This window comes from Castor canadensis, chromosome 7, assembly GCF_047511655.1.
Source record: "Castor canadensis chromosome 7, mCasCan1.hap1v2, whole genome shotgun sequence".
Lineage (NCBI taxonomy): Eukaryota > Metazoa > Chordata > Mammalia > Rodentia > Castoridae > Castor > Castor canadensis.
In genome coordinates, this window is record NC_133392.1 from 35,564,882 (window position 1) to 35,853,239 (window position 288,358).

The 288,358-nt window shown below is 47.7% G+C and overlaps 2 protein-coding genes, 2 long non-coding RNA genes, 2 other non-coding genes and 1 pseudogene across 23 annotated transcripts; 5 read left to right on the forward strand and 2 right to left on the reverse strand.

Annotated features, from left to right (window-relative positions):
* Positions 1–6,395: 6,395 nt before the first annotated feature.
* LOC141425205 (U6 spliceosomal RNA) lies at positions 6,396–6,506 on the forward strand. The gene has a single exon (XR_012450294.1). It is a non-coding gene; the product is annotated as a U6 spliceosomal RNA (small nuclear RNA).
* A 9,084-nt stretch (positions 6,507–15,590) lies between these two features.
* On the forward strand, positions 15,591–154,886 carry LOC141424775 (probable guanine nucleotide exchange factor MCF2L2). 15 transcript variants are annotated; one of them, XM_074078712.1, is made up of 7 exons: positions 15,848–16,543; positions 57,459–57,542; positions 62,663–62,777; positions 63,590–63,715; positions 111,474–111,722; positions 151,274–152,725; positions 153,116–154,886. In XM_074078712.1, the coding sequence occupies exons 2-5, from the start codon at positions 57,467–57,469 to the stop codon at positions 111,607–111,609; spliced, it is 453 nt and encodes a 150-aa protein (XP_073934813.1). In that variant the 5' UTR covers positions 15,848–16,543; positions 57,459–57,466; the 3' UTR covers positions 111,610–111,722; positions 151,274–152,725; positions 153,116–154,886. The 15 variants fall into 15 exon arrangements, 9 of the variants coding, with proteins under 9 accessions (XP_073934807.1, XP_073934809.1, XP_073934814.1 ...); XM_074078709.1 differs by lacking the exon at positions 15,848–16,543 and adding an exon at positions 26,867–33,490; XM_074078706.1 differs by lacking the exons at positions 15,848–16,543; positions 57,459–57,542 and adding an exon at positions 15,591–15,836 and having other exon boundaries at positions 111,474–111,640.
* Positions 60,022–60,211, forward strand: LOC141425093 (U2 spliceosomal RNA). Its single transcript, XR_012450198.1, has one exon. It is a non-coding gene; the product is annotated as a U2 spliceosomal RNA (small nuclear RNA).
* LOC141424776 (uncharacterized) lies at positions 119,833–120,845 on the reverse strand. The gene is made up of 2 exons (XR_012449683.1): positions 120,712–120,845; positions 119,833–120,538 (listed from the first exon to the last, which is right to left on the reverse strand). It is a non-coding gene; the product is annotated as an uncharacterized lncRNA (long non-coding RNA).
* Positions 154,887–155,792: 906 nt separating the features above from the next.
* LOC141424777 (uncharacterized) lies at positions 155,793–160,867 on the forward strand. Of its 4 annotated transcripts, none has more exons than XR_012449687.1 (3): positions 155,793–159,132; positions 159,503–159,939; positions 160,057–160,867. It is a non-coding gene; the product is annotated as an uncharacterized lncRNA (long non-coding RNA). The 4 variants fall into 4 exon arrangements; XR_012449686.1 differs by having other exon boundaries at positions 155,793–158,515; positions 158,927–159,132; positions 159,503–160,867; XR_012449684.1 differs by having other exon boundaries at positions 159,503–160,867.
* Positions 160,868–218,045: 57,178 nt separating this feature from the next.
* Positions 218,046–231,297, forward strand: LOC109676841 (death-associated protein kinase 1-like). The gene is given in 9 exon segments (XM_020153078.2): positions 218,046–218,177; positions 218,179–218,350; positions 221,986–222,183; positions 223,208–223,346; positions 224,671–224,791; positions 227,262–227,450; positions 229,540–230,656; positions 230,659–230,773; positions 231,132–231,297. Coding segments are annotated over 9 exon segments (2,223 nt in total). The 3' UTR covers positions 231,172–231,297.
* A 30,183-nt stretch (positions 231,298–261,480) lies between these two features.
* Positions 261,481–262,942, reverse strand: LOC109676840 (3-hydroxyisobutyrate dehydrogenase, mitochondrial-like; annotated as a pseudogene).
* Between the last annotated feature and the right edge of the window lie 25,416 nt (positions 262,943–288,358).

Genomic DNA, 288,358 nt, shown 5'->3' on the forward strand with positions numbered 1-288,358 from the left:
GGTTAATTCAATTTCAGTGACCTTGGTGCTGGTCCTTTGAAAGTATTTCCTCTGAGGTAAGGCTTGAATAAATACAAGTTTTAAGATTAAAGTAGGTGTTTAAATATTCAGAGCCAGGCAAAGGAAGGAGGGAGGTGGCAGGCTGAGTGTGGTGACTTCATGGCCCTGGAGCAGTGCAGTGTCTTCTGTGTTCCAGTTTTGGAGGCAGATGGGCAGCAACACAGCTGGGCAGCACCGTGCAGTGGGAGACCCCATCCCTGCTGTGCTGTCTGTGTTACTGTTTTCTGGAAATGCCAAAGTGAGCATGAACACACTGCATTGTGTCTTTCTACTCTCCACATCCCCTTATGGAGAAAAAGGGCGCCCCCCCTCCCCCCTCTTGGCTAAATGAGAATTGGTACCTTCCTTCTCCCTGACTTTTTTCATATCTTGTGGTTTGTTAAAGGTGTATAGTGAGGAGAATCTGAAAATAAGCAGTAAGATCAAAGTTAAGTGAATTATTACTAAATTTCTGAACGGTAAACACTGGCTTTCCAACTGTAAACCACCGCTTTCCCTGCACTTACTGTGGGGCAAACACATAAACTTCTGCCTGAGAGCTGGGCTAGGGTGCTGGGGGTGCAGGGACATGGCTGTGTCTCCCCAGGGCCGTCTCTGTGATTTATGAGATGCTTCCTGCCCCCAACAGTCTCGTCTACTGGCTGGACAGAATATGGATATTTGTTGTGGGTATTAACCAGGCAGACAGCCTTACATGGAACTCTGCATGCTTAGGCAACCTGGATGCATTGATGCCAAGGGTCTGCCCTGTTCGAGGTTCTCTGGAGGATTCTGCCCATCCCTCAGGAGAGGTGAGGTCATCACTGTTCACTTCAAGAGATAAGTAGATACCCTGCCTCCCACTGCTTGGGTTCAGCATCTGAAATGTTTTTGGTGAATTTGAAGGAATGTTTCCAGGCTGGACTTTCTATAGGAATCTGTGGAAGGGTTGGCCATGTGACATCTGAAATCTAGAGAGTCATTGGACCTGCATGTCCACAGCCTCCAGGCACCATGACAGAGGTGGATGACCAGCTGTCACTTGAGGAGCTCACTGTGGGGAGAACAGCTCCTCTATGGCTGCTCAGTGGTCACGTGTACTGAGTGGACATGGGTGTCTGCTGTCCTCCCTCCAAGTCAAGCTAAGGGATGGACGTGTCCTGTGGCACAAACCCATAAAGGGTGAATGGAGCTCACAGAAAAAAGTGCCTGGCACAGTGTTTCAGAAAGAAGAGTCAGTGGCAAAAATAGGGAGAGGAGAAGCGTGCCTGCAGATCTTACCCAGCCTGGATCCTGGGTCCCCAGGGCCTTGTCATGGCCCCTGTGTGTTCCAGGCCACCTGGATCTCTGTATCATGGATCTCTACTCTCCAGGGCCTTTCTGCCAGAAAACAGTAGATCTGGGAGTCCAGACCCCGCTCATGTCTTGTGCCTGCAGCCTTCCCTCCCTGGGGAGGTGAGCTGGGTGGCCAGAAGTCACTGAGGCCTGCATCAGGCACATCCAGTTTCCAGGTGCTGTGCATGTGCAGGTTGGCAGAAGGGTTTCTGATACATGTGTGTCATGTGAACGCTTTCTCTCATGCTCGGCACTGAGCTGCCTAGCCTCTCCATGTGTGCTCACCTGCATTTCTGCCTTGAGCAAGGAACAGTTCACGTCTGTTTTCATGGTGAGCTTTTGATGCATCTGTCCTGTCACCAGTGAGACTGGACACATGGGGGCCAGGCTCCTGTCCACCGTGAGACTCCTGCCATCCTGGCCTTTCAGAGATGGCTCAGACACTTCTCCAGCTTTGCTGGGCCGCAGCAGGGCCCCTCTCCTATGAGCATCCCCAAGGCCCTGGGGAGCTGCTGTGCTCAGGCTTCATCTGCCTCTTGGACCCTGCAGTTTGCGCCTGTGCATGAAGGGAGGAGCAATTGCACTGTCCTTCAGGAACTGTCTGGGGAGTGCAGCATCCAGGCCACTATCAGGGCTGCTTCCCCAGGCTTGCTGCAGAGCCACACAGGCTCAGGTGACTCAGGACCAGTAGTAGACTGTGGGGCCATGCATATCATCACACTGTGCACTGTCAGAACTCAGCACTCTGGCCCATAAAAGGCAGCATGGCCAGGTGGTCCCTGAGGTAGCTGGGGAGACATGGAGGGTCAGGGTAAATGCAGGCAAGCAGTGAAGGAGGGCACATCACTGTTGGAGAGGGACACAGAGGTGGCCTTCCTCAGGACACAGCCTCATGGCTGCAGGCTGCACCACTTGCTCAGGGTGTGTCCCCATCAGGTCACATCTGATGGCTGGGATTGTGCACATTGGAGAAAAGGATCTGAGCGTGACAGTGAATCTCAAGCCTTGGTCCTGGGGCCTGATGGGCAGGAGCCACGCCCCCTGCAGGTCCCCATAGGAAGGGACCAGGAAACTGAAGCAGGAAATGTCCACAGCGCTGACCGGGCTTGAGTTACTTCTGTGGCCCATCACGCTTGTATTCTGAGTCTCTGCGTGTTGTAGCGTGGGCTGATGTGCTTCAGTGGTGTACTGCAGGCCACCTTGCTGTTCTGATTTTTGCTGTGGTTTGGATATGATGGGTATCCCAAAAGCTCATGTGTTAATGGTTTGTTCCCAGATGCAGCAGGGTTCAAAGACGGGGCTTTGGGGAAGTGATTGGATGAAGAGGGCTCTGACCTTATCAGTGGAGTGACCATTCATAATTTGATAGGCTATAGGTTGTGGGACCTAGTTGAAGGGAGTGGTTCCTTAGAGGCTATATCTTTTCCCTGCTCCTTCCACCCCCATCCCTCTCCCTCTCTCCCTCTCTCTCTCTGTCTCTCTCTCTCTCTCTCTCTCTCTCTCTCTCTCTCTCTCTCTCTCTCTCTCTCTCTGCTTCCTGTGCACCCTGAGGCTCTTCCTCAGCTTTGCTCCACCATCTGCTCCCTACCATAATTGCTCTGCCTTGTCAAAGCCCAGAAGCAACAGGACTAGGTGACGTGGAATGTGAGCCAAAATAAATCTTTCCTCCTTTATGTTGATTGTCTCAGGTGTTTCGTCACAGTGATGGAAAGAGGGCTGACACTTCTTAAGAGAACCCAGTGAAGCAGGCACTTTTTGATCCTCTTACAGATGGGGTGACTGAGGCAGAGATAAGTAGTCTACTGAAGGTCACCCTCCTGGTAAGTGGCTAAGCTAGGATGTGACCCTGGTGACTATTGTGAGACCCAAGTTCTAAGCCACTGTGTTATAAGGCAAAGTCTCTGGACGCTGTTTCTGTTCCTAAAAGAACAGTTTCAAACACTCAGCATTGTGATGTGGCTCAGATGTTGACCTGAGAGTCAGGGTGAGTGGTTTACCTGCTGCCATTGGTATTGACTATGTGCAGGCATCCCGAACGTGCCACTTTTGGAGAACAGATATCTAGATCTCCAGACTGAGCATAAAGACTGGCTCTAGTGGCCAAAGAGGAGCAGGTGCCTGAGCCCAGCAAGGCCATGTCTGCTTGTTGGTATCATTTTCATCCAGTTTTTTATCTGGGTTTGGGATGTAGTGATAAAGCCCACTGCCAGGTGATTCAGTTTTCCTTCCTCACAGGAGGTACAATTAATAAGGAGTCAAAGTGGCCAAATATCCATCCAGCATTTCAGGGGCTGTGCTGCCAGACCTGTGCTTGCAGAGGCATCAAGTGTCACTTCTCTGATTTTGGGGACATGCCGCCCTATAGCAGAAACCCATCTCACGCTCACAGTCTAGAAGTTGCAGTCTAAGTCGGCTTTAAACGGTCTGCCTTTTTAAAAAAAAGTATTGTATTTACCACTTTGTGTGTGCTATACACTGGACCATATTTTTTAGAGCCAAAAATCAAGTTACATGGCCCCAAAAGGCATTTGACAATGCTATTCCCCAGAAGTCAGTGGCAGTGACATTCTAAAACCTCATTCTTCCCAGAGGTCAACTGCTGTTCTACTAGAATCCTGAGATGTCCCTTATATTCTTGTGGACACCTCACCATTGTTTACAAGCATCTGGGCTCTGTGTTGCTAAGGAGGTGGGGTTTGGAGAGATTTTTCTGAAGGGCAATGATTCCCCTGCCAGGGCCTGAGGCCATGGTGGCTCCTGGCAGATCCTGAGGAGACCTGCATTTTACCTCAAACTGTCTGCTTTCTTCTGCTGGACTGTGGCTGCTGCTGCTGGGATGCAGCCAGCCACTTAGGGGGCCCAGCTGGGTCCACGTTCAGCCTGGTCTTGTGTCGTCTGTATTATAGCCAGGAGTCCCTGGGGGCCAGATGGTGTGTCTAAAATCTCACTTTCCTTTCTTCTGACCAAGGAACCACAGGGTTTTCCTTCTGCATTTGTTTTGCCTGCTGTGGTGTCAGATTTTACACACTTTCTACCTACTATCTCAGGATTGCATGGGCCTCCAAGTAGCCAGTGTCCTCACAACCTGCCGTGTTCCGCCTGTGAGAAATGATTTAGAAATGTGTCTGTGTGTCTGCTTCCTCCGTGCTGCTGGTCAAGGTTCTTAGGCTGTGGATCCTGTGTTTGGAGAGTGTCTGAAGCCTTATCTTAGGGAAGTGAATTGAAACAAAGAGCAGGAGCTAAGTGGTTATGGTCCTCTCCCATGCCCTGGAGTGTTCTGACCAAAGGGACAAGTGGAAGAACCTGCAAGCATCGGGCTCTGTGGCTTCCAGACAGGAACTCAGAGGACAATGGGGCTTCGGAACGGGTCTGGTTGGACTTTCTGTTACAATTAGGGACCAGAAGCCTGGACCCTGAGCACTGGAGTCCTGGGGAGTAGGGCAGCCTGGCACTGGCCAAGTCCACTTGTGTTCTGGGTGAGCAAACGTGGCGGAGTCATTGCGAGGTCTTGTTCCGGTCATATTTTAACTGGCTTTGTTTTTATGCATGAGGTAGAATAAATGTAGGTTATTTATCAAGTACATTTCTGATGTCACTCCACCCGTGCACATGCCATTCTCTCCTCACCCTGTGGACCAATATCGACATTGCTTGGCCTTCAGCTTTGTGGTGTTAATAACACACATTTTGTTAATGGTGTTGGTTCAGTCTGTGATCAGAAGACATCCAAGTTCTTTGTCCCAAGTGGGAGAATCCATGGCAGGATACATGAGTGTAAAGGGAGCTTATTAAAAGTTAGGGACAGAAATACAAAGGGAGCATGGCAGACACAGGTGGAATCTGGAGGTAGAGCTTTTCTTCTCCAGGTGCTTTTAAAACCTATGCTAACCTATGGGAAGAGAGGAACCAGGTGATTTCCATCCAATCACCAATGAGTGGGGAGGGGCATGGGTGGTTCCTGACCAGGTGAGGGGTGGTCCCTGAGCCAGAGCCAATCTGAGATATAATATTGTTTTATGTGTCCTGAACTTTCCCAAATTTTATCCTGCCTCAATTTCACTTAGGGAGAATGCTTGGAGCAACTCAGATGAAGTAGATTTCGTTTTTTCTCATCACTTGGGTTAGTCTTAAAGAGACTTCTTTGACTCGTTGAGGCAGAGTTTTGCCTCAAAAGGAGGCAAAAGGAGGACAGAAGCAAGGTGACTTGGCCAGGCTCCCCAGAATCCCCTCATCCACCGCCTTACACTTCTAAATTCCCTTAACCTGGGTGTTCTCATTTATCTTCCTGAGATTCCAGTTTGCTCTGTTTCTCAGCATGGCCTTGGTCAACAGCAAATAGAAGCCCATGACCTCACACACAGGCTCTGCCCAGGCCATGGCAGTCAGGTTCTCAAAGCAGGACCAGGAGGAGGTACACAGGCAGAAGTCATGCACCCCCATGTGGGCTGTTTCCTGGAATGGCTCGTGCAGTGTGGGCTCAGCCAGTCTAAGTCCAAGCAGCAAGCTGGGAACTGAGGCAGGAGTTCTGTGAGGCATCTGGAGGCAGAATTCCTTTTCCTTGAGGGACCTCAGTCTTTCTCTCTTGAGGCCTTGGACAGGTTGAATGAGGCCCACCATGCCATAAGGGTGGTCTGTTTTCCTCAAAGCCACAGATTGCAGGTGTTCCTCAACCACATCTCCAAGCTGCCTGCACAGCAGCCCAAGCCAGTGTTGGGCTGGAATAGGGAGACCAGAACTTCACTGGCGAGCCTCTCCCTCACCCACCAAAGCCCAGCTCCACCCATCTCACCTCCCAGTCTCCCTTATGTTTGACATTCTTTCCTGGCATTGGTCAGACCTGGCGTTGTGACTGTTCCCCTCCCCTGGGACAGCTCCTCAGGCCTCCTCAGGACTTCCAACCCTGCCCTCCTCATTTCCTGAAATGCTCCTGGCCAGAGCCATGAAAGGGAATTCCTGTCTCTGCTCTCCAGGGTCCCAGGTGCCTGGAGGTCCATGTGGACTTTCCTCATGACCTCTTCCCTGTGCTTGTTTTGGCAGCACATATATTAAAACTAGAACAATACAGAGACAATTAGCATGGCCCTTGTGTGTGCAAAGATGACACGCAAATCTGTGAAGTATTCCATATTTAAAAAGAAATAAATAAAAAAGACCTCATCCCTGTAGGGTCTCCACAGACTCCATGGGAGCCACAGATGCAGCAGCTGCCCTGGAGTCCAGCCCTGGCCAGGAATAGTGGCCATAACCAAGGAAGAGTACCTCACCGCATGTCTTAGCAAGTGTGCCTTCCAGGCATGGAGATTTTTATAAAGTGAATTCAGCTCCGTCTAGAACCGCTTTTATCTGCAGTCTGTGGAGGAAGCACCCTCTGTTCCTCCAGCACCTTTCATCTTGGATTGTGCTAGAATTGCCCTCCTATCCTCCCCAAAACCCTCCCTCCATGTGGGAGGCTGTCGCCCTGCACTTGGGCAGTGGTTGTGTCAATTAACTGTACATACTTGCCATCTGGAGTCTTCATCAAGAATTTCTTGGACGTGGTGTGACATCTTTGATAAGACAGTGAGTTCTCACACTGCTCCCCAGCACAACCTGGCATGCTTGGGGGCTTCCTCTCCTGGGGGCTGGCCATTCATGAGAACAGTGTGTCCTTTACGGTGAGGAGGGTAAGTCATCCTGGGGGGGACGGTTGTTTTCCAAGGCAGGTGCCCAGAACAACAGAATTCGAGGAAGCCACCCATTGTTTCCTGGATCCCACCTGGGAAGAGGCCACTCTGGTGTTGGTTGGTTTATCTTTGTGGCTGTATTTTCCTGCTCTTTGTGGCTATTCCATCCCTTCAGGGGACAAAGGCAGAATATCTACAGGCAAAAGTTTGCCAAGTTTAAAAAGTGAACCATTCACTCCTGCTCATGCACTGCACACTAGCAAATGATCTGACAAGCATGCTTTTGACAAGCATGCTGGGACATGTGTTTCCCTTATCAGAGCCCCCAGGGTGAGGTTACCACTCTTACTTCCTGACAAGAGTGCTGAAAACCAAGTTTAGGATGTTAAGCTGAACACCCAGTCCCTTAATTTAGGACAAGAGCGATCTGAGTAATCGTGTGCCTTTTTCCATGTGTGGAGGTGAATGGTTTAAGTTGTTTCGTGGGTGTGAAGCAGGGGGTCCTCCTCCTGCTTTGGGGTTTGCTTAAGTCACCTATTATGACCCTGGGAGGCTCCTTCCTCCCAACCCCTGCCCTGGGTTGGGACCTTGTGTCCATCCTGTCGTTCTGGTGGCTTCATTGAACTTGGGAGGTGGTGGGCAGCTGAGTTTTCCTTCCTGGGGGGGATGGCCTAGTCAGTTCTTTAGAGGGTACAGGTTCTGGTGCCCAAGGCCATACTAGTTCTTGTTGTGCTGTGACAGACCATCACAGAAAGCAGCTAAAACAATACAGGCTTGTCATTTGGCAGCTCTAAGGCTAGAAGCCCTGAGTCCAGGTGTGGGCAGGGCTGCTGCCTCCTGGAGGCTCTGGGGGAACCTGTTCCCTGCCCTGTCCAGCTTTCTCCAACCACTGAAGGCCACACCACTGACCTCCTCACCATCCTCACATCTGCCCCAGCTCTGAGCCCCCTGCCTCTGTCTAAGATGATTACAGAGACACCTGGACAATGTCCCATCTCAAGATCCCAACTTAATCCCATCTACAAAGCCCTTTTATCACAAAAGATGATGTTCATGGGACATCTTCAGGGCCTTATTCAGCTGACTCGGTGGCCCTTCAGTAGGCGACTCTCCAAGACTTCATTCCTACAGGGTCTTTATGAGCCCCACAGGAGCATCAGATGCGGCATCCACCCTGTAGCCCAGCCCTGGCCAGCTGTTACTGGCCTCCTGCTGTGCCTTGGTTTGGATGACCCTGAGGGACATACATTTGGGCCACAGAGAGGGTGACCAACCACATGCAGAGGCTCTGCAGCTCGACTTCCAGGGATGTGAAAGTCCCTTTTGCTCCCCTTTGCTGCCTCTCCCTGGAGTGTCACCCCCGATACATCTCCTGGTGGTCTGGCCAGAACCACACAGTCCACCTGCTGCCCAGGTGTGCCCAGAAGAGGGTGTGGGCTCAGAGAAGCTTCTGAAGGTGGGTGAAGTCAGTTGTCTTCCATAAAACACAGCTTAAAATAAATCCAAAGTCATGAAGTAATTCTGTCACTTCTTTATTGTCATTAAAGTAAAATACACATAGGCACTGATTCTAAAGCACCAAGGGGGTCCTGGTATTTATTTGCTGCCCTGCACAGATTGCACAAGCAGTTCTTTCCAGGAGAAGTCCTCTGACTGTGCCCAGACTGGCTCTGAGGAGATGTCCAGGGCTGGGGACTTCCCTGTGCCTCCCGCTGCCTTCCTGGGACATGTTCAGAATAAGAGTGAAATCCAAGGGACCACAATTCCTTCTCTGAGGACACAGCACCAAGGTGATATGCAGTGGAACCCGTGGGGCCCCCCATCCTTCCCTAGCTGCCCTGGCTTGCTAGGGTGTCCCACCCAGTCTTGGTCTCTCCTGTTCCCATTTCTGCTGGTCCCATGGGTTGGAGGCTAAGATAGGAGCTTCTCCTCCCCAACTGCTGAGATCTACAGCCACCCTCAGGAAGCTGCCCACCTTTCTAGTTTGGGTCCTAACTCCTATGACACTATGTCTTTGTCCCGTCTGGTAGAGGTGACTAGTGGTATGCCGGGTGGGCTGGTGAAATTGTCCTGTGTGGTGAAGTGTCACATTCCACTTTGCTCCACGGAGATCCATGACTACAGTGAGCACGCCCTGATGCCCTCCTACTATGCATGGGTACATTTGCAGTTTGGCAGCCACGCCTCCCCACAATTGAGGGGCCTGGGCTCCTTCCTGAGTTCAGTGTGGTGGCTCAGACTGGACAGGCTCCTGCACCAGGTGTGCAGAAGTGAGGCCCCTGTGTTTCCCAGGGCTGTCCAGTGAGCCCATGCCTCTGCCCTGGTCCCTGTGACACTGTGAGGCATCGGAGCCTCTGACTCTCATTACCTGCCACCGAGGGGATCGCGGAGCTCATTCTGGTCTCATAGCTTGTCTACCACTGAGATCATAAAGCGGCTTCAGCTTAGTTCCTAAGGCTCAGTCTTGTTTGCTTAAAAATGCGTCTCCAGCTCCTCCACTCTACCCTTCCCGCCCCCTCCCCTCCTTTGCCCAGAGCACAGGCTCAGGCTGGACAGGAGGGACGGTGGTGGAAGTCTGCCCTCACTCTCCTCTCCCCAGCTCTTCCCTGAACCATCTGCACAACACATGCATGCACACACACATGTACAGAAACACACACACATGTGTGCACACACATAAACACACACAGGGTTGCACACACACAAATACACTGCATATGCACACACAAGCACACACACATGTACAGGTACACAAACACACATGCATGTGCACACACAGACACATAAACATGCACAGGCTTGCAAAATACCCACATATGCACACACAGGCACACACATGTACACACACACACAAAACACACCCACATGTGCACATACATGCATGGGAATGCACATGAGTACATTGCATATGCACACACTTGCATGTGCACACACAGGCACACACACACTCCCACATGCATGTGCACACATGTGGACTTGCAGTCTGTGTGAGGTGATGCTGTCTCCCTGGAGAACTCCACATGCTGTCCTGGGCAAGTGTCTGTGGGGTGCATAAATGGTGGTGTTATCCCCACTGGTGCCCCCCACCAGCCCAGCTTTCATGCCTGACATATGAACAGACCTTATCCCCAAGCCCTGGCCAGGCTAGCTGCCCCTGCTGGGCAGCCCCCTTTTCTTAATGGCTGACTCTCAGGACTGTGGGTGGGGTTCTCTGAGCTGGTGGTTGGGAGACACATCTAACTGAGGCAAGGTCTAAGCTTCCTCTATGGAGACCCTGGGCTCCAGTCATACTCCTAGGCTCTGCAGAGGGTGATGAAGGGAGCCCCCTGCCCACACCCTGCTCCCGTCTCCAGGGAAGTGGGAAGGAGTGGGAGCCCCCAAGCAGGCAGCAGCCCTCACACAGCAATTTTCTGAACTCAGAATTTGGGCATCTTTGTCTTCGTTTTTGCTCGTAGCTGAGATTCTGGATGACTGGGAGATCCCAGCTCCCCCGCCCCCAGCACCTGTCCATCCTGGGATGTAGGCACCTCTCTCTTCCTTGCTGAAGCCTAAGTGCCTTTGAGGGACACCTGGAGATGGGTGTAGGGATGCATGAAGGTGGGGTGGGAACGTGGTGGGGTGACTTGTTCTGGGGTACTTTGTTCTCTTCAGGATCCTGCTGCTGACATGGACAGGCCAGGGACCCCAAGACAGCCCTGCAGTGTCTGTCTGCTCCTACATGACAGGAGTGACCTCATGTTCAGCGACTCCACTGGCATTCGCCATTCCATACCTCAGGACTGTCCCTGAGGCAGTGAATCAGCAGGATGGGGGAAATGACTTTTGGCACACAGCTGGTGTCACCCCCCCACCCCTCTACCCCCCCACCCCCATCCCCCGCCGTTCAGGTGCCAGCGGCTCTGACTTTGTGTTGTCTTCAAGATGACCTCTCCTGACTCTTCACCTGCTGTGCTAAGTAGAGCTGTATCCCAAACCTGTAAATGGAACCAATTTGGAAATAGGATCTTTTGTGGATGCAGGATATGGCCATATGAGGGAGAGGGCTAATCAGTAATTGGTGACCCCATGCACAGAAAAGACACTCAGGGAGAAATCAGCAATGTGACCAGAGGAGGCATTACAGCTGGAGAGAAGCTGGACAGGTGAAAGGACAGTCCCCGTGGCTACAGGCTGTTCACATGCTGTCTTTCCTTGGTCCTCACAGCTCTCTGTCCCTTTCTGTCTAAGGAGCAGGGATGGGTGTGGCTGTGGCCATGCCTAAGGCTTCTGGGAACAGTGGTCCAAACTGTGTCTGGCAGGTATTTCCTCTGCAGGACAGGTTCCAGTGGACAGGGGCCTGGCCTCCACCTACCTATGGCCACTTTGCCAACATTCTGTTGAGGTGGCGTGGTGTGGTTTTGAGGCCACATTGGGCTGGCATGAGCAGCTCACACCCAGATCTAGGTAAATGGTCTTTATGGGAAGTCTGGTGTTTTTTTCTTACAGACAAACCTTAGCAGCACTGGGGCTGTCCCAAATGGTGTGAGCCTGTCCTGATGTTCCCCCATGGCAGGGACCCTCCAAGGAAGACTGCAGAATTCCCTGGCTTCCCACCTTAGCTGTTAATACACAACTGCACACACAGAAATAAAATGTAACATTCTAGAAGCTTTAAAAAGAGCTTTGCCCTTTGATTTGGAATTCTCCTTCTAGGTACTTAACTGAGACAATCATGAGAGAAATTTGTGTGTCTCTTTGCCACATTATTTATGACAATCATCACCAAGAAAATTCAATTTGCTAAATTTTGAAACAGGACTCATAGGAACTATTCACCCTGGTACTAAAAGCCATGTAGCATGAAAAGAAGTTGGAGTGAAAAAATTTGTTACAAATGATATACATTGTTACAATTTTGCATAAAAGTGTATCACAAAATAGACAAAAGACTATCGCTGGGTGACACTATTAGCTTATTTACTTTCCATGTCTCAAGTGAGCATCATTTTGTACTCAGACAAGTACTGGTCAGGTAGCTAGTTTTGTGCATCAAAAAGTGGCAGTCATTTGTCCGTGAGAACCATGGGTGCTGTGGTCCAAATCATAACACTATCGGGTCTTTCTCATCCCAGAGCCTCCCCTAACTCCTTACCCTTTGACCCTGGTACTTAGGTTACCTCCCCTAATGTTGGGTCCAGATTCCCTGGCCAGGTTAAGCCAGGAAACAAAGCCATCAGTTGTTCCTCTTCCTCCCCCTCCTCTGCTCAGAAGCGAGGGTGTCCCAGCCTCGGTTGTGGTCACTCTTCTGCTTCCCTGCATCCTCAGGCTGTGGCACATTTTGGGTGCAGCAGATATTATTCGGCCTCAGCCTCTCCCACTAGAGCGGCTCCCTGCAAGGACCTGAGCCTGGACGCTGACCTGGTGAAGGAATGGTGGGTGCAGTTCTAGACTGCTCCACCGGGCTCCAGTGTGTCCTTTCATCATGTTGGGCATTATTCCTGTGGACCCCCAGCTTACTACGATCTTACAGTTTCCTGAGTTATTTTGCCTTTCCCTTCCTCCTTGCAGAGCAGGACATTTGAGACCCCTTTCTGTAGAATTGCGCCCCTCCCTCTTCCCCAGCAGCTCTGTCCCTGAAGGGGCTGCTCCCTGGAACCTGAGCCAGCCCACCTGCCAGCTCTGTCCTCACCTCCTGCCGTGTTGCTAAGGACTGGCTAGGTATCTGGGTATAACATTTCAACTTCGCCTCCTTCCTGGAGCCTGGCCTCTGGGTTCAACTGCTCTCCTGTGGCCTTTCTGGCACAGGCCGGGCAGTGAAGGAAGAGGCCTGTCCCTTGGTTACCTGGCTGAGTCTTCTTGGAGCTGCTGAGGATGGGGCTTACCTAGTGACTTAGGGGCAACTTCTGGGAACTCGGATGCTATTCTAGCCAACTCTCAAAAGTCCCCCTGAGGCAAATGCCTTGTTTCTAGTCTGTGTTTGCACACACCCGAATCTGAATCCTGCCCCTGCTGCTTGCTGCTGTGTGGCCTTTCAGCAAGTACTGCAGCTCTCTGTTCCTTATTCTGTGAAAGAGGGCAACAGCAGTGCTGCATCTGGGTCACCATGAGTAATTCACACCAGGTGAAATGCTTAGACAGTGTCTGGCATGTGGAGTGCTCAACAAATGTGGCTGCCATCGCTAGCGTTGTTCTGTTATGGAACAAGGCACTGCTTGTGTCACAATTCGAAAGTAAAAGCTTGACAATGAGAGAAAGACTGAGGGAGAGGGAAAGGGAGGGAGAGGGGTTGGGGGAGAAAGAGGAGAGAGGAAGAGAGGAGACAGGGAGAGGAGGGAGAGGAAGAGAGAAAGCAAAAGGAGGAGAGGGAAAAAAGGAAGGAAGGGTGTCTTGGTTTAAGATAGTGACTCTACTGTGGAGACAGCTTGCCCACTCTGCAGAGCAAGACAGGCTGGAGACCAGGGACGCACTGATAGGACTGGGATCCAGGGTCATCAGCAGGCAGAATATTCGTTCCCCTTGTCAGCCTGCAACTGACCAGATGACCCCCATCACAACAGAGAGGGTGATCTGCTTACTTAAAGAACCTGGTTAAGTGTAAATCTCATCTACAAAATCCATCTAGATACGAGGACCTGACCAGGTACCCAGTGCCAAGGACCCGGCCAGCCAAACAGACACATATGAAGCCAACCATCAGAGGCCAACAGGCTGGACCCTAGAAGCAGTCTCTGGAGCCCGGCACACATGAAGTGGCCTAGCCAGAGGAGCTCCAGGACACAAGGGGCTGAGCTCAATGGTGGGTGGGAGTTTTCAAAGATAGGGCATGAGGTCAGTGTGGGAAGGATGGTGACCATTGTGCCTTTCCTTTGGTTTTGGTTTTAAAGATGCCATGATGTTGGCAGTGGCTCTCAAGAGTGTGGACCTGCTGGAACCTGTAGGCCTCCCAGATCAGGAGCCTCAGAAGCTGAGAGCTGGCCGGCCTGTGAGGAGAGTGAGCCTTCAGTGGTTTCCTACAGTGAAGCCAGAGCCCACAGTAGTGCTCTTAGCTGGGAGAGAGGTCTGTCCCTGCCGACTGAGCCTGATGGCAGGGTCTCAGGTGCACTGCGGACAGGCAGGGACAGCATTTCCATACATGCTGCCTGGCTATTGGTCTTCTCTGAAGCTGGAGGTATCCTGTTGACGTATGGTGGTGGTGAAGGTTCCACAACTGAGCAGGGCAGTATATGCAGACATGTAGGTGGAGGTGGTAACTATGTCTGGCTTGGAAAGGTTGGAGGAACAGTTGGGGAGCCCAGGGGATTGCTTGTTCACACAGGGAGGGGCTTGTATCCACCCCACACTTTCCTGACTCTGCCTTTCTCTGGGCTCCATGAGGTTACTTGGAATCAAGAGAAATAGTTTTGATTTTTTAAAAGCAGCAATTTCTTACTGTTTCATCCAATACAGTCTGTGTATAGTGACTACACCTTTTATTTTATGTTGTGATTGTAGATTTCCAGATCTTTCTTGCCTACCAGGCTTTGAGCTCTGGGAAGGCTGCTGTAGTGCTAAAGGCTATCCATAGGGAGCTAGAACACAAATGAACAAATGGACTGGAGGAAGCTGGGCACACACATGCAGCAAGACACACGTCAACTGATGTGTGTCTTGTGTTAATGGACACTGTCATGTTGTTGCACAGGTGGGCTTTTGGACGCTGGTGCTGGCACACGTGTGGTGTTGGACACTGTGGGGCTGCTGCACAGGTGGTTGAACACTGGTGCTTGTGTGCACGTGGTGCTGGACCCTGTGGCACAGGTGCACACAAACTATTGACATGAACTGCAGTTTGAACCCCGGCCACCCAGCACTTGTATTTCCCTAACCACTCTTGCAACGGGCCCATCTCCTAAACCACGCACCTGTAGTCCCAAACCACAAAAGCAAGGCCAGCACCTTGGTAAGGAAGGCCTGTACACTGTGCCCTTCCGCGAAGGTGGGGATGGTGGCTGTCAGTCCCCTGCGCTGACGGTGTCGAATGGCAGTGTGGCTCTCTGCCAACCATGGCGGGGTGGGAGAGCCCTGGACCTGCAGCGCCAGCTTCCCTCGCGCGGACCTGTGTCTTTGGAAGGGCGACGCCCTTGCGGGGAGCGGCCAGTCGCCAGCCTTGCGCCCAGGGACCCGGCGCCCGCTCACCTGGGCGGCACCGGGAGGCATGCGGCCGCGCGGAGAGCGCGCGCTGGGCTGCTGCGACCTCTGCACCTGCCCCGGGGCGGCGGGAGGTAAGCGGGACCGGCGGGGTTGGGAGGTCCGGCGGGTTGCAGCCGTTCTCGGCTCGATCCCTTGGTCCTGTCGGTCGGTCGTGCGCTGGCGTCCCTGCAGTGGCTCCTTCCAGTCGGGGAGGATGCGGGGCGCAGGGCCTGGAGGAGGGATGGGGGAAGCACCTGGGCATCCACGCCTCAGGGGCCTCCAGGTGAGCGCAGCGGTGCCCACGCGGGAGTCCCAGGTGCCCGTGCTGGTGACATGAGGAGCAGGCGCGCACCGCTTCCGCTTCCGCCGTGCGCCCCCCGCCCCCCGTCAGCGCGAGGCGCGCCCCCCTCCCGGTGGCTCGGGGACCAATCCCGGGAAGAGAGGCGAAAATGCCGCCATACTCCTCCCCGCAGCCAGCCGCGCCCCCTCCCCACCTCCGCGCCCCACCCGAGAGCCCCTAGGTGCCGCCGAAGCCGATCTGCTGGGGATCACTTTGTTTGTTGCAGCGGAGGATGAGGTTTTGGCTGAGGAAGGAAGAGATGGCCCTAGAAGAAATGGTGCAGAGACTGAATGCGGTTTCCAAGCACACTGGTAGGCGGAGCTGCTGGCCTGGGATTATATATTCTTAAACTTGACATCATATGTTGAATTGTGGGGAATGTGTCTCATGGCTGTCCAGCCGCCTTCGTGTCTCTGATAACAGGACAGAACAGATCCGATGGGCATTTTCTAGTAGCCGATATGTTTCCGTGGACTGTCAGCGTGGCTTTATTCTGCCTGGCATAGTTTAAATAATTGCAAATTCGTGGCATAGGCTTTTTTAGGGATCCGGGGTTTGTAGGAGGAGCCATTTGCTGAGCAATGGCCTGAAAGCTGCTTGTCAGCCTCAGGTCAGGTGCATCCACTGCAGCCAGCGGCAGAGGAGAAAGCCTAGGTCCTCAAGAGCCCAGGCGCTGGGAGTCAGCTGGGGCTGGGAAAGCCATTCATGGGATGCTCATTTAAGGAGGAAAAGTGCTGGTTACTCCCGTGGCTTTTTTCCCTACCATACACAATCTGACCTAAGTCAAATGTTTGGAAGTGGCGTATGTAAGGAGTGGAAGAATAGCCTACATGGTCATTCGTTTTCTGAACTAATTGAAAGGTTTTCAGATAAGCTGTGAGGAGGGTTCAGCCACACAAAGGCTCGAATCTTGCTATGAGCTTGTTAGTCACATGGGAGTTTGGTGCTGCGTTATGCAGAAGGCACCATTGACTAGTTTTCCCTGAAATGAAGAGGAAGTAATGATGTACCATTAAAAGTAAGTTGCCAATTTTTGTCTGTTATTGCCATATGTGATGTGATGTTTATCTAGATAATACTTTTCCTGAGAGATTGAAATTGTCAGTTATTCAGGTTGGGTGTGGTAACCCCCCCCACCCCCCAAATTGAAATGATTCCATCATCACAGACACCAGTGCTGAATGATCCAGCCAAGACTTTAGAAGACATTCACTGTGTGATGATGGTTTTGTGATTTAGACTACTGTTTATTGTATATGGATCCAAAGAATATAAAGCCACTTAGTGCTGTCTGTCCCTCTATTCAGAAAGATACAGCCCGTATTTTTTGTTTTTGGTGTTTTTTATCCCCCTGAGGCTCAGGTCGGCCTTGCTTGAATCTGGCATGGGTGAAAGGCACTATGGAGGCAACCTTCACAGGAGGCCTGGGCCTCGGCTCTGCAGCAATTCCTAGCTCTTGGCTGGGCTGGTGTCGGGATCACAGAGTGGGAACTGCTCCAGCAGTGATGTCATCCCTGTTTGTAGGGCTGGAGGTTTCTTCCTGAACTCCTAAAGACACATGTGTGTGTTAAGTTGTAGAAAGACCATCTCAGAGACACAGAAGGTGCTGACCACTCACTGAGTGTCCTTGTGGTGGCTGTTGTCTGACCGGAAGCAGTGGGTCTCAGGCACTTGTGCTCCTACACTTCTGCAGCACGGTGGCCACAGGCTTCGCCCAGACTCTCAGATCTGGTTCAATCGAGCATCCCATTGTTTAGCCGGGGGAGATGCCGCCTGCATCCATTCCCTGCTTGCCTCTGGTCAACACTGGTTTTTTCCTTTGCACAGTCTGGTCTTTCTTCCTGCTGTGGGGCACCCCTGGGGTGGCAGATCATTGGGTTAGAGGCTATAAACCAAGACACAGGGGGTACAGATCATGCAGTGTGGACAGGAGCTGTGCACACAGCATGGGAGTCTATTGCACACCCTGTAGGGAAGGGGTACAAGACTACAGTCACCATCTCAAGTTTATGCAAGAATCTCCTTTGCAGCAGAGTTGCTTTGACTCAAGGTTGTACAGTTGTTACTGCTCCACTGTCATGTTGGAATGGTGGCAGGTGTGGTCTGATGGCTCTGGGAGCTTGATCTGCTAGCTGGTGTGGCTGCTCAGGGCTGGGGGTGGGATGTCTAGAGGATGGGGCCACTGCTGAGGGCTTGGGCAGGATGACTATCCTAAAGCTGCCTAGGGCTTGGCCCTCTGTGACCTTCTGTGGCTCCACCCTGACCCTGCAGGCATTTCCTCTGTTTGCTGTTCAGGACAGGCTGCTGCTGCGTTCTGACTTCAGACTGAATGTTGCTTCCCATGACCCCGAACCTCCATCACCTGGGCTGCTCTGCATGCAGAGGAGGACAATGCATGCTGTCCAGGTGCTCTGAGAATCTGCATCCCTCCCCTCCAGCATTTAGATGTCACATTTGCTCTGCTCCCAAACCTGACCTTCAGTATCGAGACCAGGAGCTCTTTCCAACAGCAGAAGCCTTCTGTGTGGCAGGGCTCCCTTCCAGCATTTTCGACTGCTATTGTTTCCTCTTTAGATTTGCAGTAATTGGTGAAAAATAAACATTTGAGGGAGAAATGCTACAGACCTAGATCATCGTCTGCCAAGCTTATAGCTTGGTATAGAAGAACTAAATTTCACAATCTAAGAGCTAAGTTTCAACTCATCTATCAGCCTCTAATTCAGCCACCTTGGGAGGGGGTGTCCCAGCGACATCTGCATAGTCCGTGTGTATCTTTTTGACATGCTTTTCTGAACAACCCCAGTGTCCACAGTGGTGTCCTCTGTCCAGATGACATATTAGAGAGCCAGGGGGAGTGAAACTTTTCAGCTAGTTCTGTCACCAATCTCTGGAGAAGGCTGATGTGTGACATGTAAAGTTCCTTGGTAACAAAGACAGATATTGTTGAGTAGAAAGAGGAGAGAGGAAGAGCAAGCTGAGCGTCCAGATATGAGAGAAGTGGCCGGTGAGGAAAACGACACGCCATGTTGTAGCCTTTTCATTTGTGGAGACTGTTCTTCTCTTTAGAGGGATATTCACAGGAAAATAAATTTCCTGTTTTTCCTGTGGAAACTGCTCAGTCACGTGACTGTCACTTGTAACAGTCTTGCTAGAGCCCCATGGTCCACTCCTACCCTGTATCCTCAGCTCACACCCAGAAGCACTGGGCTCCCAGCTGTGGATGCACACAGCTCTGCAGATGAACCCCGCCCTCCTTTGTGGTGTGTGGTGGTGCTGCTCACTCAGCCCTCTGTCGCATTTCTTCTTGTACTTGTGGGGCTAGGGCTCTCCTTCAGCCACCGTGGGGCTCGTTGTGCACCTGAGTCCTGTGGTGATGGGTTCCCCTCTCTAAGGCCCTATAACTGATGCCCACGCTCTGTGGCTGGCATTGTAGGCACTGACCCCTCCCCATTGGCTAGAATCTGATCCTCTGAGGCTGGACCAACCCTCTGGGAGAGGCTCTTGGCCTCCTCCGTGGTCTGAGATGCCCATCATTCTAGGTCCAGACCTCATGTGGGTCCATATCCACCATGCTTATGGCTCAGGCAGAGATGCTGTGTGCCATGCTCCTGCCTCAATGCTGCCTCCCTACCTGCTGTTCCGGGCAGTGTGACATAATTTCAGCACAGCTCTGTGAGTGACCAAGTCTGCACACGTGGAGTGTCAGAGTCTTGCAGCCACAGCAGCTTCCTGTCATGTTGCGAGCAGTGTGGCAGAACTTCTGCTGACTTTGTCTGCCCAGAGGGATCCCTGATGTTTGCAGTATGACACCATTGCACCAGGGTGGAGAGGAGATGGCAGTGCCTGAGTATGGCCTGCATTTGTTATCTACACATCTGGACCTTCAAGGAGCCCACACATTGGGCTTTGCAAATGAATGCAAAGACAGAGCTGTCTACTTCGATTGCCTTGGAGTCAAGGGCAAAACAGTGTATCCACAGAGAATGTGGACATTGATGTCTTCCCAAGGCTGGAATCTAGAACTCCCAGCTGCCAACACTGCAGAAGTTTAGGCTGTCCTGCTGTGGGAGAAGTGAGAGTCTAGGATGTGTGCCCAAACTAGTAAGAAACTGCTTGTTCTCTTACTTTGCCCTAAACTGGCATTTTCTGACAGCAGCTATGCCTACACCCAGGCAGCCCTGGTCTGAGGGTAAGGCTGTTTGGCAGCTTACTCCACTAAAGTGGTAAGTAAAAATGTGTACACATTGTTTTTGAATGGAAACACAGTAGGTATTAAAACAGCTCTCCACACACTGGTAAGGAATGTGGTTGGTGCTGAGGACAACATTTCTAGAAAGTAAAGGAGTCACGTTAGCTTGACCTTTTTCCTCACCCATTATTTGTAATCAGATGCTTGGTCTGAGTAGAATTAGTGCACTCTCTGGATACTTATTGGAGGGGCCCCCAAGAGCCATCTAGCATAATTTCTGACGACTTAGTGACCGACACAGGCACAGGAATTGTAAGAGGATGTCCTCACCCTGCTCTCTTCTTGGGGAAGTTATAGTTTTAGGGCACTTGGATATAGGTGAAGGAGAAGTGTCCCAGCTGGCCAGGTGGCTGTTTGGTTCCTGTTTCTCCCCCAGTGAGCCTGTAAGATCTGTCAGTCCACATCTGTCTGGCTATCCATCCACCCACAGAAAGTAACATTTCTCATGAAATAGGCAGACCAGCCATGATGTCTCTGAGTTTTCCATGTTAAGTGGATATGGTTGTAAAATAACCAGCTTTTCGAAAAAAGTCACGTCAACCTAGGTGAAGAGGGTGTTTAAATGACACTGCTGTTGCCCCCCTCAGTATGCAGGTCTGCTTAAAGGATTTGACCAAGTGCAACTGAAATATGACTTTAAATTCTCCATGTAGTGAACATATGCAGACTTTTTTCTTGTTGCTGTTCCCTAAACAATACAATATACAGCTATTTACAAAGCATTATTGGGTTAGATGTCATGAGTAATCTAGAGATAATTTCAGGTGTCCAGGAGGATGTGCACAGTACTAACACATCCTACACCATCGTATGAGGACTGGAGCATCTGTGGAGTTTGGTATATTGGGGTCCGCGAGCCTCTGAGGATACAGAGGGATAGCTGAGTGTTTTGCAGTGTAATGGGCCTCAACGGAGAGTCAGAGTGCTGCCCAGACATTGTAAAGAGGGACTCTCCATTTGGATTTGTAGAAACCAACCACATTCGTGCTTAGCTGTTTGCTGTGTATTTTTTCCCTTGAGCAAAACCAGCTATGAAGACTGCAATGGGTCCCTGGTTAGCCGTGCTTTGTCTTTTTGCTGCTGGTCACCTCTCTCTGGCCTGCCTGCATCCCTCTGTGGTCAATGATTACCTGACGATGTCTCACGTCTCTGCTCAGTTCTCCATCCTCTTAAATGTTCCCGAAGGCGCCCTGCCCCCATTGTCCTCACTCCCCACTTTTCTACACAGCCCCATGTTCGCATTTCGTCCTCTGCTGCTTTGTGCACTGCTGTGACCCCCCCATGGTGCTGGGTCTACAGGACCACTCGGTCTGACCGGGCTGATGGCCGTGTTGCTTCTGTCTCTGTTCCATTCACACGTGATGTTCTGCTGCAGGTTGTAGGAGCCTGGCTTGGGGAATGCAAGGTGCTGACTCGTAATTATGCCCCATGTAGCTCAGTCCTGGATACAGAGCTGCACAACAGAGAATTTACCCCAGAGCCAGACTCTAGGGACTAGTCCGTATGAAAGAAGTATGAGTAGAAACACCTGCTTTTGTTATAATAAACGACAAGCAAATGCTGCCACAGTGTCTTCCAAAGTTTAGTGCCTCATGAAACAGTGGCTCCCCTCGTAAACACCTTCCTGTGGACGCACTGACCGGTGGCTCAACCAACACCATCTTCCACGGCTCACGCCAAGCAAGGCTACCTTTGTGTGATTGATTAACTCTGCCCTTTTCCCCATGGACGAGCTGTGTGCGTGGATGGGAGTGCTACCTGTCCACCTTGACCTCTTTCTTCCCATTGGTCTCTCCATGTTAGGACCTGTCATGAATCCTTAGAGAGTGGATTATACCACTGAAAGTGAAACGTTCACACTGTTATGCTTCTTACTGACAATGTATCTGGTCACATTCATGTTGTAACTGTGGGTTTGGAGAAAGAAACATTGCTGCATCTTTTAAAAGTCTTTAAGCTAGCTGCCATTGCCTGATAGGCATAGAGAGATCCCACAGTCTGAGTTAGGACTCTGGTTGAGGACTGAAGTTTTTGATACTCAGTCACATGTGGTCAGGTGGGATGAGGTCTTTGTTGTTGAGGGGTTCATTTCAGCACCATTGCAGAGAATAGTTTGACAAGTAGATTCAAGTTGCAGGTTCTGGAGCTGTAACTCTGGGTTGGGACCCCAGTTCTGACTTCTGTTGACCACAGGGTGCCTCAGTTTCCCCATCCATAAAGTGGACTCTTGAGCACACTTGCCATGAGTGTCAATGAGAAGACTCAGGTAAGACGCAGTGGAGGAAGCGCTCAGTGACGCTTTGTCACCACGGTGACAAAGCTCCATGTGCCCACATGGAGTGCTAAGCTCAGTCAGTACCTGCTTCTGTTCTTATCACATCCGCTAATCATGTCAGCATTCCTGCTGACGGAGTACACAGGACCTTCAGGCAAGTGAGAGGAAGGGAAGATTCAAGGGCTCAGACAAAGGCCACCAGGCCATCACCAAGGCTGCCCTGTAGTGGAGAGGACTCTGAGACACCCGGGCACACAGAGCCCTTAGGTTGGGGCTCAGCACACAGCTCTCTTCAAGGAGTGCTCACTCTGGCTCTCAGAGGAGCCTTTGTTCCCACTCAAATCCCAAAGAGTCACAAATGCTAAGGGGAAATCAAACTTTTGGGAGGAGTCATTCAGGAAAGTTTGAAGCAGTAAGTAAGAAAACACAAAAGCACCAATTGTTCTTGGTAAACTACAGAGATTAGCAGCTCTGTGTATCTAAATTGGTTCTCAGCAAATGCTCTGGGTTTTTGCTTCACTCCCTTATTACTTCTGTGAAAGAAATGAGGCCAGTCCCAAGGCACAAAAACCAATTTCTCAACTTCAGAGGCAAGACACTTAATTCGCTAAAGGAAAGGAGCGTTGTTTCACCAATGACGCTTTGGGCAGGATACTGGAGGTGGTGAACTCCTGCCCCAAGCAGGGCTTGGTGTGTACGGACGCGGTGCTGGGATGGAACCCAGCCTTGGACATGCCAGACAAGCATTGGACACTGAGCTGCACCCAGCCCCTGTCTGTACTGTCAAAGACTTCTGTCTTTATGCCACCTGGCACAATCTTTAGACGTTGTTGTGACTAGTATTTATTTTAAAAGCTACAAGGATCAGTTAAAAGACTCACGTTCAGAGAGACTAGCTTCAGGTTCTGTAAAGACTTCGTGTCTAAGCTTTCACTCCTAGGTTTTGGGAGCCTTGGAATCTTAGAGCCACTGGTTCTTCGAAAGCCATTTTAATCCCAGGCCCAAACCTTTCTCTGTTAGAGGGAAGAGAATGGCATCAAACCTGGGGGAAGCCTCTAGCCATTACAGGTTGGAAGTGACTGGCAGAGCTTCTCTGGGCACATGCTGGCTGTGCACCCGACTGTGCGTCCCTTCTTGGGGCAGTGAGGTGGGGGCTGAAGGCCATGCCACATCAGGGCTGGGCTCAGGGCTGTGGCTCACCTGAGCTGCGACCCTGGCTGAACAACGGCCTGGCTTTTCCTAGTTCTTTCCTGGAAGGAAGGCCATACCGACCCTTCATGTGGGGTCCCCAGCTGGAACTTAGTGAAGGAGCACCTGCCAAGTGTGTGGCTGCCTGTGGGCCTCCACTCTTCCCCAGTACCACGGCGGAGGCCTGCAGCAAGAACCAGGCCTCTCCTCACATGGTTCATGTGTGGTGGAAACCCAGGGTCAGCAGGCCTTGAGGACAGGACGACGTGGGGCACAGTCAGAGGAGCCATTGTCTTTGCTGGGAGTCAGGCTCTAGCTGTGTGCTGCTTGGTGGAAGTCCATCCATCTTCATGGGTGAGCTTGTCCTTTTCTGCATACAGCAGGGTTTGCAAACAGAGGAGAACTGTTTCCTGGCACTGAGCAAGTCACAGGTGTGCTGTGGCTTCAGCCTGTGCCCAGCCCTCCAGCTACTCACCTCCATCTCATCTGGTGGAAAACCCACACAACAGCTCCCTACTCCCTGGACATGGTTAAGACTCTTACTACCAAAGTTTGTACTCATATTTCTGTGATTTTCTTAACAATAGCTTGTGTAGACCCTGCTCAGGGGCCCAGAAAAGTCGACCCACTTCTCAATGGTAGCCTCAGGCTGGGCCCATTAGCCTCAGGTGCTGGTGTGGTGCAGAGGACATTTGTCTGTTCTCACGGGGAGCAGCCCAGGAGCCCAGGATGGAAATGGCCACTGGCTCCTCCCAGACAGGGTTTCCAAGGTGTCGGCCAAACCCTGCACTGTATGACATGGGATGAAATTCACAGGTTGTGAATGAGGGCCATATTTCAGAGTTGCTCTTTGAAAAAGTTTTAGGTAGTAACATCTAAAAGGTTTTAGGTAGTAAATGTGGGAAAAACTGATTTAACCTACCCCACTTTATGGGAATAACACCAAACCATAAACTGCCTGTGTGAGCAGCACATGGTCTCGATGTCTCAAACACTCCTGCCTTTGTGTGCCTCAACACCTGCATGGAGAAGGGAGAGGTAGAGAGGTGCTGGGGCTGGTCTCAGAGCTGGCCCTGATGACTTCGTGTGGCTGGAATTAATTGCTCGTGGGTTGCCTCTGTGGACACGTGGAAATCCCATTTCTGCTGAACCCAGTCATTGGAAGAGGCACAAGCTCTGGACGCCTACATCAAATGTGCCTTCTGTGTCCTCCCGACTGTGGTGATTCCGGGTGAGCAGTGGTCTCTGCCTGGACACACAGAAAAGGCAGGCTGTGCCTTCACGCTGGCTGTAGATTTTTCTTTGGCTTCTGAGTAAGTGAGACATCAGTGTGTCCCCTGCCCCATGCCTCTCTGTGGCTTTCTCACAGAGGCATCATCCCTCATTCCCTGAATTCTGGGGGTGGTGGCCTCAGGTGCCACCGTGTCATACTGGCAGGGAGCAGCACCCATGGGTGTGCAAAGCAGGGGAGGCAATGAGAGGCTCTGTCTCCTCTAGCAGGACTGGTGCAGACACCTGTAATGCTCAGAAGTGCAAATCTAACAAGAGAGCACTCTGGACAGAAGCACCATTATGGGATGCCAGCAGTGGGCACCTCAGCTGCACCTTACAGGTGGAAGCACCGGCTCCCTCATCCCCCAGGTCCCACTAGCAGGACAGATGGGGAACATGGCCTCTTTGTCACTGTGCAAGTCCTGGGAGGACATTCTGTAACTGATGCCAGACTTGCTTAGTGCAGTGTTGCAAATCAAGTGTGTGTGCGCCTGTCACATCGGAATTTGAAAGACAATGAGGTGCCAGTGTAGGGCAGGCCTTCAAGAAACAGGCCTAAGTGCTGACCCTCTGTCACTGTTTCCTTCTGTGCCTGTACATACAATAATAATAGTGATAATGACTGCGGGCAAGTCCTCAGCACCTCTGTGTTATCCTGGTTAAAGCAGTGCTAAAATGAGCTTCCTGGATGGTTGGGGATGAGGCTTTGAACCCTGGGGTACAGGGCACATGAGCTCCCAGGCCAGAGGGTGACTCTTCCTATGGACATCACTGGGAGCCAGGTTGCTGTTCCCTCGCTTCCCCCTCCTGCCCCAGAAGCACTCCTGGGCACAAGGGTGGAAGGTCAGAAGCTGCTGACTTGGGTCACGTCCATGTCTCTCATGGAAGGTGTCCTTGTCTGGCCAAGTGCCTTACCACTTCCTCCGCCCTGAGGGGTTTCACGGCAGACTGCGGAACTTTCCTGGTTTGTGGCAGCCAGGCCCTCCCTTCCTCCCAGTTTGTAGTTGTTTGTTTGAACTTGAGTCTTCCTGAGGCCTGGAAGGTGTTTTTGGCCTAGCAGTTCCCTACCACTAGGAGCTCTGTCCACTCAGCCCCGTCTTAGGAAGGAAGCTCCCAGAACTCGCACACAGATGGGCGGGCACAGCCATCCTGTCCCCTCTGCTGTGTCTTCAGCAGCACCACATCATTTTCCTCTGCCGCTCTGTGAGGTGAGGGATTGCAGGAGGACTGGGGCCTCGGCTGCAGCACGAGGGTGTTACGGGGTCTGAGGACCAGGAGGCCACTTGACTCTCTTCCTTCTTATGACTTGGGAAAAACCAAGGTCACTCAGGACATCAGCACCTGTTTTTCATGGCAGTGCAGGACCCAGGTGCCTCCTATAGGTCACTGACACCTGCACAGCTTCTGACTGTCCCACTAGAATTTGACTCACGTGCGACCTAGTCCTGAAGAATCAGAGTTGCCTCTGCTTTGTAGAGACCCAACTCTCCAAAAGACAATTCTATGGCGGAGAAGGACGCTTCCCGAGGGGCTGTGCGGAGGTTCTGGCCACTGTCAAGGAGGTGACGGGGAGCCTCAGCGTGCGATAAGCCAGGTGAGTCTGGAGGGATGACACCTACCTGGGCCTGGAGACAAGTGCCCAATGTCCCCTCCAGGCAGTGTCCTGTGGGCTGCTTGTTTATAGGACTCTCAGAAGTTTACAGATGACCTGTTGGATATCTTCGCTCACAGGCAGCCTGGGGTGTTTTTTCTGCGCTTCATTTGGGGTCAGCATTTGTCCCCAGGTCTGAGGACCTGGCTCAGAAGTGGCTGGTCCACCTGGAGAGCTGGGTAGATAGATGGTGAGTGGATGTGACCAAGCGCCCTCAGGCTAGGATGAGTTTGGTTGGTTGGTGGAATAGAGCTGCCTGTCACCCTGAGTCCCTTCTGTCTTCATGGCATCTGCCCCCTCTGTCATGGCTTCTTCTTTGGAGCAGGAGTTTGCTGAGCCAGATGGCACACTCCATGTTCTTGCAGCTTTCAGAATAAGGCATTATGAATTAACTTCCAAAGGAGCAAGGGCATTCTGGGAGATTGAGCTGGGGAAAAGCTGCTGGCTAATTTTCTTCTAGCAGGAGCCTGTGCCACCCTCCTGAGGGACCTGGAAACTGGGGGTTTGCTGAGGATTTGGGGCTATGGTGGCCTCTGCCCTTAGGCACATCTGGCATGTTAAGATGTCAGGTTAGAATCTGTTCTCTGGGGAGACACTGGTGACCCGAAGACTAGAGAAGTGAGGGTGAGTGCCCAGCCCACCCCACCCCACCCCACATGGCTCCTCACAGTAGTGTGGGGATATTTTCAATCCCCACAATCCCTACCTGTGAGGGAAGGCCAGGCAACTGGCCACGCGTCTCAGGTTTGCAAAGGGAGGCAGCCACTCCCCAGCTATAAACCCAGCTTATGCTGGGCTCTTCCACACCCAGAGTGGAGCCTGAGGATTGGCCCCAGGGTATCTGATGACCCCAGGGTGGACACAGTGAGCAGGACAGGCCCCCCTCCCACTCCCTTGTGGGTGTGGCCAACATTCATAACTGCTGGTCAGGCTAAGCCTGGCCTGTGCTGCTGTGGATAATTGGACAATCCTCAGTTTTAGATGCCTGGTCTCCAGATTCCTTACCATGCCCACCTGCTGCCTAGTACAGCCCAAGCGGGGCCAAGTGAATCCTGGCACCCTGTTCTTCCCCTCCCCTCTTCAGGCCCTAGATATCAGTGCAGAGAGGTGTTCTGAGATGGAGACCCTAACTGCCCCCCATGAAATGGGGTACCCAGGACCAGGTCTGCTAACTCTGGGGTCACTGTCCTTGGGTCTCCAATGCTCTCTGTGCAGTGTGGGTGCTGGGGTGTTGGAACCCATCTGTTGGAAGCCCTTCTGGCCCTGTCTACCCTAGCTGGGTCTTGGTGCCATGTGCTTATTTTGATGTTAGCCAAGGAAGGAGGGGCCCAGGTGCCTGTGGTTCTGGGTGGTAGTGGCCTGGGGCAGGTACTTGAGGTAGGTGAGCAGAGCTAGGTCTGGGACCTCAGGAGAACCACAGGGGCCACTTTGGGGGCATGTGGTCCTCAACAGCATCTCAGGGGCTTCTGCTAGCCCAGTGTGAGCCTGAGAGTCAGATATGTGTAGAGCTGCAAGGTGGTGTCCCTAGAGGGAATTAAGGGCAGCAGGCATTCTGGGAAGAGTTCCAGCATGTTCTAACAAGGCTGAGAAGTGTCTTAAAGAGGTTTTGGATACCTTGTGAAAGCCATCCAAGAGTGCTGAGAAGACAGAAGGCACAGGGCAGGAGGAAGGCAGGGGAGACGGCGCCTTTGTCCTCTCCCAGGACGCTGCCATGAGGACTATTTGGGAGGTGGATGCCTGGTCAGTGAGGCTGCTTTTATGGACCTGAACTTGCAGATGGAGGAGGCCAGGGCAGTGACCAGGGAGGGGCAGCTGAGACCATTGGGAATCAGGAGAGCCTGGAGCAGGCAGGAACATGCTGGGGTCCAGCAGTAGAAGAAAATCTCCATGAGGCCCTTTCCTCCTTCAGGGAGGAGGTGGGATAGGTGAGAGCACCTTTGGATGAGGACAGAGGGGGTCTGGGCAGCCTCTCCAGAGCAAGCTGGAGGACCTGAGACCCCTAGAAGACTGGCAAAGCTGCAGCATGCCCCATGGAGAGTGTAAGATCACCAAGGTTTGCCTTTGTGTGCCTGAGGACGCCTGAACTGGGCAGGCGAGCAGGTTCGTGACAGCTCAGTGCAGGCACAGTTCAGGTGAGGCATAGGTAAAGGTGAAGTTCAATGCAGGTGCAATTCAGGTGGAATAGCTCAGGTCAGACCCAGGTCAGGGGCATTCACAGCTCAGATGGAGATGCATCTGAGGCGGGCAGCAGCCTGGGCGGCCAGCAGCTCAGGTGTTGTGCTCCGGGGTGGCTGCCCCGCTAAGACAGTGAACACTAACAGGACACAAGCTTTATCCAACAGCAGCTGAGGTCTTGGGAATGTGGAGTCTTCACAGGGCTGTGACATCTGGACTCAGGGCTGAAGTTGACATGCAGTTGGAACTGAGGCAAGGGACAGGATGATGGGGAGCCTGCAGAGAAAAGAGCAAGATCTGGTGTGGGCTCGTCACAGAGGTCCAAGAGGAAGTGTGCTGCTGTCAGAACTTAGGGAAAGCCTTTCCCTTTCATGTGGCTTCTGGTTGGGTGACACAGAGCCATGGTAGCAGTCAGGCTGTGTATTCAGCAGAACAAGCAGAGCAAGAACTGGAGGCACAAGTTCAAACCCCAGCAGCCTGTGGGCTTCATTTTGGGACTTGCTGCTCAGGGGTTATGAGTGGGAGTGGGTGGACCTGCTTTTACACGTGTTGCACTGGGTGTGGAGGAGCTGCTACCTCTGTTTTCATTGGGAGCCCTTGGAGGTTGTTTTCAATTGTCCTGTGAGTAAGAAAAAGCTAAAACACCTCAGGTTTAAATGATGGTGACTATGCACAGTGGTAGGTGTGGCCCTGGGCCCCACCTCATGGTTTTAGGAAGTACCTCATTCATCTTTTGATGCCAAGACAAGCCTCCTCTGGGAGGGGCCCTGTTCTTCATGAGCCTGCAGAGGTCGAGCCACACTTCAGGGAGTGCTGCAGGCCAAGTTATCTGGAGCCTGCTGTATAGGGGCCAAGAAGTGAGATAAGGAGCCTCTGCCCAGGGCAGATCACCTGAGGGCACGGCCCCTCCTACAGCTCTCCTTACCTACCAAATGCCTGGTGCTCAGGGTACAGTGGACAAGGGACACTGGGTATCCTCGGACACCTTGTGGCCATGGGTGAGGGTGGCCTGCTGCAGCCTCTGGGTGAGGTCTAGCCTCTTTTCTCCTTCCTGCCTCCTCCCACATCCATCCATCTGCACATGTCTGTTTCAGGCTGGCCTCTGTGCCTCCATGGACAGACCTCTCCCAGGCACAGGGACAGTGGCTATTTCCCTTGGGCTGAGCATTGACAAAAGCAGGCTCAAGGTGAATTATCAGACTTCCCACAGCAGGTGGAGGATCTGCTTTTTTTTTGTGGTATTGCAGTTTGAACTCAGGGCCTTTACCTTGAGCCACTCCACCAGCCCTTTTTGTGATGGGTATTTTCAAGATAGAGTCTTACGAACTATTTCTCCAGGATAGCTTCAAACCTCCATCCTCCTGATCGCTGCCTCCTGAGTAGCTAGGAGGCACCTGGCCTTCTGGCGTGAGAAGAAGTGGTGTGGAGAAAGCATGACTGCAAGGTAGTAATCGTCTGATAACTAGAACCTTTATCTCCCCACACCGTCCGTGATGCTCTTGGAAACAGAGCCCAGCCTACCATGGGTGTCAGACCTCACAGAGAAGGGGGTCCTCTCTGCTTTGTTCTTCAGTGATTTAGACTGGGTTTCAATTAAGCCAAGAAATACTCTTATCAAGAATTTAGAAATTCTCTTTGGAAAAAACTTGTTTGGCGCAGACAGTTTTAAACAGAGCCAGAACTAATTAAATGAAATAGATGAATGTATTTGAAGTGATGACTGCATCACTGCAAAATTTCCCTTTGAGCTTTCTGGCAGCTAATACAAAAAGGGAAAACACATTTGGAGATAAGGGCACTTGTGAAGAAACACTTCTGTAGAGAACTCTGGGAGGAACCAACCCCTCTCAGTGCATAGCCCATTTGGGATTCTTTTTCTTCTTTTGGAAAATTAGTGTTCCTTACATGGGCAGTTTCTTGTGGGCCACCTAGAAACGGTGAAAATCTATGCAGTGACAGTGGGATTCTTTCTAGAGTGGGCCAGGAACACTTTGATTCCAGCATGGCTGGGTTTGCACTGCCTGTCCAGGAGAGCCTCTACTGAGACTGCATACATCCCTGAATGGTCACTGTGTGAGCATGGTGGTTTCTTCCACACCAGACACACAGGTCACAGCACTGCTGTTCCACAGTGATGGTCCTCTCAAGCCAGGGATCACTGTGACTATGTGGGAGGCAAGGGTCTCTAAAGAGAAGTCCCTTGTTTTCTTCCAAGCAGCTTTAATTATGAAGATGCAATGCAGAAGTTCAGCCACTGGCTTTGCCCACACAGCTTTTCTGTCTGTGGAACTGGTTTCCATTTCTTCAGAAACTACAAAAGGCAGAAAGGAAACATTATCTCTGTCTTGTTTTCACTTTCATTTGTTTTTCTTAGGTGAGTGTGTGTGTACATTTTTGTTTCATGAGACCAGGATTTGAACTCAGGGCTTTGTGCTTGCAAAGCAGGTGCTCTACCACTTGAGCCACACCTCCAGTCTGTTTTGTTCTGGTTATTTTGGAGATAGGGTCTCACAAACTATTTGCCTAGGCCAGCCTTCAACTGCAAGCCTCCCAATCTCAGGCTCCCAAGTAGCTAAGATTATAGGCGTGAGCCACTGGCACCTAGCCTCTTTCAATTTTAGAACAAACTAGCAAGAGCTGGCAAGGCCAACAGCAGCAGGCCTGTGATTCATGGGGCTTTTGTTTGCAGGGGAAACACTGGCAAGAGAAGTTTCCTCATGGTGCTCACTCATTGAACTTGTTTGTAAGAAGAGGTTTCAGGTTCTGAAGAAGTGTGTGATTATTGTCATTTTTAAAGTTTCAGGAAACTTGGTTGAAGTCACTGTTTTGGACACCCCTTCCACTACCCCTGGGTTACTTGGGGACCACTTTGCTCAGGTCAAGGAAGATGCCAGAGCCCTGGGGGTCTCTTTAGGGTATCTGCAGGGACTCTACCCCTGAGGAATGTTGAGTGACAGCATACACCTACCCAGGGCTCCTCACCCCAGCCAGCACAAAGTGGGGAAATGGTACCCGGCCACCCTGGCACTGGGAGTTGCCAGTCACCAGGTTTGGAGTTGGTGAATATCAGCCTCTTGAGGGTGGCATGGATGTGCACCCTGATCCCTGTGTCCTCTGGACTCTGGCAGGGGTCATTCTTTACATGGCAAGCCAGTGATCTTGAATGAAAAGCTGGAGAGGGTCAGGATCTGTCATATCTGCCTTCTCCCTTCCTGTACTGAATGTTGGCTTCTCCAACAGTACTGAGGAATCATTCTTGACAGCGCCATTTGAGTAACTCTCCACCTGCCTCCCTGTCTTAGAAGCAGCTGCATTCCACTTTCCCTCGGCCTGTGCCTCAAGCTGCTGAGAATGGCTGGATTGCTCCTTTCTCTGAAGTAGCTCTCTGGCCTGCAGCTGCCTGCTGTCCGTGTGTACATATACAGGGTGGAGCAAGGGGAAGTTAGCCTTGGAGAGCAATTAGCGTTTAGAGTTCCATCCTGGTTAATGGTGAAATGAAAGTAGAAACCCAGCCGCACCCCCTGCAGACTGTGGGGCTGAGCACAGCATCCAGTGTTCCTGGAAGCATGGTAAGCAGGGCAGAGCACCATGGCACACAGCCTTTCTGAATTTCCGTGGCAGAAATGAAAAGCTATTACCTGTACTCTGAGTGGTGCTCCTGGCTGTGCTCTATGGCTGAGGGTGAGTCCTTTGGCCCCACAGGCCATTTGCAGAGGTGAAGGGAGAGGGACCGAGTTCTGTGCTGGGCCCTTTGTTAACAAGGGAAGCCATAGCTACAAAATCCTTCAGAGTCTGTGTCCCCCTCAGATCTGCAGCAGCTCTGGTGGGGAACAGGAGTAAGGGAGCTTTCACCCCACAGTTGTCACTTGATTTAATTCATGGCATTGGCTACCAAATGCAAACAGCCCCCTCTGGCTGGCAAGTGTCAGAGTCCCCGCTGTCAGATGAGTCCAGCAGGTACCTGGCCTGTGAGATCGCATTGCACCATGTCCTGAGGGCGCACATACAACCTCCATGATAAGTGCAAGACAGAATAGGAGTGCCAGCTGAGTGATCCCCTGGTTCCCTTGGCAAAGTGATGACTGGTGACTTGTTTGCAGATCAGTTCCCACCTGCATTTGAGCCAGGTGGCACCAAGCTCCCTCCATGAATCTTGAATCTCCTATGAATCTCCTGCCACAGTATCTGCCATGCCAGGCATGTCTCCTGTCTGGAGGGATCCTTTGTTTCCACTTAGAACATGACATGAAGTGAGCAGGCCTTGCTCCTTTGTTGGCCAGATCCCATCTTGCCTGTGACCTGTGGTTGGGGTCTTGGAGGCAAGGAGGACAGGCCCTGCCTGGTGTTTCAGGGCACTCCACCTGGCCCAGAGCTCTAATCCTCAGCCAACTCAGGGCTTTGCTGTTTACAGAACTTTGCATTCTGTCTCTCACCTGAGCTCAAGAGACAGTCAGGTGGTGATTGCCAGAAACATTGCTTGTGCCTGAGATCTGGGGAGCATCCCATGGACCGCGCGGGAGAACGTGTGGCAGAGTCCACCTCTACTGGCTCTGTTCATACCTGGCTCTGTCTGGAGGGCTGCATCTGCACCCAGCACCCTTCCACTGCCTCCCCCTGAGGCCCTGCAGGTGGTGTTTAGGATGTGGCGGCACTCATGGGAGGAACATGTGTCCCTCAGGTACACAGCGTATCAGTTATGAGTGCTAACTCGGAGCACGCAGACCCGCCGTCCCCTTAAGCCACCACTCGGCACTTTCTGTGTGAGTCGGCTTTCTCTCTTGTTTTTCTCATAAGGTCCAACTTCCCCTCTTGGTTCCCAGGGACTGCTGTTCACGTGACAGTGAAGCCCACAGAAGTGCTGCGTCAGGGGGCAAAGGCTGTGCCCTCCTCCCCTGACCCTTGTGGAAACATTTGGCTGGGAGACATGAAGATTGAGTCAGAGGCCAAGGGGAACTGAAATCACTCCTCTTCAGTCTGGCAGATTGGGTCCTAACCTTCAGAATTTCAGCTCCTCCATTCAGAGAGAGAGCCAGGGGCCAGAGAGGGGACCCGCGGCAGGTGAGGCACCACCAGCCCACCTAGGGGACAGATGGGCACCTGCCCTGCCCCCTGAGTACTGTGTTTGTCATTCTCACCTGGTGGTGGCCAAGGAGAGGTAAGACCTTTAAACTACTCTGCTCTCTGTGACCTCAGTGGGGGCAGGGATGATGCTGGGAAGGAGTAAGTGAGGTGGGGAGTTGGGAGTGTGTCCAGCCAGAGCGAAGTGTCCCACTGGCACCATTACTGTGCAGGCAGTGTGTTATGGTTACTGAGCCACCCAGCTGGCCTGACAGAAGGATTTGATTGGAACAACCCAGTCAAAGAGGGTGAGGGGTCCCAGTCCAAACAGCATGGACCCTTTCACACGAGTTGATTTTTTTTTTCATTGGACTGGGGTACCTGGCAAAGCAGGTACACTACCGCTCGAGCCACACCTCCATTCCTGCACAACTAGTTGATCTGGCTGTGTGTTGTTGTTCTGCAGAGATGATGAGCAGGGTGTGGTTTTAAGACCACTTTGAGGGAAGTCTGTGTCTGGAGGAAAGCTGAGGGGACATCTGGGAGGTAGTGCTTCCTTCTTGGATGTGGACGTGGCTTTCTGGACCCAGTGGATGCTGGGTGGCTGCCCTGGCTCTGGGGAGTTCACTCTGACTCAGAGCAAATACAGCAGCACCTGATGACAGTTCGCTCACTGTTTGCTTGGGGGCGCGGCCACTTCTGAGTGCTCTGTGTGTTCCCCTTCTGGTGTGTTGGCTTTTCTAACATCATGTGGTAAGAATAGCTGGCTAAGTGCTGATGGGACACCATCCTGCCACCATAAAAACAAGCGCCTAACATGTGTAGAGGAACAGGAGAACAAAGCAGTATGGAGGTGACAGGTGTGGTCTAGTGTCCCAGGTGGGGCTGGTTCTTGTAGCCTAAGGAGGCACTTGTGCCCCCCACATGTCTCTACTGGGCATGCATGGACACTCTGATCCCCGTCGGTCCTTGCAGGCCCTGTATGGACTGTCTGTAGTGAGTTGGAGGCAAAACTGAGCATCCAGGGTCATTTCTTGGCTCTCAGATTCCACTCAAGTTCAGCAGGGTTTCTTTGCACTGTGGGAACCTGGGACACTGTGCAGTGCAGAACTGTAGCAGCTGTCTGCTCTAAAGGCAGTGGGGGCCAGCAGACCCTGTGGTCACTCCCTTGTGTTTGAGGACTTACAAAGTGCAGTGGGCCATGCTGGTGTAAACCATGCTGCAGACATGTCCTCTGATCCCTGCAGCATTGGGTCGCTTTTAAGGGCAGAAACTTTTCTACATCTCTGTGGAAGTCTGAATCAAGGACAGAAAGAAAAGGGCCAAGTAATAAAATCAGCCCAGGGCTCGTCCTGTGCATGGCACCTCCCTGCAGAAATAGAAACACACACCAGACGGCCCCAGATGGGAAGTGACAGGCCAACCCACCTGCAGTTCCATGGAGGACACCTTTGAAGTGTGTCCACCAAGAAGAGTGTACCTCGATCCCCACAGCTGCCTAAGAGAGGTGTTCAGAGTATCCCTGTGACTTCTGTCTACGAATAGAAACTCTCTTGTGTTGAGCTAAGAATGAATGAATTAATGTAAGATTTCAAAGTCCCCAAAGCAGTGTTATTCCTTCCTTCCTTCCTTCTTTCTTTCTCATTCATCTGAGGAGCACATATTGAGTGCCCACTGTATGCCAGGCTCTGTGTGAAATGCTCACACATAAGAATCACCCCCATTCTTGTGAAAAATTGAGACATCTGGGATGTTGCCCCACTTGGAGTAGAGTGACGGGATGCTGGAGGCCTGTGGTGAGCCACTGGGTTGAGCTGGGCTACTGCAGGCCTGCAACTGGCTCCCTCCTCCCCAGTCCTGCCCGGGGGACATTGATGATAAACAAGATCTGTTTCCCTACATTGTTGCCAGCTTCTGGCTGGCATCGGGCCCTGCCCTGCACCTGGTGGATAATGGCAGTGTCCTGCTGCTCCTGAGGGTCATAGCGACTAGTGCTGTCCTTCCAGGGAGCAGACACTGACCTAAATGTGAGCCCAGGAGACCTGGCACATCCAAAGTGCCCCTGACCAGCCTGTCTGCTTCAGGTGGCTCTATACACCTGATCCCTATTTGAGGGTTTCTTCCTGAAAGACGCACACCACCTTCCAGACACATTCTCTAGTGATGTTGCTTGTTCTAAAGGAAATGGAAGCAGATTTTTAAAAGCAGATTTTCATTAGAATGTTGGAAAATTTATTAGAAGTTGCAAGTACAACCAGGTATGGTGGTGCACATCTATAATCCCAGCGCTTGAGAGGCTGAGGAAGGAGGATCATATGTTCCAGGCCAGTCTGGACTTGCTTAGCAAGTCCTTGTCTCAAAAACATAATGATAAACCAGGTGCTGGAGGCTCACACCTATAATTTTTGCTACTTGGGAGGCTGAGATTGGGAGGATTGTGGTTCAAGGCCAGCCTAGACAAATAGTTCTCAAGACCCCATCTCTGAAATAACAAAAGCAAAATGGACTGGAGGTGTGGCTCAAGCATTAGAGTGCCTGCTTTGCAAGCATGAAGCCCTGAGTTCAAATCCCTCCCACCAAATAATAAAACATAAAAGTTGCAAGCATCTCTAGATCTGTCAGATACCGTGGGTGGGTTAGGTGGGATGCCATCCTAAACATGCCAGCGTAGTGTCAGCTGAAATCTGCATATGTACATTTGTCTGGCTTTTGCTACTTATGACCTGGCTTTTCACACACTGCAGTGGGCTGTCCTTCATGCCCAGAAAGGGCAGTCTTGCCTTGCCAGAAAGGGGAGTCCTATGCCTCCCCACATATTAGATCCCTAGAAGCCACAGAAGCTACTTCCTTGTGTGGGGATTCCTGCCCACCCTGCAGGGTTTGGCTGTGAAGGGATCCACCTGTGGAAAGTTTCTTGTTAGAAGTCCCTCGTTCTTGTGCTTTCTTGTGTTTAAACTGTTCCTTGAGTAAGGAAAGTGCTGCCTTTTCATCAGCATTTGCCATGTTTAGTAGGAAGCACTGTGCTCAGGAATTGCTCACATGACCACAAGGTCAAGTCCAAATTCAAGATCTACTGTCCCATGAAGACAGCCACACAGGGGCTGCCCTCAGCCTGTCACAGCCCGCTGCCCGTGGGAGTGTGCAATAGTGTGCCCCTCGTCGAACCCGTGTTCCCAGAAGTCAGTGCAGCTCGAGGGAAGCTGGGTTGAACTATTGGCTGAGCCTGCAGAACAGTAATGTGGAAGGTGTTTTCTCAGTGAATCTCACTTTTTATGAAACTGATACTGAATATTCTATTTGGGGGAGGGGAGTTATCACCTAATTTACCCCTGCCCCTAACATTCTGCTTCACAGTTCATCATGTTTTATGTACTGGGGCTTCCATGTTCAGATACAGACATCAGTATTAATATCTGAAAGATGAGAAGGAACACTTCAGCCCTGGTTTTAAAAGCACTGACTGAGTTTTAGTTGAGCTGTGATCAAGACAGTAAAACGTGTTTCCTCTCAAAAGTTTGTGTGCATCTCACAGAGATTAGATCAAGTGCAAGTTCTAAATGTCTACAGCAGCACCACTGGCTCAGCCTTTATCAAAGCACACACCAGTTACCAAACTCAAATCCATCACTCCAGTAGAGAGTGGATGCCGTCAAGGAGGAAAGGGTGGCTCATTGTCCCAGGGACACCTGGAGCCTCTGGTGAGACAACAGACACTATAACTCATTCTGCTACTGAAGAAGTGGTCTGGGTCGGGGAAGACTCATGGAAGTTGTTTTGGCAGAGGCTGGAAGAGGATCTGGTGAGGAGGACAGTTGATGGACATCTGGGAAAGGTGCATCACACGATAGCATAGACACAGAGAGATGAAGGACAATGGGGCACCCAGGGACAGGGTTAGCTGGGGATTGTGGCTTAATGGGCAGGGGTTAGCCATGAGGGGTCTTATTTTATCTTTGGTCCAGGAACTTATATCCACAGGGACCACCATGGACTTTATGCAGAGATGGAGCATGCTATCTCTTCTCACCAAGGAAATCTGGGGACTGTGGAGTCAGGGACCATGGAGTCAGGGATCATGAACTTGCCTAAGACCTGCTAGAACCATCCAGTCACAGGTGCCAGACTCCCATTACCCGTACCTGCTGTGTTCTACACGGGATGCTAGCATGCTCCTATGCTGACAGATGGGAAGACAAACTTCCCAAGAGAGAAACCAGCCCAGGGCAAAAGCCAGCAAGACATCTGGGATCCTGGATTAGGGAGAATGAAAATGATTGTTAAAGGGTCGTGTCACATCAATGAAGTAAAAATGAAATTCCAGTGGGGAAGGGAGGGATAAAATAAGAATTCTGACCCAGAATCCAGTCCACTCAAAGGATTATGGTGAATTGAACAGGCATGGTGTCTGTTAGAGGACCACTGACACCTCTTCTTGGGGCTGGTGAGGGCCCACCATGGGGATCAGGTAAGAAAGGGAACTCGTGTACAGCCAGCTCCTAGGGCTGGGGGAAAATGGCTTCAAATTCACCCTTTTTCTTGATTTAAAAAAAAAAAGCACATAAGGGTCAGCAGGGGACATGGGGCATGCATCCCTAGAGGCCAGTTGTGCTCTAGGTTGGGCAAGTTGCTCATATGGGCAGACTCAGGTGTGGGCTGCATGGCTTCCCTGGAGGACTATGGGAGAAATTTCTCATATAATTTAGTTGCATTTATAAAAATGTTTGAAAGTGAGAAAAATATTTTTTAACATACTGAGTTAAATTCTCTTTGGTGAGAAACATGGCTGCTGACTGGCTCAGCTCACAGCCTAAGGAGCCCAGCCTCAAAACTGTGGAGGTCTGTGGGGAAGAGGCCACACGATGTCCCTGATCTTGGAAGTAAGTGAAGCTACAGAAGCAGAGGCACACGTTCTCCTGTTTGGGGACACTCCTTACAAACTAGTGCTTGATGCCTCCCCAGGTCACAATCTGCACCTCCCATTGGGGTGCAGTGGATCAAGGTGCTGCTGAGGTTATGGGGGTGCCAGAGCTCTGGCCAGGCACCTCCTAGGCCTCCCTTTCTCCCTGTGTGAGTTGAGGCTTTGCTCAACCTGTTTTGCTGTCATAAACTGGGAATGACAGAAATATGGTATGGAGCCATCTCCCTAAGGGAGGAAGACCTGACTCCATCTTCCTTGGTTTCCTCCTCTCCCAAGAACGCAGCAGCAGTACCAGGAGCTTGTGGTCCATCTGCCCCTCCCTGGGCTGTCACTGTGGGTCTCATAGCTACGCCTCTCTCTGTGAGACAAGCCCCACTCATACCCTCAGTGCATTTCATCCTCAACACCAAGGAGTGGTGGTTGTCATCTCTGTTTTACAGACGAGCCCACTGAGGCACAAGGCGTTAAATGGCCTGTGAGGGCACGTGGCTAGTGCACCTGGCCCTGGAGTCTGTGCCCATGATCGTCACTGTCTGTTGGAAGAAAGATAGAAACCCTCCATGTTCAAGGTTAAGACAGCACCCAGTACATGGTGCTTACTTGGAACTCACAAAGCATCAAAGTGCTGTCTGCCTGTTTGAGATTCTACCCGCCCCCCCTCCATAGCTCAAGTTTCCTCCTGCCCAACCCTGTGGCTGATGTCAGATGCTAGCCCCTCCCTCTGGGCTCTGTGAGGAGGCATGGACTGATTTGTCCTATGGCCCAGCCTGGTGGATCTCAGTTGTGGGTCTGTTCACTTGTGGAAGGGAAGGCCCTGCTGAATGGGCAGCCTCTGCCAGCTATAGACACAAGAGAGAGGGAGGTCATGGGTGGGATTTTGCAATGTCCTACTGGCCAGTCCTCTCCTCCTGCCCTGGGGATGAGGAGGAGCAGATAACGTCTCAGCCCTCACCTGCCCTCCCATGGGGCTCTTGGGTTCCTCTCCTTGGTGGTGGAAGGTGGGCAGGAACTACAAGGTGCAGAGGGCAGGCTTGGGGGATACTTTCAGTTCTGAGTACGACAAGAACCAGCCTCCCTGTGGCCATAGCAACAGGAGCTACAGGAATGCTCTTGATGTCTCCCCCCAAGTCCAATGCTGTGCAGGCTGTGGCCGCACAAGGTGATCTTAACCAGATCAGCAGTCTGTATTGCAGGTGTAGCAGCCTCGTCCCTCTTGTGTGTGCAGCAGAGCTGGGACCAGCGCCATGGTTTTCCACTTACACAGCATGGATGTTTTCTGGCATGGAACATTTTAGGGGAAAACAGCTCAATGAGTGCACACTACCCCTCCTCCCACTCCTCCTGCTGCCTGTGTCCACCCCAACCTTTCTCCTTAGATATAGGTATGAGAGGCCTGGAGCAGTAGGGAGCCCAGGTTCCCAGTGGCAGTACCTTCCTGCCCACCCACAGAACCCAACATGGGCTGTGTCATGTTTCTGTCTGTGCACAGCTCAACGCCAGCCTGGAATCTGGATTGCTTCCTTCTTTCTGCCACCCCCATGAAACTCCCTCCTGCACAGCCCTTCAGACACACCCTGGCAGCTGGCTTGGGCTGATCTGGTCTCAGGTGTAGCCAGGTAGCTTCAGAGACCTGGCCCTCCCAGTCCTGGAGCTGCAGCTGCTCCAACAGGGTGCTCATGGCAGGTTTGCTGCCCCTGACCCCCACCCAGGGAGTGGAATCTGTGAGCTCCACAAAGACTCTGGGATTGTCTTGTCCTGCACTCCTCAGCTGGGGAAGACCCAGGCAGGGCAGCTTCCCCAGCAATGCATGGTCCAGAACTTTCATCAGGAGCCCCAGGTGGGTCCTGAGACTGAATCTGTGGGCCCCTTGGTGGCTTCTGCCTGCTGTCTGAGTCCTGGAGCAGCATCTACCAGCTGAACTGCCAGGTTTGTGAACTTCCAGGGGGATTAGACAGGGGCTGCAGGGGACTGAAAGCACCCTTTGAGGAGTCTTGCCTGATGCCTGGGTGTGGGTGCCACTGAGACCCATCCCTCCCCCATTGCCCATGTGGCCCAAGCCCCTGGTGTGCCAGCAACATCCTGGAGAACAGATGTGGGCATGCCCTTTGTGTCCCCTGCTTCTATAGCCTTTTATTTGACTTAGGTCCCACCTGTGTTTGCTTTCTTCCTGGTGTATCTGCCCACGGCATCTGGCTCTGGCTGGGTGGATTACATTTGTGAAATGTGCCATTCATTGGGGGATACAGCCGTCCCCATCCAATCAGGTCATTAGTGCCTGGCCAGCGACCCCACCCCCCCACCCATCACACCTGTGTAGAACCAGTAGAGCTTTTATTCCTGCCACCCACTGGGGCAGAGAACGAGTCGCCATCCAGGGCCCACCTGGGGCCGCCTGGTCCCAGGCGTCTTCTGAGTACAGGATGCAGAGGACTCTGTTCAAAGCGATCAGATCTGGGGCTGCATGTCTAGTCTTCCCGTCTAGCTTATCTGGACATACTGGGCTTTCCCTCCTCGAGAGGCAGGCCTCTCACAGCCATGGACAGCTCCCTGTGGAGCTCGTTGCCTGCAGGAGGCCAGTGTCCTCGGCCTCATGTTTCCTTTCACAGAGGCTTTGGGTGTTTCCAGGCCCAACCACAGGCTATGTCCTCTCTATGCTTGTGTTCCTGTGTTGTTATATATAAATATAACTTCTGCACACAGTTACACTAAAACACTAGTAAACAAGAAGTGAACATGAATTAAAAGCGAATGCAAGCAGAGCAGTATCTTCCTTCCCATGATACAAGGTATGACCACTGTTACTGCTGTTATGTTAGGAAGAGAAAATGAAATGCACATAAAAATAACCTGGAAGACAGCACACAAAAGTACATAAAATGCAAAACCATTGGCACAGTGCTCCAAGGTCGGTTAGCTCATCACTGGGGGCAGTTGTGTGGGGTGGCAAGAGTGTGTCTGGGAGGCTGGGAGTGTGGACAGGCTGCTGCAGAAATGGTGCTCAGCTTACCCCTTGAGTTTGTGCTCATTTCTTTCTGTGGCCTTTGCAAGATAGGTTTGAGGAGAAAAGGGAACACTTAACATACTGTGGGTGAGAATATAAATAAGCACAGCCCTTGTAGGAAACAGTATGGAGGCTCCTCAAAAAACCAAAATTACCACATGATCCAGCTCAGTCTCTCCTGGGTTTGCATCCAAAGGACTTGAAAGCTGCATGTCAAAGAAGGCTGCACCCCATGTTCACTGAAGAATTATGCATAATAGGCAAGATATGGAGTCAACCTAGGTGTCCCTCAGTGAATGAAAGAAAATGTAGTACACATACACAGTGGAATACCATTCGTCTATGAAAAGGAAGTCTTGTCATTCTCAACAACCTGGATGAATCTGCAGAGCATTAACTGAGTGAATTCAGCAGGCACAGAGAGCCAATTGCTGTATGAACTCACTTGGATGCAGAATCTAAAAACATCTCATTCCTAGAGGTAGAGTGCAATGTTGGCTCCCTGGGCCAGGCTGGAGTTGGGGCAGGGGTGTTGACCATAGAATATAAAGTTCCAAATATACAGAATGAATTAATGATGGAGATCTGTTGTGCTGCCTGGGAGACCACAGTTAACCCTTCATGGTACAGTTGAAGTTTGCTGAGTGCATCGTGAGTGTTCCAGCCATGCACAGAAGGTGACTGGGAGGTGTCATGTGCTCATTAGCTTCTCATAATCACTTCACAATGTAAATGCATGTCAGAACATCACTTCGTGTGCCCCAGTAAAACTGAGGCATGCAGACACCATGAGGTTAAGGACCCACACCATGGGGCTGCACTCAGGGCCCGCAGAGTGAGCAGAGCAGAGCACATGGGCTGCTCAGTGGTTATCCTCAGGCCATGGCTCCCTAATTGTATCATCATTTCCTTTAGCTGGAAGCAGCTAACCTGTACCCCTCTTCTGTCTTGCTGCTGGGGAGACTTGCCCCACAGGCCTAAGATTGGGAAGCCTCCTGAGAACAGGATCACAACCTTCCAAAACCAGTACTAAGCTGCTCCCCTTCCAGCCTTAGCTGTGCCTGCTGTGGTTCAGGCCAGGTCACGGCTTGGTGTGTGGGGCTGGCTTTATGCCCAGTGCTACCCCTGCAGTCTTGAGCAGTCACAGCTGCACCTGCCATGACTGCCTCATCTCTGAAATGGGGCTGAGGCTGCATACCTCATTGGTCCTCCCAGTTAGTGAGTTCAAGACATCTGGACCAGGGACCATGTGACCCAGGTGAGCAGGCTGGGAGTTGCTCAGGTCATTTTGGGTGCAGGAATAGGGAGGACCCCAGATTGTTGGCCTGTTCCTCCCGTGTTCCCCAAGCATGGGGGTGACCATCATCTGAGCCCCAACGACTCCCTGGTGCACCTGCTCCTGGGCCCCCAGTTGTTTTCTGGGATGTAGCAGCTGCAGTGTCCCCTCCAGCAGGCAGGGGGTGGGGCTGGTGACATGAGCCTTCAGCTGCTATCAGTGCAGACCTCAGGGGTGATGCAGGAGAGCAGGCGTGCCACAGGGCCTTGGGGAGGGAGCAGGGAGACAGAGACAGACAGGAAGAGAGACCCTCACATCACGGGCTCAGCAAAGATGGGCGTCTTCTCCCTGGAGCCCAGGAGGGTCCTGAAATGTTAAAAGATCTAGTGTCTGTGCCACATCCTTGCAGGAGCCCCGCTGACTCACCCACTCACCTGCTCAGCTGCCCCTATGCAGTGAGCGCTCTGAGCAGCTGGGCACAACACCCTCCCAGCACCGGGGCTCTCAGGGCAGCACAGATCCAAGGTAGGGTGGGGGAGGCAGCTGAAGCCAGATGAGGCCAGTGTCAAACCCCCATGGGCTGTGACCAGCAGCAGCAGAGCCAGGCGGGTTGAGCATTACGCTACAGAAGAAGCAAGGGTATCACAGGGGATGGAGTGTTAGGACTGGGTCTCTGCACTCTTGAAGGACCCTCATGTCCTCCCCAGACCTGTGCCTTTGTGTGGGCTCATGCACCCTGCCTTCTGAGTGATGTGAAGGCTGTGGCTCTCAGACACTGTGTCCAGGGTCAATTTATGCTCTTAAAACCTAATTTAGAGAATCACAAAGATCTCAGTGTGCCAATATCTATTGTAAATATTTATCACATATTTAAAAATATTAATTTATACAGAAATAACACTGATAAATCCATTGTGGTAGCATAGGGGATTTCTTACTGAAAATAACCACATTACCAGGAGAAGAGCACAGAGGGAGAGAGGCCTTGGTTCCATCTTGCACTCAAGTCTCCTGATGTCTGACTGGCAGAAGATGGCTGGGCTTTGGCTGACTGCGTCCTGGTGCATCATGGTGTCATGCTGCATCTGGCCACGGACACATGGATCATTCAGGGAAGAACAGGAGAAAGACAAAGTGTTGCTGTGAAAACAGATTGACCTTCTGGAGTCTAACAAGAGCTCCTGACCAAAGTGGAATGTTTTCATCTGTGGTTGGAGGAACCTTCCTGATGGACGCTGGTTCCCCAGTGCATTGCCCCATCCCCACCTCTCCATCATCATGGAGAAGGAGTGGCTCTGCAGAGTGGTCAGTCTGTAGTCTTTGCAAGCCATGGCTGAGGGCCAAAGGCACCAGGCTGGACCAAGCCCGGCAGAGGAAAGTAACCTGCTGCCTCTGGAAGAATAAGTGTAGCTGGAAGGCTGGTGAGTCTGGTGGAGGTCTTTGAAGGCTCCTGGCATGGTGGAAGGGTGTGGGCAGCCTTGGCCACTTGGGCTCTTCTCCTTCCTGTGAGAACTGCTCATGAAGTTAGGACATCAGCTTTGAGGCAAACCTCAGATGTCTTTTTGTGTGTCCTTCTCACTATGTCCACTGATGAGGAGTATCCAGGTCAAAGGTTGAGGAATGTCTTGTCACTCAGAGTAGATGTAGCCTCGTTCTATCCAGAGGATCTTGCTCTGAATCCAGGGCCCCCCACAAACAGTGCTGCTCCACTGAGTTCCACCTAGGGACCAGTCATGCCTAACAGTGTGACACCACACACTGAGATACTGCACAGTGTGATACCGCTCTCACTGGCCTGCTGGGGAGTCACAGGTGATACAGAAAGGTATGCTGTAGAAAGTCCTGCACAGGAGAAGCTTGTGCAGCAGGGCAGGAAGTCACCCTGCTCCTGTGACAGAGTGGATTAGGCCACAGTGCCCTTGCTTATCAGAACATGAGTGTGTTTTGGCGTATTTCCAGAGGCGGGTGGACACCCACCAGGAGCCAGGCATGAGAGTGGGAAAGAGGGCAAGAAGGCTGGCCCTAGTTCCTGAGACTGGCCAGGCTTCCTGTGCCTTCTGTGGTTCCAGGTCTGACTCTCTTTGGAGGTTGAGGTTTGCATGAGGGGCACCTCATTACCTTGGTGGGGCATCCATTTTTCCTATTGTGTCAGTTTCTGATGTCTCATTCTAAATCTTCTGAAAAGCACAGATGGCCAGTGCGTCGTGAAGGGAACCCCAGGGCTCTGTAACTCCACCCTCAGCCTCGGCAGTGCCTGCTCCCTCCTTATCTGCTGGAGGGGATGGTTCATTTCTGGTCTTTGCACTTTGTTCTGTTCTCTGTGAATTGCGATGCGTCAGTTGGTCTGATCTGAGTGTGAGCGGCTTTTCTCCTGAAACTCACGCTCACTGACATCCTAGTTAACCCCCATCTCCCTGGTTTTCCATCAGAAGTTGTTTATTTTTTAAATCGAACTTCAGCATATTGTTCTGTCTCTTGCCTTCCCCTCCTGAGTGTCAGGGAAGCAGGGGTGGTGCTGTAATACTAAACTGGGATCCTCAGAGGAGAGGGGCCCCAATGGCCATCTCAGTAGCCAGCGCTCAGCTGCCCACTGTGGACAGCATGAGTGAAACACAGCCTGCCCCAGCTGACAATCCAGGCTCAGGGGCTACACTTTTCAGTTTTGTAGCCTCTGGCCACATGAAGCTAAAGTTCAGTGAGGAAAAAAATTATCTTAAACTTGAAATTCAACCCCTCAGTCACTTCTCAAGGGCTCCATGGCCCTGTGCTTTGGATAGTGCAGAAAGGATATGGTTATCAGCCAGGGTCAGAAGAACAGCCTGCCCTAGAGAGGCAGATGGACAGCTGTACAACCAAGGCCAGTGCGGGGGCACCTAGGCTGTGGGGCCGGGCTCAGCAGGTGGGTGGGGATGGGATTCCGCAGGACCAGCCTGCAAGTGTTCTCAGGCAAGGTTGTGCATGAGTGTGAAGGGCAGAGCTGCAAATGCCAGAGACCTCAACCCTGCACCTAAGAGTGTCACCGAGGCTGGGATCATGCCCACCAGAATTGCCAGGACCTTGAGACTGAGGGTGACCTGGGGGCAAGGTTTTCTGGGGCACTCAAGGCAGACCTGCTGAATGGCCCAGAATGGTTGCAGTTCAGGGTGGGGAGTGGCTCTCAGGGAAGCTCAGTCTCCCTGTGGGACTGAGGGGAAGGACAGAGGCTTCTCCTGGCTTCACCCAGATGTAAGCAGAATCTGATCGTGGGGCCTGGACACCTCCTCCCCTGACACTCAGGCCTTGCCAGGGGGCTTCTGAGCCCAGGGTCCATCTTCAAATGGTGGCTATAGAGGGACAGGCAGAACCCAGAGGAGACCAAGTTACCCCTTGGAAGCAGAGTAGGCTGGGGTGCCTCTCACCCCAGCACAAGGACAGCAGTGTTGCCCACCACATAGCGCACACTCTCTCCAGGACACTTCCCTCTCTGGCTTCCTTGTGGGAGGAGGCTCAGAATCCACCTGAGGGATCGTCTCCTCCAAGAGTTCCCATTCACAGACCTGTTTAAACATAAAGTATTGTGACAGTGGTTAAAACTGACCATGTGCGACCTGAGGGTGTCCTCGCATTTCTGATTCCGCTACCTTCCTGCTAATCCCACTCTTCCCTTTCTGCCTTAAGTAGCTCTCAGTGTATGCCATGTAGTAAGCTATGTAAGATGCCTCTCCTTGCTAGCAGGACCACATACAAAGCCTCTGTAGCCATGTGGCTACCTCGGGTGCTGAGAGCCTGCTCACCCTCTGCCTCAGGAGTGAGTGGGCTTGTCTGTGGGTACCGTCCTCCTTCTCCTGAGATAGGAAGCAGAGCCAGAAAAACCCGGGAGAGAACAGGAACAGGTGGTTGTCTTCCCAGCTGGGGGACAGTGTCAGTGAGGAAACTGCCTGGCGCCCCCAGGTGGCAGTGATACCTGAGATGTGGACCAAGGCATCAGTAAGCATTTAATACCCACTGTCCACCAGATGCCAAACTATGTGTTCACTCACCAAACGTACACTCCCCTGGAGGGAGAGACCGTGACTGTCCTGATTCTACAGAGAGCATCTCAGAGAGGGAAAGCAACCTGCTGAGGTCACGTAGCTCTTGACAACTGAGCTGCAGGCTGTGTAGCCACACATTCAGGGCACTGGCTGGCTCTGCAGATGGCTTCTCAGGACATCAGGGACCCAACAAAGTGATAGGTAGCCCTGGGCTCTGGCCCTGTGTCACACTGAGCACCAGTGTGTCACACTGGTGTCTCTGTGACACCCAGAGACTGAGGCAACTCTGCACAGCATTTCTTTCCAAGTCCAAAGGTAGCATGGTGTCCAGCTTGGGTGGAATGACTGCTGTGGACTCACTCGTCTACTAGCTTTCTTGGCCTGTGTTTTCAACCTGCAGTGGAGCCCCCACACCCTGTGCCCCACATCCCATTCTCCATGCCCCACACCCACACCCTGCATCCCACATGCAGCTGCAGTCCAGGGCTTGGAGACAGTTGTCCTAGTCTCCAAGATATTCTCTTACCTATGACAAAGAGAGCCAGACCTGGCCTCCAGATGGTTCTCACACTGGTAGACTGTGTGCTGGCACTGAGGCCAGCCTGGGAAAGGCTAGGTACCTCGACTGGGTGTGCATGCCTCCACTGCTCGAGTCTGTAAACAGATGCCCTGAGCCACAGGAGGGCCAATGGCTCCCACCCTTGCTGGCTTGATTCTGTTGCCCACTCTGTTCTGCCAAGCTGCTGGGTCTGAATTGAGGCCTCTGAGGGTGAAGTTGCTTTTCCTGTCTTTCCAATGGGCCTTCATTTTAAAATCTGCAAGGTTTACTTACTTTCCGAGAAAACATTTAGTGATGAAGCACTTTAAGCTGCTTGTGTGTGATGTGAGATACTTACACCTCACTCAATAACAAATGACTCACTAAAAGTACCTGGGATTTAAAATGTGAGATTCTGCCAACCCAGCCAGAATAAATCTCAGACATCCTGAACCAGTGAGTCAAACAGCGCCCTTAGCTGTGTAACAAACAAGCATGTCTTTCCCATCCTAGCAGGTGACCAAAGCTACCTGCTTCAACTGGTTTGAGCTTACACATCCAGTGCCACCTCACCAAACTCAAAATTTCATTCTGCCTACTGCCTGCCTTTCCTCCCACCCCTCTTTCCATGGACACCCTGTCCCTGGCAGGAGACCCTCTGAGGGCTGAGGGCTGGAGATCTAGCCCCCTCACACACACACCCAGGATGGGTGATGTAATCCCACTTGACCCTCAACCTCAGACTTTGAAAAGATGCAATTATATTTGACAGTGAGCAAAAGCCCTTGAGAATGGGCTTTTTGCCAGCCATAAATAAAAGAGACAATTAGCAAATAATCGGCTTTACTGTGTGGCCTGAGGCACCCTCTCTCTCCCTGGGTTAGGAGCTCTGCTTCCCCTGTCCCTCTGAGGGAGGCCAGGGCTCTGGTCAAGGTCACTTGCAGGCAGCAGAGACCAGCCTCTCCACCCAAAGCCAAGGCTCCTCCTGCTTCATAGCAGTAGCACCCCACTCCCCTGCCCCATGCCTGGTATGCAAGGTTTCCAGCCCACTTGCCTGAAGATGCCATTGTCCTTGTCACTGTTGTGCTTACTATTGGCCAGCAGTAGCAAAGCCAAGGGTCAGAATGCCCCTGCAGTGGACAGAAGCACATAAGATGCTGCCCAGTTTCTACCATGAAGCTCTTGTCCGAAACAAGTGAGTCCTCAAGTCAGTTTGCAAGAAGGATGTTGGCTTTCAGCATCTAATTCTGTAAAACAAAAAGACCTAAAGGTTAAAGAATGAGTCCCACCTGCAGGGACTGTAAGATCCCCAAACAGACAGAGGTCCAGGACAGCTGTTTGCGGGAACAGAACCCAGCACTTGGACTTCCTGCTGTCCTCTGTCTAGATTGAGCTGTCCCCAACAGCTGGCCTGCCCCCCTATGGAGTGATGGTCAACTCACCCCTGGGAGACGCCCCACAGGGATGGCCTTCCTAGGTGTCACCTCAAGAGCTGCGCCATCTGCTCCAGCTGCTGCTGCTCACTGTACCCTGATGTGTGGGGCCTAGAAGGAAGTGGCCCTGGGAAATGGGAAAGGGTCCTGAGCTCAGCCTCTCCACTACCCTCCCCACCTCAGCCATTTCTCACTCTTCCCATCTGTTTCTGGTAGGGTCATGGCTGAGGTCCCTTGATCACAGAACATCATCTGTGCTGCCTTGTGCTCACACAGAGAAACTCTGTAAAGGCCAGCCTGCCCTGATCTTTGGCCATGTGGGGAGGGGTGACCCGCTTCCTGCCTAGGACATCTGCATCTGGAAGCTCGGGTAACCTGCAGGGCCTCTGTCTCCTTCCAGTTCTTCTCTGAGGTACAGTTCTCCAATGCTCTTCTTGTCTCCTATCTACAAAGTCAAGAGTGAATGAGGAGACTAAGAACACTGTCATCACAAAGGGCAGACTCATCCTGTCATTCTCCAGTGGACATTAAAAGTAGGGAGGAAGAAGAATTACAAATGCAGTGAGAGAATGTGAGAGCCACCCAAGTCTACTGTCCACCAAGACCCCCAAGAGAACAGTGATCACCAACGCTCCGATGTGTCCTCAGCTACCAGCAGAACCTTGGGTGGCCAGTGATCTCACAAGATGCGCCTGAGGAGGACAGTCCCAGCATGGTCCCTGCAGGCATGAGCAGGGTGGTGTGTGTGGTGTCCTGTGGGGTGAGGGCCATGAGGCCCTGCCCAGGTAGGATGGAGAAACACTCCTGAGAGGAGGCAGCTCACGGGCACTGTGGAAGATCGGGGTGCCCGCAGGACCTAGTGCTTCACAGAAGGCAGGCATGCCAAGGCCCAGCTGCAGAGCTGGTGGGCAAAGATGCCCCCTGGGCATGCCTCAATAACATCTGACATCAGGCAATTGGCGCAGAAGAGGACACGGTGTGGTCTTGTGAACTTGGGAGCATTAGCACATGTTCACTGGGGAGTATACTGTCCTGAGGACACTGCCCTTCAGAACGCTTCAAGCGAAATCCAAGGATTCTTGCAAGAATGTCCCTGTTGGAAGCCTTGGCACTCAGATTGTCTTTCTTGTGTGTGGGGGGGGGGAGGGGGGAGCCGTTTAGAAGTTGCCTGGTGGCAATCTGTAGACTCAGGGCAGATGTCCCCAGATTGTGGCCAGATCCAGGTGAGCCTTGACCAGCCAAGGGCCCAGAGTTGGTCTCCAGAGCTGGGGACCACTGTCTGAACCATCCGTGGCTGGGCTGTGGAGAATTTGCTGACTCACAGAGGCACCATGAACTTTCTGGTAACTACCACAATGTTTCAAAACTTTAGGAAGACACTTGTCTCCCATGGGCCTGTTTCAGTGACACACTTTGTTGGGGCCTTTAACTGGCAGCCCACCTACCCTAGAAATCAGCTATAATTGGCATGACCCTTGGGTAACCTTGTGAAGAGGAAGATAGCCTTGAAACAGGGTTGTAAAACATGGTAAACTGTCAATTAAAAGCTGTAACCTCGAACAGAGCTGTGAGGAATTGCTCATTAGAGCCATGCAAAAGTTCAGACGGAGATGAAAGGCACCATGCAGAGATAAGCACCCATTCCTGCCTTTCTTTGTCTCCACTTGTAAATAAACTTTCCAAAGCAGGACTCCCTGCTGTTCTTATCTAAACCTTAGGTTTCTATTCCACTACTAGCCCCTAATTTATGGGAGAACACATTCCTTGTAACCTGGTAAATAAGCCTCTGGTATTTCCCCAGTTCCCAATAAATAATATTACCCCACCATCAGGATGTGGGCAAGATCAGGATGTGGACAAGATCAGGAAAATGTGACCCCAGGGGCATGAGGAATTCCTATGTGACGATGATTGATGCTTTAAAGAGTATAAGATCTGCTTAAACTTTTCTCTCAGGGTCCTTGTTGAAACCTGCTTCGTCAGGCGGATGCTCGGACCCTAGCTGGCTAGAAATAAACCTCGCCTTGTGACTTCCTTTGTCTCGAGTGTCCTTTGTCCTCTCAGAAGGTGGTGGGCCTCATACCCTAACAGCTGGAGGTCCCACCGAGATCGGCCCCTCCCTGAGAGGAACAAACGGCCTCTGATACCAAGGTTTAATTGGGAAAGACCGTGGAAGGAGGATTGGCCACCTCCGTTTGGAGGGACTTAGAGTCCCCATCTGAATTTGGTTGAGAATTCTCATTGAGTGAAAGGAAAGGGTTACAGCCCTGGAAGCTTCACTATTGGAAGTCATGGGAGACATCCCCGACAGTCAGGAACTGCGCCAGCGTCCTCAGTGGACGCCATTTGGGTGGTCTTTGGGTAAGTATCCTAAATCTGGTGTGAATGGAAGTGTGCCTGTGAGAGTAGTCTGGTTGACCGGCCAGTACTTGTGTATGTTGGAGAGTCCTGTGCAAATTTGTTTGTCTGCTGGAATTGTCTCTTTTGTTCTTTGTTGTTTCCTTTGTCCATCTCTTCTGATCATCATGGGACAGGCCCAAATAACTCCTAAGACCCTTCTTCTGAGTCATTTTTCAGAAATCTGCACTAAGGGACACAATTATGACATGAAAATTAAGAAATGTAAGTTTGATGCCCTTTGCTCAGTGGAATGGCCAACCTTTAATGTAGGCTGGCCTCCTCAGGGTACCTTCTCCTTGGACATGATTAAGAAGGTCCACGATGTCATTAATAAACCTGGTCTTCATGGCCACCCTGATCAATATCCCTACATCCTTATGTGACAGACCTTAATAGAGGACCCCCCCTTCCTGGCTGTGGCCATTTACCCATGAGGCACCTACAGACCGGCCCACGATACTGGCCATATTGGGGAACACCCCTACTCCTGTTAATTCCCCAAAGAAGCCTATTCTGCAGGAAGAACCGACTTCCCATCCATCCTTGATAGACTTAGATTCTGAGGCAACCCCCCTGCCACCTTATGCAGCTGCTGCGCTGCTCCAGCCAGAGGCAGCTGCCCCCCCGAACCTACCCATTCATCAGCCTCCCCATCTGCACCACCGCCCCAGTCTCTGGACCGGTGAGGGGACTCAGGCCCCATAGACAGCAAGAAAAAATTCCGGAGGAGGAGCCCTCCTCCACTTCCACTGCACCCCCATTCTCCCAGTGCGGGCTCTGGGCAATGCTTGTCCTGATGGGGGACACATCTAGTAGTATTGGCCCTTTTCAAGTAGTGACCTGTACAACTGGAAAGCCCAGAATCCTCCTTTTTCTGAGGATCCTAGAGGCCTGACCAATCTGTTCAAGTCCATTTTACATACTCACAGTCCTACATGGGATGACTGTCAGCAGCTCCTTAAGACTCTATTCACCAATGAGGAATGGGAGCGGATTCTCACTGAAACCAGAAAGAATGTCCCCGGCGATGACAGATGACCGACTACCCTGCCAAACCTGATTGATGACAGTTTTCCCTTGAACAGACCCGATTGGGACTATGAAAACGCAGAAGGTAGGGAGCATCTCCGGGTCTACTGCCAGACTCTTATGGCAGGCCTCCGGGCGGCAGCTTGCCACCCTACCAATCTGGCTAAGGTAAAGACGGTAGTACAGGGGGAAAATGAAAGCCAGGCCACGTTCCTTGAGCGCCTTTACGAAACCCGGGGGAAAAGACTATAGGCCAGTCCAAGATTTAAGGAAAGTAAATAAGAGGGTCAAGGACATCCACCCCACAGTCCCCAACCCCTATACCTTGCTGAGCCATTCGCCCCCTTCCCATGTTTGGTATACCACTTTGGACTTGAAAGATGCTTTTCTTTAGCATAGCCCTGGCACCCAACAGTCAACACATTTTTGCCTTCAAATGGCATGATAAAAATACGGGAACCCCCAGACAGCTAACATGGACTAGACTCCCACAGGGTTTCAAAAACTCCCCTACTCTGTTCAATGAGGCTCTTAATCAGGATCAGGACTCATATCGCTGGAGCCACAGTTCCATCACACTTTTACAGTATGTAGATGACTTGCTTCTGGCAGCTGCATCTGAAGCTGAATGCCGGCAAGCCACTGGAGACCTCCTCCAGGAGCTGGGGAAATTGGGCTATCAGGCCAGTGAAAAGAGGCCCAAATTTGTAGACAAACAGTAACCAACCTGGGGTATAAACTAAAAGGGGGAACCAGATGGTTAACGAATGCTATAAAAAAAACGATTCTCAGACTCCCCATCCCCACCTCAGCCCGAGAAGTTCATAAGTTCCTGGGGATGACGGGCTACTGCCAGCTGTGGATATTGGGGTATGCTGAACTGGCAAAACCCTTATATGAAACAACTAAAGATAAGGCCCCATGGGCCTGGGTGCCAAATCAACAAAAGGCCTTTGAGGAGCTGAAGACCGCCCTCCTGAGAGCTCCAGCCCTGGCACTGCCAGACCCTCTAAAGCCCTTCATCCTCCCTACATGACTGTCAGGAGATTATAGCTGAAATCACCCAAGTGCGCCCCGATCTCCAGGACTCAGCCCTACTCAACAGTGAGCTGGTGTGTTATACAGATGGGAGTAGCTTCGTCTCGGATGGGGTGCATAAGGCGGGGGCAATGGTGATGGACCAAGGTGGGAACATAATTTGGAGTGCCTCGTTGCCCCTGGGGACCTCAGCCCAGAAGGCCGAACTGATCGCGCTGGCAGAGGCACTCAAGCGGGCTGAGGGAAAACAAGTGAATGTTTATACCGACAGCCGCTACGCTTTTGGCACCATCCATGTACATGGTGCCATCTACCAGGAAAGGAGTTTCATTACAGCGAAAGGAAAGGAGCTACGTAACCTGCCAGAGATCCAGAGATTACTGATCGTGGTGCAGAAGCCTCAGGCTGCGGCAATAGTACACGTTTCTGGTCACCAGTCTTCCCAGACTCCGGAAGCTATGGGGAACCGGCGAGCAGACGAAGGGGCCCGAAATGCTGCTTTGGCCTCCACGACCCTAGCACTGACTTTACCCGTGCCCGAGCTTCTGTGCTTGCCACCACAACCCGAGTACACCCCGGAAGACAGACAGTGGATCCAAGGTCACCGATGCCCAGAGTCCAACCAGCAAGGCTGGTATCGTGATGATGAAAGGTGACTGATCCTTCCTGAAAAGTTAGGACTGTTTCTCCTCTCCAACCTACATCGAGCCAACCATTTAGGCAAGAAAAAAAACTACTCGGCCTCCTTGAGTCAGCCCGCCTCTGGTTCCCACACCAAACAGCCCAGATTCAAAGGATTGTGGACCAATGTGCTGGGTGCCAGGCTATGAAACCCAGCAAAAAGGGACTCCTACAGACAGGTACACGGGAACGGGGGAGGGCACTGGGACGGAGCTGGGAAGTGGATTTCACTGAGGTGAAGCTGGGAAGGTATGGGTATAGGTATTTGTTGGTTCTGATAGACACTTTCTCAGGCTGGGTGGAGGCCTTTCCTACAAAACGAGAGACTGCTCAGGTTGTAGCTAAGGTTTTGCTGGAGGAAATCATACCCAGACATGGCATCCCCGAAACTCTAGGCTCTGATAACAGTCCAGCTTTCATCAGTAACGTCCTACAAGGGCTGGCCCCGGCAGTGGGGGCTAATTGGAAACTGCATTGTAAATATAACCCCCAGAGCTCAGGGCAGGTAGAAAGAATGAATCAGACCCTGAAGGAGACCTTATCTAAATTAGCCATCTAGACTGGTGGAGACTGGGTGGCCCTCCTACCCTATGCCATCTTCCGGGTTTGAAATTCACCATATGTACATGGATTGACACCTTTTAAAATTCTATATGGGGCTCCGCCCGCCATTGTTGTCTGAACTCTACCAGACCAAGACCCCAGTATGGCCCCAAATTACTTGGCTAGATTAAAGGCCCTACAGGAGGTCCAACAAGAGATCTGGCCCTTAGTGCGCTCCTTGTATGAGACCAAAGATGCATCAAACCCGGAACATGGCATCGTCCCAGGGGATTGGGTATGGGTAAAGAGACACAGAGCCCGCACTTTAAAAGAAAGATGAAAGGGCCCTTACATGGTCATTCTGGTTAGCCCCACTGCTCTTAAGGTTGATGGCATCAGGCCTTGGGTCCATCACTCCCACATGCATCAAGCCAGTCAGCAAGAACAGGAAGAGGCTAGAGAGTGGATCGCACGGCAACACCCCAATAATCCATTAAAGCTGAAGCTCATCTGGCTCGGGAGACATACAGAGCAACTCTCCACGTGACTTTCAACGCCCCCTGCAGTGACCTCTGGACCAGGACAGACCCCAAGGCCCATTAGCCAGCAAGATGATAAAATTCCTCCTACACATTCTAAGCCTTCTGTGTCTATGCTGGGTGGGACCTGCCCAGAACCCTAATTCCCACCAGCCCTAACACCTCACCTGGGTAGTCGTAGATACATCCACAGGGGAGATTCTCACTCAGACCTCCAAGGTAACCCCTCCCAACGTCTGGTTCCCTGATTTAACTTTTTATCTGACAAAACTGGTGGCCCATGCAGGGATTCTGAAGGATAACTTTTACGTCCATCCAGGACACCTAAAAGGTAAAAGTAATAGTAAACAGTGCGGGGGGGCATCAAGTTATTTTTGTGCTTCCTGGTCCTGTGTGTCCACTGGCAACATCTGGTAGCCTCCCCCTAAAAAAAAAAAAAACAGACCTAATTACTGTGTCTAAGGGCTGTATTACAGAACAAAGAAGCCGCTAGAGGCCTCACTGTGACCTTGTAAAAATCAAATTTACAGAAAAAGGTAAAGCTGACACTCGATGAATATCAGGCCTCATCTGGGGGATTCACCACTATGACCCAATGAGGCTCGGGGCCCGAGACCAGGGAGCCCTATTTACCATCCGGCTCACACAGCAACCCACCCCTACTTGGGCAATAGGCCCCAATAAAGTACTTTAAGCCGCCCTATGTGGAGCCGCCTCCCCGACCTTGCACAACCCCAGTCCCTTCCCGACCTCACTCAAATGCTAGTATTACAACTCCAGGACCGCTAGGAACTGGCACTTCCCTGGGAAGGCCCAGCCCCACGACCGGGTCTATGGACCCCCTTTGGAATTTGGTAAATGCCGCATTCCTAACATTGAACCACACCAGCCCTAATATGACTACCTCCTGCTGGCTGTGCTATGATGTGAGGCCCCCATTCTATGAGGCAATAGGGCTAAATGTCACCTACAATGTCTCGACTAGTGAAAACCCCACTCGATATTCCTGGGGAAACTGTAAGAGAGGTCTGACCATACAACAAATGAGCAGCCATTTGTTGTATGGTCAGATGACCCCAACCATCTCCTGGGGTCAGCATTGGGTTTGAGGGAAGGTCCTACAGGGTCAATCCTGGTGAGAGGAGGAAATTCCAGGTAAAATCTGCATGGCCACCCACCCAGGCTTGGCAGCCAGATCAGTGACCTCCTGTGAGTGTCCCACACAAGGTGAGGAGTGTACAGGCTGTAAGTCACCTGGCATTTTTAAAAGTGTCAGATTTTGGTGGAGCCATCTTGTCTTGCTCTGTATTTCTTGTGCACCCCCTCCTCCCCCTATCCCACTGTGATGTTTGATTAACACTGGGAAACAGGTTCAGTGTGCTGAGATGTGCACAGGAGGCCAGCCTGATTTCTGTAGTCTGAACGACAGCACTGTGCTCCATGTGGCAAGAGCAGGCATACTAGTGGCCCTGACCCCTCCTCACCAACCCAGGGCTGTCAGACAGAGTTGGAGGCAAATCAGTCATCAGTAATCACTAGTCAGGGCAGCTGGCAGTTCACAGGTGCCACCCACAGGACTGGGCTTCCCTTGTGCTCAGTGTCACAGGGTCCCCTGCTGTTGTGTGCAGGACTGGAAGAGCAGGATTTAAGGCCAGTGCTGTTCAGATGGTATCTGCTGCCTCTGTTGCAGCTCTCAGGTTACAAAACCTCCTGACCCACTTCCTCAGCTGCTGTGGCCCAGGTCTTCCTGTTAAACCCCTTGCAAGTCTTATCTGAGCTGTGTGACTTAGCCTCTGTGACTGCTGCTGTGTAGCAGGAGCAGTGGCAGATTCTGTGTGTGACAGACAGACATCCAAGCTTGGCTGGAAATGTGGAAGCCCCCAGGACATTGACCCGAGCCTGGCCTCTCCCTGTGCAGTTACATAAATCTTTTCTGTAGTCGGATTGGCTTCCCTTATGCTACTGCTGGACCTTCCTGCTTCTTGACCTGGAGGGACTAGGTGCTGTCCATCCATCCCGAGACTCCTGATCAAGGGCTTGTGGTGGACTGAAGGGCAGAGTCATCTGCCTGTCCCTGCCAAGGTCAGGGATCAGGCCTGTTGCCACTGCCCTGTCTCACCAGGGTCAGGTGCACAGTGAGGCCAGGGGCAGTACAGGACCTGGAGTACCCATGGGTGTCTGTGCAGGCTGCGAGCTCAGTGCAGTGGCAAGTGTCCCTGTTGACCAGCAAGTCGTCAAAAGGCAACAGGTGAGAGCCTGAGTAGCCTGGATGTCTGCCAGGGCGCGGGTGGTTGTTTACCTCAAGTCAAGCCCAGCCCTGTCCTCACTTCTGTGTGTGTCTGTCTCTCTGTCCCTCTCTTCTGTCTCCCCCTCCCCCTCCCTCTTTCTGGCTGTATCTCTTTCTTTGCTATATCGATATTTCTTACACACATTTTAAAATTGATGGTGAGTCACTCAGCACAGTGCAGCATTTTGTGCTCTAAGAAACAAAGGCTTGTACGTATTGGAAACTGAATTATCTTTGTCCTGCCACCTGACCACCTGCTCCTGGGTGTGTGTGGCTGTGAGGGCTCCCATGGGCTGTTCCCTGTGGGCAACACCTGTGGGTGTGGGACAGGGTTTCTGCCTGGTGACAGTGCTTCTACTCTTCCCCCAGATGAAATCATGCACCAGGACATTGTCCCGCTCTTTGACGCTGACATCCAGGAGCAGCTGAAGAAGCGCTTTGCTTACCTGTCTGGTGACTTCCGGAAGCCAAGGAGGGGCAGGAAGGAGGGGCAGCCTGTGGGTCAGGGCCTGGTCCCTTTGGGCCTCATGTGTCACAGGGTGGGAGGGGGCAGTCACTTTGGGCCGTGCAGCCTGCTCTGGGCCAGCTGTGGCAATGGGCTTCACTGCCCTTGGTGAATTGTGCAGCTGTGGCCACAGGAGAGTGTGGCATGGCTGGATCTGGGTCCTAGTCTGTTTTGTGTTGCCTATAACTCAATATCCCAGAAGGGATGAGTCAAAAAAAAGATGTTTATTAACCAGGTAGTGACGCACACCTGAAATCTCAGCTACTCAGGAGGCAGAAGCAGCAGATCATGAATGTGAGGCCAGCCCAGGCAAAGTTAGGGAGACCCCCTCTCAAAATAAAATAGAAACAAAATGGTTGGGGACATGGCTCAAGTAGCAGGGTGCTTGCCTTGTAAGTACAAGGCCCAGTACTAACAAAAAAAAAAAAAAAAAGAGGTTTATTTTGTACTTTGGCTCATGATCTAGGGCCAAGGGCCACATCAGATGATGGCCTTCTTGCTAGAACAAATAGCCTGAAGCTGGTATGGGGCATCACATAGAGACAGGGAGTACATTTGCACACGTTTGTGCGCATATGTGTGTGCATCTCTGTGGAGGAATGTAGTTGTGTGTATCTCCATCTGTGTGTGCCTGTGTATACATTTCCAGAAGGAAAAGGAGGCCTGGGGCTGTGGCTCAAGTGGTAGAGCACCTACCTAGCAAGTGCGAGGCCCTGAGTTCAAACTCCAGTACCACCAAAATAAGCCTGTAAGGAGAAGAAGTCACACAGCATATTCTCCATTTGGCTACAAAAGTCAGAGAGACCATCTGGCAAGAGTGTGGCAGCCCTGGGAACCAAGAGCACTGGCTGCCAGCAAGAATGGGGGACCTTGTCCCCAACCATAAGGAGCTGAACTCTGCCATCACTAAAGGGATCCTGGAAGAGGCTCCAGATCAAGTGACAGAGCCAGGTAGACACCTCACCTCGGTTTCTTCTCTTAGACTTTGCTGAGCCAAATGGCAACTGTGAACTGATACATTGTTACCAGATGAGTACACTATCTGAAATTTGTAAGTCTAAAACTGTTACTGTCTCCTACCCAGGCTGGACCACCTGGGCTTTCATCACCTTAAGGCAGATTCTACTCAAGTTATTTAGCAAAACCCAGGAGAGTGTCTGCCTGTCTGGCTCCCAGGCCTCACTCATCAGCAGGCTGGGGCTTTGCCTGAGCACCCACATTCTTATTGTGCTCTGGGTGCTTCCGTGCCTGGCACACCAAGCTCTGCTGGTTGTCATCCTTCTTCCCTCCGAAAGGCTCAGCTTTGTATTCCATGACTAACCTGGCTTGCTCCTCCAACCTCCTAATCCATTCAACTCTGGAATGTTATGGATATGACAGAACATAAACAAAATTTCTGTCAGCTAAAAGTCTTAGGGCACACTGGTGTAGGATTCTTTACTCCATGTTGTCCTCTGCTATAGCTCAAAGGTTGCACCTGTAATTAACTTACCCTGAGCCACACAATCAAAGTTTGACTCACCTAACTGCACCATGCAGCCATCCCTCCACCACACAAGGCCCACCTTTGACAGGATGATGACATCACAGGTATCTGCCCAAGAGCTCAGCACCTTTGATCTGGGGCAGGGTCACCCCTTCTCACACCCCAGGCTTGCTGGATGTGTGGCAGTGGGAAGCTGAGGAGACCTTGGCTTATGCAGCAGGGTCACCTGCACCCCACAGGCTCTCAGGGCTTTGCCCTGGAGGACACTGTTGACCAACTGTTTCCACTGTGTCTGCAGCCTCACCTCCTGCTCTCCTCCCCTCTCCTCTTTTATCGGTGATTCTAAGTTCTTGGGCAGCTGAACCCAAGGTCTTTCCAAACGTGATGTTGCTGGGAATCTCCAGAATTCCAGGACCTGCAATGTCTTCCCTGCCGTGAGTGTCTGGAGACCCTGCTGCCTGGCAGAGTCCACAACAGCCTCCTCAACCCGTCAGGGCTTCACATGGCAAGACTTGGTGGTGCCACTGTTCTCATGGCAGCTGCCTGCTCCTGTCACCCCGTGTTAGCCAGGGTCAATCCCTGCTCTTGGGAGTCACTGGAGAGAAACAAGTGGACAGGTTGCTTGGGAGACCAGCATGCCCACAGACTACAACTCAATCCAACACCATTCAAATGGACTGGTTCTGCCATCCCCATAAGAAAGCTGAAATGAGGGAGGAGGCCCGTGGGCAGCCATGCTGGACCAGCGGTGCCCTTGGGTGTTCCCACACTACTCCGGAGGCCGGTGCTTTCTCATAGAAGATGTTCTCCTTGGGCATTTGAAAGTCTGGGTGAATTGAGCATACCCCATTCTTCCTCCCTTCTGTGTCATATTCAAAGGTGACAGAAGAGCAGGTGGGCATCAAGTCGTGTCACCAACCCGCACTCAAACACCAGCCACAGTCGTTTCTTGGCCTTTGGCTAAGATCAAGTGTAGCATCTGTTCTTCTCAGTTTAATATCTGATATGTCCTCTATCTGAGGACAATGTATTAAATGGATTTTTGGAACAGGGACATGGAATAGGAGCTTGCTCCATCCACTCCACGCATCAACCTGGTATTGCAGTACCTCCAGGAACATTGCACCCCTCCAAGGGACTTAAAAATCAGCTGAACAGAAAAGACCCTTTGGAGGGTTGAGGTTCGTGTGGCTGTTGCCACAGCCTGTATCTGTCTGCGTGGGACAGGGTCTCCATGTACTTTGAAATTCCTAAGGGAGACAGAGGGTAGTGAGTCCACCCTTTAGCCTGTATTGCTTCCTGCATCATGGAGGCTCCTGGTCGATGTGGAACCTTCCTTTCCCCAGATCCCACTGAGTCCATTTTCAGGAAGTCAGAGGGCAGGTGTGTCCAGGACCATTCCTTGTACCCAGGGCTCCCCTTACATTGCCTGGCAGAATATTTCTGTCTTTAATTATGACTGGAAAGTCACCAGTCTCCTGACAGTTATAGATGCCCTGTAAAGCTGAGGCATGGTGGGTCCACACCCCAAAGGGCTGTGAAGCCCTTCACAGCCATGTCCAGGGTGAGGCCCGTCTCAGGTCTCAGGTGGGCTCCAACAATGGGCATGGTGTTCGCTGGCTAGCCTGAGCAGCTAGGGACCTGGCCTTTCTCTGAGAGGAAGAGAATTCAGGATGATAAAGGGTGGTTGAGAGAGAAGCAGGCTGCTCGTTCAGGGCTGTGTGGGGCACTGCTTCAGCCAGGACAGAGCCAGGAAGCTGAGAGGGCTGGGATTCTGTGAGCTTCCAAGGTAGCCAATAAGTCACAGGGCTGGACAGCCAGGACAGGAGGGGACACCTTCTGGCCTGTGGACCTGACCAGATTTAAGGGTTTGGGAGACTGCTTGTCAGGTGAAGAGGGGCTGCCCGTGGGTTCACTGGACACTGTGGGCTCAGCCCTCTACCTGGCATGGTGGCGAGGCAGGGCATGAACCTCATCCAAGGAGTTTATGACAAAAAATGTAGAATCCTCTTTAAATAATGAGCTGTGTCCCATGGAGAAACGAGTTTGCTGTTGCCAAGGCTGGCTCATGACATGGGGGGAGCTCTCTGACATGGCAGTGGAGACTCTGCAGTGACAAGAGATTGTAGGGCAGAAAATGGGGCTGAGCCTAGGAGCCCCTGAAAGGTGGCTCTGACTGGGATGGCCAGGCAGAGACCCTGCCACCAAGCAAGGTGTAATGCAGGGAGGTTGACGGTGACAACAGATGGTCACAGATGTCCTGTCTGTGTGTCACCTGCCATGTGCTCCCCAGAACACCTCACAGGCATGGTCACTGTAGGTCTCAGTGAAGATGACTGTGGCCGTGTGCCATCTTTCACTGTGTAACACACCACCCCAAAAACTTCCCTCAAAGCAGCCCCAGCTCACTTACTTACTCTGCTTCCCCTGGGTCTGGAATTTGGAAGGCTCATCTGGGATTCACCCCATGAGGTACCGATCAGGGTCCTTCGCTGGGCTCTGTCCACTGGAGGATGAACTGGAATGCCCTGTGGTTTCATTCACACTGTGCCTTGGGGTCCCTGCACAGCCTGCCCCTCTCTCTCTGGCAGTCTTGGACCTCCTGGTGACATGGTTGGACAGGGTCATGGCCAACTTCTGTGACGACTGAGCGGGGAAGACCTCGGGGACACAAGCTGCAATGCACCATGTCCTGTCGGCCATAACAGGCTGAAAGGGTGGACTCAGACTCTAGAGATAGACTCTGTCACCATGCCTGTGCCAGCAGGCTGCAGGCAGACCTATGGCTCTGGCCAGGTGACCATGTGGTCCAGGTTCTATGCAGTCCTCCGAATTAAGTTGTTGAAAATGTGGAATGATAGATAAGTACCCACAAACAGGACAGACAGCAAGTCACGGGGCACACGCCTGCACACAGCCACATGGGCCTGCGTACAGAAGCACACATCTTCACAGTATCCATCACACCACTTACAAGCAGGGAAGCAGTGTAGTTCCCAGGACCAGGGAAGAGACAGAATGCAAGCTTGCCTGTCTAGTTGTCTTGATTATGTAAAATGTGCACAGAAAAGAGTTGGAAGGAAGTTGGCAGAAATGTTACAGAGGCTCCCATTGTAGAAAACAGCAGGCAACTGGATTTTTGCTTTCATTTGAGGGAAGAAATTTCTCATTTGTTGTCTTATGCTGGGGATTGAACCCAGGACCTTGCACATGCTAGGCAGTGCTCTACCACTGAGCCACATCACCAGCTCTGCTTTTGATTTTTTGAGACAGGGTCTTGCTTTGTTGCCCAAGCTGTCTTGAACCCACAATCCTGCCTCATGCTCTCAAGTGCTGGGATTACAGGTGTGAACCACCACAATCAACTGGGCAACTGCAATTCATCCCACTTATCTGTGTACAGAGTATTTCTTTGTTAAGCATGCATTTTTTCATAGTAAAAAATCTGGAACAACAGAGAACCTGCCTTAATTTTAATTGAAGCACTTAGTGCCTATAAAAGGTGGCTGAAGTTCTGGTCCTATGAGAGACAGCTGGGAGGCCCCAAGGCCCTCCTCAGTACCTGCCTTTGTCTTTCCCCAGGTGGGCGGGGGCAGGATGGCAGCCCAGTCATCACCTTCCCCGACTACCCAGCCTTCAGCGAGATCCCGGACAAGGAGTTCCAGAATGTCCTGACCTATCTCACCAGCATCCCCAGGTATGTGCCTCGGATGCCGAGCGCTGCTGTTTCTTTGTGAGGGTGACACCATAGCTGAGACCCTCTGGACTTGGGGAAGGGGTAGAGCTTCATCAGGGAAGCAAATCGTGGCTCTGAGTCTGGGGTCTTGCCTGAGATTGAGTCTGAGGTCAAGTCCAGTGCTGCAGCTCCAGGCCCATTGTCCCCATGGCACCACCTGGAGAGCTGGTTGTCCTGCAGGCAGGGTCTGACTGAACCTGGGGAACATTTTTTCTTCTCATAAATGTCACCAACTGTTGCCCATTCTGTGTACATAGTTCCATGATGGGCAGTCCTGAGGGTGCCCTGTTGCAGATGTGACTGTCTAGCCAGACCCTCTGCAGCTAAGGCCAGGGTGCATCAGGAGCCTGTCCACCTCGTTGTCACTGATCATAACCTCCAGGGCAAGGCCTGCAGGAAGGAACTGTCCCCACAGGCAGTGACCAGAAACCAGTGAAACAAAGGTGGTCCCCTTGGGCTGTGGTGTTCTGTCTTACATGATGAGCAGAGCTGGGTCCCTGGCTCCAGAAAAGTGACAGAAGCTAGGGCTGTCCTTGGCAGTTCAGTGGATGAGGTGTCTTCTCCACATCAGCACCATACCCCCCACCCCGCCCAGCAGCTGCTGCCTGTGCTCAGTGTGTGTGAACAACACACCAAGTAGCGATGGAATGTCCTTAATGTGACAGCTGCCATCCTCACTTGTAAGACAGGGAAAATGCAAATGTCCATTAGATATTTACCCAATAAGTGACTGGCTCTTGTATGTCCTTGGCTCCACCATCTTTGGTGACAAGAATGCTGGCAATCCTGCCCAGTGAATCAGTGGGACCAGAAGACGGACCCAAAGAGTGGCTCCATTGCCTGACCGACACTGTGGTAACTGTCAGTTCCCAACACCATCTGCTGATTCCTTTGAGAGGGTGAGTGCTCAGCAGGGCCTGCACCTCACTGCAGTCTCACTTCCCTCTGGCCCATTCTTCTCTACCCTGTCCTGGAATCTGATCCAGATCTCTTGGGTGGACACCCACCTCGGCCTTCTCTGCAGGAATGGTTCTTCAAGATCAATGTGAGAGTCCAGCTCACACAGCCCAAGACCCAGCTGGAGGTGGCTGGCCACTCCTCAGGCCTGTAACCTGTGGCATTGCTGCCCTAGCTATTCCTTGTGGTAATGGAAAGGCCAGGCATTTCGTCAGCAGAGGCAGCTGTGTTGGTCTCTGTAAAATGGATTCAGCAGAGTAAGTTTGTCCCAGTCTTGGATGGAAACCAGATCTTCTGATCACTCTTAGACCTAAGTGAAAACACCATTTGTCACCAAACAGTCCACCTCAGTCTCTGTAAAGTCAGGGCCAACACACCAGATTTAGCAGTGAGCCTCTTAAAATTTGCCCGGTGCCCTTTCCACACTTGCTCTTTTTCTTTCATGCCTTGGGGTCACCCTCCCACCTCAGGGCCTTTGCACTTGCTATCCCTCTGCCCAGGCTGCCTCTCCTGCCCCCTTCTTAGGCCACCTCCCAGAAGCCCTTCATCATCACCCACCTGGAGAAGGAAGCCATCTTCCCTGGGCATGAGTGTCCACTTCTGGCCTCTTACCTTCACTGGGCTTGTCTAGGATTGGCCTAGTTATTTGATGCCTGTTTGGGCTGTGTCTGCTCTGGAGTGCTTGTCTGAGAGAGCAGGCTCATGGCTTCTTAGAAAATGTGTGCTGGACAAACTGCACTCGCACAAAGTCAGTGCACATAGACTTCAGGCTCCCTAAGGTCTCCAGCACACCTCACCTGGCAGGGGAGCATGCCCTGAGGTCTCCCAACACACTTGGCCTCTCTCTCTCTCTCTCTCTTTCTCTTGTGGCATTGGGTTTTGAATTCAGGGCCTCATTCTGCTAGACAGGTGCTCTACCACTTGAGCCACTCCACCAGCCCTGTTTTGTGTTAGGGTTTTTCGAGATAGGGTCTCATGAACTATTTGCCTGGGGCTGGCTTTGAACCTTGGTCCTCCTGATCACTGCTTCCTGTGTAGCCAGGATTGTAGGCGTGAGCTGCCAGCACCCAGCTGGTTTTCTCTTATTTTTAAGGAGTTCTTAACTCAGTGGGATGGAGCCTTCTCAAACACATGGTCTCCAAGAAAACATGCCCACGCCAGAGCAGGAAGTGCAGGCTCCCTGAAGGTAAAGGAACCATGGTGTTGACCAAGTGCGGTGGGCTGGTCTGCTCCACTCTCCCCTACTGCCCACCTGAGCTGTCCTGCCCCTGGCCTGCTGAAAGCTTCAGAGCAGCCTGACCTCTGACCCCAGGTGCCCTTACTTCTAGCTGTGAATTTCTGCTGGAATTTTCTGCTGACTTGTGCATGGAAAGCCAGAATGTGTGTGTGAACATGATAGACCACGTATTCTGCGTGCGTTAATCATGGAGGTTCCACTTTGTGCCTGCTTCCTCCCTGCAGGCAACCAGAGCTAAGGGTAGTATAATGTCAAAACTGTTCCCCTCTATGCAGTGGGACACACCATTCCCACAGTCAGCTTGCCTTCATAATCGACTCGTGGGCATCCTTCAAGTCAGGCCTCTACCTCATTCTTTTTGATGGTGCAGGGCCCTGCACGGTATAAATTGGCTGAGTGCAGCAGGGTCTCACTGACCCACGTTTCCATGGTTGGAGCACAATTGTAATGAAGGGACATTCCTGGATTCGCTGGTTAAGTTCCATCTTGTTTCTGACAGTTCTTAGGTGTCTGACCAGGTGATCCTCCCCAGGTAGGTTTTTTTTTTTTTTGCAGCACTGGGGTTTTGAACTCAGGGCCTCCTGCTTGCTAGGCAGGCACAGGTGATCCTCCCCCAAGCCTCATGTGATGGATCCTCTTTGCTGTCCCCTGGGTCACTCACAGCCGTGTTCACCCCAGTGGTCATGTTCTGTCTGAAGCTCCACGGAGAACTCTGCCCTCTGTGACTTTGTGACAGACTGCAGAGGAGGTGTGAATGGGTCAGGGCTCACCACTGTCCTCTTCCCTAAGGTCATCTTAGGTACTTCAGACCTAGGCTTGCTGCACCAGCATTTTATTCATGGAGTCCTGTGTTTCTGAGCAATGTAAGAAACGACCCTACTCAAATGAGACCAGACATTTCATATTTTTGTAAGATCTTTTAGAAACCACAGCTATTTCCCACCAACAGAGGTGGTCCCTTGCATGGCACACGAAGTCCACTGACCTCGTGGGGGTTTCTGACTCACCCCACGCCCAATCAGACACACGTCTGCTCATGCAGCTGTCCCTGCAGCCTTTGGTGTATAGTCCCAGGCCTACCCTGTCTCCCCTCTGGCTCTTCCCTCTGGGTGCTCCCATGTGGGAGCATCTTGAGTGTGTCCCCCCTCCATCTCCCACTGGGGCACCAGAACCCAGGAGGCCCAGGTTGAAGATTAGGCCCTGGGCTTTGGCTACAAGGGCCCAGACACAGCACGCCACTCTTGCTGATTGGCTCTGAAGTGTTAATTTCTCTGTGCCTCAGTTTCCCCACCTGTTAAAAAAGGTCCTCCTGCTTCCCCCCACCAGGCCCAGTAACAAAGTGCAGCTTGGCGACACCTTGAGAGACCACAAAACTGGCTGGCCATGAGCGAGGCCCGGCCCTCTGTCTGGCTATGTTGTGTCCCCTCCTCAGCCCGTTGGCGTCATGGTCAGACCTGGGCCTGCAGAGTTGGAAACACAGTGGCCCCAGAGAAAGGCCAGTGAATTTGTGCCTTCCTGAAACAGTGTTCATGAGAATTCTGGGCCTTTGTGTCTATTTGGCCAAAGTGAGCTTGCAGGCCACGGTTCAGCTGTGGTGCTGGCCTGGGCAGTAGATCCAGATGGCCCTCTTCAGGTGCTATTGCTGAGCTGGGGGCCACAACAGTATTCCCAGGCCATGGCAGTCCCAGGTGCTAGGGGACATTGTGCTCCTGCTGGAGTGACATAAGCTGAGTTTTCCCAGGGGCCCCCAGCCAGGCTGGGGCATGGGAGGAGACACTGTGACCCAGGACAAGGACATCACTTGAACCCTGACCTTCTGACTTGGAGTTCCCAGGTAAAGTGTGAGGAGACACTGGGCAGGTCTAGGAGGCAGTTGCAGATGGCCTAGTGACCTAGAGTGGCAGGATCATCATCTGTCTGGGCTCTGGTTTGTGTGACTTCACCTTTCTGCACCTAAGAGAAGTCCCATCTTCTTGGGGTTTCCATGAGGCCTTAGTGAAAAGACCTGTGGTGCATTAGCTTAGGGTCTGACCTCCAGCTACACGGAAACACAAAGAAAATCCCTTCCTTCCCATAGTGAGGGGAATCTGACAGCCTCCTGGCCTCACAGCTCCTGTGGGGACCTGACTATGAGCTGCTGGGCAGTGGAGTGACCACGGAGCTGGCTTCCTGCCAGGGCAGCTGGTGCCCCTAAACTCAGTCATAGTGAGTGGCCTGGATATACAGCCTGCACCCTCGTCTATCTTCATTGAGAAACTGATTTCCTAGTGTACATTTTTTTGAGTCAAATAAATTCATAATTCCTCATATTTCATGTGAAATTTTAAATTTTTGAGTCAGTAACTTTGCTTTCTCAGGGAAGACAAGTGCCACTTATGACACCTGTGTTCCAATGACCATTACGACATAAAGACTTATTTATGATAAAACTTTCAAAATCCCTGTTGTTAGGTCTGGGGACGTGGCTCCTGAGTTCAAATCCCAGTACTGCCAAGAAGACAGAAACAAAAATCAAAAACCCCAGTTCAAATATCAGTGAACAGAGGCCCTGCTCAGAGGCACAGTGAGTAGGATGGGCCGTGTTGAGTGGGCAAAACTCCTTGCATGTCAGGACTGTACCAGGCTTGTGTGAGCCTGCACGTTTGGACAGACATGCAACAAGTCTGATGCGGCTCTCAGGCTTACACAGTGAGGCGAGGGCCATGGGTGGCATGGAGGCCAAGGCTCTTTTACAGCAACAGCAGGGTAAGTTTGGGCCACTGAAGGGACTGTCTAGGTCCAGAAGCTTAGCCAAGGCACCACATCCACATGCGTCGTGAAACAGAGAAAGCATTTCATGGGGAGTGGGGGACACAGAGAGTGTGGAGAATGAGGCTGCAGTCAGTCCTGCCATCATCAAAGCTGTTTCAGAAAGGGCAGAGGAACTGAGCCAAGCTTTGCTACTCTGCGAAGCCATGGCCACAGCAACGGTGGACCTGTGTCCATTGTGCCCTTGCTGGATTTGCATTTAACTTGACAGCCCCAAGAGGTAGATGCTATATTTATTCCCACATTTGCAGAAAAGGAATCGGAGGTGGCTCAGGGCTGAGTCACCACAAGGCAATGCCTTTCCGTGTCATCAGGAAGAGCGTGTGTCTGTCCCTTCCCACTCTGTGCACCCCCTGTGGCAGCTGTTTTTAGCAAACCCTGTACGTCGGTGTTTTGGGGAAGTTTCTCACAGCCTGGTTGGGACAGGAAGCAAACTACTGGGTTCGCTGGTCTGAGGCTTGTGTGTGCGATGACAGCCAGTGTTTCTGGACCCTCTTCTCCATCACTGTAGGAGGAGTTGAGCATGACTTCCTGGCTCAGAACCACAAGACCACCCCCAGCACATTCCTGCAGAGCCAGAGAGAGGCAGGAAGGTGGGGACCTGTTGGCCAGGCTATCTTCCCCAGCTGCAGGGCTCTTAAGATTGCAAACAGACTTTATACACCTCCATGAAATAACCTCTAATTTTGTACCTCTCAAAGCGAGTGCATTTGGGGGCCCCCTTCCTCAACAGAGCGCCTGTCAGTGGTCTGTAGTCAACCACAGTGATGCTGCTTCCCCAGGGCTCAGCTCTGAACCATGCGGCCTCAGCTGGGGTTCACTCATGCTAGCAGAAAGAGCTGCAATTTTAGCAAAGCCCTGCTTAGTCACTTAGAAGGGGCAGACGCCCACATAGCACCTGGGACAACAGTACCTGGACCAGAACAGGGCAGAGCTCTGTTCTGTCTCCACTTCTTCACTGACCTGCCAGTGAAACCAGCTGGGCCTGCTGCAGGTCTGCAGTTGTGCTTGAGCAGCCAGCAGCAGGAGGCTGTTTTGAGTGAAGCTTGCATGTGTGTGCATTACTCAGAAATGTTGTTCTGTTATTCACCACGTACATGTGGAGTCCTTCATTCTCCAGCCTGGTGTGGACAGTCAGCAGCACGCCTAGGTATGCTCCAAGCACCACTGTCATAACAAGCCTGGGAGTCAGAGGGTCTTTGCTATAGTCATAGCATGCAAAGCCATCCACAGACTGCATGATTTATAATGCTCCCTAGAATTCTGACTTCTACTCACACCCAGAAGCAGCTCGCTTAGACTTGGAAACCGGTGTCAAGCCAGTGCCTCCGCTGGCCTGTCTCCTTCCTTTCTGCTAAGGATTGGCTGGCGGTGGCAGTTGTTGGCATTGCACAATTGGCTTGAATGTGAAATCACCCAGCGGAAGCAGTCCTCCTGCTCCTTCCCTGTGACTCAGGCTCCTGCCGCCAGGCTGAGCCAGGAGACCGACCGAGGGAACATGACACAATGGCGAGATGCCATCCCATCTCTGTCACAGATGTCACTGCTGCAGAGAATAAGTGCTTGCATCCTGCTCCCCACAGACTCTTGTGAGCCTTCGGGAGCCTTGGGGGTTTTCTCCCAAAGTTGTAGTGATGCCATCAGGAGCTGTTTTCTTAGGATGGATGAACACGGGGACCTCAGATGGTAGGATTCACATGATGTATGAGTCCTAAGACTTGTTTTGGAGGGTGTACTCAGCCAGCCATGCAGGAGAGGAAAATGATGGTGCTGTTGTCATGGAACACGAATGCTCTGTGTGCCAGGAAGGATGGTCCTGCATGGTTTGTGAATGGTGGCTGATGTTAGACTGAGAAATCACAGCACGCCGGCAATTTCTGTCCTCCTTTAGCTAAGGGCAAGCCCTGAAAATTGCAGAATGGGGCTGCCCAGGCCCCCTGGCCATGCTGCCCACTGTGAGGTCCCTCCCTGGTGTGCATTTTGGCTTGCAGTACAGGATGGCATGGGATTGTAGGATCATTGCTGTGAGGCAGAAGCAGGCTTCCTTGTGCGCTGACAACAGGATTTCTCCTCATTTCAGCTTGCAAGATGCAGGCATCGGATTTATCCTGGTCATAGACTGAAGGGAGGACAAATGGACTTCCGTGAATGTGTAGGTCCTGTGAATAGCCGTAAGTGCCGGGCCCAGCCCTGCCTTGCTCCTGGCCGGTGAGAGCATGCTGCTCTTCTCCCTGGTGTAGTCCGTGCAGCTCATGCTGGGCTGCTTCCTGCTGAGCAGCAGGGGGAGGTTTGCTCACCCTGGAGGTGGCCAGCTAGGGACAAAGCCAGGGTGTGCTGAGCTGCACCAGGCCACGGGGGCTCCCAGGTGCTGGCCATGTGTGGGTTTTCCCTGGTGGTACTCTTGGGGAGTCTATTCTAATTTGCATTCGCTCTTAAATGGAACGCAGAAGTTCTAGGCAGGCAGGATGCTAAGTGTGTTAGAGTCTTCAGGTTAGAAGTTGGAAATTATTGATCAGCTTTTTTCTAAGCAACACTCTCCTTTCTAAATCATGCTATTTATTCTTTAGCTTTAAGAGTGAGTTGCCTCAGCCTTCCTTAGTGCCCTCACCTGTAGCAGAAGCCCTCACTCTGGGGACTCTGTACCCCTGCAGGGCTGGGGGCAGGTTCTGTGTGCTGCCCCACAGCAAAAAAGCCGCTGTGTGTGCTGGTGTTTTTAGCTGCAGTAATCATTTCAGAGGGGCGAGATCATGCTGGCAGAAATCTTAGTTTCTGCCGTCCCCTCCTCTCCCACCTACAAACTACGGGGCACCTCTTCCGAGCTGAGCTCACCCATGCCCGCTCTTCTGCCTGTCAGTCGTGGCTGCACAGCTGCGAAAGACCCAAAGTCTGGTTGTCTGCCAGCAGGATGCCTGGAGTGCTGCTGCACCCGGGCTGTGACTGCTTAGCCTCCAGAGCACCTCTGAACAGCCCAGCCCTGGGTCAGACCCTTACGGCCTCCTGCTCTGGGTCTTGCATTCAGGCCCCTGGCCACTTGGGGGCTATTGGGCTGTAAGGTGCCCCATCCTCCCCTGCAAGTGGTCTCCTTCCATCTGCAAGGAGAATTAAAGGCTCCATTTCTCACAGCCAGGGTCCTGGGCTGCCTGCCCTGTACAGAGCATCCCGCCACACCTCCCTGTGCACCTCTGTGAAGTTCATTTAGGGGATCCTGGCTTCCCTGTCCTACCTGTGCTCCCCATTGCCATTGTTGATCTGAATTAACCAGGACACCTGGTGGTCTCACAAGAAGCAGGTCTGTCACACAATCACTCCCTGACTCTCCCATCCCAAGAGGTCTGCAGAGCACTTCCAGTAGCCATCACCAGTTCACAGCCAAGCATCCAGGGTGACATTTCAAGTCAGGTGAGTTTGCATCTAGATGCAATTCCAGGGAGCCTGGGGCAGCCACATTGCCCTAACAAGCAATTCCAGATGAACCGGTGACTCCAGGGTTGAACCCTGCAAGGCTCCCAGCCAGGTGTTCAAAGGAAAGGCCACACTGACTTAGTAGCACCAACATCCAGATCAACCAGCTCTTTTCTCAACCACCATTGTCAACAGATCATCAAGATGTGTCATAGAGGCCAGGTGTGGTAACTCACACCTGTACTCCATGTTACTCAGGAGGCAGAGATCGGGGGATTGCAGTTAGAGGCCAACCTGGGCATAAAAAGTTAGCAAGACCCCATCTCAGTCAACAAGCTGGATGTGGTGTTGTACTCCTGTGTTTCCAGCTATGCGGGAGGCTGTAGGTAGGAGACTCCCGATCTGAGGCTGGCCCTGGGCAAAAACACAAAACCTTACCTGAAAAGTAACTAAAGCATAAAGGCTGGAGGCATAGCTCAAATAGTACAGTGCCTGCCTAGCAAGTACTAGGGCCCTAAGTTCAAACTCCAATGCCACCCCAAAATCCCTCCCCCAAAAATGTACTAAGACATTAGCACAATATGGATAATAGAAGTTGGGGCTGCTCTGACATCTTGAAGGTCAGGACCCCTCAAGGTCAGCACACCCAGGGTCAGCACCAGCTTGGAGCTCTCACTCCCCAAGGGTCCAGCCCTCTGTGCCTTTATGGTTTCTTTTTTTTTTTTTTTCTGGCGGTACTGGGGTTTATACTCAGGGCCTCATGCTTGGCAGGCAAATGCTCTTACAACTTGAGCCACTCCACCGGCTCTTTTTTGTGTTGGGTTTTTTAGAGATAGGGTCTCCTGAACTATTTGTCCAGGCTGACTTCAATCAGCAATCCTCGTGATCTCTTCCTCCTGAGTAGTTACCATTACAGGCGTGAGCCACCATACCTGGTCCCTCTGTACCTTCCCCTGTGGCATCAACCAGTGACAGTCTGTAGTCTCTGTGGGAGCTCACTCTGCCACTCCCTAGTGACTGCCTTTGGTCTGTGTAGGAGGTCACTGTGACATCCTAGTTATTGTGTGTGATGTCTGTAAGAGGTCATTGTGACATACGCCAGTGACTATATATGGTCTCTGTAGGAGGTCACTGTGCATCCTCTGTTTATTGTGTTTATGGTCTCTAAGAGTTATCTCTGACATTCCTCAGTGAACATGTGTGGTCTCTTTGGGAGGTCACTGTGACAAATCTTGTGACTTTGTATGTGGTCTCTGTGGGAATTCACTGTGACATGCCCTAGTTACTCTGGGTGTGATCTCTGTGTAAGGTCACTGTGATATCCCTCATGACTGTGTGATCTCTGGGGGAGATCACTGGGATATACCCTAGGGACTGTGTGTGTGATCCCTGGGGGAGGACACTGTGACATCTTCCAATTACTGTGGTGTGTATGTGTGTGTGTAGTCTCTGTGGGAGGACACTGTGCTGGGAACCAAGTGACTATGTGTGTGGTCTGTGTGGGATGTCACTGTGCCATTCACTATTGCCTATGCCTAGTCTCTGTGGGAGGACACTCTGATGTCCTGTGTATGTTCTCTATGGGAAGTCACTGTGTCATCTCATAGTTACTGTGTATGGTCTCTGTGGGAGGTCACTGTAACATCTTCTAGTGACTGTGTATGGTCTGTGTGAGAGGACATTATGTCATTCCCTAAGACTCTGTGTGTGATCTCTTTGGGAAGTCACTGTGACATCCCCTGGTGGCTCTGTGTGGTTCCTGTGGGAGATTACTTTGCCATTCAGCAGTAACTGTGCGTGTGGTCTCTGAGAAGTCACTGTGATATACCCAGTGGTTTTGTATTGTTTCTGTGGAAGGACATTTTGCCATCCCCTATTGTCTCTGTGTGTTATCTATGGGAGGTCACTGTGCCATCCTCTAGTGACTATGTATGTGGTCTCTGCAGCAGTTTAGTGTGATATCACCTGGTGACTGACTGTGGTCTCTGTGGGAGGTCACTGAGCTCTCACTTAGTGACTGTGTGTGGTCCCTCTGACATACCCTAGTGACTGTGTGGTCTTTGAGAGGTCATTGTGACATACCCCAGTGACTATGTATGGTCTCTGTTGGAGGTCCCTTTTCATCCTCTAGTTACTGTGTTTATGGTTTGTGAATGTTGACTGTGACTATCCTTAGAGTAAATGTCAGGTCTCTGTGGGAAGTCATTGTAATATACCCTAGTGATTGTATATGGTCTCTGTGGTAGATCATTGAGACAAATCCATTGACTTTGTGTATGATCTCTATAGAAGCTCACTGTGACAAACCCTAGTGACTCTGTGCATGGTCTCTGTGGGAGGTCATTATGCCATTCACCAGTGACTATGCTTGTGTTCTCTGTGTGAAGTCATTGTGCCATCCCCTAGTGACTGCGTATGGTCTCTTTTAGGAGTCACTGTGACATCCCCCAGTGACTCCATGTGGTCTCTGTGGGAGGTCCCTGTGACTGACAACCCCTAGTGAGTCTGAGGGAAGTCATTCTGACATCCCCTATTGACTGTGTGTGGTCTCTGTGGGAGACCATTGTGTCAGCCTGTAGTAACCCTGTGTGTGTGGTCTCTGTGGGAGGTCACTGTAATAACCCAAATATTGTGCATGGTTTCTGTGGGAGGACATTGTGTCATCCACTTGTACCTGTGTATGACCTCTGTCAGACATCATTGTGACATCCCTAGTGACTGTGTCATCTCTGTGGGAGGTCATTGTACCATCCCCTAGTGCCTCTGTGTGGTATCTGTAGGAGGTCATTGTGACATTCCTAGTAACCATGTATGTGGTCTGTGGGAGATCACTGTGCCATCCTCTAGTGACTGTGTGCGCTCTGTGGCAGGTCACTGTGATATCCCCTAGGGACTGGGTGTAGTTTCTGTGAGAGGTTATTGTGACATACCCCAGTGACTATATGGTCTTTGTGGGAGGTAACCGTGCCATCCCTTATTGTGTTCTCTGTGGGAGGTTACTATAAATCCCAGAGTGATGTGTCTGTGGATTCTGTGGGATCTCACCCTGTCATCCCTAAGCGAATGTGACCCTGTGTCTTCTCCTAGTGACTATGCATGTGGTCTAAGTGGTGGCCACTATGCCTTCTCCTAGTGACTGAGTGTGATCTCTGAGGAAGGTCATGGTTTCATTCCCTAGTGCCTGTGTGTGACCTATATGGGACGTCACTGTGAAATCCTCGATTGACTCTGTGTGTGGTCTCTGATGGAGGTCACTGTGCCATCCTCTAGTAATTGTGCATGTGGCCTAAGTTGGAGGTCTTTGTGACATCCTCTAGTGACTGTGAGGTCTCTGTGGGAGGTACTGTGACACTTCTTGGTGATTGTGTGCTGTGTCCTCAAGGAAAGCCACTGTTACATTGCCTAGTGACTGTATGTGGTGTCTGTGAGAGGTCATTGTTACATCGCCTAGTGGACTGTGTATGTGGTCTCTGTAAGAGGTTATTGTGACACCCCAACTGACTGTGAGTATGGTCTCTTTTGGGAAACTGTATGTGATCTCTGTGGTAGGTCACTGTGACATCATCTAGTGACATTGTGTGGTCTCTATTTGAGACCTCTATTCAAGGTCACTGTGAAAACCCCAGTGACTGTGCATGGTCTCTGTTGGGAAGTCATTGTGCCATCCCCTAGTGCCTGTGTGGTCTCTCTGGGAGTTCACTGTGAAATACCCTAGTGACTACGTATGGTCTCTGTTGGAGTATATTGTTCCTTCCTCCATGACTCTGTGCATGTGGTATCTGTCAGTGGTCATTGTGCCATCCCTTAGTGCCTATGTCTGGTCTCTGTGGAAGGTCACTGTGCCATACTCTAGGGATTGGTCATGTGGTCTCTGTCACATGTCATTGTGACATCCCCTAGTGATTGGTCTCTTTAGAAGGCACTGTGATGCTCTATAGTGGTTGTTTGTTGTATCCATGTGGGGGGTCACTGTGATATCTGTTAATGACTGCTTGCATGATCTCTAGTGACTGTGTGTATTCTCTATGTGAGATCACTCTGCCTTCTCCTAGTGACTCTGTGTTTGGTCTCTGTGGCACATCAGTGTCCCATATCCTTGTGACTATGCATGGTCTCTGTGGAAGGACATTGAGCTTTCCTCTGGTGACTGTGTGTAAGGTCTCTGAGGGAGGTCATTGTGACATATTCCAGTGACCATGCATGGTGTCTGTGGGAGTTCAACATGCCAACCTCTAGTGACTGTGTTTAGGGTATCTGTGGGAGATCACTGTGACATACCCTAATGAATATGTGTGGTCTCTGAGTGTGTGTGTGGGGGGGAGCTCTGTGGGGAGCACTGTGATATCCCCTAATCCTGTTGGGGACACTCCATGCTCTGCCTGTGTAGGTTTCTTTATGAGGTTTGTGCATGTTCTGCATGGTGATTTTCAGGAATTCAAGGTTCAATGACAATCAGGCTTATTAAATCCATTAATAAGAAATTAATTTTCCCTTCTTCAAGGCTGTTCTTCCTCTCCAGACTGTACTAGAGCTAATGTGGCTTCTTGAGGCCTGCAGTCAGGTGACCAAGCAGGAGGTCTTGAGTAGTGACGGGTGAGTGGCTCAGTCCCTGCAGTCTGATCAATCCAGGCTGAAGGAATAGGGACTTTCTGTCCTCAGCAAACACCTCAATCTGTCTCTGCCTAATTCCTTGACTAAAATCATTACAATTCTTCTTCCATATTTCTTTCTGGGCCTATATTGTCCCCACCATGTGATGGTTACTATATACTCTGGGTTACTCAGAAGGGAAGACAGGTGACAGTGGAGGAGGATCACGTGCCCTCCAGCAGCTTTCCTGTGGCTTCCACCCCAACACAGGCAGAGCTGCAAGTTCAATCCTGGTCACTGCTATAAAGAGAGAAGACAGAGAGGGTGGTGGTGACATTGCCATGAGATCCAGGCTAAGCTAACAGGGGATGGGAAGGTCCATTATCATCCCATTCTCTATCAGAGACATCAGGGACTCCTTGGCAGGTGGCCTCTATTCTATATCAGGAAATGCAGGGGGTAAGATTCTCCCAACTCTGAACTCAGGGTCACCACACATTCCTTCACCCTTTTGTGATTTATAAATCTACATGACCCTCTAGAGTCTCTGTACACCCAACCCAGAGTTGCACAAGTTCAAGGTAGAGCTAAAGGGAAAGACAGGTTGCACTAGACCTGTAGGTAGAGTCTTTCTGGATCGGCTCATCCTGACTAATCCTAAAGACTTTCTATGGTTTGTTTCTGAGGTGACTGAAGGATGGACACTTGAGGTGCAGTAAGGGAATTTGGAGTGAGGGTGAGTTGTTGATGCCACTATCCTCTCCCTGTGTGTCCCATTCCTTCTTCTAGCCACTTTGAGGAAGCATCTGAGATACTGATCCTTCCCTATACCCAGCACAATGCAGACAGAAGCTCATTCCTCTGATGTGATAAAACATCTTTATAGGAAATAATGCATTTTCATGGTAAGAAGCCATTACCACATAGACAACTTGCTTATGTGAGAAAACAAAGCTTTTCTCATCAGGAAATTTGTGAGAAATATGATCTCGTTTACCAGACAGTATACTTTTTTGAAGATGAGATATTGGGTAATGGCGAAGGTAGCCTAATGTGCCAGTCACACCTGGCCTATGCTGAGAGACTGGCTGGGGCCAGACTCCCTGGGCAGCACGAATTGATTTCTGTCCCTGTCTCTGGTCCACCTGCTCTTGGTAGGGTGACTGGCCTTTGTGACTGTCTTGCTGACCAAAACACATTTGTCTCAGCACTTGACTTGGCTCTTGGTTAGATGGGCCCGGGGGAAGTGATGTTTGCCGAGCAGGGCTTGGGCTTCATCTTCATGACAGTGAATCTCTGATGGGCCATTTCCATGCTGAAGCCCCAGCTTGGCCACCAGGATTTGTCCAACAACTGACGTGAGTGCCTGGGCTTCAGCTGCTCCACTGTCCTTGAAGTGTCTGCTTGTGACTGACCCTTGGCTCTGGTTAATGGTTGATGGGTGCTTTACCTTTGGGAGGGCATCTTCCTGCCCTTTGCCTGTTGTATGGAGGTTAAGAAAGTGCTTCATCTTTGTCTTCATGTGACTTTCTGGAGGAGCCTGTCCCTTTTTTGGAGGGCATGGGAATGACTTGTTCCCAACAGTGCCTATTTTCCTGACAGTTACAGGGGCACTTACAGGCCTCACCCCTGCAAGCCTTTCTTCCTGCTGCCCTGGTATGGAACTTCCACAGTTCTCACTCTCATCGGGATTACCAAACATATTCATGTAATTCCTTCCTGGAACCTTCACTCTGGTGACACCGGGGTTCTTCTGGGCCTGGCTATGCCCTCCCCTCATTAAGAAGTTACATGGGCCATTGAAATTTGCCATCTTGCTGTTGGACATTCTCTGGTAGCTAGACAAAGAAGCCTGAGCTGGAAGGCTGTCTGTGGTGGGGAGCATGTTAGTCTGGCAGGCTTGAAGTGTGCCAGTGGTTGGGTCCCGAAGCTGGTTTTGTGACTCAGGCCCTACTTTGAATTCAACTTCCGTAACTACCTGTGGTTTTAGGCCTGAATCTGCTGGGTCCTGCGAAATAGAAATCCTATAGGGGGAGGGGCTTTTACTGGTCCCCAGAGACTCTGAACTCTTCAGATTGACATTTTCAGAGTTTGCAATCATGCTGGTTCCTGTGGACAATTCCCATGCAGGTGGCATCTTCTTCTTCACCTGCACTGTCTCCCTTTTCTCCTTAGCCATTAAAAGCTGGGACTCTATTTTGATCTTCAGTGATGTTACATTCAGACAGGGCTCTACTGAGGCCATATGTTCTCTTTTCTCCAGTGAATCATGCCTGACCATTGCTGGGCTCTGCCATAGCATGAAGTTGCCTCTCCTGGACTCCATGACAGTCCTGATATGCTGGGTTTGGCTCGAGACATTGGAGATGCTGGACTGAAAGGGCATGCTTTCCTTCTGTCCAGATGGATGGGACTCTGCCATATGCCACCAAATTGGTTTATTGTCTGTGCCCTCTGAAGCTGTGAAGTTGAGTGGGCAGTAAACAGACTCTGCAGGGGAGCAACTGACATTTTTCTTGTCGCCTTCTCTTTTAGACCTTTGTGAGGAAGTTCCTCCAGGAAATTGGCACCATTTGCAGTATAGTCAGCTGAGGAAGGAATGGCAGGCTGTGGTAGGGGTGAGACTGGGATCTCACTTAAGTTGACATGCTTTGGTTCAAAGGCCTGCATATGAGGATCCCATTTGTGTCTCACCCAATACCTCACAATATGTGCTTCTAACAGCAGGTGACTCTTTGGATCAAGAAAGGAAAGCTCCTGGGAGGTGTTTACCTTGGATTGCTGACCCTTACAAGAGCCCTGATTCATGGGTTTTGTTTGAGTGTTGGATTTTGGTAAGTCATTGTTGGCGGCAAGCCAGGATCTCTGCACACACATGGGGATCATGCCCTTTTTGATTAGCTCCAACTTCCTACCCAGGTGATCTTCCATGACTTTTGCCAGACGTTCCTTGTCTGAGCTTGTAGCAAAGTGGGGTCCTGAGTTACACTTCCTGGGCCTCAAGTAGCTTTCTACATCTTCCATCAGGCCCTTCAGTGATGGAGTTCCTGAACTCCAGGGTAGATCTTCTGGGTCCCTTCTCTGGTCTTGCTGTAGACTCTTGCTTGGGTCAACTAGTTTGAACATTACTAGTCCCTTCCTAGAGGGTCTTTCAGAGTATGAGGACTCTACCTTCTGCACACCATTGCTGCTATCATAAGTAAGAGCATAGGGCTTGTTGGGCTGGGAGGGCCTGTGTTTTTCCTTTGCCTGGCACTGAGTCTTTCCTGGAAACTTGCCCTCAGGCTGCATCAATTCCTGGGATGCTGGCAATCTTCTGGGAGGGCAGTGATGCTGTTCATTTAGACTCTGTTTCTCTTTATGCTTGTGGACCTCAGGGCTCTGAGAATTCTCAGGAAGGAAGGAGGCTGATTTAATGGTATGAGTGTCCTGGCTGCCCTGGGGAATGTGGAGTGTGGATTGGCTAATGGCTCCCTGAGATATTTTGAACTTAGAAACTAAAACCTTCTTGCATTTCAATTGCTTCTGCAAGGGCCATTCAAGATTCTGGTGTTCATTTGAGATGAATGATTGTGCCTGATGCTGGGATATAGGGCAAATTATTGTACAGGACCTATTATGACATGGAGAAGAAGGTGGTTGGTTTGGGAAAGAACATTGGAACTTGTCCTGGGAGTGCACCTTGGCCACTGATGGTGACAAGGGTTGTGTCCAAAGTTGGGGTTGGGACTCTTCCTGGGGTAGCTGTGGAGGTGCTACAGCCAGAAGTTGAAGTAGGCCAGAGCTAGAGACAGTAACCACCAGGTACTTGCTGTGCAGAGAGGGCAGGCTCCAGAAAAGCTGGCTGCATTCCTCCTGGAAAGGATCAGCCACATTCTTGAGCCATGAGAACTGCTGAGAACTGAAAAGCCTTTTTTGTTTCCCTTTTGTGTTCTGGAGTGGGTTTAGTGTTGTGTCTTGCTTGCTGACCTGTGATTTCACTATGTTGTCTAGAGAATGCAGGGAGTGGTCTGGACTTAGGAGTTTGAAAAATGATTGATTTTTTTCTTTTTCCTGCCCCAGTTTCATTTTAATTCTTTTAGTGATAAGTATTTCCCAAAGGTTTTGGACACTGTGTTTCATGAAGCAGAGTTCCCCAGTGTCACACTGCTGGGATGTGACATCTCCCATGGAGCCTTCAGCTTGTTGCTGGGAAAGAAATTTTTGGTGGTGTTTTGCATGTGCACATGAGGGGAAAAATAAGGCTTGGGAGGTTGCCCACCACCAGAAGAGGCATGAAACAAGATGGTTGCTGTGGTCAAGGCCTGAGATGTTCCTGACAAGAGATGTCAGGTAGGAGATACCTAGGATGCAGCTCTGGGGATCAGTCCCCATTATGATTCTTTTCAAGTCAGACTGATCTTCTTGATACTGTATTGATAGGGGTGAAGTAGGAGGCAGGGGCCATCAAGTCTGAGGACCCAGGGATGCCAATGTTGACAAGGTGCTTACAGAAGGATTTTCCACACTCTGCCTATGTGGCCAGTGCACTCTAGCAGGCCCTGGTTTCAACACCTCACTTGTAGCATCTTCATCTAATAGATGATGATGACCCTTTTTCTTATGTAGCTTCCCTAGGTTGCTACAGGAGACAGGAGGTAAAAGCTGCAGCTAGGCTGAGCAGGGGTGGACCCCTGCAGCTCCAGACCCCTCCACTGCCCAACACATTCACGTCAGAGAGCCCTTTATCTCCCATACCCCAGAACTGTAGTCACATCTCACTGCAACCTTGAATCTGCCCCTAGGTCACTCCAGTCACACCATGTAGGTTCCAATAGGAAGAAGGGCACAAAGAAGTGGCAAATTACTTACCTTTGCAAAGGTAGAGCCAGGTTCTTAGTCTCCTCTAGTTTTCTAAGGAAACCTCTAGTTACTGAAAATGGAGATTGGTTATGGTAAAAAGAGGAACTTGGGATATTCCAGGAGGATCAGTGGAATGTCCTTTAGAGAACATGATATTACATTCTGGATCCCAAGCATCAGGGTTCAAGGCCGCAGAGTACCACCAGTGATAGCAAGGCACACGGGGGACTGCATTTTACCATTTTCAAGGTCCTCCAATTCCACCAACCACCATTGCCTTTATAACCTCCCCCTCAGGGACAAAGAATGTGTTATGTCAAACAGGAATGGGACTTTTTGGAAGTGAAAGAGTTTGGCCACAGGGGGACCTGGAAGTTCTACCTTCAAATCAAGGCAGTATCATTCCACAGCCCCCATCCCACCCTCTACTGGGTCACAATTGTCCCATGGCCCATCGCAGCTTTGCCATTCACAGAACCTGAAAATTGTCCTGGGTTCTGATTTCCTTTCCATGAACCTCCCTCTCTCGGCTCTGCAACTGACAGAGCCCTGACCTGTCTGGTTGCTCAGGGACAAGTGAGATCAAGTCTCTCAGGGGAAGAACACAGAACATACTTTTTAAAGTACCACTTTTCTTGCTCTTTTTCTGGCTCTACTTCATCTGACACTGAAAGAAATAAAAGGGCTCAGGCCACATTCTCCCTCTCCTCTTTCTGTACAAACTGCAAATATTCCATGTTCCTGAATAACATGGTATTCTACATTTACCTATGGGAGTTCCATGTCCTTTCCTTTCCTTTTACTCCTTTTTAATGTGTGTAAAAATGTGTTCTGTCTTCCTTGGAAAGCACAAATGGGATTTCTCCATGAGATCCATCACTGATGCCCTCAGTTACTTGCTGCTCTGGGTCCTGCAGGTGCTTCTCAGCTGCCAGTTGGGGTTGATCCCCGAGGTCAGAGGCCATTCCCTCCTCTCATGGGAGGCTCTCAGTGATTCAGAACAACCCTCAGGATTAGCTGAACACAAAGGAAAGGTGTGACCCTAGGCCCTTGCCATGAGAAGAGGACTGATGAACCAGTGCTTTCCCAGACATCTTTACCAGTCAGGAATCCAGTCAGTGACCCCTGAGTCATGGTAATTGACTTTACCCTGGCACCTGCCCCATCCCACACAGATGCTCATAGGGAAAACTGAGTGCCCACTCTTGCCCTGCCTTGTCTTGCCAGTGCCTAGGAGAAGGATGCTCTGTTTCTGAGATTTTCCCTCTGACAGTGTCCCATACTTTTTTTTTTTTATTCATATATGCATACAAGGCTTGGGTCATAGTGTCCCATACTTGATTAGGAAAAGTGAATAGAGTACAAAAGAACAGAGAAAAACATTGTTTGTGGGTTTCTTACCTTCCTCGGGTACTTCTCTTTCCCAGCCTTTGGTGAGGGTGGATTATTCTGCAGGAAAGGCATTAATAGTAAGTAAAGTCCGAGTCCACACACAAAGGCAAGGATCATATCCATTGCCCAGGTGGCAGAGCTGGGGCTCAGCCATGTGTTGCTAACACTATTCAGAGGAAAGAAAAAATTCTCCATCATCTGAATCGCACTGTTGCTCTCAGGCAACGGAGCTCAGGGAGCTCCCCTTGGGAGTAGGCAGTAGGTTCCAGACCTGTGTCACAGAGCTGTGACCTCTTCATCACAAAGGGCTCCTAAGAGGGGTGTGGCGTGATGTGAAGAAGAGGCTGCACCACAGCCCCTCCCCACCCTCCAGCCCAGCATATCCAAACTACCTCCAACTATCCCTGCTCAACTTGTCAGAGATGGATCTCTGTCCACTTTCTGTTCTTTCCACCTTGGGCCCAGACATTAGTTGCTTCCTCCATATCTCTTCTTGAAGTCCATCTCCTTCATAGTGTATATATTTTGGACTTGTCTCTAGAATTTCTTATTTCACATGGTTTTGTACTCTCATGATCTTTGTGTCCAAATCCAAATTTCCCACATAATGTGCTTATTTGTTACATTGACTTGGGAAAAATTAATTTATTGTACATTTATGTAGCTTTGTGAAGTTTGAATAAAATTTAAATGTAACTTTGATTTCATTTTATTATCTTCAACTGTACAGTCTTAAACAAAAATGTAATAATTTATTCTTAACTCACAAAGCTAAATATAAAAATTGAAATAGACCTTCAAGGGCTATTTTTGATGTATCCCAGTATTTGCTTTGGAAATCAATGAAAAGGTGCAGAAGAAACTTTGGAATAGACAGCTTTTGATAAATCAACCCTGTGTTTTAAAATTTGAGAATGAACTATTTCTTGTCACTCAATGTCTTCTTTTAGTACTTTTTTGCATAGAATTGTAACTTTTTAATTTATTTTATTTTCATTATCATATTATTCTTTAACTGAGGGCACATTGGAACATCTAAAAAGTGCTTACAATATATCTTAGTTAAATTCACTCCCTCCATCATTCTCCATTATTCCCTTCTCCCATGTTAGAATAGTTTCAACATGTCTCATTTTTCCATTTTCATACATGAGTAAAAAATATTTCTACCGTATTCACCTTTCTTCACCCTTTCCTTATATCCTCCCTGTCCCACTGGTAACAACCCCCAGACAGGATGTGTTTTACCTTCTTGTCCTCCATTTTTGGAAAAAGACATTTTCATTTGTTTAAGATATCTGTACAGGGATTTTCATTGTGACATTTCTAGGTATATATGTTTTATATCCCAAATTGATTAATCCCCTAAACTTTTATTCTTTGGATAGCATTTCCCTTCTTATGGCTATTTAAATGGGTTTAAAACATTCTGTATTCATCCTTGTATAGAAAGGACATCAACTATATTCACCTTCATTATTTCCTTCTTTTTCCCTTTCACTCCCATTAGTTATCTCCCCTTAGCATGACCTGTTTTTCATTCTTGTCCTTGGTTGTTTAGATGTCTGTTTATTTTCTTTTAGTATTTTTCAATACTATGTAATATCCAAGCAGCAAATTTTTCAGTCTTTTTTCTCTGGGAATGTATTTTTTCTTTATGTTTTAATGTATTTACTGCACATGGAATTATTGATAATGGTTTTCTTTTTTCTCTTTGTGCCACCTCACAGTCATGCTTCCCTTGTTCTGATTGGGTTGATCTTACTGTTGTCCCCTTGTAAATGAAAAGGTGTTTTCATCTGTTGTTTTTTAAGTCTTTCTTCATCATTCCACGCTTTGAGTGAGATACACCTAGGAATGGATACATTTACTATAGTTTTACTAGGAGCAGTCATTGAATCTATGGATCAGCGTTTTCCAGGAAATTTGGTAAAACATCAGACACTATTTCTACAAATATTTTTCTACCCCCTCCATCATATTGTCTTTGCTGTATATCTGCAGTTATGTTCCTGTGCTCTCTATTTTTTTCATTGATATGTTTGTTGTCTGTTCTTATTCCACTGTCACATTGTCTTAGCTACTGCTGTTTATAGTCATCTGGAAGTCAGATACTGTTAGACCTCCCCAACTTTGTCTTCTGCAATACTATTTTGACTCTTCTTGGTCTTTTCTATGTCCCTATAAATTTTAAACAGCTTTTCAGTTTCTGCAATTTAGATTGGTGGGATTTTGTTGGTGTTGTAATGAATTGATAGAACAATTGGGGAGCAATCATATCTCAACAGCATCCAGTCTTTCTATCTATGTGAACATGAACCATCTGTTCATTTATTTAGTTTTATGATTTCTTTCACCACAGTTGTATGGCTTCTTCATTCAGATATCATACAAGTTTGATGTTCTTAATCTTAGTAATTTGTGGGACCAATATTTGTGATTTTTTGTTTTAAATTTCATATTCCTCTTGTTGATTGCTGGCATGTGAAAAAGAGATAGGTTTGTATATATTATCCTTATGCCTTCCAACTTTGCTATACTTAAGTGTACTTGTTGATTTTATTGCATTTTTCTGAGTAGACAATCCTGTCATCTGCAAATAAACACAGCTTTATCTCTCCCAAATCTGTGTATCTTCATTTTCATTTTGTGTCTTACTACTTTTGCCTTGACTCTCCTGGTGATATTGGAAAAATGTTAAGCAGAGAATTCTTTGCCATGTTTGTGAGTTCAGCCCCCAGATTTTGTTTTTTTCTCCATTCATGATGTTGTCTATCAGTGTGTTAGAGGTATTATCAACTTGAGGATGTTTGATTTTTAGTTTGATGCAGTCCCATTTGTCATTCTTTTCTCTTAATTGCTGAAGTATTAGAATCTATTCATAAAGTCATTGCCTCTGCCTATATGTTCCAATGTTTTCCTATTTCCTTTAGTAGTTTCACAGCTTCAGATCTTACATTTAGATCTTTGATCCTCTTAGAATTGATATTAGTACAGGGTGAGAGACTGGGATCTAGTCTTAATCTTCTATAGATGGATAGCCAGTTTTCCCAGTAACATTTGTTGAAGAGGCTGCCTTTTCTCCTACGTATGTTTTGGGCTCCTTTGTGATAAATGCATGGCTGTAGCTGCATGGCTTGGTGTTTGGGTCTTGTATTTTGTTCCACTGGTCTTCATGTCTGTTTTTGTGCCAGTACCATGCTGGTTTTATTAATATAGCTCTGTAGCATAGCTTGATGTCAGGTATTGTGGTACCTCCAGTGTTGCTGTCTTTGTTCATGATTGCTTCAGCTATTTGAGATCTTTTGTGCTTCCATGTGAAATTTAGGATTGATTATTTTTATCTCTGAAGTAATTCATTGGAGTTTTGGTGGGGATTGTAAGGAACATATAGATTGCTTTCAGTAGTATAGCCATTTTCATTCTGCTGATCTGTGAGCATGGGAGGTCTTCCATCTTCTGAAGTCTTCATCCATTAATTTCTTAAGTAACTTATACTTTTTGTTGTATATGTCTTTCACTAAATTTATTTCTAGGAATGTTATTTTTCATTGTTATTTTGAATGGGTTTGCTTTCTTGATTTTTCTCAGTCTGTTCATCATTAGTATGTAGAAAAGTGTCAGTTAAATTAGTAAGCAGACTCAACTAGCCAACATGGAAACTGGCTGTACACCAAAAGTTGTTTCCTGTTGTAGTCCTGGTTACAGGTGGAAGAGTCACTCGCATCCACTGCTTTTCCATTCAGGTGAAACTTTCTGCTGATGGCAGAGTTGTGCCTCCAAAAGCTAAATCTGTTTACTAGGCAGCAAGATTATATTTCTGAGCTTGCCTACCACCAGTTTCTTGAAAGGCTCCCTGGGACAGAAGGCTGCCTACAAGTCCTCTCTCAGAAAATTTCTGAAGGTGTCATAGTGGGGAGGAAGGATCCAGAAGACTGAAAATTACTCAAGGATAAATAAGTAATGAAGATTCTGATCCGAATGAATCCTTTGTAACTTTTCTTAATCATCATGTTAAAATGCCCTGAGGGAAGCTGAATCCCCTTGGCTAGCATCCCATAGTGCCAGTCCAGAAGTAAAAAATTAACTTTGCTGCACTGAACCCAGGTACCAAACCCAGCAGGAGAACCAGTGTGAACATCAAGCATGTACACTGTAACTGGAAGCTGGATGGCTGACAGAGCTGAGGATGTTGAGGGGTCTATATTTTCCTGATTATCCCTGGAAGGCATGTTTACCCTGTGACTGGGAACACTTGCCTGGGTGCTGTAGAGCCACTGTTCTCTGGTTGGCCTCTCTGGGCAGAGCACCACCTTCAGCTGTGTACTCTAATGAAAGCCCAAGCCACCTGGGCCAGGACCACCTTTTTCCATTTCTGTTATACTTCCTGTACAACTCCTCCATTCGAAAGCACACATGAACACACTGGTTGGCTTTTCCTGTCAACTCAAAGATCACATGCTTGTTTTAGGCTGACAAAAGCCTAAATCAGTATACAAAAGCCAATTATGAACCATTTCTCTCAGTGTTGGAACCTGGAGATATTTTTGATATTTCTCTTTCAGAAATAGACCAGCTGATCCATTTGAAAATGTGTATTGACAACACAATATCAATTTCTGCACATTCCATAGAAGTTTTAAATAATTTGCTGCACTCACAGGTGCTCCCCTTCAGGAAATACCTGTGCTCCAAGTCTGCAAAGACAAGTGTGAGCATCCTGATAAAAGCTCCAGCCACAGGCTCTGTCCACACTCCCTGTCTGGCCACACCTGCTGGTGCTCTTCTGCCCCAGGCTTCAATCCTCTGCTTCATGCTAATGCCACCTCGCTGGCTTTCTCACTGTTCTACTTTGCTAAGGACAAAAGCTGCAACTTCTAAACTGCCACCACAGCCCATATGCCCACCCACCATTCTGTGCCCCTGATGGCTGCAGAGCCACGAGCTAAACTGCTCTTGACTTGTGCCCTTCTCCTGCAGCACCTCCTCCTAGTGGTGATGGTGGGAAATGCAAACCAGGACCCCAAATGACTGACCTCATACCTGTCTGGCTGTTAATGCTGGGAGAGGGTGTGGGGGAGAGGCAGGAGTCGCCACAAATCCCTGTGGTCACTGTTCCCTGTGTATTTGCCACTCTCAACAGCACAAAAGTTCAATGTACTTCAGTCTGAGGAGGTCAGTTAAGATAGCTTGAATGATGTTTGTGCATTAGCAAAACAGAACACCTACTGAACATTGACTTTAGTTAGCCTGTACATTGTTTTAGTTGAGAAAAAGATGTTAGACTGAAATAATTAATATGCCTTGAAGAAAATAATCACTGTAAAATAAAAACTGTTTTAATGAGGCATATCCTTCTTTTCTCAATTCATTTAATGATTCTGTTAAACAGCAATCCACCCTCTTCAGCTACAGAGGGGGCAGTGTATTATGTCTATAAAAAGTGTTGTGGTCTACAGACAAATAAAAACCATGAACTGGTATCATGGGAGGAGGAATCTTAGTCCAAAGACCATCACAGAAGTGGCTTCCCGTCAGACGGAATTTCACAGAGTAAGTGATGAATCAAATGTTATATGAGTATGTAGTCTAGCTTGTCACTCAATTTTTTTGATGTTGTTGTTTTTTTTGTTTTTGTTTGATTTTGCTTTTGAGACAGGGTCTCACTATGAGTTTCAGGCCAGCCTGGAACTCATGATCCTCCTACCATGGTGGTCTGTATCACTATGTCTGGTTTCATTCAAGTTCTTAATAGTAATTCTGCAAATAAACAGTTTGAAATGTGTTCTAATTCAACAGAAAAGGAAATAAAGCAAAATATTTCAGAGCATAAATCTAGAATCCTGTATTCAGATGGCCCATGGAAGAAGGGATCTGGATTTCAAAATGGTAGTTGGTGTAGTAGACTCTTCCACTTCTGATCTACTGTGAGCAGATGTAAATGAAGGAATTTGGGACCCCGCATCATAGAGATTAATATTCTCCTACAACTGGGGCCAAACACAAGGAAAAGTGCTAAGCCTGTGGGAAGGCGTTCTTCTTTCACTCAAAGTAACCAAAAGATAAAAAGATCTTTAAACCTTAGCAGGACTACACTGGCCTGGGAACTGTTATAAGTGAATTCAGAATGTTGGGGTGTCATTTGAGAGATGACACAACTCAGAAGTCACCAGGCAAGGCAAAATTTCCTTCTGCAGAAGGGTTTGCCACAGACAAAGTGTCCAGCAAACAAGTGCACTTGGCGGGAAGTATGCTCAGGTATTGTCTCTAATGAGATGCTGCCCCTTGCCTGGATTAGACAGGTTTCAGGTTCACAGTCTATGCAGTCAGCTCACTTGAAATGGGATAGATCAGGTAAGGAGCCTTAGAGACAAGAAGGTCAAAAGTTCAGTGAAACAATAGCTGTCTTTGGTCTTCAACTTCAGAACCAGGACACCTGGCAAAGACAGAACTTGCTTGGGTAAGAAAACCAACCCTTTGCCCATAACAGGACTTCTTGTCAGGTCTAGCAGAGTTCCTGAAGCATATAGAAAACAAGTTAGGAGAGTAACATTTGTAACTGTGGTGGTTATTGATTAAACTCTGTAACAAAAAGGACTCAGCCTAAGTGGATTCTTACAGAACACAGCAGGAAAGTATTAGGGTGAACAAAAAGAAGCCATGTTAGGATTGGACCCTCCACCCTGATGGGCAGCTTATTTTCACTCTACCCTCCACTGGAAGGACCACATGTAGTTTCAAGGAAATGACAAGCTGCCACCTTGCCAAGGGGTCAGGAGTTGAGCAACTTATTTACCTGATAACCACTTATCTCCCCTAGCTTCCCCTAGTGGTGGCTGCCTATACTCCAGAAGACTTTCTCCCACCCAGCAGGGTTTCCTCTCCAGACTGCTCTCCTAAACCTACTCTGAGTCTGTAAGCTACTTTGGGCTCCAGCTCTCTTGCTGGGGACCGCCTCCTCAGGGCTTCTTCCCAAATAATAAACCCTGTGCTGGCGTTTGAGCTGAATCTCTGCTTTTCCATGCCTCTTTCATTTGTAACAGAAACATGTTTGTACTATTACTCTTTCACAATGAAAAATTTTAATGGTGATGATAATGACACTGTACAAGAGAAGTTAAATAGCTTGCAAAAGCTGCAGCGATATCCCTAGAATTATTGAAATTTTAATCAAGACATGTAGTTTCTGACTCCAACTTTCCACGTGTTTTTGTTCCCACTCAGGGCTGTGGAATCAGGAAGGTCCCTACCCAGTACTCAGCAGTCATAGGACACTGACATTAAAGCTCACTAGGAGGTGCTTTTGGGATCTTGGAAACCAGCTACAGGAGGTAGTTACTTTCATTCACTCAGTAGACACTTCTCCTGTGTTTTTGTGTATCCTAGGAACTAATATTCTACTTTGAATTTTTAAGCAAATATAAATTCATGATCATCTTAAAACTAAATAAAAAATCTAAATATCAAGCACTGTGTGTGTATCTGCAGTCACAGTGTATACTAGATATGGAGAGAACTTGATTGTGGTAGGAATCTCCAATAAAAGAGAAGAAACCAACCACCAATTCTTCAGATATGTGCGTGTGCACTCATGAAAAGAGTTGTAGCTAAGGCACAGGTTGCCCAATTGAGACTGGACAGTAATGTTTCCTGACCAAAGTCTTCATTCTGCTCCATACCCTGGGGTCATCCCATGCACCTTCAGGTTTCTGGACCTGCCTATGAGAGAACATAGGATAGAGTTGGCTAGGTGCACCGAAATTCTTTCTCCCGGTCCTTCCCAGGTTAAACCATGACTCCATTTACATTTTGTTTTCATTGGCTATTTTCATCCTACAAATCCTTGTTTTTGTTTATCTTATTTAAATTTGTGAATCCTTTCACTTTACTCTGCAACTTAAAATATTGTGAATAAGGAAAGATGATATTTGTGTTTGTTTAAGGTAGCTATACACAGAGTTTCTTTGTGACATTTCCATGTGAATATATTATAACCTGAATTGGTTAATCTGCTCTATTTTTCTTCCTTTTTTTTCTTTTACAAAATCAGAGAACAGGAGGGCTGAACAGGTCCTGTCTTGGGAGGGGGGTTGATACTAGTGGGAAGGACAAGGATGTGGGGAAAGGGTATAGGACAGTGAAGATGTGCGAATACTGTGCAAACATGTATGTAAATGGGAAAATGAGACCTGATGAAACTGTTATAGGAATAGGGGTGGTAGGGCAATAAAGGAGAATGATGGAGGGGTGAATATAAGTATGATATATTTGATACATTTAAGAACTTTTCTAAATGCCACAAAGCATCCCCAACAAAATAATAAAAAGAAAGGAAAAAATACTGTGATTAAAATATAATAGCAATTCTATTGACAGTAATTTTCCTTGTAAGCACCTAAGCAAGAAATCCTATGAAACAATTACCAAGAGACAGATTTTAGAGACAATGAATGTCACTAGCATGACACAAACACAGAGCTTCTTGTCCTTTTAAGTTTTCTTGGATGAGCTGTGTTCTAAATAATTTGTCCTTGGAAGCTGAGGTTTTAACACCCAGAAGATCCATTTTGATTCTGTGAATCTCAACTGTAAACACAGTCACCCGCATCTTTCTTTCAATTCAGCCTGCTTCCACCTAGGAGTGAGGCAGGCCAGAAAATAGGCAGGGGTAGGGGTGGAGCGGGGGGGGGGGGGGGGGGGGGGGGGGGGGACAAGTCATTGGGACTCTCAGGTGCCATGTAAATTTTCCTAGTGGAAATTGTAAAATCCTACCAGTCACAGAGCCCTTTTCAGTTGTAAATTTCCTATAGCTGTAAGATAGGAAGCCCTGAGGTAATTCCACCCTGCTCCCATTCATCTTTCAGGTGAAAAAAGCCTTTTGCTTCAAACATGAATATTGATCACACCTAATGCATGTAATTAAATATCTCAGTGCTAGCTTAAGTGTATGTGCAGAGTACATCAAACTTGTCAGTTACCCTTGTCCATCCCATAGAGACCACCCAGATTCTTCATGTGCTTCTACCCCACCTGATAGGGCCATCACTGCTTTCTCTATGCTAACTTTCCCTCACTTTTAATAAATGCTACTACATTCCCATGCCATGCTTGAATTCTTTCTATGAAAGATGTACAAATTTAGGCATCTTCTGAACAGTTTCCCAGATACTACACATTTATTAACAGGAGGACTTTTTGTGATGAATAGTGGGATAAACCACAACTGAGAGTTGAAGAACATAAACTATGTGGCAAGATACTTATAACAGTGCTGAAGGAAACATTTCCCGTGATCACAAGAGACAGACACACAGGAAGTTTTCACGGTGTTCTGAATATCATCAGAGAAGCGGGAAAGGAAAATGGAGGTCACAGTCAGAGGAGGTCACACTGTGCTCTCTTCAAACAAGGCAACATTCCCAACATCAACTTGAGAATGGGAACTCACATCCTCCTCATGCTAAGCATGTCTATGAAGACTGAAGGGAGTCAGGCCACTGCCTTCAGTAACAACAGGGGGACTGACACACTCCCTGAAATGGCTACATGAGTATCCAGGGGAACATTCTGATTTTATGGGAGACATACCATGTTGCCATTTTTTCTCTTCTTTATGGTAGGGAAAAGGAGGCAAAATTGGGTGTACCCTTACAGGCATTTTATTTTCATTTTTAATGAAAATATCTTGGCAAAAGAAGAATTTTAAGAGTCACAGTTAAATGTCAAAATTGCCAAGTATAATTTAATCCAGAGGAATGTAAATTATATTCCTTCAAATATACAATGTTTCAAAAAGCAAATAACTTTGGGTAAATAGGTCTCGCATACTAAGTGGAGTATTTAGTTTAAAAAACATGCCATTGGCAGGTGGCTAAGCAAAGGAGCATAGCACCTGATACAGGGTTCAGGTTCAGAGTAAGTTTTATACTTCCAATAGACCATTTGATTGGCTGTATCCCTTTTTTATGGGACCTTACTGATTAGTTGTTTCTTCCTGGGACCCTGAGTTCAATTTCATGTGTACCCAGAAACATCTCTGTAAGTTTGACTTTTACTTCCAAGTTCCATCTGGGCCTCCTATTGGGCCTGAGCCACCCCTGATATTCCATCTATTTCTTTATATTCTTTTGTCGGTCATATCTCCTTAAAAGAGGGATATGACCCATTTTGTCTAGTGATAGTATACCCGAAAGATAAATGGGAAAACTCAACTAGAGTTACCTGGAGCAATCACAGTGCATACAGCTCAAGATGACTTCTGTCAAGTAAGCAGAAACTATATATTCCACCCCTCTTCACTCACTCTTACAATCTCATGTGTCCCCCTACTCTGTGATGTTCTCTGAGCCTGCATGGGGTTTTACTATTGGAAGAGAACATGCCAGAAGGCCATTTGTTCAACTTATCAGCAGAGTCCATATTAGCAGTAGAAGCATTTGCACAAAAAAGACAGAGAAATATTAAACAAATACAGAATGATTACACAAATATAGTAAAAAATAGTTTCTGTCCCATGAGCCCCAGGAACCAAGTCAATGGCCTTGTATCTTTCCTAGAGGATGAAAAAATCAAATAAGGCATTAGTTACATTTTCATGTGTGACATGAGGGATGTGACATCAGGGATGTCAGTGTTTTGTCTTTGTAATAGCAAAGTGTTTCATGTAAAACTGGATAAACGATGAAAGACTGAAGCCAAAGTTAGAAAAGAAATGATTAGGAGGGTCTTGTCGTGGTCAATTTGTACCATCCAGCAAGGCTATACTGATGGCAGCTATGGGCTGATGCCATGGAGCATCCTACACATGCTGGTCAACAGGATGGGATCCATGAGTGCTTCCTAATACTTATAGAAGAATGGTCAGACAGAGGCAAACTGTGGCATTTTAAGATATTTCCTTTTGTCCACATAAGATATAGTCAGTGACCACAGTCAATGGGATCAATGGAGACAAAGCAAGAGGGGCTAAAGACTCCCCATCTTGTTTCACTAAAGAGCTGACCCATTCCCAGTGTGACAAGTCACCGTGAGCCCCTACTGAATTGTCCTTTACCCTGGATTTAGTGCTTGCAGCGTGCAATGCTGCAGCACTGCCTGTCCGCATATTAACTCTGGTGGTATAACATCTGGATGCACAACTATGGCATGGATGGGTTCCCAGGTTCTCATAACATCTGTATAGAAATTTAATATATCAATGCATTCCCAAGAACTTCATTCCACTTGGCCAAAGTGGGTACCAACCCACCAGTCTGAGGGTTATATGGCAAATGAAAGTCTCACAATGTATCAATCCTGAAGAGCATTGTCTGAAAAATGGGTGCCCTCTTGTCATTATGAATCTGTTGTGGCTATCCATACATAAATTAGCTTTTCACATCCTTTGATACTGGTGGTTTCATTAGCTTTCTTGCAGGGAAAATCCACTAAGGCTAGCACAGTGTTAACACAGGTTACAGCAAGTTGATCCTTTGCTGCTTGGCAAAGTGTCAATGTAACCACTCTGTCCCATAATCATGGGACAGTTCAGTGTATCTGTGCCTGTCTTTGGGTGAAAAGATTGGTCTGAAGATAGGAGCACATCTGACATTGTGTTGTGGTCACCGGATCAGTATATTCCATTTGATTTAGCACTTTTATGCACATTTTTTACATACCCATCAGGGCAGATTCACTTTTTTGACTCAGGGCCAAGGTCCACACCTTAATCAAAACTTCCATCTGCATATTTCCAGGGGCACAGTTCTTACCATGAGCAGGTACATAACTCACAGGCAATTATGCCCTTGGTTCCTGTCCACATTCCCACAATTATTTTGCTTGATCTTGGCACCCCAGAGAGGCTTTCTTAGCATAGATCATTGTTCCACTTGCATTATTCCATCTACAATGTAAGACCTACTTACAGTGGTCAATGGTCAGTACAATCAAGCAGTGGTCATTGCGCACAAGGTGCTCCAAGTCATACATGATTCTGCCCATCCCTGGTCTGATTTTTCCTGTCTCTGCACCCAATTCTTAGTAAAAATGTATGAAATTCCATATTTTAAATATGTACAGTTGATTATAGTTTAATTGTATCTCAATAAACCAGCTAAAAATAAAATTAAATAAAGATGTCCATCGGAATGAAAGAGACACTTGCAATTCATACTGATAAGGGATTGCTATAAAGAACACTTATAGCTCAAAAACAGAGAACCCAAGTTGAAAATGGACGTAGAATATTAAATAGCATTTTTCCAGAGAAGAAATACAAGTGACAAAAAGCACAAGAAAACATCACTAGTAGTTAGGGACAAGCAAGCTTAAAACCCAGGCTACTACCACTTTACATCCACTCTGATGGCTATTATAAACTAAGTGAAAAGTCGTTGGTGGTGGAGATGTGGAGAAAATGAGATCTTGGTTCCATGCTCGTTTGAGGTTTTGTTTTTGGCAGTACTGGGGTCTGACCTATGGCCTCTTGCTGGTGCTCTGCCACTTGAGTCATGCTCCCAGCCCTTTTTTTCTTGTTAGTTATTTTTTGGATATGATCTCGAGTTTTTGATTGGGACATGTCTCAGACTGTGATCCTCCAAGTTATGCCTCCCACTAGCTAGGATCACAAGTGTGAACCACCAGGACTGTCTAGTTGATTGAGATAGCCCCTTGCTAACTTTTTTCCCTGTCTGTCCTCAAACTGTGATCTTCCCTTTCTCTACTCGTGAGTAGCAGGGAGTACCTAGGATTAATAGTCTTCATCAGCAAGCCTAGCCCCATGTTAGCTTTGCTGCTGTGAGTGCAAATTGTGCAGTTACTATAAAAAACAACATGGTCATTCCTCAACATGTCAAACATAATTATCACATGGTTCAGCAAATCCATTCTTGGTATATCCTGGTGATAACTGATAACAAGGACTCCTTACACAGATTAATGAGTAAACAATATTCTGTGTATACATTTGATGGTATATCACTCAGCCTTAAAAAGGAATAAAGCTCTGATATATGCAATGACCTAAATGAACCCTTAAAGCTTTATGCTAAGTTCTAAACTTGACATAAAATGAAATACATGTGATTCCACTTACATGAAGTATCGAGAAGAAACAATTTCAGAGACAGAAAGTGAAATGAAGTTCCCAGGAGTTTGAGGAAAAGAGGAGGAGAGATTTTGTTTAATGGTATAGAATTTCTGTGAGGGTAAATGAAAAATTGTGGAGATGGGTAATATTGGTGGTACACAACGTTGTGAAAACACTGCACTCAAAATGATGAAAATAGTAAGTTTTATTTTAGGCATATTTTGCAATAAAATGCCCACTATTACATGCTTTTATGCTCAATAAAAAGTATTAAATGTCAATTTGAGAGCATTTAAGAGTACTTAATTCAAGGAATATCTTTCTTAAGTTCTTTCCTTTTTAAAAATGGTGTCATTTTTATTTGACATTCGTTTTCTGCTCCATCCCATGTTTTTAGTGGTGAGTTTTTTCTAATCCAAGTAAGCACTAGCTGAATATGAAAAAAATGATATCTACAGGACAATCAGCAACAAAAATTGCAAATCCAAACTTGGATAGGTCAAAGGGACACCCATTTTTGGTGTCACAAATAATGTCACTGTAAGTATTTAATCATAATGGCAAATCACACTTCTCTTTAGGAACCACTAGGTGGCAAGATAACACAAGGCAGAACAGATGCGTGAGGATTCAGAACACCAACTGCTGCTTGTTTAAGGTTAACAGTTTCCCCTCAATTTAACCTATGGTAATCTTTCATCTGCAGTAAATCAAAGAATTTCCTAATCTGACCGAGGAAATAAAATAATTTGAGAAATTAGTGCTTTAAAATAAGTTTGATCAGGGCTTGATTAAAGGAACTGCCAAATGCTACAGACATCCAGTGCACTAGTGGGCAATACCTGCACTTTTGTCTAACCTGATAATGATCTGTAACATGTACACAGAACATCTGTATCATGGCTTGGAAGTCTATAAATGTAAGGGAAAGATGCTTCCTAAAACCACAACAGACTTTAGTAGAATCTGTTAACTAGTAGATAACACCATAGTTAATCCTGGTCTTCCTTTCTGTCAGTCCTCTCAGCCCAAGAAGTTATGAATTCCCTAAAAGCAATTGCCATGTGTTATTAAGCTATATTAGGCATATTTTAGATCTGAATATCTATTTTTTTCAAAGAGAGAGGACCTATTTAAGATGTTGAATATAATCCCGAATTCACAGGTTGAGTGCCAGGCCTTCATAGACCCCTTAGTGGCTGATCCTCTAACACCAAGACCACTTGGGCCTTTCTGACAAATTGTGTCCTGGGTTATAGAAACTCAGGGTTTCTTCGTGCAATGTAAACTGTTTTAGAATGTGCCAAGGATGATATATTGTCACCTGTTCATTTCAACTGACTCATATTGCTATTTTAAAAGCTTAAATTAGAAGCTCTCCTTCATCACCTTGGAAGCCCAGTGGGAAAACAGACCCTAATGCCAAGTGTGCTTTTGCCATCTGGGTGCTGCAGATTTGCAGTGCTCAGTGTATGTGGCCTTGCTGTAAGAAGCGCCACTCAATGTAAACTGAAGATGTTTGCTAAACCACGATAGTCACTGTGCTTTAGCAAAGCACAGCCACTTTCTTGAGCTCTGTCCTCTTTAAGTTTGTTTTGCATCCAGGCTAAGGGAGCTGGATTGCAGCAAGGCATACCCATTCGTTCACATGATCATTGGTGGGCACTCACTTGACAGCGGCTACATGTGAGAAACTGTTATGTGTAGACAGGGAAATGGAATTAGGAAAAAAAAAACTAATTTAAAAAAGTGACCTATTGCCCTCGAAACTCACCATTTGTGAGGAAGCTCAGACACATTCAGAGGCAACTAGGCTGATGATCACAAGTGACTCAATGAATTTGCACAGATCATGAAATCAAAACAAGGAGAGATTGCTTTACAGGGTTCTCTGAAGATCTCTTAAAAAGGAAAATATTTTCCCCTAAAGTTATGATTGAGATATTACAGAGCTGGTACAAAACTATAGAGGGAGGGAATTACTAGAGCCAACCTGAAGTAAAATAAGTGCCACTTTTGTTTTGGTGGAAGAGGCATATACCAGGAGCCCCTCATAATGACTCCTGATTAGAAAGCAGAGTTTTCAGAGCTCTATCAGCCAAAGCAGTAGACTTGAGGCAAGATGGACACCCTCCCCGCCACACACACATAGGACAGAACACCCTAAAGTACCCAGAATACAGCTATCCACAATCCCAAACCCAGTATAGTCAAGAGTCTAGTGCCTTTAGAGAAGGAGTTATATATCGTAGTACACTGTGATATGAAGTAAACAATGTGGGGTAGGTGAAAAGTATCTATTTTGATTTTCTTTTTCTTTCTTCCTTTTTTTTGTGGTACTGGGGAGTTTGAACTCATGGCCTCACACTTGCTAAGCATTCTCTCTACAACTTGAGCCACTCCACCATTCTCCTGTTGTAATTTTCTAAAGTCAACATATTAAGTGTTTAGAGTACTACCAACCAAATTGATGCTAATATAAACTCACATACTTATACCCTACACTTTTATGTAGCAAATAATTATGCAGTACATGGAATTTCCTATACAGTAGTTTCTATTTTTATCACCACTTCCTCACTACCAAAACACGAAGGTGGCATCTGACACAATAGCAGCTGGATGTGGGGTGGGGCTCCCCTCATTCCTTCCCCAGGTTCCACCTGATGCCCCAGAGGAGGCAGAAGAGCTCTGCATCCTCACCTCACTCTGGGATTCAGAGGCCCCTCATTATTCCAGAGTGGGTCTAAAATGTTGGAAGATTATTTTTAAAGAACTAGTTGCTAACCTGGAAATGTTAATTTAAGATAAGAAAAATTTCACAATTCAGAACCAAACCTAATATTTAGAAATCAAAGACAATTGAAAACAATGAAATATTTTATCTTAGCAGATGCATTTAAAGAGTAAAATCTAACATGAAATTATACAGATTAAGATGAGTTTTAATATTAAACTTGACTTTATTTTATATCATATTTAAATTATCAACGTTATAGCCACACCTTCACTGAAGACAGTATCATAGTTTAATTAACTACTACTCTGTAACAAACCATCTCAAAACATAGTGACTTCAAACATTACAACTTCAGTGCTTATGATTCTTGGTTTGGTTGAGTTTGTTTCAGCTGGTCTTGCCTGGGCCATTCATGGAATTACATTCAGTTGGTGGACTAGCTGAACCTAGAGGTTGTAAGATGACTTCACCCACATCTATGGGGTTTTGAAAGGATTGCCGGAAGGCTGAGATCTGTGTTTCTCTATGATCACTCATCCTCTGCCAGGACAGACTGACCTACAACGGATGACAGCAAGCCCAATGTGTAAGCTGTTTTTTAGTCTCTTTTCCATTATAGTGTGTGGTGGCCCAATGGCCAGATAAAACCATGTGTTCAAGCCAGAAGTCACTGGGTTGGGGAACCACAGAAGCATGTAAATACTGGGAGGAATGAGTCATTGTGCATCATCAGTGTAACAGTCTACCCTGACCATATCACATATGCCAGGCAGCCCTAAGAACATGAGTGATGAGTCCTAAGTCATGGGGGAAATGAAATAAACAATGTGCAAAACATGACATGAGTACCTCTGGTTTCAGTCTTGTATATAAAGGGTGTGGAAGTTACCAATGTCCTAACAACATGTAAGAACCTAAACAAACTGAACAACAGGACAAACTCTTACCACAAAAATTGGAGAGATAAACAGGTACATACAGATACAGTTTCTTGGAGCAGAAATCCACTAGCAGAGATATCTTTGGCATACAGTACTAGAGAAGGAAAACCTGAACAAGAGTTGTCCAATAGCTGGAGGCTCAGTGTGGACAGAATGGGTATTTTAAAATTTCAGGAAGATCCAGCCTTATAGGGCTCCTCACAGTTAGGTGAGTTTTGCTCCCAGCTCAATCAGGTTCTCACAGTTAGCATAAAGGGGAAAGTAACCAATTCTGAATCCAAAAACATTCCATTTGTAAGGCCTGACTTCAGGAGAAACTATTTTTTAAGGCATAACTGACTGAAGGTTTATCACAGCCTGAGTGACCCAGGGGAAGGGGACTCCTGAACTCAACCTGTTCAGGGTTTCATTTGGGAGAAGGAACATACTTAACCCCAGATGCCCCCTAGTCTTCCCTGTGAATGTGGGGGGGGGGTGGAAATATCTAACTACATGCCTCTAGACATCCTGTTCCAACAAAGAGCGGGGAATGAGAAACGCTTTGCTGTTCGGTCTCAGAGCACAGACTCACTAAAGGTCTGAGACCTAATCAGAGAACTGGAAATATTTCTCTTCCCCCAACACCTAACCACCACAATACTAAATGCCTATTTAGCACACCTTCTTTCACACAATACAGCATGTCTGACTTTCAACAAAAAAATTAGCAAGGTCTACTGATAGACAAAAATTGTGTGAAGAGACAGAGTAGAAATGTTGGAATCATCAGATCAGAAATATAAAGTAACAATAATTAAATATTCAGAGGGTTCGAGCATAAAAAGTGGTCAACATGCAAAAGCAGATATGTAAACAAAGGGATGAAAATTCTAAGAAAGAATAAAAAAGCCTACTAGAAATTAAAAACATAGTGACAGAAATGGAGAATGTCCTTAGGGTCATTTATAGACAGAACTCCAACAGAAAAAGTCTGAGCCTGAGATTTTGCCAGCACCAGAGCCATGCCTGGCTCACAGCAGGTTCCTGTAAGTTTTTCACAAAGGGAAAAACATGACCCAGTGCCCCCATTTTGATCCTGAAGTCTTTATCTCTGGGATGAAAGCTTGAACCAAACCCAGAATTTCAAAGTGAGATCCCCCCAGCAGGGGCAGAGGACTTCTTAGCAATGAGGGCTATCTGTCTCCTCCCCACACATGCTGCCTCCTAGACCTGGGGTGGGACCCAGGACCTGGTATCCAGCAGCCCTGCAGACACCCTCCCCAGATGGACCCAGGTGGACCCAGAAGGACCCAGATGGACCCAAATGGACCTAGAAGAACCAAGATGGACCCAGATGGACCTAGACAGACCCAAACAGACCCAGATGGACCCAGAAGGACCCAGAAGGATCCAGATGGATGCCACACTTTGAGAACCACTGCACAAGACCAACCTCCTTGTCATTTCAGTGACAGAAGCCGCCATCATGCTCAGTGCTCACCATTTGCAAGGACATGCATGAGGTTACGTGTGCACTGCAGAGCCCCATTTACCACGGACATCACCTTTCTCTATGGGGTGCCTCGGTCACAGCTTGATCAAGCCCTCACACCAAAAGCCCAATGGGGACACTGCTCTTCAGTTGCCCAGGGTATAAATAGTAGCAGAAAAGAAAAGTTTCCCTGAGGGTCACGGGGAAGGCCAAGACCTTCTGGAAAGACCACTGAAGGATGGGGTTAGCAAGGCTGTCACAGAAAAGAGTTCATGCAACAAAGACCTTGAAGCGTTCAGTTCCCCTGCTGTGTACAAAAAACACTGGTTTCTTCCAAGCCCTCCTCTTCCCACCCCAGTTCTGCCTGTCTGTATCCCTCTGCGAACCCAGAAACACGCATGCTTAAAGATGTCATCACCCACCCTTGAACCATTCTGTGACATAAGTGCACATAAGTTGCAAAGCCTTTATTGTCCCCAGTTTCTGAGGATAAAGAAATGACAGTGACTACTGTTCAAAGGTCCTAAGCTGGGTTCCCAAAAAATGGGCCACCCTTTGGCCACACAGTTTGGTGTTAGAAGCACTTGGTCTTCACGAACCATCAAAGGCTTCAGATTTTTTAAGAGGGCCCAATCCCCACCGGTTATCTTTGCTACCATGCTGTATTTTAACAGGGGAATGTTCCAGAGTTGGGACCTTCATTCCCGGGACCAGTGCTGAGGTAGAACCTTGAGCAATGTGTTACCCTTGCTCTTTAAGACAGTGAGGACAAAGTGTGGAGATGAGACCTGGCAACCATGCATGCTAGGGTTAAAAATGTGCTCTGGTTTTATAGGGTACAAAATGACCCAATTTGATGGGTATCTTTAAAAAAAATAGTGCCCTTTGGACTAAGGTAGAATGCAGAAAAATAGAGGGGATGAACCAATTTGGGGTACATATATGCAAGGAAGTATCACGATGGACCCCCAGGACAACAATAATATATAATAAAATAAAATTCAAAGAAATTAAATAAATAAAGTAGTGGCCGTGATAACGTGATAGAGTGGCTTGGACTTCAGAATTTCTCCAGCATTATCTTTGATTGTCAGTCTGTTGAACATGGCAGGTGGGCGGGGAAGGAGGGTGAGAAGAGGAGGTTGTGACAAGGAGGGAGGAAAAGGAAAGGAAAGAATGGAACAGGAAAAATATGAGAAGGGAGCTCAGAGGAGAAAGGAGGAGGGGAGGGGAGGCTGAGAGTAGGAACATGCACTTGTCCCTAAGCGTTCACAAAACCCAAGGTGCTGGGGACTTGATAGGGTTTGTCACAGCTCAAGGCACTACTACTGTAATTAATTCTCTAAAGAAAAATCTGCAACACCCATTTGACTGCAGTGGAGGTTAGGGACACTGGTGCTGGCTGACACGGAGTCCATTCGGAGGGACACCAGGGACATGTGTCAGGATGAATGTCTCTGGACTGTGCTAATGCAGACAGCTTTTAAAAATTCTTAGTTGAGTGGTTTCTGGGGGAAGATTGCTGGCAAGTTCCAGGAAGCCTGGGTAAGCGGGGACTGTGTCAGCTTTCTTCCAAGCCCAGGTGAGATGACACTGTCCAGGCTTGACCTGAGCAGATAACATGCAAGAGTGCACGCCAGTTGTTTCTGGGGAGTGTAGTGTTAAGCCGACATGTGTTTAATATTAGCTCAAAAGCCCAGCGAAGGCAGCAGCATTCAAACATGTTCAAAGGGTCCGTGTTAATTCATCCTTCTAGCTTTCCTGAACCATCCTTCTGCCACAAGGGAGATCAAAAGGAGGTCCTGTCCACAGAGTTTATCTCACTGCATTCCTGCAGAATCTTTTCTATGAAATTATGCTTTGAGTGTTCTAATATGACCGTGAGGAAAGGGTCATTATTTGTAAAGGGCTTATGAAACTCCAGTGTCCAAGGAGAGGAATGCTGTCAGGGCCACCAGCGTCCTGTTTAAGAGAACTTGCAATTCATGGAAAACAAGTTAGGGTTCTTGTTTTGTTGGCGGTACTGGGATTTGAACCCAGGGCCTCACCCTTGCTAGGCAGACACTCTACCACTTGAGCCACTCCACCAGCCCTGTTTTGTGTTGTGATTTTTCAAGATAGGGTCTTGTGGAACTATTTGCCCTGGCCGGCTTTGAACTGCCATCTTCCTCATCTCTGCCTCCTGAGAAGCTGGGATTACAGCCGTGAGTTATGGGTGCCTGGCACAGGTTACTTTTGTTTTGTTCTGTTTTTTGATGGCCCTGGGGTTTGAAGTCAGGCCTTCATGCTTGCTAGGCAGGCGCTCCACCTCTTGAGCCATTTGCACAAGTTAACTTTTCTCAGTGATACGCGTCATTGGTGTTTTCTACCTTAAAACCACCATCAATTGTGTAAGGGATCAGAATTAGACCAAATCTTCCCTTCACCAAGACAGACTTAGACCAATGTACGCCATGTTTGTTTTTTTTAACATTCATTCATTGACTTCTTTTCCTTAATGTATATATTTTTTCTTTCATCCAAACTATGTCTGATAGTATACCATCTTATGCAAGTTGGCATAACCAAGTAACTCACTTTCGAAACTACTGAAATTACAGGATAACAAGTCAATTCTTAAGATCAGAAAGTTGGTGAATATCAGTTCTAAGAAGTCTCAGAGCTCAAAATAGAGTTGGATTTATAAAAAGACCCTCTCTCAAATTATAGTTCTAAGGAAAGAATAAGGTACGTTGTAGGAAAACCCTGCTTCTTGGCCACAGTCCCCAACTCCAGTCTTGGTCTTGGAGATTCTCCTGGATCCTATGTAAGCAGAAGGATCCCTGTGAGAGAGAGGTGGGAAGGTAAGGGTCAGAGAAAGAGGGATGATGACAGAAATAAGGGAAAAGTCGGAGGAAGAAGTGTCAGCTTGGAAGATGGACAAAGAGGCCACAAAACCAAGGAATGATGGGTGGTTTGCAAAGTGGAAGAAGGCAGGGAAAGCTGAGCCTCCAGGAAAACCAGGTCACTGCCAACACCTTCGTGACAGTCCAGGGAGACTTCTGAGGTGGCCCTAAGTAAAAGTCCACAGCCATTCCTTCTGGTAGCAACCAGAAACCGACAGGAAAGCAGTGGACAGCCTTGAGGTCACCGCAGCCTGTCCTGTGCTCCGGGATTTCTCTCAGGACTTCAGCATAGTCCATGGTCCACTCCATAGCCCCGGCTTTTCCCCTGGAGTGTGCCCTGGGTTCATTTGTCCTGCCAGGGACTCTCAAGCTTTCAACGTCCACTGGGTCCCGTTGGTTGCCTTGCTGCTTGGTCCACGTGGCCTTTCATTCCTCATTGCTTCCACGGGCTGGTGCCTGTCTCCCAAGGGCTGACGACACCCCACATCCCACATCTGAAGGTGACTGTGTGCAGTCACCTGCCTTGCTTGCTGTAGGGCTCGGGGACACCAACAGAACTTTTTTGCAATGGTGGAAATGTCTCTTGGTGTGTCCAAAATGGTAGCCACTAGCCATCCAGGCCTATTGTGCGTGTGAAATGTGGCTGAGCTGACGGAGAAAACAAATGTGTGATTATGTTTCATTGTAATTAATCGAGGTTGATTTTAACAGAACCAGGACATTGGACAGCACTGGGTTTTTTATTAAGTGCATATCGATAATGATTTGTCACAAGATGCCTATAATCCCTAAGTTCAAATGAGCTAACTTTTTTAAAAACATTGCTTTAGAGGAAAAGAATTATGACAAAAATATCTAAAAATTAAAGACACTTATCCATGATACAGGCTCTCATTGCGTGAGAAAACAATCTGTTTGTAAACAAAATTTCCCAAACTTTTAAATCTCCATGTGTGATGCTATCACCTTCAGAAACTCATAAAAAGAAATATTTCATTAAAAGACTGATTTTTGTGGCTCCGGGGACATTTAAATGTCTGGGGTGCAAAAAAGCTGCCACATTTGTTGTTGGATTTGAAGTGGTGCCTTTGGTCAGCTCTGTGTGCAGCACCTGCTGCTCCCAGGCTACACTGATGCTTAGTTGTCCCTTTGCAGCTGTGACCCCATGCTGTTTCCTGTGACAGATCTCCCATGACTGTCTGTGATGTGAAATCCCTGCAAGAGTAAGTGGGGGTGATGGGAGACTCATGGGCACTGGGCACTCACTGGCTGCACTGCCTGGAGGAAACATGGCAGCACCTTTGCTAACAGCAAGCAGCCAGAACTTCACTTAGCCTTAGGTGGATTGAGTGTTACGAAATGAAAGCCAGCATAGTTCCTGTGACAAAAAACAGATGATTTAGTGAAGAATGCCAGTCCAGCTCCTGCCACGCTCTTGGCTTCCACAGACTATTTTATGGGATTTGAACCAAAACCTTAAATGGAAAGGGACACTGAAATGTGAAATTTAACCGTGGTGAAAGCCCTTTGAGCAATGAATGCACACTTAATCGATGAAGGATAAGAAGCAAAACAGGTCCTGTTATGGGGTGGGGAGGGGGTGAAGGAGGGTGACTGTGGCTGATGTATTTATATACATGTATGAAGATACAACACTGACACCCATCAAAATCAATTTAATTAGGGAGAGGGGGATGAGGGGAAATGATGGTAGGGTGAACCAAACCTAAGCACATTGTCACAGCGAGGCCCCCTCTACAGATAACATATGCGAATAAAATGCTTTTCTAAAAATGTGAAATTTATACTTTGCATTTGGCATCTTTTATGTAAATAGCCATAATTAGGTATTCAAAGGTAAGACTGATTTTATCCATAAGAGTGACATCGGTCACAAGACCCCAAGGATGCTGACTTGGCCTGGAGCTGGGTTCCAATATGGCAGCCAAGGCAGGTAGCCAGCCTTCTACAGAGGCAGTGGTGTCCCCCATTTGGGTCTCCCCTTAACTGGTCCACCTCCATTAGTATCATACTTGCTTTCACTTACAAATAACGAAGGAGGAAATAACTTTATAAGCAGATGAGTTTAGCTCTCTCTGTAATGCACAGCTCTGGTTGTTCAGAAAACAGATGCCATGCAGTCCTCAGATGAAATGCACTCAGCATCCTGGCTTTCCCAGCTTCCGAGCGGTGTCTCTACAGACCACAGAACGATGACCACTTTGATGTGGAAATCAATGAACTGATCACGGGCCAACCACTGGGAGTCAATGGGACATTCCTAAGGAGACCTTATTGTCACAAGAGAAAAAAGGCTGTCATTTGCCCCACAGAGGAAGGAGTAGCTGGGGAAGACACAGCATCAATTCCTTCCTTAAGCAGGTCTCCTTTCCCTGGATGGTCACAATCTTCCCTCTGCCAGAATTTAACAGTCCCTTTCCCCTCTGGTGCTCTCTACCTGGAATTCATAGATGTGCTCTCTACCCCACCAAAACATTTGATGGGGCTCAGATGGAAGCCTTCTTTTTAAGATGTCAGGAATCACAAGTTGAATTAAGATTCTGAGAACAAGCCAGGTGCCAGTGGCTCACGCCTGTAATCCCAGCTACACAATCAGGAGGATTGTGGTTCAAAGCCAGCTCGAGATCCTATCTTGAAAAAAACCATCACAGAAAAGGGCTGGTGGACTGGCTCAAGGTGTAGGGCCTGAGTTCAAATTCCAGTACTGCAAAAATGAAAAAAAATCTGAATACATAAACCCTGTAAATTGCCCTGTTTTCCATGAAGTAGTAGACAGGTGTATATGTCAGGGCTGGCAGGGGCTGTGAATAGCAGACCCATTTCAGCCAGTGACAGCAAAGACATAATATTAGGTTCCCCAGGGACACGTGAAAAGTGACACTGCCTGTCCTGCCCTTCATTTAGCACACACGGATCTTGAAGGCACTCAGAAAAGAGAGGTCCTAGCAGAGAAAGGAGAGAAGCCTAAGTAAGAAACAGGCCAGGCGTCTGTCGCCAGGCCAAAAGGAAAAAATTCAGATGTCCATATTTTTTTTTAAAAAAAAAAGAGTTCTTGCTCAAATTATACCCTTGCTTTTTAAGCAGCCAGGAAAATGAAGCAATTGGTACATTTGCGCTTTCCCCCTCACTGTCATTTTAATTGAATTATGGCTCAGTTGTCTGTAATGGAAAGACAGAGGCTTGGAGCAGGGATTCCAGTTGGTGTCCATCTAAATCTGTCCCTGGATACACGACAGACCTCAGATAGATGACTATGACAAGGGAATCCCAATTTCTCCATTATGGTGTTGATGAGAGCTTAAGGTGACAACAGCCCAGCCTGTTGGCTAAATCCAAATTTGGTTGTCACTTTTTTTTTTAATATACTGACCTGCTATCTGCATAGCCTTGAAGTTTTGACCTGAGCTGTTTGAACTTGAAGTCCAGGATTTCATTTGTGGTAAGTTTTTGAGGAGAACAGATACTCCATGGCCTCACAGAAAAGTGTTTTTCTGTAATCGGTGACACTAACTGGCAGAGTGGCTCAAGTGATAAAGCACCTACCTAGCAAGCGTGAAGCTCTGAGTTGAAATCCTGGTACCACCAAAAAAGTGGAAAGAACTTTTAAAAATCAGTGACTTGTCTTCCATCAGGACAAAAAGCCATGAGACAGGAGAAGGTCATCTAAGCACTATTTTGTAGGAGTTTGAGATACTCTTAAGACCTGAGAAAAGTAATTTATTGAAATTCGCTCAGAATTGAAAAGTAGATGGCACTCTGAATGTGGGGAAGAGATGAGAGCTGCTGAGCTCTAACAGGATGGGGGTATGGGACTGGATGGTTAACAGGATGGAGGCACGGGATTGGATGGAGGTACAGAATTGGATGGAGGTACAGGATTGGATGGAGGTACGGGATTGGATGGAGGTACGGGATTGGATGGAGGTACAGAATTGGATAGTTTAAAGGATTGGCTGGTTAATGGTATAGAGGTATGGGACTGTCTGGTTAATGGTCAGGGTTGCTTATGGGCCCTCTGGATTCTCATATAGCATGAAATAAGTAGACTCCAACACAGTCATGACCCCAGCTCTGCCCTGGCTCTGTGGAGTCTGTGCTTACACCTCAGGGCCCTTCGATGTCTTGTCTTACCCAAAGAGATTCTTTCCCCAGTAGATTTGTAGACACGGCCCATTGAAACTTTTTCCTTCTCTGGCGCTTCATTCTACAATTTTCCAGAGTTTCAGAATTCACAGAGGTACAGAAATCTTTTCAGAGCATTAAAAAAAATCACAGAAGGACTGGAATAGACCTGTGATAAAATTCAATCAAACAGGGAAGTCTGTCTGTCCTGTGGATCCCATACTCAGCCATGGCTCCGAAGCCCTCATCAGGACGTCTCTGTTTGGGAGAACAGGAGACCCTCTTTAACTAAAGGGAACAAAAAGGGGCACTCTGTACATTTCTGATCATAGAGTTTTGTCACACTGTGGCTGGCTGTCCTTCAGCTATGCCTCCTCGGGGACAGGGTGTCTCTTGATCACGCATGGAGCAGATCGTGTTTCCTGGTTCAGCTGCTCCTGTGATGTCCCCAAGCTGGGGGTATCAGAAGTCAGTATTAATCACAGGACCTGTCATTCTCAGGCTTGGGCTTATTTTGAGGGTAACATTTTATCTTTGACTATAAGTTGTGCTTTTTCCCTGGAGAAATCTCAGGTTAGAGGGCCAGGGAAAAAAAAAGCTACCCAACTTGGCTTGGTGTTTAACAGTGTGGTCATTACAAGAGATTTCATAAACCCCACTCCCCTGCCGTGACTGATCATAAAACACACCGGGCTCTGTCTGGGCATTTTGGCTGGCTCCACGTGTAACACAATCTACAGGACAGAAATTTACTGTCACCTGCCTCCTTCCCTAGCTCCCACACTGGCATCCCTGTAGACGTCTGAATCCTGGGTTGTTTGAATGTGCTGTCCTTCTCCATGGCCCTGTGTTGGGGATCGAGGGCAGCAGGCAGAGGGGACAGATACAGAGTCACAGGCCTCCACCCTAGGGCACTGTGCAGAGTTTCAGTCACACCATGGGCTTTAGTGCAAGACATTGCCTCAGCCTGGAGGTGTGGGAGTGCAAATTAGTATCTGAAATGCACAGCCATATTCCTGCCACCTCTGCCCCTGTCACTGTGACTTCTGAGCCTTCTGTCTAGATGTTGCTGTTTGTTGAGTGAGTTTCATTCATTGGAGAACAAATGGAAGCCTTCTCTGTGGGAAGGAACACCTGAGATTCTGGGGGATCTTCTTGGGTTTACCCCCAGTGGCAAGGATTTGAGTGCAAGTCATTTATTTAGGGGAAACACTAGGAGGGGTGGGGGACAAGGAGTCCAGAAGGGATGACAGCCAGCAGAGCGGGTGTTGTGGGGCCAGTTACTGCCATGGGCAACTGGAGCTTGCTTGACCTCTGGAAAACACTGGGAACCAGGGTGAATGATTCCACTCGATGGGCACAGGACTTGGGGTATTTATCACCAGTCCTCTTAGGTCAGGGGTCAAGAGATGCTTCCAGAAGCCACTAACTGTCTAGTCCCCCCACACTGCAGGACCTGTAGGCAGAGTGGGCTCTCTGTCCAGAGGCCAGACAAAGTCCCCAAGCAGGGCAAGGATCAGTGTGAAACACCTCCCTGAAAATCCCACCGCTGGAAGGGACCTGGGGTCAAGGCGGGGTTTCATTCAGCTCTGTAACTCCTACAGAAGTGGCTCTGTATCTGTCATCACCTTCCACCTGAATGGTCCAGGTGATGGGAGAATCAGAGATGCCTGTCCCAAGGATAGTCACTTCTATACTCAAACTATCCCTGCTTCATTCAACCACCATCGTCTCCACGTTCATCCAGCATCTCTGGGATTCATGCTACCACTGCTGCAGTAGCCTGGGTACTGCACATGGAGGGGACAGATGAACTAGCAGAGATTTTATTCTTGTAAAGCATGGTCAAAGGATGCCGCCACTGCACCAGACATACACACCACAGAAAGGAGGGGAGGGAAAGGCAGCCAGAGCAGGTTTTGCAGACCAGGGGAGACAGCCCTGAGTGGGGCAGGAATGGGAGGTACATTCACCTTGCAGTCAGTGGTGGTGACGGTCACATCAGACACTGAGTGAGACAGTGGATGTGTCCATGCTGCAGGATGAGTTCTAAACCAGAGCTGCACTCAAGGCAGGACTAAGGGAAGTGACTTCTTCCCTATCTACTTTCAAAAGCAAAGAACGTTTAAAAGAGAACGTCAGTATTTTTCTTCTACTCCTTGGTTAATTTGTTACCCGTGGGTCTTCAAAGGAACTCAACCCTCAACCTCATTTTCACCTTACTCTGCAGATCTTTTAAGAGGTGTTGGGTGCAAACATGGGTACACATCAATCATACCATATGCAAATAGAGCTTATAAAAAAGTAGCTCAGGTCACGCTCCCATTGGTCTGTCATCCTGGGGTTAAATGGCACAATCACTGCGCTTACAGCACGTGGCTCCCTAGTGAACCTGGAAAAGAAGTTGGATCTTGCCAAGTATGGGTGTGGCTGGAGTTTATATTTGCATTTACGTATGTATGCAAATGTGAGTTTGTATTTGCATTTATGTATATATGCAAATGTGAGTTTATATTTGCATCTGTGTATTTATGCAAATATGTGTTGAGATTTGCATATGTACATTTGAGAATTTGTCTATTTTTGATTCTGAAAAGTGAATAGAAAGAATTGACATGCCATGTCACAAAATAAGAAGTCTCTATTGAACAACTTGGTGTCATTGCAGAGTGTCTTGTAGAAAAACTGCACTCTGGCTGTGCGTGGGCGAAACACAGCCTTAACCACATAGAGTTTTCATCCCTTAGAAATACTGGTAGTAGTTGGGCTCTGTTGGCTCACACCTGTAATCCCAGCTACTTGGGAGGCTGAGATCAGGAGGGTCACAGCTTGAGGCCAGTCCGGGCAAAGAGTTCTCAAGATCCCCATCTCCAAAAGAACCAGAGCAAAATGGACTGGAGAAGTGGCTCAAGCATTAGAGCACCTGCTTTGCAAGTAAGAAGCCCTGAGTGCAAACCCCAGTCCCACCCCAAAATTATAATATAATACAGAGTGTATAAATCAAAATGCAAACTTCCATTGTCTTGGAATGTCACAGTAGCCATCGATTTTGAGCCTGACCTCCACATTGACATCCTGGCTCTTTCCTTTGAAGGAGACGTGTGTACTGTGTACTTCCCACCAGCTCAGCTCCGTCCCACTGCCATGGAGCAGTTTCCAGGTTCCCTTTGATTCCTTCTGTCCTCCTTAAGGTGTGTTTGCTGCCTGGCCCTTGCAAAACCTTGTGGACAGTCAGAAAGGAACAAGGTACCAGGCACAAGACTGAGGTCTCCACATTTTGTTTTGTAGCTTAGCATTTCATTTCCCAAGAGGACTGGAAAACTGGACACTGCCTAGGAGAAGAAGGAGTCCATGGTCAAATAAGTTTCATAAATGGCCCCCCTTGCAAAGTCCCCCAGGTGCCAGTCCACACAGAGGAAGGTGCATGTTCCCAGTTTGGGGTAAATGAGAGATTTTAAATACTTGAGAAATTTGATCAGAGCTATGCATGGCCAGGTAGGTTTGCTACCTGCTTTCTCTAAAAATACCTGTATCTTCCATGTTTTTCCTCTCCCTTAGTCTTACAGAGGTGTTCTGCACTAAGCACTTATCCCAGTTCCACCTTTATTGTTGACCCTGGGAAGCTGACTGACATTTCCTGTGTTTTGCTGACCTTTGTTTTTGCAGCACTGGGGATTTGAACTCAGGGCCTCGCACTTGCTTAGGCAGGCTCTCTACTACTTGAGCCTCTCTGCCAAGCCTATTTTGTGTTGAGTATTTTGAAGACAGGGTCTCACAAACTATTTGGCCTCGAACTGCAGTCCTCCTGATCTCTGCCTCCCAAGTAGCCAGGATTATAGGCATGAGCCACCAACACCTGGCCAGCTCCTTTTTCGCTAAGTAGATCAGAATGATGTCATGCTATTCTGATATATGGAAGAATTAAATGAGGTGACAGATGGGAAAAGGCAAGCATTAGCTCTTCTTCTAACTCTGATCTTCCTCTTATTACTGCCTTGATATCTGTGATTCATAGGTTTCCACACATGTGTATACAGAAGTGTGTATTTTGTGTGCAATTAGACATGGTGTGCAAGAAATCCTATCCACTCTACTTATCCAGCACCAGCTTCACCCACCCTTTAGTTGCAATGCTAGTTACATGACTGACTGTTGTTGTATGATTTTTGTCTTCCCCTAGGGAAGAACACATCAAAGAAGAGAAGAAGAGGGGCAAAAACAGTACAATTAAACCTTGTTCCCCAAAGGAGTCAAAGTCACTCAGCCAGTGTGTCCATGTGACAAGTCCCCAACAACAGAATGACTTTCCAACCTAGGAGAAGGGAGAGTTGTTCAGTCGCTTCACAGGTAGGAGAAAAGCGGATTGGAATTTCATACCAAGCACTGAAGCAAAGGGCGGCATTTCCCCAGGAGACTAAGGAGTGACTTGGTGAGCATTTAGAATTCCAGGATGGAATATTCTCAGATATCATTTCTTCCCGTGTTGCCTCTGCACCCAATCTCAGTCTCTCCCCTCGTGAAATCTCATTATGCATACGCATATATTCCAAAATCTGGAAAAAAAAATTCTGAAATCCAAAACACTTGTGGTCCCCAAGCATTTTGGATAAATTTTGGATAAGGGATAGCCACCCCTTTCCCCCTCCCTCCTCCCTCCCTCCCTCCCTCCCTCTCTTCCTCTTCTCTCTCTCTCTCTCTCTCTCTCTCTCTCTCTCTCTCTCTCTCTCTGGAGATGACTCACCACAGCCACCTGTTGATTTGTGGGCACGCTCACACACCTGTATCAATTTGCCACATCTCAATGAAGGAAAAGAAAAAAAAAATAAGAAGGAAAACCACAAATTATCCACAAGTCATAATGCATGGCCTGGCCCCACGGGGTCTGTGAGGTTGGGGGGATAAAGTTTGTAGAACACTAACACCTCATTTCCCCTGTTTGATGATGAATTTTTAATTGCATGAGGAACAAGTGATCCCACCCCCTGTTAAGTTTTAGGACCTCTGCCCTTTGACCTACTCTCCCAGTCACCCCTCTCTGAGTCCCCCCCATGGGGAAGTTGGGGCTTTAGGGTTTCAGATCATGTAAGTCTGCCTTTTACACCTGGCTACAGGCAGCACAGAGGTTTGCTTCTTTCTCTCTCCCTTTCCCTCTTTCTTTCCATTTTTAAAAATTCTTAATGTCAGTTTTGTCATTTGATTTGCATAAATTCGTTGTACCCAGGGGTTTCATTATGCCAAGTCTGAGGCGCCTTCTTCTCCTCTTTCTCCTCTTAAATAAACCATTTCATCTGCAAATTGCTCTTTTCCCCCATTTTTGATCGCTATCCCAGACTGGCCTGACTAGACCTCATTTATTTGTTAGCTGCTGTGAAAGGTTGCACATTTTATTCATCTGTCCCCTGTCCAGGGACAAACCTGGCCATCCATCCCTGTCCCTCTGTTCCTCCCACCCAGGCATGGCCAGCACCATTGTCACCTCATGGAAATGTCAGGCCACTCCACGACCACAACCACGAGACCCCATCACTGAACCTCAGAAACTCAGAGCTCTGGGATCCAGGCCAACCCCAGAGTGGGGTGACATGGGCACCCGCCATCGCTGCTCCCCTGTGGAAGGCTCAGGGACTTGGGCACATTTTCAGGCCCATAGGGAAAGTGACCTCCAGGCCCAGTGCCCACTCAGGGCGTCAGGAGCGGTTTTGCTGGAGACAATGGCAGGGGATCCAGGCCACACCATTCCTCTCACCTGGCCACCTTCCTCTCTCAGTGCAATCCCAGCCCTGTAACCTCCATCCCTGGCACAGCCATGTCACCCCAGCTGCACTGCCTCCCGGCACCTGGCCCCATCCCAGCCCTGCTGGCTGCCAGGAAGTGTCCTCTCCATGAAAGCTAGGGCTGCAGGGACATGGGGGGAGGCTGGGGGAGAGAGAGAGAGAGGGAGGGAGTGGGGAGAAGGAGAGAGAAAGGAAGGGAGAGGAGAGAGAGAGAAAAGACAAAGAGGGGAGGGGAAGAGAGAGAGAGGGAAGGGGAGAGAGAGAGGGAGGGGAGAGAGAGAGGAAGAGATGGAGGGAGGAGAGGGAGAGAGAGAGGAAGGGAGAGACGGAGAGGGAGAAGGAAAGGGAGTGGGAGAGGGGAGAGAGAGGGAAAGAAGTAGAGAGGGAGAGGAGAAAGAAAGAGTGAAAGAGACAGGAAGAGAGAGATAGTGAGAGGGGAGAGAGAGAGGGAGAGGTAGAGGGAAAGGACAGAGAAAAGGAGAGGGAGAGGGGAAAGAGAAGGAGGAAGGAAGGTTGAGACAGAAGAAGGAAGAGAAAGAGAGGAAGAGAGAGGGAGAGAGAAGAAAGAAAGAAATGGAGAGAGAGAGAGAGAAAGAGAGAGAGAGAAAGAGAGAGAGAGAGAGAAAGAGAGAGAGAGAGAGAAAGAGAGAGAGAGAGAGAAAGAGAGAGAGAGAGAGAGAAAGAGAGAGAGATCTATGCAGATGGAGGAGCTGGGAGAAACAGTTTTGCACCCAAGGACCAAGGCCACCAGCATGCTGCCTGGAAAGCTATGTCCTGGCCATTTCCCACTGGGAGTGTGTGACAAGGACAGCTTCCAGGGTGCCACCTCAAGGTCAAGACCAGCCCCACTCCCTAAAGCCAGGGAGCTCATGGTGGAAAGAGCAGGAAAGTGTCACCTCCCCTCCCGGGGCCTTTACAACCTGCTGGGTGAATTATTCCCCAAGATGCCTGTGGCGCCATTTCTCCATCAGTGCTACAGCAAGCAAATGGGAACATGGGGCCCTGAGAACTGGAAAGGGGATGTCCCTGGGAGGACCAAGGCCTCTCAGGCAAGCAGGTGGCAGCTCTGAAATGCTGAGCGAGCTCTGGAGTAGAACTGGCCCTGTCTGATGTGCACACGGGGTCCCTTTACCGGGGCTGGCATTGTCCTTGAGGTGGCTTGCAGCCCCTTGCCTGATCTGTGAGCACTGTGAGGGTCCCTCAGCCAAAGCCACCATGTCCTTTGTCCTAGGAGAAGTTGCCGTCTTAATGGGGACCAGGAAAGGCAGGCAGAGCCCTTGTAGGGTTTGGGTACAGATAAGAAGCACAGCAGTCCTGCAGGCTGAACAACACAGGCAGGTGTTCCTTCCAAGGGTCCAGGAGTGATGGAGACAGTTTAGGGTGGGACGCTGTCTCTGTTCCTCAGCTTTAGGTCCTTTCCAGGGCCATCAATATCTCTTATTTCAGGGCCACACCTGTTGTCACACCTTAGCAAAGCTCTGAGCATCAGGATGAAGGCTCCCGTGTGTCTCTGTCCTGGAGTCCTTTTGAAACTAAAGGTCATCGTAAGGGGAGGCCTGGAGGCATCCGTGGTCTGAATGTTTGTGACCCCTGTAAAGTCACTTCATTACAACTTCACCCCCAACATGAGGGTATCAGTAGGGCTTGGGAGGTGACAGGGCCTGCCCTCGGGAGTAGAGGCAGGAGCTGCTGTTACCTCACCCCATCCCTGTTCCTGTCCCCGTCCCCGGTCCCCGTGTGAGGGCACAGTAAGAATGTGACATCTGTGGGAGGGTGAAAGAAGGAAGTTAGGGAGGTGAATGTGGCAGATGTACTTTCTATTCAAGAATGAATATAGGATTTTAAACCTGTTGAAATCACCATAAGAAAGGGACTGAGGAAGAAAGGAGAAAAATAGAGGGGATGAAGCAATTTGGGTTATAACACATATACATGGAAATGTCACAAGGAAACTCCCGGTATAGTTATCTTAAACAAACAAAAATATCATTTTTTTCCTTTAACAAAATAAGAGAACAGGAGGGTAGAAAAGGTCCTGTCAGTGAGAGGAGGATATAAGGAAAGGGTGTAGGAGGGTGAACATGGTGGAATATTATGCACTCATGAATAAAAATGGGAAAATTAGACCTGGTGAAATTATTCGAGGAATGGAGGAGGGAGGATAAAGGAGAGTGGTGGAGGGGTGAATTTGACTGTGATATATTGTAAGCACTTTTGTAAATGTTGCAATGTATTCCCAGGACAATAATAATTATTTTTAAACTGCCATCTGTGAACTAGGAAGTGAGCCCTGACCACACGCTGACTGTGCTGACCCCTTGGCCGTAGCCTTTCCAGCCTCCAGAACCATCAGAAATAAACCTGTGTTGTTTTTGAGACACACGGGAGGATGGAGATGTCACCGAGCTTGGGGCTAGCGAGTAGGGATGGGAAGGTGGCAGTGACTGGGTCACCATCTCCCTTTCCTCCCCTTTCCCCTCACTGGGACAGCATGGGGACCTCTTTTCCCTCCACAAAAGCCACCCACAAAATGGTGGGTGGACTTCAGAGGACAGGAAACCCCACATCTAGTGGCATGGCTTCCTGGGACCTGGTCCTCCCTGAGCACATCCTTCCATGTTGGAATTTAATTTTTGAGATCATGACTCAGAAGTTGCACTGGATTCTTGACATTTTCTTGAAAAGTGAAGAACAGGTGAGGTCTCGTGACCACAGGACCACAATGGCCAGTGATCCCCAACATGGTGGGAACTGTGCTGTGTATCCAGTATTTAGGGATGGCCCTCAAAACAAGTCCATTGCCCAAGCCAGCACTGAGACCACGACTTTCCTGAACAATTCTGCACCACGTCCCGTTTCTCTCCAGCCTCAGAAGGAGGCCTGGTTGCAATAGGAACTCAAATCCTACTTCAACCTCACATCCCCCAAAATGCGGGGTCGCCCAGCTTCACCTGCACCTGGATTTTAGCTAAAATGCATCCTTGAATGCCAAAGAGTGTCTCAGATTCGGGAGGCAGTCCACATGTGGGAAGATGGGGTCTCTCAGCCCCCCTGAGCCTGGCCCAGCTGGTGGACGGTGGAGACCCTCCCAGAGGTGCTGACCTACCCCTCGCACTCCCCCCTCGTCTTCTTGGGCCTTTTGGGGACAAATGCATTGTTTTTTCAGGAAGTCATATGGAGAAATGCAAGCGTCACCTTTTACCTTCCCAGGACAGCTAAGTCACCTCTTTCAAGGTCTGAGCTTTAATAGGGGAGGCCCTGGCCTCCGTTCTCATAGTCCACAGCCTTCCCCACGTCCTCACTGAGGGCAGGGCCGGAAGTCAACACCAAGACCGTCGTCCTTGGCTGTCGGGGAACTGACCCTTGGTCCCTGACACATCTTACTGGGGTTCCCAGGGTCCCCGGTGTGCATGGGGGCTGCAGAAACAGTAGGACTCTTTCTGGTTTTTTGCTCCATCAGACAAGGACCCAGTCATTTTTGCTTTATGTAGAAATTGACTCGTTCTTATTGTGACACAGAGAGAGAGAGAGTGGTTCACAGTGTTTGAATCCCTTTATCTTGTGTTGTTTTATGCTCCTAAAATAATTTAACTAGCTCGATAAACAAAAGCGTTTTCCATTTGTAAACAAAGACAGCTCAGGAAAAATCAAAACTGTTCCACGCTTCAATAACACGTGTTGTCGACAGGTGGTTACAGGTTTCCTACCATCAACGAGTCGATCTATTGCAGCATTAATTACAGAATTTCTTGTCTTTTGTCTCTCAGTCTTCCATAAACTCATGGAGTAGACACAAAAGGCTCCTTCCATTCTACACTTGAGGTACTGGAGGTTTGGGATTTGTTCAACAAACATGGTTAAAAAGTGGTGGAACCAATCTTGAACTCAACCCCTCTCCAGGTATGACTAACTCCCACGGCGACCCACATAGGGGTGACACGAGCTGATGAACTGTATTATTATGGCGTCATGGTTCCCAAGAAAGCAGGTGATTTGTCTCGAATTTTGCCTAATAACCCCCTTCCCCGTGTCAGTTGTAGTTCCTTGTGTTTGTCACAAGGATTTTTCCCCTGCAGCATTACTGGTGCTGGCTAAGCCACCTCTGTGAGGCCAGGTGCACAGAGCAGGCTGTGGGTACAAGAACAAGCTGGACCCCACTAGCGTGACCCAGACCCCACGGGACAGACTGGAACTCGTGATGGTTATTGTCACCTCTGACCTTAACAGTGAGGACGCCTTGCACAAAGAGCAGGTGTCCTCCATCACAGACCTGGCCCGGGAGTCAGAGAGGCCAAGGCAAGGGAAGGAGCAGTTGCCAACATGGCTGCTGTCCACACCAACAGGCTGAGGCCAGTGACAAGTGACAATGTGTGTGAGGTGTCATGAGGATGCTGCTTCATGAATGTGCTCCAATTTTCCTACAGAAGTGTCTGTCATGGCCCACTCTGAGCCAAAGGCCATCTGTCCAGGCACAAAGGCAACATGGCCTCCATTCCTTATTTCCTTAAAAAAAAAAAAAATGCCGCCATGTTTTCTGGGGAAGTCCGTGGTCGTGGGCAATCATGGAAGACCTCTGCCCTCCCCTCCACCGGCCTCCACATGCCTCCTCTGCGCTCCACAGGTTCACGGATGGATGGGGCCTGGTTCCCACCTTCCAAAGGACAACTGACCACAGCTGTGATGACAAAGAACAATGTATCCACAACAAGTGACAGACGAGAACTCAGGGTGCCTTGGGCTATCCACGCTGGGGTTTCAGGAGAGCTTCTTGCTCTCCTGACTAAGCAAAGGGAGAGGGTTAGGGTTAGGGTTGGGTTAGGATTAAGGTTAGGTTGGGTTAGGGTTGAGCTAGGATTAGGATTAGGGTTAGGGTTAGTGTTGGGTTAGGGTTAGGGTTAGGGTTGGGTTAGGATTGAGTTAGGGTTAGGGTTAGGGTTAGAGTTGGATTAGTGTTAGTGTTAGGGTTAGGGTTAGGGTTAGTATTGTGGTTGAGTTAGGGTTAGGGTTAGTGTTAAGGTTAGTGTTAGGGTTAGGGTTAGAGTTAGGGTTGAGTTAGGGTTGAGTTAGGATTAGAGTTAGGGTTAGGGTTAGGTTAAGGTTAGGGTTTTGGTTAGTGTTGGGTTAGGGTTGGGGTTGGGTTTTGGGATTAGGGTTTTGGTTGGATTAGGGTTAGGGTTAGGGTTCGATTAGGGTTATTGTTAGGGTTGGTGTTGGGTTTTGGGATTAGGGATATGGTTGGATTAGGGTTAGGGTTGAGTTGCGATTAGAGTTAGGGTTAGTGTTAGGGTTAGGGTTAGGTTAAGGTTAGGGTTTTGGTTAGTGTTAGGTTAGGGTTAGGGTTGCGTTTGGCTTTTGGGATTAGGGTTTTGGTTGGGTTTGTGTTATGGTTAGTGTTAGGGTTGGGTTAGGGTTAGGGCAGTCAAAATAGCCATTAAGGCTCACAGCAGTGGTTGGATTAAGGAGATCTGTGGTTTTGGGAAGGGGAGAATAAAGAGGAAAGATGGAGGGGTTGAATTCAACTATGATATATTTTAAGAACCTTTGTAGTTGTCACTCCGATATAACAATGGTGTGATCATAAAATAAAGAAGGAAAAACAAGGAATACACACACAAAGGACAGAAGTGTCCTTCACGTCCAATCCCTGGCTCTGTATCAGTGGTCCCTTTTGTCTGGGTGAGGTGACCCATGCCTTGTCTCAATGAACATGGCTCAGTATTTAGCTGGCCATATTAGGAGGCCATACTGTCTCACTGCAGGCCATGCTGGGAGCCTTCGAGCCCCCCGAGGAGCCATTGCCCCCAGGTCACCAGGACACAGGGTGGGAGGAAAGTGTTTTGTTGAAAGTCCTTTCTCTTGGTGGCCCAGGCCACGGAAGCTTGAAGGTGGCCTGATTTCTCCTACAGCATCCCACACACCCTGTTTCTTATCACATGGGGTCCCCTGGATACTGAGAAAGCTTCTTTGTGTGGGGACACTGAGGCTGGTGGCTGGTCACCCTGCTCAGTTCTCCATGTCACCACACTGGGCTTTGTTATGGGGCCTCCCTTCCCTGTCACCTTCCAGGGTCCTGGGCACCTGTCACACGGGCAGTGCTGTCACCCTGGTGGTTTCTCTGTGTCTTCTTGGGCCTGTGGACACTGGGCAGCGCCAATGCCTTCCTGGTCCCCTCACTTTCCAAGGTCCCCCTCACTTGTCCCTGCAGGTGTGTCCTCCCCAGGCTGGGGACCCACTTTGTTGGGGTAACTCCACCCCACGGTGGTCCCCCTTCTGGCTCCCCCTCCTGTAAATGCCTGCAAATGTCACCTCCCCCATCAGAGAATCAAATGACTCTTCTGACATCGCTTTTGGGGTCATGAGACCTGGTCCTGTCCCTGTCCCTGTCCCTGTGGGAACCCAGATGCTTCCGCCTGTGCCCTGACTTCTCTCTCTCTCTCTCCTCTGTCCCTCCTCTCTTCTCCCCTCTCCTTTCTCAATCTTTTCTCTCTCTCTCCTCTCTCTTCTCTCCTCTCTCTCCTCTCACTCTTCTCTTTCTCCTCTGTCCCTCCTCTCTCTTCTCTCCTCTCTCTTCTCTCTCTCTCTCCCCCCCTCTATCTTCTCTCCTCTCTCCTCTCTCTCGTCTTCTCTCTGTCTCTCTCTCTCTTCTCTCCTCTCTTTCATCTTCTCTCCTCTCTGTCTCTCTCTCTCTCTCTCCTCTCCCCCCCCCCCTTAGACATAATAGCGACCTGTGACAGTCACAGAGGGAAACTCTCCTCCACCCAAGCAATTTTTGGTTTTGTTTTTTTTTTTTCATTTTATTTTCCGTGGCAAATTTCAAAAGGAATAAAATGCACAAATTCTCTGGTTTTCTGTTTTTCACTCTGACAACAGCAACCGAGCCAATCAAAAACTCTTCTCCAGCTTTTGTCACTTGAAAAATAAGTTTTGTAAGATTGTCACCAGGAGTCCCCTGCCTTTCCCACCCCTCCCCCACAGGCCAGTAGCCTGTCTGTCCATCTGTCTGTCCTGCTTGTTTGCAGGGCTGGAGCCCAAGGCCAAGGTCCCCAACACTGCTCCCCAGGGCCTGGTGCCAGCCCTACAGAGGTCCCCATAACCACTTGGGGACAGGGTTCCCACCCCGCACAACTCCCCCCTTGTTCTCTGCCCGCTGCTGCCATAAAACTACAGGATTTTTTTCAGCACAAAGTAGAAAAAGAGCCTCCAAATTCAGTAACGAAACCTCAGCAGCTTGCAGTTGGGCAAGATGGAAGTTAGAGAAAGAACTTCCTCTCTCTTCTCCGTCTGGATGGTCATCACGTCACCGAGTTTCCCGTGCAACAACCCTTCTGCTTCCACAATCTGAAGTGGCACCTACACTTCTACAAGCAACACAGAAAGTCACAGGCCGGGCGTGGTGACACACACCTGTAATCCCAGGCGCTGAGAAGGATCGCCATCTGAGGCCAGCCTCAGCAGAAACTCAAGACTGAATCTGAAAAAAAAAAAATAAAGGAGAGACAGATTACATAAATCGACGTTCTATGATATTTACCCATAATCAAGAGCCTCTCCTTCCAATGGCACTGATAATATAATAATAATATTTTAGTGAGAATGAAACGGTTGTAAATTGACTTCTTGTCCACCGTAGATGAGAACACTCACCACGTCAGCTGAGGAGCCCCGAATGAATCCAAGACTCACTGGAGCCCCCGGGTGCAAGGCCAACGCCCATCTTCCCCCATCTCCACCCGTCTTCCCCACTTGTCCTGTATTTATTTATTTATTTATTTGTCTTCCTAACAAATTTGACTTAGTGATAGTTGTAAGAATAGCTGATGGCGATGGGGAAAATGGACTCTGGTGCCCTGTGGGTGGCAACTGTGAATTAGTGAAGTGAGGTCAGCCTCGGTGTCCATCAACGGAAAACGTAGAGCATAGACTCGGTGGAGTATTACTCAGCCACAAAGAAGAACGGAAGTTCGTCGTTTGCAGGAAAATGGACGGAACCAATCATCGTGTTAAGCAAAATGAGCTGGACTCAGAAAGACGGAGATGGCATCTTTTCACAAAGATGTGCAATCTAGACTTAAAAGGAAAAAAGAGACGTGAAAGCAAACGGAGCAATCTGGGGACAGGGGACCGGTGGAGGGTGGAGGGGACAGAAGGGGCGTTACAAGTGTGAAAACGGAGCCCAATTTCATATCTTTTTAGCTGGGTATTTGCTTGCACACCCTTCCTGTGGCGCCGCCAGCCTGTGACGGTGGCCCTGCTCTGGTCCCTCAATCCTGGTCAGCTTATGACTTTACGAGCCAGTTCTGCTCGTGAATATCAGAAAAAACGAGGCCACTCGACCTCCGATGATTCACAGAGGCCTCTGACCATTGTCCGTGTGTCCGTCAGGGTTTTTTAAATTGCTGTAATATTAATTATTATTATTGGTGGGACTCGAGTTTGAACTCAGGGCCTCACACTCTTGAACCACGTCTCCCGTCCGTTTTGCTCCAGTTAGAGATGGGGTCTCCTAGGACTGGCCTCGAACCTCGATCCTCCTCATCTCAGCCTCCCACCTAGCTAGGGCAGTTGACTGACTCTTGGTTTTTAAGATTGAAATGTTTGGGGGGAGAATGCAAAGAGCCATGGACGCCCTCTAGGGAGTCCTCAAGTGACATAAATTTATGTCACTTTGTGAGTTATCTGGAAGTCACTCACAGACATGACGCTGCTTTCTATCCAAATGGCTCAGTGTGCAGCAGTGACGGAGGACAACGTCTCAGAGTGGTGACCAAAACCAGGACAGAGCCAGTCTCCAGACCTTAACCCAATCTCACTGAGATTCCAGTGGTCCAGATTTGCAAGGGAGCTGTCACTCGGAGGAGTCTGAGGCTGTGGGTGAGGCAGAGCCTGCTCTGCAAGCGTGAGGCCCTGAGTTCAAATCCCAGTGCCACTAAATAAAAGAAAAAAACCCAAAAGGCACAAAGTAATCAGCGATCGCGGATGGGAAGATACTGTTCAGAAGTGTTCTCCCCACATCGATCAGAGTGATCCCAGTCAAAACGCGGGTGGGTCTAATTTTTACAGAAATTCACGGATTCTGCTGGGGATTTACCCTCTGTGACTTCGAGGCCACGGGGACTTCGTCCTCGTCCAGAGGGACGTGTGCAAAGGACGGAATGGGACAGAAAATCCAGAAGGCCAGGCATGTACGGGAAACTGCTTTTGGCCAAGTGCAAAGGTCACTCCCCGGGAACAGGTTGTGCTTTTAGATAAGCAGTGGCAGGAGAGGCGTACACCGTGTGCACCAAAGTGAACTTTGAGGCCCGCTTGGCACTGGCCCTAAATCTTAACTGAAAGTAAGTTACAGTTAGAGAAACAAACAAAAAAAAAAAACCCAAATGATAAAGCTAACCTCCAAAAGAAAATCCTCGTGACCTGGAGCGTGCAAGACTTTCTTCCAGACACCACTAAAACATTTCTGCAAAAATGTCGCTATTCTCACTGAGGACAGGGAGGGAGGAGCAGGAGCACAGCTTAGAGATGGCTGCAGGTCAGTTCCCGGGAGGCGGAAGCAACAGGGCGGCTACCGCGGCGCCTCCGCGCCCCGCCCCGAGGGCCCAGCCGGCCGCGCGGGGACGCGAGACGGGAGCGGGCCTGGCAAGCGCGCGCGCGGGTGTGCGCGCGTGTGCCCGGGGTGGGGGCTGCGGGCCGGGGCACATACTCACACGCGCCCGTGACTCGCCGGGCGGAGCGGGCCAGAGTAGGCTCCAGAGACGCGGCGGCGGCCGGGAGGAGGAGGCAGCGGAGCAGCCGAGCGCAGGCCGCGCTGTCCCGACGGGAGCAGCGCCGGGTTCCAGTGCACCGCCGCCGAGCCTCCTCCTCCGCCTCCACCAACGCGCGGCCCGCGTCCCCTCGGCCGCCAGCCGGCGGGGCATGAGTGCAGAGGGGCCGCGGCCGCCCCACGTGCCGCCCAGGCCGTGACCGGGCGGGGGGCGGCCGCACGCGCGCCCGGGGCCCATTGGGGCGCCGAGCCGGGCGCAGCGGCGGTGAGCGGCGGGAGCAACCATGGACTGCAGCCTCGCGCGGACGCTCGTGCGCAGATACATGAGTGTGGCCCTCGGCCGGGGGCGGGAGGCCACCCGAGGCTCGGCACCCCGCTCGTCCGGAGCTTGGGACGGGCGCCCCGTCCTCCTGCGCGCGGCCCGGCTCGCCCCTCCTCGGTGGGCTGGCGCGGTGGTCAGCGGGAGGCGTGGGACCGGAGATGGTGTTGGCGCCACTGGGTTCAGAAGTGACCTTTGCAAGCTTCGCTGCCTGACAGTGGCCAGTCCAGCGGGAGGGGCAGAGTTCGGTTCACCGCGTCGGTGGTGACCCGGTGGACACCGGCAGGCAAGATTAGGGAGTTGATTTTGTCTCACCCAGGAGAGGGAAAGCGGAGCCCCGAGAGTGGCGCCATCGGATGCAGGTACCAAAGGGGTGTGTGCAGAAGAGGAGGAGAACTGTCCCGGGCAGCCTCCTTCCTGTGTCCCGCACAAGGCACTATTGTCCCCGCAGCTGGCGGCCTCTGGCAGTCACAGGTTTGGCAAAGCGCGGCCGGGCTCCACGCAGAGGCGACCGTGGGCGCTGCGCTCTTCCTGACGCGGAATTGCCTTAGGCGGCCTCCTTTGAGTGGAGACCAGGTGCAGGTTCCCTAGGGGAACGCCACACCTGTGCGGTTCCCCTGGTTGTATCCACTGACCCGAAGACCGGAGTCAGGGCACTTTGTGCGCTCTGGGCAGCCACCCGATGGCCAGGAAGCTGGGGCGTTGGACCCGCGCCACGTGCCTCCCATGCATCTGTGACTCTGGCGGGGAAGGGGACTTAGCAGACCCAGGTTGGCCCACAAGTTTTGTATGTAATGTGAGTGGGTGGTGAATGACGTGACACACATGTTGTGGAAGACCCGATAGGTGATGGTAGGGACCAGGTAAGTGAAAGAGGAGATTTTATTGGGCAGGGGTCTTATGTTCTCAGTCCTGCCCCTCAGGCGGTGAGGTCCCCTGGCAGGGGAAGTGGAGAAAGTGAAGTAGCATTGCTGAAGATGTACTCGGTGTTCCTAGTTGATTCCATTCCCTTCCAGCAGTAACGGCAATAAAAGAGAGCCAAACTCTGGGAAATCCTTGAGAGGTGATGGGTGGTCTTCATGGCCCCTGTAGAGACTCCCTCCCTGTGGTCCTCTCTTCCCACCAGCCTGACTACTGAGCAGACTTGTAGCCCATGGCGGGAAGGGGACCATGCTGTCTTCCTTGCTTCCTCCAGGCCTCTGCCGTTTTATGTATATCGATCTAGATAAAAACTATCATGTTATGTACAATTTCAATTTGCTTTTGCTGAATTCTTACGCCTATGAAATCACATTTTCTCTTGAACCTAGCAGGTAAATATTCTTTAGTGAGCTTTTCTGGCACATGAATTATCTGGTGATGTTCTGGAATGTGAGTTATAGGTCACTGCTATTTCTGTCTTCTCATTGCACATTGTTACTTGCATCTAGCTCCTTCAACATACACACTTGCACAACCATTCATATCTATGACTTTAAACTGATGTCTGTGCTATTAAACTAATTTGACTTTTTCCAGAAACATGATCTGTTTTCTGGTAATTTCGTTATCTTAATACATTGAACTAATTAAATCATATATCCCTTTGCTAGAGAAAAAAAGTCTAGGATTCATGGCCTCAGGGTTTCCTTAGCTTGTTTCATAAAAACGAGTGAATACACCTTCTTCCCTCCACTGTTGGCATCGGCAGTCCTGGGATGGAGGGAGCTCCTGAGCTCCCTGTGAGCCCCGGGGTCGCAGAAGACAAAGGAGTTGTTGGAAAAATTCTCTAGGTGCTTGGTTCTGGGTTTATCCAGAGCATTAGAACATATAGAGCATTCTGCTCTGGTTAGGCCATTGTCCTCCAAATCCCGTGTCACTGGTGTTTGTTGACATAGGCTGCACAGAACTGTTTGTACTGATCAGTGGAACTGTGCTTATGTGCTAGGAAGTAGTTTATGTGCCCTGAGGTAGTTTATCCACAGTGTAACTTTTTTAAAAACATGCAAAGGGCACGATGGAGAGCGAGTGCTGTCTCCTTTTTAGAGACTTGAGGAGGAAAGGGAGATTCAGGCAGTGGGGGATATCCTGAGAGGAAGCAGCCTGGCCTTGTGAGTTACCTGCAGATGCTGTGGGAGGCTGCCTGACGCCAGCCTGTGTCTCACTGCAGCCGTGTGGTGGGGACAGGTAGCAAACACTTGTGCTGCCTCAGTGCTCTTGTCTGAGGATAATAGGGACCCATGTCGTGGAGTTATAGTGAGGATTGAGTTAGTACAGGAGAGGAGTCTGGCTCCGAGGAGAGTGTTCAGCCAGTTTATCACCACAGGTGCTCATGGGGTGCAGTACCTTTGCGGGATCTCTTGGTGGACTCTGGCCAGCAGAGCCTGGGCTATGGTTGAGAGATAAACTGAGCTCCCTATATTGAGCAGTGTGTAGGGTTCATGTGGGGTTCGAATTCTTTAAAGCAAGGTGTGGTGTTGTAGCATAGGCCAAGCAGAAACATTTGGCCATAAACTCTATTTGGGGCTAGGTGCTAGTGGCTCACGCCTATAATCCTACTTACTCAGGAGGCAGAGATCAGGAGGAGCATGGTTCGAAGTCAGCTCAGGCAAATAGTTTGTGATCTCCTATCTTGAAAAAAATCTATCACAAAAAAGGACTGGTAAAGTGGCTGAAGTAATAGAGCACCTGCCCAGCAAGCATGAGGCACTGAGTTCAAACTCCAGTACCACCAAAAAAAAAAAAAAAAGTCATCGTAGTTCAGGCCCTTTTTTGGATGACACGAATCTCTCCCTTGTCCTTCATGCTTCACACGAAGGGGATTTGATTTTTCTCCACATTTCCGTCCGTAGGTCAAGAGCGTCATTCTCTTGTGTCTGTAATTTGTGTTGTGGTTCACCCTGGGTGCAGTTTCTTCTGTTTTATTGCTTCTCAAGAATTCCTGCCTCTATCCTCATAAGTTTTGTTTTCCTGAACATTTTTATCATTCTGAGAGAGCAAACTTTGAAAAAATCTGAAGGCTTTCCTTGCTGACAGTAGATACTTATTTTTGGAACAAGCTGTGTGTTCCACTAGAATTTCTTTATAATAAATAGAAAAACATTTTTAGTCCTTGAACATCAAGCAAACAGTGCCTTACTCCTCCTACAAGTTTAACCCTATGTGAAGATGTTTCTGCTTCTCTTTATTTTTTATTATCAAATGGTTTGTAACAGCGGACATCCGTGTGCGGCTGTGAGCTCGCCCGTGCTAATACACTTCTTTGTTTGATGCAGTTGTGCCAGTCCTTCATGGTTTGGAGTTGCTTCTCCTAATCTATCATTAGATGACACAGGGTCTGCCTGTTGTCATTCTCCCAGAGTCTGCACTCCAGGACACGGAGTGAAACCACTTTAACCACCAAGGCCTTCAGGTGTTAGAAATAAGTGAATCCTTAGGCAGATACTCTCAGATTAATGGCTGGTCTGTCTCTGGCAGGCAGAGAAGACTTGTAAAGTTTATAATTAACACATGTTTAACTAGGCAGCAGTCAGACGAGTTTGTCGAGTGCCTGCCTGTTTTCAGGGGCTCGGCTTGTGTGTTTCAGAGCTGTGTAATTGAACCTTTAGGTTCTAGCTGCTGCCATAAATCCTTCCCTTTGTCCTGCACCTCTCCAGTGAATGTGTGTTCATTAGAGCAGTTGATCCTCAGTTGTTTTTATTTTGTGCCAGAGACTAAATTTAATAACCTAGGGGAAAGAGGTTTATATAATTACAGCCAGTTGTATTTCTGGGGATGAGGGCACTGTCCTCAGTTTACAGTTAGTTAAAATGACATTGTAAAATTGCCAGGAAACCCACAGTATCCCACTACCCAGATGTGCTGGGCTGTCGAACTCAAGTACAAATTGTTCTTTGATGCTTGGGCCCTGCAAAAGCAAGGCTAATGCAAGCTTCCTGAGTCCCACTGGCAAATGCTTTCTTGTCTAAGGTAAATGCAGGTAAAAGTGTTGTTTATTTGCAATACAAATCAATAGAGAGCCATTTTTACAGTATAGGAGTCCAGCAAGATTGAATCAGGGACTGTTTTTGCTTTCCCTTGGATGCTGCTGCTGTCTGAGAAGTGCAGTTTTGGATCACTGGTTCAGGCATTGGGCTGGTGGAGTGGCTCAAGTGGTACAGTGTCTGCTTAGCAAGCATGAGGCCCTGAGTTCAAACCCCAGTACCAACAAAAAGAAAGAGTTCAGGCATCAGAGACCGATGGAGTTGTGCTCACATCCTCCCTGGACCACCACCTGGAGTGTGTCTGGGCTGGTTGAGGTCCCTACATTGGGGTCTTCTTTGTAGAGCTGGATCATTAACTGTGCTGAGTGTTGGACTGAGACACAGCACCTGCATGTGGCAGTGCTTAGCAGGTGTGATACTTTGTGGCCACTCTGCAGTGCTTCTCAGGATACTGTTGCCTCTCAGACCTCCCTCTGCCTCTTCACCTGGACTTTTGCAGAGAGCAGCAGTCAACAGCACGCCCCTGCCATGTACCCCACAGCCCTGCTCTGTTGTGGTGGGGGCAGATGATAGAGGCCAGTCCTGCAGCATGTACTGTGGAGGTGACATGGTCTGCCTGGTACACAGTCCTATCTTCACATCTGCTTTTCCTTATGGCTTATTGAATGCAGCTGACCAGTCTTTCTCTTCTCCCACTTCATCTTTATCCCACTCAAGGTTGCTTTTCTCAGGGTCTCTGTGGCCTCCTTCAGGGCCCCTCTGCTTCACACTTGACCTCAGCAGCATCCATTGAGGTTCACATATTCACAGCTTATCTGTAGTGAGTGTACCATGTGCACATGGACACATCAGCAATCCCATCCCGAGGAACTCACCCTGCAGGGACAGGCAGGCAGAGAGCGAGTAAAACAAGCAAACATCAGCGTTGGCAGGAACTAGAAAGTGTTGAGCACTGAGGAAACAGTGGGATGGATGAAATTAGAATGGGAGTGGGGGTGTTATTTTTTTACCACTGTATCAAATACCTGAGAGAAACAGATATTTCCCTCCTTTAGAGGAGGAAAGACTTACTTTGGCTCATGGTTTTAGAGGTTTTAACCTGTGGTCCTGGCTTTACTGTTTCTCAGCTGTGGAGAGGCAGGACATCATGGTGAAAGGAAGAGCATGGAGGAACAAAGTTGCTCACCTCATGGTGACTAGAATGAATAGAAACACAGGGAGGGATGGGAACAAGATTACTCTTTCCAGGTCAATCACCCAGTGACCTTTTTCCTCCAACGAGGCTCTACCTTCTGCTTTGTTTCTGCCTTCTCGCAATAATCCATCAAGTCGTGAACTCATGAGTGCATCAATCCACAGATTGATCCCATGACCCAATCACCTCTCAATGATTGGCTCCATCAGTGGGGGGACCAAGCCTTCTTTGAGCCTGTTTGGGGGGACACTTCATAGCCAAACCATTACATTGGGATATCACACCTGGCTAAGCAGTGTCCTGAGGACTGAGGGATGGACTAGACCAGTATTGGGTCGTGCATCCATGGAAAGAAAGGCAAATGAGGGGTGTGATGGTGGCCCTGGGCGCTGGAGAAGTCCAGCGACTTTCTGGCTTTCTGCTGCCTGCCACTGCCCCTTTTGGGTCTTTGTGGGCTTTCTGCCCTCACCAGGGTCATGGCCTCAGCGTTGGTAAGCTTCTCCCTTCTACATGGACACCCCATCCTCGGATATCTCACATTCACTCCTCTGCCCAGTTCACTCCCCATGTGCCTGAGCACTCCTGTGTAGTTGGAACCCTGTGACATTTGATAAGAGTCAAAAGGACCAGGACCATCATGACTGTGGCCCCAAGAAAGCTGCCCCAGGGCTATTTGATGTAAACCTCATGGTATTTCCAGGGACTTGAATGGTTAACATCTTTTAACACCGCTTCAAACTTTTGGATTCTCTGTCCTTGATTCACTTCATAGAGTCATGGGAATGAAGAGGTGGATGGAGCTCTGTCTGATGCTCTGGTTCTTCAGGCTAAGGACCCAAGCCATGGCCTCTGCTCTGTGCCAGTGACCTACTGCAAAGCCTGTCTGTGCTCAGACAGCTGCCCTTCCTGGGGACCCTGGCTGGTCCTGCCATGACCACTCTTCTGGGCTTTGTTTCTGTTTCTTTTGCATGCATTCCTTGGACCTCAGAGCCCCAGAGGGAGGGAAGAGCAATGACGCCTCTCTGCTGATAGAGCGAAGCTGTGACATCCAGATCGAGGCAGTTTAAAATTATGAGTTCTTCAGAACTGGCCTCGGCAATCCCTTGGAACACTGTAGACACTGGGTACCTACTTTGTGCTTTCTCAGCAGGGGCTTCCAGTTCTCCTTAGCCTCTTCCAGTGCCCGGTTCTGGCACAGCAGGGAACTGGTCCTGGTGTGGTTGCCTTGGCCACCCAGTGGCTTTAAGACCAGTTGAGTTTCTTGTCAATACTTAAACACAGGCTAGTGCCCATTAATATCCACATTTCCCAATTCTTTCAGGGTCACCCTCTGGCAGTACTGGTCAAGTTGTTTCCCTGTTGACCCAGCCGATGGAGGGGGTGGCTGTTTAGGGACATCCAGTGCTGGCTCTGTTCCCCTGAGCTGTTCAGCTCGTGTTGGCTGCATGTGACCTGTTCCTCTCCACCCCCCCCCCTCCAAAAAAAAGGATACAGGCTTTTCTGGTTTGGGCCTACATCTGAGGAATCTAAAGTTGTTTTTCGAGTTCTTAATTGTGCCTTTTCTGTTTCTCGCTTTGTCTCTCTATTTATGCTTCACAAGATAGAGGAAGGGAGCAGTAGGGGAGAGTTCTGCTCATCATATATCCTAAGAAGGGGAGGACACTGAGACCCACCAGGCTGGGACTCAGTAGGGAGGACTTGGGCTTTCTCTGTCCACTCCTTCTAAAGGCCTGGGCTCATGCTGGACCTCAGCATCAAGCTAATTGCTAGCTGTCTCTTCACATCAATCCTTTAAACACTTTCAACACTTTTGGATGGAGTGGGAGGGAAGCTGGCTTTATGAATGACAGTCATGTGCTTCCCTCTCATGTGACATCCAGGGATTTGTCAGTGATATGTGTTTACTTATTTTCAGTTGCCTTTCCTTGAAGTTCTCATCACTCCTAAGAGCTGAGCTGGTCAGGTAAAGGTGACTTAGAGACATGTTTTCAGTTCTCATTCCAAATGTGTTTAATAACCACCTCCACCCTTCCTGATTTTTTGTCCTTGCAAAATGCTTATCTGTTTTTCACTTTTGTGGTTATCAGGAATGAGACCACTTCTCGGGAGGCATAGTGAAAGGTTTCTGTTGGAACCACGGACTTGGCCTCTTTTCCTGGGAGGTCGCATTGTGGCTGTATTGCTGGACATCATGGTTCTGTGGCTGTGGCTGGCTGCATGAGGGGCTGGTGGCTCACTTAGAGATCAGAAAGTCCAATTTGTGTTTTGAAGGCAGAGAATTTTCACAAAGGTAGGTTGACACGGGTAAGAATGGTCTGGCCCTGCACGTGCTTTGCTTTGCCAGATCTCGATCTCACACGTCTGGCAGCCCCGTGTGTGATTGGTGCCCTCTGTGGTCTTTGGTGCTGGGCAACCTGCTGGGTGATGCCTACTGTGTCTTCTGTGGCCAGCACCCTCCTGGGTGGTGCCTGACGTGGTCTTTGGAGGCCAGACAGCATGCTGGGTGGTGTCTATCGTGGTCTTCTGTGGCCAGGCACCCTGCTGGGGGGTGCCACATCAAGCACTCAGAGGCAGTTGAAAAAGGAGTTCAATGGTCTCTGCCGACTTGTCCCTGGGTGGTGAGGATCAGATGCACTGTGTACATGAAAACAGTCTGTACATTCAAAAGTGCTATGAAAATAACTCAGCCGAGGGCTGTTGATTTCTCATGTCTCTCATGTGACAAAGGTAATTTTTTTTTCTTTCTGACCTAAGGGGAGTGAAGATAATTTTTTTTTTTTTTCTGGTTGGAGGATGAGAAAAGCCTTGAAAGAGAAGGTTTGTTATTTGTGAAAAAGACAACTAGATGAAAAGCCAGTGAGTTATACATTCTGCAGAGCTGGGAAGAGCTGGGGATGGAGGTTCTCCATGCTCTGTGCAGCTGATCCTAGGCCCAAAGAAAGTAGAGGAAAGGGCCACCATGAGAGGGTGTGGATGGACTGTCCCAGAGGTCCTCCCCAGAGCAGCCTGAGCCACGCTGGTGGCATCTCAGCGGAGGGGGACTGGATTCCCTGCTGTCTGGTATAAGGGTTTGCCCACATCTCCCACTCAATCTAGGATGGAGAACTGTGTCCTTCTGCCACAAGAAAACTGGGTTTTGTCCAGGTCACCACAGTCAGGATTGTGGTCAGCTGAGTGGGTCTTTTGATAGCAATGATGCCTGATCTCACCATGCCAGGTTTCTCTAAGGTAAGGGGTGGTCATTCACCCACTTTGCCCCAGTGATGCCCATCCTAGGATAGTAGTCACAGCATCCCTGTCTCTCGCAAAAGTGTCACATTTGCATAGAAGGTTATGCGCCGCCCTCCCCCCAGGTGGGGTGTGACCACACAGGACCTGTGCCTCTGCCTTGAGTTCAGGGCAACCCTCCACTAACATCCTTCTCCCTCACCTTGTTGGAGAATTTACCTTCATGCATGCCTACTTTCCTTGCATTCTTGTGAAGTCCTGTACTGAGACCTCTGGCCTTGGGTTTGGAGAAGAGCTCATGTCTGACTGTGAGGAGTGCCGGCCCCTGCCAGGGCTGCAGCCTCTCAGGTGTCTGTGGAGGCAGGGACAGGTCAGGGTGGAGGAGAACTGGAGGGTGTGGCTGTGCATAGGCAAGGTGCAGAGAGATTGCCATCCCTACCATCACCATCGGCCTTGGTGCCCTGATCCCGATGTCCTCTCCTTGAACAGACCCATCTCATTCATGAGGGAGAACCCTAGGATGTTGTTCGGAAATCACAAATGTGTCAAGTGTATTTTGTCTGCCTATTTAAAGTCTCATATGGCTACCGAGAGGGTACCTGGTGTTTGGTGTACAGCTAGATTTGTGTTTAGTTTTCCCTTGAAGGTGAAGAGTCGGGGTTGTAGGCAGCAAGATGGTCCTCTACCCCCAAGAGCACACTCTGAGCTTCCCTGGCTGAACTGCAGAGAGCTACCGAGACACTGAAGGCAGAACCAGAGTAGGAAGCAGCAAGTGTCTGGGCAGAGAGCACAGCCATGACACGTGGCTGAGGCACAGGACAGCATCACCACGGCAGGGAGTCATCTGGGGCTGCCCTCGTGTCATCCATTTGTTGCCCTAGCCTCATTTGTGTTCAGAGCCTGGCAGACTGCTGACCTGGCCCAGTGTCATCACCTGTAATGATGCTTGAAGTCTCAATGGCAGCCCTCTGTGGTGTGTTCAGACACCTTGTGAAAGTGACCAGGGAGCCCTGCAGAGCCTGGCTTTCTCCTGCTGTTGCTCTCCATTGTGGTTACAGTGGAAGCAGTGCTGGGCATCTCCTCCAACCACCCTTGTGTCTGGCCCCCATCCCCATCCCATGCCTCTCCTGGGTGTGTGCCCTTTTCTCTGAGTCTTTGCACTCATTTTGCAGCAGTTTCTCCCACCTGCCTGCATCTGTCCCCTCACAGTGAGCACAGTGTCTGAGAGCTGACTAAACTTGTCAGATTGGTGCAGGAAGCGCAGGCAGGCCAGAGGCAGATGGAAGGGTTTGTCTACGCCTGTGAGTTTGCGGACTCTGGGTGCCTCTGCTTCAGGTTCAGGCTCTTCCCTGAGTCCTGGTAGATGGGACCAGCAGCTTGACTTTCTGAAGTGGCAATCTGGTGAGTGTGCAAGTTGGATTGTCCAGAAGACTGATGTTAAGAATGTGACCAAGGGAAGAACAGTCCTTACTGTGAAAATGGCCGTGTTGCAGTGTTACTTGCTAAGACACCTGGGGTGGGTCTGAGTGCACCTGGTGGTGGTTGCTGGTGCCCTAGCACCTCAGATGTGAAGCTGAGACAGTGCGCCTTTACCTCAGTGACCTTGGCGCCATCAGGACCCCTTGGCGGGAGTTAATCAAGGCTGGATGTGTGAGCTCGGTGTCCACAGGGCTGGGCTTTGACTGGGTGCCTTTTTGTGTCCTCATGGGACTAGGAGACACTTCTTCTGCCTCTTGTGAGGACACCAGTCCTCTCCATTTAGGACCCACCTAGACCTTGGTTGCATCCTTAAAGTCCAGTCTTCAAGCCCAGAGGACCAGGGCTTCAGCACATGAATGTGAGGACACTGCAGTTGGAACAGCTCACCATTGAAGATAGTGTTCACAAAGATGGGAATTTCAGAGGAAATCCACTTTGCTCATGATTTATTTATCAGATTTCAACATGTTCTACACATCTGGAAACACTCGGCTTAAATGAATACTTACTGGGAATTTTTTCAAATTTCGAAACAGATGGTAATAAGCCAGTTTCTGCGAATTAATCTGACTGATTCTTTTCTTTTTTCTTTCCTGGAGGGATGGGAAAGGTAGGTGGTGGTAAGACAGGGCTGCAAAGCACTGTAGTCCAGGTACTCGGCATCTGGCTGATTGAGGGGACAGATGTTATGGCTTTTGTCATGAAAGTGAATTGAGCATGGCTGTGCAGAAGGTAGCAGGCTGCTGGCTGGTGAGCCAGGTCTCCGAGAATGGAATTGTTTTCTCGGATGCACAGGACCACTCTTACCTGCATCAGAAGGGGAAGCAGTGGTTGGAAGATGGTCCTATAGTGGAGCCTCAGGGGGTCTATTAGCACCCACTCTGCCCACCAGTACCCTCCTCCAGGCCAGCAGTAAGTCCCTGCTCCGCTAGCTGCTGTCTCACTTTCAATGGGAGGTTTTTTTGTTTATTTGTTTTTTAAAATAACCAAAGCTTTCTTATCAGTCATTATTTGCTGAAGTTATGTCAGAATGACATACAGTCTCTGGTGTAGCTGGAACAATTCTGGAAACTTCTCACTGTTCTTACTTACTGGCTGAGAGGGCCCATGCTAAGCAGAACCCCCCATCAAATTTGGTATTAAACCCCAGACTGCAGAGACTCCTGCCCCTGCTGCCCGGTGGCCTGGAACTTCTGTGCAGTGTGGACTGAGGCCCAGGAGCCACCCGCTGCAGATCTCAGGTTCCGCTGAAATGGGGTCTGGCAGTCTTGCCCTCCTGCCCTCTGTCCTTGCTCCAGATATGGGGCCGCTTGACTGTCCCCTTCATTCTCGCTGCACCTTCCTCCTGCCTGGGGAGGAGGCAGTGTTAAACAGTTAAATAATCTCCTGCCTCAGAGAAAAGAGGATTTCCTCTGACCTACTTTGAGCAGAGGATTGGGGACAGTGAGGTTCTGCCACAGGACATGGTCTAGATTTCATGTAATTTTTCAAGATTGCCCCCACACAGAGTTGCTGATGATGTCGTGGGATGGTCGTTGTGATTGGAGGGCAAAGCCGACCTAGGCCTGTCCCTCACCTTCAGATAAAACACGTCAAATGCCAGTAGCACACTGCAGCTGCCTTCCCTCTTTACAAAGGGAATCGACGTGTTCACTTTGATACAGATGAACATAAACTGTTAAAACACTAGGTAACCCTGAATTTATTTTTTCAGTAACTCGAGCATTTTTTCAGTAATGATCGATACTGATGTGAATCTGAAACATCAGGCATGTCCAGAGGACCAAAGCTTGTCTTGGTGGCTGGGGTCTTGTAGTCCTCATTTCTGACGTTATTCAACTCATTTCCCCATTTCTCAGATGCAAAATAAAAATAAAATGTCTTGGAGATGTGTCAGAGGCAACCAATGTACGGTCCTGTAAAGAATCCTGTGAGTTTAGCACATGCCGCCTGCTTCACACTTGGTGTCCCTTGAACACTTACTGAGCACCTGTCATAGCACTGGGACTCAGTTAGCAAAGGGGATAGAAATGGGGGGAGCACAGGGGTGAAAAGAGAGGGAAGGGTGAAGCAGGGGATGGGATGGGAGGATGGTTGGAGATGCTGTGTTAGGAAGGGGCTGGGCCAGTGGAGGAAGACTGAGGACACATGGACAGGCCAGGTGACTGGTGCCCACTGGGTCTGGAGGAGGAGCCGTGGTGGGAAGAAGTGGACACCAGATTGCCCCTGACGTGGGGCTGCACTTCACAGGGTTCGTGTTGGTTGCCCCTCAAGTTTTATGGTCTAAGATTGGAATAGATGTGTTGCACTTTGATAAAGTTTTAGATTTGTTTTAAAATAATATGGCCACCGAGAGAAAGTGTTGCATAATATTAACATTACAAGTGTTAACAATGTTTTCTGTTAACGTTCTTCTCAGTGGACACATAGAGATTGCAGGTGTGTTTGTGGGGCACAGTAGGACATCTTAGTACTTTTATAAAATGTGTAGTGATGTGATCAGGACAGGTGGCCTGTCACCTCAGACTGGGAAGCTGTTTTGAAATATTCAATCAGTTATTGTCAACTCTAGTTTCCCATCCATGCTGTGGGACTTAAGTCATTCCTCCTCTCAGTGGCATCTCTGTGCTTCTAACCTTCCCTTCCCCCAGTCCCCCAGGCCCTGCCACCTCTGCTCCATTCTCCACTCTGGTTCTCCAAGGTCAGTTTTCAGCTTCCAGGTGTACTTTCTGAGTGTGACTTAGCATTGTGAAGCATGTGAGGATTTACAGAAGAAACAGTGATTGATTCTGCAGTTTTTTTAATTGCAAAATTATATGTGTGACATAAAATTTACTTTGTACTTGCCATTTTATGTATGTGACGTAAAATTTGTCATTTACTATAAGCTCATAGGATTAAATGCACTCACCGTGTTCTAAGACCATCACTACCATCTACTTCTAGGACTTATTCAGCATCCCCAACTAAAATTGATTTATGGGCAGTTTTAAGTATGGAATTTATTTTGGGTTTGATATTGTATATCTTGCTTTTTTGGGAACACTGTTTTTAATCAATAAAAAGACCATAGCGGGATAAGGAGATAAGTTACTGAAACCTAAGCATCAATTAAATTTTAATAGAAAATGGACCCAGGTAGGAGGATTTTTTTTTTCCTTTTAAATGGTTGACAGTGGCTTTTTAGGAGGGTAAATACTTGTGTGAGAGGATTGATGTGAACCTCACATTCTGCCAGCTGAGAACTGAGGTCCAGGAGTTGAGGTGATTATCCACAGAGAAATCCTGAGTTTATCTTAGCGCAAATAATACTTTAGTAATAAGAGAAAAGGATCAGGGAAGTCATGCTTATCAGGGAGGACATCAAAGTCACCACGCAGGACAAGTTCTAGTTATCACTGTAGCATTATGACATGAGGTGGTTGCCTGCCCTTTTCCTAAGTTGCATTTTTGGAAATTGAAATGATGGTGTTTTGTGTGAGCCTGCCCTCCAGAAGCTCTGTTCTGCTAATCGTTTGGCTTGAACAAGTTTTCGCTTTTCATCTATAACATTGATTCTTTTATTATTGAAAACATCCCTAAGAAGTAGGCTGATTCACATAACATCTGAGTGCTTTCCTGTAGAAGTATTGGTTCTGTGAGAACATTTCCTGTTGTTTCTTCTCAATGGTGGTCTGAAATGTTTCATTCTTAAGTTGACGTGATTCTGTGAGTAAACTGCTGTTGCTTTTTAAGGAAAGGCATGGTTTCAGAAGTGAAACCCTCTTCTTATTCCTGCTTGCTTTGTGAGTGAGAAGCTTCCATTGTAATGCTGAACAACTGTGTCTGTTGAACATTGGGCTCATCTAGAGCCACGTTGTAACATCAAGCTGGCCAGCTGCCTTTGAAATCTTTGGAATTGATGGGAGAGTAAAGGTTAAGGTGCAGGAGTCTGTGGCTTTTCCTTAGCACCGTGATTTTACTTCCTGCAGCAGTAGGATGAGGTGCTCAGCAGGTTGTTACCTTGCACATCTGGTGGGCAGTTTCCATACAATCCAAGAAGACTCTACAGCCCATATGGGGCTTTCCCAGTGTGGGGTTGGCACGTGGTCTCGAGGACTTGTCACGACCCTGCCATGGTCAGGTCACATTGAGTTTGAGTTTACAATTAGGATTATTTTATTTGTTAATGGCCTGACCAAAGGAGAGAGTTTGGTTCGTGTCTTGGTGTCAAAGGGCTGAGCTCTCCAGAGCAGCTTAGGGGGGCAGGGTGCCAAGTGTTTATCAGGAATCCAGTTCACGGAGGGTGGTCACAGGAAACAGGACGGGACAGTGGGAACCCACCATCACCATCAGTCCCATAGGGAGCAAGAATTGCCTGTCATGGGCCTCTCCTGGCTCCTTCACAGGCTGGAAATGGGTTGTGACTGAGATGGGCCGGGGACTTTGTGCTGACCACTGAGGCTGCAGCTGGGCAACAGGGGCCAACAGTGTGCGTCCACTGTGACCCATGATTGCCACAGGTGCTTGGTGCCTCCTATTCTCTAGCCCCCTAGGGTTCTTTGGAGCTGAGATCAGAGTTGTGGGGAGCACCAGACCTCAGACAGCCTGCTCACATAGTTTCTAGAGCACCCCTTGGCAAGGTGGGGCAGCCAGTTGGATGATAGCATTGGTATTTAGTTCTGTAGGTTGTTTGTGGTTTTCTTTACAGACATATGGTGGGCATGACTTTCACGTTATACCCACTAGCCTCATGGGCCCTTCTGGGAGAGAATAAAGGACAGCACATGGTCCTGAACACTCAAACTCTGAACAGGCATCACACCGTGAGCAAGTGTGTCAGCATTTGGCATTACTGATGGAGTTGGTCTTGGATCTCATGAGCATAATTCTTACTCACATGTGCATCTAGAATTTGGTCTGAATGCATCTGGAATGCACCTGCTATTGTGCAGTTGCCACCCCTGTGGCTACTCAGTGCAAAATTAGCTTTTTCCAACAGGATGTAATGAACTTAGAAGAGGCAGGGCACAGCCACGCCCCAGAAAACAGCCATCGGGGATTTTCCTGTCTCCTCCCCATGCCTGCCCTGTGGGAGCTTTCCACTCTGTCAACTCAATGCTGTAATTTTAGCAATCAGGAAGGAACCCAAGGGAGGAAGGAGGGCTCCAGGAGGAATGGGGAGGTCCTTCGTGGTCAGCATCAGATGGAGGGACTGGCAGGGCTGCAGCGGCAAGGTGGTCATGTGCAGGCTTCCTCCGGCCAATGGCAACAGTGTCCTCCAGTTCTCAGGAGCTGTGACTCTTGACTCCTTGGTTTGCATGGTGTTCTCTGAACCCAGCCAGTTGTTAAATGTCACCAGGAGTGACAAGGGAGGTTGTTCATAGGTGGCTAGCATGGACAGTGAAGGGAAGAAAGAGGCCAGGTCCAAACAGAATAGGACAAGTCATAGCCATCTACTGCTTACATCTGCTGTTGCTGAGTGGTGTGGCTCCCTGGGGGGCTCCCAGTCCCCTTGTTATGTGACTGGTGGAGTTCGGACAAGACAAGGCTCCAGGGGACTTTCAGGCTGGGGGGAGGATGTAGGTGGCCAGGGAAACCTGTGAACCATTGTGCAGGGCCTGCAGGTCAGAGCCTCTTCTGCTGTGGCTGCAGATGAGCTCTGAGAGCTCTCGGTGCTGGTCATTTGTCATCACATGGGGCAGTGGGTGGGTGGTGGCCACTCTGTGGGCTTTTTTTTTCTTGTCCCAAGGACACTTGTTGAAATTTGGAATTTAGTATTCAGTGTGCAGTGTGGTGGCTTAAAAACATGAGTTGGACTAATAAGGGAAGAATTGTCCCAAGTCACAAATAAATCTGTTAACAGTAAAAACTCAGAGGGGAAGAGCCTGAGTCAGGTCAAATTTTAAATCTGTCTGGTGAGAAGAGAGGAAGGAAAGGAAGAGGAAGTCATAACCAGAGCTGCCTTCTAGGGTGCCGTGCTCTGACTGCGGTGGTCCTCACGTGCTTTCAGTTTGCAAGCTGTCAGAGCTGTGCTCTGCAGCTCAAACCCCAGTTCTTTGGGGAGCTGTGTCTGCAGGACTGGAGGCTGCCATCATTCACTTCCAGGTGAGTTTAACTTCTAACTTGAAGTGAACAGGTTGGTGAGGAGGCCCTTCCCTCCCGCTTCCACTCTGCAGGGAACAAAAGGAACCTCATGACTCACGGTGGGAGTTCCATGTGGGTTCGGGGGAGCCTTGGCTGACAGCACAGTTCTGTAGCCTCTGACTGTGCCCTGGAGACACAAGCCCGCCTGTTGATAGTTCTAAACCATGCGTAGAGCAATCATGCACGGCACAGGCTTGCTCTTGCTTTCAGGTGCTCTAACCTCCCCATCCCTCCCAGCCTGGCCTGAGTGGCACAAATTGAATATACTGCAGTTGCATTCTGCTTTTCATAGACCTGTGGCCCCCCAGGCGTAAACAGTGTAGTGGTGCCCACAGGTAAAGATTAAGCATCCTTTCCCCAAATGTAGAGCAGTCCATTCATGGCTTGGAATTACTGGGAATAAGGGAGTGAGGACTTGTTTCCTGCAGCCCTGTGGGATCTGGGTGGTGTCATATAAGTGGTCCTGAGATGGAGGCTCAGATCACAGTGGAGGAGGGATGGCAGCTGGGCCATTGTACCACCACCACTCAAACCCTTACCAGTGGACAATCTTGAAATGATTTTTAAAAGTTTTATGATTCTCATGTATGTAAGAATTTGTATTATTAAACATGTTTAAAATAAAAAGGAATGTCCACTGCACAAATGATGGGTTATTTTGCAGGATTTTTAAGTGCCATTGTTTGACAAGGGATCCTGGTCAGTTTTTAGCTCGTGTGAATGCTGACTTTGGAGTCTCCAGTTCCAGGCAGAACAGAAGTGTCCCTGGTTTAGTGCGTGCAAAGGTCACGTGGTGCCATTTAGTCTTCTGATGACAGATAACTGACTGTTGATAATGGCACAGTGAGGCCAGTGTCAGTGGGTTCCTGTCCACTTGGGGGATGGCAGGGAGGCTGATGAGCAGCTGTGCAGAGAGAAGTGGTCACGGGAAGTGCCCCCCCACACCCCCTGCTGTCTGCTTCTCTAGCTCACGCCTTTCTCCATGATCAGCCTGGCCTCTCTCACCCTCCTCTCCCCCTCTAGCTTCACCCACTGCCCTAGGGAGTGTCTCCTGGCTTGGGGTGTCCAGCAGGAGCCATGGGAGCCTGCAGGGAGACAAGACCCTCATGTTTGCCGTGACTTTCCTATGTGTTGGGATGGAATGGAGGTGACCTCTCAGTGGGCATCCCTGACTTCTTGCTGCCCCACCCAGTTCTGGCCCCTAGTGTGGAGGCCAGATGGCCATCCCTGGTCCACATTTCCGGCCTCGTAAAGCCTCTTGCACTCAGCATGCTCGAGGTGCCCCATGCTGACAGTCGCCTTGGTTTCTGCTGGGTTGGTGAAGTGGTGATGCTCAAAGCTTGACTATAAAATATGCATATCACAGTTTTTCATCTCAGCCGCTCCTGAGCTGTGCTCTCAGAGGCCTTAGCACACTCACGTTGTTGTGTCACCATCTCCAGAACTCTCATCTGCCCAAACTGGGCTCTTACTCCAGTCCTCACTGAGCACTGACTCCTCTGACTCTTCCCTCAGTCCCTGACACCCACCATTCTACTTTCTGTCTGTTACTTTGGTGACCCATGGACCCCAGTGAGTGGAACCAAGCAGGTGTGTCCTTTTATGTCCAGCTGACTCCTCAGCACAGCTTCCTTTGCTCACCCATGTCATTGTACAGTGTCAGAGCCCCTGCCTTTTTAAGGCTGGTAACTCTGTTTGGGTAACACTGTCCTCTGCTTTCCTGCTCATCCAGGGTGGACACTTGGGCTGATTCCTGCAGCAAAGGACCAGCACCCCTGTGTTGCCCCAGACTCCATCCCAGAGTGGGCTAGCCCACTTCACATAGTGGAGAGCTGTGGCATGTAAATTGTCAGCTCTGCAAAGTGTCTAGGCTGATGCCTCCCACACCTGCCCTATTCCCCCATACCTGGCTGGTCCCTCTCACCTGGCAGGTTTCCCCACATCTGCCTTGTTCCTCCACACCTAGTCAATCCCCCCCATGGCTGGTCAGTCCCACACACCTGACCTATCCCCCTTCCACATCTGGCTGGTCTCCCTACACCTAGCCACATTCCCCCACACCTTGGTGTTCCCCTTCACCTGACCAATCCTGTCACACCTAGTCAGTCCTCCTACACCTGGTCTGTTCATCCACGTTTGGCAGGTCCTCCCACACCTAGTGGGTTCCTCCATGCCTGTTTCCCTCCATGTCTGGTGGGTTCCCACCACCTGGCTGGGTCCTCCCACACCTGGCTTGTTCTCCTTCACCACCACCTGACTGGTTCTCTCCATACCCGATGGGTCCCCCCACACCTGGCTTGACCCCCCCCCGACCCCCAACCACCTGGCTAGTTCCCTCCATACCGGGCAGGTCCTCTCCACACCTAGGCAGATCCCCCAACACTGTCACTTCTCCCAGTGTCACCCCATCCCTTCTTGTACTTTGTGAAACTGTCCTTTCTCAGGAATTCTTACAGCATATTCTTCCTCTAAAGGCAGCTTTCATTGGTGCCATTTTGGCACAGGTGTGGCTGCACTGCGTAGTGTTCATTGCACCTGTCTGTTGCTTGTGAATTCCCCAGGTAACTTCAGGGTGGCACCTTGACTGGTCTGAGGACTTCACGCCCCAGGGCATTGCTCCTGAGCATCCCCAGGCCAGAAGGAGGGCATCCACCTGTGAGAGGCAGAAGAATGGTTTTGAAGGATCGTTCCTTAGAAGCTCTGTGTGCCTTCTTTTCCCCTCCATCTCCAGTTGATATGGAGGGCAGTGCAGGATGTGGAGTGGGGTTTTTGTTTCTCCCCAGCAGCCCTGGTGCAAGGTATGGGGGGAGCTCCATGTGGGCTTGAGAGTTGGAACACGATACAGACACTCGGGGGACAGATTCCAACCCAATTCCCAGTGGCTGTTTGTGTTTTCTGGGCCTGGTTCCCCTGGTTTCTGTAGGTGTCATGAGCCACGATGCCCTGAGGTAGGTTGTCTGCCAGAGCTCGTATTATGAGGTTCTAACCTAGCAGCCTGGCCCAAACCACAGCATAGTCGCCATGCAGTACAGGGCCTGACAGGTTCTGTTTATGGGGAGGGAATTTAGGAGGGGGTGCTGGCCCTGTCCCCCTGGTGTGGTCAGTCCCCTTGGGCTCCTGTGAGCCCACTGGAGCTGCTGATCCAGTGCTATGACCCTATTTCACTTCTCATGACTCAGAGACACTCAGTGGAGCCACCAAACTGTGGCCTGTGGCTGATGCTGCAGGTTCAAATCTAACTACAGGGCAGGGGTGTCCAGTGCCGGGGTTCCCCCCACCAAGGAACCAGGTAGACAGATTGTACTGCCTTCATATAGTTCAGGATCCAGCTGGGAGCAGGGTTGACCTGGGTTGGTTCATACTCTTAACTCCTGTGTACTGTGTTAGAGGCTGTGCCCAGGTGTTGGGAAGTGAGAGCGGGGGTGGGTAGGAATCCAGAGCCTTCACCCTTTATGGGGAGTGGGCTTTGTCCTCTGCAGGTTTTGATGTTTGGAGCCCAGCAGAATTCTGGGTGGACCTGGGAAACTCCTGTGGGAACCCTGACCCCAGGTTCTTCCCCCTTTGTGCATACTAAACAAGGTTACAAGCAAAATAGAGGTGCAATGACAGACATAGTGCAGTTCAGGAAGACACTTGGGCTAGGGCCTGGGCACCTGACCTTTTGGGGTGGAGGATAGTGGGGATGTCCTCAGTACAGAAGTGGCACCCACCGCACTTGTGGCCTGCTGGTCTGCAGATGACCACAGAGGCTCTTTTGTCTGCCTGGGGGTCAAGGGCACAGCATCACACATCTAGATGAGAAAGGTGGAGGCTTCTGTCGCTATTTCTACCAAAGCAAGACTGGGAAACAACCAAGAGCAGGTGCTTCTGCTTTGAGGAAGATGCTTTTCAAGTATAAAAAATGGAGTGATCAAATCAGAATTAAATGCAAGAAATAGCTTCATTTGGTTGTACCAAATGAAGGCTGGTAAAATCGTTGACGAGCAGGTCAAAGCTAAAATAACACCTGTCTCCCAAGCCACATCTGGAAAAGCTGCCTCTTTTCCAGAATAATACCTGAAAGCCATCTCACCTCTCTCTTCTTTCCCCTTTCTCTCCTCTCTCTGCATCTCTAGAATCTGCAAGCTGCAGTCTCAGTCAGAGGTACCCAAGATTCTTTTGCAGACACATTTTTGGAAAGCACCAAACATGGTTTGGTTGAGCATAAATGTCCCCAGGCACTCAGGTGGTATGTGTTTTAGATTTGGAGCTGCTGGTCCGGGTGCTCCACCCTTCCATCACTGTGCATTTCCAACACTACTGTGAAGTTTGCAGATTCAGGGTTGATTTATCTGTTCATTTTCAGCTTCTCTGTGCTGCTTGTCATGAGGCAGACTGATTACCTTTCTAATACCCATTGATACTGAATTGATGAAATAATGTTGGTAGGTGACAAAACAACACATGTGAAAGGTTTGTCACCAGCTCCCTCAAGCTGTGGACAGGAGCCATGTCTGCCTGGTGACTGAATATGTGAAGGGACAAGGGAGCTTCAGATGCAGATGCTGGTGCTCACAGAGGAAAAGGCATTGTACTGAGGGCCAGCCCAGCTGAGAGCTCTCCTTCCTGTCCAGCCCTCCATCCCACAAACAGACCAGCCTGCTCAGCTCAAGGGACTGTACTCAGATCCAGCCACCTCTGCTGTGTGTTTCTGACTTGTGGCCCTTCACGGACCCTTGTGTCACTTACCTGGTGACACACTGTGTCTCCAGGTGCTTACTATATCCACCAGGGTGCCTCGAGTCCTGAAGCAAGTGCATGGTGTAGTCACTGACACTGAGGGCCCAGGGAAGCTTTCCCTCCATGGGAACTTAGAGGCACTGTCGGGGTAACCGAGCAGCTGAGATGTGAGGTAGAGCAGGTATGCTCCCCCTGCCCCAGTGCTCAACAAGTAAAGGGTGCAGGTCCAGGTAATGGACCTCATAACCCCTCAAGGGGTCCCTGTCCCTTGAGACCCTCCAGGATTGTGAGGGTGCAGCCTGTCTCCCTGAGGATGGACCTTTGATTATGGAGGTCTGAGGTCCTGCTGTGAGGAAGGTGAAAAAGAGGGGTAAAGGGTCAGGAGGGACACAGGACCCCCAACTGTGGGGGGAGGCATGTCCAGCTGCAGGGCACCAGGAGGGAAAAAGCCCTGTTCCCAGGGTCTCTCACTGCCCTGCTACCAGAGCCTCATGCCTTTTAGTTTTGGTCAGCTCTGCCACTGTGACCCCTGAAGAAGGAGAAGGTATCTCTAGGGGACCATGTCTGTCAGCAGAGTTGAGAGCTGGAGGGGGGAGTGCTCTGTCTTCTGTCTGCTGGGGGTGTGGGTGGGCATTGCAGGAGGGAAACAACCCAATGGTAATGACACTTCCAGGATCTCTTCCAAGCAGTCTTAGAGCTGCCCAGTAAATGAGCACAGACTGGTCATTAGTCTGGCCCCTGGCGGGAACTTGTCTCCCTCAGTCTGTGTTCCCTGCATGTCTTCACTAATCCCTTAGTGACCCCTACCTTATCCTTGTAAACTGGAAGAAACATCCATTTTGGGGAAGGGAGGGGTGCGATTTGAAGGGCTAAAAGGAGCAGAGAATCTGTGGCAAAATGTGTTAAAATTGTATGTTTTGCAGTATGGGCTCAAAGCTTAGAGGTTATGCCAAGGGAAAAGAATATTCTGAGCAGAATGAAAACTGCAACCCCTAACTCTGCATCCTCAGACTTCCAGCTCTAATGCCTTTTCCTGCAGACATGGCAGGGAAGATCTCATGAAGACTTGGGAGACCTTGCACACTTTTTATTTGATGTACAGCTTTCAAACTCATGCATGTGTTCTGTGAGTTCCTGAATGTAGCTTGTTACTGGCCTCTGAAGCATCTGTGCTGCTCCTAGTGAGAACCTCCTCTTAGCAATGTAAACACTGTGCTCATTTGCTTTTTTCAGCCCGTAATTACCGCGCACCCTCTAGAGATCGGGTGTTGTGCTCGATGCATGCTTGGAATGCAGAAACAAAACAACAAAAGTGGGAACTGCTCTCTTCCTGCTAGAGTTTAAAATCTAGTGGGAGAATCGGGTGCCATCCAAAAACTATGAGAAGTGTTAGGATCCCACAGGGCAGCTTCTTTCTGCACTTTGTGTGAGAAGGATTTGGGTGCCCAGTGGAAGGCCTTGAGCTGCCTGTTTCCTGAGGCCCACTGGCCACGTGGAGAGCTTTCCTGGCCTTGGTCTGCTTCTAGAACTAAACTGGACCACAGGTGGTCAGTAGCTGGAGCAGCCAGGGCAAGTGGGTAAAGGTGGAGTCCATGGTTCTCATTGTCGCCATGGAGTTGTTTTGACTCAGTGGTGGGGAGGCCTGTGCTTGAGGCTCCAGACAGAACCTTTCTCTGATAAGCAAAGGAAACACTTGTCTCCTAGACTGGGGGAGGGCGGGGTGCAAACTTGCTCTGGAAAGGGAAGGATAGTAAGTATAATAGGGGGGCCACATGGCCCATGCAGGAATGCAGTGGCTGGGAGCCAAAAAGCTTGGTTTATGACATAGTTCACTAATGTGGCCCACGTGACAGGTATGGCCAAGGGGCCATGAAACTTTGCCCCTGGGCTCTGTGTGTTACCTGTGTCACACTGTCAGCATCCACTTAGCTCATGTTAAAATGTCACCAATGGCCTCCAGTGTTCCTTTCCTCCACCACCATTCACCCTTTGGATTTAGTGAACAGATAAATGTACACACAAAAGCCCCAGGTAAGCAAGGACTATACAGTGACATCTCCCTTTGCCTGGGCCTCCCGTGCTCTTCCATGCAGGGCCAAGGTGGCTGCCTGCATGCCTATGACTAGTGCATGCACACTGACCTCAGCTTGGCTGAAGCGGGTCTGACACAGGAGGCTTTCAGAATACTTTGTTTTGTGATGAGTGGAGAGCTTAGGTTGGTCCAAGGCAGGGGCCAGACATCTTCAGAACCTGAGCAATAAATCTTGAGACTGGATGGTCCTTAGCATAGCATCCAGGGTAGTCCTGCATATGGGAGTGTCCAGCAGGACTGGTGATCCTCCAGGCTTGGAGTACAGCGTCCTGTGACTGCCACCCCGTTATGACCAGAGGCTGTGTTTATGACCCCTCACCAAGTTTACACCTTCCTCCCCATGGCTCTTGTGGCCCTTCTGACTGCTTCCTGAAGAATGCCCAAGCCAGGCTGGCTCTTCCTTTTGCGTGTCTGTGTAGCTAGCGTGCCTGTGCATAAGTGATGTCAGGAGGGGCTGCCACCACGCTTGGCTATTTTTTACTGACCCTGCTATCTTTAGCTGATGTCATCAGGGCCGGCAGAGCCAGCAACTGCTGTGATTCATGGGAGCTGTAAGGAGATGGCGACGCTGGTCCTTGATCCTTCTGAAGCCAGCAAAGGAGACCTGGGCGCTATCGCTGTTATTTGGAGATTCTTGTGGACTGTTACTCTGATCAATCTGATGAGACCAGAGAAATGATTGCTTTTCAGTCTCTCATGATAAGGGTTTGGTAAATACCTACAGTAACAGTAATATATGCTTCTCTAATAGCCAAAATTTACACTTAAGAAAATTAAAAGCACAGTTTTCAGTTACAGATGTGGAGATTGGAGCAGCTGTGGAGTTGTCATTTTTCAGTGTCTGTGTCCACACTCAGTGTGTGCTCCTGGTGGCTATAGACAGGTGTATTTCTTTGTGGGAAATAGAAAAGCTCAGTACCAGTAAATGTAGATTGAGGGCCATGCAGTACCTTGGCTGGCTGCCCTTGGGTGGAGGCCATTGTGTGCGGAGGGGGTCCAGGGGACGGGATGTCTCTGCACTGCCAGCAATGCAGGCAGCCACAGATGTTCTTCTCCTGGATTTGCCTGGATCTGTGATGGCCACTGAAGCCTGGTTGAGGGAAGACTTGGATGGGGAAGTTGAAGACAGCAGGTTCCTGAGGCAGGGCAGTGTGTTCTTAGAGCAGGGTCATGGGGCATGGTTTGCCACCCCTTTCTAGGAGAGATGGAGATTAGGTAGAAGACACTCTGGGGCTGGGCTGAATGGGATCAGGGAGGTGGATTCACAGCGGGAGATGGAGGTGACTCACAGGGAAGGTGGAGATAGCACACAGCAGCATCACAGAAGTGGGCTTAAAGTTGGGGACTTCACAGGCAGGCTCACCGTATGTTTAGCGAGGCAGCTCAAAGTGGTGTAAGGGGCCCACACTGAGATCTGAGAGGCGGGTCACAGTACAGGTGTGCCTCCCCAGGCACCCATCTGGTGACTAGCTGCAGCTCTGCCTCCCACATGGACTTGCAAAACACGGGCACTCTGGGGAGGATTGCTGAATAAACACCCCTGGATTTGCTTGCACAGATGTGATTAGCCACACACACACCGCACCCTTCACTTTGGGGTTTTACCCAGTGCCAGAGACAACTGAGGCTTCTAACGAGTCACCCACAATAGAGTTTCTTTTGAAAGTATCTAATGTGTCACATGATGTTGGTTAATGGACAGGAGTCCAGGGTGACTGTGGAGAAGGACTCTGACTTGGCCGCCAGGCTCACACAAAGGCATTGTATGCGGCTTTGAACCATATTTTCCTAGCAGAGGGCTGTTTGTTGTACAGTGTATCTTACACAGAATGTGCAACTTTGTCTTGAATGGGTTTGCTGATTATGAAGTGGGGAGGTGTGTAGCGCTCAGCTAAGCTGGGTTTCAGACTCCTGTGATGGCTGTACGATGTGTGTTGCACACTGTGCTCTGTTCTCGACCAGAAGCTCCAGCTCAGCTCAGTCCAACTAGCTGAGGTTTCTCCGGTTTGCAGCCAGTTGCCTGGCATCTACAGGGTTTTGCTTATTTATTAGATAAGTTTAAGGGACCACTTAAATGTGAAAACACATGTGAGAATTTGTGAGCATCTGCTCATTGCCTGTCCATGTGCAGCCAGGCAGGGCCAGCTCTGCCCAGGGGCACACAGAGAGGGAAGTGGCTTGACTCAGATTCACATCTGTCCTATAAGTGTTACCATGTTGTAAGACTTGGAGCAGGTAGAAGTGCAGGTGGGGAAGAAAGACAGCTCACAGGTATCCAGGGAGCTGCATGGAGTCAGGGTGGTGCCTCACAGTTGGAGAAGTATAGAGGACAAATGGACACCAGTATGAGGAAGTGTGGGTTACAAGCACTGTCCGCACCCCCAGGGCAAGGCAGTGGCAGGGGTGACCTCCTTTGGCGGCAGCTGTACCGAGGTGCCATGTGGCAGTTGGAGACTCCAGCAGAGCGACAGATCCTATCAGAAGGGTTGGTATGCAGTTTTGGGTACACAATAGTAATCACCCTTGAACTGCTGCTTATGGGAGTGTGAGGGTAAGGAGGGGGGTGGTAAAAGCCACGAGACAAGTCTCTGTGTCTTCTGATGATCCCAGCTTATTCAGAGGTCAGCAATTTTAACATTTTAAAATTATGTCAAATTCTGATTTTTTGCAGAACAGAATGAAAATTTGCACAAGAATGTGAGAATGCATACAAATGAAAAAGACGTGTGTGTTGTAGTGGATGGTGGGAGAACCGGCAGTGGGGGCTTCTTCCCTGCCTGCCTCCTGCCTGCCCTCTCTCTTCACTCCACTCTCTTCCATGTGGACCCTGGGATATGAGAACACGTTGGAGTTAAGATCAGAGCACATCTCCCTTCAGTTTGTGTTCACGTCTGATTTGGGTGGCGGATGTGATTAGAACCCTCTATGTTGTGTTTACATTACATAAAGATTTCTGTGCACATTTGCTTCTAAAAATACCTTTCATTGTCGAAACTGAGCATTCGGAACACCATGGTCATCTCCTAAGTAGCTGGCTGTACAGGTGAGCACAGTTTTGAAGCAGACCTAGTCCAGTGTACACGCATCTGCATGCAAATGCTGAGAACACGGCCCTGAGGGTCTGGGAGCTGGCGTAGAGTAGGGCACTTGCTTAAGATAGTGAGGACAGCTCTGGGTGCAGGTGCAGCCAGCACGCAGGGCACAGCCTTCTAGACACAGGACTGTCCTGTGCAGGAGGAAGCCCAGACGATGAGCTTGTTCTCAGGGAGAGGTTGTAGGCAGGACACAGGAACCCCCCCCCACACACCTCATCCTGGGTGAGCATGTCCGGGGCAGCTCCTTACACTGGCCCTCCCAGTTACCTGCAGATGTGTCTTGTGAAATTTCGTATTCACTCAACAGTTCTTGATGACATGCATTCATGGTTGATTTAGTGATTCTGTTGCACATTAGGTATGTTTCTGTTTTGGGGCTGTAATAAATTTTGGTGTAGCAGCACTTGTGTACTTTAAGGTAGCTTCTCAAAGGGAGAATTAATTTCTGAGAGAGAACGGTGTGAAGGCCATGACTTCCCAGTTTCTTGCAGGGTTCCTTTTGTGTAGCAGCCCACAGGTAGGTGTCAGGTTCTATTCTTTTCCTGCTAGCATTGAATATTGACATTTTTAACTTGAAAATAATCTTTATTGTATCTGTTATACATAGACTATTATCGGACTATTGAAAATATTATCTTTGTTGTATCTGTATTATACACACATTGTATCAAAACTGGAAAATATTCTAAAGGGAAGTGCATTTTTCTTTTTTTTTTTAATTATTGTTATACTGGGGGTTCATTGTGACCTTCACTAAAGTTCTTATAATATATCATAGTTAAATTCACCCCCTCCATCATTCTCCTTTCTCCTCTTGCTCCCTTTCCTGGAACAGTTTCAACAGGTCCCATTTTTCCGTTTTCATACATGAGTACATAGTATTTCCACCATATTCACCTCCTACACCCTTTCCTGTATCCTCCCCCTTCCCACTGGTACCATTCTTCACAGTTGGGTATTGAGCCTAATCTTACTGTTGACTGGCTTTGTGCTGAAATGCCTGCAGGTAGAATGGCTTATCCAGGACTTTTCCTGCCCGGCCCCCTTGTCACTCTAGACCCTCAAGTGTGCATCGTGGAAGAGCATTGCTCTTTTCTTCCTAAAATGCAGAATATGCAATTGTAGCCTACTTTAGAAAAGGATAGCTGTTAAGTATAGTCATAAAAGTTATGTATTTATACTTATGTGTATTTCAGTTCTCTGTACCAGAGTCAGTGGAGAATCAAGCACCCTCCTGACTGCTGTGATTTGTTTCTTCAGTTTTCTGGGCTGCACAGCAATGTTCTGTCTTTCACTTTTCCAAATCCCACATTAGCAATTCTGTGTTTCAGTGAGAAACACAGCTAAATACTCATCAAGTTCCCACCATTAAGCCAGGCTGTTGTGTGATTTGGTGATCCAGGAAATCATTTTATACAGATTAATGAGTTAAAATGGCTCTTAGGAAATCAAGTCACCAGGAAAATGGATCCTTCTGAGCTTAGCTGATAATTTTTCAGCTTGAAACTGCTGATGGCATTTTGTTTGGTAAAATAAGCAATGCTGTGGGGGTGCCAGGCTACAGCCTCTGGAGGAAGCGGGGTCCTGCTTTGCTTTAGGACGGGTCTCTCCTTCCACTCCACTGACCCTAAATGCTGTTGCCGCCATGGTAACGTGGGCTCCAGGGCTTACTGTCTTCAGGGCATTTTAATGGCCAGAAGTTTAAGACAGATGGTTGATGGTCTTTATTTCTGTTTTGTTTCAACTCTGTTTGGCACATGATAATGTACATATCCGTGAGGTGCAGTGGTGTTTTGAAATGTGCACATTGTGCAATGATCAGATTGGGAGATTAGTGTTTCTTTCAGCTCAGACAGGTCTCAGTTTGTGTCCAGAACATTCTGCTCCCTCGTGGGTACTGGGCGGCATGGCTAACTGTGAGCCCAGAATCCTCCTGAGGTGGCCGTACCTGCCACCAGCCGCTCCCCCCCATGCCCAGTTGCTGGCAGCCACCATCCTCCTAGGCTTCTGTTGAGACTGATCTTTAATTTCCACAGGTGAGTTGAGGTCATGCAGGTCCTGCCCTCATTTCTAGTCTGCAGACTGCGTCACCTCAGGCCACAGTGTGGGTCACACGTACTTCAGGCTGTGCGTGGGGGTCTAGATGGAAACTCGCCATGTGCTTGATACTGGTTGGAAGTAGGGCTTAACAAATGTGACCTGATGCTTCTCCTTGGAAATTTACTGTTTTGCAGATTTATAGTTTTCAAAGTCGATAGCGATATGGATTTGTCTCTTGTTCAGTGATACTCTTACCCTGCCCTTGTATTGCTTGGCCACCCTGGGAGGAGAGGTGAGCAGGGACATGGGGCATCAGGAGCTGTACCACAAGGCAGCCACGTGTGCTTCGGCCTCAGAGCATAGCACACTGAGCAGGACCAGCCACGGGTGCACTGTGGCTCCTGGGCATGGCTGATGAAAGAAGAGAACTGCTTATTAGGAGGTCTGGCCTGCCATCTTCCAGGAAGGATTTGAAGTCACATAGCAATTAAGTGTGACATAAAAGGGGACCTTTTTTTTTTGAGGAAAATGTTAGGAGACTCGCACCGTCTGAGCGAGTCTGTGTGACGCTGGGTGATGGGGAACTAATCAAGGTCACCGTCACTGGAGCCATCACCACCAATGCTGAAGAGAAGAGAAAAGGAAGGGGGGGGCAGGGAGGACGCTGTCCCCCGAAGGTTAACATGGTGGAGACTTGTCCACGGTGCAGTGACATGGAGAAGCTGTAAGAGCTGGGGCCCCGTGGGAGGCGAGTGGGTCACTGGGGCTTCACCCTGGGAAAGGACTAATGCCTGTCTCTTGGCACTCAAAGGGCTGGACTGGCTACAGGAGTGGGATTTTATAAAGCAAAACCGCTTCCTTCACCTGCCTCCTCTCTCAAAACGCTCTAAGATGAAGGATGACAACAACCCTTCTGAAGAGCTGAGACCCACACGGTCATGGTCACGGTCACGGTCACAGTCGTGGCGTGCTGACCACCCGAGCATCGTGGAGCCTGGCTGCAGTGGGCTCCACACTGGCTCTGGATGAAATCCAGGCTGGCTTTGAACTTGTGCTTGTCTTGCCTCAGTCTCCCAAGTGCTAGGATTACAGGCACGCGCCCTCTCGCCTGGCTCTTTTTTGTTACTGTTCTTGAGACAGGGTCTCCCTGTGCAGGTCAGGCTGGCTTTGAACTCCAGATCCTCCTCCCTTCACCTGGGATTACAGCCCTGCTCCACCACACCCAATACTGCTGGCTATTTTTCCACAAGGATATTTAACAAGTGTACTTTTTGCCCTGAGGTCTGGGTAAAGGACCCCCTCCCCACCTTCTGGTGCTGGGATTTGAAACCAGAGCCTTTTCAGGCTGAGAACTGAGCTGCATCCCGGGTGCTGGGCACACAGCAGGCCCTCGACGCGTACAGCGGTCACGTCCACTGAGTGCACCAGGTTCCTCGAAGCCACCGCTGGTCATTCAAAAGAAGGAAAGGCCAGGTCTTGATGCTACTTAATATTACATCCGGCTTTCCCGTTAAGTCACTTATATAACAACTTGTCAAGATCAGAACGAGATAAACCAAGAAAACAACCAGCTGCTAATGGCCAAGACCCGGGATGGCGCCTTTGCACACTTCCAGAAAGTAAAGGTCACTGGTTTCAACAAAGTGGTAAGTAGTCATATAATATGCAGGGGGACGGTTTTTCACTAGACATACAATTTTCCAGCTGTTTCAGACACTAATTCTTTTATCCAAAACAAATCACAGTGAAATCCCGCTGACAGCATATCCGCCACTTATAAACAAACATTTAATCCACAGCTAAGATGTCAATTCCTGATGGACTTTGGGTTTTTTTTTAACACAATCATTGCAGGAGAGTGGTTCCTTTCATACAGTTCAGGGCACAACCCACAGATATCCACATGAAAATCTAGAAGGGACGCGGGGGACAGCAGGAAGTGGTGGCCAACGTTGAGACATCAACCAGCCTGTGGGATTCTTTTTCATGACCCTACAAGCACACAATTTGTTATTTTTCATGTCTTTATTCACCAGGTAACACCATCTGCTTGGTCTGACCAAACTCACTTAAGGTGTCGGGAACTTTGCACCGTGGGGCACTCAATGGAGGACAGTCCTGGGAGCCTCGACCAAGTCATGATGTCATCGAGGATTTCCTGAAGACACAGTGCCCCAGAAAGATGCCTCATCGGCACCACGGTCTCCGTTCCTCTACAGGAGTGCACACACACGTGCAAACGCACACATGCACACGCGCACATACATGCCCCAATCCACTGGTGGATGGGGCCGGTGGATGTCCATCAGTTGAGGATGGATAGTTCAAAAGGGCCCCGTCTGTACAGGACAAGGCTGCATGAGTGACATTGCCTCTGAGCCACGCAGAGCTACACACAGACACTTGGCCCAAACCCAGAAGCAGGCCCGACAGGGATCCCGCTGTGCATACTCACCTTGTTGGAGATGTCCAGGCTGCAGCTGGCCTCACAGAGGGCCACCACAATGGGCATGTTGCTGTCCTTGCAGGCCACGTGCAGGGGCGTGTTGCTGTGCCTGTCCTGGAAGTCCACGGAGCACTCGTGGGCAAGCAGAGTCTTGATCACCTCCATCTGACACCTCTGCATGGCAAGGTGCAGGGTGATGTGGCCGTCCTAGAAACAGACCTGGTGCCATGACAGCTGCTCACCTGGACAGGTGATCTTCCCCCAGGTCTCCACCTTTCCTGACCCCCGTCCTCTGCCCCGTGAGGCTGCACTGGACGGTCTGAGACCACAGTCTATGGAAACCATCGGCTTGGTTAATTTGGGCCGTGCAGCTGGTAGAAAGAACCTACTTCTCTCTCTGTGTCTGAATTGATTAAGACAGAAGTTATTTATAGCTCAGTGGCCTGTTTAACCGGAGCTTTTTTTTTTTTTTTTAACAAAAAGACACTTAAAAAAAAATTTATTTTGGGGGGTTGAACTCAGAGCCTCACACGTGCAAGGTAAGCGCTCTACCACTTAAGCCATGGCCACAGTTCCCCAGGCATTTTTATTTTTATTTTTTGGCTGTTTTTGAGAGAGGGTCTCATGCTTTTAACCCACTTGTTTCTGAGACAGGGTCTTGGTAGCTTTTGCCTGGGCTGGCCTTCAAAGGTGACCCTCCTCTCTCTGCCTCCTGAATACCTGGGATTACACTGCACCATCTTTCCTGGGCCTAAAAAACACTCTGAAAAACATTTGTCCAGAAATACTTAAACTAACTTCCTAGGCCGTCACGGACACAAGAAGTCGGAGGGACAGCGGCTGGGCATTCACCCCACACATTGCAGAGTCCCTGGTGAGCAGAGGCTGGCTGCTGGGAGTTGCTCAGAGAGGTTTTCAAGGCATTTCGTCACTGACCCCTGCGAGTTTCTGCGCTCACTTGGTCAGCACGCCAATCATTGGGAGCTGGGCAGTTCTGCTGTGGGGTTCTGGTGAGTCCTACAAGGCTGACCGACACATCGGCCTTGATGGACCAGGTCTTAGTACAACCAAAACCCCAACTGTGCCTGCCAACCACTAAAAAAGTCCCCAGGGGCCAGCTGAGAACCACTGCTTCTTGCCAAGACAAGGCTTCACGAGCAACTTACCAACCTAAGCCTAACTGCACACGGCAACATCACAGCTGCACGTTCAGGACAGGTTCAGAATAAAAGCAGCTTGTGAATTTTGCTTGGTTAAAAATGGAACACCTGGTCTCCGATTGAGACTGCTGGATCGGTGGTCCTTTTTTTAAAACAAAAACAGCAAGTGGTGGAAGTAAATAAAACACCTGTTTCTTTGGATGTTGGTAGTTTTGGTCCTCACTGAGGGCTATCTGGGATTCATTCAGTGAACACCACTGTATCCCCACCAAAGTTCAAAAGGTTGAAATTAAAATAGTGACCAGTGGACTGGTCACAAGTGAGTATTAATTGTTAAAGAGAATGTGGAAAGAGGTCTTTGGAGCAGAAGGTAACTGCATCTTGTTGCATTCAACAGTGGGTTTTCTCAGAGAGCCCTGGGGTCCCCCGAGCCAGCCACCCCGCCAGATGGTGTCTCGGTGAGTGGGATGCACCGCCCCGCAAAGCACCTTGTCCGAGGCATTGAGGTCAGCCCCGTGTCCTGCCAGGCACTCCACAATGTCGTGGAAGCCCCTGGCTGAGGCCGTCAGCAGGGGTGTCTCCCTCTCGGTTTCTGACGTTCACACTGCAGCCGGCTTCACAAAGGGACTTGGCCACCACGTGGTAACCGTGCCAGGTGGCACAGTGCAGGGGGTTTTCTTCTTCCTGGCCACGGACATGAGGGCACTCACATCAAAGGAGGTGCAGGGCAGGGTCAAACACTATGGCAAAGTCATGTCAAGGTCGTGGATGGAAAGACATCACAGCTAATGGGGGGGAGGTGACTGTGAAACAGGGGCACCAGTGGGAGCCACTGTCACCAAGCATTGTCGGTCTTCGTTTTCTTTCTCAATGCTTGAGTGTTGGGTGGACCTGACTCTCTCAGTGCATGACACACGAGTGACTTGGATGCCCACTGGGGACCATCGGCTCGGCTCTCCCGAACACAGAGCCTTCATGCTGGGGGCTCAGCTACCTGCGGTGTCCACGGTGGGAGGACGCCCCCTGAGCGGTCCTCACACCACACGCCTTCTGCCACCTCGGCCAGGAGGCAACCAAGGTAGCCATGCATGCTACCAAGTGCATGTGGACTGGAGGCCCCCAGACTGTGAGGTCTTTCCCCTCACCATCCGTGTCCCTAGACACACTTCGGCCTTGGAGAGCCCATGACAGCATGGTGGCCACAGATTCCGAAGCCAGACTTTGTATGAGAGCTTGGGCGAGTTGTGGCACTTTTCTGTCCCCCATCTGAGAGACAATGGTGATGGGGATGCTCACACACCTCGCAGGACTTCCCGGGGAGGAAATGAATGCATGGAGCACTTAGCCACACGTCAGGTGTTGCAGAGGGCTGGGCTCGATGGCCTTGGTCATAAATGACAACAAGCCTGACTCCTATGGACCCTGCTGTGTCCCCTGGCTGCCTGACCACCAAGACAGAAAGCAGAGGGAGTGAGCCCCGTCGGCTCCGGCCACCCACCTTGTCCTGGAAGTCGGGATTCGAACCGAAGCTGCAGAGCAGCTGGATGACGTCCGTGTGGCCATAACGGGCTGCCACGTGCAGGACCATCTCTCCAGACTGCAAAGGAAAAGGGAGGGATAGTTAGAGCCGCCTCTGTGAGCAGGACCCTATCTCCAAAAGAAAATAACCAGAAAGAAAGGGTTGGCAGAGTGGCTCAGGTGGTAGAGCACCTGCCTCACAAGTGCAAAGCTCTGAGTTCAAACCCCAGGACTGACAAAAAAGAAAAAAAAAAACCACCAAAAATTATTTGCTTAACAAGTTTCTCAGGCATGTCTGCTTACAAACCCGGTTCTTACACTCTCGGGGATTTTAAGGAATGGACAACAGATTTCTGTGAATTAATAGCAATAGGACAACTTCTTTAAGATACTTTAACTTTACTCCACTCCCTAAAAAAATGTCAGAAAAAAACTAACTTAAAAAAAGACAGCCAGGGGCTGGTGGCTCACACCTGTAATCCCAGCTGCTCAGGAGGCAGCAATCAGGAGGATCTGGTTCAAAGCCAATCCCATGCAAACAGTTCATGAGACCCTATCTTGAAAATACCTAACACACACTTACAAAAAAAAAAAGGCTGGTGGAGTGACTCAAGGTGAAGGCCCTGAGTTCAAACCCCAGTACAGGGAAAAAAAGAAAAAAAGGCAAAACAAGTTATTTTATCGCCAACTGCCAGAAAATGGCCACAATAAACACCTGTGTCACAGTTAGGGTCTCAGATGTCCCCCAGAGGCTGTGTCTGTGTGGTCAGCCTGGGGCAATGGCCACAATGGTGGGAGGTAGGGGGACACTTAGAGGTGGGGCCTTGTGGAGGAAGTGAGGTCACCGGGGGGTGGGGTGGGGGAGGAAAATGCCCTTGAAGAGGGTCGTGGGACCCTGGACCAGATATCATTGGCACAAAGTGGACAGCTTTGCTCCCTGACAAGGTATTTTGCCTTACCTTGGGCCCCAAAGCAACAAAGTTACAGTTTTAGAGGACTGTAACCTCTAAAACCAGAACCCAAAATAAGCTTCTCCTCCTAAAAGCTGATTTCCCCAGACAGAGCTAAGATGGTGCTTTCTGCCTGACTGTCAGGCAATACGTGACCTGTGCGACCGTGTGGCCACCTGGGGTACACGCAGAAGATCAGCCCGTGAGCTCTGCAAGCAGAAGCAATGCACAGAAGAACAACGAGGGGACAGGAGGGTGGGAATCCCGGGCTCAGTCAATGCTGCCAACTGACTTACAGACTGTGTAAAACACACACGTGTTAAAGTAAGGTAACCAGAAACTTCAGTAACGTCTTTACCACCCCCTGCCCCAAAAAATCTTCACTCTGTGCTCTCTGGTTAATCAACTGACTGTAAGATCAACACTGCCAGCCTCTTCAAAGAGGAAGAGTACTAGAGGTTTGCTTAAAAATACAAGAATAAAAGAGTGAACATAGAGTTTTTAAACCTATTGGAATCACCCTATATGAAGGGGACTAAGGAAAAAGGGAGAGAAATAGGACGAACCAGTCCAGGTTATCATACAAACATGGAAATGTCACCATGAAACTCCCTCTACACAAACAGAATGTATACAAACAAAGATCTTACACAAACAAAAATACCTTTCTTTTTCCCCCAAAAAATGAATGATAGGAAGGTAAAACAGGTCCTGTCTGGGAGGTTGGCATCAGTGGGTGTCGTGGAGGAGGATATAAGGAAAGGATGAAGGAGAGTAAAAACAGTGGAATATTATGCACTCATGAATGGAAATGGAAAATGAGATGTACTGAAACTATTCCAGGAATGGAGGGAGGGAGGATAAAGGAGAGTGATGGAGGGGTGAATTTGACTGTGATATATGGTAAGAACGTCTGTAAATGTCACAATGGAGCCCCAGTGCAACAATCAAAGTTAAAATTACTCTGTGTATGTCTCTCTCTCTATATATACATATGTAACAGATTACAACAGTAGAACAAGCCACAGGAGACAGGAGCGTCCCCCTTTGCTCCCCTGTGGTCCTGAGTCCTTATTCACAGGGTCCTGGTGCACAGGACAGCCATTTATTCCTTCCTCCTCAGAGGCGCGGTCTCACCTTGTCTTTAACATCCAAAGGGCATTTGTTGTCGTTGAGAAATTTCAACGCATCCACGTGGCCGTGCAGAGAAGCCCAGAAGATGGCGTTGGACCCACCCTGCGGAAAGATCAAGCAGAATGGGGTTCTGGGGAGCTGCTGGCTTTGAGAACATTTCCCTCCCAAGTGACAACAACCGCAGAGGGGCCACTCCCAAGAGGAACAGAGCCCCACCTGACTTCCGGGGTTTGTAGGATGGCTGTGTGATTGTGACCAATGGAGGTGGTCGGGGGAAGCAGGCCAGGGGCCTGAGGGAACGCTCTGTCTCTGTGCCACCGTGGGAACTACTTTGCAAATGCAAAATCCTTCCAAAGTAAAAATAGGGTTCTCTCTTTTTTTTTAAACCCTCATTTCTACCTCTGGTGACAATTTCTTGCAGAGCCAGCCCTGGCATGTGCAGGGGATTGGTTCTTGAACCCTCCAGATACCCAAACCCACAAGACAAACATCCCTTCCAGAAAATGGTGTGGCGTTTGCACAGAGCCAACCCGCGGCTTCCCCCAGGCTGAACCCCTCACTGCATCCCAGACACAGCCCGCCCAGACAGTTGTTATACGAGGGTAGCAAGACGGAAAACTTCTGTAATATTTTTTTCAGATATTTTTGGTTCACGTTTGAACCCATGGGTGTGCAGTCTGTGGAGATGCAGGGCTGACTGCACTACCAAGGGCCAGATCCACCGTGCACAGCTCTGTGGGAAGTCAATGGCAGCCACTGCCCGTGGCTCATGCCTGTAATCCCAGCTACTCAGGAGGCAGAGAGCAGAAGGATGGAGGTTTGAAGCCAGCCCAGGAAAATAGTTTGTGAGACCCTATCTCAAAAAAAACCCAAAACAAAACAGGGTTGGTGGAGTGGCTCAAGTAGAGGAGATAGAGGAGAAGATGGAGGAGCAGATGGAGGAGGAGGAGGAGGAGGGAAAGAAAGAAGGAAGAAAGGAAGCAAGGAGGGAAGGAAGGGGGGAGTGAGGAGGGGAAGGAAGGAGGGAGGGAGGGGAGGAGGGAGGAAGAAAGGAGATAGGGAAGGAGGGAGGGAAGGAAGGATAAAAGGGGGAGGAATGAAGGAAGGAGGGAAGGGAAGAGAGAGAAGGGAAGTCTGGGACAGGTGACAGACCCTTGTGATAATCATCAGCTGTTAATAAACTGTCTACACCCCTAATTCCATCCACACCTCCAGGCGCGCCATCCTTGCTCGGCTGCGTAAAGAGCCTGCAGGAGGACGCGTTTCTGAGCAGGTGAAGTAGGTGGCGGACCCCCCTGGGTGTGACCTCTAACACTGCTGTCAAACGCAGTCAGCCCGGAAGGAGTAAAAGCAAGCAAGGTAGAGCTGAGCGGTGGAGCCGGAGCCACCGGGGAGGGCAAGGCTCGTCCACATGCATGAGTGTTGAATCCACCCACTGTCTAAGCCATGCGCCTTCCTTCCCGGGAAAGCGAGGAGCACTGGGATGCACGTGTCTCTCCATTACCCCTGTGATGTGCAGACAGTCGGAAACACATAAGGACAGGAGCCCATTTCCGAGAAAAGAACCATGACCTTGTCCTGGATGTCGATTCTGGAGCCTCTCTTGATGAGCAACTGCAGTATCTGAATATTCCCGCAGCCGGCAGCAATGAGTAAGGGAGGGATCCCGTGCTGGAACAGAGAGAGAAAACAACAAAAAAGAAGGAGTTTTCAGGTCTGGTGGCCCGGCAAAGCCCAAGGTCTCCCCACTGTCCCCCACACCTCCCCAGGTCTGGAAAGACACCGAGCTGCCAGGGACAAGCAGCCCTTCCTCTTTGGGAGTCACAATCAAAGGTCCGATTGCCATTTGCAGGATGAGGAGGTCCAAAATTTCAGGGCAGAAGCTGGAGAGTGAAGGAAGGCCCTCGGGAGCAAGGCCATGTTCGCAACCCTGCATCATTAAACGGAAGTGATTTTTGCCTCCACATGGAGGTTCTGACGGGAAGGGGGCAAACAAGCAGTGGGGTCTTTTGGTCACTGGGACCCCCGTCCACCCTGGCAGGGGAGAAGCAGACCTTGTTGGGTTGGTTAACATCATAGTTGGACAAGGAGCCCAGGAGGTGCTGCAGGCCGGGGACATTGTCGTCACTGATGGCATGGACGATGGCTTTCATGACAAAAGAGTCCTCCTCATCCTGAGGCAGCCATGGGGGACAGAACAAGAGTTAGCACGCTGGCCACCGTCCTCTTGCCAACATGAGAGAGACCGCTGCTCCCTTGTGAAAGACAGGACTCCCAGGACGGCAAATAACCCCCAGCCACAGGGTCCTGAAGGGAACTGGGAGGTGACGTGTCGCAAACTAACACCATTTCCTATTTCCCCTAGCCCAAGGCCACCTGCACTGCAACCCGGAAAGCAAACAGCTTTCAAGACTGAGATTCTGAACAAGGACGATGAAAATTGACCCTTCGTACATATCTCGGGACTCTCTACCTGGATAAGAAAAAGAACATCCAAAGAACCAGGGAAATGGAAACTTTGAAGAAGGAAGTCTTCATTTGCAAGTTTTCTAATTCTGTAATATAATTTTTTTAAGATAACTTAAATGTCTTCCTTATCCATGTCTAAAATATGTCAAAATTTGGACTATATATATCTATACACACACACACACACATATATGATTAGCATATATATATACATTTAATGTATATATTATGTATATGTGTAATTAGTACATATATGCCCTCATTGGCTACTGAAATTTCAGATCTGGAAGAGGGACAGCCAGAGGCTAAGTGCTTGTGAGATGGAATGGAGAACCCTTGGTTTTCTCTACAGATCTGAATGCAAACAAATCCCACAAGGGTTTTAACAGGATCTGTATGGGACGTGCACTTAGCAATGCCATAGGCTCTGCATTTCTGTCACAACCCAGGGACCACTTGCACGGGGGCAAAAGCAATGCAGCAGAGTCTTGGTTCAGGCCCTGGAGTTGGCAGCACATGGGGTGCGGAGGGAATGTGCAGAGGGAATCGGCCCACCTGTAGCTCCTGGGTCACCTTGGTCCCTCTCCTATGAGCCTCACTGTGACACGTGCAGTCCTCCTAACTGAATATTCAGATGACAGAATTTGCACTCTTCGGCCACTCTCATGACTTCCCTATCAGGAGTTTCCATCTTTCCCCCAGATCGGGGCTGGCCCCTCGCACAGTCCCCAAGCAAGGCTTCCTCCTCCTCTTCTCCCTTTCCTCCTAGCTTCCTTCTCTTCTTTTTGTAACATCTCCTCTCTCTTTACCCTGCAAGGTCAGACCTGGGACCTTAGTAAAGCTACTGGCTTTGGAGGAAAAACAAGAGCTAGTGTCTGCTGGTGTGTGACCCTTGGCCTTGGAGTCTTCCACTCCACCCAGGAAACGCTGACTATTGGGTTACGGGACAGGGTGGTTCCCACAAAACTACCCGGTCTGCCTTTTCTGGAGTCCCCTTTGCCTCCAGAGTTAACAAAGCCCTGTTGTTTGATGGTGGGCGAGAAGCTTGTTGAATTCAGATGGGTGCTGTCCTATCTGAAGAGCTAATCTATGACTCGGTTTCAGTGTGGACCGGGGGAAATTGTGGTGCTGTTCTCGGGGGCGCTGGGCCATCAGTACAATGTCAATAAATAAATTAAGTGAGTTTGGCCTTCTGGCCTACCACGAGACACACCGGCCAGCAGGACAGCGTCCTCCCCTAAAGCTGGTGGGGGAAGAGGATGGGGACTGTGTTTTGGACCACCTTGGTCCCTGGATTCTCCTGTGTCAGTGACAATTGAGAGCTCTCATTGTAGGTCATGCAACTTAGAACGGGCTCTTTCCTGTGCTGCTGGCTACCCTGTCTTTTGGCGAAGAGAGAGGCAGAGGAGAGCTAGTGAGGAGAGCAAGTGTGTGTGATTGGTGGGGGGGTTGTTTTAGAGGCACAGCGGGGAAGAGTACCAAGCAAATCAAAGTGAAAAAGGGAGGGAAGAAACAACAGGGTACACCCAGTCAGTCTTCCATCCACAGAGGACCAAGCCAGGGACATTTCTTTGGGGTTTTGTGGATTTGTTGGACAGACAGATCTTAGAAGCTCTGCACACACAGCACTGACACTTACCAACGTGTCATCGCTTCTGGCGACGCTCATGTTACTTCTGGACAAGAATGACCTGGATAATCTTTGGCACAGTGATATCAGATGAACGGATTGCTTTAAAAGTAGGGGAAAAAAAAAGAGAGAGACATAAAAAATTCAGGAGAGGAGGAAGGAGCTTATGTAACCATGTTCAGATCAGTAGGGTGAGCAGGCTTGGGGACAGGGTTTGCTTTCTTTCCCGGGGTGGGCTGGGGGGTGGGAGAGTGGGGGTGGGAGAGTGGGGGCGGGGGGGCGATCCCACAGTGGGCTGGACGGATGGACGGTATTTGAGTCAAGGATGGTTTTAAAGGTTTGATAAATCAAGAGAACAGACAGAGATTTAACTGCATTATGAAACTGCACGGCTACAGCTCCACAACCTGTCTGTCTCCATACTGTCTTCCATCCTTTCTGGAATGTGACTGGAACCCAAGAAACCCTGTGGGTCCCCCTCAGAGGGGGACTTGCTCTGAGTCCTCTGGACCCAGGTAAGTGGCACTGGTAGATGATACGATCGCCAAAATGCAAATGGTTGGACTGGAGGTGTGGCTCAGGTGTTAGAACATCTGCCTAGCAGGCATGAAGCCCTGAGTTCAAATCCCAGGGCTGCCAAGACAAACAGAAAGCGTCTTGTTGTTGAAATGAACTGGAGGGAAGCCTGCTTAGTCTACAGGACAAATGTCTTCTGCACCAAAGCAGAAGCAACAGTTAGAAAAGAGAAAGAGAGAGAGACAGAACCTCAATGGTGGGTTCTTCTCAAATCTTAAGCCTTACTCTCAGGGCTTTGTTTGAGAGTCTACGCATTTCATTGCATTAATTTTAAAATTTGCCCTGGGAATGGTTTGGGTGAAAAAAAAATGCAAAATTGTATTTGAAAGAGTGAGTTAAACAGAACTAAAATAGTTTTCACTTGTCTTGGAAACCTGGGCAACAGTGCAGAAGATGACAGAGTGACTTTTTGAAATCCGGGTGTGTTTTCTCAGTGCAAATATGGGGAGAGGTGAGCCCTGACCAGGCGGAGCTGTGTAGAGGAGATCTCAAACAATCTTACTTTCCATTTCTTCTGGGCTGCAAACTTCTTGAATTTCTCCATGTTTACTGCCGATGCTTTTCAACTAAGTGCTTGTTGTGTCTCTTTAGGTTAAAATGAAAGTTTAAGAGGGGGAAAAAAAAAGAAAAATTAGAACAGGTTCTGTGAAGACTATTTGAAACCTGTCATTATTCCTCCAAGGTTACATATTCATCTTCCTAAAAAAATAAGTAGTGGGTGCCGGGAAAGCCCGGGAGATCCAGGAACCCAGGCTTAGTGGCCTGGCTCGACAGCCATGGGGTGATCTAACACATAGACTGAGCCTAGAGCCAAACTAAACACTGCCTTGCACACCGGCAGTCTGAGGGTGGGAAGACTCAGGGGAGGCCATTTGGACTTGGGTATCATTAAGTAATTTTGAGCAGGGAGGGATGTCAGAAGTGTGCAAATTTGGGTTTCACTGCACCATTCAAAGGCCTTCCACCGACCACACCTTGCTCGGTGGGTGTGTTTAGGTGCTGGCAGCTGTCAGGAGGTCACCTGGGCACAGGGTCCTCTGCTTGCCCAAATCCTGCTTCTGCAATGCCTGCCTATTGGTTCCGCGGTGTTCTTAAGTACCATATTCACCTGCTAAGGTTTGGATCACAAGTGTCCCCATAAAAGGCTCATGAAGTAGGACAGGTGAGCAGCCTGGGGTGCCACTGGGAAGCAGAGGAACCTTTTAGGAGTCTAGTGAGAGGAACTTAGGTCATTGGGGGTATGCCCTTGAAGGGGACATGGGGAGCTCTGCCCCTTTCTCTCTCTCCCTCTCCCCCATCTGTCTCTGTCTCTATTTCTCCCTCTCCCTCTCTCCCTCTACCCCTTCCTCTTCCTTCCTCCCTCTCCCCCCCACTCCCGTCTCTGTCTCTGTCTCTCTCTCTTTCTCTCTCCCTTGCTCTTGCTCGCTCTCTCTCCCTCTTCTGGCTACCATGATGTGAGTACCATCGTGTGTTCCTCACCACCGGCCACGACACAAGAGAAACTGACCATGGCCTGAGACCTCTGGCACTGTGAGCAAAGTAAGTTACCTCCTCCCCGCCCAGCTTTTGTCACGGTGACAGAACGCTAAGTGCCCCAGCCTCACTCCTGTCCATTTTCAGATTAAGACAACTTAAGTTTCCTCAGCCCAACCAATGCCAGCGGGGCAGGTGTCACCTGCCTGAGGACAACCATGTGGCCTGGTCAAAGGAATCAGTGTTGGTAGAGTTTTAGATTTTTCCAACAGAGGCTGGATATCCAGATTTGATGGGGTCTTCCCGGCTGGGAATTCATTGAAATTTTAAAGCACACTGTTTGGTCAAACAGTCAAGCCAAACATGGCTGTTGAGTGGACTTGATCACTTCTGGCCCTGCTCTGTGATATCCATTTCTGTCCCTCCGCCTCTGCCATCAAGAGGGAGACACTCTACTCCGTCAGAATGAATTAAAAATGGCACCGATGGCATGCCCAATATCCCAAGGTGGCTTGTGGTGAGTCATAGAGTGACAGGACAAGTGAAGTCTAGAATCCCCAAACTGATCTCTGAGAAAATGATTAAAACAGCAAGGTGACACACCACTTACCTTGATCCAGGGGTGCTGCAAGCTGTCTTGGATTGTCATTCTCTTCCTTTGGGGGAGGAGGAAAGGGGAAGAAAGAAAGAAAAACAAAACTGGTGACAGCAGCAAACAGTGGCTGACCCAGCGGACACGCTCAGAGAGGATAGCCAGAGACAACCCTGGCCTTGTGATGGCTTTGTAATGCCTCAGCGGGGACAAGGGGTCCCCTGTGCATTTACTGAAGCTCTATTTCCCTCTGGCAGGGAACAGCCAGGGTGTGACAAGGTCATGAGGTGCACAGGGCAGGCGCTGGTCCCAGGCCAGCTGAGCTACTGCTCAGCCCCTTTTGGGAACAGGGGAGACTCACTTTGGGTCCTTGACCAGAAGTCTCCTGATGAAATCTTTGGCCAGGGCACTGGTGTTACTGAAGTATTCTTCCCCAAACTCGTAGTTGATAGCGGATACATTGGTTAACATTTCTTGCTTAGTGTCTCCAAGAAACGGGGAGGCCCCACTTAGGCTGTTAGAGGTAAGGTGCAACACAGGACATTAACAGAGTGCCCCCTGCACTGTCCCTTTCCCCCAGGGCAGGTGACAAGGGGAGTGTGGCATGGACTGCAATCTGGTCACTGGGGTGGTCACTTTAGAACTTAATTACATTTCACGAACAAAGGTGTCAGCCTAACGGGAAGGATTCATTCAGAAAGTCAATCTGCAGGACACAGTCGAGACCCTGGCACACAAATGTTTATCACAGCACTATCCACAACAGCCTCGGTGTGGAAACAGCCCAGGTGCCCTACAACTGGTGAACGCATCAAGGAAATGTGGTAGATGTACACACAATGGAGTTTCACTCAGCCAGAAGGAAGAGCGACAAGTGGTTTCAAAATAAATGGATGCAACTGGAGGACATCATCGTAAGTGACATTAGCCAGGCTCAGAAAGACAAAGGCCACCATGTTTTCTCTCGTATGTGGAATACAGACCCTACACAAATGCAGCAATATTATGAAACACAGGTCACACTAAGGGGAGGTGACACACGAGAGAGGGAGGTGAAAGAAGGAAGTTAGGAAGGTGAGTGTGGCTGATGCACTTTCTATACAAGAATGAATATAGGATTTTAAACCTGTTGAAATCACCATAAGAAGGGGACTAAGGTAGAAAGGAGAAAAATAGAGGGGATGAGCCAATTCAGGTTATAACACATATATCCATGGAAATGTCACAAGGAAACTCTCTGTACAGCTATCTGAAACAAACAAAAATGTCTTTTTTGAAAACTGGAGGACAAGCCTGTAATCCTAGTGACTCAGGAGGCCAAGATCAGGAGGGTCATGGTTTGAAGCCAGCCCCATACAAATGGTTTGTGAGAGACCTTATCTCAGAAATACCCAGTACAACAAGGGGCTGGTTCAAGTGGGAAAGCTCCCACCTAACAAGAGTGAGGCCCTGAGTCCAAACCCAGTGCTGAAAAAAAAAAAAGGAAAACAGAAGATAGAACAGGTCCAGTCTAGGGGCTGGTACCACTGGGAGGGGGAGGATATAAGGACAGGGCATCGGAGGGTGAATATGGTGGAATATTATGCACTCATGAATGAAAATGGAAAAGTGAGACCTGCTGAAACTGTTCCAGGAATTAGGGGGGATAAAGGGGAATGATGGAGGGGGTGAATTCAACTGTGACATACTGTAAGAGCTTTTATAAATGTCACAATATACCTCCAATACAACAATAATAAAAAAATTTAAAGACTAGTAAAAAAATTTTAAAAACAACAAAACAACCCACAAAACGTGAATCTGAAACAGTGTCTATGAGTTTACAGCAAAACCCCTTCTTCCTGCTCATCTCAGTAATGGATGGCTGTGCGTTCTCACACTGACTCTGCCACAAGTCTGCAATGACAGGCTCTGTGCTGGGAGAAGATGCTCAGCCACTATAGGTGAGAGATATTTTGGGATGTAAAGTGAATATGCTTACCAAAGGAGCGTGCATGGCTGGAGAGACATTTAATGGCTAGCGAGACACACGGTCTCAAAGAAAAAGGAAGAACTACACGAGTTGAGGGCTGTGGTACTTACAGAATGTAGGTTATGACCCCGATACTCCTAAATGCAAAAACAGAACAAAACAGTGCATCAGGAGAACAGCAAGATCAACCAGAGACATGACAGCACAAAGGGCGCGTCCTTACCACATGTCAGCCTCGAGACCCAGGGGTTCGTAATTAACAATCTCAGGAGATGAGAGGAAAACAGACGGCCATTAGCTCGGAACACAAGTCAGGGAAACGACCTTCCTCACTGTGGGGGCAATGGCGGCCAGCCTGATGTTTATGAGATATCAACCAACACTGGAACGAAGTCACTTACCAACAAACTCCGGGGTCCCGAATATGTTTTTGAATTCATTTCCGAAGTCAATTTTGTGAGCCAAACCAAAGTCAATAATCTTGATCCGAGGTTTGGGGACATTTCTGTCCAGAAGCATTATATTCTCAGGCTTCAGAGAGAGAGAGAAAGAGAGAGAGGGATTTAAAACAAACACACAAACGAGCAAAAAACTATACTATGTCACGATGCTGAAGACAGCATGGCAGAATAGTTTTTTTCCCCATTCCACCCAAAAACAAAATGACCAAAAAAAATAGGGAGAAAAGGGATTGGTTGAACGAGAATACGGGAAAAACCGTGTGGGTTCTCCAAGGATTCGAGGACACATGCGAGGAAAAGGGGAGGCAGGACGCACAAGGAAGCTGGGTAACGGGTGTCTCATCTAGGTGCAGGTGATGGGAGGTGCAGGTAACAGGAGGTGAGGGTGACGGGAACGCGATGCCTCTGGCAAGGTGACAACAGAGCAGACCTCCCAGTTGGACCACCTGGAGCGCTGGCCCGGCTCCCTGTCCTGGACTCACTGTCACGCTTCCTGCTTCCCCTGTGACTTTGGGGGCATGACTCACACGTCTGTCTGTCTCCCGTCATCCCGAGAGCCCAGGCGGCCAGCCTCAGTGTGGACTGTGCTTGGCAGCCAGCGACAAGGTCAGGCCCCAGCCTTGCATCAGGAGGAAAGCAAAGCCCGAGACTCTAACGCTTCACCCGCAGCCCCCGAGGGCAGATGCCAGGCCAGACACTGGCCATGGCGGGCTGCAAATGGCCGCAGATAAAGACCCGGTGAGTAAGGGGCCCCCGGGGACTCTTCCCCACGGGTTCCTTGTGCAGCCTCCATCCCGCAAACTCATCAGGTATCCCAGTGAGAGGCACACATCATGACAATTAATATTAATCAATTACTGATTGACATTCAAAATCCCATTTGTTAAACCCATACAGTCACCTCAACCCCTCTCAGCGGACCAACCAGGAAGCCTGGCTGGCCACAAGCTCCCACACGGCCTCAGCGACATGTACCTTCAGATCGAAGTGTGCAATCTGCAGGGAATGCAGGTAGTAGACGCCATTTAGAATCTGCTTGAACTATTTACCTGGGCTTCCCAAGTAGCTCACCCCAGTGAGACTGGCCCTTGGAAGCAAAAACTATGGGCCAGACGGGAAGATGGAACAGCCTGTCCTAACTTTTTCTGTCCCCATCCTGCCTGGGCTCCTTGCATGTGCACTGAATGAGGCCCAAGGTGACATCCTTCACAGGGCTGTGCCACTCCTCAAGCCACACAGGGGACAAGCAGCACGGTAGCTGGAATCAAATGTCGCCGTAGTGGGTGAGAAGTACAAAGCGCTCTGTGTGTCACTCTCTCAGCCCTACAGCAGTGCCTGGTTGTCACTGGAGGGGATGTCGGGTGTTGAGTGCTTTGTGAGAATCCTAAGCCAGAAGAGTCTAAGAATGTCCCTGACTTGAAATTGTGCCACTGTCCACAACATTTAAAGTATCTTTCCAAGGGTTTGTTTAAAATTCCAGGTCTTGTGAGGTAGCAAGTCCCCCGATGAAAAGACCCCCACGCTGGATACAAAAGCACTGTTAGCACCATAGAACAAGAAGAAAAGGCAGTGAACAGCAGACACCCAGCCAGCTCCCCATCTCCAGTTCATGTGACTTTGGGAATGCTGATACTGCTGGGCCTTGATGATCTGGGATGCAGAGGAGGCCTGAAAGAGGATGGCTTCCAGAGAGAGGGCTGGGGCCACCTGGGATGGCCTGGAGCTCACTGCAGATGGCGGGGAGGAAACCACGCAAAAAGAGAGCAACAAGAGCTGGGCACAGTGGCCACATCTGTTGTCCCAGCTACTGCAGGAAGTTTGAAACAGAACTTTGGTCCAGGCTGCCCTGGACAAAAAGTGAGACCCTATCTCTAGAATAACCAGAGAAAAAAGGGCTGGGGTATGGTTTAAGCAGTAGAGCATCTGTCTAGCAAGTGCAAAGCCTGAGTTCAAACCCCAGTAGTGCCAGAAAAGAAAAAAAAAAAGAAGAGAGAAAGAACTTGTGCTGCTTCTCACTGGTCAATTGAGTCGGAGGGCTCAGCCCCACAAGCACAGAGGGCAAGGGGCTGGACTTTCCAGAATGAATGGGATGCTGAGCACACCACCTGCTCTTTGAAACCCAGGTCCGACACACCCTACCCTCCTCTGCACGTCTTCAACCAGCACCACCTCATCTGGTGAGGACAAGATGTACACACAGGACTTCCCTGAGTCTGGTGATTTCCCAGGACCATCCCCATGGTCCATTTGATCATCATCTTTCACCTGGACAGTATGGCAGAGGTAGAGAGCCCAGAAAAACAGCTCCTCCCTCTCCTGTTAAAAAGCAAGCAAGAAAAACCTACAGTGTGTCTGCTGGGATGGGAGGAACACAGATAAGAGCACAGTCAGGAGGGGCACAGTCTTTAGTGTGCTGATGGTCACAATAGAGTCCATGCATGGCTAGCTCCATCCTCCAGACTTCCAGGTAACCACGTGAGTTTAATGGGCGATGGTGACTAGAGGAATAGGCTCCACTCAGGAACAGACACAGCTGAGTGCACTTAGGAAGGGCAAGCAAATGCTTGGTGTTTGGGAGGTCGCAGTGGCGGAGACTGAGTCACACATGTGATCCACACTGACATTAACAAACATGCTGACATTGTTATTCCTAACCTGGTGCCCATGCTCTCCTAACAGCAATGAGCACCACACCCCACAGGACTGAAGCACCTGCTGTGCACCTGCACCTAAAAGTCAACGTCAACACGACTTTCTAAGCAGGAGCCATTATCCCCACATTGCAACTGCAGGAATTCGTATTAGGAAGAAGGGATATACTCAGGGTCAACCATCAGGCATGGCTTCCTCCATGCTGCAGTCCAGGGGCCTGGAGACTCCTGGGAGCCTGCGTGTAGCCTGGCAGCAGAGGAAGAGCTCGCCTGACACCCAGTGTGCATGGTGGGAGCTGGGGTGAGTGGAGGGTGTGGATATACCAGGGTAGGTCAAAGGACTGCTTCTCTCTCCTCTTTGTGATGAAATGGCAGCTGCTGCACCGACACCAACTGTGCTCACATAAGAGAGACACAGTGTCCTGGTTGTGAGGGGGTGACCACACAACCCACCAAACAGGTCACCTCCAGTTCTTGGTGGACCCCAGCAGGGCTCTGCAGTCAAGGCATGTTTGATAACGAAGTGTCCAGACAACCAGTGCAAGGGTTAGAGCCCTGCATAGATGCTGAGATCTAGGGCCACTTGGGGTGGGGGATGGGAGCACAGCTATGTGCCTGTATGCACGCATATATCTGTATGTGTGTGCACGTGTACTGTGTATGCACATATTGCTCTCCACACATGGCCAGCCCTGCCTGTCCAGTGTCTAAGTCAATTCTAGTGTGGGAATCACTGTCCCAAGGGGACATGGTGGCCTCTGACTGAGACCTCACGTCTGTCCCATAGCGGATTCCTATCTTTCCCAGACACCCAGAATGAAAGAGGACACTTTTCGGGAGTGGGAGAGCACACACACATTCTCATCCAACACTGTGGCACATCTGTGCCCTCATGGGGAGCGTGACCTACCCGCCCACTGATGCCTGGGGAAGAGTCAATCATGTCGATGCTGGAGGAGTCGGGGAGGACCTGCCCGTTGCAGATGACGTGCGGTACGTAGACGTGGCCCTGGATGCAGCACTCCTTGAAGGCCATGTTGTTCTCTGTGAGGGTGCCCGTCTTGTCCGTGAAGATGTACTCTACCTGTGGGCACAGCACACGCAGGTGAGGCTCTGCACACTCAGCCTCTCACCAGCACCTGTTAGGATTCTACTGGGGCATGGACTTCCCCCAACACACACCATGCCATGGGTGGGTGTCCACTGCTACCCTTGCCACCAGATAGGGGTCACTGGAGGAAGAGAAGAGGCCCTGCTTTCCTCACGTTGGTGACAGGTGCACAACAGAGAAGAATGTGGCCTTCCCTCCAGGAAGCCAAGTTCCCTGTGTTTGGGAAGACCAGGGCAATGGGAAATCCTGAACCTCACTGAACAATAAAAAGCTGGGATAGAGTGTTAGAATGTTCTCTCTAAGGCCTGGAAGTCAAGGCTTACAAGACCACGAGGTTTAGGACACGGGACCCAGATAGGAGAAAGGACAACACACACTTCAGAGAGCAAACTGAGGAGTGGGAAAGGTGCATCCAGCTTAAACCCTAAGTTCAGGCAACATGCAGGTTGCATTTCAGAATGAAGAGCTGATGGAAAGCGTGTCTGGACCACGCCACCAGCCAGAGGTGGATGTGGCTGGGTGACAGGCACACAGCTCCAGAGCTGGAAGGCGAGCTGTGTGGGAAGCTGGAAGGAAGCACACGGGGCCAGAGAGGACCCACCCATGTGCTCTACTAGGTCTTCCAGGAACATGTTCCCATAGAGCCACAGCAGAAAGTGCCCCACCACTGTGTGTATGGCTGCAACAAATAAACCATAAGGTCACAGCAATGCTGTTTGAATGCCAGCCCAGTGGAACCTCTTCCACATCACACAGCCAGGGGCCAGGGGCGCTGGCCACATCCCTGAGAGCCCTGCCCAGGACCTCAAGGTCCAGTGAACAGCTCCTCAACTGGTATCAGTGTGAGCATCAGCAATCACAGGACATCTCAGATGCCCATACCTCCAGACACCCAGACTCCTGCAGGACAAGCAACTACCAGACATCCCCTGGGTCAGTAAAGGAAGGCTTGACACATCACTGCACTGCCTTTTTACACAAGACTTGAGGTAATTTAGGATGAAGTATTATTAAGCCCTAAAGCCATTTTTAAAAGGATAAGTGGATAAGAACAAAATTAATGTTAAGCTTGGTTTATCAACCTGCTTAGGCATAGCCAAGTAGGCAGCCTATTTCTAGAGACTATGACCGTGACAATTAATGACAATAAAAACATAATTATCATACACACATATCGAGCTTTTAGCATGAGGCACACACTGGGCATTTTTACCTCATTAATCCTCACATCAACAGTGTTATCACCCCAGTTTTACAAACCTTGAAACAAAGACATAAAATTCTGGATGCTAATGGAACTGGTTCTGTTCGCCAGGGACACTGTTCTGATATGAACAGACCTGCCTGTGGGAGTCTTTGATTTATTTTTCAGAGAGTTTGTGATTAATGTTTAGAAATGTGACTGATTTCACGAATGTTGGTTTCACATCCTTCATCTACACTGAATCTTGTTACTGGTTCTAACAGACTTTGGTGAAGGCTTTAGGGTTTCCTACAGGTGATGTCTACAGGGACATCACGGGGAGAGGGGACTGGGGGGACAGTGTTCCAATTCTGCTTGGTTCCCTAGCCTGTCATCTCTCTTCAGGGGTAAGGAGGGGCCAGATCAGGAAAGGGTCTATCTACTCTCTAGAAGGAGGTACAGTTAACCCTCAATGATGTCAGCCTTCTGAGGGTGGCATCTGAAGGCAGCAAACGCACACATCACGATAGCCAGAAGCTCCAAATTAAAGCAAAACAAATTAAAGCAAAAAGGGTTTGCTCTCCTCAGAGGGAAGAAAGGCAACCAGAATCTCCCGGTCATTGCTGGACCCCAGGGCTCAGAGAAACAACAAGCCATGGAAGGAGAAAGGTGAGAGGCGCAGAAGGTCAGTGGGAGGACAGTGGAGGGTTCTCTGCTCATATAAGTGAGTAAGTTCATGTGGTGTTATGTCCCTGAGCCCAAAACCAAGGGGCAGGGATGCCATGGGGACGGTCAGACCCCTCATTACCAAGGCCCGTCCAGATACGACTGAGAGGTTGCAATCTGCAGCTCTGCTCTGGGGCTAGAGGAGCAGGATGTCTCACCTCATCAGAATCTGGGGTGATGACAAGCAACTCATGGGACCCCAGGGAAGGAAGGAGGCAGCTGGAGAAGGTTTGAACAGCACCTCCCAGGCCACTGCCCCTTTTGCTCCCACAGGGTCACAGTCCATGAGACTCAGATGGCTTTGGGTCCAATCTGCCTGTGCAACCAGCATGGACACAGCCAAGGCTGTTAGGGTTTTACTGGAGCCCTTCAAAAACACTGGCAATCATCTGTCTGATAACAGATGAGTACCTAGGACATAGAAAGAGCCATCCCAACTCAAAAATAAAGACAGGCTGAGTGCACACTGTGATCCTGGCTACCAGGGAGTCATTGATAGAATGCCTATGGTTTAACCCCAGTCCAGGGAAAAGTTATCAATACCCTATCTGAAAACCAAATTAAAGCAAAAAGGGCTAGGGACACGGCTCAAGTGGTAGAGAGTGCTTGCCACAAGGCACAAGCCTTGAATTCAAACTCCTGTACTACCAAAAACCTTTAATTAAAAATTAAAAAGACAAGACAGTGAGGACTTGAACAGATGTTTCTCCAAAGATCCACAAATAGTTAAGAGGCAGAGGAAGGCTGTGCACCATCACTAGTCAAGGTGGAGCCACAGCCCTAAGTGCCAGGGCTGTCGGACACCATTTACAGGCACAGGCAAATCCAGTCACAGACAAGGTCAGCACCTGCCCAGGGCTGGGAGGACAACGGGGGAGGGAGAACAGTGAGGATGGGCACATCTTCCTTTTGGGGAGATGTGTTTCCAAATTAGATTGTATATCTTGGTAAATACACAAAGGTCCTGAACTGGACCCTTCAGACCAGTGGATCTTAGGACACACAGGTCCCATCTCAACCAACACCTCACCCCTGTCCCATCGGATCCAAACACCGCCATGGTTTTGGTCCTCAATCAGTGCAGCCCTGCAGTCAGTCTTGCACTATCACCCTTTCTTTGCTAGAACTACCTTTGCCTTCCCACCCCTTCCAGCAAAACGGAGCTCGGTTTTCAGTAGAATATTTAGAAGTAACATTTCTACAGTTCAGTTTTCAATAACGGAATTCAGCAGGTGCCCGTAGGGAGACACTGGGAAAGCAGAGACCATGGTGGAGTGAGGCAGGTTAAAAGGGGGCAGTTGCTTTCTAGCCTCCCCTCAAACCCAAGGTCAACAGGAACAGGGAATGTCACAGTGGCCCCTGCCATGCTTGCATGGCCATCCCTTCCTGCACCAGGGGAACAAGACATTCCCAAATTCAAACTTCAACCAGAAAATGGCCGAGTTACTGAAAGTCACCTCATTTCCCCAGCAGTCCCGTCAGCAGCTGACCAGTTAGGGTGGGGTTAGAAGTACAAAGGACAAAAGCCAGCTTTATAAGAGAAACTGGAAATCTTATCCGGTGTTGGTCGCCTAATGGCAGTTTTAAGTTTCAGCCAAAACAAGCAAAACCCACTAACCGAATTACACTGCGGGGAGAGAACCAGCATGTCATCAACCCGCAATTACAGATCAATTGTTATTGAGGTGGTTTCCCCAGAGGACAATGCTCAAATTTACAGGCATTGGATGACAGAGAGCCCCTGCTGTGATGTCTGCAAAGTTCCTGTCTCATGTATCACAAGGCGGCATGCACTGAGGTATCATTAAGATGAGCATCTTCCTGCCTCCTGATCCTTCTCCATTCACTTCCAGTGATGAAGCCACTGAGTCCAGGCCAGCATCTCAGGGCCCCTCTACCCTCCCTGTCTTCACTGCTGGGTTGCAGGACAGCCTCAGGTATAAGAAGTAAAAATGAATGCTCCTATATGGAATGCCAGCCATCCGTGGTCTTAAGGGGACCAGCGTCCTTGCCTAGGGAGTCCCTGGAGGTGGCTCTGGACTCATGGCCAAGGCCCAGTGGAGGCTCCAGGGGTGAGACGGGACCCCTGACAAGCCCACCCCTTCACTTCTTCATAGATCTGTACATTCTTCTGCCAGAATCAGCCTCTGCTAGAGTGCAGGGTCAAAACTACAGCCTGCTTGCTGCTGTCACCATATTCAATGGTAGGAATGGGGTTTTCTCCTTCCCCTAAAAGTCCTGGGTATTTGTACGGCTCTCGGTGGCATCTTTCTGCCATGTGGGTATTTTTATACCCAAGACCATTTAGATCACAAAAGAGCATTGATTGTCCACTTGACTCGGAAACCACGAACACTGGCTGACCTAAGTCAAAACTTACTGGATCCAGAGCTGGACTGGAAACAGAAAGGACATTGCTTTCCTGACTTGCCTCAGTCCCCAGAGTTCACAGCAGGGACGAGAAGTGGGCCTGAGGGTTCAGGTACCGGGGTGAGTGAGGCAGGTAGAGAAGGGCAGTGAGCACACTTTGGACAGGCAGGCCAGAATAACCACAGCTCACAGCCTGTTTCACAGACATATGTGAAAACAGTTGGGCTGGTGGAGGTCCGGCCAACCTTGTGTGGAAAGCAGGCAAAAACAGCAGGGAAGTGACCCAGACCTGGTTTCCACCCAGTCTCCCGCAATGGCTCTGACAGCCTCTTTTATTTTGGTGGTACTGGAGTTTGAACTCAGAGCCTTGCATTTGCCTAATGAGCACTCCACCGCTTGAGCCATGCTCCCAGGCCTTTCTGCTTTAGTAGCTTTTTGACTGGGGACTGGCCTTGGATGGCGATCTTTCCGTCTGTTTCTCCAGCAGAGCTAGGACTGCAGACAAGTGCCACCATGCCTGGCTTGTTTGTTCAGCAGGGGTTTTGCTAACCTTTTGCTGGTGGCTGCCTCAAACCACGATCCTCCTGATGTCTGCATCCCAAGTAGCTGGGATTATAGGTGTGTGCCATTGTGCCTGGCCCTCTGAATGATTTTAAATAGAGCTTAATGATCACACCTGTAGAGACAGGGACAGAACTCCCCCTAACCACGGTTCACAGAGGGCTCGAACATCAATGCAGATGCCTAAATGTTAGCAACTTCCCTTCACCTGTGCTGGTGAAAGTACTATAGCCATCTGTATGTGGCAATCAGATTAAAGACATGCTAGGATACTGGAAGTAACACATCCATTATACACCTCTGTTACACAAGAACTCGACTCTCCCCAAAACCTGGGACACTGTGCCTCACTTTGCTGAGCCCTGCACTGGTGGGGGACACTGAAGGACTGTGAACCCAGTGTCAGCTTTGGGGCTGGGCTCCCCTCCCCAGTATCAAGAGAGAGTCCAGTCTGACACTGGCCAGAAAGGACTGGAGGCCCCAGTGCCCAACCGCCAGCCACAGGTCCTCGGCCAGCTTTCATTCCACCCTAAGATCCCTGGTGCCTCAGTGGCAGGCAGAGCCCTGCTGGCTGTCAAGTCCCAGACAGCACAGCACTATGACCTCTGTATTTCCCACGGACAGGGCTAGAGTCCCGCTTAGCCCCAGCGCTGACCATCACCGCCAAGCAGTGTCAGCTGGCTGCATCACAGGCAGCAGGCTAGGCTGAACAGACAGATGCTCTGGCCGAGGGACTGGGGGGCTTCCTCCCCACCCCCCCAGCCCCCCGCTATCCCCCACCCCCAATCATCTCACTGTGGGGCTGTGGGTTTCTAAAGTGCACCTGCTCACTGACTCATGTCTTCCTCTCCTCCCAGATACTGAGTCTCAGTGGCTATGACACCAGGCTCTGGTGTGGGTCCACTCTTTGCACTTTGCATCTAATGACTCCTGTTCACACGACTTGGCTTTCTCCCCCTTTAAAAATGCAGCAAAGTCTGAACTGATCCTTCGCCCTGGACAAAGGAGCAGTACACTGAGCGTACAGAAGGAAGTGTCTGTTCTGCAAACGCCATTCTTCTCCCCTGCATACACTGCCATTCAAGCCCAGCACTGAGACTCGGATGGAGGTGAAGCCCACTACTGCCCAGGGGTAAAGAAGGAGGAGGAGGGTGGGACTCACAGAACCACACCCCCCCCCACACCCCAGGGGATTCTCAGCTGGTGCTAACTTCTCGCCAAACCTCCGCAAGGGCTGCAGTTACTCCTCTGCTGACCACAGATGTGTCTTTCTGAAGTCTCTGTCCTATGCCCAGTGGAGGGCTGGAAAGGTCCTTGCCCTGCAGGGAAACTACAAGCCAAGAACCTAAGATCAAGCTGCAAAGTGGTCGAACACATGCACACAGAGGGTGTGCACACACATGTACACACGTACACAGAATATGCAAACAGAGCATGCACACATATGCAGACACACATCCACACAATATGCACACAGAGATCATGCACACACATGCACAGACACACACATGTTCACCCACATGTACAGCCACCTAACAGCTGTCAACAGCTGTCAGAGTCACCCCTTGCCATGGTTTCTAGTCCAAGGTTCTGAAGGATTTCAGAATTTGTTGATACCACTAGCCAAGTTGGGGCTGGGGTAGAGACCCCAGCCTTTTATTGAGAAATAGGTTGTAAGGAAAAATTGCCTCTCTTCAGAACAACAGACTCATTCTTAAAAGACAAACATGAGAGGTGGCTGGGACAGAAGCTTGGGAATTCTGAGGTCGGGCAAACAAAGTTCCCTCAGCGACATCTTTCAAATGGCAGAACATCAAAGCCTGTGGGGCGCCCCATCCCCCAGCCAGGCCTCCCGCCACCCTTCCTCACTGCATGCTGTTCCCTTCAGAGTTCAGTCATCACCACCTGTCATTCCACATCACTCGCTGGTCCACAACTGCCACCCCTCAGGTTCACACATCTACTGAGTCACCACCAAACTCAGAGCTCACACAGAAAAGCACAGTCAGGACCCACTGCGGCAGCTGGGAGCACATGGGAGGCAGGAGGGGCCCAGGGCAGGTCTGAGGGGGCCACGGGCTGCAGAGGCCTCACAGCAGTGAAGTGGGCACACTTCCACACCTCCCCAGCCAAGTATAGGAGGCTGACAGCTGAGGAAATGGCTCAGCGAGGGAAGAGGCCATTATTGCTGGACACTGTTCAGGGCTGGGCTGGACCCCAGGCAGAGTGACCCAGGGGAGATGTGCCTGCGTGAGACATGCCATTGAGATGGAGTCCTCTTGAGGTAACATACCTCACCAATGACCCTTTACGATTGTGTGCTGAAATGGTATTTCAGGTAAACTGAGGTCTACTTTCTGTGTTTGTTTTTACTTTAACAGTGATGTTAGGATGTGTAAAGGCCCACGTGCACACACTGGAGCCCTTGCAGGGGTCCTCCTGGACAGGGAAGGCCCTGCAGCCTCCTGGGTCCTGCAGTGGACACTGAGGCTGCTTGCAGTTCACAGCAAAGCCTCCTCTAGACTCTGGAAGGGAGCAGCTGGCTTGTGGTCACACATCACTCCACACTGGGGCTGCCAACCTTCAAACGCTCCTCACAGGGGTTCTGAAAGGTGGGCCCTGGGCCTTAATGTGGGCCTTTGTGGTAACAGCATCACAGCCCAACATCTCCTGACATGTGCATCAAGCACCACAACCTCCCTGCACTCACACCTTTGCCCTCTGTCCCTGCAGACAGGGACTCAGGCTCTGGGCACACTGCAGAGAGGAGGGAGGAGGAGGCAGAGCCCTGTGCTGATAGCCACCACCAAAGGAAGAGCCTGAGTCTTGTTGCAGCGGCCACCCTGACCCCAGACCCTAACCTCAGGTGATGCTGGGGCAGTTCAGACAGGTATCCCTCTGGACACTGACCTGAGGAGGGGATGTCTGGTACAAGAAAGCCCTATACATGCTACCAAGGAGACCAGGTGGGCTCTTGTCAGAGAGACCCATCTCCACCCCTCATTCCTGGGCAGACACATCAGAAAACCTGTCAGTGTCTGTAAACCCTAATGGTGTATCCCTAAAATCCACATTCATGAGCAAACACTGACCACAAGGCACTACAGGCTAGGGGATCAGCACCAGAAACCACCCCCCAGAATGGAAGGTCCTCATAGCTCCTGTGAGGAAAAGGGGGTGATACCATCAGCCCCTTAAAACAAAATAACCCTTGATTTTGGCTCATGAGACTCAGCACCAGGAAATGGGACCTTTTGGCTGTAAGCTGCCACGAGTTTCTCTTATCTGGATGGAATCCAATGGTGCCCAGGTGGAAAAGGTCACCTGGGGTCTGTGTTGAAGTGAGGCCACCTTTCAGAACGAGTGGTTCTTTCCTCTCTTGAAGACTCACCATGAAACTAGAACAAGATGTTTCTTCCTGTGTTTGAACTTTACTTAAGAAATTCCAGTATTTTCTTTTTCATTGTCCAGGCTGTTTCTTAATCCTAACTGTGCCACACAAACACACTAAGAGGAATGCTAATGACACAAGGAAAGGGCCAAGCGGGGCAGTGGAGGGGTATGAGAACGGGATAATAGCGAGAAAGACACGCCCACCAAGGAATTCTGGCCCAGCCTGGTCACAAAAGAATCTGAAAGTGCCCTGAAGCACCTTGTGGGCCTCACAGGACACTCCTCCAAGTCATGTGCAGCCCAGGCTGCCTGCCAGCCCCCTCCCACCCTGCCCTTCTCCACCTCTCCAACGTGGCACTGACCCTCAAACTGAATGGGCCCAGGTGCATCTCTGCCTGAGGTAAGGCCAACTAGAGGGAGAAGATGGTAACTTCACTTAACTTCACACTGTAGTGAGGGAAATACTAGACCACTCACAGATAGACAAAGAACCAGGCAGGAAAAGAAGACAACTGAACAGTGTTCAAGAAAACCCTCCTGGGCGGGAGGCCAAACTTAGTTCTCCCACCCACCGTGCCTCGGTTTTGTCTGGTCTTTCTTTGGTGACTGGAAATGCCTGGGATGAGACCTGCACAAAGTAGAACAGCAAGGCACAGCAGGGTGATGGTAGCCACTCCTTCCTTCTGAGGATGGGATCTAGCTGCTCCTGGATCTTAGCTATGATAGAGCCCTAGCTTAGATTGAGATGCCCAGCCAGGGGCACCCTGAAAACAGGCCAGGTTCCCTGATGACCGCAGGAGGCACGACATCCTAGAAGAGATGTCAGTATTAACATGGGCACCACTGCCCACAATATCCCTGAGTGTGCTGAGCTATGACCCAATACTGACGCTCCCACTTCTGCTCGACACATGCCACTGAACGCACCACGGAGGATGTACGTCTTGTCATCCAAAAATAGCAGCTTCTGGTACAGTCCAAATAAAATGTGTAACATCCCCACAAAGTACCCAGCAGCTGTTGTTTTGAATGTGCCTGGGATCTGTTTTAATCAGGTGTGATAAGATATGTGCACATGGAAATTACTGTCATGAAGCAAGGAGGTTTTCATTTTTTTGCTCCCTAGAAATGGGAGGCACAGCTGCTACACAGGCCACCGGGAAGCACAGACTTGATCAAGGGTAAAGGGAGGTTGCCCGGCAAGCACTTTCATGGCAGTTTCCAGGGGAAGAACATGAAGCCTGGGAGTGGCTGGTTTGGCTAACTCAGCATGGGTTCAGGGGCTGTCCTAGGGGTCTGTGCTGCCCTGATGGGTAGAGAAGGGAAGAGTGGCAGGCTGAGGGCTCTGGACTGTGGATTTGCTTATGCAGGGCATGCTCAGAAGAGGGGTTTTGCTGGCCCTGGGAGTAGCTGTTTGAGCCTTAGCAGCCCTGCCCACCACCACATCAGAATGGAAACACAGGAGAAAAATGACAGATACAGCCACACACAGTGCAAAAAAACCAGGTGAACGCAACCATGGCACCTGTGTGGAGTTGAGGATGAGACTCATGAGCTGTCCCTCCACTGCAGGATGCCAAACGTCTCTGCCTGGCCACTAAATGCCATGAGCTATGACACCCAAGCACCCCAAACAGCACTCCTGGCCCTGTTGAGAGCACCTGCAGTGGACAGTCAGCACTTGACCCTCTGATCCCCTAAGAATGGATGATAATGGAAAAGGACAGAGAGCCTCCCCTGCCAGGAGGCACAAAGCACAGGATTTCTGCTCACCGCAGCCCCTCCCCTCATCTTCTCTTCTAGGACTCACAGCGGATGGGGCAAACATGGGGAGAAAATGACCACGTTGCAGGAAAGCTGCAACACCTTTTCTCCAGCTGTTTTCACGTAGCATCAGTTACAACAGCAGAAGTGACAATAGTTTTGTGTGCATTGACAGACAGACACAAGGCCACTCCCTTCACCTCTGGTCAGTGTTCCATCGGGTAAGTGTACAGTTTGCTCGTGTGTACGAAAGGAGATTGTCCCCCTAACTGTCACTTACCAACACTACTGGGAAGACCTGGCCCCTCCCTGTGCATCTGCACTGTCACCTCCAGGCTACGTCTGGCCAGGAGATTTGCAGTTGTGAACCAATGGCATGGTGAATTACAGGTGACTAAGATGTCCTCCACATAGGTCACTTGTCCATGTGTCCCCCACACCTGCTACCAGCTACCCAAATCCAATGAAAACATTACTCTTGTTCTACTTGACTTAGGCCTCTGAACAGTGGGCTTCCTCTTCTCCCAGAGTCTAGAGGTCCTAATGGGCTATGGACAATTGATAGTGTACACAGTATGGCTCTCTCTCTGCACAATGGACAATTGATAGTGTACACAGTATGGCTGTCTCTCTGCAAAGCACAACAGCCTTAAATTCTCAGTTTCCGCAGGTCCATCACATAGCAGTTTCATGCCTGCTGCAGTAGAGTCCACCAGTCTTTCTGAAAACACTCATCATATCTCGATACTTCTCAGAAAATGTTACCAGGCCTCCAGTGCCCCATTCTCAGAGGACATGGACTTAATGGCTGACTGTCCAGACAGATGACCACCCCAACCATCTGAGATGATCAATGAAGGTAAAAGCAGCAAGCTGAATACCTCAGCAGAAGCAGGGTCCAGGCAAACCCAGAGCTCTGTCCCTGTTTCTGTCCTGTCCAGCCCGGCATGGGAGAGCAGAACCTAGATGGTGGGCAAGATGCTGCTTGGGCTGACCAGGACCAAGGGAAGCTGAAGAAAAACTGCAAGGAGCCAGGGTGCAATGAAAACAGATCTAGGGTAGATTAAAGAGCTCCCATAAAATGGGCATCTATGCCCTTAAAAAAGATGAAATCAGGATCTTTCCACACACAGGGCCACACAGAGAGTGGCAGGTCACCCTGCAGTCTTGAGCCATCCCCAAGCCAGCTGCCATCTACCCAGCTAAGCTGTATCCCCTGGCTTTTAACTAAAATCACATCTAGAACCAGCCATGGTGTCCAGCTGATGAGCACGTGGTGGGATGGGCTTCACACCACACCAGCAACTAAGAAAAGGCCTGAAGAATGCACAAATAAAAACTTCCCTAGAGAAAATTCTCTCATCCTCCCCAGGCCACGATATTTCACATCTGAGCTGAGTTACTATCAAACTCGGTAAGGCAATATTGACTGGCAATAATGTGAATAACCTACTGCACTCATTACTGTATTTAAATAACCGTGAGTGAGTGTGCCAGGCGCCCTGGTCTCTGAGCAAGGAAAGAACAGTCCATGAACACATATTCACATCTGGGTGAACTGCCTGAAAGAAAAGTGGGTAGACATGTTGAAGTTAATATAGTATTTTATTTATTTATTTTTGAGGTACTGGAGTTTGAACTCAGGGCCTGCAACTTGAGCCACCCCACCATCCCTTTTATGTGAAGGGTTTTATTTTTGAGAAGGGTTTTATTTTTGAGATAAGGTCTCTCAAACTATTTGCCTGGGCTAGCTCCGAACATGATCCTCCTGATCTCTGCCTCCTGAGTAGCTGGGATTACAGGTGTGAGCCACTGGTGCTTGATGCAGTATTTTAAAAAAGGGATGTTTAGATCCCTAGCACTGCAAACAAGTAAATAAATAAAAGGAATATTTAAAGGACAACTCAATAACCTGACCTTAAAACCATATTCATAGCATTTGTGCATGTTTCTTTGTGCTGCGTGAAAAGATCTTTTTTACTTGCATCACCAAAGCCTATTCTCCCTCCCTGTCCCTCAGCTCAGCTGCAATTCCAGCCTGTTGGAATTTCTGTGACAGTCTTGGCCACCCCCCAGGAGATGGGGCCTGCACACAGCAGGCCCTCCCATCCAATGTCTTTTCCTTTGACTTTGCTCCCAGCGGGTTAAACAAGCCCCAGGGTTTCTCAAGTGGATGAGACTGAGACAACAGGAGCCTGGGGTTTTGATGGAGACATACTGAATGGGGCCCAGCTCAGGGACATCCCATTGACTGATGTCTTCTGATTTCTGTAATGATGGAGGCTGCCTGCAAGTCCCGCCAGGACAAAGAGGACAGGAATCAGCACAGCACATCGATTGGATGAGGTTATGCATTCCACTGTACGTTTGTCTTTTTTTTTTTAACTGAGGAGCAACTCACATGAAAAATGCATAACCTATTACAGAGCAGGTTATGACAGTTCTCTACAATGCACAGGAGGGCTTTATAAAACTGATGTGCTAATACTCAGTTAGGAACTCTCCATTTCAGAGTTGACTTCCTTCTGTTTGTTTTGCAAAACAGAAAAAAAAAATGAAGTTCAATTGACAAAAATAAAAGTTTATAAAGCAGTCAATGCACCCCTGCCAGGTAATCTTAAAAACATCTTTAGTACCATCTCCGATTCTTGTCTCAATACAGGAAGTAAATGTGCTGGGCCACTTGTGATGCAGAAGTTTGATTAGTATGTGACAAGTTCAATGACCTCTCAACACAAGGTGATTAGTTATTTTTCAGATAAGGTCTTGGGTTTCTGCCCCAAGTTGGCCTGGGACTGGGATCTTCCTACCTATGCCTCCCAGGAGCTAGGACAACAGGTGCACCACCACTGCCAGGCTTATTAGTTAAAACGGGATCTCACCAACTTTTTGCCCAACTGGCCTCCAACCACAGTCCTCCTTATCTCTCCCTCCCAAGTAGCTGGGATTAAAGGCATAAGCGCTGTACTGGCTAGTTTTGTTGTTTTTGGTGGTACTGGGGTTTGAACTCAGTGTTGAGCCCACTGGGCAGACAGATGCTCTACCACTTGGGCCATATCCCCAGTCCACATGTTGCCATTTTTACAAGGGACACACTCGACATCAGTTACTCACTGAAGCACAAAGCATGAATGTTCTCAATGTTTTGTTAATTTGTTTGATGATTTTGTTTACACTGTTGTTCAAAATGTAAACTTAAAAAAAAAAAAACCAAAATCTACAAAACAAAATTCTAAAGGCAATTTTCCCCTAAATGCTACATCTGTGTGCTTAAGAAAGCACACCTAACGTAAGGAGCCACTCTCAGATACAAGTGTCCCTCGCCCCCAGGGGTGGTCCAGGAATGCCCTGGTCCCTTGTATAAAATGGCAAACAGTATCTGTGCTTAACTGCTGCACATCCTCCTGTGTATGTTAATCACTTCTATTTCACTACTACTTAAGGGACGACAGGGAAACCTTCAGTATAGGCACCATCTTTTTCTTTTCTGAACTGTGCTTGGTTTAATCTGAGGCTGGCTGCATAGGTAAAATCTGAAAATGCCCTTACAGGTTCTACTGGATTCTCTGATTAAGTGTGAGAGAAGCTAGCAGGACAGGCTTAAGAGGTGTGCAGTATATATCGATCAATCCTTTCTATTTCAAGGACCTTTAACTACGGCTGAGATTTGAGTGAAATATGAGCAGTGGGCACTGTCTGTTCAGCTCTGATCAGTAAGTGATGCAAGCCTTGGGTTCACTTTGGGAAATATGGCCAGGCTACACCAGGAGGGTCTAACGCTTGTCTTCTGAAGCCCACCAGCTGGTTTCCAGCTCTCCATATGCACACTGTGAGGACACTCGTAGTCACACTAGGGGACATTCTTCTACCTTATGGACCAGAAGGACCTCCTTAGCTCAGAAGCAGAGATGAGTGAATGCTGGAACTTGAATAGGAGTAGTAAGTCTGTCACCTTTGTTTTCAATGAGATTCACTGAGCTATTCAGGTGTAGACTTGGACATTCAGCAACTGCCTGGTGAGCCAGTGTGGCTCTAAGGCATAGCTGGCGCTTCCCAGCTGGCCATGGGCCTGGTGGAGGGGCAGTCCAGGCTGGGACCTGTTTTGGTCAGAATCTGGAATGCCCCTCTAGGCCCCTGTGTTTCAGGCTTGGTCCCCAGCCACTGGCAATTGGGAGGTGGGGCCAAGTAGAGGAAGTAGGTCACTGGTGACTTTGATGAGACTCTGGAACCTGGCCACTTCCTGTCTTTTTCTTTCCTTTCAGCCACCTCCTCTACCATGTGCTCTACACCATGATGTTCTGTCTCTCCACAGGTCCAAAACAACAGGGCTAACCAGCGACGGACTGAATCCTCTGAGATCAGGAACCAAGATAAACCTTTTCTCTTATTAAGTGGTTTAAGTTGGATTTGTCGCAGTGATGGAAGAGGGAACAGGTGCAGAATCCTGGTCCAGCTCCATGTGGGGACCTTGGCCTTTCCTGATTGAAGTCAATTCTCCTCTGAGCATCTAAAAAATTCAGATGGTTTTGGAAAAATGCCAAATAAAAACGTGAAGGAACAGAGAAACCAGTTTTGATCTGAATACACCTTCCAGTTTTCACAAACACCTGTTAGGGTCGTTACACAGACGTGAGGAAAAACAGAAGACAAGGATGGTGACATTCAGTAGACAGGATGGGACATGTTCCCTTTGAGGCCACACTGAGTGGTGTCAGGAATCTCTCACCTGTCTATTCTTTGAATGTGAGACACAGGGACAGAAAACACAGCTCTGGTTCCTCTGATCTGTGTGACCCTGCCTCTTCTGGTGTGAGAACCATCAGCTCAAGGACTAAGGTCCCCATGTCATTTAAATAACTGACAATCAAATAACTTCAGTAACTTTAACCTTTTGCCAAAATAAACAGTGGGCAATTTGGCACACTAGCTGGTATACAGTGGTGCTCACATGGCTGTGGAGTCAATCGACATAAAGCTAATTTGTGAGATGTTATCATTTTCTTTAAAAAATGGTACACAATAATTGAGGGAACTAATGAACATCAGAGCTGCCCACACTGACCATGGCTACCTTTTACCTTCCACTTTTCCCTTAAAGATACTCAGTTCTCATTCTTGACGCCATCTCCTCGGCATATTTAAAAATTCTCCATCAGGGACTCAATAGTCAGATAAGGTCCTTGCCTGTCACCTGGTCCACAGAGACTTCTGGAAGCTGGTATTTTGATAAGAAAAGATTTGGGAAACATCCTTCCACTCTTGGGACACCCCTCCTCTTCTCTGTTCTGTCACCAGACTGGGAAAAACCCCAATTCCCCTCCCTCCATCTGTTCTCTGGACCTCAACGGAGCACAGTGACTGTGATGCTGTTGCTGGCTGCTGAGCAATGCCACGACTGGATTACAAGGGAAAATTCCCTCGATGAAGGATATTTACAGACCTCCACCAACAGTCATGGTTTTTAATGTTTTTTATTATTGATGACTAAAAAGCCCCCAAAGCACAGAGAATCTGTTTAGAAACTTCTCTCTACTAGAAGCATGGATCTGATGTTTTGCTGTCCAAAAAGTCTTAACAAAAAAACAATCTACATAATTAAAAATACATGAAGTTTGCTCCAGAGAGGCAACTGAGAAATATTCCAGGAGGACCAGCCAATGACGTCTGTGAGTCCCGTGGTCAGGCTGTCCATGGCGCCTTCGGCACTGCTGCTCAGCTGATGTCTGAAGCAGAACCCAGAACAGTGGCCATGTGGACAGCAAGTCCCTTCCAGCCCAGCTCTGAAAAACAGGCCAAAATCTGGACCAACAGCAGTGTGGCTGCCGTTTCTGAACACCTGGTCAGCAGCAGAAACCTCAAGTTCTAACCTTTGTGACCCTTTGGGAGCCCAGAGAGGCCCTGGCTATCCACAGGCAGTGTTGAGCAGTCTACCCATAGTGCCAGCGTGGACGAGGGCACAAGGGTCAGATCCAGAGCAGGGACTCAGTCCCTTGTCATTACAACGACAAGACAACAACAGCAGAACAGTTTCTCGGATCTGAGGAAAGGACAGATTCAGAAGAGCCTGAGCCCAGCGACCTTTGACCTGTAGACACAGAGGCTGACCAACATGACCTGAAGCCCAAATCCTCATGACCTGCATTTTGTTTGTTTGTTTTAGCGTGGCCCACCATAACAAATTTTTCACATTCTTAAAGGACTGAAAAACATCAAAAGTTTACTTTGTGATGTGAAAATTTAGTGTCCAGAACCAAGTGCTACTGGCCTGCAGTGGCCTCCATCTGTGTGTGGCCTATGGCCATTAGCGTGTAAGAGCACTGTTGAGCAGTCATGACTGAGGTAGTGAAGCCTGGAACCCTTCTTGGTGGTCCTCGACAGACTGTGACCCTGTCACGAGGAGTTTGTGGCCATTTGCCTGAGCAGAGCTGAGGAAAGCATGGTTAAGAACACTGGAGAGCCTCAGAAGGACTGGTCACTGTTCCCTAAAGCTAAAGTGACCACTGGATCCCTCCCAGAAACAGGGCCCACAACTTCAAGTGTGACACACATCCAGTTTTGATGCCCTCAAATTGGGGTATTCCAGCAAGTGAGACCTAGGCTTCAGAAGAGGGTCCACCTCTTCTGAAGGGAGCATGGGGAGCGGCACGCGCTCCCCACAGGTCCTATAGAAGGTGCTCGGGAACTCTGCACTGGGCTGAGGGACCGGGCACACAGGCTGTGAGCGGTCATTTCTCAAGCCAAAGCCTTTGAGGGGAGGTGACTAATCTCTTTACTCTTCAGGGTCTTCCTCTGAAAAATGGAGCAACAGATGGGTAATGCCTGCTCAGGAGGCACTCCGAGGCAAGGTGCCAGACACATGGCACTCACCACAGCAGTCCAGGTGGGATCAGCCAAGGGTGCAGAGGATCTGATCACAGAGGTGGACGGTGTGCAGCAGAAGAAAATAAAGCCCATCACAAAAAGCCTTTGCTGTCATTCTCTGCAAGAAAACAACTCTCCCAGAACCTACCACAGGTCTTTTCATGTTTTGAGGATTTGAAGGATGGGGCCAGACAAGGCTCATGATAAAAGTCTCCAAACTGAAATGAGCAAAGAGGAATCTTCCAGGTTTGGCGAATGAGACAGTCACCCACAGGGTCTCCACCTGTGACCATGAGTCCCTTAAGACTCCAACCTATGAATGTACAGGTCCCAACCAAGATCAGCTAGTGACCAGGAACCACACAGGTGACATACTTTAAATGCATAGGCCTGGCAAGGAACCACAAACAACTCCCAGGAAACACACTACATCTTCCTTTAATTTTCAAGCATGTTTAAAGCTGAGGTAATTCTTTTTTGGGGGCAGCACTAGGGTTTGAACTTAGGGCCTCTACCACTTGAGCTACTCCGCCAGCCCTTTTTTGTGATGGGTTTTTTGAGATAGGGTCTCTTGAACTATTTGCCTGGGCTGGCTTTGAGCCTCAATCCTCCTGATCTCTGCCTCCTGTGTAGCTAGTATTACAGGTGTGAACCATGGTGCCCAGCTAAAAATTTAGATAATTCCATATTGGATTTTGAACAAAGAAAGTGTTCATAAGATAAGCTTGTTTGATTGTCATTCAGCATTTACAGTTTCGGTTTGAGAATCAGTCTCCTTTGTCATTACTAATAATGAAATGTAAAGGCACACAAAAACATTGAGGCTACATAAATATATAAATGCCTCCTTAATACTAGGCAGCAAAAAGACCTATAACCCAAATGAAAACTGGCAAAAATGTAAACAGACTGTTAAAATATGACAGCAAAGGGACTTGAACACAGAGTCTCCACCTCTGATGCTCAGGAGAAACAAAAATAAGCCCCATGTGACACAGCTCCATCCAGCACTGGAGAGAGGCCCATGAGTCTGAACTCTAGAGGTGGTGAGGAACAGGTGTCCTCGTGTGGTCCCAAGCAAAAGAGTGAAAGTACCATGTTTTCCCCCTTTCTCGGAAACCCCCCACCCACAAATCTATCTCCAAACTATTCTGGTAACAACACAGCACTTGCTCCACTCACAGGGCCGGTGACTTCTGTGATCGTAGTGACAAGGTGGGCATCAGTGTGTGGAGTACGGTGCTTCCTGAACCCACAGCTGAGCAGACTCAGCTGTGCCAGGGGCAGATGTGGCCACACGTGACCCCATGAGAGTGCCTGCAGGATGTGGTGGTGGAAGAAAGCACACTGTAGGGTGGACAGCCTGTACTGCTGGGTAAGTAGTAAACAAGGAACCTCATTACCTCACAGCGTCCTTGTGTTTCCACCTTCCATTCTGCAGGAACCTCTGGTGCCTATGCGGCCATGGGGACCCCAGCACATGGACATAAATAGACCCCACAGGAAATGGCTCAGTTGCCCCTCAGCAGGTGGAAGGCATTCTCCCTTGAACATCTGATGCTCCAGCATCTAGGAGGGAGAGGGAGCTGTGGCACCCTGCTGACTCTTGGGGTTATGGTCTTGACAACAGCTGCACACCATGCACTCCTCTACTTAGAGGGAAGGATGCACGTGGTCAGAGTGCTCACAGGAGGATGCAATAAGTCAGACGGGCTTCATGCCAACCAGGGTGGTGGTACCAGGCTCTTGTGGTACCACAGAGACCACCTCCAGCCCCACATCCCTGCCTAGGGCCATGAGAGGCCTGTAGGGCCAGTGAGCATCTTCTCAGATATCCTACCACTTCACACGTCAGTGACCTCCTGCCAGCCCACCCCTCACTGCCCTGCCAACTTTCTTCCTCCTGCTGCTGTCAAATACGACCCCATACAGCTATGGGTCAGGGAGGAGGCCTCAGCTTCTTCCAGAGGCCAGGTACACAGTGGGTAGGGTGACCACTTAGTTCATATTTGCTAAAATGAGGCCAAAACAGAAATGGAGGCTCACTGCTGCCCTAATGAACCACAGGAACTACTGTTGCTAGTGACAACCCTCTTCACAGTTGACACTGTACTCATCTCTAACACTTCTTCCCCTCTTACAAGCACCACAGGCAATTGTCAGGGTCCACAGTCCCCCAGGCTAACACCAGGGATTCTGCACACAGTGCACAGCCTAGATAATCGCCTTGGCCACAGCCACCGATAAGGTATGCATGGCAACAGCAAAGCAAGGACAGCCAACACCACCAGGAGGGCACAGAGGACCTTAGCCTTGATTGGTCATTCACGCTACAAACACAAAATCCCTTTGAAGGAGGCCAGCACTGCACAGCACAATTAGCACAGGGGTCAAAGTGAAAGGCCCAGGGAAGAGTGATGTGGGGTAACCACAACAGATCAGTTCTAAGAGGAAAGGCTTATAGCTGGGGATGGGGAGTGGTGCCTTTAAAGACCATCCCAGAGATCAAGGAGAGATAAGTGTGTTTTCTGAAACACATATACATACACTGTGCATACTCTAATACTCTAATGAAAAACTGCCAAGCCAGCGACTACTGGCTCAAGGGTGTAATCCTAGCTACTAGGGAGGCTGAGAAAGAGCAAACTCAGGCAAAAACTTCAGGAGACCCCATCTCAACCAATAGTTGGGCACAGTGGTGTGCAACTGTTACCCCAGCTACTTGGGAGGCTGAGATGAAGGATCACTATTCCAGGCCAGCCTGGACAAAAAATGTTTCCAAGACACTATCTTGATGGAAAAAAGCTGGGTGTGGTGGCATGTACCTGTCATCCCAGTGACTGCGGGAAACATAAGATAGGCGATTCGAGGTCCAGGAAGATCCGGGCAAAAAAGTGAGGACACCCCCCCAGAATAACCAGGATTGAGGCGTGGCTCAAGCAGTAGACCAGGCTAGCAAGTGTGAAGCCCTGAGTTCAAAGCCCAGCACCATCCCCCCCAAAAAAGGTGGAGGAAATATTTGCAGCATGCATATTATTCAAAGGTTTGATGTCTTTTTCATTTGTTTGTGGTGCTGGGATGGAACCCAGGGCCTTGCATGTGGTAGGCAAGTGCTCACTGAGCCACACTTCCAGCCCAAAGGCCTTATCTCTCCAACATAAAAGGACCTCTCACAAATGGAGAGAAAAAAGGAACAACTCCTACCTAGCAAATGCCAAACCACATTCACAGGTTGTTCAAGGGAAAGAAACACTCAGTCAACAGTAAAGAAAAGAGGTCAACATGCCTCCCAAATACAGAAATGCTAAGTCACGTGAGTGCAACACCGTATTCCGCCCAGGACACTGGAAAAGAAAAGTCAGCCGGTTCCCTACATGGAGCTGTAAAGGATGATGGAGCAGCCTTGCCCAGCAGTGGTGGGTGTATAAACCGTTAGCAGTAAACAAATAACAACACAGCATGCCTTCTGACACAACAGACTGACGCTCCAGATGTCCTCTGTGAGTGTGAGCTGCAGAAGCACCTTAGATGTCCTGGGCAGACACATCCATGGGAGGATCACAGGCACACACAGACAGGTTTGTCTTGCTGGGGAAGGGATGTCCTGTCCAGAGAAGGGAATACTGAGCCTCACTACAACAGTCAGTGAGACTCTGGAACCCCACGGCTACGGCTCAGAGTCTCTGCATCTGGCAACTTTCTACTTTTTGTGCCCCAATTCCCATCTGCGGAATGGAAAACACAGTGTCACTCCACCTTCAGGGATGACGTGAAGACTCAGTGCTAGAACTACAGTGTAGAATTAACTTTCCATAAACGTTGGTTGGATGGTAACAGTGAGAAATTATAACCCTAACCCTAACTGTTACAAGAGAGGGAAGCCAGACCAGGTGGCCTGGCACACAGGAAGTTGGCTCTCTGGGACTGGTGGCTCCCTTTTCACTTTCCCCCCACGCATAAGTAGACCTTGCCATGCTCCCAGAAGAAAACCTCATCCACGCAGCACTGGTAAGCAACACTGCCTGTTGTGCTGAAAAAGGAAGGGGTGACCCACAGCTTGCTGGCAGCACAATCGCCTGCCTCTTCCCCAGCCAGTCCTTGCCATGCCCCTGGGTGGACGCAGACAACTCTCCCTTGCTCTTACTACACAGAACCTGCTTTCCCAGAACCAGGTGAATATCCAGGCTTGATTGTCTACTGAAAGGTGCTTGTGGCTCTTCTAGCTTTGGAAGATTTCCTCTGCCTATTTCTTCCTGTAGGACTTCTCATACTCAAAAAGTTGTGATTCTTTTCATGAAAAAATTCTTAAGACTTTTACTGATGCTGGATATATCTTATGAGAACTGGTAAGGCAAGAAAGAGTTATTCAGTAGTAAAGACTTCAAAGTGAGTATTTAAAAATATTATGAAAGTCTCCTTAAAAGAAAGAAAAGAAAACCAGCACACCATCAGAAATGAACGGCTAGGATGAGGCCAATTCCAACTCTGGCCAGTCGATGCTGTGGGATTTAAGCAGAGCCTGGGGGGTTTGGGGCACTGGACGAGCTCCGCAAAGGGGCACCGAGCCTTCACACAAGAAGAGGGTGTGCAGGTGACATGCCAGAGGGAGGGGCACGGTGTGCTGGGGCCACCAGTCCCAGGGCAGGGGCCAGCTGGGCCAGTTTAGCTGCAAGCCAATGCTTGAGGCACAGCCTGCCTGACCATTCACCACGTACAGTTCAAATGCCAATCTGCAACAGGAAAACTATGGGGCCCACAGTGAAGGCAGGGATGGTGGTCACAGCAGTGGACAGGGACAGCAGTATTTGGTGGCAGACACCTGCCCAATCTGGATGCTGTTTTGGCAAGGCCAAGTGCACACTGAAGGGCAAGACTAGAGGTACTGACCTACGACAGGCTTGCTGCCTGGTAACACCACGCAGGACGCGCCTTATACAGTTTCTGGAGCTACCCAGCAAACACCACAATTGCTTGTTTGCCCTAACAGAAATCACAAATATCCCCAAAATTTTAAAAGCTGCATCCATATTTACAACCACCTCACAGAATAAATACGTCTGATTCATAGTCATCAAATCATCTCAGTTCAGGAGACCTTCCAGCCTCTGTCTATAAACATTTTAGACATTCATCTCATCTCTTCAGTTTCACCTTTCTGTTTGCACACACAGTCCTGCTATCTTTTTGTATTTGCAAAAAGCTACACAGAAGTGTTTAAAAAAACACACAGGATGCTCTAAGAAATGGATTGTTTCTTTGAAAACCTGCCCAAAGCCTGTTTTGCCTTTGCAGTCTCTTGGCATGGGTGGGGTTTACCCCTGAGTGGAAAGGAGTCATATGGAGCAATGCTGCTGTGCTCCAGGGAACTGCACAAGCACCTGTCAAGGCTGCAGGCTCCCAGGGCCACCACCTCCCTCAGTACCAACTTTCTGTCCCAAACCTAGATCAGGCACTGGGAACACTCAACAGTCCTTCCCCGACTCCCTAAATAGGCTCCAGCAAGGCTCTGTCATACCTGTGTGTCCCTGCCCTACTTGGCCTGACCTTGGGCAGCACTTTCTAACCCCCTATCTGCTTCGTCTCAAGAGCCCTGGTGGCACCAGGCTCCCTCCTCCCACAGCAGCTTCTCCACCCAGCCCCTAGCGCCCTCTGCACAGCTGGCACCTCAAAACAAGCAGGGACATCCCCCCACCCCCCGCTACTGTGCACCAGTACTGCTTGGGGAGCTTTTAAAAGACAGAAGTCCAACAAAAAAAATAAATTACCAGATGAAAAATGGGCAAGACTTGAGCAGACATTTCTATAAGGACGATGCATGAATGGTCAAGCAAATGCTCCATTATCAGTAATAATTAGAGATGCAAACCAAAACCACCATGATGCACCCCTGAGCACCAAAAATGCAGAGAATAACCAGGATGAGGAGGATACAGAGAAAACACAGGCTACCGTGTGCTGCTTTTAGGAATGAAAAATGGTGCAACCATTGAGGAAGATGGCACAGAGCTTCCTCAAAGAATTAAAAAGAGTTGGCATGTTGACATGGGGTGTAATTCCAGCACTCAGGAGGCAGAGGCAAGAAGACCAAGAGCCTGAGGCTAGCCTGGACTAATAATGAGACAAACAAAACAAGACAATAATTAAAAACAGAACTACTGTGTGATCCACCAACCCCACCTCTAGGTATTTACCCAAAGGAACTGAAGTCAGGCCGTGGAGACCCAGGCACACTCATGGTCACTCACTGGTCACTGTCCCAGTGGTGGAAGCCTGTGTCCACCAACAGGTGATCAGGTAACAAAATGTGGCCAGCCATGAGACAGAATATTGTTCAGACAAACACTGTGAGATTCTCCTGGAAGAGATACCTCTAGAGCGACCAAAATCATGGAGACAGAACAGAAGGCCGGAGGGGGGGGTGTCACAGGAGTAAAGGGTGGAGGAATAGAGCACTCTTGTTTAAGGGTGCCGAGATGGAAGTTTTGGAGCTCTCTTACTTAACACAGCTGAACAGCACACTTAAAAATGTTAAGATGGCCACTTTGAGACAGAGAGAGGAGGGTCCCAGAAAAAAAAAGTTACTGAGACCCTATCTCACAATCCAGATCTGTTGGCAGCATGCTTATAATTCTAGCTATTCGGGAGGCAGAGGTAAGAAGATCACAGTCTGGGGCCATTTACAGGAAAAAAGAGCAAGACCCTATCTGACAAACTAAAAGCAAGGCTGAAGGTGTGGCTCAAGCAGTAGCACAATGCCTGAGCTCAAAACCCAAGGACTGTCAAAAAAAACAAAAAAAAAGGTTAAGATGGTAAATTTTGTGTTATGTCTTTGTTTAAACACAACTTAAAATTTTAAAAAGTTATTAAAAATAAAGCAACAGTGTAGCACAGCCCCTGACTCTTCTCGTTTACTTGGGGCAGGACTGGGCCTCTTTGCTTCCTAAGCTTCTTATGAGACTCCAACGTTTAGCTGCAGCTAGGGCCACCCACAGACTACCAAGCCAAACTTAAGTGTCTCTTAAGGTGGGGACAATGCCTCCTGTGTCACTTTATCCCCTGCACACAGGGTGTACAGTAAACATTGACACTAGCGGCCATTCGCCTGCCACATCCGAACACCAGGTGTTGAAAGCCTGCTTTGGCCAGGGCCCGTGGTCTGCCCTTGCACCTTCCTGGAGCTGTGTCCCTTTCACGGTGGTGGACACGCACAGCTCATGAAACCCACGCTCCTGTGGGGTGCCAGGCAAGGCACGACTGTGAGTCCCTTCTCCATAAATTCCTAGGGCATGTGCAGGGGAGGCCTCCTCCCCTCCTCCAGACACGGGGAGAGCTGAGAAACACAGGCTCCGTAAATAGAAAGCCAGAGCTCTCCAGGGGCAGGCTCCCACACTGTGCTTTCTCTCAGCTGAGGATGCTCTGAAGCCCCGAGACTCCCTGGCCCTGTGGGGTGTTGTCTGAAGGCCAGGTCATGTGGGGTTACAGGGCCCATGGAAAACACAGTACGGCCATGCTGCATGTACAACAGGCATGAACAAGCATCATACAAATGATCGGGGTTAGTATCGTTTTTACAGACAGCAAGATTTAGTTGTTCCTTTTCTCCTTTTGGTTCTCTAGGACCTAAAAATTAGTGCTAATGGCAATTTTACCCCAATATTCCACAGACTTTCAAGTCAAGTCCCACCTATTGAGCCTCACACAGGGGACCACAAGGTAATTCAGTGCTAAGGCTCAAGGGCCTCCCAGGGATAGCCCTCCTCAGCTGTGCTCCTACTGACCACATTCAGGGCCTCACGCAAGGCAGAGGACACCCTGGGCCATCCTCTGGCCCTACACCTGTCCCAGTCCACCGAGTGCCTTCTCTAACAGAGACTGCACCTGCATTTTTAATCATTTCTTTTGGGACAGGGGACTAAACCCTGGGCCTAGTGCACACTAGGCAAGCAATCCACCACTCAACCTCAACCCCACATTTACTTTAAGGGGATGAGGCTTACCCCAGCATTCCTGATGCTGCTTACTCAAGGAATCAGCATTCCTGCTGCTGCCAGGGCCAGGGCTAGGGGGCTTCCCGACAAAGAGCCACCACCTTCTTCACAGCACAACTGTGGGGAGCCCCCTGCAGGGACAGGGTCAGCTTCTTTTCCTTCTGGAAATGCCTGGGGACACCAGCTCATGATGCTGCTTGGTGTTACAGCTAGGTCCCAAGGCAGCCATTAAGTCTGTGCCCTGCAGTGCTGTGGCAGAGGCAGAGCACAGTCCAAATGGGGTCACATACCTCACCTCTTGATAGACTAGATAATTTCCCTGGAGAGAAAAATAGCCATTCAAACCCTTTGTCACTGTCGTGGTGAACCTTGAAGACAGTGACATTTCCTCATGCCTCGTTGTTGTCATATGAAGAGCAGGACAGTGACCATTTTTAACCCAGCTGAGTGAGAGAAGGAAAGAGACAATGCAGAACATGTGGCCAAGAAAAGCACTGAGGGCTCCACGTCCCTCAGATGCCCCAAGTGTCCTTGTCACAAGGCACTGTGCCAGGCCTGGTGGGTCTGCCTCGGGCTGCCATTAGACACATGTTCTTCTGAAGTAGCAGCTTCTCGTGTTGTCACCACTGCAGGAACAGGGCTCAAGTTGCCATGGAGATGCAGATCAACAATTAGGACATTAAAGAATCAAGGCCGGGCACCGTAGCTCACCCCTGTAATCCTCGCTACTCTGTGTGGGAGAGAGGATTATGGTTTGATAGCGAGACCCCACCTGAGCGTGGTGGCCTGTGCCTGTCACACTGGTTGTGTAGAAAACATGAACCAGGCAAAACAAGACAAAAGTGAGACCCTGCCTTTCAACAAAAGCCACAAGGGCTGGAACATGGCTCAAGTGGTAGAGCACCTGCTTCACCAGTGTAAGGCCCTGAGTTCAAACTCCAGCACTGCCAGAAAGGAAAAACGCGTCCGTCAGAAAGCTTTTCTGAGGGGCTCTGACTGGGGAGCATCAGGGCAGTCGGTGTCATCATGAGTGTTGCAGGGTGTTGGTTGGGGACTCTAGTGAAGGCAGGGGACAAAGCACAGGTGTTTGGGAAGGAGGTGATTAAGGAGGTTTAGGGGAGGAAGAGAGGTGGAAAGAGACATGGGGACCAGACGGTGAAGGGCCTGGGAGAGAACACTGAGGAGTTTCAGTTCTTTCTACCCAAAATTGGGGACCTCTCACAGTGTCAGCTTCCTGTCCCTTCCTCCTTGTCTCTCTGCCCTTCTACAAGACCATGTATGTTCTGCAATCAAAATTACAACCTCCTGATGGGCAAAGCCTCCTCTCCTCCTCCTCACCTTGACTCTAGGATAGTCGAGCGCTTACTGTCTGCTTCCTAAATCCCTATGGGAGTGAGACATTTGCACCTGTCCCAGCAGCGTTTACTCCACAGGGGACTGGGAGACCCTGAAGCGTGTCCCCGCCCCCAGCACAAGAGGCCGAGCATGAAACAGATCGAGTCACAGACGCACAAAAGGATTCACTAGGACCTCCTAGTTCTGTGAACTTGAGAGGTTCCTCAGCACCCCATGAAAAAAAAACCTGGTGGCCACGTCTTCAAAGTTTCACCTCGTTAGAGCATCCCGAATGCCTGTCCTTCTGTCCCCTCCTTCCCTGGCTGTGTCTAAATTTGAACTATGGTGGCACTGTGCCCTAGCCCTGGCACAGCAGGGAACTGAATTTGGGTTTCTGATGGCAAGTGACCCTTCTTTCATCCTTCGAAGTCGGGTTTTAACTGCAAAGTAGGTGACAAGTCATGCCTGCCTGGCCTGCCTCAGTGGGAGACGGTGCCTCCTCTTTGCTTCCGGTGCACCCCGTCTCCTGGAATCGGAGTTGGCCCCCAGCTCTCTTCCTCAGCCACCCTGAGCCAAAGGGTGTCACCGGCCACAGCGGCGAGAAGAACTCTGTCACTGTTTTTTTTTCTCTTCCCAGTATGGATGGACACCTCTGCACCTTGCAGCCAACAACGGCGTCCTGGGCATGGTCCGTCCGGTACCTCTGTCTGATGGGGGCCAACGTGGATGCACTGACCTCGGTGAGTACCGGGCTCACTTGCTCTCTCTCTCTCTCTCTCAGCTGCTGGAAACTTTAGGTATTGCCTGACAACTGCACGACAAGCTGCTATTAAGCTTTTTCTCCTCCACTGACTCCCACCAGCTCTGGTCCATGCAACCCTGCCAAACAACTTGTTAATGCTTCACCCCCTCTTGCCTTGTCTCTCCAGGCCCCGCTGTGCCAGGAATCCTGTGGTTCCCACTGGCACTTTTGTTTCCTTTGCCATATTACACAACAGAGCTGCTGCAATTGCCCTAAGATGTGTGTGGTTCCCTCCCCTCGGCCCCAGGGCACTGGAGGCCCTAGAGGATGTGGGGACCCTGGGTGTCACTGTGACACAGTTGCACGTTTGCCCTCCACTGTTTTAAAGAGCCTGCCTTTCTTTGCTGCTGGACCTGCAAAGTATTTTTAAGTAAGACTTAGTCCCCCCACTTCCCACACCTCACTCCTTTCAGGCCTGCAACCTCCAGGCAGAAGAAATGCTTTAGTCTGCATTTCATGAAGTGCCAGAAGCAGTAGTTTGGCAAATGAGATAGGTGCAGTTTGGGAGTTGGTGGTGGTCCAAGAGTGGGTTGACTGTCTAATCTCTGCATGGGACAGTCTTGGAAATCACAGGGAGAAGCCTGTCTCAGGGCCCCCGAGCCTGGAAGATCCTTGGTTGGAGATTATCAAAGGAGTGAGCAAACTTTTGCCCATAGGGCCAAACCCGGCCCACTGCCTGTTTTTGTAAATAAAGTGTTGTTGGAATGCCGCTCTGCCCGTTCTCACCCCCACTGGCCCTGGCTGTCCCTGCTGAAACATCAGAGATGTCTCCGACGTGGACTTTTCCAGGACACGTGCTGACCTGTAGTGTGGGCTTTCTCCCTGCTGTGTTCTTTCACAGTGCTGTTCTGCCCCAAAAGTAATGGGTCTGTCCTGTGCAGCGTTGGGCCCAGCTATCACCGGTGTTCTGTGTGGGGTGGGTCCTCTTCTTGGGGAGCCTTCTCACCCACTGCAAACCCACCCATGCTACAAAAGGCCACCAGGCCTCAGGTGCTACTGTCAACATCTTAGCGCAGTGCAGTCACGCTAATAAAGGAAAGAAACGCAGCAAGCAACCTTGGAAGAGGCTAGCTGTCGCTCCCTGCCAAATCCAGCAGAGTGGGTTGAGGCTGCTGATACAATGGCCTCTGGTCTCTCTGCAGGGTCCCTCTCTGAGCCTGTGGTCTCCCCCATGCTTTTCTCCAATGCAGCTGTTTGCTTGGTGTCCAGCCGTCCCCTCCCTCAGGCCGTCCTGCAGGTGCAGCTCCGGGCTTGCCGCCCTTCCCCATCCCTGCAGAAGCTCATACCCCCCCACCAGCCTCACCCAGCCTCACCCAGCCTCACCCAGCCTCACCCAGTATGTACCCTGAGGGCTCATGCATGCAACACTCAGAGAACCGTTTCTTGCTCTGACTCTCGGTGGGTGAATACGCAGGCCTGCTTGTCTGCATTTGTGATGCAGAAACAGAAATAAATGCATTCGGGGTGAGGACCGAGCTGTCTCATTAAAAAGCAGGCACTGCCGTGCCCAGGCTCCTTGGTCTCCCAACCATCTCGAAATCAAAGTAGTCTGCTAGACCACCGCTGCCTTCTCTGTGGCATGCACAGTGATTGTGGGATGACTGTAAAACAGGACCCTGCCCTGACGAGAACCTAATGACGCTTGCGGTTGTTCACCTGGTGGAAGAAAGGGGCTCAGGGCAGGGAGTCATCAGTTGGTGAGCGCCAACCCTTCACCCAGGGTAATTATTTGGATCATCAAATAAATAAGAGGATTTCCCACACAGGGCAGCAGTCCAGGACGTGCCCCTTCCGTCTGCGTGATTTTCTTCTGACGCAGCCTGTCATGTTGGTTTCTGTACCGTGGATTCCGTGTGTGGAACACAACCAGTTCTCTTTTACAAACCAAAGAACTAACTAACTGGTTTTTTGTTGTTGTTGTTGTTTTTTAACAGGATGGGAAGACGGCAGAGGACCTCGCTAAGTCGGAGCAGCACGACCACGTGGCCAGACTCCTTGCAAGACTCCAAAAGGTGAGACGTTCCTGGTTATCCATCTGGAATTCCCTGCCTGTTCTTATGTGATTTTCCCCTTGCAAACTGTTAGAATGGACAGCAGGAGGCTTCGGACACAGGGTTCAGAAAGAGCCCCTGTCCCTGTCCTGTGGTTGGCATGCTTAAGGTCCCTGGCCTGTTTCTTCTACACTTGGCCTTGAAAAATACTTTGGCCCCATAAGGTAGAAGGGAAATGAGAGCACCCCCTGGGATGCGTTCCTTTTCTGTGGTTTTGAGATCCTGGGTATCGCTTCTGTTTTTCAGACATGGTTGCACAAAAGTTTACAGAAGCTCAGGCCACAAGCATTGTGCATCGAGAGCCTTCGAAATAGTCACCCTCTAAGCGAGGACTCTGTTTTATGCACCAAGATGCTCTTTAAGATAAAATTTTTTTTTTTTGATGCTTGTTGTGACTTTTATTTATTTATTTATTTATTTTTCCATTTTTCTTTTATTATTCATATGTGCATACAAGGCTTGGTTCATTTCTCCCCCCTGCCCCCACCCCCTCCCTTACCACCCACTCCACCCCCTCCCGCTCCCCCCCCTCAATACCCAGCAGAAACTATTTTGCCCTTATCTCTAATTTTGTTGTAGAGAGAGTATAAGCAATAATAGGAAGGAACAAGGGATTTAGCTGGTTGAGATAAGGATAGCTATACAGGGCATTGACTCGCATTGATTTCCTGTGAGTGTGTGTTACCTTCTAGGTTAATTCTTTTTGATCTAACCTTTTCTCTATTACCTGGTCCCCTTTTCCTATTGGCCTCAGTTGCTTTTAAGGTATCTGCTTTAGTTTCTCTGCGTTAAGGGCAACAAATGCTAGCTAGTTTTTTAGGTGTCTTACCTATCCTCACCCCTCCCTTATGTGCTCTCGCTTTTATCATGTGCTCATAGTCCAATCCCCTTGTTGTGTTTGCCCTTGATCTAATGTCCACATATGAGGGAGAACATACGATTTTTGGTCTTTTGGGCCAGGCTAACCTCACTCAGAGTGATGTTCTCCAATTCTATCCATTTACCAGCGAATGATAACATTTCGTTCTTCTTCATGGCTGCATAAAATTCCATTGTGTATAGATACCACATTTTCTTAATCCATTTGTCAGTGGTGGGGCATCTTGGCTGTTTCCATAACTTGGCTATTGTGAATAGTGCCGCAATAAACATGGGTGTGCAGGTGCCTCTGGAGTAACAGTCTTTTGGGTATATCCCCAAGAGTGGTATTGCTGGATCAAATGGTAGATCGATGTCCAGCTTTTTAAGTAGCCTCCAAATTTTTTTCCAGAGTGGTTGTACTAGTCTACATTCCCACCAGCAGTGTAAGAGGGTTCCTTTTTCCCCGCATCCTCCCCAACACCTGTTGTTGGTGGTGTTGCTGATGATGGCTATTCTAACAGGGGTGAGGTGGAATCTTAGTGTGGTTTTAATTTGCATTTCCTTTATTGCTAGAGATGGTGAGCATTTTTTCATGTGTTTTCTGACCATTTGAATTTCTTCTTTTGAGAAAGTTCTGTTTAGTTCACATGCCCATTTCTTTATTGGTTCATTAGTTTTGGGAGAATTTAGTTTTTTAAGTTCCCTGTATATTCTGGTTATCAGTCCTTTGTCTGATGTATAATTGGCAAATATTTTCTCCCACTCTGTGGGTGTTCTCTTCAGTTTAGAGACCATTTCTTTTGATGAACAGAAGCTTTTTAGTTTTATGAGGTCCCATTTATCTATGCTATCTCTTAGTTGCTGTGCTGCTGGGATTTCATTGAGAAAGTTCTTACCTATACCTTCTAACTCCAGAGTATTTCCTACTCTTTCTTGTATCAACTTAAGAGTTTGGGGTCTGATATTAAGATTCTTGATCCATTTTGAGTTAATCTTGGTATAGGGTGATATACATGGATCTAGTTTCAGTTTTTTGCAGACTGCTAACCAGTTTTCCCAGCAGTTTTTGTTGAAGAGGCTGCTATTTCTCCATCGTATATTTTTAGCTCCTTTGTCAAAGATAAGTTGCTCATAGTTGTGTGGCTTCATATCTGGATCCTCTATTCTGTTCCACTGGTCTTCATGTCTGTTTTTGTGCCAGTACCATGCTGTTTTTATTGTTATTGCTTTGTAATATAGTTTGAAGTCAGGTATTGTGATACCTCCTGCATTGTTCTTTTGACTGAGTATTGCCTTGGCTATTCGTGGCCTTTTTTGTTTCCATATAAATTTCACAGTAGATTTTTCAATCTCTTTAATGAATGTCATTGGAATTTTGATGGGAATTGCATTAAACATGTAGATTACTTTGGGGAGTATCAACATTTTTACTATGTTGATTCTACCAATCCATGAGCATGGGAGATCTCTCCACTTTCTATAGTCTTCCTCAATCTCTTTCTTCAGAAGTGTATAGTTTTCCTTGTAGAGGTCTTTGACATCTTTTGTTAGGTTTATAGCTAGGTATTTGATTTTTTTTTGAGGCTATTGTAAATGGAATTGTTTTCATACATTCTTTTTCCGTTTGCTCATTGTTAGTGTATAGAAATGCTAATGATTTTTCTATGTTGATTTTATATCCTGCTACCTTGCTATAGCTATTGATGATGTCTAGAAGCTTCTGAGTAGAGTTTTTTGGGTCTTTAAGGTATAGGATCATGTTGTCTGCAAATAGGGATATTTTGACAGTTTCTTTACCTATTTGTATTCCTTTTATTCCTTCTTCTTGCCTAATTGCTCTGGCTAGGAATTCCAGTACTATGTTGAATAGAAGTGGAGATAGTGGGCATCCTTGTCTGGTTCCTGATTTTAGAGGGAATGGTTTTAATTTTTCTCCGTTAAGTATAATGCTGGCTGTAGGTTTGTCATATATAGCTTTTATAATGTTGAGGAACTTTCCTTCTATTCCTAGTTTTCTTAGAGCTTTTATCATGAAATGATGTTGGATCTTATCAAAGGCTTTTTCTGCATCTATTGAGATGATCAAGTGGTTTTTGTCTTTGCTTCTGTTAATGTGGTTTATTATGTTTATTGATTTTCGTATGTTGAACCATACCTGCATCCCTGGGATGAAGCCTACCTGGTCATGGTGAATAATCTTTTTGATGTGTTGCTGAATTTGATTTGCCATTATTTTGTTGAGGATTTTTGCATCAATGTTCATTAAGGAGATTGGCCTATAGTTCTCCTTTTTGGAGGTGTCTTTGCCTGGTTTTGGGATAAGTGTAATACTGGCTTCATAAAATGTGTTTGGCAGTTTTCCTTCCCTTTCTATTTCATGGAACAGTTTAAGGAGGGTTGGTATCAGTTCTTCTTTAAAGGTCTGATAGAATTCAGCAGAGAATCCATCAGGTCCTGGACTTTTCTTTTTGGGGAGACTCTTGATTGCTGCTTCAATTTCATTTTGTGTTATAGGTCTATTCAGGTGATTAATTTCCTCTTGGTTCAGTTTTGGATGATCATATGTATCTAGAAATCTGTCCATTTCTTTAAGATTTTCAAATTTATTTGAATATAGGTTCTCAAAGTAGTCTCTGATGATTTCCTGGACTTCCATGGTGTTTGTTGTTATCTCCCCTTTTGCATTCCTAATTCTACTAATTTGGGTTTTTTCTCTCCTCATTTTAGTCAGGTTTGCCAGGGGTCTATCGATCTTGTTTATATTTTGAAAGAACCAACTTTTTGTTTCCTTAATTCTTTGTATGGTTTTTTTGGTTTCTATTTCATTGATTTCAGCTCTTATTTTTATTATTTCTCTCCTTCTATTTGTTTTGGGATTTGCTTGTTCTTGTTTTTCTAGGAGTTTGAGATGTATCATTAGGTCATTGATTTGGGATCTTTCAATCTTTTTAATATATGCACTCATGGCTATAAACTTTCCTCTCAAGACTGCCTTAGCTGTGTCCCATAGGTTCCGGTAGGTTGTGTTTTCATTTTCATTGACTTCTAGGAACTTTTTAATTTCCTCTTTTATTGCATCGATGATCCATTCTTCATTAAGTAATGAGTTATTTAGTTTCCAGCTGTTTGCATGTTTTTTGTCTTTACTTTTGTTGTTGAGTTCTACTTTTACTGCATTGTGGTCAGATAGTATGCACGGTATTATTTCTATTTTCTTATATTTGCTGAGGCTTGCTTTGTGCCCTAGGATATGATCTATTTTGGAGAAGGTTCCATGGGCTGCTGAGAAGAATGTATATTGTGTAGAGGTTGGATGAAATGTTCTGTAGACATCTACTAGGTCCACTTGATCTATTGCATATTTTAGATCTTGGATTTCCTTATTGAGTTTTTGTTTGGATGACCTATCTATTGATGATAATGGAGTGTTAAAGTCTCCCACAACCACTGTGTTGGCGTTTATATATGCTTTTAGGTCTTTCAGGGTATGTTTGATGAAATTGGGTGTGTTAACATTGGGTGCATACAGATTGATGATTATTATTTCCTTTTGGTCTATTTCCCCTTTTATTAGTATGGAATGTCCTTCTTTATCTCGTTTGATCAATGTAGGTTTGAAGTCTACTTTGTCAGAGATAAGTATTGCTACTCCTGCTTGTTTTGGGGGGCCATTGGGTTGGTAAATCTTCTTCCAGCCTTTCATCCTAAGCATATGCTTATTTCTGTCGGTGAGATGAGTCTCCTGTAAGCAACAAATTGTTGGATCTTCTTTTTTAATCCATTTTGTCAAACGGTGTCTTTTGATGGGTGAATTAAGTCCATTAACATTAAGTGTTAGTACTGATAGGTATGTGGTGATTCCTGCCATTTAGTTATCTTAGTTGTTTGAAGGTTTGATTGTGTGTACCTAACTTGATGTTACTCTCTACTGTCTTGCTTTTTCTTTTCCTGTGGTTTGGTGCTGCCTGCTTTTTCATGGTTAAGTTGGGTGTCACTTTCTGTGTGCAGGATCCCTTGCAGAATCTTTTGTAATGGTGGCTTTGTGGTCACATATTGTTTTAGTTTCTGCTTATCATGGAAGACTTTTATTGCTCCATCTATTTTGAATGATAGCTTTGCTGGGTAGAGTATCCTGGGGTTGAAGTTATTTTCATTCAGTGCCCAGAAGATCTCACCCCATGCTCTTCTTGCTTTTAATGTTTCAGTTGAGAAGTCTGCTGTTATTTTGATGGGGTTACCTTTGTATGTTACTTGTTTTTTCTCTCTTACAGCCTTCAATATTCTTTCCTTAGTTTCTGAACTTGTTGTTTTAATGATGATATGTCGTGGAGTAGTTCTATTTTGATCTGGTCTGTTTGGTGTCCTGGAGGCCTCTTGCATTTGTATTGGAATATCTTTCTCTAGATTTGGGAAATTTTCCGTTATTATTTTGTTGAATATATTACGCATTCCCTTCGCTTGCACCTCTTCTCCTTCTTCGATGCCCATGATTCTCAAGTTTGGTCTTTTGATGGAGTCAGTGAGTTCTTGCATTTTCTTTTCACAGGTCTTGAGTTGTTTAATTAATAGTTCTTCAGTTTTTCCTTTAATTACCATTTCATCTTCAAGTTCTGAGATTCTGTCTTCTGTTTGTTCTATTCTGCTGGATTGGCCTTCTGTTTTGTTTTGCAGTTCTGTTTCGTTCTTTTTTCGGAGGTTTTCCATATCCTGGCTGTTTTCTTCTTTATTGTTGTCTATTTTTGTCCTGAGTTCATTTATCCATTTATTCATTGTGTTCTCTCTTTCACTTTGGTGTTTATACAGTGCTTCTATGGTTTCCTTTATTTCTTCTTTTGCTTTTTCAAATTCTCTATTTTTATTGTCTTGGAATTTCTTGAGTGTCTCCTGTACATTTTGGTTGACCCTATCCAGTATCATCTCTATAAAATTCTCATTGAGTACTTGTAGTATGTCTTCTTTTAAATTATTCTTGTGGGCTTCATTGGGTCCTTTGGCATAGTTTATCTTCATTTTGTTGGAGTCTGGATCTGAGTTTCTGTTCTCTTCATTCCCCTCTGGTTCCTGTACTAATTTTTTGCTGTGGGGAAACTGGTTTCCTTGTTTTTTCTGTCTTCCTGTCATTGTCCTTGGTGTTGTTACTGTCCCTGTACTGTGTGTAATTAAGTATTTTCTAGCTTGTAATAATAACAATGGTATTATTGAGAATGGAAGAGTGAGCTGAGATGGAAAGCAAGAAGTTAAAGAAAAGGGGAAAACAAATATACAGACAAGAGGGAGAAAGCAGAACAAGGTATCAGACAAGAGAGTTTCAAAGGTATAAACAGGGAGTGTTAGTGTACTAATCGACAGTAAGCTGAACAGACAATAGAGAGACAGAGAGAGGATTGAAAATCAACGATAAAAAAAATAAAAAATAAGTATATGAAAGTAATATCTATTTATAAAAATGAATTAAAATAAAATGGAAAATAGAAAATTAAAAAAAAAAAACCAAAAAACTTCCAAGTTTATATGCAATGCAATTTCAGTCTTAATAATTTGGATGTCCGTCTCAATCTCCAGTCCTGGAGTTGGTGCCTCAGATGTTGTTCTGTAGTTGTCTCATCAAAGGGGATGCATAAAGTAGAACAAAACTACACTCACACACACACAGAAGAAAAAAAAAAAAAAGCCCCACCAAGTGTCCCCAGTTCAAATGCAATACAGTTTCAGTAAGTTTTTCGGCTTGCAGGTGTAATTCAGTTGTTCTCTCATCAAAGGTAGGGAGAAAAAGAAAAAAAAGCATCTGGAGGCAGTTCTGAGAGTGGTATCTGCAACTGTGGCTTGCCTGCCTGCTGCTCTCAGCCTGTAGCTGGAGGCTTTATTTATGCAGATCTCTGGGGTGAGCTAGCACTCACCTGGTCCCACAGGCTTTGTTTGCTCAGAGTTCTTCTGTGCGGAGTCCTCTGCCACAGGCTTTCCCCTTTCCAAGCACTGGGAAAGGTGCCACTGCCCAGCGTTGTCAGGCCTGGTCCGCGTCTTCCCAAGCCGTATGGGCGCCGGCCACTGGCAGCCCCGGGGGCCCTCCTCGGTTCTCCGTTTAACGTGAAGTGGAGATTCTCTGCGCCGGCTTTAGAAGGTTGGATCCAAATGGAGCCAGAGAAAGGGCTAAGTGGGGTGAAGGAGGGGGAAGCATTTGAAATCCTGGGATGTGGAAAGTTGTTCAGCCCGGTCTGGATCCCTAGGTGCTGGTCTTCCCTGGGGCAGGGCACCCCTGGACGCTGACTTTGGGGTAGTCACACACTTCTCCAGGCCTGGAGGCTGGCAAGGGTCACTTCTCTCAAGCACTGAGTTTGTGCCAGAGAATCAGAGAGGTCTTTCGATGCCCCTTATGCGCCCACCTTCCCCAAACTTCCCTGGGTTCCTGCAGGCACGTTCATTAGCGCCATCCTGGGTTTTAAGATACATTTTAAAAGTTAGATTACCAGCAGTAATGTGTAGTAAATTGTCATGCATTTATAGAAAGAATGGTTTTTGGTCCTTGGAGGAAAATTTTGTGTTGTTTTGTTTTGTGTTTGGTTTGGTTTGGTTGAGTCAGTGTCTCATTAAGTAGCCCAGGTTGGCCTCAAAGTAGCAATCCTCTTGCCCCAGGCTCCCAAGTGCTAGGATTTCTTTAGAAAGATTTCTTAGCCAGGTGTCAGTGGCTCCCACCTGTAATCCCAGCTGTTCAGGAGGCAGACAACAGGAGGATCATGGTTCAAAGCCAGCCCTGGTAAATAGTTTGTGAGACTCTATCTTGAAAAAACCCAACACAAAAATAGGACTGGTGGAGTGGCTCAAGGTGAAGGCCCTGAGTTCAAGCCTGAGGCCACCAAAAAAACATATATGCTCTGCGATGTAAGCTGAAAAGTGCCCTCGGGAGAGAGGAAGGTCACCTTCCTTTGACGCCCACTGAAGGCATGACTTTCACAGTTGTCCCAGGGTCTGGGAGTGAGGACATAGGTTGGGAGCTTTTCTTTCCTTGTACAGAATTTAGATTTGGAAAACCCAATGGTTTCAAGTGTATACAGTTAACACCCGTTAGAGTAGACCCGAGGGAGGGTGTGTCATCAATCATTTGAGCTTGGGATGCTGTGTGCTGTGCACACAGGCACCAGGTGGATGCCTGGTGCCAAGGATGTCTCCCTGGACCCTGCGGGGTCCAGTCTTCCCTTTACTTTGGAGATGCCAGAGAGAGCTAAGTCTAGAAGACTTTCCGCCTTTCGCACCTGCTCAAACAGGAAGTCTGAAGCAGCTGTGTGCTCGGTTGTCCCCCTTTGCACCACCAAGGGCTGTACGGTTATGAGCGAGACCGAGCTAGAAAGATGAGAGAAGGGAATCCACGTAGTACAGGTGAAAAAGGCAGGGGCGAGTGAGAACCTCACCGTGATGGTCAGTAATGACTTTTAGGTGAAGTGTCTTAATTTTCCAATTCAGTTCTTCTGAAGCAGGAAATCAGCCACACAAAACACAACCCAGACCCCAGTCCACAGCTGTGGCTTTGGCAGGGCTGTAGAGTTGGCAGCCATGCTTCTTTCTGGACGTAGAGCCTTGTTTATAGACCAAGTCAGATGTCAGCGCTGACTTGAGTCAGGTTCCCATAATAGTGTCTGTCCGAGGATGAAAAGACAAATGAAGTCTGGGTGGGCATGAGTTGTTGACTTTGTTCAGTGTCGGTCTCTATGAGGGTCTGCTGGTAGGAAGAAGCACTTTATTAAGGGCCGGGAAAGGGTTTTTGTGCAGACCTCATACCTTCACCAGGTGTGCAGACCTGCTCCTTCGGGAGTTCTGCAAAGGAAGATGTCAGCCCACTGACGCCCTTGGTCTGTGTAGTGTCCCCAGTGGTCAGTGTTAGCTCACAGGTGTTGGCTGGCCCTCGCTCACCTGCAGAGAGCAGCACTTTTCATGCCAGGGCACTCAGGAACGTGGTGGCCATGTTCTTTCTTTGAGTGCTGATTTCCACAGAGCAAAGCTTATCACAGAGCCAGGGGGCTATGGGGACATGCACTTGGCCCACCTCAGCAAAACCCAGATGACACCCCAGGACTCTGAAGTCCAGAAGGCACCCACCCTCTGCAGAGGGGTGGCATTTGATGGACTGTGCTGTGTGTCAGTACCCATCTTCTCTATTCTTTTATTTGAAAGTAGGCCATTGGACTTGTAGGCAAGCCCAGGTATACTGCACAGTGGCAAGCCTGAAAAAAATTAGCAAAAAGATGCTCGGAAAAACAAACCCTAAAAGGGAGAGCGAAATGGTACCAGGGTTGGATTAGATGGTGGTGGGGTGCAAGGTGTTTCTCCCCTTTGCCTGTTGCCCACGTCTTCTGCACTGTTAGAATCAGAAAATGAATAATGAGGAGTTTGTGGGGTGCTGGCCCCCCCGCACCGCAGGGAAAACTGGGGCTGTTTTCCACTTAGAATGCTGAATTTAGTGCAGGTGGGTTCCTGCACTGTTGGAGGTTTTCTTTCTTGTCTCTCCTTGACTGGCACTTTTGTGTTTTGGTTTTTGCATTTTTAATCTTAATTTCTTTTTGGCAGTACCAGTGACATTAAACTCAGGACCTCGAGCTTGCTAGGCAAGCGCTCTACCACTTGAACTTCTCCCCCATTCCCTTTGCTTTTCATTTGTTTTTCAGATAGGGTCTTGCATTTTTACCCAGGGTGCTCTTCCTACCTCCTTCTCCCAAGTGACCAGGACTGCAGGCATTTCCCACCACACCTGGCCCCGGGTGCCTGCATTTTTAAAGGAAAGTTGGGAGGGGAGTATTACAGTATTTAGTACTTATCATTGACCTGTGATTGATTTAAAGACACCATACCCCTTGTCCCTAGAATCTACAAAAATTCTCTGTCACCTCTCTGTGCAAGGTAGCAGTGGGAGCATGGCCTGGGGCGTCAGGTGGCCTGGGCTCCAGTCCCAACCCTGCCTTGATCTTACATACACCTCTGTGCCTCCGTGTCCCCATTTATATATCCAGCGGGGTGAGTGTGGTGCCACCTCACTGCAGGGTGAGGAGGCTTGGATGGGTTGATGTAAATGACGTCCTGAGAAGAGCACCTGCACACAGGAAGCACCACGTGTTTGCTGTGTGGTCAGAGTTCTTGCTTGGATGTTAGCATGTCAACAGTGGGCACCTGTGTTGGGGACACTGGAGCATCACTCAAGCCTCTGGGTGGAGTTGGCCCTCCCTGAGGTTTCACGGGACACGGCATTCCTGCAGGAGGCCAGCGCCAAGGGCACCGAGCAACACGCCTCAGATTCAGGCAGAGCTGAGATTCTGACTTGACGTGGCCACCCATCCGTCTCCCAATGCCCTTCCAGGGAGCACGGTTGGATTCCAGCAAGGACAGTGGCCTTTCTGGAGCCACCTGCCAGTAGCAGGTGGGGCCACTGGTGGGCCATGTCTCCTGGTTCCTTCAGCAGGGTCTTCTAGAAAAGGTGTTCAACAGGACCCTCTTGTTGGATTGCCTTTGTCACCTCCAGGTGACTCTAGACTCCAGCTTCCTGGTGAGCCAGAAAAGGAGCACTTCTAATCACACTGTCACTTTTCTTGTTGTTTCATTTTCTCTGTTTCATTTCTGTGTTTTGCCTTTGTGCCTAGCACTTGGGTTCACCCAACACTGGGATTTGGCCTTGGACGTGAGGGGCAAGGGTGGTGGTAGATTGCAACAGGAGCAGGTGGTACCTGCAGGAAAAGCCAAGGTGATACATTTATTTGTAATTAAATTTGGGCCACCCGGAGGAAGCCTATGTACAACCTGAGTAGAATAGAGGGTTCTGGAGGGGAAGAGGATGGTTTGGGAGTATTTAGTACTGTTTTCTTGTCAGCATCACTTCTCCTCTCACCAGGGTACCGTTGGCCTTTTGAGTGGGTGGGACGTCCTGTTTTTGTGTAATCTTTCTGGTTCCTGGCATCCAAGGGATGTCATAGCATCCCTTCTGCCACTTCACTGAGATAACCAGCCCTCCATCCCTTACCCAGGAGCCCCTGCAGGTGGACAGAGTGCACTCATGGGGAGGGGTCAGTGGCTGGGAGAGCTGGATGTTGGTCTCAGTTGCCCGCCATTCTGTTTGGTCCACAGCAACAGCAATGCTTCCTCTCATCAGTTAACCTTGCCTAGGGATGTGCTTCTGAGCATTCGCTGGGGAAGCAGTGAGGATTCGGCTTCTGGAATAGAATCGAGGTCCTCTGCTTTACCTGTGTCCACAGGGGCCAGCAGGAGAGCAGGAGAGGCTGTCAGGTGACCAGGACAAGGAAGGGACCTTGCAGCCTTGCCTTCAAAGGACCTCCCCCTTGGGTGGGGTGGGACTGAGAGGGTCAAAGTCAAGCCCAGAGCTGGGAGAGAAGGAAGTACATGGGGCAGGGCTGAGCTGTGTGGGGTCACCATGTTGAATTTGGGCTGGAACTCTGGTGGTGTCCCCAAGAGCCACCCTTCTGCATCTCTTATCAAGTCGGGGTCATCACACTGGGGTCTTGTAGTTAGCCCCAGTGGGAACCTGACTTGCAGGTTCCCTTTTCCTACCGAGCTAGTTTGCTTTGGGGTGGAGGTGGGTGTCTCCAGAGGCCGCTCAGCTGTACTCTGGCTGGAAGTCACCTGTCTGCTCCATTGTGTGCAACTCCTACCAGGAAGCAAAGCCCCACACAGCCCCCTAGACCTGCCCAGAATCATTTCTGCTGCCTAGCCAAACCTAGCTCCCTGTTCACCTGGGAAAAAGGACGATTTGGGTCCTGACAGCAGGGAGAAGGTTGGGTGGAGTTTGCATTGACACCCATTTTTGCTGTTTGTCCCGGTAAACCCCGTTCTTGTCTGATGTTAAAATAATAGTTTCAGAGGCTTGGGGAGTTGGCTTATTTTATTTTGCTTGCCATTCTAATCAGATTTTTCTTCTAAGCTTAGACAGTGGAAGGGTGCCCAGGAATATTTTGGGGAAACAGGACAGTGTTGGGAGTTGCCCCAAATTTAAGACACGACCAGGAGTAAAGCACACCGGTATAACTAGTGGCATCCTGGGTCCAGTTGCATCCTATGCGTGTGGAACCCACATCACCTTATCTGGCTTCCTCGGCTGGCTCATGAATGGGCCTCCCTGTCAGTCAGCCTGCACAGGCTCCGTCCTCTTCCTGACAAGAAAGTGAAAGCTAACTGCCAGGGGATAAGGGGCTGGAAGAAAGGGAACTAGAAACCCAGAGACTCTGCAGGGTTCCAGAGAGCGGTGCAGCTCCCCAGGAACATTCATTCGTGCACACATCTAACAGAAATCCCAGATCTGCTGTGCACCAGGGACCATTCTGGACACTAGAGAGACCACAGTGAGCAGAAGTGGCAAGAGGGATCCAGCCAGTGACCAAAATGAGAAAAATACCAGTGTAGGGCAGGTCAGGGGTTGGCAGTGATCAAGAGGTGAAAGTCTCTTGGGACACAGCCATGTCCCTTCACTTATTCCTGTCTGTGGCTGGTTTGCACACTGGGCAGAGCTGAGTGGTGATTCAGGCGCCATCTTGGTCTCTACAGGGTGCTCTGCTGACCCCTGGTGGCCAAGCCTCGCAGGGCACTAACCTAGGAAGAAGTGAGGTGCAGTGATGGGTGGGAGCACCTCAACCTGGCTGACCAGGAGGCTTCTCTGATGTGACATTGGAACTGACACCTGGAGGACAAGAGGGAGGAGTCAGGCAGAGGAAGGCTGGGGGCAGGGAGAGAGAATAGTGAGTGCAAAGGGCTGAGGCAGCTGAGTTGAGCTTGTTCAAGGGAACAAACAAGAAAGGAGGTGACAGGCAGTGCCAGAGCTTGAGCACGGTGGCTCAGCACTGAGGGATGTTCAGTGTCAGGGAGCCAGGTGCAGCTTGCAGACCTGGGGAGGAGGTTGGTTCCACCCGGGCTTGTGAAGCAGGCAGGTATGAGACCTGGCTTCGCTTTAGGAATTCCCTCTGATCGTTCATGTTGCAGAGTCAAGGTCAGGAATGGGGCAGAGAGCCCTGGGAGGAGGAGGTGTTGGCGCCCAGGTGGATGAGCTGGTACGTGGCTGGGCTGTCCAGGCTCCATTAGCAATGGAGGCTGATATTGCTGTGTGGTGTTTGGAGTAAATGATGAAAGTCACAAACAGGACTAGAACTTGCCCTACAAGTCCACCTCATGACCACCCCCAGGGTTCTGTACTCCTTGGATCGGAGGTGGGAGCTGGGGTCCTTCCCATCCTGGTCTCAGTCTGCCCTGAGGGGGCCTCCCCCACACCCTGAGTGTCCTGGGCCTCGTGTGTGTCCCAGTCCTCCCTGCAGACCCGGGGGGGCACACACTGAAGGCAAAATTTAGTTAGCACAAAATAATCCCAGCTCTCCACTCACCAGGGGTGTGTGGTGGACAAGCTTTGGCCTGGCCCAACCCATTAGTGCCTGACCAGGTGGCTTTATGGGCACCCCTGGTCTCAGGAAGCTTTTGTTAAGTAGAGACTGTGGGTGGGCTTTTGTGCTCCCCTCCAAACAAGTTAAGATTCATACCACCTTCTAAATCTACCCTGTGTTGGAGAACACAGGCCACTGGCCAGTGAAAGATGCCTATGGACCGGGAACCTTACCTGCTCCGCCATCTAGTAGTGAGAAGTGAAAATACACCCTCCCCTGTGCGCACCTTCACGACTTCCATCATGGAAAGCCGTATTGATTTAGTTGTGTTTGGGTTCCCCGAGGCTCTCAGTCAGGAGGATGAGGAGTCTTCCTGTAGAATGAGGAAGCTAGAAGACCCAAGGATACTTTCCTTTTTTTATTTTTTATTTTTTGCCTTTCAAGATTGAGGGGAGCTTTGTCCATCTTGGTCTGGACACAGGGACAGGAGGAGAGGTGGCCTGGAGCCCCTTTTCTCGTCCTTTGGGAAAAACCTGGGAGAGAATTTCCCTTGTGCTGGAGACCGCGTTCACGCTGAGACCGGCAAGCGGCTGCACTTGGCAGCCATGCTGGAAGAAGACCGCGTGTCGGTGAAGATCCAGCATGAGGCGCCCCATTGCAGCAGTTCTTACAGATCTCACCTGAGATCCAGCTGCCCCAGCCACACAGTGCCTGGAGTCGCCGTCCCAGTGCTCTGGGATGGTCTCCAGTGCTTGGGCCTCTAGGACCCTGCTTTGAGTGTCGGTGGCCCCAGCTTGCACGTGCTTGTCTGTCCCTCTGTCCTGGCTTCTGAGGAGTCCATCACTTCCCTTTCAGTGGCCGGCTGGGAAGGGGGGCTAACCTGGTGGGAGCTGTGGGTGGGTTTTACGGCCCCTGTGAGCTGCACAGGGGTTTCTGGAGGCTGAAACAAAGAATCTGAGTGAAAGTCTAACGCGCGCTAGAGGACGTCACGCGTGGGACATTTATCTGTCTCTGTTCCCTGTGGCTGTCTCTTCCATCCCTTACCGCCCCATTTATTGGGTTAGCCCAAGAAACGGGGGCACACACACTGCCATATGCTGCCCAGCAGGGAACTCAGAATAGCTACGCTCTCAGCACCTGTAAGGCAGAGACACAGCTTGGCCTCCGCTCACAAGATCAAGTCACCCTGTAGGTTTGGAGTCACTTCTAGAAGCCACACTGGGGCAGCAGAGTGTGCAGGTTACCGTGGTTCCACTCCTCTGAGAGTGGATGGGCCTCGGGGACTGAGGACAGGATGGCAGTGTTTGCCCAAGGTTCTCGAGTCAGGACCCACAGGGCATGGAACAGGCAGAGGTGAGCTGCAGGCCAGACCTGACAGCGCTCCTTCACCAAAACAAGTGTCCCTGGATCCCACGAGGGGATTGAAGCCAAAAGCATGGTTTCTGCCTTTCTCCGTCACGGGTGAAGCAGGCATGGGCTGCTACAGAGGTCTTCTCTGTGTGGCTGTGTCACAAAGAAGAGGTGGAAAGCACGTCCATCTGCTCCGTGAGCTGCTCACCATGGAAGGTGGTCACTGCAGCACACAGTGACTGCCACTAGTGTTTCTGTGTGACACAGGTGTAGGCAGGACTGCCAGATCCCAAAGGAAGATGGAGGGCTGACCCTCAGGGGTCAGAAGATTGGAGAGGGGTGGGATTTCTCCAGCAGGCCAGGGGCACCCAGTCTTATGGGCCGATCCACCCCAACACAGGACATTTCAACCATGTCAACCAGGGGACCCCCCCACCATGACTCCCCAGTGAGCACCTCTGTCAGAACAGAGCCTTGTCCTTCTTTGCACCAACTCCACGGCCAATAAACAAGAGGACTTCCCAGCCAGATCCCTGCCCTCCTCTGCCTGTGCGGCACTCAGTTAAACCCATTGAGATTTGGGGTTGGAGGAAACCAGAGTGAGGTGCGGATTACTGACCTGAGACATGGCTTCCTCCCCTCCGTGCTCTGGCTTCTCGCAACCTCATTTGTGATGCCTGAAATAAAACCCATACAGAAGAGCACGTCACACACAGGTCAGAAGACTGTCCTAACTGGAGTGTAACAGACCCTGAAGACATGATGTGGTTCAGGGCATGAGTGAGACCGGTAAGACCCAAAGATCCCACTCCCATTCCCCGAGTTCCTGAGAGCAACTCCCACCCACACCGGCTAGGCAACTGGTGCTAATGGGACAAGCAGTCACAAAGCATCACTTGTGCAAAGGGTGTGCAAACACACCAAGTTATACGACAGTTGCCATCTTGGAAAAGTCAGGGCATGTTAAAACATACCCCTCCTCCTCCAGCCCCTCTGGGTTCCATGTAAAATGCACTTCAGTCCTAAGCTCAGATGTTTGCTAACAGGATTGTCTCCTATATAAATGCTCAACAGATAACTCCCAGGTCATAAGGACCCAAGAATAATCTTCACTAGGGAAAATATTTTGTGCACAGGTAGCGTTTGATGTAGGTAGGTAGCATCCCTACCTTGTGGGAACTAAGAATACTACTGCAGTGCTACACAGTGCACGCAGGGGTGGTGTCGCTCCTGCTGAGAAAGACTGGTCCCAAAGTAGAACTCGAACCCAGGGCTAGGATAATTGGGAGTCTTCCGGGGAGTGGTGTGAGTTTGCAAACCACACAGTTATCAATGGAGAAAGTTACAGTAGCTTAGCTGGAAGAGACCAACAGAAAGTGAGTGCTCCTCAGGATTTAGAACTGGGGGAAATGGCCCAGCCAGGTATGAGATCTCTGAGGTGCCGTCTCTGCCCTCTCTGCAAGGACAGGGCTCTAATTGTTCTACAGTTTGCATAATTCCCCCACGGCCATGGAGAGCTATGCGTGCCCTCAGTCTGCTAAGGAGAGGAAGATTGCATGATGGGTTTTGTGGGATGCATAGAAGTCAGGCTGGAGTAGAGGGGTCCTCTTTAACTGGGAGGAAGGAAAAGACCTCAGGCTGTGTGCAACAGCTCCAAATAGGACAGGCGGCGGTGGAAATGAGGCAGGGGTACATGGAGAGGATGGAAGCAGGGTGGCAGGAAGGAAGCCCCCTGCATAGACTCTGAGTTGGGCCTCAGTACCTGGACAACACCATCCCATCAAAAGCACCTGTGATACACTTGACCTTGTGTTGTGTAAGTGTCTGTACCTCCCCAGGGCTCTAGATCTGGGCTGTGTCTGGATCTTCTGGCTCTCTGGACTGGGCTTAGCACATGGGACAGCCTTGTGTTGCAGATGAGCGAGTGAGTGAGTGAATCTGGGAATGACCCCGTGTTGGGGAGGCTCCTGCCCTTCCCTATAGGTCCACAGAAGGAGAAAGAGAAAGGTACTGTGTCCCCAGCCCCTCCACAGCAACGGGATTCTGCTGCCTTAAACCAGTTCCTGCCTGTAGCCTGCAGCACAGTTGCCATTCTGCTTCCCACAGCTCCTAGCACTGCTCAGCGACCCGGCGCTGCTCTTGTTCTTGTTCCCCTGGATGCTGGGAGCAGTGCAAGAAGCTGGAGGTGGGAGGGAGGGTGGCACAGTGATCTCCTGTGACAAATTCGCAGAGCCCCCAGTGTGGGAGGTGGCACCGAAAGACTCGGTGGAGATCTGACCCCTAACTCACGTCATGCTCACCAGGTGCCTGAGAGCCACACGTGTCACTCAGCCCACTCGGGGCTCTGGCTGTGGAGTTGTGGCCCTACGGGTTGGAGGGGTCTTGAGTGGTTGTTCCTGCCCTCTCCAGGGAACACCATGTCGCTCCCACTTGTTAGCAGTAGGGGGCAGTAGTTAGCAAAAAGGGCTCACAATCAGAACATTTTCATCCTGTAGTTTCAGCATTTATTTTAACCCTGCTGTATACAAACCCCATCCTAACATCATCCTCCCCACAAAAACCATTCATCCTCCTCACGAAAACTGCCACCAAGGTACAGGAATGACAGCCACCTAGCAAATACTGCCTGCCTTCCTTGGTAAGCAGAAGAGCCCAAGGCCACTAACCAGGTCCACTCCTGTCAGATGGTTGCCCTGGACACAGGGACACGGGCAAACACATTCTGGGGGATCCCGAGGTTCTTGTGAGACTTGAAATCATGATTCCTATGAAGTACTCACCATGTTGACCTGGGTGACGTCATCCCCTTGCAGTCCCCAAGCTTTATATCTTTATAGTCAGACTAAAATCTCTATAAAAATCACCGTGCACTCAACCTAAAATGACGACATGTACCAGAGTGGTGCACTTCTGCGTGGCTCGGGGTTCTGGAGGGGAAGGCACCCGCTTTGTTAAAAAGACGGTCATGTGCAAAACACAGGGAACACAGACTAGACGGTGATGCGCCCAGAGGTTAGGAACATCTGAGGCTGAGGGGACAAGAGGCAGGAGTCCAAGTGTTGTGAGAACCTGGCACCGTGGGGGAGAAGTCACAGAGATGTGGCCAGAGTCAGAGAGAGGACAGGCCTGGCCTTGGTGTCCTCTTAACCCTCTCCCGCTCCTCCCCTTGGCTGCCCCTCTCCAGAAGTCAGTCAGTAAGCAGGCCTCAGAAATGCAGTCTGTATGGTCAGCCTCAGCTCAGGGCAGAGACCAGAGAGTCCCGGGGAAGTGGAAGGGAGAGCAGGCCCACGCTGCCCTCCACGAGGCCTCACGTCTGTCCTTCCTTCCTGGCCCACAGTGTCCGTGAGTATCAACCAACCTGTACCCTGGCTGCGAGAACGTGAGTGTGAAAAGTCACAGCATGGTGTTTGAGCCAGGCCTCACCAAGGGGATGCTGGAGGTGTTCGTGGCCCCGTCCTACCACCTGCACTGCTCAGCCAATGACCAGTCCACCAAGGCCATCGACATCCAAAACACCTACTTGAATTGTACGTGCCACCGCCAGCCCACCCCCCCAAGGCAGGGACCTCTGATTGCCCTCTGACACGGCTGCTCCAAAGGGAGCTTGTCCCAGAGAGTACCTGTCACACCCAAAGAAAGTCCTGTGCCAACCGGGAGTGACCCCGATCTGAAGCATGGCGGGCTGACACCCCTGAGCATAAGCAAAGTTTTCAGTGTGTCTGTTTTCAAGGCAGGATGCTGCCTAGCCTGGGCTGACTCTGAACTCACCACATAGCCTAGGCTGCCCTCCAACTTGTGAACCTCCTGCCTCAGCCCTCGTGGCACTGGGTGGGATTAAAGGCCGGTGCGGTCATGCCTGGCTAAGTGTGTTCTTCCCTTTCAAGCATTCCCAAGTGAAGAGATTTCCAAGGGAAATCTGTTGTTTTTATTACTATAACAAAATGCCTTTGACTGGGTGCTTTATAAAGAAAAGAGCTTTATTTAGCTCATGGTCTCAGAGGGTGAGCAGTCAAGGTTGGGAAGCCCCATCCATTCAGTCTCTGTGTTGACAGAGGGAGCGTGTTATCACATGGAAGATGGGGCAGGAAGGAACCAGCCTTGATTTTTTTTTTTTTAATAGCAGTTCACCCCCATGAGAACTTACTTGTTCTAAGAGACCAGCAGAATCCCTTCTCAGGGCGGGACCCAGTGACCCAGCCACCTTCCTCTGGGCCCCACCTCTACCTCTAAACACCACCACAGTGTGGAGCAAGCCACCAGTGTGTGTGACCTTTTGGGGGACAGCCACATCCAGGTACTGTCCCTGGTCCCTGAGTTTCCTGTTCTCACAGCGTGAGCTGTTACTGCTTCATCTCTGCTGGTCCCAAAGCCTTAAGCACACTTTCCCAACATCATTCAGAGCCCAAGTCCAAAGTCACATCTCAAGCTTAAGACAACCTCCTTCCAGCTGTGAACTGACAAAAAAAATAAAAAAGGTGGCCAACACTGTGATCCCAGCTACTCAAGAGGGTCACGGTTCGAAGCCAGCCCAGGCAAATAGTTCAAGAGACCCTATCTCGAAAATCCCTTCACAAAAAAAGGGCTGGGGGAGTGAGTGGCTCAAGGTGAAAGCCCTGAGTTCAAGCCCTAGTACCGCGAAGAAAAAAAATTCAGCTACTTGCCCAAGATGTAGCAAGTGGAGCAGGGATAAGGTAAAGATTCCTCTTTCCATAAAAAGTCATCATGGGACATAGAAAGGGTAGATGGCCCAAAGCAGAAGTGAAACCAGCAGGGCAGACATTTAATCTCACAGCTGTAAGCCCAGCGTCCATGTGACTGGGCTCAGGCTGTCCCCAGCTGACACTGCGTGATGTCGGTGGCTTGGCCTTCCTTTGGTCCCAGCTGTGGGTCCACTCCTGTGACCCCACTAGACATTCTACAGAAGACCTCTTGAGTGCTCCATCCCAGAGGCGTCACCATCTTTGCTGTGAAGTGTTGGTGGAAGCCACCATGACCCCATGTTGTCGGCTCTACATTTCTGCAGTGCACACCACATGGCAGGAGCCTCACATGGGCCCCACGGAACCGTGAAAAGCAGAGATCAGAACCCTGAGGTGGCTGGGCAGTGAGCCACGGTGAGGGCCTGGGCCCCATTCCTTGGAACCATTCTACCCCTTTAGCCCCCTGGGCCTGCGATGGGAGGGGCAGCCTCAAAGATTGAGGTACACTTGTGGTCTTTTCCTGATTTTCCTGGCCATTGACAGCCATGCTAGTCTTGCTGGCACAAACCACTTTTTTTTTTTTATTAGCCCTTTTCACAGGCAGTGTGACTTTTCCAGATCGCTCTGCTGCTCCCTTTTGCTCCCAAGGCTGACTGTCAACTCATTGAAAGTGGCCAGTGATCCATGGCATGAATGCTTTGCCTGTTTGGAGATTTCCACTGCTGAATGTCCTAGGTCCTTTTAAATTTTGCCTACCACACAGCTCCAGGGCTCGGCCACAGGTCCGCCATGTTTTTTGTTTTGTTTTGTTTTTGCTACTTCATAACAAGGATGGCTTTTGTCCAGTCTCCAATCAGAGCCAGCTCTTCTCCTGAGCCCTCTCACCTGTAACTCTCCACTTACAGAATTCTAGGCTTTTTCTAGCCTGCTTCTCAAAGCTCTTCCAGCTCCAGCCTCTGCCATTACCCGGTTTCAAAGCTGCTTCTACATTTTCAGATACCGTGACAGCAATGACCCCACTCCTTGGTACCAATTTCCTATGTTACCTTGTTTTCCAAGCCTCTATCCAAATACTCAGGGCTGCCTACTTTATAAAGTAAAGAGGTTTTGAAGGTGAAAGTCCATGATCAGGTGGCCCCATCAGTTTGACCTCTGGTGAGGGCCCCCCCGGCAGTGTTACAACATGGTGGCCGGCATCACAGCAGGAGTGCTGGTCAAAGGGGAAAAAAAAATGGGGAGGAATGAAGCCAGAGACTGGGGTGGGCCCAGGCTTTCTCTTTTAAAACAGCCCGCACTCACAGAAAGTAACTTCACCCAAGGAGAGCAGCATTATTCCCTTCCCAGGGCAGTGTCCCAGTGTCCTCACACCCTCCACGGTGCCCACCTCTCAGTATTCAGTGTTTATCTACTGATATTGTGGTCATTAAATACTAGTCCAGACTGCTGCCCCACCCTCCCACCCTCTTGCAGTGGCTCAGATGTCATTAAGTCCAGGGTTCCCCGGGGTGCTTGTCTGGGGACCTTGCTTTGAGAACCACTAGAACCTTCCGTGTGCATTCGCTCCCTTAACAGTTAGTGTTCCCCAGGACAGACCGAGGGGAGGCTTGTCCTTGGGCTCCACTGCCGTGCCCTCACCCCAACTCAGACGCCCAACCCTCAGAAGGCCTCTTTCTGTATCCTAGAATTTTCCATGCTAGGCCTGAGCTGCTGTCACCCCTGTGCCCCCAGGGGAGGTTATAAAGGCCTTCGATACCCCAGGCCAACTCTTGGCTGCAAGACGTCTGGCTCAGAAGCCCCGAGTGGGGAATACGGGGGTGTTCGAGATTCTAAATGGTCACTGGGAGGCCCCAGGAGCCTTAGGAATGATCTGGTCAGATCTCACCAGTGACATTTCATAGTGACTTCCTCATGGACCTTTTTATACTTGACCTGTTCCAATTACAATTTATACCGATTTCAGGACGTGGCACTTTGTTCTCCTATGTTCTCTTATTTAAATGTCCCCTGGATTTGGGACAAAAAGGACAGCTGGTTCCCTGAGTCCCTCATGGTCAGGAGAGAGCCCTGTAAGTAAAGGTGGGATGTGTCCACAGCTGGGCTCTGATGATGTAGTCACTCCCCATCACACGCTCGTGGATTCTGAAGGGAAGATCGCCACTTTTCGGATCCGAGGTACCTGTGCACACGCAGACACCCCATGCACACACGTGGACCTCTCCAGGGTGTTTTGAGTAGATCTGACACAGACATGGCAAAAGAGAACACGATGAAGGCTTTCGAGGAGGCAGAGGACCCCACAGGCCAGGATCTTGGTAGTCAGTGCCTAAGTAGGTGAAGCCGGTGTGCACTTAACACCGATGGATGCCACGGGCTGCTGCTGACCCTACACGCAGTCCCTGCAGTGCCAGGAGGCCCTGTGGTGGTGGTTCACGACAGTAACCATTGCTCCTCTTTCTCCATAGGGGTTGGCAACTTCAGCGTGTGGGAGTTCTCTGGAAATCCCGTGTACTTCTGCTGCTATGACTACTTCGCTGCAAATGATCCCATGTCCATCCACATCATCTTGTTCAGTCTAGAAGAACCCTATGAGATCCAGCTGAACAAAGTGATTTTCTGGCTCAGTTTCCTTAAGCCTCTCATCCCAATTGAAGAGCACGTAGGTGAGCAGAGCCCCCGGTCAGTGTCTGTCCTTTGTCCCTTGCTCTCTTCTTGCCACTGCCCTGACCTCCCACCCATGTGGCCACACCAGACCCCACGCTGTGGCCTCCTCCCTTTCTCCATCCCACTAAGAGATGTCCACGCCGGGAAGCTACCTGGGGCTCCCCCAGGCATTGTGTCCTGGGGGGCATTTTGTGTCCTGACCTATGCTCCTGCCCCAAAGGCCGGATCCTGAGCTACTCCTTGAGCCGTTTCTCACCTCCTTCTGCTCCTTACAGCCGCGCTCATCTTGCCGGTGCAGGTGGAGCCTCCTTCCATGGCTCCCGCTCCTCACCTGCGAGGGCCCGGGGTTCCTCACAGAAGGTGCTTGCTGCCTTCTGCAGATGCATTGACCCTGGGGAAGAGGACTGGTGGCCTGACTGTGCCATCTTGCCTTTGTTCCTTGAGGGGAGGATGACATGGAAAGAGCCTTTCTCCCACGCACAGCAGGAACCTTGCCCAGCAAGTGCAGGACTCAGCAGTTGGTGTCTTTGCAGAAAGCACACAGCAGTAGATATGCTGGGCTCCATCTCTCCAGAGGCTGCCATTTTTGTCACCTTCTTCCCCCTTCATCTTGTTGAGCTCCCATCAGCGAGGCCCTGCTGTGCGCTGCAGGCCTTTCTCTCTGAGCTGTCCCTGGTGTGTGGCTCATTCATGGGGTTTCCTCCATCCTGTGAAGGGCCCCCCTTGTCGGGCTTGGAGCCCCCCTCACACAGCAGGAGCATTTGGGGGAAGCCCTGAGAGCTGCCTTGTGGGGTGGGGTCGGTCCTGGTCCCCTGTTGAGAATGCTCATTGAGGCCCAGCTTTGGGCTTGTCCTGGGGCCTTCTAGGGACACACTGCACAGCAGACACTGGGTTCTTGAGCAGGCTGCACATCACCTGGATAGACAGCCCTGGGATGAAGTCATGGTGTCCCCTCACCTGGGCAGGACAGCCAGCCAGGTAGGGTGACCCGTGTCCTGACACAGTTGCCTCTCTGTCCTCCAGCCTTTGGCGGCAAGCTGAAGAACCCACTCCGAGTTGTCCTAGTGGCCACCCATGCTGACATTATGAATGTCCCCCATCCAGCTGGAGGGAAGTTTGGCTATGACAAGGACATGTCTCTGCTGAAGGAGATCAGGAACAGGTGGGTGGCAGCCCCTGGCCCTTTGTCTGGGGTGGGGAGGGGTGGGGTGAGGATACCCTTAAGAACAACAGGTCCTTCTTCCTTGGTTGATTTTGTTCTGTGGCTTTCATTCCTATCCACATGGTGAGCACGCATGTAACAAATCCCACAGAGACCAAGAGCTCGGGGCTCACACCAGCACCCCCTCGCTTCTTTCTCTGCTCACCTCTCAGTGCCTCTCCCAGAGGTGACTTCTGTGAGTCCTGCAGCTGTCGTTCTTGTCATACTCATCACCATAGCACATGCCAGCATTTCTCTACACGGGAGCTGCAAACCACATGAAATTACTCAGGGGGAGGTGACCAGCACTTTCTGTATTGGGACAGGATGGGACGTCGTGAGACAGAATTGAACATATCAGATCAGAGTGTATTTCATCTCAAATGTTAGGGTGTCACTGTTGTTTCACTTATACCCAGGGTGAGGTAGCACATAAATTAGTCTGAGTCAGTATGGGTCATTTCCACTGCTATCACAATATACGTGAGGCTGGGTAACTTACAGAGAAAAGGACTTATTTTACTCTTAATTTTGGATTAGAAAGTCCACATAGCATGTCACCCACCCACTCTGGTGATGGTCCCCTTGCCGTGTCACACATGACACAGCAGCACCTGAGAACGATAGACAGCATGGTGGACCAGGAAACCAGAGAGAGAGATTCCTTGTGTAGGAAGTAGTTGTTATCCCAAAAAGCCACTTTGGAGGGCAGCCCCCCAGCGACCCTCACCAGCTTCAGTAAGGCCCACCTCTTAAGGCTCCTCCACCACTGTGCATGTCGCCACCCTGGGGACAGAGCCTCTCTCACATGAGCGCTTAGGGGACCATAGCGACTGCATCAAAATAGTTGGAGCAAGCATCTCCAGGTAATATGCGAGTGGCACAGGTTTGAACCCTCAGCCTGAGATGCACGTATGCTGTCTTCCCAGTGTGGACCGGGATCGTCTGGGAATGTTCTCAGGTCAGTGGTGTGACTTGTGGATTCTGCTTACACTCAGTCACAGTGTCTCCTGTCCTCACTGGGACGTGAGCACCTGGGCCTCGTGTTTCCCACCCTAGGCATAGCGGATGGCTTTCCACGCCATGTTCCTGCAGCTGTGTGGAAACAGACCCTCCCATGTGCACCACTGGCCGTGCACCCCGATTTCCCCACACCTCTGCACCAGAGGGACCCAGCGGCGTTCCCAGGACAGAGGAGCCTCCGCATGGTCACTGGGACTCGTTGCCTCCCACCTCTGCACAGGAAGACCTGGTGACAGCTCACGGAGCCCCGCTCTTGCCCTAGGTTCGGGAACGATCTTCACATCTCAAATAAGCTGTTCGTGCTGGATGCCGGTGCTTCTGGCTCTAAGGACATTAAGGGTCTTCAGAGTCACCTGCAAGAAATTCTGAGTCAGATTGTCTCGGTGAGCACAGCCTGCAGGCCTGGCCCCAACCTTGGCTGCTGCCAGCCGTGCCCAGGGAGCAGGCTTCTGCTCTGCCCGCTTGGTTGCTCTGGTTTTGGAGACATGGCCTCACAGTAGGACCAGGACTGGGGACCACATGGATGTGCTGTTGTCCAGTTGCTCTGGGGCGAGGCAGGAAGAGGGAGAGCTAGGACATGGAGGAGAAGTATGACGGATGAGGTGGAACAGATCGGAGGCTGATCTGAACTGAAATTTTTACAGTTCATGGATTGAATATAAAATTTGCTTCTCCAAATTGCAAAAGCAATTCCAATGCGCTTCACTGGTGTTGAGACAACTCCAAAGGAGAGAGACGTCATTAACTGAAGGAGCTGAAGGTTGGAAGCATAGCAGAGGGTGAATGTCATGCAAGTACGTCACGTGCAAAAATGGAAACAGCACAGTGAAACCCCCTGTTCAATTAGTATATGCTAATTAAAAGATAACTGATGACAGCAGGAGATGAGGCCACATTAATGCTTCATTTTCCCAAGCTGCATAAATTTAATACAATTCAGTGGCCATCTGAATGGGATAGGGAAGTTTTTATCTGTTTGGATATATTCATTGTACAGGAGGGATTCATTGTGACAATTCCAAGTAGGCTTACATTGTGTGTTGGTTAGATCAGCCCCAACTTAAACCTTTTAAATGTACAAACAGCAACAGATATCTTCAGTGGGAATTCAGAGAATGTTTTTAAATAACTTGGGATTGAGGAAATCTTAAAACAGTGTGCAACACAGAGAGAGAGAGAGAGAGAGAGAGAGAGAGAGAGGAGGGGGAAAAGGAGAAAGAAGAAAACCCTATTACACTTACTTGATTTAAATTTTTTTTTCTAGCAAAAGATTATAAAGTTAAAAGGTGAAATAGATTGGGCAAAATGTATGCTTGTACTTGACAGATGAACGATCCTTTATTCTTCATATGCAAAGAGCTCTAGTTCCCAAATTGATAAGAAACAGAAAAGCATGCTAAGTGGAAAATTGCTGGAACTGCTCTGGGGAGCATGGCAGTGCCCACACCTGAGTCCGGCCTCAGGTCAGAGGTCCTCTCCCTCTCCTGCCCAGCCGGGACCCCTGTGTGTGTCTCCCCTGCCAGCCCCCTTCCAACACTGGGGTGGTCCGGGCCAGAATTCGGGAGACCCTGAAGTGCAGCCCTTGCCCCTCAGCTTGGCCTGGCTCTCCTGCCTGGCCCACCATGGTACAGTCAGCACTGGGAATGGTTTGGCCCTGGGGACAGAGACTGGCGGTTGTGGCTGGGGAAGAAACAGCAGCCTGGGAAGAGTCCAGGGCGTCCGTGGAGACATTGGGGCTGCAGCGTCCCATGTGCTTTGAGAAATACCTGCCCTGGCCCCACATTCTGAGGTCAAGCAGGTGCAGCCCCCAAACAACCTCCCTGAGAACACTGGGGTTTTGATTAGGGATAGAATTTAGGTGACAGGATTTGAGAGGGGTGCGTAAATCAGAGCAGTGTAGATGTGGCCTGTGTGGTTTCTGATACGACAGTGTGGACCTTATGAGTCTGAAACACAGGCTGGCACATTTAACCACCTTAAGAAGGTTAAAAACCACTTTCAAGCCAGTTACCAAGAACTGGTCTAATAATGTTTAACAGCAGTCCTCACGAATACCTAATTTTTGGGTTAAAATCCACAGTAATGATAACAATGCTTGATCTCTCGTCCTCTCTCTCTGTCCTAAAGAATCCATTGCTGGACTGAAACAGTCACAGTGAGGGAGTGATGAGAGAGAGAGAGAGAGAGAGAGAGAGAGAGAGAGAGAGAGGAGGGAGAGAGAAAGTAACTGACAGAGAAAAGGGGGAGAGAGAGGGAGTAACAGAGACAGAGAGAGGGAGTAACTGAGATGGAGAAAGAGAGAAAGAGAGGAGGGAGAGAGAAAGTAACAGAGAAAAGGGGGAGGGAGAGGGAGTAACAGAGAGGGAGAGAGCAGAAGAAAGGGAGTAACTGAGAGAGAGAGAGAGAGGAGGGAGAGAGAAAGTAACTGTGACAGAGAGAGAAAAGGGGGAGGGGAGGGAGTAACTGAGACAGAGAAAGAGGGAAGGAAGAGGGAGAGAGGGAGTCACAGAGAGAGAGAAGGGGGAGGGAGAGGGAGGAACTGAGACAGAGAGAAAGGGAGGGAGGGAGAGGTGTTGGGACTTAGACCACATTAGTTGGTGGGTTGAATCACAGTTCTGAAAACCTTATTGCGAACACTCACCCTGTTTCCCACGACCAGTGGCTCTGAGAGGCCCCGACAAAGCTGCGTGTTAGATAACCACGCTCTTCCCAAGGCAGCTCTGAAACACAACCGTCCCTGTTCTCAACAGGGGAACTCACTCCCTGAGGGCATGAGTGGCACTGTCACCCCTGGACTCCCCCCCATCCCCACAGCCCGTGGGCTGCTGACCCATGTCCCTCCCCGCGCTCTAGGGCTGCCCTCCCATGACACACCTGTGTGAGAAGATCATCTCCATGCTGCCGTCCTGGAGGAAGCTCAACGGGCCCAACCAGCTCATGTCGCTGCAGCAGCTTGTGTGTGACGTCCAGGACCAGTTGAACCTCCTGGCCAGCGAGGAGGATCTCAGGCGGGTTGTGCAGCAGCTGCACAGCGCCAGCGAGGTAGGGGCTTCCTGAAGCCAGCAGGGCTGCGAGGGGATCGCGGACTCATCTCTGTCCCAGGTCCAGCTGCTGGAGGGGGCCGAGTCCAGGCTGTGGAGCAGGCTCAGATGCAAGGCTGCTGCAGCTCCAGTGCCTCTCAGGTCCCCTTTTTCTGCAGCTGTTCATTTTGCTAGCTAGGCACAGGGTCCCTGGCTTGGGTGACAGGGCGTCCACCCCCCCTTGGCCACCTGATCCTTCCCTCATCAGTCTTCAGCCTGGCTGCCCGCCATGAGTGGGACAGGTCCAGCTCCAGACAGGCTTCTGGGATGACCAACAACTGAGCCTCACGGAGATGATGGCTGTAGGCACAAAGACAAGACATGGTGCGTGGCTGTACAGAAGGGTCACCTGCAAGGTGCACAGCAAGAAGTACCCCCAGCAATGGCAGGAAATGGGGATCTTTTCCCTTGGTTGTGTGACATTTAGCATGGGGGTATGGTTCAGAAACCCCATTCATTCTAACTGCACCATGTGCCCTCGTGCTCCTCCCCCTGGTGAAATTGGGATGCGGTGTCAGCTGGTCTGAGTTGAGAACAAAGGTGGTGGATTAACAACTAGAAATGGTTCTGAGGACATTAAAAACCAGAACTCAGAAGCCATGTCACAGCTGTATTTCAATGAATTGTGTATTTTGGGGGCTAAGTACTGAATCCAGAAGCCAACCACCCTGCTGGCCCTTAAGCAGGTGGCTGGCACTGTTGGTCTTTAAATGCCCAGAAAACTCCTGGTGGTCAGCCGACCCCCCCAGCAGTATTTTAAAGGAAGGGTCAGGGTCCAGGCTGAGATTGTGAGCTTACATGGCTGGCCAGAAAAGTGTGTTCACCATTGCAACGCACTCGGTCCGGGATCCCACCAGGGACAGGGGACCAGACTTTGTCTCCCTCGACTCTGACTCTGAGGAGATGAGCATTCCTTCAAAGTAGGCTGTACCTTGCCTGCGTTTTTAGGCTGAGGCTCAGCTATGAGCAGAGCCACCTAGAGACAGAATTTGGGAAAGGCCTGGCTAAGGGGCAGCAGTCCTCTGGCCACAGGTAGAGGCCGAGCCCGCTGTGAGGAAGGAGCCCAGGCTCGCCATTATCCCTAGAACTAGCCCTGAGAACCGGGGAGCAGTGGAAGAGGAGCTGTTCCCCAAAGAGAAAAGTCCCATGGTTTTCTTTCCAACTTTTGCTTTTTAAAGAAATAAGCACTGGCTGCCGGAGTGGCTCAAGTGGTAGAGTGCTGCCTAGGTTAAAAAAAGCGTGAGGCCCTGAGTTCAAACCCCAGTCCCGACAAAAAAAAAAAAAAAGCTGAAATCCCTCTGGTTTCATTCCTATCCCCTCACCACGGGGACTGTCATCATGGTGACATATCTTTCCGACTTCTTTTTTTAAAAAGTGAGTGTGTTTACATTTTACCTAATGGATGTCAGTGCAACATCAGTGAGAAACGTCCAGCCTCAGGGACGGTGTAAGAACACAGCCCTCACCTGCTCACCGCCAAAGCTGACCCACCGCTTACCTTTTGCTGCTTCTCCTTCCTTCCTTTCCCCTTCATTTCCTTCCTTAAAGGTCCTCACACTTCACCCCTAAATAATTCAGCCTGCGTCTCCAGAGAGGTACGTCCGCCCCATAAAATGCTGGCATATTCCAGAAGCACCACGACTGAATATGGGGTCATCACATGGGGGGTTCCACTTGTCCTCACAAAGGTCTCTGAAGACTGCGTCCATTCGGGTGCGTTTTCATTGTGGGATCGGAGATCCCTCACAGATCACCGGCTGCATTTAGTTTCTCTTCTTTGATTGTGTCTTTTTTGTTTACTTTGTCTTTCGTGACACTGGACTTTCTCACTTTCGAGGGCAGTTGTGAATCAGAGCCTCCTCTATTCCCAAGACGGTTTAGGGGTGGTGTTCAGTTACAGATTTATTATTTTGGCGGCGCTGGGGTTTGAACTCAGGGCCTCACACTTGCTAGGCAGGTGCAGCACCACTGTGACCCTTACAACAGCTGCTCTGTTTTCCTCGCTGAGCTGTGGGGGAGGGGGTGTCCATTCCTACTGTTGACCTTGGCAGATCAACATCATGCAGAGTTAGAGGGTGCAGGACGTCCTGCTCCTCGACCCCTGCTGGCTCTGCACCAACCTCCTGGGCAAGCTGCTGTCGGTGGAGACGCCCCAGGCCCTGAACCATTACCAGGGCCACTACACCACCGAGGACATCCAGCACCTGGTGCCCAGCAGCAACGTGGAGGAGCTGCTGCAGATCCTAGACACCATGGACATCTGTGCCTGGGACCTGAGCAGCGGCACCATGGTGGACGTCCCCGCCCTGATCAAGTGGGACAACCTGTAGGGCTCCTGGACAGACGAGGAGGAGGAGGTGATGGTGTATGGTGGCCTGTGGATCGTGCCAGTGGAGCACCTCACCCCCTTCCCATGTGGCATCTTCCACAAGGTGCAGGTGAACTTGTGCGGCTGGGTCCACCAGCAGGGCACCGAGGGTGACACGGACATCCGGCTGTGGGTGAGTGGCTGCAGGGTGGCCAACCGGGGATCCGAGCTGCTGGTGCTGCTGGTCAACCACGTCCAGGGCATCGAGGTGCAGGTGCCGGGCCTGGACACGGAGAGGATCAAGTGCTGTCTGCTGGTAGACTCGGTGTGCAGCACCATCGAGAACGTCATGGCCACCACCTTGCCCAGGCTGCTGACTGTCAAGCACTACCTGAGCCCCCAGCAGCTGCGGGAACACCACAAGCCCGTCATGGTCCACCAGCCCCGGGACTTCTTCCGGGCACAGACGCTGCGGGAGAGCTCGCTCACCAATACCATGGTGGGGTACAAGGAGAGCTTCAGCAGCATCACGTGCTTCGGGTGCCATGACATCTACACCCAGGGAAGCCTTGGCACGGACATCCACGCGTCCGATCTCAACCTCCTGACCCGGCGGAAGCTGAGTCGCCTGCTGGACCTGCCCGACCCCATGGGGAAGGACTGGTGTCTTCTGGCAATGAACCTGGGCCTCCCACAGCTGGTGGCCAAGTACAACAGTGGCCCCGACAGCGGCAGCGCCAGGGACTTCCTGCCCAGCCCCGTGCACGTCCTGCTGCGGGAGTGGACCTCCCTCCCCGAGAGCACGGTGGGCACCCTCGTGTCCAAGCTGAGGGAGCTGGGTTACTGGGACGCGGCCGACTTCTGCTGAAAGCCTCGTCCGTGTTCAAAATCAGCCTGGACGCCCATGGCCAGGAAGCCTACGTGTCCAGCTGCAACAGCGGCACATCCTACAACTCCATTAGCTTGGTGGTGTCCCGGTGACCTCCTTCCCGGACACCGCTCCCCCGGGCCCAGTTCCCGCCATGCCAGCCCTGGCATGTGGGCGGCCACGCTGACCACGGGCACACCGCATCTGTCGCTTCGGCCACTTGAAAAGCTGGCGTTCCCGCTCTCCGTGTTTTGGACTTCCATCTCGCGTCCTCCAAACCTTGCTTCTTACTGATTGTTTTCCTGGGATTCAAAGTTTTCAATGAAGTTTTTTTTAAACCACTTTACTGATCGCCCTTAAAAAAGCAAAAAACAGGAAGTTTTCACACATTTATCCACAGCGTGTAATTTCTTACGCTCTCTTCTTTGTCAAATCAGCTCCTCAGCTTCTGTCTTTTATATTTGTAGGAGAAACTCGCTTGCTTGGATCCCACTGTGTGATTTATAAACTGACAATATGTGAGTGCCTTTTACAGAAGAGAGTGTGTTGAGATCATCTGAGTCAGCCTGGAGCTGTCACCAAGGAAATGCTACCTCTCTGTCCCTTGCTGTATGACGATCGCCACAGGTGATTCACCCTTTGTTTTCGTCTTTTTTTGTTTTGTTTCGTTTTGTTTTGTTTTGTTTGGGGGGGACAATGTCTGCATTTCTTTTGGCAAGGACAGGGGAGAAAGGACCCCACGGCCAGCGTCGTTGCTAGCCGCTGGCCGCAGATTGCGCTTGTGGACGCAGCCATGCGAGCGTGCACGGGAGTCCTGTAAACGGTTACGCTTGGTCCCCTCCTCTTCTCAGGTAGAAAGTTGTCACAGTTGTAGGGTTTTGGAGACCTGTGTAAGAAACGAGAAGACCCCCCCCCACCCTGGCTCATGACTCCAGGATCCGGAGCATAGCAGGGGTCTCCATGCGGTCACTTCTTGTGCTTGAAGTCAGAAGAAAGGACAAGGAGGGAGCAAGATCGCATTGCGCGGTGATTTGAAACTGTGAAGGAAATCAGTACGAGGGAGCGTGAGAAGCACGTAGTGTGATGTTATGTCGTCGGTGTGTGTGTGTGTGTGTGCGCGCGCTCCGTGTGTACACATACATAAATACTGGTATTTTTACTTAATCTATAAGATGTCAGAAAAGAATTAAGTTTGGGCTTTATATATATAATATATATTATATATATATAAAATATATATATATATATATATATATTTTATATATATATATATATATATATTTTATATATATATAATATATATAAAATATATATTATATATATATAAAATATATATATATATATATATATAAAATATATATTATATATATATTTTATATATATATATATATATATATTTTATATATATATATATATATATATACTGTCGCTTATTGCATTGGATTCTTTGGTCCTTAATTCAAAAAGAGTTCTCTTTCTTTCTTGGGTTTTCACTACCACATCCCACACGGTGTGAAATCCAGGAGATCACTAAATAGTGCTTACCCCCGCGGATGGAAAACAGTGCCATTCACTTTCTGCAAAAACCAGGAGGGGCGGGGCGGTAAACAGAACCGAGGTGGTTTTCGTAGCTCTCCCCATTTTAAAGAAGAGTCCCTAGCTGGCCCAAAAGACCAAAAGTCGTATGTTCTCCCTCATATGTGGACATTAGATCAAGGGCAAACACAACAATGGGATTGGACTTTGAGCACATGATAAAAGCGAGAGTACACAAGGGAGGGGTGAGGATAGGTAAGACACCTAAAAAATTAGTTAGCATTTGTTGCCCTTAACACAGAGAAACTAAAGCAGATACCTTAAAAGCAACTGAGGCCAATAGGAGAAGGGGACCAGGACTAGAGAAAAGGTTAGATCAAGAAGAATTAACCTAGAAGGTAACACCCACGCACAGGAAATTAATGTGAGTCAACTCCCTGTATAGCTATCCTTATCTCAACCAGCAAAAACCCTTGTTCCTTCCTATTATTGCTGATACTCTCTCTTCAACAAAATTAGAGATAAGGGCAAAATAGTTTCTGCTGGGTATTGAGGGGGTGGGGGGGAGAGGGTGGAGTGGGTGGTAAGGGAGGGGGTGGGGGCAGGGGAGAGAAATGACCCAAGCCTTGTATGCACATATGAAATTAAAATAAATAAATAAGAAGAGTCCCCTTCCATTTTCCCTGGCTGAAGCAAACCGAATGTTGCCTGGCAACGGGCAGAAGGATGTTCCCTGGATTTTGCCAAGGTGCAGCGTTGTGCAGGAACCAAGAGCAAATCCCCGACATCCTTCCCACCCCCCTTTAAATAAAATGTACACGTGCACTTCAGTCACGGGTCAGATTCCAGAGTTGGCCTGCCTGGTGACAAAACCAATCTGGAGTAAAATGTCAAAAAAAAAAAAAAAAGCAGAGAAAAAAGACTGGAAGGAAAAAGGCTAAAAATGGTGGTAACTTTTCTCTGCGCTGCAGGACTTGGCCCAAACTGTCCACAGCAGACATGTCTTACTTTTATACTGAGAGAAATCATGAATAATTTAAAACTCCACATAGATTCACTTAGAAAGAATGACACTGCAATTGACGTTGTGGCCATCTCAAAGAGTGGCACCTCCCCTTGTCCACTTCCATGCTGAATGCTGGCCCAAGGCAAGCTAAGGCCTCTGACTGGGTCAGTCTGGGTCACATGGCCATCCCTATACCATGGTCGAGGACTCAGGTCTGTGACTGGCTGTCCCCCTGGGGAGGTGCAGTTTTTCTTAGAAAGCTGTTCAGGTAACAGAAAAACCAGGGTGGAGGACTCTCCTACAGACAGATGGAAGAACTTGCAAGTCTTTCTACCTTTTCAGGGAAGTCCCAGGACAGGCACTTGCCCCTGGGATTCTGGGCCTCCCTGGCTCCTGAAATGTTGAAATCATACTCAGAAATCCCTGTAACCCAAACATCAAGAGATTAAGGATCTCTGAGCTCACTGCCTCCTCCTGGAACACGTATGGGACTTCAGTGCCAAAAACGCCGGTCAGGTTGAAAGGCTTTGACAGAGCCTCACTGTGTGGTGCATGGTGGCCATCCACCCTCTGCAGGAGGAAGAACCCAGGCTACAGTCCATCTCCTGTACAAATTCTTAGGGGCCAGAAAGAAAGGCCATTCACAGTTCCTTTCCTTTACAATTGCTGTGACCTGCACTCTGGTGGTGTGCTCTTTGTTGTCTCTAGGCTGTGACTGCCCCCGGGGTACCAAGTCCAAACTGGACATCCCTGGGGTCTGAAGGGTGGGTCGAAGGATCCCAGAGTCTCTAAACCTTTAAGATGAAGGGCGAAAGGAAGCCCAGCTCCAGGTGGGGGCTCTGGTGTCTTTGTGGAAGGAGGTTTCCAATTACAACTGCAGATTTCACAGAAATCTGAATCTGTATTTGGCCTTGTGTCTTACTAAACCCTGAGGGAGAAAAGCCTCCACTGTGAGGCCTGGCTTGGCCCTGGCTCCACGAACAGCTTGACGGGCCAGCCAGGTGTAGGAACTGGAGGGCGGTCAGAGCTCAGAGCTCAGAAAGCCCCTCGTTAAAAGCAGGAAGACTCTTGGTTTTCCAAGATCAAATAGTTGTGGAGTTGGATGGCGATGATGGTCGTGCAAGAATGTGGATGTGTTTATTGCCACAGACCCAGAAAGTTACACCTAATTAAATTTGATCTTAATTACATTTTACTATGTTTTCAAAACAAAACAAAGAGGTAAAACTGTAACCTAAAACACGCAGGGTAATGTGCAAGACTACCTGTTGTGTTTAGAGCCATCCAGCAAAATACAGCCCCCCCCCAAAAAAAAGGAGGTACAGGAAAGTGGTAGATTGCTTGCTGAAAGGATTTAATACTCATTTTCTTTGGCTTCTTTCCTTTTTGTTTGCATTAATTTTCTTTTCACTTTTCATAAGACTCTAGACAAGCTAATAAAAAGATATAAATCACCAGCAGTGAAATTAAGAAAGTGACATCAATAATTATCCTATGGACATCAAAATGATCATAAGTGAATACTATGAATAACTGCACACAAATTCAATAAAGTACATGAAATGGCACAATTTCTTGAAAGATAAATCTGCCAAAATTCACACAAAAAGAAATAGACTATCTGAGTAGGAGTATATCTATCAAAAAATGGAATCAATAATTAATAACCTTCCAAAACAGAAATCACTTGGCCCAGGTGAGTTCTGGTTACTCCTAACAACCATTTAATGAAGAAATTATATTAACTCTGTACAGTATATTCCAGAATACAAAAGCAGAGGGATTACTTCCTAGCTCATTCTATTGGGTCAGCATTGATCTAATACAAATCAGACCAAAATATTAGAAGAAGAGAAAGTAACAACCCCATAAAAACTCAACAAATTCTTAGCAAATATCATTCAAGCCTAAATAATAACAATTATATGGTACAACCAAGGGCAATTTTTCTCTAGTATAAAAGGCTGGTTTAACATTTGTAAATCAATTATTGTAATATATCATATCAGCAGTCTAAAGAAGAAAAATCACATGATCATACAAATAGATGCAGACACTCTCAGTGTACAAGCTTCCTCACCTGAAAAAATAAAACATGTAGAAGACACTAAAAGATAAGAATGAATGGTAAGAAACTCAAAGGTTTTCTGCTAAGATCAAAAACAAGGAAAAGAGTTCTCATCATTTTTTTCGACATCATACTGGAAGCCGGAGCTTATAAGATAAGGAAATTAAAAAGTATAAAGATTTGGAAAGGAGATATATGTTGACAGATAACAGGGATGTCAAGGAAAATCTGACAGAATCAGTAAGTAAACACCTCGCATGAATAACTGATTATAACAAAGTTCCAAGCTATAAAATTAATATGCAAAAATGAATGTCTTATATACCAGCAATGAGTAAGTGAAATATGAAATTGAAAACACGAAGCCAAAATTAAATACTCTAATAAGAATATAAAAGCTGCCTTTAGGTTGTATTTGAGGAAAACCATAAAACTGTGATTAATAAATCAGGAGACTAAATATGTGGGCATATATTTCATAATGTTTGGGTGAATAAGAAGATTCAATCATTATTAAGATGCCAGTTGTTTCCAGCTTGCTCTGTAGAGTCAATGCAATTCCAGCAAGTTAATTGCTGGATACAAACAACAACAACAGAAAAAATGGTTCTTAAAGTTTATAGAGACACAAAAAAGACCCAGAAGAGTCAAAACAACACTGGAAAAGAAGAAACTTACAAGATGGTAATACCAGACTTCAAGACTTCTTATAAAGCAACAGTAATCAAGACAGTGTATTTTTGAGAACAAGACAAGAAAATCAGTGGAACAGAAGACAGTCCCTTAGTAGATCCATCTGAGTGTATCTAACTGATTGTGAAGAAAGGAACAAGAGCAATACAGTACAACAGGGCAAAGATCCTTTCTGCAAATGATGCTGGATCACCCAAATAGTCATATTATCAAACAGAATCTCAGAAAGAAAATGGGAAGAAAATAAATATAATGATTGAAAACCACATTTGATGTAAAACATTTATCTATAGATTTGATGTTTCCCCTTAGCAAAACAAAAACAAATATATCTATTCCTAGACATATCATAGTTAAACTGTGAAAAAAGAATGTTAAAAGCAACAGAGAAAAATTCTACTTCATTATAAGAGGACAATAGTGAGATTACCAACTGACTTCCACTCGGGAACAATGCAAGGATGTTGGTGTGATGGTGTATACACAGCTAAAGAAAAAAAAATTTTGAGAAAAGATTCCAAAGAAAAAATGAGGATATTCCAAAATAAACAAATTGAAAACATTTGCTGTTAGCTGTACTACCTTACAAGCAACACTAATGAAAGGCATTTGAATGGTAAGAAATGGTTAATTCTCTGATTTGAAAATAGTGGATCGATTAGGTAAAGGTGTGTGTATGTGTGCACAGTTCCCAAAACTTCTTTTGCAGCTTAAATTTGATTTTACAAGCAAAACTGCTAGAAACAAGCACAAATATCCCTTGAAGGTTTATTTTAATTTTTATGAATTTCAATTAATGTTTTTTGCTTAAGAACTTTCAGCTGAAGATAGTAAATTAAATACAAAAACAAGATTTTTATTAAAAATTCACAAAACTATAAGAGAAATTGCAGGTTGATGTCTGAGTTGACACAAGGCAAGAACATATCATGTGGGAATGTTGCAGTTGTACACAGAGCTCTTGAGCATAGAAAACCATGTGAAACAACAAAATTTCCAGAGACAAGTCAAAGTTACAAAATCTATGAAAGAGATGGTCTTCAGAGATCTCCAAGGAAGCAGCTAATGTCTGGGATCAATGGAGAAGTAACAGAAAATAAACTGAGGTTCGTCTCTAACAAAACCAGCAGGTAGAGTTGGAGGTAGGGAGGATGTGCTGGGCTGGAGGCTGGGGGAGGGGCTGTGGTACAGCTTCTTCTTCCCCTTCCCCCTCCCCCCTCTCAGCACCCCTTTGTGATGAGGGCACAGCTCTGTGATGCAGGCCTGGAACCTACAGCCTATTCCCCAAAAGAATTTCCAGAGCTCAGTTGCTCGAGAACAACAGTGCAATTCAGATGTTGGAGAATTTTCTCTTTTCTCTGAATAGCATTAGTGCCACATGGCTGATCCCCAGCTCCACCACTTGGGCAATGGACATGATCCTTGCCTTTGTGTGTGGACTAGGACTTTTCTTACTATTAATTCCTTACCTCCAGAGTAAGCCACCCTCACCACCAGTTGGGAAAAAGAAGAAACTGAGGAAGGTAAGAAACCTATAGGCCAGACCCAACAAATGATAGTTCTCTCTTTTTTTTCTACTATGTTCACTTTTCCAAATCAAATACAGACAATGTCAGAAGGGAAATCTCAGGACAGAACATCCTTCTCATAACCATTGACAGGTCAAGGCAGGGCTAGCATGAGAATGCAGTCATCTACTTGAGCTCTCAGACCCATCTGTGTAGCATGATGCAGGTGCAAGAGTGAAGTCAATTACAAAGACTCAGTGGCCAAAGACTAGACCCCTGATAGTTAGGGAATCCTGAGGGAATATAGGCACCAAGCACTGGTTTATCTGTTCACTTCTCATGGAAGGAACCTGTGGGCCACACCAATCCTCCATGTTGGCCTGATTCAGAGGGCTGTGCTGAGTCCCTGAGAGACTCTCATCAGTGAATGATGAGTCAGAGAATGGTCTCATGAGTGAATGATGGTCTCATGAGTGAATGATGAAGTCAGAGAATGGTCTCTGACTTCAGGAAGATGACAACTGGCAGCTGAGAGGCACCTACAGGGCTGGGTCTGTTGCTCTGAGCAGCAAGACAGTGACTGAGTATATCCATGGTGGATCTCATGGAGAAATCCCATGTGTGTTTTCCAAGAAAGACAGAAAACATTTTTACCCATATTAAAAATAAGTAAAAGGAAAGGCAAGGATATGGAGTTCCCATAGGTAACTCCAGGACAGGGAATGTCTGCACCTTGCCTAGGGAGAGAAGAGAGAGAACGAGGCCATAGCCTTTTTATTCTCTTTCAGCATCAGGTAAAGTGGGCACAGAGCAAGAGGAAAAGGAAGACTGGTGGCCTAAAAGGTAGGCTCTGTGCTTCCTTCCTTGAGGGGACTTTATCTCACCTGTTGCTAGGATCTCATCCAAGTCTCCTAGGATGTCAGTTGCAGGGCCCTGAGACAGAGTGTCCTGGGAAGGAAATCAGATTATGGGATACTTCCCATGTCCTGTGAATACACAGCTGTGATGGTTCTGGGGATGGTTGTGACCAAGTAGAAGTTGGGTTGGGAGGCTTTGGAGCAATATTTCCTTGATTGAAGGTAGGACCTGCAGGTCTACGGATGGACAAACTCTTACTCCATTAAAGACTCATTCTTCTTTGAAATGACCCACCCTTTCTCCCTCACAGGGCTGTTATAGAGGTAATAGAGGGTGGATAGGTGAAAACACCCTATCAATGATGAAATGAGTTCACTCTATGTTTGTTACTAGCACTCTCACCAGTCACATGGCCTTGGACACTGAGGCTTGAGCTGCAGAGTTTAATATCCAGTGGTCTCTACCAAGGGGACATTTCATTCAGCCTTCTATAGGATCCCAGGGCCTTCTGTTCCCCACCATAATAATTCTGTCTCCATTTCCAGTTTGCAGACATTGGAGGAAAGATGTGCACAAGATTCAGGACCTGGTTTCACTTCTGCACAGGTGAGGACTTTCCTCTTCTCCTTACCCTCATTCCTACCTCATGGAATGGAGTGGTAATGGGGTCGGATGGTACTCAGATTTGGGGGGGATATGATAAAAGCTCTGGGTTGTAGGATAGCAAGAGCTCTGTAAAACTCAGGATGGTGGGGCAGTGGAAGGGGCATGGAGTACAGGTGCCCATCCTATCCACTCTGCCCGGTCTTCTGGCCCATCTCCTGCTGACTTCAGGTTGTACCACCTGTTTCCTGCAGCCATCTAGGGAAGCTCCATGGGAACAGCAGCTTTCAACTGCCATTAAGAGGAAGTGCCCTGGGTGAAATACTCATACATGAGTCTGCTAGAATCCACCAGCCACCTGGACAGCCTATGGAGGATGGCTTTGTCACTACCTTGTCCCCTTTGGCTTCTCCAGCTCCTCTGACTGAGTGTCTACTGCCTCTGGCCTCTACCTTGTCAACAGTTGCACTGACTCCCCCAGTGTCTTTTGGATCACACTCATTCCAGAGTGCCACTAGGTCACCAGAGACTTTGATTCCTCTAGGAAGACTTTCACCCCAGCCACCTGCACATCCCCCACACCCATCTCATTCTAATGGACACATTACCTGCCCTCTGTCCATGTCAGATCCAAGCCTGGCTCTTCCTCCGGGTGCCTCAAAGGAAATCCCACTGACGACCATCCCAGAAACCTCCTCTCCATCCAACAGCTCTTGGTTGCCTTCTCCTATTCCTGACATCTCTGGCCCTGGTCACTCTAGCTGTCCTATCTCAGCACCCTCCTGGTGGCAGGTGGCTGCCAGAACCTGGTGCTTCTCCAATTCATCACATGGTGAATCCCAAGGAGTCCATCTTTCCCACCACCCACCAGAGGACTCATTCAGGCAGGTAGAGGTTGGGGGTCCCTTTTTCATTAATCCTGATGTCCAGAAGCTGCTGGAGATAATGATAAGTAAGAGAGCCAAACTTAAAGTTTGTAAGGGAAGAGGAAAGGAGGGATCAGACGAACTACTGGAGTCACTGGGTAATACATTAAAGACACTGGGCAGCAAGCAGGACGCTATGACCCCCCAACCCTTCTGGAACACAAATGGCAAACCAGAGCAGCTTCTTGGTTCTCAGCAGCTCTTTTACCCCAATCTGTTAGAGAACCATTTACAGCAGAAATGTAGCCAGCTTTTCTGGGGCTTGCCCTTTCTACACAGTGAGTCCCTGGTAGCTACCATGTCTGGTCCCCCACTAGAATTTCCCTCCATTTTATTCAATGGACTCTCTAATTACATTCCATTACAAGTTCAGGGTAATGGACCTCCACGACTGTTTTCCCCCCAGCCCTTACTCCACCACTTGGTCCAGCCTCAACATTTGACTCCAGTCTTACCCTGGTCCCAGCCTCCATCAGTAGCTGGGAGCCATACCCAGACTCATCTCCCATCCTCTCTCTCAATCCCACCATACCACTCACTCCCAGTGAGAGCCTATGGAGTTTCTTGCTCTATAATCCAGGATGGGACCCAATTTCCTATTCCAACTACTGTTCAACATCTAGAACGTCACTTTTTGAAGAAGCGTCTAGAAAGTAAGAGGGTTTTACCCTCTGTGGTCAAAAAATCTCAGGATGTCTTTAGCCAATACACTCCCAAAAATTGGGCTTCCCAGGACCAGGGGTCCACTGTAAACCTCCCAGGGGATTTTATCAACCCAGAGCTCCGAGACCATTTAGAGCAACACCTTCGACAGAGGTTCACACAACACCGGTACAGACTACCATGCAAGATCCAGCTGTCTCTGGACTTGATGGATTCTAGGGGCAAATTCCCAGGGGCAGGCCAGACAAAGAATATCAAGGAGACTTCACAAACCTCCATGTTTGCAAATGACAGCAGTCAGAATATACAGAAGACTATCTCAAGGGGCCCAGAAACTCTCCAGAGATGGGAGAACTCCAGCAAGGACCTGGGTCATTGTCTGGGAAGGGTAACAAAAGGTCTATACAGGGATCCAGAAAACTCCCCAGTGAGGGTTCTAGAAACCATCTCTGAGATAGAGTCAGAAAGGGACTTTATGAGACTCACGAGAAGTGACTCAGGTAATGCTTCCTTGATGGGTCCAGACAAGAAGCATTTAGAGGACCTCTTACATGTCCATTTAAACCCAAAGATGGGGCAGATCAATATGGGCAGGATCCCTGTGGGTGTTTATCATTCTGGGCACACTATGGACCATGCCTTGGCCCCTTCTGAAAACTCAAACATTGACATGGGAACTGGGAATGAACTGTCCTCAAAGGTTTGGGAGACCTGCAGAAGCCCATCCCAGAAGCTTTTTCTTCTTCACCCTGACATTGAACAGGTGCTGGAGGCACATGTTAAAAGGCTTTGGGTGAGACACAGGTGGGGCCTACTACTCAAGGTCCTCAACTCCATAAACCTCCTCACCCTTAAGAAGGCTCCAGCCTTGCCCCCTCCACAGCCTGCCTCTCCCTACTTAACCTCCTGTGACTCCAGGGCAGACTCCATGGCCAAGGTGTCCAATTTCCTAGGAGACACTCTTGAAAAAAGTCCAGAAGAAGAGGTGACAGGAAAAACTGAAATTACAACCATGCAGAGTCCTTTTCCTGCCTCCTCACTCAAGTCCCCGAAAGAGACATCATCTAGTGACAACTGTGAACTCTCTGAGACCCCTGTAATTGCACAGGAAGGGAGCCTTCTTTCTCAACCCAGAACTTGCAGCCTTGTGGGAAGAACCTGGCACATTGATACTGTTCTGAGGTCTGGGAGAGGCAGTCCCAAACCAAGTCTGGGCCCAGTAACAGGTATGCATGAGCCGCAGGTGAGAGGAAGCGTGCTCTCTCGAGACTCCTTCCATGGTGTATCCATACAGGAGAGGTCTGTAGAACCCAACTTGTCAAGGCCAGAAAACATCAGGGAGCTAGTGGAGGACAATGAGGAGCCGTCCTCTGATTGGGAAGTCACATTGGGGACCAGTGTGATGGCAAGCTCCCAATCCAATAGTGTGAATATGAGAAGTTTGGAATTTCTGGGGAGCAGCAAAAGCCCATCCTTGTCCAGAATATCTAATTCCCATAATCCATTAGACTTGTGCCTGAAAGAACAGGCAGGGTCAGCCAACACACCACATGGCCAAGCTGCTGCTGGTGTCCTGCAGGACTGTGCCACTAGCACGTACCTGCAAAACTCTGCTCCTGAGGTGCTCCTTACTGCAGACATCCTGGCTTCCCAGGGACCTCAGTCAAGTTCACAGAACATTTCTGGTAGCAGCACACACATTTCCCAGGGGCTGTGCCCTCCCTTGTCAATGAGAAGTTACAACCGGGAACAACAGGAGATCAAGACCTGCAAGTTCCAAGACCTATGGTATAACAAGTTGTTTTGTTCACTTGAGAAGAAAGAGAGCTGTTGGAATCCCATAGCAGGAGAGCAGGAAGACAAGCTTGCAGGGATGAAGCTCTTCCAAGCCTCAGGGATGAATTCTGCTGACCAGGTTAGGGAAATAAGTGCCGTTGGGAGCAATTCCTCCCCATGCCCACCAGAGCAGGGACAGGATTCTACAGAAAGGCATTTCATGAACAAGATAAGGACATTTCTGAAGTCAGTCTTCCCCAATAAAGGCAAAGAGCAGGCAAAATCCATGAAAAATATCAAGGACCCATCAGCTGCTCCCAAGACCCAAGGGTCAGTCACAAGCAAACACATGGATAGTGGCGTGGGTGAAGCCCAAACGCTCATGACCACTATTGGATTGATATTAGAGGAGAAAATGAGGTTACACCATAAATTTTCTGGCTCCAGGAAAAATCTGCCCAAACAAGAATCCCAGACTCCTTTGGGTAGGCATTCCCACTATCACAGGACTCCTTCCTTCCCTAAGCCAAGCAGAGTGATGAGTAGGGCCTGTGATCCCCAAGCTAGCCCCAAAGGTAATAGCAATTCTATCAGCAATAGGTGGATCAGTCCCTGCCAACATAGGCCAATGGGGGTAGTTGCTTCAGGTTACCATGTCCACTGTCCCAGGCATTGTCTTCTTTGGAGAGGGGTGTTGTATGATCACCCACACCATTCACCTCACATAAATGTTGGTAGGAAATCTTTTCCCCAAGAAAATATTCAGTCCACACAGAGCAAAACTGTTTTTTCTCATATGTGTGCATCTGCTGTGTAATAATGGCATCTGCCTATCCAGATGTCTATTGCTTTCTAATAAATGTTTTTGTCTCATCAGAGGTACTGGCTTTTGTCTGCACTATGCTGGGCATAGGGAAAGGTCAGCAACTGGTCTACCTCAGAGAGGTTCTAGAAGGAATGTTCACATACAGAAGGGACAGTGGTACTGAGGACTCACCCTCACCCCAAATTCCCTTATTGCACTTTAAGTGTCCATCATTTGGTAACTATAGAAACATACTATATATAGAAAGCCTTTAGGATTTTTTGGCATGAGCCAACTCAGGAAGACCCCACTCCAGGATTTGGGTCAACCTATCTTTTGCCCCAGTTTTCCTCTATGTCTACCTTGAACTTGTGCAGCTGCATGTGCAGGTGCACAGAGGTACCAGAGGGCCACATAGCTTCACCTATCACAAAGGGTAAGGGAATGTTGAAGGTGTAGTATGGTGGTCCTGAGTTCAGAGGTGGGGGAATCTTGCCTTTTGGATTCCTAAGGAATAGAAGATAACTGACTGCTCCAGGAGCCTCTGCTGTCCCTGATGGAGACTAGGATGGCTGCTCAGTACTGTGTTGTCCCAGACCATGGTCACCTGCTTTCTCTTCTGGGCACAACCTATCAGTAGTGGGACATGATGGGGTATAGAAAACAATTGAAAGAGAACCAAATGGTCGCACCTGTTCTCCTAGCCTGGAGTGATAAGACCACATGGACTGAGCCACTCATTCTGATCCCTCACCAGGGCTCTCTGCTCTGGGGCCACAGGCCTCAGGAAGCCCCTTTACTTTCAACACAGACTGGAAAGGAAACAGAGACTTGAAACAGGGAAGATTAATTTCTTAACAGTTATTTTAAGAAGTTTGTTTGATGTCACCTCTTGAATTCCAGAAAGGTGTTGACAATTGGTTGAAAAGTGGGGTCCAGTAAATTCTGGCTGTGATTCACAGGCTGGTGACCTTTATACATTCACATGGCCCCAGCACTCTTCCCAGGGGAAAGGTTGGATAATAAATTGGACCAATTGGCTGACCTGGGGTTGCACAGCACATCTGTCCTTGCCCCTAGCCCTCATTTACCTTAGAGACTAAGCTGGGAAAGAGGCATTAGAGTGGAAAGTGACTTATCTAAAATGCCTGAGCTTCCAACATTGGTGGTAAGACAGGAATGGCACTGCTTCCAGCTTAGTTTCCTCATCAGGTGACCTGTCTATGTGGGAAACAGGAGGGGCCAATGCAGGGAAAGTAGCAGCCAATCCTCCAAAGCATACCATGCTATGTCCCATGAGAGGCAGACAGGGTCATCATTCTAGAGGCTTCATTTTTCCCAGTGGAAGGCCCTGTGCCAGGAACCACTACTGACACAAATGAAACTGGCATAGCCCTGCCCCCATGCCTGCTTCAGACAGGGAGAAAGAGACAATGGGCCAAGACTCAGCCTACTTTCTCCCCAGCTATGAAACCCACTCCAATCCAGTTGGGCCTATAAGAGGCTATCCTACTGTCATTTCTTGAGGGTTAAAGGATCTGGAGTTGGTGGGCAAATACAAGGTCCAGGCTAAGATGGATAAGAGGGTGGCTTTGCGGGCTTGGCACTGGGTATCAGTGTCGGGGCAGATTCCTCAGATCCCTGCTGTGGGGAGAGGTTTATTTGGTCTCATTGAGCATTTCCCCCTCTCGTTCTCCCCACAGAGTTCCTGGTTTTTACAGGAGATTTGATGCACCCTTGCATCTTGTGTAGTTAACACAGTGTTATCCTTTTCACTATTGTCACTCCACATTTACTTCTTTCTGTTTCTTATATATATATAGATACTGATGCCCCAGAGATGCATCCTCACAGCTCTGCCATGGACAGTTTGCCTCAGCAGAATGTCTGAGCATCCCTATCACTGCTTCCTCCTTGATTTCCCCACCATTCTCCAGAGTCTTTCCCTGCTTGTCCAGTGGGATGATAATCTGGTGAAGGGTTCTGTTGACTCAGCACTAAGGCAGAGCCACTGGCCCCAGGAGCAGAGGCCTCGGCCAGAGACTCTATCTTGGTGGCCTGGAATATCAGTACAACATGCTGAAATTAAACAACTACCAGCAATTTAGACTCTATTAAATTTTTTTCCTGTTTTGTTACCCATTTGAAGTATTCTCTGAGAAGAATTCCAAGTCACAACTGCTACAAGTGTTGATCTTCAAAGCAAAGGAATCATTAGAAAGGTCTTGGGCAATGGAGATTATTTGTGAGATGCATTAACCAGAGAGATACTTTAAAACATCAGTCAACCCGCTCTTCTGGTTCTGAGTCCACTTAGCCAGTGGCTGAAATTCCATATCACAGGTGTGCCTTTGTCTTTTGTTTCTGATTTTTTTTTTGAAACAGTATCTGGCTATGTAGTCCAGGCTGGCCTTGAACTTGTCATCCTCCTGCTTTAGCCACCTGAGTTCTGGGATAACAGGTGTGCACTACCACATCTACTTGCAGATGAATCTTTTGGTTTTTAGCAATTGAAACTATAGCAACTTTTAAAATCTACAACTAACAATTGTGAACATTCAAGGTGTGCACACTGTCTGAATTTTTTGGTACCAGAAACAAATACTGGAACCATGTCGGTTTCTTCTTCATCACTTCTACTACAAAGGAAAGTAAAGCCCATCTCTATGGAATTGTGAATAATTATTATGAGATTGAGACAATCAGTTGAGAATTAACTTGGATCATTAACAAAACACATATCTTCTATCTGGCAGCCTATAAAATGATAAATAACATAAATGTTGATGATATTAATTAAAATAACAAGTAAATTTCTATCTTACTGAAGTGTGTTGATAACCAAGAGATAAATTCTGATGCCTTCACTTTTTTTACATGTTTTTATTAGTATATGATAGTTTAACAGAGGGTTTTGTTGTGATACTTCCACATATATGTATAGTACCCCATTTTGGTTCATGTCCTCAAATATTCCCTTTTCTGCCACTCCCCTTCTTAAAATGACTGACAAATTTCAGTTCTCCATATTCATACATGTATACAAAGTATCTCTACAATATTCACCCTCCTTTAATTTATCCTTCCACTCATATTCTTAGCCTCTCTGTAACATGACCTGTTTTACATTCCTGTTCTGTTCATTTTTCAGTGTGGTTTTGCCTTGGTATTTTACCTGCAAATATATTATACTTTAGTCAGCTTAATATCATCCTTTCCACCCTACCCTGTATTGGTCTTCTCCCTCTCTATATATATCATATGTATATATACAGACATTATTGTATATATGTAGTATATATACAATATTTATATGATATATGTATGTGATATATGACATATGATATATATAAAATAAAGTTTGTATTTATATTTGGATCTATCTTCCACATATAAGAGAAAACATGCAGCCCTTGTTTATCTGAACCTGGCTTACTTCACTTAACTTGATGTTCTCTAGGTCCATCCATTTACCTGCAAATAGAAAATTTCATTCTTCTTTATGGATGAATAAATATTCCATTATATATACATACCACATTTTTTAATCCTTTCATCAGTTGTATGGCATCTGGGCTTTTTCCTTAAGTTAGCTATTGTGAATAATGCTGCAAAAACCGTAAGTGTCAAACATCTTTACTATACCCTGACTTACATTCCTTCAGATAGATGTTTAGAAGTGGTAATGCTGGATCATATGGCAGCTCTATTTTTAGCTTTTTGAGGATCTTCCATACTGCTTTCCATAGTGGTTGTACTAATTTACATTACCACCACCACCAGTTAAGGGTTCCTTTCCCCTTACATCTTTGCAAACATTAGTTGTTGTTTGTGTTCTTGATGATAGCTACTCTAATAGAAGTAAGGTGGAATCTTAATGCGGTTTTTGTTAATGCTTCTTTAAGGCCAGGGATGTTGAAAATTTCTTCATGCTTTTGGGCCATTTTTACTTCTTCCTTTGAGAAGTTTCTGTTTGATTCATTTATGCATTTCTTCATGGCTTATTAATTCTTTGGAAGTTTTGTTTTTTTGAGCTTCCTTTAATTGTGGTTATTAATCTCTTGTCAGATGTATAGTTGACAAAGATTTCCCCTCATTCTATGAGCTGCTGCCTTTTCAGTCTGGTGACTGTATTCTTTGTGGTGAAGAATATTTTTAGTTTCATTCAATACCATTTGTCAATTCTTTCTTTTACTTGCTCTGCCATTGATGTACTATTTAGGAAGTTCTTGCTTATTCCTATATGTTCCAGCACTTTCTCTATTCTTTCCTGGAATAGTTTCAAAGTTTCTTTCATTACATTAATGTCTTGAACCACTTTGAATTGATATTAGTACAGGGTGAAAGGCAGAGTTCTTGTTTCGGTCCTCTACAGGAAGATATCTAGGTTTCCCAGCACCATTTGTTGAAGAGGCTATCTTTTCTCCATCATGTGTTTTGGGTTCCTTTGTCAAAACTCAGGTGACTATAGCTGCATGGATTTATGTCTAGGTCCTCTAATCTGTTCCAGTAGTCTTCATGTCTCTTTTTGTTTGAGTACCATGTTGTTTTTATTGCTATGGCTGTATGGTATCATTTGGGTATTGTGATACCTTCAGCATTGCTCTTTTTGCACAGTATGGCCTTGTTTATTCCAGGTCTTCTGTGCTTCCACATGAACTTTATGGTTGATTTTTCAATCTCTGTGGGGAATGCCATTGGAATTTTGATGAGGATTTCATTGAACATATATATTGCTTTTGGTACTATAGCTATTTTCATTATACTAATACTGCCTATCCATGAATATGGGAGATATTTCCATCTTCTGATGCTTTCTTCAATTACTTTCTTTGGTGGTATATAGGTTTCAATGTAGAGGTCTTTCACTTCCCTTGGTCAGTTTATTCCTATATATTTTTAAAAGATATTGCAAATGGTGTCATTTTCCTAAATTCTTTCTCAGTGTGTTCATTGTCAGTATGTAGAAAAGAAACTGATTGTTGATTTTGTATCCTGCTATTTTTCTGAAAGTGTTTATGAAGTCTAGGAGGTTTTTGGTATAGTTTCTAAGGTCCATTAGGTATAAGATTATGGCATCTTTAAATAGGAAAAACTTGACTTCTTCCTTTTCTATTTGAATTCCTTTTATTTCCTCTTCCTTTCTTATTGATTTGCCTAAGAATGTCAAAGCTATGTTGAAAAAGAGTGGAGATAGTGGATACCCTTGTTTCATTCTTGACTTCAGTGGAAATGGCTTCGGGTCTTTCCCCAGTGAGTCTGATGTTGGCTATAGTTTTGTCTATACTTGTGCATCTATTAAGTTAGATACATTTCTTCTACTCCTAGTTTCATCAAAGGTTTTATCAAGATAGGATGTTGAACTTTGTCAAATTCTTTTTCTAAATCTATTATCAGGGACTTCAGAAGGATAGAAAGGATGGGAGTAATATAAGAAGGTGATAGAATAAATCAAGAGTTGAGTGGTTTAATGGAAGAAATAGAGAAAGTAGGAAAATGGAGGAGAGGAAAGAAGTAAATTTTTAAAGAGTGGGGAAGAATTTAAAAGAAAAAATTTTTGGAATAAAAGAAGGATAGACAAATTAAATCTTTAACAAAAAGGAAAAAATTTGAAGTCTTAATTTCGTCCTTCTTGCAGAGGAGAGCAAGTTTATTCTGTGTTCAATCGGTACACTGGATATTCCCCTCCAATTTCTGGTCCTTAGAATTTTGTCTGCAGTTCTCTGGCTGTATTTACTCACATGTTCCCTTGGGGACCTGAACTGCACAAATATTACCTGGTGAAGAAGGTGGACTCTGAATTATGGAAACTGCTAGAATGAAGGGGTGCTACTCTAGCTATGAGAGGTAGCCAATTTTTGTTAGCTGTGGATTCTTAGAGCATACATACTAAGTTAGAAAGCACTTTTCTGATTTCTCAGTGTCTTCCCTCTTTTCTGTTAAGGTATTGCAATGGTTTGTTTTTGGTTAGAGACTTGAATGTGTTCTAGTGGCTTGCCCACTATCTCCTGGCTCCACCGATGGACAAGGAAGTAACTGCACTCAGCAGTAAGCTGTGCCCTTCCCCTGTCAAGCAAGTCTGCAGAATTGTTCCAGCTGGGCTGGTGTGGATGCATTCTCTTAGACCCCTGCCTTTCCTATGGATAAGAGATGAGCTGGAGTTGGCAGCGAGACTGTGACCTTCCTCCCACCAGGCAGGTCAGCAGGTGCATTCCTGTTAGGCTGTTGTGGGCCTGTTCTCTCTATCCCTGTGACCAAAACCTGTTTAATGGTGGTGGGGGGAGCCAGGCCAGAGAGCTGAGCTGACCCCTGTGGTAGCCCTCAGGGACTGAGAGCAACAACTATCTCACTTGAATGGTTTGCAGGTTCATCTGTCTGGTATGGGCAGGAGTGCAGAGTTAAGGTCAGCGAATGTCTTCTGTCTATGTAACCCAGCTATTGACCTGTTCTAGACTTTTAGCCCTGAATGCTCATGTTGATACTCCTTGTGATCTTCATGGATTAGAGGCAGCTCAAGTCTGAACAGAAGCGAGAGAAAAGAAGAAAAAAAGAAAAGGAAAAATCCTGGCAGTAGCAGTGGTGTGGGGTGGAGTCAGTCAGTACCAAGAACCTTGTGCCTGCTGTGGTGAATTTGTGCTTTTAAAGCCTTATTTGGAGGTTTGCATCTCTAGCTATGGTCTGCTTTATGTTGGCTCCCTCATTAGTAGGAAACTAATCCAAAAAACAACCCTAGAAGCTATGAACCTGAGTATTTCTTTCAGGTTTGTGGAGGTTCCAGGTTGTGGCAACTATCACCATCTTTCCCAACCTTCATGCCTTTATCTTGCTAACCTTATAAAAGCTCATGAATAAAATGAAAATGAGAAAAATGTAAGTAATCTCAATGTATTCTCACTCCACTTCATTCACATTTGCCTATAAATGTCAATGAAAGTCAAGTCTTAACTCCTACTTACTATACGTTTACAAAATATTCCCTGAACTATAACCAATAACTCATTACTACCTTGTAATGAAAAAGGCATTCCTGGAATTTTCTTGAGCATCCATTGGATGCTTAAGTTCTCTAAAAAAATGGGTTTCATATTCAGAATTATGCAGATTTAAGACATGTTTTCTAGATGAAAGTTTATGAAACTTGGCTTATAGAAATTCTCCTTCAGCAGTTTAAAATACCTTGCAGCATTGTTTGTGTACTTCAATTTCAGTTGTGGTTTATCTCTACTTCTTGTCAGCAATAAGTTCTCTCGGGTGAAGAAGGTCTGAATTCAAAGTAAGATGGGGTTGACTATTCTCATGGTCGAGATTCATGCAATCAGATGCATCATCCACTGGGTGTTAAAACCTCAGATACTAAGGACTAATTATAGAGAACACAGTTCTCTATAATTAAGCACACTCTACTGTGTGCTTTAAATCATTAACATGACTTTCATTGTCTCTGGAGTCTTGTTTCTTAGGATTTTTTATTGGACATTTATGGGGAAAATTCCTCTTAATAGAACTACTATTATATTTTATCTACAATATTTTAACTTACAGAGAAAGGGAAATGTACTCCCAGATATAAATGAGATAGGTGGCAATAGAATTTATAGAATAAAAATGACTAAGGAGGCCAAAAATAAATACAGTTATGGTTTAACCAACGGAGGGTCTTGAGAAAGAATGTCAGTGCATCTGGTAAGCACCACCCTGCTTCCTCTCATGAGCAGTTCCAAAAGCATCAAGGTGCCTTGGGATGGCCAAGAGTGAAGAGGACTGAAGACTTTGTTCAGGAAACACCATGTGTTCGCCTCAATTAGGTAGGCTCCATATCTATAGCTCTTCTCAGGACAGAATATACATCCTAAGCATCAGCTTCTCTTTTCTTGAAGATTTTTCACAACTTCAGGTTTCTTCTGCATTTGAAGTACACTCTGGCTGCAGAGACAAACACATGCTTGGTATATAAAATTTTTTTAATTTAAAAATTTAAAACCATCATTACCTTATCTTCTTTAAAAAACTGAAAACTACATATTAAGTCGTAGAATATACTGCACATGGCAGGTCTGCATTTTCTGGAATGTCAGTGCAGATGTTTGCCTTAGCACCTCGCTCTAGACCCTGTGAAAACAGCACTAACACAGAACACAATGAGAGGACTTTGGTTTATAGGCCAATGCACATCATAATGAGACTGTAATTAGCATTTAGGGTTTCACAGCTGGGGATGTAGCTCAGGGAGAGAGGCCAGCCCAATGTGTCCAAGTGAGAAACTTCTGCCATGCCTGGTTCTCTGAATCTTACTGCTCATAAATGTGCAATCTCAACAGACCAGAGATGTTACTTTCTTGTAATGAAGAATTGTCCACAACTTTCAGTCTTGAATTGGTGGATTGTTGAAAAATTTTCTTGGGCTGCCTTGTTTGAGCAGGAACAGGATTATCTCCTGAAATGAGCTCTGTGGGAGTCTTTCCTGATAGGCAGGGTGAAGCCCAGCTCTCAGCCTGAGCTTTCCTGAAGCCTGTTGTCCATTCCTCATCCCTCCCCTGCCCTCTTAGGATGAATTTGGGTTCTATAAATGCTTTACACCAATGTGTGTCAGGGGTGAAATGTAACTTTTAGGGGGAGATTTCAGAAAGTTTGTTGTCAATGACTTTAGGAAACAATGATCAAATATCAACTGTATGCCAGGTAGGCTAATAAAATTGAGAAAATAAAAATCAATACCAGTGCTTTACAAAATTATGTGGATCCTATAGGATAAATGTGTTCATTTACTTAGGAGCACTGTCTGTGATTATAAAACCATCTGGACTGTTTGCAACCTGTTCCTTTTGCTGAAAAGAAGTTTTCAGTGACCATTTGGGAATGATAAATGGAATGATTAAAATTTGCCTTTCAGCAGGACTAAATCCTTTTCTTCTCAGGGAATTGAGCTAGACAGTCATTGAGGACACAGGGACAACCGTCTCTCCCATGTTTTGATTCCCTGCAGGTTTTGGTAGAATCACCCAGTTTTTTTTAACACTTTGGAGGAATAGATTTGAATCTTTCTGTTGTGTGGCAAGGTAAGTTCCTAGACATCAAGATGGAAAAGCAGCAAACAGACATAGAACTTCAGGTTTTTCCATCCTTCCTCTGTAAAGTGGTTTGCATTATAGCACTTTTAAAATTTCTTTTCTTTTTCTTTTTTTTTGTACTGTTGGGACCCAGTGCCTGGAGCAGGCCATGCATTCTCTACCACTGAACCACATTCTGGTATCTCTTTTTTTAAATGAATTTACAGGGCTATAGATAAAGAGGAACCTTTTAAAAATACTTACCCGTTTTAAAACACAGACGCTAAATAATTGTTTCACCATTCAGTCTCAAGCTGTTTTATGACAGGTCAAACAATAGACTATTGATTGAAATGGATTCACCATTGCTTTAGAATGCATGGGAGAATGGAAACATCACAAAAAAACCTTTGGTAAAATTAATCTACTCTAATGAAACAATGTAAAATTAAACAAATGCAGACCGAAGGTGTGGCTCAAGCAGTAGAGGGCCTGCACTGCAAGCATTGAGCCCTGAGTTCAAACCACAATCCTACAAAAAAAACAGCATGCAAGGATATCCATGGCAGTCTGGTCTGAATCATTATAAATCATGAATGATTACAATGCAATTGTGTTGTCTATAAAACACCTTGTAGCAGATCATTACTTTCTCTTTATAATTCTTAATCTTTTCAAAAACCTGATCTGAGAACATTTGACTCTGTGAAGGAATAAGTAAATTTTGAAGTTGAGAATTTTTCCATAAGATCATTATATTTTAGGCATTTATATTATCATGTATTAGTTGTACATGGTTGTATTGTGACATTTCCATGTTTGCTTACAATGTACCTTGGTTGCATTCATCCCCACCACCATTCTCCCTCATCCCCCTCCCCCTGAAAAACAATTTCTACAGGACTCAATGTTCTTTTCTTCATATAAGTATGTAAAGTACATAGACTTCTCCATTCCTCTCTCCACTCTCACTAGTACCTATCCCTGAACAGGACGTGTTTTACATTCCTGTCCTGTATTATTTAAGTGCATATTCATTGTTCACAGGGGTTTTACCCTGTGAACTTTAATCCGTCTAAGGGCCTCTCTTACACTTCCTTACCAGTTTTCTCCCATCCTCTATTATTCAATGGAATTCAGTGTGATTTGTCATCCCTTCTTACTACATACATGCAATATAGTTCGGTATTATTCATACTCTATTACTGTCTTTTCCTCTCCCTTCTCTCTCTACTGCCATGAAACAGTTCCACTATTGCATACATGAACTCTCCCTCTATGTATAGACAGACAGATAGATAGACAGATAGATAGATAGATTTAGACCTGTACAACTATCTTTTTGATGGTAATGTAAGTGGTATTATTCTTTTAACTTTGAGTTCCAGTTGTTCATTGCTGGTATATAAGTAAGCAACTCATTTTCACTTATTAATTTTGTATCTTGAGATTTTACTATAATCTTACTTCACAGATTTTTTGGTTGAGTTGATAGGATATTCTACATAGACTATCATGTCACCTATGATCAGAGAGTCTTATTTCTTCCTTCCAGTTCTGTGCTATGTCCTGTCCTTGTCATGGTTTACTTCTTAGCGAGGACCTCCAGAATGATGGTGATAGGAGGCAGGAGAGCAGACATCCTCCTTGTTCTTCATCTTACTGGGAAAGCATCTAACTTCTCACTTACACAATATTAGCTGTGGACTTCTGTAGATACTCTTCTTCATTTTGAGGAAGTTCATATTTTTTCCACAAATTTTGATCATTAATGGATGTTGGATTTTGTGAAATATTTTTCTATCAATAGGATCCTGTGATTTTTTTTTCTGTGATGGATTGCATCAATTGTTTTTCGATGTTGACCCAGTTTTGCCTGAATTCTTTTGTTCTTATTTTAGTGTTTTTACACTTATTCACCTGTGTGTACATTGTTTGGGCTGCCTCCCTGCCATGTTTCCCGGCCAGAATTCTTTTTATACATTGTTGAATGCAATTTGCTAATATTTTGTCCACAATTTTTGCATCTATCTTAATCAAAGCTATTATTCTGTAGTTTTCCAATCTTATAATGTCTTTGGGTTGGATACTAAGGTAATGCTGGCCTCACAAAGTGGGTAGGAACCTCCTTTGTCATTTTTCAGTTTGTGACCTAAAATGTCTAAAATAGACTTCTGCTATCTTTTGGTTTCTGTCTGCATGAGATATCTTTTTCTATTCTTCACTTTTAGCCTAGCAGTGTCCTTTAAAATTAAGTGAGCCACTTGTAGGGAGCATATAATTAGGGTTTGTATTTTAATCCATTCAGACCTCTGCATCTTTGTTCACACATTTTAATACATTTACATCCAATTTAATTATTATATAGGTAAGGACTTACTTGTGTCATTGAGTTATTTTATTTTTTTAGTTTGATGATACTTTGTTCCTTTGTAATGTGATTATTTTCTTCAGTGGCATGCTTCAGGTATTTTCTTCCTATCCTCTGTGCATGAATATTGCCCCAAGGCTCACATAAAACATCTCAGCATGTACAACCAGCAATTTTAAGAAGATAACTTTGATTGCATAGCCACACTTGACACTCTTACACCACCTCCTCCCCATCACATGTTTTAATGTCACAATTTGCTTCTTTTTATTATTTGCATCTCTTAACAAGTTTATTGTTGTTTTAGTTGTTGCTAGAATTTGCATGTCCTCCAAAGTTCTGGTTGATTGTGTTTGGAGGTGTGGGTGTAGGGGGTGGTTAGCAGGGAATTGGGCATAGTCATGAGTGTGGAGCACCCATGGTGGCATTGGTGGCAATATTAAAGGACGAGATCCAACCTAGCACACTTGCTGTGTCTTAGTGTACAATGCAGCAGGAAGGCTCTTGCTACAGATGCGAGTGCAATGCTCTCAGACTTCCCATCCTCCAGAACCAAGAGCTAAGTTAACTTCTTTGTAAATTATGCAGTCTCAGGTATTTTGTTACAGCAACAGAAAATGGGCTGTGATGGTTGCTTTGAATAGTTTTGCCTTTCTTTTTCCAGTGCTGAGGATTGAACCCAGGGCTTTCTGCATTGAGGCAAGCACTGTCCCATCAAGCTATATCCTAAGTCATCCCCTTTTTGTATAGCATGGGGTTTGAACTTGGGGCCTTTCCTTGCTAGGCAGGTGCTCTATCACTTAAGCCACACTTTCAGCTCATTTTTGCTTTGGTTATTTTTCTGGTAGGGTCTCACTTTTAACTTGGGCTGGCCTTAGACCACATCCTCCCACCTATACCTGCTGTGTAGCTGAGATTGCAGGCATGCATGACCACACATAGCATCAGCTTCCCCTTGGCATTTTGAAATGGGGCCTTACTACACCAGCCCAGGTAGGCCTTGAACTCATAATCCACCTGTCTCTACCTCCTGAGTGCTGGAGTTACAGGTGGGCACTTTGCTTGGCAAAGTTTTGCTTTTTCATCTTCACACTAACAGTGTAATTGATTTATCCACCAACACTGTGGTATCATAGTGCTTGGAGTTTGACAGGACACTAACTTTTACCTGTGAGTTTTGCACATTTTCATATAATTAGCATCCTCCCCCTTTAGCTTGAAGAACTGTTAGCATTTCTTATAAGGCAGGTCTAGTGGTGATAAACTCTCAGCATTTGTTTTTCTTGGAAAGTCTTTAATATGCTATCATTTTTTGAAAGACAGACTTGCTGGGCATAGTATTCTTAGTTGGCAATTATTTTTCTTTTAGAATGTTGAATTTATCATCACAATCCTTCTGATCTACAAGGTTTCTGTTAAAAAAGAAAAAAAAGACCTGCTGGTAATTTTTGGAGAGGTCCTTGCATGCAACACTTTGCTTTTCTCTGGCTGCTTTCAAAATGCTCTGTTTGCAAGTGTTAACAACTTGATTATTCTGTGTCTCAGTGTGGGTCTGTTTAGGTGGATCTTATTTGGTGTCATGTGGGCTTCCTGGATTTCAATTTAATTCCCCAGGCTTGAAAAGTTTTCTGTTGCTACATTTTTTAATATGTTTTTTGACTCTTTTTATCTCACTTCCTCTGATAAGTGGTACATGTAAGGTACATGCTCCACTCAATGATGTCCCACAAATCTCTTCAGCTGTTGTCACTCTCACTTCATTTCTTTTTGTTTTGTCTCACCAGATTAGATAGTTTCAGAGTTCACTGATACCTTTTTCTTCTTGAGTCAGTCTGCTACCGAGCTCTCTATTGAATTTCTCAGTTCAGTTATAGTGTTCTTCAGCTCTATGATTTCCGTTTGGTACATTTTTATACCTTTTATCTCATTGTAGAGACTTTCTGTGTTTTCTTTTTTTTTCTTGCATTGCTTTATGACTTGGTGAACACTTTTATGGACAAAGTTTTTTCTTTCCTTGTCAGGTAAGTCAAGGGTCTATTCTTCATCACAATTTGTTTCTCGAGATTAATTTTTTAAGATTAGGAATATATTCCCCTGTTTCTTCATTTTCCTTCACTTTCGATGTCAGTGTGTGGGCATTTGACAATACAAGTGCCCAGTTCCATCAGAGTTCCTCATGTAGGGGAAGGATCTTGCAATTTGTATCTTAATATTTCTATCTAGAAATGTTAAGGGGACTTTCAGATCTTTGTGTCTGTCTAAACTGTTGACTTTGTGTTTGATAACCTCCAGACATTAAGATGTGCCATATCCTGTCTGTACCCTGAGAAGAGTAACATAGAAGCCAGACTCTCTAGATATACATGGAAAATTTATAGCATCAGACATGTGTTCCAGTTCCTTCTATTTTTACAGAGAAGCTGAACATAGATGTTTATCTTCTACATTAAGGAGGGAGGGGAGATGGTCTGAGTCAAATACCTGTACTCATATTCAAGTTGTACCCTCTGCTCCTGGGGAGAAGTTGCTGGAAGAGGGCCCATTGTTACCTTCACTTGTTTGAATTCTGTGGTCCAGGAACACTTAGGGATTCAAAATCCCATCAGCTCCAAAAGATAGAGGGAGTCCTAGTCCCCACATGAGAGGAACATGGGGCTGCATTTTAATGCCACTTACCTGCATTGCTCCTGGAGGATGGAACCTCCTGAGGATGTAGAAAAAAACCTCTGCCAGTTTCCTATCATCTAGAGACTCTAGACTCAGAGTCCTATCCATTCCCAGAGTTGGTGAATTAAGAAACAAACCATGAGCAACCTTAGTTAGCATGGGATCTGTGAGGTCCAAATCTTTGTTTTGAATAATTGGGAATTTTTCTTTTTGTAACTTCCTTCTTACCTCTTTCCTTATTAGTCTTTAAACTTTTTAGAAATACTAGTGGTTATTTAGGATAGGTATATTTATTTAACTTAATCCCTTGTAGACCCCTTTTCATTTCCCTGTCCCTTCCCTTCCCCTTTCCCTTCCCTTCCCCTTCCTTTCCCTTCCCCTCCTTCACATCCTGTTACCCTTCCCTTCTTTTCCTTTTGGTGGGGCTGGGGGAACTTTTTCAAAAAATAGGCTCCTCTCCTCTTCTTTCCCCTCCCCTCCCCTCCCTTCTATTGGGCTGGGGATTGAACTCAGGGCTTTACTTGCAAAGTAGGTGCTCTACAGAGTACTGTTTGCTCTGTTTGTTTTGGAGATGAGGTCTTGTGAATGATTTACCTGTGCTGACCCCAATCCATAATGGTCCCAATCTCAGCCTTCCCAGTAGCTAAGATTTCAGGTGTGAGCCACAGGTGCCAGGGCTCTTTTTCTTTTCATGTAATATATTTTCTTATACCTGAGCCATGGATTTAGGATTCCCTTTATCACTGGTTTTGACCTACTTGATTCTGATTTTCTTCAGTGTAGTTTTTTCTGTGCACAGAGTTCACAAGAGTTCTGGAGGCCATGGTGTTCAAGTTCTTCATCAAATTTAGAAATTTTTGTCTGGCACTAGTAGTTCACGCATGTACTTCTAGCTACTCAGGAGGCAGAGATTAGGAGGATCACAGTTTGAAGCCAGTTCTAGGCAAAGGGTTCATGAGACTCCCTATCTCCAAAATACCCATCACAAAAAGGGCTGGTAGAGTGGCTCAAGTGGAGTGTGAGGCCCTGAGTTCAAACACCAGTGCTACAAAATAAATAAATAAATTCTTCAAAATATATAGTTTTCCCCATGATGTCTTTTTTTTTTTTTAAATGTCAAGTAACTTTTGATTGGTTACAAGACATTGTAGCCTTGACTTTTTTGGATGCTGAGCATTTTTCTAGTAATATTCATGAGCTCTGTTCTGGCGTCCAGTTAAATTATTTGGAAACAATTGATCCTGTGTTGTCTTGGTTTTAAGATTTCTTAAGAAGGACCAGAGAAGTTCTCATTTTAGGGCTAAGTACTCCTCTGTACTTAGACAAGAGACTTCAGCATAGCTAGTGGACATAGATGCTACCCGACCCTATGTGAGTGTCCAGTGGGGTGGCTCTTTCTTTGGCCTTAATTCACCTTCCAGAAACGTGCTGATCAGCACAATTGAGGATTGTCCAGAGAGGCCCTCTGCACCTCTCCTGCATTCTCTTTCTGTGCAGCTCACACATCTTTGTCAGTGAAGCCATCTTAGTTTCTCAGGTTCCCAACACTGTCTTTTCAAGTCAACAGGCCTGCTGGGCTCGGCTGGGTTCTCCCTCTGTGCTGCAGTCTGAAAACACTGTGGGCAGTAAGCCATGGGCAGTCAGAGGACACACCTCATTCATTTCCTGCCTGTCCAGGTTGCTTCCCTTTTTTCCTGGGGATTGGTGTCATGTATTTTGCCTACTGTTAATATTGTTTGAAGTGAGCAAGAAAATTAAGTCTCCAGTATTTCACCCTTTCCAGAATTGTAAGCTGTTATGAGCATTTCATTTTAAATGGTAAAAATTAGCAGGGAGTTGTCATACTCCTCCAATTTTACCTTCAAGTGTTACATGAAATACAATATAAAATTGCTTCACTACAACACCTTACTATGAAATTCTTCTCCCATGCCCACTTCATTTTATTATCTCTGTTTAATTCTCTTTTCATAATGAAGCTATCAGAAATTATATGTGAATATTTAATATTCTTTGGCATTTGGAAAAATTATCAGCTTTCTTTTTGCAGTCTTAATGGATTATTTCCTAAAAGTCCCAAAGGATTGATATAAGGTGAGTATAGATTCTGAGGATGAAAAAGTTCCAGTTTCTAGTAGTATTCATATAATTAAATATTGATGATGATACTTTTCACACCTGGAATTTGAATTAAGTTTTTCACTTCAGTTCACATGGCATTCCCATCGTGACAGTGCTTACCTAGCATGGTAAGATAAGTACTGTTCTGAGAGCCTGATACTTACTTACTCCTTCATACAAAATTCACTTTAATCATTGCAAGTGTGTCCTGCTGTCATTCCTGCTTAAGAGATGCAAAAGGAAAGTCACTCAGAATTGCCTACTGGGCCATGTCCCATCTATGAGTGACATAAACTATTCCTGAAGTTAAGAAGGTGAACATGGTTGATGTACTTTCTCTACAAGAATGAATATAGAATATTTAAACTTGTTGAAATCACCATAAGAAGGAGACTAAGGTGGAAAGGAGAAAAACAGAGATGAATCAATTCGGGATATGATACATATATACATGGAAATGTCATAATGAGACTCCCTGTACATTAAAGAAACAGAGATGTCTTTTTTCAAAAACCTATGAGAGGAAGGTAAAACAGGCCATGTTTGGAGGTTGGTACTAGTGGGAGGGGAAGGATATAAAGGCCGGTGTAGGAGGGTAAATATGGTGTAAATATTATACACTTATGTATGAAAATGGAAAACTGATCCCTGTTGCAACTATTCCAGGAATGGTGGTGGGAATAAAGGGGAATAGTGGATGGGGTGAATTCATTTATGATATATTGTAAGAACTTTTGTAAATGTCACCTTGTACTCCAAGGACATTAATAATATGATAATAAAAATTTTTTAAAGTTAGGCTAAAAGAGCAGTTTTTAAGAGATATAAAAATACAGCAAAATTAACTGGTTTATGTCTGAAAAAAGACGAACTGGCTTATTTAATCATCAGATCAACATGTTGACATCTGACCCTACTAAGGCATTAGGTATAAGAAAACATTTTAGGGCTGCCTAAAATGACTACTTCTGTGGTTAATTTTTGTTCAAGAGTGAAATTCAATAAATAATGCAGAACTTTAAATAATATTTTTCCATTCTTTGGAGGCATATTCTGTAGCTCTTCCTTTCCTGCGTCACCAAGCACCATTTGCATTAATTGGCACTTGACGAATTACCATGTTAGATTTGTTGATGGAAACAAGAAGTTAATAAGAGCAAATCACCACATGAAACAAAATAAATAGTGGTCCTAACATGACTGTGAATCTATATTTACTGGTAATTATGCTAGGTGTTTATTGTAGAACATTAAAATTTTATAAATTTGCATTGATCATTCAAGAGAACAAAAACATTGGTTCAAAACCCTTTAAACCACAAAGAGTGCATTTTATCTGTTATTCATGTGGAAAGTTTTTCTGTCATAGCCTCATTCTCCAGTTCTACAAGAAGCTACAGGAACTCATGGAGGCCAGACTGATAATATAAAGTTAGCATCGGCCTTCCAGGGAAACACTGTATTTTGCAATACCCTTTAGAAAGAGAGAATGCATTTAATTTGTTGGATGTAAAGGTACCTGGTGTCAAGAAATCATTTTACATTAATGGCCATGTCTTTGAAAAAGTTATTAATAGTATTCAGGTTTATTAATTAATGCAATGTGGATATGTTATTAATCTCTTCCTGTATTATATGCAATGGTACTTTGCATAAGTTATTCTCAAATAATTTTCACAAACTACTCAGAAAAGAGATACAGGTATGTTCATTATATACATATGGAATTCAAAGTTTGGGAGAGGATTTAGTGTCTTGCTGGGGTGGGGCTGGGGTGGTGAAGAGCAGGTCTCTGATGCTGTGTGTGTTCTCAATCTTAAGTGCAAACAAATACGCTGTGGCTTTAGCATTGTTCTGATTGCTTGTTTTCTTTTTTTTATTATCAACATAAAATTTATTTGAATTCAAAATAATGTGGTTATATTTAGAACAATGTAATAATTACAGGAAATATCATCATTGGCTCTGAAAGTCTAAAGATGTTATACTTTTGAAGTCAGAAAATAGGTAGTAATAATGTACAAGGAAGCAAAAAGTATAGAAACAAGTCTGCTAAATACCAGGGGAGGTAACGAGACACTGTAACAGAGTTCAAACTATAAAACATGCAAAAACAAGCTCCATCAGCTCCCCAGAAAAAAGTCTGTGGCCTTAAGAACACAAATATACCACCACTTTGTTAGCTGAACAAACTTTCTGAGGGATACCAGTAGTAATCTACTATACTTCTCTAGTTCCTCTCCATATACCAATTTCTTTTCTTTAACATGGGTTTCCTTCTGTTGACAAAATATTTGGTTTATCTGCAAAGTGATTACACTCCTGATTGAAGTATTCAAGGATTTGGTTGAAGATGCTCAGGGATCAAACTTTTTAAAAAGGTCAACTCAGCTAGTTAGCAGAAACCATCAGTGGCTTGCAGGGAAAAGAAAAATTCAGGTAATAAGTTTGCTAAAAAGATGAAAAGAAGCAGTTAAAAATAGATGAAAAATCATAGGGATTACTGTAATGTAGATAATCAAAAACAGCCAAATGACCTTTGATTAAACTCATTTAAGTTCCTAGACAGAGTTTGGTTCCTAACAGTGTCCATAGCCAAAGGGCACTCAGAAGGTCTCCTCCTCTCAAAGAAACTGGAACACCGCTGAGAAGTCTTTCTTTGAGTAGCCTTTTGTACACATCATCCTGTAGATCTGATGGGCCAGGCTGCCCAGAATGACTGGGCTCTTTGTGCTGGTAGCAGAGTCTTGTGCCAATCCCAGATCCTCAGCCATGAGTGTTGCTCCAAATCCTCCCTCATAGTTATTAACTGAAGGAACTCCATCCATCACCCCTGGTACAGGATTATAAGTATCACTTGACCAACACTGTCCTGAGCTCATATTTAGGATTTTAGCCAATAGTTTTGGGTCAAGCCCTAGCCTGATTCCAAGATTCATAGCTTCCACGGTCCCAATCATACTAATAGCTAATAGCATGTTGTTTCAGATCTTTGCAGCCTACCCAGTCCCAACAGCTCCACAATATACCACATTGGCGCCAATGCATCCCAGCAACTCTTGGGCAGCAGCAAATTCATCTTCGACTCCTCCCACCATAAATGTATGGTTCCCAGATCGAGCAGCTCCTACACCACCAGAAACAGGGGCATCCATGAAAACCGCTCCCATTTTCTCAACTTCTTTTGACAATTCTTTTGAAACTGCAGGACCAATAGTACTGAAATCTATTAATAATGAGCCTTTCTTCACTTTTTTCAGAATTCAATTTGCTCCCGAATAAACTTCCACTGTATTGATATTGGTGGGCAGCATTGTAATAATTCTGTCAGCCTTTTCGGCTACATCTGCTGGGGAAGATACTACCTGTTCACCTGCCTCTTGAAACTCTTTGCATGCATCAGGAAACACATCATAAATAACGAGTGGAGAGCCATGTTTCATGAGATTTTTTTGCCATTGGATTCCCATGTTGCCCAGTCCAATGAATCCAACTGGAGTCTTAGAAGCCGTTGACCTAGAACACACGGCTGCAAGGCTGGCCGCTACCCACTGTGGCCGGTGGCTCCAGCACCACAGGCCGGAGGCGGCTCCTTGGAGCCGCAAGGAGGCTGCCATGCTGCCCCCACTCCGCCTCTGATTGCTTGTTTTCTCTGTTGTCTCCCTCCTTCTGCTCCTTCCCTGCCCCATACAAAGGAATATTTTCTTTTCAACTTTGGACCAGGGCATGCATGATAAATCATTCTGCAGAGGTTCTTATTCAATAGTCTTAGGAAATTACCTGCAAGTAGTCCTCATTGTTTTCCTATATTACCTGGAACGTCATGTATGGTTCAGACCCCACAATCCTAGACACAACCTCTAGACATTTCAGTTGTTTGAAAACATTTTGCATCATAAAGAGAACACAACTTTTCCCTTTATTTTCTCTCTTCCCTCCTTCCCTTCCTTCTTCCTCCCTTCCTTCCTTTCCTTCCTCCCTCACTTACTCCCTTTCCTTCCATGTCTCCCTCCTTCCTCCCTTCTTTCCCTCCCTTCCTTCCTCCCTTCTTTTCTTCCCTTCCTCACTTCCTTCCCTCCCCTCCTCTCTCCTCTCTCCCTCTTTCCCTCCTCTCCCTTCTTTACTCCCCCCTTTCCTGCCTCCCCTCCTTTTTTTTGAGATTGAGGTTCACTATGTTACCCAGTCTGATCTTGAACACCTGGGTTAAGCAGTCCTCCTATGTCAGTCTCAGAATACCTAGGTATACGTGTGCACCACCACACCTGGCTTAACAGTTCCCTTTGATATTTCATATTATGAAAATTTTGTGCTAATATTTCATACTTACAATGAGAAGACAAGTATGCTCTTTACATGTTTTGCACAATGACTAGGTTTTTATATACTTGAATTCTTATGAAATTATAACTTCACCTTGCCAGCCATCTGAAAGCATCCCCCCAGCCCCAGCCAATGACATCAACCTTATGTCTTTATTTTGGTCACCTCATAGTCTGCTTAGATTTACAACAGAAGAAAATGTGGTGGTTCCACATTCATTTGGAAGACTGTCTGTCTTCCAAATGAACACTCACTTCTAGCTTCTAGTCTGTGCCTTTACAGTGTTTGCTAAAGCAATCACCAGTCCTACTAGCAGACTTTTCCACAGTCCTCGCCTCCTATGACAAGACCTGTGACAAAGTGCTTCTTTAAGGTCCTAGGGGGTGGGGGGGCTCCTCTGCTGGCAGGAAGGAGCATGCTACACCTGAGACAGGTGGATATGAATTCCTGGATCTACTCAAGGCAAAACTGTTTCAGCTTCACTATACTCAGAAACTAAGGCTTGTCATGAGGTGTTCAGAGTTCTGAAACACAAATTTAGACAAGTCTAAAACATCTCCCAAATTCACATCCATTTATTCTTCCCTTTGATAGACTACCTCTGAGATAAAAAGATGCCTCCATTATTTTAAGCTTGACGTTTACATGTGGAACTGTACTTATGCTTGTCATAGCAATTCATTGAAGGATGTTTTCTCTTTAGTCAAAATCATAAAATGAATAAGATTCATTTTTGTCATTTACTTGAGTTTTTTTCTTTACTCTTTCCTACCTCTACCCTTACTGCTTCTGGTATCCGCCTGTCATTCTCTCTTCCCCCACCCGCCATTCAAGCAATCTCTGCTGTATAAAAGTTTGTCTCCCATATGAAGGAAGACAACTGACATACAAAGGTTTTGTGGTAAATTTGTTGGCACTTTACAAATCACTTTTAATGTTTGAATTAGCATACATTAATTATACAATGCGATTTCATTATGAAATCCATACTGGTGTACAGTGTACCTTGAACAAGTTCACCTCCTCCGTTATATTTCTCCCCTCCTCCTCCTTTCCCTTTGGTGGGATGCATTATGGCATATATACATACATATGTATACAGTCATGATAATTATTGGCATCTCAGTGATAGAATGTTGATTGGCTGTAATTGGGTTTGTTTTCTAGTTCCTAAAAATCATACTCTAACTGTGCCCATCTGTTCTTTCTATGTAGAAGATTAACCCAAGTTTGAGGTGAGAATTATGTTTTTGTGTGAGGGAAAACACTTGAGAGAATGTTTTCTTTGATACATGAGTACATATGATTTTTTTTTTATGATGCAGTGTTAAAGAGCCTTATCACAGTGTATAAACACAAAACTAGGGACTCTATATAGAACAATTCAACAGGTGAACTGGGACTCTATATAGAACAATAAAAGTGTTAGGTGGACTGTTTATGGCATAGCCATTGATTACCGCTCTCTTTGTTCTTTCTGATTCTTTGTCTTCTTCCCAATCGACCAGTGATAAGATATGTGGAAGACAATGTCAACTTATTTGCCATTTATTTCCTTGTTTTTCCTTTTTTTTTTTATAAATCTAATATAGTTGGAAGGATTTGATTTTTTAGATAGCTTGTTGATTTGACAGAAAAAATACTATATAAATTTGTATAGATTTATGAAATTATATAATGTTTTAACAAAGAATATTTGTGGTTATGCTTGAGTTCAACTCACCCAAGTGGCCAGGAAAAGTGAACACTGTTTTTTACAAAATGTTGATTATTAGTTAGCTTTTCTTGTGACAGATTGCTTGACATAAACAGCTTAAGGGAATAAAGACTTTTTTTGGCTCACAGTTTCAGAGGCTTCAGTCCATGGTACCTTGGCTCCATGTAATGGGCAGAACATCATGGTGGCAAGGGTATGTGATGAAGGAGAAGTGCTCACCTCACAGTAGATAAGAAGCAGGAAAAGGAATGACAGGGAGGGGACAGGGCAAGATGTAACCCAGTCTTGCCCACAGTGACCTCCTTTCCTTCAACTCTTTCTACCTCCTACTTTTCACTTCCAATAATCTCGTCATATTATGCATCCATCAAGGGATTGATCGTTTCATTAAGTCACGGTCCTCATGATGTAATCATTTCTGGAAATGCCCTCACAGACAGACAGACACACACACATGCACAGACACACACATACAGAGGTGTGATTTACTAATCCCTTGGGCATCTCTCAATCCAATCAAGTTCATAGTCAAGATTAACTATTACACTGATGGATGTCAGCATGACCTCTTATTTCTCTGCTCTATGAGAACTTCACAGTTTCTATTTCTGTAAAAAATAAGGAAAAGTGTGCTGGTGGAGTGGCTCAAGTCAGACAGTGCCTGTCTAGTGGGCTTGAGGTCCTGAGTTCAAACTGCAGGACCACCAATAATATATATAATAAGTATATAAAGAAAGGTAAGTGGACCCAGGTGACTTCCTGATGTTAAAATTAATGAAAATCCTCACTTAAAACTATATATTCAAATAATTAATCTTCCCTTCTTCATATAAATAGAAAAAAGAGTAGGTAATCTGACTTCAAAGTTGCAGTTTCATTTCTAGTGAGTACAATTATTTTAGCTCTTAAATTAAAAAACTGAACTTTAGTTTTATACACCAAGTCACTACTTCATATGTCATTCATTACTGAACAGAATTTACAAAATGACATTTTCATAGATGATACGGTCACTTCTGATTTGGTAATGCCAATGTCCCCACAATGTGCTGTCCTTGTTTGTTGAGCCCCTCGGAACCTCTCTCTGCCCTTCTTGCCCTGGCTTAACCTGGCTCCTTTCCTAGCTGACCTCCTGTTGGTTCTGACCAATGAGCGATGTAGCAGAAACAGAAGGCATTGGGAAGTCAGAGCTCAGAATGCCTCTTCCTTGCTCATTCTGCCTTCTGATTCCAGCAGCGGCCTTTTACTTCTATGACTAAGGCTCTCCCCAGAGAGCCCTCCTGTCTGACTGCTGCTCTCTGGTGCTCTGACTTTGCCATTGCTCTTCTGATGGTACCACAATCTCACTCGATGGGACCTGCTATGGTTTGGATGGTGTCCCCCAAAGGTCCATGTGTTTAAAGACTTGATTCCTAGGGTGGTGCTGTTGGTGAGTTGATTTGAACCTTTAGGAGGTGAGCTTAGTGAGAGGGAGGTCCTTATGCCCTCCAAGGTGACTGTGGGACTCTAGTCTTTCTCTGTTTCCAGGTTCATGATATAAACAGTTTGCTCTCCTCTTGCTCTGGTCATGATCTGCCATCCCCGCCAGAGGCCCAAATGCCCAATCTTGCATTGCAACCTCCAGAGCCTTGACTCAAAACAAACCTTCCCTCTTTTATAAGTTAATTGTCTCTGGCATTTGTGTTATAATGTGATGCTGACTCATACAGAGCCCTTAATGTTTTTTGTTTCTTCATTTAAACCATCTGAATCCTCCTTTTTTTTGCCCTAATGCAGTCATTTATTTTAAAAATCAAGTTAATATCACATTATATTGCCAAAATACCATAAAAAAGAATTATGAAGAGATAGATCATACTGATAAGGGTAGATCCATTTAGAAATCAAAGTACTGTTAGATTGGCAGTCAAATGTGTTATATTTTTAGGGTTCTGTCTTTAGAATTGAAATCTGAAGAGCTACAAATTCTAGCTTGGATTGGAACGCACGTGGTATATTGTGAATTGAGGGCATGAATTTGCAGAATGCAGTTGTAAGACTGTGCTGACATACAGAACACAGGACTCAAGCCAGGACTTAATCTGCTTGTACAGAAGAACAAAACCTGCACTCCAGTCACAGTCCATCCTTTACCTTGTGCCCAACTTAGAAAATGACTTCCCTTTTCCCAGTTTCTTTCTCCCTCCAGGCAATTAACCTGTCAGTCAAGATTTTTCATTTTAAAAAACTTTCTCTAATGCAAGAGGTATGTTTTACATCACTCTTGGGCAAAAGTAGTTAAGTGAACCCAGATAATAATTCAGGAATGACTTCGTATGATTTGACTTTGATAAGCATTATATTTGACTTCATTTTAAGGAAGAAGAAGACTTAAGAATATTTTTAGAGCTGTTTTTCCAAATAAAAGACAAAAAATTACACACAGCTATTATTTCTTAGAGATACCAGTTAAAAACTTTAGTAACCCTTTTCTGGAATCTCACACTGGTAATTTCAGGGAGTTTGTCCTTCTGCCTGGGCTGTGAATTTAAGAGAGGGAAAGAAGGGACCTTCCTTTTCCCCTATAGGGTACACAGTAGACAGCAGGACACCTTCTACTGCTAAGAAAGTGTTTCTTCTTGGTACCAAAAGCTGGAATGGCATTCACTCTAGAGACTTGTAGAAGGGCCAGAACGAGGAAGTGGGAGTAAGGGACCTGTCCCAAAATTCAAAATTTAAGGGACACTTACTGATCAAGACAAATAATATTTTAATATAATATTTTCAAAAATCAAATTTAATTTAAAAAAACCCTCAACACGGACAAACCCCCAAGCAGCTATTCAATAAAGATGGATTCTGACCTTGCACTTGAGCTTCCTTAATACAAGTCAGAATTCCCAGCCAAGGGTGTGGGTGTCTGTTGAGAACACCTGCAGCAATAACTTGTTGCTCAGCCTTGTCTTTCAGGAACCAAACCAGAAGATGTTTTTCCCTGGATGGCGCGCAGTGGTTGATAGATGATGCCTGGTGCTGTCACCTTGCAGCCTGAGGGTGACAGCAAACACAGTGATCTCCGCGGGGGAGGGGAGAGGTGGGGGGGCTCCAGGAAGGAGCTAGGGGAGCGATCAGCCCGGGAGGGGGGGTGCAGTGGGGTGGGGTAGGATGGGATGGGGTGGGGGGCTCATGGCTCCTCCCAGACTCACCTTTGCAACCTGCCACCTCCAGGGGCACTTGGTGCGGGAGACCCACCTCAAACCTGCCACCTCCCAGCCAGGTGAGGTGGCTGCACAGTTCAGAGCACAGGGACAAAGATGCTGTTGTGAGCCAGGAAGGGTTTCAGAGGGGGCTGCAGCAGGAGCAGGGGGCTGAGAGAGAGAGAGAGAGAGAGAGAGAGAGAGAGAGAGAGAGACAGAGACAGAGAGAAGCAGCAGAATACAGGAGAGAGGGAGGAGAGAGAGGGAAGAGAGAAAGAGAAGAGAGAGAGGGAGGGGAGAGAAGGAGAAGGAGAAGTAGAAAGAAGAGGGAGAGAGAGATTGGAGGGAGAGAGAGAGAGGAGAGAGGAGGCAGGAGCCCAAGAGTCTCCCAGCGAGCATGGCCCCTGTAGCCAGAGCCTTCCTGCAGTGCTGCTCCTGCTTCCCACGCAGACCTGCAACCTTAGCCTGGCTCTCTGGGAAGCTTCATTCATGATCAGTTAATATTGGGACCCGGGACTGCAGAGAGCCCCATAAAATTGCAACCTGAAAATCGAGAATTTTGTTTACCAGAGACACAACTGTCTTTTGGGAGACTAAAATCCAGAGGGCTCCTTTGGCTTTGTATCTCTGGATTTGAATATTCAATGAGAGTGAGCATTTTTTCATAAAGCCGGAGAAAGTCATAGGAAGGGGGTTAGTCTGCAACTGCTGTCATTGCCGCTGCTTCTTTCTTCTTCTTTTTTAGGATCGTAGCACTTTGTAGGAATGAATTCTAATGGGAAAATAAGTGGCAGACATGACAGATACTGCCTCAATTTAGACATTTCCCAGATCTTGGCTTCTTCAGAGTTAAGATGGTAGTTACCTCTTAGGCAGGCCAGGGAGGAAGCACCTGTAGGTGGTCATAGATCTTAAAACCCAAGTGGAGTAGCCTGCTCAGGCTACTAAAGACAAAACACTTGGGCACTCCCTTGACAGGGGGCTTCATTGCTACAGTAAGAAGTTCTTGCTTTAAAGAAATTTTAAAAGTAAAAACTTGTAAAAAGTAAAAACTTTACTTTTTACAGGATCTGGTGATCCTGAAAATTATCCCTCTCTGCATGCTAATATTTTACATTTTTAAAATTTCTCATTGGGTGCCCTGTTCCTGATTTGGTAGAAATTTAGGAAGCTTTTATTTGTAGAGTGGGTCACATGCTAATGTAATGATGACAATCCAAAGAGTTCAGCAGAACCCAATGCAACTATATTTTACAACACATCAAATGTTAATTTTTGGGGGGTTGGATTAAATTTCTATCTGGAAGATGTCTTCCTTTCTTGTTTAATCTAACCATGAATCTTTAAAATATTTTCCTTTCTGAACTAAAATCACTTTTATTTTTTTTCTCCGCTCCTATCAAAATCTCTCCTGAAATCAGCAGATAAATTCAAGTGGCCTTATTGAGAAATTTAGATTGCTGCAGTCACCAGAAGTAGCTCTGGGCATTTGCCTAAGCCATCATAATGAAGTTTGCCATCGCTCTGGTTCTGCCAGGGTCACTCACATGCAGTTCTACACTGCACACTGCCCCCTAATCACACTTCCCTCAGTCTCACACTTTGCATGGTGCTCCTAAAAATGCCCTCCTCTCCCCTTTGATCACATGTTGTGCCATGTTTCAGATTCAGATTTAATTTCGTTTTGTGAGAAAGATTTCCCAACAAAACATGGACACGTTGCTTCTGTCAGTGCACGACTGAAAAGTGAACTGCTTGTACAGTAGCAAGTTGGATACGTAATTCAACAATTAGCTGAGAGAATGCAACAATGATAAAACAAGGCACAGGAGGTCTCTCTTGCTGTTTGCTAACAGGACTTCAAGAAGCCTTTCCCTGAGCAAAACAAAGCAGTGGAATGGGGAGGAGACCCTAACATCCCTTTCCTGGCTTTGTTCTATCCTTGTGATTTCTTTTTCTTCCCAGTACCAGGTGTACTGATAGGATTTTGCTTGGATTCCAGTGGGAGATGTTGAGGTCATTCTCTTTCACAGAGAGCACTTTATGTGGGAGGGTGGGGGCACCAGGGATGAGCAGTGCAGAACACAGGTGTACAGGTTCAAAACTTGGCTCTGGCCATTGGATGACACCTACAATTTTACTACTAGTTTTGTAAGATTTTCTTTTAGGTGAGCAACCTTTAGTTTCTCTGTATTCAATACAATTTTGTTTATTAAAAATTACCTTTTAGATGGAACACTCCTTCCAGATAAATCTACATTGACGAACAAAAGGGAAACTATCCTGAATACCAATAACAAAGTCAGTAAGGATGTTTACAAGTGTCCTTCCCATATAGACACTCCATGACTTACAGCTGGCTCTCCAGAAGCAAAATCATCCACCCACCAAGGCAGCCTGTGTCTAATGGCACAAAATGGCTGTGGGCATGAAATGGGGTCATGACAAGAGTCAGCTAGACATTTGACACTGTAGGGATCCTGTGAAATCTACTTCACAGGACAAATAAATTGAGGAAGTTTTACGTTAGGGTTCTACCTGAAGGGAATATTTTCTTACCTTCATTGCTCATGGGCTTACCTTCTCACTCCTCTCCCCTCTCTTCCCCTCCTGCCCCCCCACCCGTGCCCTCCCTTCTCCTCTCTTCTCCCCCCTTCCCTTTCCCTTTCTCCTTCTCCTCCTGGTATTCCTGCTTCTTCCTTTGTGGTACATTCTTCATTTTTCTAAAAATGAAATATCTAGAATGGACTGCATTGTTTGTATTTTAGAATAGTTCCTGATAAATATAAAATTACCCGAGTCACCTGTTTTTCCCTCTGAAGTCATCTGAAAGTGGGTATAGATGTTGAGGGCAGTTAATGTTTTGTCTCTCTTTTAATAGAGTGTATTAACTGTACAATAATTAAATTATTTCTGGTAGTATTGGTGTTTGATCTCAGGGCATTGTGCATGATAGGCAGGTGCTGTACCCGTTCAGCGCACCCCAGTTCCCCTTCACCAAGTTAGTTTTGCATTTTCTTTCTGTGGTTACCTCTGCTATTGCTAGTTCTTTCACTTGCTACCAGAGGACCCGAGCCAAGAAAGACCTGAATACATCTTTTAGGGTGGGATCATCCTTGCATGGCTACCCTTTCTCTGTGCACATCAGTGCACTATGGAGGGGGCAGTGCTTGACTTCATCATATCTTAGGTTCATCAAAATTTTGCCTAAAAATGAGTATGTTAGATGGCTTCCTGTCGAAGAGTGAATGAAAGGTCTCTTTCATTCTAATATTGTTCCTGAAAGCTATGGGAAGAATTAAGAGGACTTTCTTTTTTCTTTTATTCTGACCCAAAGTCACACAATCAAATAGCTGAACAATTTTACAGATTGACCTAAAATTGGTAAATTGCAAAGACATAGCCTTCAATATAAGTTTTATTTTGTTTTGTTTGTTTGTTTAAGACAGATTCTTGCTTTGTAGTCCAGGATGGTCATTAACTGAGGACTGTCCTGACTCAGCTTCCTGAGTGGTAGCATTATAGACATGTGCTACCACCCCTGGCTTCCAGTGTAACTTTTGAGTGGACTAATTTATTCCTTGCTTAGCTAAAATCACTTTTAATTGTTTCTTTTCCCCATAAATAATTATAATTTCCAAATTTCACCAGCTAAAAGCACAAACCTACCAAAGAAATTGTTTTTGATATATTATGGCAATACGTGTCAGGAAGATTGCCTCCAACAGCCTACAGGTAATTATTTTAGCAGGTGCTTCCATTTGGACCTTATAGAAATGCCATTTTGAAAACAAGTTCACTGATGATTAACAGGCTCTTAATTTAGTATAAAATGGCTTTCCATGAAAAAGTAGAGTGCATATTACTTTTATTCATTTCCTCCAGACCACATACAAACAAACTTTACAGAATGTAAGGAGCCCATGGAATCAATTCCAAAAGTTTAACTTGATCATGTGAAAAAGATGAACTTTGAGCATATCCACTTCACTTCCCCTTTACTTTTTGAACAGGGGCTGAGTAGGCAGCCATCCGTGCTTGGTAGTGGGTGGCCTAGAGGCATGGCACAGGGTTCAGAAAGTACCCAGAGTGGCAAGGTGGGGGAAATGAGGTACAGTGCTGTCAGTGACCTATAGTTAATTGTCAGAGGTTGAGGGGGCAAGGAGAGGGTGTTCAGACTGGAGGAACACAAGAATACAGGGAACTCAGTGCTGTACCTGGTTCTGGATGGATGCTTATTCCACCATGGGCGTGATTGGAACTGGTGAAAGTCGAACAAGATTTAAGGATCAACCCTACCCATGAAAGGGGTGATGTCAATTTGTGGCTCCATGGGAGAATAGCCAGGAAAGGCCACTGAAGTTTCCAGGAGTGATGAGGTACAGTCACACAGCCCTTCCACCTTCTTCGTAAATCACACAGCCCTTCTACCTTCTTTGTAAAGTTGAGTATCCTTCAAAATTACATGCTTATTTGTTTCAAATCACTAGGAATTGCATTAAAGGAAGGATGGACCAATGGAATAATTCACATAAGAAAATAAATTCAAATTGCTGCTTTTTACCTAAGGGTATATAGATTGAATATCAACAGGTTAAAAAAAAAAACCAAAAAATTAGCCTAAATTTCTGATTGACAAAGGTCTAGTTGGCATTGGAATTGTTCCCCATTGTTTTGGGAACATTTGGTAGCTGTAACTTCTATATTAGAAATCTTCAAAGCTCTTTCCAAAGTCTGGATATCTGAATGAATCCTGCAGGCAGACAGATGGAATGGGCTTCCCCACTTCCCATAGGACTCACTAATTTAATTGTTCCTTGGCCTTACTGCTCTTTATTGCATAGTATTTTGGAAATAATTTGGTTGTACTTATGCCAAATCTGTTCTACCACTGCATAAAAATGTTACTTTTGCACTTGAGATATAAAGCCTACATTATTTCCTTTAAATGTCTTTTGGCAAGGATTTCATAGATCTGCTCACTATGATGTGACAGTATGCAGAAGGCATCTATGCGTACGATTTATCACCTGTATCATAGCCTCCATTGGCCTGCAGTAAGTCTAGTTTTCTAAAGAATGATGAGCATGCTTAGTTTGATTAAAATTTCCTAATGAAAGCATTACACTTCTATAAAGAGAGAAGCACTTCATTGAATGGGGGTAAAAATGTTAGTATTCAAGGTAACGAGCATTCTTCTTATAATAATATGGACAGGGACCAAAGTCTAACATTTTAAGATAGCTTTAACATCGAAACTACAAAACTTTAAACAGTGTACTTCCTTGATAAGGTAGCAGTGAAAATCATTTCTAAGAACTCAATCCATAAGAAAAAATGGTCAGAAAAAGTGGTGTAACCGCTGGGCTGTGGTTTTAATTACTTGTTTATGTGGCACTGCACAATCTCATTTTTGAAAGTGAAAAAACAAGATATGATTTACTTCTAATTCACAGATGTGTATGTGTTCCCATAGCTGTGAAAACATTTGCAATTGAGGCATTAAATTAAACTAAAACAACCCAATGAGTTATTATTCCTTGTGACTCACTGTGGGTTTTATAACATCTATGCATTCCTGAAGTGTTTTTTGTCTATTAGTTTTTGGTGGACTAGGGTTTGAACTCAGGGTCTTTTGCTTCCCAGCATTCCTGAGGTGTTTTTTGTCTGTTTGTTTTTGGTGGACTAAGATTTGAACTCAGGGCCTTCTGCTTCCCAGGCAGGTGTTCACCATTTGAATCACATCCCCAGATCTTTTTGCTTTTAGCTGTTTTTCAGATAGAGGCCTATTTTTTTCACCTGGACCATCCTGGATTATGGTGCATCTATATATGACTTCTGAGTAGCTGGGATACAAGCATGTGCTACCATTACTGGCTTGTTTGTTGAGATGGGGGGTCTTGCTAACTTTTTGCCTGAGCTGGCCTGGGAGCTGCTATTCTCTGGATTTTCTCCTCATTATCTAAGATTACACAGGTGAGCCAGCTCACCCAGCCCTTATATTTTAAATATAGACAATGTCATATTATGTATGTGTGTGTACATATGCATTTTTTTCAGAAATATATTATTGTAGTTCCTGACCTTATTGTGTAGTTTACTCATGGGAAAATGTTGAGTGAATGTCATTTCTTAGGTAAATACAGAGTTAGGGATATGATGTACATATCAAGAATCATTTGGAAGGCTTGGAATTAGTATCTCACATCTTCCTTGTCCTTGACCTTGAATCATTTCATATATTGCTGGAATCTTTCCACTGACTTTCAACATAAAGCCCACATTTTTGGAACAGTTTTGGAACAGCACATACACCTTGGGGTGATCCTGGAGCAGGAGTCTTAACACCCTAGGGCTAAGGATGAAATGCAAACTAAGGAAAGATGGCCGAGTAAACCCTCAAGACTGCTCACACTGGGGAATGAAAATGAATGAAAACGTGGCTTCTACTCTTTTGTCTGTATTATTGTAATTTTCTTTCTTTTTTATTTTTAGCACATATTTATGGGTTACAGTGGGGGAACTTGATACAATATATAATAATGAACTCAAGATAATTAGCACTTCCCTCTTTTTAGACATTTATCATTTTAATTGTTAGCCAAATGTGTACACGTAATAGAGATCATCCTACTTGTGAGTTTATGAACATATCATTTCTTTGTATTCTCTATTCAAAATCAAACAATGAAAAGAAACAGGAGAAGAAGCTCTCTCTGGTTTCAGATGAAATATATTTGCACATGAAAATGAGCAGGTGCAGAGAGACAAGTGCGTCATGCTCACTTCAATTTGCTTTTCAGATACACATCTGTTTTCCTCTTCACTCCAGTACTTGATTCTTCATGTATAGAAGCACATGTCTTAAATTTATTGTTGATAATATCACCACTGTAATTTTGGTTTAGCAATATTATGCACTAAGTTAAATGAAAAGAAAAACATTTTTTCACTAAAGTTTCCAAAACTGATTCAAAACACAGCTGGATGGTGATTAGCTATTTTATTTAAACAGATTTCACATATATATGGCTAGATTTTACTTCATCTTTTCTTCAAATGGAAAATTATTATTTTTGAGAAATTCTAGGTGTTATTTTTAAAGAACTGTTAATAGCAAGCTCCTGCAATAATATTTTCTTATAAAAATAGCATAAGATTGTATTAGTTCATTTTGCTTTATTATAATAAGATACCTGATGTAGGATGACTTTATAATGAAAAAGAGGTTTCTTTAGCTCAGAGTTTTAGAGTTTCAGAGCATGGCATGGCTGTGGTGAGGGACTCCTTGGTTATATCACATCATGGTGGATGGCAATAGTGGAAAAGTGTGGGCAGGAGAGACCACATCTCAATACAGGAGGTGAGAGAGACAGAGGTCCTGCATCCCTTCTGAAGGCAAGTCACCAGTGGCTACAGACGTCCCTCTGGGCACCACTTCTGAGGGTCATACCTCCACTCTGAGGACCAGTTCTGCAGCCCGTGAAACTTTGTAGGGCAAACTCAAACCATAGCCACACCACAGCCAAGGCTCACCTACAAATTCTAATTTGAGGAGAAAATTTTGACTAAGATAGTCTTCTTGCTGGGTTGTTTCTCAATTTCAAAATCAGCAGTTATCCTATTAAAAAAGAAAAAAATTAAGTTATCAAAGCTAGGCTTGGAGAAGAATGGTTTTTGATGTAGGATTCAGCTGATAAATGTTTCCCTCCTGACCTGGAAGTTACTGAACTTTCACCAAATGCTGTGTAGGTGAATTGAAAGCGATTTGTTTATTTAGACTGTAGCTGAAATTCCTGCTGGGATGTGGAGCATGTGCTACAAACAGTTCAGGTTTTTTTAACCAGATTTTTGTTTTGTTTTGTCTTTGTGGCACTGGAGTTTAAACTCAGAGCCTCACACTTGTTGGGCAGGTGCTTTACCACGTGAGCCCCTTTTTCTGTTAGGTGTTTTTGAGATAGGGTCTCAGGCACAATTTGCCCAGAGCTGGCTTCAAACCGTGATTCCCCTGATCTCTGCCTCCTGAGTGGCTAGGATTATAGGCCACAGGTGCCTGGATTTGTTTTCACTTATGATGTGAGCTCATTTCACATTAGTTGTACTCAGCATGGCATAGACTATTAAACCAGATTTTTTTTTGCAGTACTGGGATTTGAACTCAGGGCCTCATGCTGACTAAGCAGGCACTCTACCTCTTAAGTCACTCCACCAGCCCTCAACCAGAATTTAATGGTTAATGAAGATGTGCATGTTTTCTTTTTCACATATTTTAAGCACATATTGTAGGCACAATTAAAAATCTCAATTTCTAAACCATTCACTTGGTCGATTGACCAAATTCTTGAAAAAGCAATACGTAGTTTGTGTGTGTGTGTGTGTGTGTGTGTGTGTGTGTGTGTGTGTGTGTGTGTTTTGGCAGCACTGGGGTTTGAACTCAGAACCTCACACTTGCTAGACACATGCTAGCAGACTTGAGCCACCCCACCAGTCCCCATAGTTGTTCTTTACAAAGGTCTTAGAAAATACAAACACACTGAGTCAAGAGCCTATCTCTAGCAACATGTTAATTGTAACTCAAAAGAGTGAATGTGCAGGCAATATATAAAAGGTATGTTTGTAGCAGGTAGAATGGGTGAATATAATAGCTGTTTCTAAAATGAATTCTATAGAACTCATATATTTGTCCCCATTAAATAGCGCTTTCTGATTACTTGTCTTTGGTATTTCTATTTTTTAGTCTAGGGCCTTTTTTTTTTTTTCTTCTTTGTCATGAACATTTACAGTCTTGAGACTCACTTTAATGTCATGGTCTATTTGATTTTCCCTAAAAATGTTATTAGCATGAGCCCTTTTTTTTAACATATGAATAAGTAAATACACACGTGAACACGCGATACTAGTTGGTTAAATAAATTATAAAAAATATAGAAAAATAGGCATTCAGAACAAGTGAGAGATTTAAGATAATAAATTGAGAAATTTACTAAACTTTAAGTTATTAACAAATAAAGGCTCTGTCTTAATATGATTCTGGTTAAGTCCCATGCCACTTTCAGAGGTGGGATATTAGGAAGGTTAGTTTTAGTATAATTGTTGCAAAAGGGTGGGTAATCCTGTGAGAACAGAACCTGCAGGGTCACACTGTGAGGAAAACGAACCTGACCTAGCCTTGAAAGCATGTGTTTTTCTTTTTTTTTTTCAGTACCAGGGCTTGAACTCATGGCCTACACGTTGAGCCACTCCACCAGCCCTTTTCTGTGATGGGTATATTCTAGATAGGGTCTCTCTAACTATTTGCGCAGGCTGGCCTTGAACCACGATCCTCCTGATCTCTGTCTCCTGAGTAGCTAGGATTTCAGGTGTGGGCCACCAGCACCCTGCAGGATTCATGTTTTAAGATGCTACCAATCTCAGTCCTGGTGTGCTGTCAGATTCCCATAAAGGAATCTGAAGACTTTAGCATCCAAGCCAGCCTGAGAAGAATGTACAACAGAAGTTCAGTGTAAGGACTAAGGCCATTCCAATGCCTGCTGACTTGTTCCCCAAAGTTGGATGAGGGGTAATGACTGCTACATCAACTCCATATAAATGGAACTGAGGAGTCACTCAGCTTGTCAGCCACCACGGGCCACCAGCATACATTCAGAGTATAGGTTTTGACAATAATAAAATCAGCTAATCCCATGGTTATGAATCACTGTGTTCCTTTGGGTCTTGATTTCTTCTTTTTGTCAACATTTTGGTGATAAGGATGGAAATTCTTGAGTGAGTAAATTTTCCACCTTTAAAAAAGTTTTGATAAAATACAACTGGGAATGTGGCTCAGTGGTAGAGTGCTTGCCTAGTATGTGTGAAACGCTGGGCTCAATCGATCCCCAACACTGCAAACAAAATAAAATAAAATCCCACAATATGTGGCCTCCTTTGCTGACATGAGAGACCATGACTGTTTGCTTAAAAGTTTCCCTTCATCTACTTTGACTTAGAAGCACTGGATTCCCCAGGAAAATGTAAAACCGTCACTATAAATTTTGAGTTGCTATCGAACAAAATGTGCAACATACATAAAAGTTAGAAATGTGTAATGTGGATAAAGGGCTCTGAGGCCCCATGGAGTCTATCTCATTTTGAACAGTAGAATAATGCTGGCTGTCCAGAACATTGCTGGCAAGCCTGTCTCCAGGACGCTGGTTTCAGGCTTTCATGTTTGAATGGACATATTTATGGAAATTCTGCTTTGCAGTGGCCAGAGAAAGGCTCTTTGGAGGTAGGCAAATTGATGGATGCACAGGGATTTTTAGAAAAAGCTTACGCGTAACAAATGATTTATTTATATCTCTGGGATGTAGGTTATTCAGAAAATAAAACAACCAACAGCCAAAAAGAAAGATTTAAACAACTGGAGGAAGAGATTAAGAAGCTGAAAGCTTTTTCTCTGTCCAGGTTTTCTTAGTTCCCTTTGCTTCCTTCTCCCTTGTTTCCAAGGAAGCAGGTATTGGTGTCCTGGACAGATGGTTCTCTGTGGCTGTGGAAATTTATGTGGGTGAAGTCTCTCCCCCTCCAAAGGGTCACTGGAATAAAATGACAAAGACAACTTAATAGCAGTGCAGATACACCCATTTGTTACATCCACAGAGGCAATCACTTTTCCAAGAAATTTATGAGCTTTTACATTTCTTTTCTAGAATGAAGGCATGCAGACAATTCTTTGGGCTGTAGTAAATTTAGGGAAATTCAGTGGTTTTGGAGAAATATGAGGTGGACTGGGACAAAGTCCCTTGAATCCATAGAACTGGCAATGGACTGTAAAGGATCCTCCTTGAAATACTGAACACAACTGATGCAGAAGGTAGTGATGGGTGACCACAGTCTGTCCAGGAGTGTGTACAGACTTTAGCTTTCTTCCTGCAGTATGAGTTTTGCAAGCAAAAGCTGAGAGAATGGACTAGATTGTTTCTTCTTCTTTGGGTCTGAATTTAGGCAGACAGGGAAACTTCCAGAAAGTTTCTCCCGGCATTTGGGACTGGGCACTGGGGAGAAGCAAGACAAGGTTAAAGGGACTTTGATCTGGAGCCTGTCTTAGTGTCTTTTAATTTCCTGCAGATCAATCTTCTCAGCAAGTCAAAAACAAAAGAAAACACTATATTTTGGGAGTATCATCCTCTAAGCTCCAACACGTGCAATTACTTCTCCATGGGAGGGACAAAATATCAGCCTCATTAGAATATCCTAACATTGGCTGTCCTAGTCCTGACTCAGTCCTAAGAGCAAATCAGATATCAAATATGCAAAACATAGCTAAGGATCCACAAATGATTATGAGGGAAAGTCAAATAGCTGTTGAGAATTTGGGCAAGAGAGTGTAAGTAAAGGTTTGAGCTTGAGTTGGTGAGTAGTTGCCCTGGTAACCGGACAGAAAAGGAGTAAGAAAGGAATGAAGCTGTTGTGGCAATGCAGGAATGGAGCCTGCAGTGAGAGCAAAGTAACTCATTTTTCATCTCAATGTGAAGAACAGCCCTTTCCTTCAGAACTGCAGTGACTCAGACATCGTAGTCTACACAGCCTTCTCACCCAGTGTGGCCCATCCTGGGAGTTTTTTGCTGTTGCTCTTGGAAAATTCACAACAATTTGCAGAATTTTTCTGCAGCATTTACACCCACATACGAGATGTACACTGCTGCTGTATGAAGTGTTGCCTCTTCAGGGATTCAACCACTTACCTCTCCCAGTAATGCAACTGCAGTCTTAAGCCAGAGCTCTGATTCTGAGGGTTCCAACATGTCATTCACCCCAAAGAAAGCAACCAGAAGTCATGGCAAAAAGGCAGGAAGGGATTTTAATCAAAATGCCATTTGGGGAAAAGGAAATGAAGCATTTCAACCTATCTTTGGGGTTTAATGAGAGGAAGAATTATTGGAGCAGGGTGAGAGGTGTGCATTGTTAAGCGTGTTGGCCAAACTGTGGTCTGGTTGTTCATTATCTCAGTTCTGGTTCTGCAAAGTTTCTCTAGAGAAGTCTTCATCACTTGAAGGGACAGTCAGATTCCCATGAGTTATTGCTCCTGCTTGGGGTTGAGGTCATCAAGGGTGGGCTTTGTGAGGGCTGTGCTACTCCTGGAGCCCATGGTAACTGCAGGTTTAGGATAGTGACTTGAACAGGACATTGTAAAACCTGGCAGTGAGATGCCTTGGCGACTCTTTGTGCTCCCAGGTTGGGAGTCAGTGCTTTTCTCAGTGCCTGGTATCATAACTCAAGTTGTTTTCCTGCCTCGAGCAGTCCTCAAATCCTACCTGCCTCTAGTTAGTGATGCTACCAGAATGCCCAGGAGAGCAGGTGTGACCTCGTTGCTTCATCGCCAGCTCACTGAAGCATTCTGAATTACAGGAATCAACCTGAGGCAGGATCAGAATGGAGCCTTGGCCCCCTACTGTTTTCTAACAACTTGTTTTTATTTCTTTTTTTTGCCAGAAATTTCCTGACAGGAATTGCTAGAAAAATAAATAGTTGGATGGCAAAGACAAACACAATGCTAAACAAAACAACAACGACTTAAACGTAAGACTACAGCCCAGCTGTCCAGGGAATTACTCACAAATGGAACGCACTTTATTGGGAGACAACAAATAATTGTTTTAATGGAAAGTCAATATGTCATTGTTCTAAGAAGTGAGGATATTAGAAAAAAACTCTATAAGAGAGGGAGGAAGAGGCAAAAGATGCAACCTAACCAAGGCTTTGTCAGCTCCTCCAGATTTTTCTTCCAGGAGATCAGATCGGAAATCATTGGTGCAAACTCATGAGCAATATTGACAGAGGAGAGGATCCTCTGAACTGGGGAAGGGCAATGCCTGGGTCTGTTTCTTTTCTCATCCTTTTTTTGGTCCATGGAACCATGGGCTTTGCAGATTCTTCTGGCTCTTCTCATTTGAGAGTTGTTGGTGTCTCTACACAGTCTTTCCCTTGCTTTCCTCCTCTAAGATTCTTGGACAAGCAGATCCTTTGTTAGAGGACTGTGCCTTTCTCTTGTCTATTGGTAACTCTGTTGGGAAGGCTCTCTGTGTAAATCAGTGGCTCCCATATCCTGCACTCAGGATGGCATGTTTCTTTAGCTCCCAGGAAGCAAGACACATGGCTAGTAAATATGTCCTTCTGAAACAAAATGGGAACAGGGTAGTGAGTACTCATTTTACCTTGCACAGGGGAGACAGCAACTTATGAAAAGAAACAGATCCATCTCTATGAACACTTGGAACAAATATGCCACTATAGTAAAACTGTATCTAGTAAATCTTGTTATTATAGCTTACAACAAAGAAAAACCATGACCAAGTGGAAACCAGAATTCTTTCTCTTTAGCTCAAATACAAGAAATAGAATGTGTAATTAAAAAAAAAAACAGTAGGGTGAGTTACATTTATAAACAAGGTGCATGTACCTTGTAATATTTCTGGTGAGAAAGGAAGGGGATTTTAATTAGGAAGGTGGATGTGTAGAGTCACACCACCCTGAATGGACCCAAGCTTGTTGGGCCTGGTTAGTACTTGGATGGGAGGAAGGTGGAGCTCTTTATAAATCTGTGTAAGATGTTATAGAAATAGGTATGTTTCTGAGTATTCAGGCAGCTATAGACCCAACCTTGCTGCTATTTTAATTGCATTACCTGAGTCAGCTAAGTATTTTTGTGCGTTGGGTTTATGTTCAGGTTTATTTCAGGTACCTTAAACAAGGAATCAAGGTTACTCTTTGTATTGGTCTATGATGGCCGTGACAGGCTTCCAATATATGTGGCAAGGGATCTTGTAGGATTTGAAATTCACCTTTTATATTCTCCAGGCATTCACATGGGTATGTAAAGTAATTTTCCTCACCTTTGGGCTTCACACTAACTCAATATGTGTGTTATTTATTGATAGCTGCTCACACTTTACTTGCTTATGAAGAAGAAAATTTAACTTTGCTAAAAATTTTAGCTACTCGAGGACAGAAAGCATCCCCAGATAAATTGTGATGTAGTCAAACTGAAGTCAAGTGTTTGAGACAACTGTGATCCAATGAAAAAGTCACTCCATTCCAAAGTCAGTCTATTTTCCAATGAAGCCAACTACCACCACAAAAGTTCACGAGTTTTGGGGGTGAGGAGGGAGTTGCAATCAGTGGTGGAACTCTGTCCTTCCTGAAATGTTTCTGCCTAAGATATTCCATGCCATGACCAGAAGCAGCTGAAGGAGTGTAGGCATAGTGGCTCATGCCTGTAATTTCAGCTACTTGGGCAGGGATCAGGAAGATCACAGTTCAAGGTCAGCCCAGGCAAAAAATTCCTGTGACCCTATCTGAACCAAGAAAACCTGGGCACGGTGTTGTGCACCCATTATCTTACCTACATGGGGAAGCACAAATAGGAGAATCGTGGTCCAGGCTGGTCTGGGCATAAAGCGAGACCCTATCTCAAAAATAACCAGTGCAATGAGGGCTGGGGGTGTGACTCAAGTGGGAGAGCACCTGCCTAGCAACCTAGCAAAATGTGGGGCCCTGAGTTCAAATCCAAGTACCACCAAGAAGGAAGGGAGGAAAGGAAGGAGGGAGGGAGGGAGGAAGAAAGGAAGGAAGGAAGGAAGAGATGGAGGAGACTTTTAAAACTTTTCAGCATCCCCATTGTTTCCCCATTCCCACTGGGAATTCCTGATGTTGGACTGGTTCCTTATTCTGTCAGAATAAAGGCATTGCTAGTCATGTGCTTACTCAAAATTTAGGCTCCTGTTTGTTACTTTTCTGTGTGGCCAGATTCTATTGCTCTGGGGATGCTAGACTGTTTTTAAGCCATGATAGCTCTTCTGATTGAAAAGAATCAGCCTTGACCCCAGGACAGGGGATGTCTAAGACACACAACTTGCATGCTCCACCTTATCTTGGTGCTGTTCTAGACATACAGAATCCTCCACTCCAAGTTACTCAGTAGTCCAAACCTGACCAAATAGGTACACAGCATGGCCTTACTGTCATAAAAGATCCATGACCTCAGGATGACATCACATTCTTATTCCCAATGTCAAAAAATTTTCACAGATGCAGCTCGTGTGAGAGACAAACAGAAAAATACAAAGTCATCTTATGTTGGAGGCCAATCTGGGTTATGTAATGAGACCTTGCCTCAGAATCAAAGCAAACCCAAAAACGACAATCCTATGCCGGAGACTTTTTTTTTTGGGGGGTGGTAGTGAGGATTGAATGCAGTACACATGTTACAGAGAGGAATTTTTCTTAAAATCTACTATAAATTATTACAAGTGTAAAAATATGGTGAAATAATTTTGCCTTTCAAGTGATTTTTTGTGGCTCAAAATGAAAATTAAAAATAGCAAGTATGTATTCTGAAAGGTTTTGAAGCTATACAGATAGCTATTCTTATCTGAATGATAAGCCATTTTCCATAGTAGCACATTATTCATAACCTTTTTTTTTTAACTAATGGTTTCACACTTGCAAAGGAGGTGCCCTACTACTTGAACCACACTTCCAGTCCATTTTTCTCTGGTTAGTTTAGAGATGGGGTCTCTTGAAGTATTTGCCAAGGCTGGGCTTAAACTGTGATCCTCCCAATTTCAGCCTCCCAAGCAGCTAGGATTTCAGGCATGAGACCCTGGCATTTTGCTTAATCATAACCATTTTAAGGTGCAAAGGCAGATGCTGAACCATAGGCAGACCAAGGAGCCATGCCTACAGAGACCGACTACAGACAGAAGTAGCATAACCAACCCTGACAACTACTTCCCATTATGTGCTAAACACTAAGAAGGGGTGTAGAAATTGAGAAAGGGCATTAAAAGTCTTGGGAACCCTAGCATAAAATTCAACCCAGCAGGGATTTGTTACTCTTGGAGAATTCCTGACTGTGTAGCGATGGCTGCTCTGTGCTAGAACCCAGCTGGTCATCACAAGTCTCCAAGAAGCCACAGATGGTACAAGTATGACAGCCTGAAGGAGCTTGATAGTCACTGATGATAGGACAGCTGAGAGCAAGAAGACCTCCTGATCAATGTTCCACAGCACATTTGTTCCAGATCCAAGTCAGGTGACAAGTTAGGTGAATTTGCTGCGTCTTTCAAAAGGTATTTTAACATTTAATAGGGTCACTTATAGTCAGTAGCAATAGCTCAGTAAGACCCCTTACTAAACTGTGTTATAGATGGAGTTATTGTCAGAATACACAGACGACTAAATGGCTATTTCTCCTGTCACTAACTGAACTGCTTTAATGGCATCTGAGTTCATCTTGAGTAATACCTTTCCTCAAGGATGACAGTAGTGAACATGCATGAGGAAGCACTTATTTACTTGTTTGTTTATTTACTTGTTTAATTTTGCAGTGCTGGGGATCACGCTTGGGCCTCATGATGCTAGGCAAATGCTCTGCCCCTGAACTATACCCGCAGCATCTTGAACTGTCTTTTTTTTACACAAGAGCTACACTTTGTGTTGGTGTTTTTTACTTATGATTCAAATGTGATCAACTAATCTATTTTTATTTTTAAAAATGGTAGGAGATTCAAATATCAAACAAAATACATTCTCTGTGATTCACTTCCAAATGTTATATATTTCTCTCTTTTTTTTTTGGCAGTATTGGGGCCTCACACTTATTATGCAGGCGCTCTACCACTTGAGCCACTCCACCAGACTCGATTATATCTATTTAATTAAATAAATAAATATATATATACTTAAAATACAGTCCATGTTGTCATTGATTTTTCCTTCATTTTCTATATAATGATTATGTTTTTGTATACTTAAATGCAAACACATGATTTCAGATCATAATTTGAGCACTCTAGAAAAGCCTGGATCTCAAGGTTGTCTGCAATGTGCTTCAGGTGAACAGAATCACCACGTGACCTGCCCTGGTTCTCACAGCTAATTAATGAAAATCCAGCACCACCACTTACACTTCTTATTCCTAGTCAGGTCCACTCAGTAACAGGAGGGTAAAGTGAACTTTCCTCATTTCATTTATGTTAATAAACATTAATGTATTCTAGGAGTTAAGAAATTATTAACTGAAATAATAAATTCAAGAGCATGTAATTAAAATAATTAATTATAGCTGTTCACATAGCCAATTATAGATATTAATTTAAGTAAGCAATTTTTCAGGCTTCCTCACCTTCTATAATCCTCTGAAAATATCAGGGAAGAAACAGCTGCCCTGTTATTGCCTAATGTCACCTGCCAGTGATGGGCCACAGACCTGAGAGGTGAAGATGAGTCAGTGGGAGAATCAGAGGAAGGACAATGACTCACAAAGAGCAGTGGTGGGGTGGACAATCCAGATTTTCCAGTCCCTGCCTCAGGAACATTGTCATAAAAGGAGACATCACTTAACATAGTAACGATGATGATAATAGGTGATATTTGGTAATTATTATTCACCACAAGCCAGCCCTGTGCTAAAAGATTTGATGAGAACCTTGTGAGACTTGGGTGTCATTTCCTCTGTGCAGGCAAGGTGATGTTCCCCAAGTCAGAGTCACAGAACCAGCAAGTATTGGGTCATCCCTCAGACCCAGGTCTCTCCAACCTTGTTACTCCTGCAATTTGTCACTTACAGGTAACTCCAAAACTTAGAAAAGGGCTTTGACGGTGTCTTAGTCTGTTTTCTGCTGCTATAACAGTATACTACTGGCTGAATAATTTATAAATGGAGGAGTGTTAAGTTCACTCACAACTTTGAGGGTTGGAAGTTCAAGGACCATTTACTACATCCTGACATGGGGGAAGGGCAAGTGTCCTGTGAGACCTGAGGCAGAGTGGAGCAAATTCATCCCTCTAATCAGAAGCCTGCTGTCATGGTAACAATGAAAACAGAATTAATCACCTCTTGGAGGTCCCACCCTTTAATGGTATCAATGACAGTTAAATTTTGACCTGAGTTTTGTAGAGGACATTCAAACCATAGTAGACAATCAGAAATCAATCAACCTACTGGAAGGATGACCTCAGTGTCATGTCTGTGTTCTGCGGGAGGTCTCCATGGCAGCCCCTTCCATCTTCCCAAGTTCATCTCTGGAGAACAGAGGAGGCAAATGGTGTCAGCAGAGGGAAAGTCTCCTCAGCAAACACCTTGGTTGTTTGTTGTATTTGGACATTGGGTGCCAAGGGTTTGATCAGTCACATTCCTCAATGAGAAATTGGTAAGGAGAGACTGAGTGCTGTGGTCTGGGTAAGGTGGACTCACCCTTGCCTTAGTGTTCATTCATTCACTCATTCACTCATTCATTCACTCACTTATTCACTCCTTCATTCTCTCCTTCCTTCCTTCATTCATTCATACATCCAATCATTTGTTCACTCACTCATTCACTCATTCATTTACTCCATTCATTCATTCATCCATTCATTTGTTCATTCATTCACTCATTCATTCATTCACTCATTCATCCTTTTCATCTCTATACATGACTGACATCTCTCCATCCAATTTGTTTTATTCATGTGTATTTTTTTAAAGGCATAATTGTTTTGTCCATGTGCATTTCAATTTACATATAATGCTGTTTTGTATTTTTCCTTTTGCTCTTTACTGATTAACTTTTTACAGACACAATTATGCTGTTCATAGTGAGTGACAGAGATAATATACTGACATTTTAATGACCTGTGGAAATACCATTTTGCTCCATAAAATGCTCCCAGAGCATATGGCAGGGTGATTACATTATTACTGCTCTATACTTGACATCAATGCAGTTGTTTCTAATAATGCTTACAAATCACAAAGTATCTTAATCAAATCCTCTTGTTAGTGGTAACAAGAGGTTAACACCCTACCTTAGGGTTAACACCCTATCTTAGGGGGAACAGCTTTATTACATCTTTCATTTGTATAGTTCCTTAGAATTTTCAGGGCAGTTTCAGAAATCTCTTTGAAAGAGATTGCAGACTGACACTCTGAAAACAGCAAACAATTGAGGAAACCAAGAATCAAGTGAAGGACTCCAGGAGGTACTGGGTTTGAACTCACACTAGGCAGGCACTCTATCACTTGAGCCACTCCACCAGCACAATTGATGTCTTCTGTATCAGTTTTCCAGCATCTTTGTGAGTGCTCACTTAAATACTGTGTGGAATTGCTTACTGTAGGGGTGGAACATAGCAGAGGCTTGATTCCTATTTTAGAATCACTGAGATTCACTTCTATAACTCATAATTTAAAATAAAGGTTTGTTTTTTTAAACATGTGGGTTCCCATGAATCCCTGGCTTAGCATAAGCACGTTCTGTACCTCCATTTTTGAACTGGGGGTTGTGATACAGGTGTGTGCCAGAGTCATTGCTCACCTGCACAAGAAAGGGAAGAGATGGCCAGAAGATGCTTTTCAACTCCACTGTATTCTTCTGATTTCCAGGCACATTTACATACGTTATCTGTGCCATCCCCTACCGGTGAACAGTCGTCTGCATCTTTGTGCTGGGCCTTTATCCTGCTCCCAGCTCGCTCTGCATCTCCTGCCCATGTTCTCACGTTTTTAATGGCACTTATTATACTCTGGCCAATAGCTGTTAAAGTTTTGCTCTCAACTGCCTTCCTCAGGACCAAAAAAGAGGAGCTCACAGGTTCTTACGCCATGAGTTTGAGTCCTGATACCTGTCCCTCTTGCCCTCCATGTCCAATGAATGACCAAATTCTGCAAACTCTACCTTAAAATTATACCTTGCATGATTTCAGTGCTCACGAGGTTCCTCTCCTCACCAATGTAACCCAAGCCCAGTGTCACTCATATTCCTTATGAAGTTGATTTCTTATTTTAGTTCATCCCTTGTCCACTCACAGCCAATG

Bases quoted from the DNA above. Each gene is read 5' to 3' on its own strand.
- LOC141424775 (XM_074078706.1), top strand. From the start codon at position 15,758: ATGAGGTTTTGGCTGAGGAAGGAAGAGATGGCCCTAGAAGAAATGGTG. The intron at 62,778-63,589 runs GTATGTGCCTCG...TTTGGTGACAAG, and splicing joins TATCTCACCAGCATCCCCAG to AATGCTGGCAATCCTGCCCA. The intron at 63,716-111,473 runs GTGAGTGCTCAG...GTCTTCCCCTAG, and splicing joins CTGCTGATTCCTTTGAGAGG to GGAAGAACACATCAAAGAAG.